At 46.6% G+C, this 226,216-nt stretch overlaps 6 protein-coding genes and 1 long non-coding RNA gene across 21 annotated transcripts; 5 read left to right on the forward strand and 2 right to left on the reverse strand.

Moving 5' to 3' along the window:
- The first annotated feature begins 6,762 nt into the window (after window positions 1-6,762).
- Window positions 6,763-47,464, forward strand: CNTFR (ciliary neurotrophic factor receptor). Of its 9 annotated transcripts, none has more exons than XM_053570213.1 (10): window positions 7,353-7,539; window positions 16,062-16,178; window positions 28,693-28,777; window positions 33,247-33,480; window positions 40,579-40,696; window positions 40,870-41,036; window positions 42,113-42,276; window positions 45,996-46,176; window positions 46,568-46,736; window positions 46,827-47,464. In XM_053570213.1, coding segments are annotated over exons 3-10 (1,119 nt in total). In that variant the 5' UTR covers window positions 7,353-7,539; window positions 16,062-16,178; the 3' UTR covers window positions 46,828-47,464. The 9 variants fall into 9 exon arrangements, with proteins under 9 accessions (XP_053426156.1, XP_053426180.1, XP_053426188.1 ...); XM_053570191.1 differs by lacking the exon at window positions 46,827-47,464 and adding an exon at window positions 28,377-28,466 and having other exon boundaries at window positions 46,568-46,740; XM_053570181.1 differs by lacking the exons at window positions 7,353-7,539; window positions 46,827-47,464 and adding an exon at window positions 6,763-6,859 and having other exon boundaries at window positions 46,568-46,740.
- Window positions 47,465-67,353: 19,889 nt separating this feature from the next.
- On the forward strand, window positions 67,354-69,443 carry ENHO (energy homeostasis associated). Its single transcript, XM_053570370.1, has 2 exons — window positions 67,354-67,676; window positions 68,637-69,443. Exon 2 carries the CDS (start codon window positions 68,798-68,800, stop codon window positions 69,026-69,028), a length of 231 nt encoding a protein of 76 aa, XP_053426345.1. The 5' UTR covers window positions 67,354-67,676; window positions 68,637-68,797; the 3' UTR covers window positions 69,029-69,443.
- Window positions 69,444-69,515: 72 nt separating this feature from the next.
- On the reverse strand, window positions 69,516-135,543 carry DNAI1 (dynein axonemal intermediate chain 1). The gene is made up of 20 exons (XM_053570260.1): window positions 135,296-135,543; window positions 109,058-109,090; window positions 107,085-107,183; window positions 106,840-106,920; window positions 101,661-101,787; window positions 101,261-101,376; window positions 100,903-101,019; window positions 99,830-99,889; window positions 98,462-98,596; window positions 94,352-94,436; window positions 90,837-90,954; window positions 90,532-90,575; window positions 83,231-83,478; window positions 77,616-77,705; window positions 77,396-77,483; window positions 76,638-76,717; window positions 75,284-75,432; window positions 75,066-75,165; window positions 72,704-72,889; window positions 69,516-69,825 (listed from the first exon to the last, which is right to left on the reverse strand). The coding sequence occupies exons 1-20, from the start codon at window positions 135,320-135,322 to the stop codon at window positions 69,727-69,729; spliced, it is 2,082 nt and encodes a 693-aa protein (XP_053426235.1). The 5' UTR covers window positions 135,323-135,543; the 3' UTR covers window positions 69,516-69,726.
- Window positions 135,544-135,760: 217 nt separating this feature from the next.
- On the forward strand, window positions 135,761-192,597 carry FAM219A (family with sequence similarity 219 member A). 6 transcript variants are annotated; one of them, XM_053570286.1, is made up of 6 exons: window positions 135,761-136,139; window positions 184,507-184,606; window positions 187,754-187,856; window positions 188,068-188,148; window positions 188,874-188,928; window positions 189,476-192,597. In XM_053570286.1, exons 1-6 carry the CDS (start codon window positions 136,080-136,082, stop codon window positions 189,632-189,634), a joined length of 558 nt encoding a protein of 185 aa, XP_053426261.1. In that variant the 5' UTR covers window positions 135,761-136,079; the 3' UTR covers window positions 189,635-192,597. The 6 variants fall into 6 exon arrangements, with proteins under 6 accessions (XP_053426261.1, XP_053426271.1, XP_053426290.1 ...); XM_053570296.1 differs by having other exon boundaries at window positions 189,479-192,597; XM_053570315.1 differs by having other exon boundaries at window positions 184,507-184,555.
- LOC128570844 (uncharacterized) lies at window positions 155,550-211,830 on the reverse strand. The gene is made up of 3 exons (XR_008375646.1): window positions 211,708-211,830; window positions 161,438-161,695; window positions 155,550-156,410 (listed from the first exon to the last, which is right to left on the reverse strand). It is a non-coding gene; the product is annotated as an uncharacterized LOC128570844 (long non-coding RNA).
- Window positions 193,134-214,059, forward strand: C2H9orf24 (chromosome 2 C9orf24 homolog). Its single transcript, XM_053570276.1, has 7 exons — window positions 193,134-193,268; window positions 207,335-207,479; window positions 210,056-210,162; window positions 211,392-211,467; window positions 211,675-211,909; window positions 213,031-213,117; window positions 213,882-214,059. Exons 1-7 carry the CDS (start codon window positions 193,134-193,136, stop codon window positions 213,985-213,987), a joined length of 891 nt encoding a protein of 296 aa, XP_053426251.1. The 3' UTR covers window positions 213,988-214,059.
- Window positions 214,060-215,254: 1,195 nt separating this feature from the next.
- MYORG (myogenesis regulating glycosidase (putative)) lies at window positions 215,255-222,458 on the forward strand. 2 transcript variants are annotated; one of them, XM_053570246.1, is made up of 2 exons: window positions 215,255-215,661; window positions 218,405-222,458. In XM_053570246.1, the coding sequence occupies exon 2, from the start codon at window positions 218,736-218,738 to the stop codon at window positions 220,884-220,886; it is 2,151 nt and encodes a 716-aa protein (XP_053426221.1). In that variant the 5' UTR covers window positions 215,255-215,661; window positions 218,405-218,735; the 3' UTR covers window positions 220,887-222,458. The 2 variants fall into 2 exon arrangements, with proteins under 2 accessions (XP_053426221.1, XP_053426211.1); XM_053570236.1 differs by having other exon boundaries at window positions 218,663-222,458.
- Window positions 222,459-226,216: the final 3,758 nt, after the last annotated feature.

Consider the following 226,216-nt stretch of genomic DNA (forward strand, 5'->3'; position numbering starts at 1 on the left):
GTCCCTTCGCCCTTCTCCCCCCTGCCCACATTTCTGGATCCTCTGCTCCCTCTCTCCCTACCTGCTTCTTTTCCCAAACTTAGCCCAGACCCCAGGATCACCCAGGATGAGGGTCCTTGGGACAGAAGACACAGGATTAAGTGTCCAGGGAGGCTGTTCTTTGTATATAAGGTAAAATCAGGATCCTTCCAAGGGTCATGGGAGCAGATGGAGGAGATGAATCTGAATGCCCTTCTCTTCCCTCAAGGCCCCATTTTCTTTTTCCAGCCCATGGCCTTGCCCCAGGTCAGGCTGGAAGTCTCCTGTGGGTCACTGTAAGTATCTCTTCTCTGTCTGCCCCACCTCCAGCCTCAGCTATCCTTACCATCATCCACCCAGCAGCCTTGATGATCTTGCTAAAACAAGATAACTCAAATGTGGTTATATTCCCCAGTTAGTTTATGCTTTTCCAGGCCTCCATGGCCTTGGCACTAAAGGCATTTCAGGATGTGGTCTCTAAGCCACTCTGGCTGCCTCAGCCTGCCTTCCAGGTCTCTGCTTAATCCCTCCTGGTTACTAAACCCTTTTCCATTTCAAGACTGCAACCTATCCATCTAGGCTCCCTGCCCTGTGCCCCAGAGCTTGAGTTTACTTCTCCTAGGTCAAGGTTGTCCTACTTCCTTGCTTGCACCATTCATTCATTCAACGTTTATTTAAGTCTATTTAAAATGTTAGGAGCCCTTGTTCTAAGCCAGACCCATCTCTAGGTGCTTGAAGATGGAGACCCCAGGGTTGCCCTCATGAAGCTCACAGGTACCGCACAGCTAGATAATTAAACACCACACAAAACTACTATAGCGAAAAAGAGCATAGCACTATGAGAGAGGACAAAGGGACTTAGTCTATGCCTTAGGTGACATTTAGGCTGCTCCTCTTGCCTGAAGGGGCTGGGGAATCAGACATGGCAGTTTTGCATAGACAAACTATATACTTATCTATTTTGTTTGGTATCTATCTTCCCTAATTAGAATGTGAGCCCCATGAAGGCAGGGTATTTTTAAACTTTTTGAGGCAAAAAGTAAATACTGAAGGGCACAATTTTGACACATGTACAGTTGGTCCTCTGAATCTTCAGGTTCTGTATCTTAAAGCTCAACTACCACATTTGGGGGGGGACAATAAAAAATAGCAATACAACAATAAAAATAATACAAATAAAAAATTATGGTATAATGATTTGCATAGCATTTACATTGTATTACATATCCAGAGATGATTTAAAGATTTAAGGTATATAGGGAGATGTGCATAGGTTACACGCAAATATTATGCTTTTTTGGAGACAGAGTCTCACTCAGTCATCCTGGGGTTGAGTGCCATGACGTCATAGCTCACAGCAACCTCAAAGTCTTGGAACTCTTGGGCTCAAGTGATCCTCTTGCTTCAGCCTCCCATGTAGCTGGGACTACAGGCACCCACCACAATGCCTGGATCTTTTTTTTTTTTTTTTCGGAGATGCAGGGAGGTGGGGGGTCCTCGCTCTTGCTCAGGCTGATCTCAAACTCCTGAGCTCAAGTAATCCACCTGTCTTGGCCTCCTGGAGTGCTGGGACTACAGGTGTGAGCCACCGCTCCTGGCTATGCTATTTTATGCAAGAGGCTTGAGCATCCTCAGATTTTGGTATCCAAGGGGGGGTCCTCCGTGGGTCCCAAGGAATGACCATATATTTACTGTGCTCCCCCAAAGTAACTACAATTCTGATTTCTATCACCACAAATTAGTTTTGTCTGTTCTTAAGCTTTATGTAAATGCAATCATTCACTATGTACTATTTTGTGTCTGTCCTCCCCCTTTGCTCAACATTTTGTCTGTGAGATTTATCCATGTTGTTTTGTGTAGCTGTAGTTAGTTCTTTTTCATCGCTGCACTTACATCACAATCTGTTTATCTATTTGGGCTGTTTCCAGTTTGATACTATTACGAATAAAGCCGCTATGAGCATTCTTGGTGAGCATATTTTGTCATTGCTTTTGTGTATACATCTAGGAATGGAATAGCTGGGTCATGTGATATATGTGTATTCAGCTTAGTAGACCCTCCAGTGTTCCAAAAGGGTTGTACCAACTTATACATGCGCCAGTAGCTCATTGAGTACTACTGCATTGAGTTGCTCTATATCCTTGAAAGGGCAGGGATTTTTATCTGGCTCACTGCTATACTTAGAGATCAGTGCCTAGCATATAGTAGGTGCTCAAAATATATTAATTGACTGACTTATGAATCAGGGTGCCATCAGCATTCTTGAGATCCTGCTCTGGACCTGCTCTAACTTGCTATGTGACTTTGGGCAACTGACTCCCCTTCTCTGAACTGTTTCCCTGTCCATAGTATAAAGGGTCCATCAGTAGGGTCTTTGACTTCCAGAGCCAGCTCGGAACTCTGAAAACTGGACACCTGTTCATTTACTCCAATTGTATTGATTAAGGATGGCACCGAATTACTAAGTGCCAGGATGGTGAGGGTGTAATTTGTGACATGCCACTGACAACCTCTTTCCGGTCAGCCAGGACCAGGGGTCACTGCCCATGTTGTCCCCAGCTCATCCTCCTGGAGCCCGCTCCTCCTCCTTCTGTCCAGCCCTGACCCTGGGGAGAGGGGGTCTGGACTGAAACTGTGGATGGAAAATATGATTAATAATCAAAAAAACATCCAGAGGAAGAGACCAGGAAAACAACTTGAGGAAGGCTCCTCGCCCAGGGGAGGGGGGCCATGTCCTGGGCCTCAGGACAGCTCCGGCTGCCCTCCCGCCGCCCTTTCTGGGAAACTGCCACAGGAGTGGGTAATTTTAGCCAAAAGTGAAAAAAAAAAAAAAAGCCACTGTAATTAGTTATAAAAAAAAAGATGCCCCCCAAATGCAAATTATGCTTCCCCTGGAGGCTTCTCCCTACTCTGTACTCCCCTTCTAGTGGTCCCCCTGCTTGGTTAGGCTGGGGGATGGGGATGCCCTGGAGACACTGGGCTGGGGGCAGAGGAGGAATTTCAACATGAAATGTTTTGTTCATTAAAAAAGAACATAGGGGGAAATTCCCTTTCTGCTCAGCCCTGGGAAGCCCAAGCGGACACTCAAAAGCTGTTGTGAAAAATCAAATCTAGGCTGCAGAACAGGCTGCAGGTTGTTATATTAGAGGAGGGATATGAAAAATGTTCTCTCCTCTCAGCCCCCTGACTTTCAGGGGTTTCCTGAGCCTTAATCCTTCCTTCTATCAGAGATTTTCATTCCCAATTACTCAGGTTGCTCTCAAACTTTCTTCTTAGCAAAACAGGAGGAACTGGGATTAAACTGAAATGAGAACTTCCAAAGCAGGAGGAAGAAGGGCTATCAAACAGAGGGAGGGAGGCCTTGAATCTGAATAATTTAGAATTCTGATAGCATATGTTGGAATTAGTAGGCAGCAAATCTGAGGGGTACCTGGAACGGTAATGAAAGATCTCCCCCTCCCACCCCCCGCATCAGAGTGGATTTAAAGGCACTGGTAAGTAGGGAAGAGATGATAGCTCCAGGAATTGGAGGCAATTCCCGATTGAATACTTAGGTTACCCCATTATATCTTCAGCTCTCCCCCATTTCTTCTCTACATTTGGGGAATCTTTGCCTTTTTCTGGTGCCAGAGGTTACAGAAGGAAGCGTCGGGGCATACATAGGCAGAAGTCCAGATGATAAGCTTCCAGGGAGTCCACAGAATAGGGTTGTTGTGAGTGGGCCCCAGGTGCTGTCCCAGGATGGTGCTGGGAGCTGTCTCACATAGGAGGGTGAGTTGTCCCTAGGGGACTGGGCCGGACCCTGAGTAGGGGGGCTTTGGGCCCTCCCCTCCCTGGCTGGGCCCGGGGCTGTGTCGGATCGGGTTTCTCGGCGCCTGGAGCCTCCGCGAGGCCGAGCTGTTCCCGGGCCCCAGCCAAGCCGCCCCGGGCGCTGGCACTGTGTGAGGAAGCAGGAGGGGTGAGGGGAGGCGGGGCTGTGAGGGCGTTTACGTAACTGCCTCCTGGAGCCCGCCCCGACCCGCCAAATCCCAGTGTGATTGAGAGCGTGTGTGACTGAGTGTGCCTGTGTGACACTCAGTGTGACTGAGTACATGTGAGTGTGTGTGACTGTGTCTATTTGGGGGTATGGTGTGTACGTGTGATTTGGTGACTCAGTCCCACCCTTTTTGGACCTCTGGTTCCTAGTCCAAGCAGAGGCCCCTGACCCCCAGTGTGCCATAGTGAGGTTGAATATTCATGTTTTATTCCTTGAGACCCCCCCGTATGTGACTTTATGTGATCATGTGTTTGGCACTGGTTAAACAGAAAGCCTGTGCGGGAGAGTGTAACTTTGAGGAGCCAGGTGTGTGAACCATGGAGGAACTTTTTGACGGTACAGCAGGTTAGATACCCAGAACCATTTCCTAAAGAGCATTGCAAAGGGTGGGTAGACCATAGGCGGTGGGGAGGAAGTTTTCCTAACTTGGGGACATGTCAGCAGAGATGGAAAAGGGTCCTTGCTACTCAAAGTCTTGGAATGACACAAATGATTCCTGGGGGTAGGGGCTGAGGATGAGAGGTGGTCCAAGTTTAAGGTCACCTACCAGGGTGGAGGGTGGAGCAGAAGTCCTGGCCATAGAGCCCCTTTTCATGATAAGTATAAAACTCCAAGAACTCAAAGTCAGGGAGAACTTCCCCCTATATCCTAAAGCGTCTCAGGGTTACCATGTCGGGAATCCCCATCTCTTGGCAGAGCACAAGAGCTCCAGCCTGGTGTTGCTACTTCCAGCCAGTACCTGTGACAGAGGCAGATGGTGAGGATGCGGGAGCCAGTGAACAGCTGAAGTAGGGTTGGGGAGAGGGAGTCAGTGAAGTGGAGTTTGGCTTACGGATAAAATGCTCTGTGACAAGAAGGAGGCTGGTGCAGGGCTGAAGAGGCTGATGATGGGGGCGCCTAATAAAGCTAGAGAGGAGACAGACAGGGCCAGTTCCTTCAGGGCTTTGAAACCTGGCCTAAGAAGACAAGCTTTGTCCCAAGGCGGTGTGGAGACACGGGAGAGTTCAACGGAAGCTTATGAAGCTCAGAGGCCAGTGTACAGACAGGGCGTTGAAGCCGGCAGGAACGGAAACCCACGGGTAGTCAGTTGCCCCAGCGCCAGTGGGAGGAAAATCGACCCTGCGCCGGGCGGCTGAGGTACGCAGGGGGTCAGCACCGGGGTTGTTGAGTAGGTTGCGGAGGCCTCAGGGCACAGTGGGAGCCGCAGGCTAAGGCGGAACGCAGGTCCCATACTGCCCGCCAGGTGTCGCTTTGGCCTCGGGGAAGGGCTCAAGGCAGCTGGGTTCCGCACCGGGAGGAGCGGTTGACAGACGCCCGGACAGAGTCCGACGTGCGCCTCGCTCTTTCCCTCATCCTCCGACACACCGACGTGTCCAATTCCCTGACCCCTGAGGTCCAGTGCAGAAGCGGTCCCCGCACCCATGGACTGCGGCACTGCTTACCGCAGCCTCCGCGCCCCCGGGAGAAGAGGGGACGTCGGCCGGCCGGGGCGGAATTCTCGACTGCTTTCAATCCGGCAGAAAGAGGGCATCCGGAGGTCAAGTCAGTTCACCAATGACCTGCCAATCTTGACATCCATTCGCCTGTCCTCAGCGGGGTGTGAGCTCAAGCCCGTCAGCCCCTCGAGGAGACTGGCAGCCCCTTGAGTACTGAGCCTCGCCCAGGCCTAGCTTCGGAGAAGGGAGAGAGCAATTCCTGTCCCCCCACAGATCCGTCGCACCGCCTCTTTCCTTTCCGGCATCCACTATCTAATCCCTGTCCGCGACCCGGGGACCTGAAAGCTATGGGGGCCGGAGAGACCAGGTGTGGGTGCAGCTACTTCGTTGTGCGTCCTTAAGCCGAGCTTCATTCAGCTCTCGCTGACCCTTGTCAGTTATCCGGGGAGGGTTGGGTGGGAGATTCTGCCGCCAAGGAAGTGAAAGTGAAAAGCTCCGGCTGTGGCCAGAAGGCTTCTCCTCTGCAATGGGAATCCCTGAGGCATTTGTTGGGAAAGGGCCCGGGTACTCTAGGCAGCCTACTAAAGATGTGAGGAGACAGAGGGTATGTCCCTCCCCAGTCCTTGCCCTCAGTCCTAGAGCAGTTCCCTGGAGGGGCAGGGCCCAAGGATTATGGGTTAAAGGTCACATGAAAAATTCAAGGAGTGGAGATGGGGTGGACTTCTTGGTCTCCACCTCTGGCGTTCCCTCTCCATTGCGCTCTCGCCTGGCCTTATAAATTGGTCAGGTTGTCTAACCTTAATCTCCCACGTTGCCAGACCGGAGGCCCAGGGGCGAGTGAAGTGAGCACGCCGGCCTCTCAGAGGCCTAGGCTGCGCAAGGCAGGCTGAAGGGGTCAATCTCCAGCGCCAAGCTCGCAGAGGGGTATACCCGGCGCTTTCGAACTGCCGGCGCCGGCACTGAGGGTGCACCCTCCCTACCCCTGCATCCCAGTGGAGATTTCCGCTCGGGCTGTATGTTCTTGGGGGCTTGAGGAAGGCGAGGGTGGTGGTGATGGTGTCACCAGGGACATGCTTCCTGGGTCTTGGAAGTATAAATTCCCCCCAGCCCCTGCGCGAGGGGTTTTTCTGTATGTAACTGGGAGGGCAATAGGAATAGGAGAGGTGGAGCTGGCTGGCTTCTTCTGCCCAAAGTGGGGGTTGGGGGACTCTGGCTCGTGTTCCTCTAACGGCGATGCCGGAGGGAGGACCCTGAGAGTTGGCTCAGGGTGTGCCAGGGTGTCGGTGTGAGGCAGTCCGGGCCTGAACGTGCGGAGTGTGCGCAGGAGAGACCAAGACTGAGTGAGAGTGTGAATGAGCGATCCCAAGGGGTAGGTGCGCGCCCAGCCGCCCTAGGGGAGCGGGCGGAGTGGGTATGGGTGTGTGTGCGCCCGCGCTTGTAAGACTTGCGGTCAGGGTTGCGCGTGAAATACCGGGGCCACAGCCGTCTGGAGGGCACGCCTGAAAAAGGACGAACATGAGGGGGCCACGCGTGCCAGTGCGAGCTTGTGCGCCAGCGGGGGAGGGGGGCGCGTGCCAGCGCCTGGCGAATAGGAATGGGGGCTCACAGGCCTGCACCGGGCAAGCGTGCCCCCGCGAGTGGGCCGCGCGTGCCAAGCGCGTGAGCGTGCCAAGGCGGGGGCGCGCGGGGGCCGTGGCGGGGAGGGGTCGTGGCGCGCGGCCGCGGAGGCGCGGGGAGACAAGGCGAGAGGGGGAGGGGAGCGAGGGCGCGCGCGGCCGAGCGGGCGCCCGCGGTCACATGGGCGAGGGAAGGAGGGAGGGAGCGCGCGAGGGAGGGAGGAGGATGGGGGGGTTAAAGCCGCCGAGCGCCGAGGAGCCGGTGCAGAGCGGGCGGCGGCGGCAGCAGCAGCGGAGGCGGCGGCTCCAGCCGGCGCGGCGAGGGGCTTGGCGGTGGGAACCCGCAGCGGTGTTAGTTCGGCGCTCTCAGCCTAGGTCCCTGCCAGGGGCGGTCGAAGGGCGCGGCTCGAAGTCCGGGTGGCCCGAGGGCGCGGTGAGTATCCCGCGCCCGACCGCGCGCGGCCGGACCCTCAGACCCTCGGGCGGACAGACGGAGCTGCGGCCCCCGTTCGCGCGGGAAGAGTGAGGGGACATGCGTGGGCCCAAGGCCTGGTGGGGGACAGGAAAGTTCCTGAGAAACTTTGCCTGCAAACTCGGGGGTAGGAGTGCAGGAGAAGCGGCCCCCCACGTCCGGGCGTTTCGGGGGTTGGGCGTGGTGACGATGGTGGGGTTGGGCAGGCTACTGGAGGGAGGTTCTACATAGTGTCCCTGTTCTCCCTACCTCTCAGCTGCACTCGCGGGGGTCTGGGAAAAATTCCAGGGGTGCGGGGTGGGGAGTCGCAGTGCCCCCCCCCCACGCACCCAAAGGTGGCTCCTTTCTCTGGCGGAAATGTGGACTTTAGAGCGCCCGGGGTGTGAACGGACAGTTGTGCGTCTGCCAGTGCATGTATCCATGTGAATCCATCTGTGTGTCTGTCTACGTGAGCCTGTCTGTGGTTTTCTCTTGAGTCCGCCTGGATATATCTCCATGTAGGGGGTCTGTTTCAGTGTGTCTCTTTATAAGTCCTCCTGGTTTGTGTGAGTTCGCCCACGGTGTATCCCCAAGTGTCTTTTTGTGAGTCTGCCGGTGCGAGCCGGCCTGAGTGTCTCTGTGTTGGTCAGAGTAGTGTGTCTCCTCGTGCGTGGGGGCTGGGCCGTGGGGAGGTCATCAGACGGACAGTTCTCGCTTCTCTTCTCTCCCGAACCTCTCTCCCCCAGCATCCAGCTCTCTCTTGCTTGCTGGCTCCTTTGGTCCCCTCCCCCCATCAGAAGCTTTAGTCGGGCAGGACTATTTCACGCCTAGTTGAAAATTCAGGATTTTCTTTTTCTTTCGTCTAGTCTCTTTCTTTGAGAAATGTCTGTGTGTGTCTGTGTAGCTGGGAGCTTGTCTGCATGCCACTGTAGGAGTGTGTCTATAACACTAGTTGTTTTTTCTGAAGTACTTGGTATATTCGTGCCTGTCATTGGGCTGTAAGCAGTGAGGTGGTGGGAGTCTGAAATACTGGGCGTGTTTGTGCATCTGTAGTTGCTGTATGTCCAGGGGGCCTGAAACACCAGGTATATTTTGATGTGTTTAACTCTTAGTGTGATGTGCTATTCATGTGTGGGAATGGGCTTGAACAGTTAGAATTCAGTGGTTCTCAACCTGTGGGTCGCGACCCACAGGACCGGTATTAAGGGTGGTGGCATTAGGAAGGTTGAGAACCACTGAGTTAGATGTTCTTAGGAGTATAGGGCTAGCTAGGACTTTACTGCTGGAGAGGCCTTGTGTCTCAACCTATGGCCCCCTGTCTCCTCTGTCTCAACCCACACAAATCCTCTCAGCTGATTTCTGGGGCTCCTGGTCAAGACTGGTGAGATGGAGCTACGGTTCATAGTCTGTCAGGGCTGATACTCCAACTGAGATGCTGAGCCTTTATACGAAGACTAGGAGTTTAAATTTCACACTCAAGACTTCCTGAGGCTCTGGAATGCATGCTGAGATTCACACTTGAAAGTTAAACTCATTCTAGGGTCTTAGTTGATACTCATATGGGCTCACACTCAGAATTACACTAGGGCAATGAGACTTACACTCAGATTCACACTTACATTCTGGGGCTCATATCCAAATACATACTTCATTCCTGGGTTTACACTCAAACACACTGGAACTCTGTACTCATGCTTGGACTCACGTTGGAACTATAGGCTTATACTCAGGTTCACATTTCTGTCCTCTAGTTCATACATTTACACTGAGACCTAAAACTCATCCTCAGAATCTCACTGGGGCTCTAGGGCTCTCACTCAGACTCACACCAAGATTCTGGAGACTACTTAGATTCATACTTATGGGGACTCAGAGTCATGCTAAGACTAGGGGCTCTCATGCAGACTCATGGGGAGCCTAGGGCTCACTTAGATTCATACTCAGACCTTTAGGTTCATACTTAGATTCATGTGGGGACTCTTGGGGTCATACTTACATGGGTAACCTAGGGCTCACGCTTAGATTCATACCAGGATCTTATTGACTTGCTCAGACTCACACGAGATTCTGTGACTCATACTAAAACTCTAGTAATCACTCAAGATTCTTGCTTCCATCCTGAGATCACTTAGAGACCCAGCGTTCAGACTCAGATTTACACTATCATCCTGATGTTCATACTCACTTGGAGCTCTCCTTTGGACTTAAAAAGGGACCCCAGTACTCACACTCATCTGTAGGAGTCACCTTCACTCATACTCAGAATGCCTATAAGACCAGGGGCTCACACTTAGACTTGGCACTAGAACTCTAATGGTTACACTGACTTGTATGAGAATCCTAGGACTCAATTAGATTCACACTTCAGTCCCAGAGCTCACATTCATATTCATAGGGCTTACAGTCAGACTCAACCTGGGAAGTGGGTTCATGCTCAAATCTATACTTCCATCTTAGAGTTCACACTGACATTAGATCCAGAAACCTACATTAAATTCACCCTTCCATCATGGAGCTCACATTCAAACCCATGTGAGCCTTGTGTTATTAACAGTCCCGGTGGAATTTAGGACTCAAATATGCCTGTGCTGTCCTTCAGTTTGTGGTATTGAGGCAGTTGAGGTAAGGAACAGATTGCTACAAGACCTGTATTTTTTAAAGTGGAGAGGGCAGAGGGTACATATTTGGTCATGTTTCTCACTTGGACTGTGGGCTGATGGAGGGCGCAGTGGGAAACACTGACCCAGGCAGCTCTCTCTGCCTTTCCTTCCATAAGACTAGGCTTCCAGCAGGAAGGTCTGAATGGCTTGATGGTACAGAGGTGTCATGAACCCTTAGAATCCTCCATGTGTCATGTACATGCACATTCCCTCTTAAATAGTTTTAGACACCCTTCTGTGACAGAGAAGGCCATGTGTGAGGAAATAAGACTCCATGTCCTCCCAAGACCTCTTCCCCCACTCATCCCAATCTCCTTAGGATAGGAGGAGTGTGGAGACTAACCTGCTGTAAAAATCTTCTGGCTCTCATTTCTGTTCCAGGATGTCGAATCTGTGATTCTGAGAGTAGGTAGCCTCTATTCTGTGGTTGACAGTGTAGCTAGAGGAGAAGACTATAGCCCACCCTCTCTTTTCCCCTTTCCTCTGGCTGGAGACGGGTAAGAGGCCATGTTATGCTGTATTTCACAACGCCTCCTGGAATGCCATTTGCACCCTGATCTTGGCTGAAGGGTCCTCATTCCTGCAGGAGAATACCCAGGGTTTCCCTCTCTACTCTCCAGAAGCACAGTAGCCCTGGGGGTCCTCGGTTACAGCCAGCCCTGGAACTCTACCTGCCCTAGAGATACTACCCTGGACTTTATATGCCTTTCTGCATTGGAGACCACTGGGGCTGCCTGAGGTACACTGTCCTTTTGCTCCCCGTCTCTTATGGGCGCCCATGGGAGCCCACACAGGGACATAGCCCTGCAGTCTCCACCCCCAGGCTGAAATGGCTGGATTGTAACTATTCCCTGTCTCTGAAGGGGACACATGCTCTCCAGTCCCCCTGTGGGGATGGGGGGCTTAGAGGCAAGGCGCCCTGCTCTCTGCACCCCCATGGCGAGTTGAAGTGTAAATGAATAGGAAACATATGGAGTGGATTTTCTTTGAAATGCAGATGGGTTGGGGGGAACCATGTGTGCCTGGTTTGGGGGGTCCTGGAGAGCAAGGAGGCTGAGAAGAGAGAGCTGACCCCCTCCTCCAGACCCACTGTGGGGCAAGTTTAGCAGGAGACCTCAGCTGTGTAAACTCCTGTGGCCCTGGGTGACCATACCCACAAGGGCTCCCAGCTTCCTGGGAGGAGAGGCTGGGGAGGCCAGTGGTCCCTGGGGGCAGAGAGAACTGAGGTCATCGCCCCCCCCTTTACCTCTGCAGAGGGTAAAGATAGCCCTCAAAGCACAGAGCTGTGCTGGGTTTGGGGTCACCAGCACTAGGAGCTCTGGGGGCCAAAGGGTGGAAGGAGGAGCTCAAGCAGATGTGGGGGAAGAGCTAGATCCTGCTGCTGTGGGCATCCAGCTCCCAGAAGCGGGGCTAAAGCTCAGAGAAGGGACTGAAGTCAGACTATGGTAGTGTCTTGTGCTTAGTGGAAGGGTCCCATCTGGGTTTAGGAATGGACTGAAGCGTCCTCAGTCCTGCAGGGAGACAGATTTCTCCAGACCCTATCATACCTCTTATACTTTCCCCACACTACACTTAGCAAAGTTGCATACTAGTTGCCTATGTGCCCATATGCCTGTGGGACCCAGGAATTGGGTCTGCCTTGCTCACCACTGTAGCCCTTCTGCCTCAGTACAGACCTGGTACACAGTAGGAGGACAGTATTGAGTGAGCACTACATCCTTTTCTCCCTCATCAGACTGGGTATTCCTTGTATGCAGAAGCACATCTTTGGCTCCCCACACAGTGCCTAGCAAGGGTATAGGTGCACAATAAACGTTGAGGGAAGAATTGTTGGGTGGACAAAACATTGAGAGGGGACCCTCTGATGTTTGTGGCTTGAGATCCAACAGTCACTGTTGTATTCTTCTTGTCTGGCTCAAAGGAACCCTGAGTGATTTTCAGGCTAGAGTACAGGAAGGACTTTCCTTCACTCAGGGAAGTTCAGAGGATAGATTCTTTCTTCCTTTGGAAAGGTCTGGACGAGGGGCAGGGCAATAACCCTGATTCTGTAGCAGGGGCAAGGGTTACTCTGTCCTCTCCTTTTCCCCCATGTGGTTGTGAGTGTGCCCCAAAGTCTGAGTTTCTTGGACTCTAGCCACAGGAGTGGACCCCATCTCTGAGCCTCCAAGCCTGAGCTCTGAGGCTGTGTAGCTAATGCAGCCACCACAGACTCTCTGTATTGGTTATTAACATCTGAGAACACAGGATTCAGATCCTAAAAATACTCTGTCCAGCGAGAGCCCAGGAGTTGTCTGCGTGGTCTGGTGTCAGATAGAGATGGAGACACAGGAAAGACATATCTTTACCCAGTGCCAGGAAAGACTGGGAGAGTGTATGGGTGTGGGGAAACTGAGGCAGCATACATAGGAGATGCACAGAAGTCAAAACCTTTATTTCATATGGAGCAAAGATTTATAAAATTACTGGTGTCTATTAGTCAAATTATGGCAACATTTAGGGTAATCTATTATCCTACACTGCAGATAATTTCTTTCTTAGAGAGTCTGGAGATAGATCTGATATTACCCATAAAAATCAAGGAGTCAGGGGGCGGCGCCTGTGGCTCAATGGGTAGGGCGCTGGCCCCATATACCGAGGGTAGCAGTTTCAAACCCAGCTCCAGCCAAACTGCAAACAAAAAATAGCCAGGCGTTGTGGCGGGCGCCTGTAGTCCCAGCTACTCAGGAGGCTGAGGCAAGAGAATCGCCTAAGCCAAAGAGCTGGAGGTTGCTGTGAGCTGTGATTTCACAGCACTCTACTATGGGCGATAAAGTGAGCTGTCTCTAAAAAAAAAAAAAAAAAAAAAATCAAGGAGTCAGTAGGAACCATTTCAAGTCCAGCTTCAGGATATTCCAAAATAGGAGTGTGGCAAACAATACAAAAATCTTCCCCAAGTATCTTTTTCTAAGCCACTGACCCCATCCCTACCTCCTGAGAACCCTTCTTTGCAGCTAGAATCCCAATGAGGTTCTTCAGACTCCCTTTTATAGCCCTCTACCTTGCTTCTAACTCCCAGCCCTTTGTGTAGCCACTCTCCCTGGGAGAAGGGAGCTGCGTGGTGGTCCCAAAAAGGCAAGAAGAGCCCAGAGTCAGAGGGCAGATGCCGTGTGACCTTGGCCCATGAGCTGACCTTTCTGGGCTCCTCCGTGAAATCGCGAGATGGGGGGGCTGAGCCCTGGCCCAAGCCTGGAGAAAAGGCGGTTTTGGAACTGATCCAGGCCCCTGACGTCAATGACTCTCCAAATAATGGAATCAATATTGGGGGGGGGGGGCAAGCGTGAACCAGGCCCCAGCGATGAGAAACAGATCAGCACAAACCCACAGCTGATTCTGATAGAGCTGCCTTGGAGAACTCGGGTGGGAGGCCTGGAAGGAGGTGGACCTAGATGGGGGGTGCTCAGGAATGGGGAGGTGGAGCCACCAAGTGTCCAAAGTGTGAGGGTACACAAGTGGGCAGAGACACCGGCTGCTTGGGGCTGGAATGATGGGGTGAGGGTTTCTGTCCTGGTCTTTTCCTCCTTTGAGCCTATGGGAATCCAAGGTAGATGAAGGGTGGATGGAGACTTCTTTCAGACAGTGAGTGATAAACAGTGGGGAAGGGGAGCTCATCTCCCTGCCTTCTAGAAGTAGGCCCCTAAGCTGTATTAGGGCTCACAGGTGAGACCTAAGTGATATGATCTTTTGGGCATTAATGTTAATCCAAGATAGAGAGATGGGAGTCTGGCCTCCTCCATCAGCGCCAGTTCCCTCAGCCTCTTAGCAGGTGAGGATGGAGGGGGCCATGGGGTCCATGGAGGGCTTGCCTGGCAGCAGCTGACAAAAAACAGGAAGAAGGACTGTGGGACCGGCTGTAATTATGGGGCATTTATTATTAATCAGATGAAATTGCTAGAAGCAGCTGGTGTAATGTGCGTAGCAATACAGATTGCATGCTTCCCCCCAACACGCACACACGTACACATGCCACACGTAGCCTGAGCCTTGCTTGCTTTGACAATTTTTTTCTCATAAAGGTTGGTTGGATCTGTGAGTGTTTCTGTGTCTGAGCATATTGGAGTATATCTGCATGCATTTTATCATGTCAGCGTGTACCCTCCTCTACCTCTATTGTCTCCTTTTCTGACTATCTCTGTCATTGTTTGGCCTGATGTGTATCTGTCTTCCTCTTTATCTCCCTCTCTTTGGGCCTAAGTCTTGGTAAGTCTGTATCTGTCACCATCAGTCAACCTGTCTCTAATACATTGTTTCGGGGTTTTGGGCATTCTCTCCCTGATTGTTGATGTCTCTAGACAGGATTGGATGGTAAGGAGTCCTTTTCTCGTGGTATGTGTTTAAGCACCTAATCACACCTTTGGTAGATACATCTGGAACCTGTGTTTTTTAGAGCAGAGGTGGGGGAAGCAGTTGGACCCTGAGGATTCCCTGGGGTTTGTAGAAGGGGAGAGGTCTGTTGAGTGGCTGGAGTCCATAGAAGCAACATCAGCTCCCTTACCACCTACCAGTTGTGTGAATTTGGACAAGCTGCTTTTGCTGTCTGAGCCTCAGTTTACTCATCTGTAAAATGGAAACAGGATTACCACTGTATTGTTTTCTTAATTTTTATTTATTTATTTTGAAACAGAGTCTCACTTTGTCACCCCCGGTAGAGTGCTGTGGCATCATAGGTCACAGCAACCTCCGACTCTTGGGCTCTCCCAAGTAGCTGGGACTACAGGCACCTGCCACAACCTCCGGCTATTTTTAGAGATGGGGTCTCGCTCTAGTTCAGGCTGGTCTTGAACTAGTGAGCTCAAGCAAGCACCTGCCTTGGCATTCCTGAGTGCTGGGATTACAGGTGTGAGCCACTGAGCCAAGCCTAACTGAAGGTTATTTTGGTGATTCAGTACACAAATGTAAGTTTAAGTACTTATCACAATGTGTAGCTAATCAAGTACTAGCTGCTATTATTATTATTATTTGGAAAGGCATTGTGCAGGTGGGACTTTGGAGCTAGATGTGAACTCAAATCTAGGCTCTGGAACTGTGTGGTCTTGGGCAAGACATTCTTGACTCTGTTTCCTTAGCTGTCAGATGGGAAAAATGACAGACCCTACTTCATGGAGAAGTTATGAGAATTAAATGAGATAATATATATAAAGTTCCAGGGCGGTGCCTGTGGCTCACTGGATAGGGTGCTGGCTGCCTATACCGAGGGTGGCAGGTTCAAACCCAGCTCCAGCCAAACTGCAACAAAAAATAGCTGGGCGTTCTGGCGGGTACCTGTAGTCCCAGTTACTTGAGAAGCTGGAGCAAGAGAATTGCCTAAGCCCAGGAGTTGGAGGTTTCTGTGAGCTGTGATGCCACGGCACTCTACCAAGGGCGATAAATTGAGACTCTGTCTCAAAAAAAAAAAAATAAATAAAGTTCCACTGATAAGGAAGATGTTATGATATTGGGTGTTTATGCCATGTCTGTGACTTGTGACTGTGAATTTGTGTGTGAGGTTGTATGTGATATGGAGATGCCTGTGTCTGTGAACTGGTTGTGTGAGAATTCTGGATTGTCTGTGAGTGTGTATCTGTGTGTAAATTATTAAGTCACTGTCTTCTGGCCTTCCTTTGCCCCTGTGGTTCAGAACCTAAAGCAAGCAAGGGGCACTGGAAGAAATCTGTACTACTCCCAACTTTTCTTCTTCCAGACATTTATCTGCTGCTTGCCTCAGTCTCCCCTTCTCACAGTGGGATTGTGAGTATAGAATGAGCTCTGAATTAGACTAAGGCCTGTGGTTCCTCTATGATCTCTTATTTATATCCTTTGCCTTTCTAGAATCCAACCTTGTCACATCATCTCATCCCCTTGGTTTTGGAAGTCCTAGGAAGAGTTTGGTTTGGAGGAGGAGGAGAAGGACATTGATGTGTTTGGTGTACAGCCAGTAGTGAAGAGGTAGGTTCTGAGGGCCCAGGTGGGGCAGGTCTAGCTCAGGGCATCTAGCAGGTGCAGTGGGGCTGTAGATCTGAGGGAATGAGTGAATCAGGACCTGAAATCCTTTCTTCCTCCTGAGGTTTTGGATTCAGATGGGCTGGTCTTTTATGTCCCCATTATAGGTCCAGGGAAGGGAAGAGACTAATCTAGGGTCATATAGTCAGGGGGAAAACCAGGTCAGGAAACCGGATTCTACCCTCAGGGGGCTGAATCTCAGATATCTTTCTACTTCAGTATCCTCAGTTTTCCTCTCTGCCTTGATTGGGGTAATAGCTAGGCTTGCAGGAGATGGGATAGGAGGTCAGAAAGTACAGAATCTTCTGGGGCCAGCTGTGGGGCCTGACTCTCTCTGCCTCTCATTCAGGCAAGGCCAGGCCCCTGGATTGGCAGCCCGGGGGTGGGGGCATCCAAGGATTGAGGCATTGGAGCGGAACGGAAAGGCCTATTGTCCAAAACCCGCCAGAGGCCCACAAAGGCTGGCCAAGCTTTTCATCTCAGCTCTCAAACAGACTGGCCATTTTCCTGGCTTGGGGAGGGGGCACTAACACTTCAGAACTAGGACTGGGGTGTTGTTGATGGTGAAGTAAGGTACCCCAGGCTGACACATAAAAGGAGTTTAAGATGAAGCTGGGGCTCAGGATAGATGGAAGGGAGGCCTAAGATGGCCATAGAGAGTTAAGCTTTTCACCTCACTGTTCCCAGAGGAATCAAGAACATGTGGGTAGGTATCTTATCAAAGTTCAGAGTAGGATGAGGCTGGGAAGTGGATTTACAGAATGATAGGTAATATTTATGGGGGCATACTGGGAAAGATCTAATAGCTTATTGGGAAAGTGGGCTACTGAGCTTTGAGGCATATAATCCTCTCCCCCAAATTGGGAACATCTTGAGGACAGGACCTGGAGAGGAGAGGGATACTGATCTTGGGAAAGAACAGGCTTTCTGCAGCAGGAGGGACTGAGGCCAGATAGCAGGAAGGACTTCCTGCCAGTGAACAGTAGCTCAGATGCCCTGACCCTATTCCTGGCGATCTCAGAGGATCACTGAGAGCAGGGGAGCTGGAGAACACCCCAGGGGCTTAGGCTGAGGCAGCTTCTATGGGGGCCAAGGAGGAGGCTGGGAAGGGAGGAGTTGGCAGTTCCGTCCACCTTCCCCCAACAGCACCTCAGCACCACTTCAAAAACAGCTTTTTAATTTAACAAAGTGGATGAAAAACTGTTTTTGGAAATAAAAGGTATCTGCTGTCTCCTAGGCTAGCACTCTGCCCATTGCAGAGAACCTGTCTCTGGTGTTTTCCCCAGTGCTGGTGGCTCCTTTCCTCTCCATCTCTGTTTGTTTCTGCTCTTGTCCCCCCAGCTTCCCTTTGGCCTCTCATCACCCTCTCTCTCTCCATCTTGGCCTCTGAGGGAGTCTCACCCTCAGTGATGTCTCTGTATTTCATTCTGTCTCTCCTCTCCGGGTCTCTCTCTTCCGAGGCCCATCTCTCTCTCCTGATTGTCTCTGTCTCCTAGCCTGTCTCAATCTCTGTCTCCCTCCACCCCCCTCCTTCTCCCCCAACCCCAGCTCTAAATGGGTCTATTTAAAACGCTCAACGCTGCCAAGTCAGAAAAGCGTCTCCTGATAAAGCACATTAGGCGGAGGGAGGGAGGAGAAGGGAGGGGGGAACGGCGGGCGGATGGATTGATCCAAGCCCGTAACCCCATTAATCAGGCAGCGTAGATCCCCCTCCCTCCCCCAGCTTCAGCCCCTTCTGAGCTAAAAGCCCCTTAAATATTTATCCCCCCTCTCCCATGGGGCTAAGGGAGGGGTGTGTGGCCCTTGGTGTGAGCATCCCCAGCTGCCTTGTGCCCCTACCCTGTGAGCTTGTGCACGTGTGCAGTGCTCATATGTACATGCACGGGTATACGTACCTGACAAGCCCTGAGGGCCCAGCTGTTAACTTGCCCCTCACCCTCAGGGCAGCCTGGTCTCTTGTGCAGTCTCTGGGGACTCTAGGAGTTTGGCTATGTTCTTGTCCTCCTGAAAGGGGGTGGGAGGTGGAATGCAGGATGGGGAGAGCCTAGGGGGTCAGTTGGAGTCCACATCTCCTCCAAACACAGAAATTAATTAGAGAACTGGGTGGCATTGCAGTATCATTCCCAGAGGGCAGGACTATGAACCTGAGGTTCAATTTCCAGATTCTTCCAAATTCACGTTACAGGAAATAACTTGGAGAATAACGTCAGGAGTGGGGGGCGCCTTGCTCCTAAAGTGTATAAAGGTAACTTGGAAGGCTGGCTGAAGTTCTCCCTTTATCACCTCAGAAGGCAGGAATATGATCTGGATGTGGGTTGGGGGCCGCCATACCCTAACAATGTGGGAGGATGACCTGGGCTTTGGTGGGGGGTATCCCCATCATTTCCAGAGAGTGGGAAGGTGGCCCAGAGCTGGGACTGGGTCCCACATCTCACTGCTTGCTGATACCCCCAAGCAGCAGGGGTCAGCCATGAGACGGGCATTGGTCCACCCAAGTTGGCCTGCGGCAACTTCGCCTTGGGCGGGAGGGATGGGAGGCCCCGGCTGCCCCTGAATGTGAGGAGGGGCCCGACCCAGATCCCAGAGGGTCCCCTCTCCCTCCCTTCCCCCAGCATCAAGTGCCACATCTCCTCCTGACTCAGACAATTAGATTCAAAGGATGACCTCACTGCATGCCGTCCCTCACTCGCTCCCTCCGCTAGCTCGCTTGCTCGTTCGCTCGCTGCGCGCTCCTTCCTCCCCTCCTCCCGGCGCTCGGCTCGCTGCGTCGCTCGCTCGCGGCTGGGCCCGCGTCGCTCACAGCCCTGCCCTTCGCCCGCCCGCGGGGACTGTGGGGGGGGGAGGGCGTGGGCGCTGCTCCTGCCTCCCGGGGTAGCGCCGACGGCCGGGGCTCCAGCCCTGAGCCCCGGGAACCAATGCTTGCTGGCGACCGGGCGGACCCACGGAGCGCCAGAGGCACCGACGGGGCGCCTGCCTGGGGACCCAGGTCAGTGGCTGCAGGGCTGAAGGACTTGTCACCCCTGCTGCCTCCGAGACGCCCCCACCCGCGCCCGCCAGCCCGCCTCGGCGCTTCCCGCTCCTTTCTCGGCCCCCGCCCCCCACGGCTGCTCGGCGCGCTCCCCCTGCCAAGCTGTCTCTCTTCTCTTCTCTTCTCTTTCTCTCTCTCCAGCCCCCCTGCCTCTGCAGCCGGTGGGAGGGACTGGGACTTCCTGAGGTCCCAGGGATGGGGCCGGGGCCCATTGGCTGCAATCGGACCAGGCCTCTGAGAGGGGAGGGGGCTCTGGCTGTGTCCATCAACCTGGGGGAGGGGTCCATCGCCTGGGTGGGAGGAGGCTACAGAGAGAGGGGCCCAGGGTGTGGGGGTGACATCTAGACAGAGGAGATGACATGCTCCTGATATCTTTCTTTTCTCACATCCTGTGGGCCTCTTGCCTGGTTTCATTTGATCCCCAAAGCCTCACTTCGTTTGTCCACACCTCTTAGCTAACTTTAGTCCCCACTACCTGGTTTCATTTGGCCCCTACAGCCTACCTTGTTTTGGGTCTTATCACCTGGTTTCCTTACATCTTGCTGCCTGGGTTCTTTTGTCTTCACTGCCTACTTTCCATAAGCCCCTGTCACCTGGCTTTATGCAGTGGTCCCTGCCTGGTTTCCTTAGGTCCTGCTGCTTGGTGATGCCATATCAGTATCCTTTAGGATAGGGGGATCAGAGCCCCAACTACATCTGAGGTAGCAAGAATGTTGACAGCACTGCCCATCGTTCTTGGGTTGGGGCCTAGCCAACACAGCCTGGATTCCATCCTGCCTGGACAGCGACTTTAGCAACTCAGCTTCTGCTCCTGTGATGAAGGGCTGGGCTGCAGGGTCTAAGGACACTTTAGGACTCTTCTCCTCAGTGGTTAGTTAGGGGACTCTGACTGCTGCCCTTCTGCTGCAGGGGATCTAGCTTCTCTGTAAGGCAGGGGGGTTGCAAGGCTGAGGTCAATGTCCCATCTCCTTGCTGTCCTGCCCCTTCCTCAGCTAGGCCTGACATCTGGGTGCCCTGTAGACAGTTATGGGCATGGAGAGGTTTTGAAGAGGCCTAAGATCACATAGCAAATAGGCTAGAATGAGAGCTGCTACTTATCTTCATCCTGGAGAAAAGGGGATTCATAGGGGAGGCAGGGCCTGGGGAGTTGCTGGGGTCTTTTAGCTCATGCTGCTACCAGTGCCACCATATCTCTCACCTAGGAGCTTTCTCACCCCTCCTATCTTGTATAGATCTCCCCAGTGTGGTGGCTCATACCTGAATTCCTAGCACTCCAGGAGGCTGAGGCAGGTTCTGGCTCTTTCAGAAGACCATCTTCAGTTTTTTTGTCACAAAACTGGTGGATCCCTTGAGTTCGAAAGTTTGAGACCAGCCTGAGCAAGAGTGAGACGCTGCTCTACTAAAAATAGAAAAACTAGCCAGGCATTGTGGTAGGCATCTGTAGTCCCATCTACTTGGGAGGTTGAGGCAAGGAGGATTGCTTGAGCCCAGAAATCTCAGATTGCTGTGAGCTAGGTTGACACCATAGCACTCACCCCAGGTGTCAGAGTAAGACTATCTCAGAAAAAAAAAAAAAGTAGAGTTAGGGGAAGAAGCTGTCTTGTCTATTTTCTCACTTTTTTTTTTCTTTTTTTTTGAGACAGAGCCTCACTTTATTGCCCTTGGTAGAGTGTTGTGGCATCATAGCTCATAGCAACCTCAGACTCTTGGGCTCAAGCGATTCTCTTGCCTCAGTCTCCCGAGTAGCTAGGACTACAGGCGCCCTCCACAATGCCCTCCTATTACAGTTTTAGAGATGGGGGTCTTGGATTTGCTCAGGCTGGTCTTGAACCTATGAGCTCAGGCAGTCCATCTGCCTCAGCTGCCCAGAGTGTTAGTATTACAGGCATGAGCCATCGCACCCCCAGGCTGTTTTCTCACTTTTTATGGACAAAGTTCCTCCTTTCCTTTTCCTTCTTGCCTTCTGCAACCCTGGGCTTTATCTCTCCCGTTAAGTACAGCTAGGCAGTCTGAGGTCCCAGCATGGTGTGACTGTCTAAATGTATATCTGGGTATCTACCATTGCTGCGTGTGGGGTGTGAGAGGCTGAGGGTGACTGGGGGCTCTCTGACTTTCTGGAGGTGTACGATGGTGTCTGTGTGGAAGGCTGGGTGTTCTGAGTGCGTGATGATATCCATATGTGAGACCTTGTCTGTGTGAGGGAGTCTGTGTGTGTATGTGTGTGACTGTAACTACAGTGTGTATGTGCACATACACCAGCATGCACAAGTTTGTGGCAGCGGTTGTCCATGTGGGAGGCTGTGATGTGTGGCCATGATGGTAGACCCTGAATGCCAGTGTCTGCAAGAGGCTGCCTGGGTATGTCTGTAAAGCTCCGGAGGCTGTGTGTATGAGGAGGTGGGGGGTTGTGGGAGCTCTGCTTGGTGGTAATAAGAGTTCAAGTATGTGCTACATCTTGGGGTGAAGTGAGCTTTGGGTCTTGTGTGACCCAAGTGGCTGGTGTGTGCGTGAGCATGTGTGCGCTCATATTCATGCCTGTGTTTACCCATCAGGAACAGATTGCTTGGGCTTCCCACTGTGAACAGGGGAGGAGGGGGGAGGAAGGATGATTTGCTCTTGCCCAGCAGACCAGAAGGTTCCTCAGAAGTAGCATGCACAGTGTGCATGCATGTGAAGAGGGCACAGAGAATAGAACACACGACAGTTGAAGCTTCTGTCCCCCCCCGCCCCCCAACTCTGGCTCTGTCAGAAACACCATCTTCATTTTTTTTGTCACAAGCCAGTGTTTCACATGAATTGCTGCCACCCTTGTGGGTGTGTATGTGTACAATCTTGCATCATGGGCCTCTGTGTGTGTATTTAAGGATGTGTCTGCAACCAAGTAGTGGTGGGGCCCTGTGGAGTGTGGTAGGAGATGTTGAAGCAAACAGGTCTTTGTTCCGGCCCTTCAAGTCTGGAAAACCATTCTGTCCATCCTTCTGTCTCCATGGATGCCCTTCCAGCCTCCTTCCTGCTCCCAAGGAGGTCTTTCAGCCTCCTTCCTACCCTCCTCTTCTGCTGTGGGCATTCCCTACCTTACCCCCAAACTAAGGGAAGTCTCCTTCAGCCCTACTGCCTTGCCCATCCCCCACTTTTCATGGAGTTCTTCCAGCTGTCTAACCTGCTGCTAGAGCATTCCATCTCTCCAAGAGAAGCAGAACCCCACTCCCCATAGACTTAACCTGACTTAACCTGGTCCTTTCCAGGGTGGAGTGGTCCTCCTGATTCTTCTGGAAGCCAGGAGAGACTAGACTGGTCTTGGGTATTGGGCACTTATGCTTCAGGTTCTGTGAAGCTGTCCAGAGCTCATGTGTTCAAAGAGAGTATATGAATTTATCTTCCCCTTCCTGCTCCCTATTAGGAGACAGGGGAATGGACCAGATGATTTTTGAGGGCAAAAGCTCAGTCCTTCCACATCTGGAGGGCTGCTTAAGCACAGGCTTGCATGCGTGTGTATATATAAGCCTATGCACAGGTTACCAGATAGCATGCAGGGCCCTGAGTGGAGCTTCACATGTGGGCACAGCCTGGTGGGACAGATTCCTATCTCTCCAGGACATCTCCCCAGCTGCCTAGCCAGGCCCATCATGAGAAGGCCGCAGACTCCCCTGACAATACTCCTGCACAGACGTGCAGCAGGGCATGCACATACTGATCTCAGGGTCCCCACGGTGCAAGAGGCTGGGAGCGGGGGGGTTTGAGCACTCAAAAGTCTAGGCCACTGCCAAAATCCATTGGAATCTTGTCCCCCCCCAGGCCCCTATCTCCGGCTGTGGAGATCACAACAGCAGGTGCGGATACCCACCCCCCCAACTCACTCAATCAGGCCACCTCCTTTTCTACAACCTCAGCCAATGGCTAGAGGTGGGGGTCTGCTCCCCCCGGCTCCCTCCTGCTCCCCTCCTGTTGGTGCTGAACTTATCCTGTCCCCTCTTGTGGAGGAGGAGGTGGGGGCCTATGCATAGGTGGGGTCCTTTCCCCTGAGCACAAAGGCTTGTCCCTAGATCAGGTGGGAATGTGGTAGCCCAAAAAGAGACAAGTCTTGAATCCTGAGCCCAGGCACAGCTTCTAGATCCTATGCCACTTTGGGTGGGGGTACTGAGAGCTTAGAGGAGAGGCAGGTCTGAATTCCAAGAGGAGGGAAAATAGAAAGAACCAGAGATGAGAGATTCAGAGAAACATACCATAGGGGCAGGAGCCTGCCTGCCCATGGCCAGCAGGCCCCAGCTCAGGAGCTGGCCCCTGACCTGGGCCCGCCCCCTCCCTGGTGGGGGGCTTGCTGGGCCAGCTGCCAGGGGCCAGGCCTCCCTCCTCAGCCTGGTCTCCCCAGCCCCCATCCTCTGGACTGCTCGGGCCTCTGCCCCCGCCCCCACCGCCCACGCTGTCCAAGCTGCCTAGGTCTGGTGGGATCTGGGGGCCGCTGGGCCTCAGCCCCTCCTCCTCCTTCTGGAGCTTCCCGCCTGCCCTGTCTCTCCCAGGCTCCCCCTCTGCCGGTGCTGTTCTTCCCTGCCCACCATGTCCTTACCCTGTCCCTGCTCTGTCTCGTTTTCTTTCCCATCTTCAAGTATATGTGTCTCTCTTCCTTGCTTCAACCTAATTCCTCTGCAGGTCTGAGGCTTCTAGAGTTCCCCAGGCATTTGAATCAGTTAGTCCATACTGTGTCCTCTGTTCTTGACCTCATTTCTGGAGATGGACCCTCTAGGGCTTCTGTGGGGAGAGGTGAAAGAGGTGTGGCTCCAGGACAAAGGTGCCTTTCCCCCTCACACTGTGGGATTCAGGGGTTGTGGGGATTAGTGGGGTAGGCAAGTAGAAGCTGTGGGGAGTCACCTTCACCCTGCACTGGACCAGATGCCTTCCATCAGATGAATGTTCCTGACCCCACCTAATCCCTGAAAATGGGGAGAGGGGAGTTCAGCCAGTGATCTGCTTTGGATCTCAGTTCCTACCTTGGAGATGGAATGGTAACCTTGTTTTCAGGACACTTGCTTTCAGGCCTCCCTGCCTATTCATTGTCCAAACCAGACTAAGCCTACCTGGCCTTTAGCATACCCACGCCAACCCACACTTTGAAGTTCAGAACACACCATTGCAGATCAGCAGAAATACACAATTATATCTGAGACTCAGTCAGTGGTGCTAACCCTCCCATCCACCACCACCTGACTGGCAGGGATTCCCTGGGTTGGTATAGATAGGGGTTTTCTAAAACTTATATCTCCCTCTCCCAGCTTTTTCTCTCAGCTGGGCAGGGAGTGAGGGTTCAGGCACGGGGCAACTATGATAACTGGGGCTAGCAAGAGGGTTCTTGGATCCTGGAGCCAAAGCCAGACTTCAAAACTGGGTAAGCGAGGTTCCTGACCTGAAGCTTGTTACATTGTCAGTGTTACTGAGGGTGACTGTCAGCCTCCAAGGGTGCCAGTATTACTGTGGTCAAGTATTGTCCTGTGTGACTGTTACTGAGACTGTCTACATCCCTGTGTCACTGTGTTGATGTCACCATCATTGTTCCTTTGTGTGACAGTATCATTGCGTCTTTGATTCTGAGGTTACTGTCACTGTCACTGGGTCAGTGTCAACAGGTGTCATTGCCCTGTTTGTTGGTATCACTGTATGTGACTGTCACTCACAACATTATTGTCATTGTGGTAATGTCAACATCCCTATGTGTTGTTGTCAACAGTGCAACTATGTCATTTTCACTGGGTATTGTTATCAGTGTACAGTGGTGTCTTTATGTCACAGTGGGACAGTGGCACTAAGTTGGGGCCTCAGAATTTGACTCTTAATGTGTAGTGTGTGTGTGTGTATGTGTAACCATGACACTAGGATACTAAAAAAACTGCTGGGACCCTTCTGCTGACAGGGGTTCAGGGGATGCTGGGTGCTGGGCTCTAGTCTTGCTAATGAGGAACCCTTTGTTCCTTACTCATGCTGAGGCTGACCTCTTCCAGAGGCCTTCAGGGAGCATGTGCCAGTGTGGACCTCCATAGAGACCCTGCCAGGGTCTCTGTTATTCTCTCTGGATTTTTCTTTCAGATCTATCCCAGAACCATAGGGTGTGGACTTGGAAAATTCCTGGGAAATATACTCTTTGCCCTGGGATGGGTGGCCTGGGGTGAGCCAGGGCAGGGTAGAGGTGTGGCATGGATGCCTCTGGCCTCAGCCTCCCCATCTGGGGAGTGGGCCCAGCTGGGATTCTGAGGAAAGGGGGAAGTGAAACTGGCTTGGGTTTTTTTGGATCTGTAGGGGCAGGGGCAGTCGCAATGATGGGGTTTTAGTCCACCCTTATTCCCTGAGGACTAGGCCCCTAGATCCCAGTGAGAATCCCCCAGCCTGAGGAACACCCTGCTCCTGGCTCAGATGGCACACCACCATCCCATCCTCCTTCATGCTAGAGGAGCTGGTTGGCTCCTAGCACAGACATCCATAGAGACCTTGCCAGGGTCTCTGTTGTTCTCTTTGGATCTGCCTCTCCCTCTGCTCTGCCCACCTCCCCTGTGCCCCATCTTTCTCCCTGCATCTCTTCTGTTTCTTCCTATCTCCATCTCTCCTTGTTCATCTGGGTGTTCACTCAGGGCTTTTCCTCTCTCCCTCTCTCTTGTTTCCCCTCCCTGGGTCTGTTCCTCTTCTGGGTACCCCCAACCCTGTAGCATCTGTTTTGGTACCCCACCCCCACTCTCTGCAGCACTCTCAGCAGTGCCCGTCTCTCGTGGCTGCAGCCCCGTTGGCCCAGGGCCCGGCCCTTACAGTAACTCATCGGGCTGATGGAGGCGACTTTGATGAAGAAGCCATCCCTCCCCCTGTGGGGGCCTGAGTCTGTGTATGTGTATGTGTGTGCGCCCATGCCTGCGTGTATGCATGCACATGTGCATGTGTGTGCCTCCCCATACATGCCTATGTGTGTGTGGGCTTGTGCTTGTGTGGACTAGGAAGGAGCTGAGGGCAGAGGCCACCCGTTCCTCTTCTTTCTTGGATGCTCCCATCCTGCGTCAGCAACCTCATTCCACTCTGCTTGCTCCTTGCCTGCCATACCTGGTTCCTGTTCCCATGTGGTGGGAACAGGACCTGGCACTGAGGTGGAGGATCTTCCTGGCTGTGAGGAGAAAGGCATGGGCAGATGGCAGAGACAGTGGGGGAGGGACTGAGGGCCACTGGCAAGGGCCGAGTTGGGGAACCAGGTAGGCCTCCAGGCTATCTCTCTTTCTCCTCCACAGCTCTGAATTCAGACAGTTCTAGGTTCATTTCCTGACTCCACTACTTGCTGGCTGTGTGACTTTGGCCATTGTCTTAACCTCAAAGACCTGAGGAGTAGCTCAGAATGGGGCAGTGGCTTTGGGTCAGATGGAACCAGTAGCTAAGGTCCCGGGAGTCACTGATGTGGGAAGGGTAGCCACATGGGACATAGAGAGATTACCTATGCTAGGGAGGGACATTAAAAGTAGCCATGGCTGGGAGAAAAAGCAAGTTCAGACAAGGGGACTTTCCTGGGGAGGGTAAAGTGTAGCAAGGGTCAAGCAGGACCCCCTCCTGTAAAGGAGCCCCAGGAAGTCCCTCCAACGGCTGCAGGCTGATACAACCACTTGTGTCGCTTCCTCTGTGGCTAGGACGGCCCTGCCTGTAGCAGTGTCTCGGCACATTCTCTGGGTGTCTCTGGCAGTATATCTAACGGTGTCTCTGGCTGTGTCTCTGGCAATGTTTTCAGTGGTGTGGACACTTCCTGACTGAGCATCTGGCTATAGCTCTGGCTCTTTTCTCTAGCTGTTTTGCTGGGTGTATGCCTGTTTGTGTCTATCAGTTTCTCTGGTATTTCTCTGCTTGTGTGTCAGACAGTTTCTCTGGCACCGTTTCTGACAGTGTCTGTAGCTCTCTGGTATGGCGCTGATAGGTTCTCTGCCTGTGCTTCTCACTTTTCCTTCAGCAGTATTTCTCCTTGGGTCTGGCTAAGTCTTTTATAGTGTTTCTGGTGAGGCTTTGATTGTGTTAGTTGTTCTCTGACCATTTCTCTGGCTGATTATCTGATTAAACCTACATATTTCTCTGGCTTTGTCTGGTGGTCCCTCTAACAGACTCTAGTCTGTCTCCCACTATGTGTGGAGAAACCTGTTAGGTTACTTTGGGTGGTGTCTCTGGCCAGTGTCTGCGGTGTGGCTGTCTGGATCTCTGACAGTAGCCTTGGTTGAGTGTCAGCAGTGTCCCTGTGTCTTCTGTGTGTTTGATAGTCCCTCTCCTTGTTTAGACTGAGGGGTTTTTTGTCACACTTGGGGCCTGGTCTGCAGGAAACTAAGGTAGAGGCGGGAGCTGTTAGACCCAGCCCAGAAGCAGAACACGAGGTGGTGGTGGGGCCCTGTATCCACCTTGGCTGCTGGGGGCATATCCGGAGCATACTTTGTGTATTCACATGGGTGCATATAAACATTGATGCACATCTGCTGGGCTGGGAGGCCCAGGCTCCTGGGGACACATAGCCAGGTTGGAGATGGACTGGGTCCTTGACAAGAACTGACATATGCAAACTCCTCATTTTTTGTTGGTCATTGGTATATAGTTAAACAAAGCCACATCTGACCTGGGTCATGTGCCACTGCCCTGGTACTCTGCTGCTCTGAGTTTCCCAGAGCCCACTGGCAAGGTTCATAGCAGAGGGGAATAGTGATAAAGGACAGATCTAAAGGGTTCCTGAGCATCCAGGTTTAGGCTCTCTCCCCAGGAATATGGCAAGAGGTCTTCTTGGAGCTGGGGTGGTAGCTCATTACTAGCACTCTGGGAGACTGAGGCAGGTGGATTGCTTGAGTTCAAGACCAGCCTGAGCAAAAAGCAAGACCCCGTCTCTACTAAAAATAGAAAAACTAAGGCAAGAAGATTCCCTGAGCCCAAGAGTTGGAGGTTGCTGTGAGCTATGACACCACAGTATTTAACCAAGAACAGTTTGAGACTCTGTCTCAAAAAATAATAATATTAATAATAATTTGTAGAGGTACATACCTCTAATTAAGTTAAAACATTACCCTTTCAGTTGGTGATGTTTACAGCTAATTAGCCAACTTCACTAGTAAAGTTTTTTTTTTTTTTTTTTTTAGAAAAATGGCCCTGGCATTACCAATGTTCTATAACTTATCTGCGGTTGACTACATTCTGCAGCCAGCAGTCATATCGAACAACAAACCACTGTAGGTTGCCTTCTACCATCTTAGCAAACCTTTGCCTAGAGATGCCAATAATGTTGCTTTCTATTGCTTAAAAGAGGATCCTGAGCCCCATTAAGAAGGGTATTTAGGGTCAAGGTGCTCTGGCCCTAGGGATGGGATTTCTCAGTCCTGCCTAAGAACAGGGGGCTCCCTGGGATGTTCCTGCCTGGGCTCATGCTGCCCCTCCCCTACCCATTTCTCCCAACAGATGGCTGCTCCTGTCCCGTGGGCCTGCTGTGCTCTGCTTGCTGCTGCTGCTGCAGTTGTCTACGCCCAGAGACATAGTCCACAGGGTGAGTGCTTGGGGGAGCTGCCACTCTCAGAGCTGGACATGAACCTTCTTTGGCCTAGGTGCATAATGACACTGCCCAAGAGTCGCACACTGGCATTGCCACATATGAACACCCAGAGGGACATGTCACGTGACACCGATATGTAGAATAACCCACGATGTCTCATAGGCAGGGTCCTCTACACTTACACATGGTGTTTCTGGCTTGACTACCATACAGGCAGTGAGATAAAAGTTGGATGGGGCAGGCTAGGGCAGGACATGTGTATAGTTTCTGGGTGAAAGGGGATCTTCTTCTAGAGATTTGGGGGGTACAGTTGGAGTCAATGACAGCAGTCAGTGGGCATGACTGCTGGTCACCTTCTATCCTCAGCTTTATCCTAGAGGGAAGATGTGGATGGAGATTGTGGATGAAAAACAAGATGAAGGGATAGGCAAGGTGACAAGTGGGAGAGAGCTGATACACTAAGGTTACTCAGCTGGAATGGCTGGAGGTAGGAGGGATTGCTCAGGGCTGGGCCATGGGCAGCCTCCCTGTCTTCCCTCTACCTATTTTTCCAGTGAAAATCAAGAACTCCACCACACAGAGGACAGGAAACTGTACCCCTGCTGGCCTCTTAACTTGACCACTAGTCCCTCTACTGGCCATAATAGTATAAGGTCTGAACTCAAAACCTGCCTCAGAGGGCAGCACCTGTGGCTCAGTGGGTAGGCGCTGGCCCCATATACCAAGGGTGGCAGGTTCGAACCCGGCTGCGGCCAAACTGCAACAAAAAAATAGCCGGGCGTTGTGGCAGGGACCTGTAGTCCCAGCTACTCAGGAGGCTGAGGCAAGAGAATTACCTAAACCTAGGAGTTGGAGGTTGCTGTGAGTTGTGACAACACAGCATTCTACCAAGGGTGATAAAGTGAGACTCTGTCTCTATTGAAAAAAAAAAAAAAAAACCTGCCTCAGATGAGGCTCCCTAAGCTCCCCACTTGGATGGGTCCTGCCCCCTCCCACCTCTGCCAGATTAGGGAGAGGCAGAAAGGGTGGGGCAGTTCCAAGGACCAGGCATGAAGTAGGCCCCGATGGCTGAGTTCTGCCACCCTCAAGGCTATGAGTTTAAGGAGGGTGGTGGATCAAGGCTTCTGTTGCCTCTTTATCAGACCAGCACTGGGATCCAGAGAGAGCCTGGCCTGCAGCATGGCTGCCAAGTGGACCTGCCTAGGGCCTACAAGTGGACTCTACCATTTTGTACAAAGCTTTACCTTGTGTGACCAAGGCTAAGGGCCTGAGCGTAAGGCTGCATCTCTGAGAGTATATGAGATTGTTTTTATGTGGGTGAAAGCATGTCCTTGTTAGGATGCATTTTTCTGTGTGCTTTATCCGCTGACAGGGTGAGTGCTTGGGGGACCTTCCTGCTGACCCTCTCTCAGAGCTGGACATGAATCTTCTTTGGCATAGCTGCATACTGACACTGCCCAAGAGTCGCACACTGGCATTGCTACATATGAACACCCAGAGGGACATATCATGTGACTCTGATATGTAGAGTAACCCATGATGTCTCATAGGCAGGATCCTCTACAGTTACACACTGATGGTGTTTCTGGCTTGACTACCATACAGGCAGTGGGATGAGAGTTGGGTAGGGCTATGCCTCATGTGTGACATTGTCTATATGTGACTGCCCTTTGTGGGGTTTATCCTTGTGTTTGAGGTTGTACTCCTGTGTAATAATACCTTTCTGTTTCTCTTTGTGAGTTTATGTCCCTGTTAAACAAACTCTGTCTGTGTGAGACTATGTCCCCATATGTAACTATGCTCCTGGGTGGTGGTGCCCTTCTTGTGCATGCCTGTGGTATCATAGCAGGTGTTAACATTCCTGAAGTGAGATAGTGTCCCTGTGTGACTGTGAACCCATGTGTGACTATGACCTTGTAGACAACTATCCTGTGTATCCTCCTTTTTTGTGGGTGACTGTCTTGGTTCCTGTGTGTATGGCAATGTTGCTTAGGATGCTCAGCGGGACTGTTTCTGGCATGTGATCCCCAAATGAGCCTGTGTATGCAGGTGTGAGGGAGTCTTCAGCTCTGTCCCTCTTGTTCTCTGTGTCCATGACCTCATCCTGTCTCTGTCTCTCATCCTGGCTTCTAACAACCTTTTCACAGCTGATTCCTTTGGAGCATTTGTCACCGCGTCAGAGCCAAGAACCCCATCCTCCCCCTGCTGCTTGATTTAATTTCTGAAATGGACAGCACATCAGTAGGGGCACCCACAGGGTGAGAGGAGAGCTGTCCAGAGACAAAGGATTAAATCATTGCCATCTTTGGAGCTGTTGCATGGCTGTGTGTATTGGTATTGTTGTGTTACTGTAGCAGTTGTGACACTCGGTGCTTGTCATGCCATTTTGCCCCCTCCACCTCTTCATTATGGCCTGTAGTTGTCTTCTGTCATTGTGTTGTCATTTTTTTGTTCCTGCCCTGCCCTTCCGTCTTTGATTTGTCAATTGTTGTCAAGTTGTATTTCCATTTTTTTGTGTGTGAAGCAGACAAGGTGTGGTGGGGAAGTGTTACCTCATTGTAATTGTATTTGTTGTGTTGTTGGGTCACTGTGTCCTCATCTTGAGACTTTCCCTGCTCCCCAGTATTAAAGGGCCATGCTGGGTCCATGTTAGTACTGAGCTGCTTTTGGTCAGTATTGATGTGTTGCCGCTGAGACCACGATGGCCACACCCCCTCCCCAACGGTCAGTTTTCAGCCTCCTTCTCAGGCAGCTGGATGCAAAGTTTCTACTGGGGGGGTGCAGAGAGAGGGGCTTGGCATGTTTCCTGGAAGCTCCAGGTTTTTGGAAGGAAGGCTGGAGGGGGGCTCAGAGTCTGGAGCTGGTGGTTGGGGAGGGGGGCTCAATGACTTGAGTCTTGGACACTGGGCCTCTGGTCAGGGGGAGGCCCCCATTCAGTCTCTGGTCCAGCCTCACAGCTGTGGCCTCCAAGGCCCCCAGCCACCGCCCTTCCGCCCGTTCATCCTCTATTTGGCTGGTCCCAAGCCCCACAGACAAGTGGTCAGGACTGGCTGGGTTTCCTGCTTCCTTCTCCTGACAGGGACAGAGAGGCTCAGAGAGGGGCAGGACAGAGAAAGGGAGCAAGGGAGAAAGAGCAAGACACAGAGACACAGAGGGACCCTGGCACTGGGAGGGAGGATGACAGGGGCAGCAGACTAGGACAGATGTTCCAGCACAGAGAAAAGCAGTACTGGGGAGGGGACTGCATGGACAGGGGGAAATCTGGTGGTCCCAAGGAGGATCCCTTCTTCCCCTGCAGTCCTGGTGGTGTTAACAAGTCTAATTAAGAGGCCACTGGCCCAACTTAATTGGCTCGTTAACAGGAATTGCTTCTGAAAATCCCCCAACTCAGCGGGGTTGCTCTCTGGAAGGAAGATGTAAGCGAGTGTTAACAAGGATCCCATAGCCCCCCAACTGCTCCCCCTCCCCTTCCCTTCATCCCTCCCACCCTCATTCCACAGATCTGGCCAGGTCCAGGGAAGTAGGATGAGAGGGGGTGTCCTGGGAGTCCCATCTCCCTGCCTCTGTGTGCCTGCTTCTTTGCTGCTGTCTGCAGATCTGCCTCTTCAACCTTCTCTGTCCCACTCACCTCCCCACCTTGCATTGCCTCCCAACAGGTGCTCTCTTCTCCCCTTCCATCTCCAGTCTCTTGGGCTCAGTCCATCATGCCTGGGTTGCTGAGGCCAGGGCTGCTGGGTTTGCTTTTGGCTCTGACAGGTCCCTCATGGGGGCAAGAGAGGAATGGTCAGAGTGCTCACTCAGTCCCAACAGCACTGCCCTCCCCTCTGCCTCCACAAGCTAGCACTAAGCAGCTCCTGCCTCACAAAGTTGACAGCTGTCAGGGGTTCCCTAGGGTTCATTCCTGTCCATTCTCTCTTCCTCTGCTGTTGCCCAAGCCTGGATTGCTGGAAGTGGGGTGGGTAATGGGGTTTGGGCAGTATCAGGGAGAGGGAGAGAGGTGGGGGAGAGAAATAGATAGGGAGAGATAGAGAAAGGAGTGGGCCTTCAGAGCTGCTTTGCCTGGATAATGGATGGCAGCACCTGGGGCCAGGCCTATTGGTGGCAAGAGGTTAGGGTCATGGGGGTCAGGAAAATGTTTGAAGTAACCCAGGGACTGGAGGTGAATTGGGTTTTCATTGAGAACTGACCCCTCCTAGCACTATACAAACTCTGTGTCTCACACACACAGCCCCATACGTGTACATGCATACAAATTTGGAGACACATCCCTGCACACTTGCACAGCCACAGAGGAGTTTTGAACATGCTTCATCGCCTTACAGCATTCACACAGCCAGACTTGGAACTTCTCACCATCACCCCTGCATCTTCACAGGCATCTTCATCTGTTCATATTCACCTGGGAGTGCTGGGCAGGGCTGTGACCTGTAACTTTTGCCCTGTGCCCTCCCTATCCCCTACAGAGGCACCCCATGTGCAGTATGAGCGTCTGGGCTCAGATGTGACACTGCCATGTGGGACAGCAAACTGGGATGCAGCCGTGACATGGCGTGTAAATGGGACAGACTTGGCCCCTGACCTGATCAATGGCTCTCAGCTTGTGCTCCGGGGCCTGGAACTGGGCCACAGTGGCCTCTATGCCTGCTTCCACCGTGACTCCTGGCACCTTCGCCACCAAGTCCTGCTACATGTGGGCTGTAAGTATTGCTCTGACCCCTTGTCTGATCTCCTCCCTTTCTCGAGGCCCAGACCCCTAGCCTAGGTCAAGTCCCTTTCCTGTTAGAGGGCCGGGAGAGGGACAGGCTGCAGCCTGATCCTTGCCCTCTGATTCTGTCCTGGCCTGCTCTTCTGACCTCCTTGCTCAGGCTCACCCTCTGAATCCAGAGGCCTGGACATTTTGCCCAGGCATATCTGGTGGAGATCTTTGAGATCTGAAATCCTGTCCTAAATGACAAAATGGGCGGAGGAGAACTGGCAAGGCAGGTCCCTCTGGGGTCTGAGTGGAAGGGGACCCTAAAGTCACAGTTCTGAGCTATAGTGACCTCACTATAGCTCTCCCAGTGGCTAGCCAGAGAGCCTTAGGGAGGGAAATGGGATGTGTGGTTGTACAAATGCAGGCATGGGCACTCTGGGAGACCCCAAGGAAGGAGGGAGGCTTTCTGGAGCAGGGAGCACATGGAGACATTGAGGATTTGGAAGATACATTGAAACATCATTTCTGGCAGAGACCTGAGTGTGACCATAGGCCTCAGAAGGGCATGAAAAGGCCATTTGGGCTTGTATAAATGGGGTAGGGGGAGTGAGGGAGGGAACAGGGGCAGATCATGATCCTGGAAGCTGGGGAGTAAAACAGCTTGGGTCATATTCTTAAAAGATCACTGTCATTGCACTAAAGAGAGGCAGGTAGGGTGGGCAAAGCCAGGGTGGGAAGGGGGCTATTATGGGCATGGAGTTGGGGAAGTTGAGGGGGATGGTTGGACTTCCAGGAATTGGTGATCAGAGGTGGGAAGACCAGGAGGGTAGAGAGTGGGAGGAGTCAAGACACCTGGAGTTATTGATCCCTGCAACAGGGTGAAAGGAAGGACAGCGTGTTCTGTTTGAATAGTATCTTAATTTGGGTTTCCCTAGAATTAGGTCCCAAAATGAGAATTCATAAGTAAGTAGTTTATTTAGCAGGTGACAAAAACACAGTAAGGGACCCGAAAGGGGCACAGAAAAAGGAAGTTAAGTTAGCCAATAAAGAGTGAGTTATCCAGTTATTACCCCTTGGTGACTGGAGTCACCACGGAGGAAACTCTAGGTGCAGATGCAGAATGTGTACCTCACCTGCAGGATGAGGGAGCTGGGAGGTATATACAATAATTCCTGCCTATCATTGGTTGAGGGATTCTCTTAGGATTGAGGGTGGTACTTTAATTCCCCATCACTTTTGGCCTGATGCTGCCCAGCAGGCAAAACAGGCCTTGGTGGTCAAAGAAAGCTCTTAGCAAATAACTGCAGATGTTGACAGTGAGAAGTTGTATGGGCAAAGGATTTGTGGCTACCTGGACATCTGCTGCAGACATGTTGGGTTTGGATCCTTGGGGGACAACCAGGAGTTGATGGCTGGTAGCCAGTGGATCTGAGGAAGTTGGTGGGGATGGAGTATGTGTGTGTACAGCATTAAGGCCATGGTTGGAGGGTGGGGTGAGATCGCCAGGAAGGGATTGTGGAGTGAGGAAAGAAGTGAGCCCTGGACCAAACACAGTGGCTCACACCTGTAACCCTAGTACTCTAGGAGCCCGAGGCAGTTGGATTCCTTGAGCTTAGGAATTCAAGACCAGTCTGAGCAAGAGTGAGACTGAGACCTCGTCTCTAAAAAAAATTAGCAAGGCCTTGTTGTGGGTGCCTGTAGTCCCAGCTACTTGGGAGGCTGAGGCAAGAGAATTCTTGAGCCCAAGAGTTTGAGGTTGCTGTGAGCTATAATGCCATGGCACTCTACCAAGGGCAACATAGTGAGACTCTGTCTCAAAAAAAAAAAAAAAAAAAAAAAAATTGAGCCCTGAAGACCATCATTGTGAAAGGGATTGATGGAGAGAAATGAGCCACAAAAAAGAGATAAGAAGAAGCCAGCAGGAAGATAGAGGGAAAACAGGTGAGTGTAATTTGGAAAAGGAATTTGAAGTCAGAATGATGACATCATCAGTATTGCTGAGGGACAGGTGGGCAGACATGTGGATCTCAGCTAGAGGCATCCACCATTAGAATGAATACTCTGAACATAATTCAGTTTCTTTTCTCTGGAGCCAGAGAGTCAAGCTTTTTTGGCCTAATTCCATTTGGGTGTGATGCACCCTACTGCTCAGAGATTGTTTCTTTACTACCTGGAAACTACCTAGGAGATGCTTAAGGGATCTGGAAGCAGGCCCTTGCCTCATTGTTAGGAGACTGGTATGGACAACCATGTGAGAATGTGTTTCTCTGGGTCCTCCACAAAAATACTGACCCACAAGTGGGACTGAAAGAGGTAAGAAAATACTTTTGGTGGGAAAAGCCTTTTTTTTTTTTTAAAGGTGTTTAAACTAGAGAGATGGAATTTAAAGCCAAAAATTTCATTAATAATTACAAAGTGGAGTAACCCCTTTTGGCCAGCTTGAGAAATGCAGGACCAGCCTAACTAAATTCTCCCAGCCCGCTATGGGGTGCATCAGAAGTAGAGCCTAGTCCCAGGACCTTACATAGGGGAAAAGGCCACTTACTGAGTGCCATGAAAGAAGAATGAGCTCAACTTGGCACCCACACTCCTGTCTTTTCAGTTTGGATCCCAAAAGTACTCAGGATGGATAAGGCTGGCAGTGATTTGCCTTGGTGACCCTGGGCCCCCATTCCTGACAACTTGATCTTTGAGAGATCGTTGGAGAGGAATTGGGTCTTTTTGTTTTTCTTGAGACAGAGTCTTACTTTGTTGCCCTTGGTAGAGTGTCGTGGCATCATAGCTCACAGCAACCTCAAACTCTTGGGCTTAAGTGATCCTCTTGCCTCAGCCTCCTGAGTAGCTGGGACTACAGGTACCCACCACAACACCCAGCCAGTTTTTAGAGATGGGGTCTCAGTCTTGCTTAGGCTGGTCTGGAACTCCTGAGCTCAGGTAATCTACCCACCTTGGCCTCCCATATTGCTAGGATTACAGGCATGAGCCACTGCACCCGGCTGAGAATTGGGTCTTGAAGTAATGTCCATAGTTCATACCCATAGGACATACCCACAGCTGCCCTGATGTGACCAGACCCGAACCTTTTATATATAGTGCTCCCTACTCCCCAGCCCTGCCTGTTAGAGGAGGGCTGCCTGTGAATCAGCTATAGCACTAGTAACAGGTACTTATCTCCCACTGCCTTATTTCCTTCTAAAGACCTGGTTAGAGGAACAGGGGATATTAATCATGATCCTCTCTGTCACTTTATATTAGTAGCAAGAGACTGGGTTTGGTGACACCCAATACCAAATTATCCTTCTTGCCAGCTGTCAAGAGAAAAGGACAGAGTAACCCTTGATTTATGGGTCAGCCAAGCCAAAAATTATTTAATATTTATCTTAAACATGTGCGATTTTCATGTCTTTATTTCCAAGGGAACCTTATCATAACAATATTCTGCTAGAAGTCTCCTTAACGGCCTGATCCCTCAACTGCTTTCTCCTGATCCACCTTCCTGCTCTCAGGTGAATGCTGACAAACAGAGCTTTAAGGACTCTACTACCTGGGATGGTGAAAGGACTGCCCCCACATTAGGCAGCAGGATCACGGTGTTCCTTTCAGTTCATCCTTTTGTTTATAAGACACTGTTGATTCAGTATCATTCTGATTTTAAGGTAAAACAAGCCAGAGATTAAAATATCTTTAAATGGACAGTTCCTTGTCTGATTTTTTAAATTTTTTTGATTGGTCAGGACAGAAACTCTGAGCCTCCTGGCTCAGCACTACTTTTCTCTCGGCACTTTTTGGCTAAGAAGGAAGGAGTAGAGAGAGTGCTATGGTCAAAGAAGTCTGGGGAGAAATCAAGAGTGGGAGGTAGGAGGGGCATTTGGGAGTCCCGCAGTTGTGGCACTTCAAGGGGGTGCCACAAGATAAGATGGAGCCAGGCCACAGGCCTTGAATGCCAGGCAGGAGGAGGCCTGTGGGTGAAGTGTGAGCCGGGCTGGAGCAAAAGGGTCACCCCGCCCTGATCTGGTCTGGCCCAGGGTGTGGGCAGCCTGCCCCTCCTTCTCTCTGGGCCGGCGGGCAGGCCTCGTGCGTGCCGGGGGCTGCAGCCCAGGCGGGCTGGCGAGATGAGAGGAAAAACATGCGGTTTGGTGGGCTGGACATGGAAAAACAAGCCAATTAGGAAGAAAACAAACAAACCCTGGGCCAGCGGGGGCACATGCACGCATGCACACACACACACTGCCCCGTGTGGGATCCAGGGACATCCTGCCACAGGCTGACATAGTCACTTGAGTGTCTCAGGAGCCCCTACAAGGGGCAACTCAATGTCTGAGCATCTTGGAGCATGCCTGCATGCCCAGAGCCTGATATTGTCATACATGTGCCTGGGAGCTTTTGCTCACATGCTTCTTTTAACATGCTCTTACACGGTGTTTGTTTCAAAGGTATGAACAAGCTGGGAATTTGGGGCACCTTCCCACCCCCGCAGTTTGAAAATACATTCAGGTGTAGGCTCCATCACATACACAGTGTCTCATATATGAAGTCAGGTGGTAACTGTGTTCAGACATAATGTCACATTTATGCACACTCTCCCAGAGTATCTCGGCTACACAGCCTCACACACAGAGACAATCTCGAAATTGAACAACTTTGCTCTGAGTCACACATGAACAATCATCATCTAGTCCCACAGCTTCCAATCATATAGTTACACAACTGCCCAGAGTCCCACAGTTGCACACACAAAGCCTCTCAGAGTTACACACACAGCCTCACAGTTTCTTTAAAATAGCTTTTCCCCCAACTCACAACATACAACAGACATCCTGATCCCACACTGTCCCACAATCTGACAGCACCCCCACCTCCGCCCACCCAGCCCCTCAGCTGGGCTCCAGCTGCAGCAAGTCACTCCTTTTCTTCCTTTCCTTTGTTTTTCTTTCCTCCTTTTCCCTCTGAGAAACATGGTCCCTGTCAGGAAACCCAAGCTCTTTCCTGCTCAGGGCTCAGGGCCAGGCAGGAGTAGCCAGATGACAGACAAAGCCCCCATCCAGCCCCCCAGCCTCACCCCTCAACCCCACCCCCATGACCTGCCCAGTCAGAGAGAAGAACTGGTTTGAAGGGCTAGTCAGAGGTAGGGAACAGTCAGGGAAATGGAGCAGCCTGGTCAGTGTGGAGGCTGGCCCGGGGAAGGGGCCTGGAAGTCTAGTGCCATGGCCTGTTCTGCCCTCCAAAGAGTCCTAGGCAGCAGGGAGCTGACTCTGCAGACTTCAGTTCCCCCCCACACACACACCCTCACCCTGCCCAGTGCCCTTCTCCTTTGAAGCTGGGGGTAAGGGAGGGTGGTGGCGGGGGGGGGGGTGGAGGCTTCTCGGCCGACCTCAGAATGTCCTTTTCTCCTGGGGCAGCTGCCAAGTCTGGCCTCGCCAACAGGCCCCCAGAAGGCACTTCCTGTATCCTTGGCCACCCCCCACCCCACCCCCATGCAGAGCTTTACAGCCATGGGCAGATAGGGAAGGGACACTAAAGGCACACAGGACGAACATAAGACAGGCACAAGATGGGCATGAGGCCAGGAAGACTTCTCAGGGGAGGCAGGCAGCAGAGGGAGAAATGCAGTTTGCTTCTGTGGGATCTCAGCTAGGCTCTGGCTCCCTCCTGCCTCCTGGGGAGTGGAGCGTCACGGAATTGCCCACTCCACCTGTTACACTGAAGCTTTCCTAATGTCTTTCTGCCCCCTTTCCTCTTCTCTAAAGCCATATCTGGGTCCTGGACCTTCTGCCACAAGCCCCTCCACAGCATCACACATACTGGACACACTAGACATGGACATGCAATCACACAGAGTCACTCACAATCACGTGTACACTGTGGATGGAAGCCCACGGTTTCCCATGTGTCACCATGGCCACTCTACAAGCATAGACACACATTCCACTGTCCCTGGCTTATTGGGCTGCCCCCCTCCCATTTCCTGTCCACCTGTCAGGCAGGGGGCGGGGGCTGGGGGAGGCACAGGAGGGAGGTGTCAGTGTCCCTGGAGCCATAGTCGGACATTCCTTGCCTGGGTCAGATCACAGAAGCTGCCTCCTTCCAGGAACCTGAGCCGCCTGTCCTCACGCCTTACCCAATGCTTGAGGGTGGAACAGCTGGGCTAAGTGCTCACGGCAGCAAAAAGAGTGCGGTTAGACAGCAGAAAGGACTTCCCAAGTGTGCGTGTGTAGTCGCATGTGTAATCCCATCCTGGGGTTTAGTCCCATCTCTTCCTTGCTGTGTGACCCTAGGCCCTATCATCCTCTGGGCCTTTCTACTTCAGGGTACAGGCAGCTGCTGACCTTGTAAAGGACATCTTACAGGGTCTGTGATGGAGAAGCTCCGGGTGGGGCTGGAATGAGGTCCGCACGAAGGGAACAGTAGCTTCCTTTCAACAGGCACTGTGCACATGCACACACATAATCATAGGTAGACATGCACTCTGAGAGTCACAGATTCACACATCCACATAGATGCTCCTACATGTCACTGGTCACTTTTTCATGTTGCATGCTTGTAACATATAAGCAAAGAACTACACACATAGACACACATGAACAGTGCCCAGTGCTGTTGTTCCTAAGTAGCCACCAGGCCTGTCCTTGTGTTTCCCAGTCTCTACTGAGGGGAACCTCCCTTTTCCAAGAACTGCACCCTGATCACCCCAGCAACCGGAGGACCCATTCAGGACTCCCCTTGGTCTCTATTGCACAGTCTTCCTCTGGGAGTGGACACAGTGTGGCAGGTGGTGTCGGGCTGGGGCCGATTCTACCAGACATCACCTCCATCCTGTGATTGATGAGCTGAGGCCCACAGCCCTTGCTCCCCACAGTCCCTGCCTCCATTGAGCAGGTTGGGGGGGCTGCTACTCTGCACAGCCCTTGTTTTTCTTTAATTAAACATCTGGCTCTCTGTGGCCTGGGAAGCCTCAGACCCTCGCTGACAGCCCCCCCCCCACCTTTGGCATCAATGATAGGCTGAGGGGGGAGATCAGGGGCTCTGGGCCCACCTGTCCCCATGCTAGTGCAGGGGACTAGAGGCTTCCAGAATGCTCTGACCATGACATCCTCACCCCTAGTGCCGCCGCGGGAGCCTGTGCTCAGCTGCCGCTCCAACACTTACCCCAAGGGCTTCTACTGCAGCTGGCATCTGCCCACCCCCACCTACATTCCCAACACCTTCAATGTGACCGTGCTGTGAGTAGTTGCGCCTGTGACCCGGTTTCAGTTTTGACCTTTGACCTCTCCCCATCCCTTCACCATGCCTTCAGTCTAGACCCCAGACCAACCTTGGGTTTCACCTTCCCCCAACCTCTGCCTCATCTGACCCTTCATGTTTGTAATGGTACCTGGGCCTCACCCCTCTCTAGGCACGGCTCCAAAATAATGGTCTGTGAGAAGGACCCAGCCCTCAAGAACCGCTGCCACATCCGCTACATGCACCTGTTCTCCACCATCAAGTACAAGGTCTCCATAAGTGTCAGCAATGCCCTGGGCCACAATGCCACAGCTATCACCTTTGACGAGTTCACCATTGGTGCGTGTGTTGGTTTGGAGGAGGTACCTGCTGCATGCTCCAGTAGGAGTATGTACAAGGATGTGTGCCAGAGGTGTACACGAACATTGGTGGGGATGTTCAAATGCATGTACTTGTATACATGGTACAAACATGCCTGTGCATAGGTATATGTGCTATGTATATACATGTGCACATATATGCATGACATACACAAGCCTATGAACATGTAAGTGAATGTCCTTTACCTGCAGGGCTAAAAGACCTCTCCAGCACCTCTTCCCATTGTCTCTCTGGCTCCCAGAGCATGCAGCAGGGGGAAGGGGGGACAGGCTGGGCCAGACCCTTGTGCAGCTGCAGCCTCCATCTCCCCCCAAACGCTAATGGCTTCCTTACGTCCTGTGATGAATGAGGTGTCAGAACAAGAGACAGGACTGGGACAGATACCGCCCTTCCCGGCCCCCATCCCAGCCAGACCCTCTGCCTGCCCCTGCCCTGCTCCAGGCAGGCTTTGTCTGTTACTACCCCAGCCCATCTAGACCCCTCTGCCTGCCCCTGTCATCCTCCCAACACTGCATGGCTGGATCCCCAGCCAGACTATTTCTACATGAGCTGGGCTCTTCAATTCTCCCATCAGATCCCTCACTTACCTCCAAGCCAGATCTGCAACACCTGTGGCTCTCTTTTCACTTTGACTCACATCTTAGTTTGGAACTGGAAAAGTTAAGGTGAAAAACCAGCCTTGGGGGAGCATGTGATGCTGGAGCAGGAGAGGGTAATCCAGGTGCTGATGAGAGTGACAGTTGTAAGCCTAATCACATGGGGTTAGTTACTGGGATGTTGGTCAGGATGATGAAATGAAATATGGGATATTGATATCAAGAGCTGATAACAGAGACAGTAATAGTAGTCTTTGATGATGATAGTGATATCAGAGGTGGCAGAGATGGCCATTTATGGTGGTTGCCAAAATTGACAACAGAGAAGAGGATGGTGACCGTGATGATGACAATGGTTGGCATTATGAGAAGGTCAAGATGGTGGCTGGGATTGTTCACAGAGATTAGTGCAGTAATAAAGCTGTGTCTCCTAAACAGTGAAGCCTGATCCTCCAGAAAATGTGGTAGCCCGGCCAGTGCCCAGCAATCCTCGCCGGCTGGAGGTGACATGGCAGACCCCCTCGACCTGGCCTGACCCTGAGTCCTTCCCTCTCAAGTTCTTTCTGCGCTACCGACCTCTCATCCTGGACCAGTGGCAGCATGTGAGTGCCCCACCCCATTCTGTCAAGATCCTGGGTGCTTGAGTCAGGACCACGTGGCACGAGAAGCATTCATATCCCAGGTGGAAGCAGCTCCAGGGTGAGACCTGACAGCAGTCAGAGAAGCTTTCCAGGGGGAGAAGGGACAAGGTGGGCCTAGGAGAATGAATGGAGCTGAGGGAGGTATCCTTAGGTAGTGGGAACACATCTGCCTGTGGTTCCCCAGAGTAGTGGAGAGAACTGTTGGAAGAGATGTGGTGGGGTAGGCAGTGTTCCCTTTCCTTACCCCTGGCTTTCAGCCCTAACCAGGCATCTCCCTCTTTATACTCTAGCCCAGGCTTTGGGCTTGTGCTAAATTCAGTGGGCAGGAAAGTCCCTGTCCTCAAGGATTCACAGATGGGCTCAAGGGGATCAAACTTGGCCCAGGGTATGAATTTAGGCCATGACTATTATCAGGGCTCTAAAGTCAGACCTAGCTTAGGGGTCAGCTTAAGGTTATGGGTCAGAAGTTGGCCTGGGCTCGGAATGAAGCAGTGAAGGGTCACTATGGGGTCAGGCTGTGGTCTAGATGTTGATCAAACTATGAGAGAGAGCTCTGGGGAGCAGCCAATGGTTTGGGGCAGACTTGGGGTTCTCTCATGTTGATAGCCCTGGGCCCATAGCATTTTGGGCACTCTGTGATCCATAAAGTTTGTGGTCTAGGTCTAGGGCTGGGAGGGTACTTCGTGGGGCAACATAGGCTGGCTCCCCAGGGTCAACCTGTGCTCCCACAGCATCCACAGGCTCCACCTCCATCTGTTATGTCCTCCTCCCATCTGGCCTTTAAAGTGCGTAATTTGATTCCTGGGTGCCTATCCAGGTTGTGGGTCTGGCCCCCACAAAGGCTGCTCACACGCTCACATGTTCCCTGACAAGAGTCCGGAGTCCCTCCCGCCTGGCCAGCTGCCTGCGCCTAATGCATTGCTAATAACCAGGGTCTAGTTTCACAAGCCCCCCTCCCCCGCTAACGAGCTACAGGCAGCAGCCCTGCGCATCGCGGCGCACACGCCTTGCAGTGGACCTGGCACATTGCCCACCACACACACGGGACCATGCACACACACACGTGGCTCCCAGCAGGAACCATGCTCCATGTATGTGTGTGACTAACATGCTAAGACACGTACTGGCATGCACCATGGGCAGAACTGACCCCCACACTAACATGGGCAGAGCAAAGGGTGCAGGCTCTGTGACAAAAACTTGCGTGGCCTGTGGCACATTCTAGCCCTGTTCCATGTCTCGTTGTCTCTGGGGTTACCTAGATTTACAGCTCTTTTCAACTTTAGTTTTGTTCTGAACAGAATCTACTCTCCTCCATCCTTGATCTGGGCAGGTGTATGACTAGGTGCGGATGTAGAGGGGAGAGCACAGAAGAACATCACTTGGATTTTCAGGAGGAAAATACAAATCAGGAATTGCGAAAGAACGGGTACCAGGAAGTCTGTCAGGGCCATCTGAGCACAGACAAAGGGGAAGCAAGTACCCATGCTGGGTCCCTTGCAGCCCCTGCTCTGGCCCTAACTCAGCAGGGAGGCTTGGAGAGTTGTCTCACATCTGCTGCAGTAGACTGCGTGGAGGGCTTCCAGGCAGGCAAGGTGGATGTCAGCAAGTAGAGAGTTCCTGCCAATTGAGGAGCTCTTCTCTTAAGGAAGGAATTTAAGGGATTGGTGATAGTCTAGCAAGAAGTGTACAGGCCTAGGAGATTTGGCTACGACGGAACATTGAGCTCCGGGGCCACATTCCTAGAGGCTTGGTGCTCACCCTGAACCCACCAATGAGGTATGGAATGGAGAATCCTTGAAGGAGGGAGAAGGAACTGATGGAGCTAGGGAGCTACTCAGCCAGAGGTGATATTTGCAGAACAGAAGAGGACTGGGAGGCCAGAGGTGGAATTGGGACCCCAGCTTCAGGAGAGGGGGGTCTGGAGCCCACAGATATTTCAGTGCTGGGGATAGGATTTACTAGCTCGGGGTCTGGCCCCAAAATGTCTCTCACTGTGGTGACCTTTACCATCACCTCTCACATCAGGGCCATAGACTCAGCAGGAATTAGGGGAAGCTTCCTACTGTGCTCAAACCCACTGCATACATACAAATACACACACACACACAAGCATGTGTACGTGCCCATATACTTGCAACCTGCCAGGTCAAGTAGCCCAAATCCCAGTTTTCTTGGGGGAAGATTAGAACAGGGACCAAAAAAGCCCTGAAGCCAGACATGGCCCAGAGCGGCCCCTTCCTCCGCCCTTGCCGGCTGCCCCTGTTTATGAGGCGGCTTAATGAGGCAGCGGGTGCCGCTGAGATGAACCAGAGCCCAGCCTGGGCCTGGGAGGGGCGCCGGACAGGCAAGCTGGCCTAAAGGGTGGGGGAGACCAGCAGGGTGGGGCCAGCAGGGTGGGGGTGGGATGGGGGTGGAGGCAGTGAAGCCTCCAGGAGGAAATGGAGCAGCTGTCCTGCTCCTGCCACCCTAGGGGCTGTCCTCTACCCTTTTCTGCCTCAGGCAGGCCAATACCCACACTAAGGCTTTCCAGCTGGGCTGCAGGGTGCACTAAGCATCTGGGAACCCAGGCTCTGAGCTGGAACCCATGATAATGATAGTGCTGGCTGAAATGTTTGGTGCTTTCCACATGCCTTAGTTCTCATTATAACCCTAAGAGATAGATACTATTGTTAACACTATTTTATAGAGGAGAATGTCAAGGCACATGTAAGTTAAGTAAATTTGTCACCTATCTAGTAAGAGATGGAGCAGCCAGACTTTTAACTCAGGCAGCCTAGCTCTCTAAACTGCTTGTTTTTTTGTTTGGTTTTTGTTTCTGTTTTTTTAGAGATAGGGTCTCACTTTGTTGCCTGGGCATGAGGGCAGTATCACAATCATAGCTCACTGCCACATCAAACTCTTGGGCTCAGGTGACTCTCCTGCCTCAATTTCCCAGGTAGCTGGGACTGTGAAAGTACACCACCATGTCCCGCTAATTTTTCTGTTAAATATTTTTTATAGAGGACAGCGCAGGTGGCTCAAGGAGTAGGGCGCCGGTCCCATATGCTGGAGGTGACGGGTTCAAACCCAGCCCCGGCCAAAAACCACAAAAAAAAAAAAAAGAAAAAAAAATATTTTTTATAGAGATGGGGGGTCTCACTATGTTTCCTAGGTTGGTCTTGAACTCCTAACCTCAAGGAATCTTCTCACCTCTGCCTCTCACGGTGCTAGCATTACAGATGTGAGTCACCATACCTAGTCTCTAAACTGCTTCTTGATGGGAGGTGAGGGCACCATATCTCCATTCACTCTCACCCCATTACTCTCATCACTTCCAGACTGGGACTGAGGTTAAGACTCAGTCAGGTTTGGGCTTGTGAGAAAGTTGGGACAACAGTAGAGTCGTAGACACTAAGCACAGTCATCCTTCTTCTCCCCTGGGGGTGTTTCTAGCCTCCTTAAGGATTTCATTACTCTCTTTCAGAGCTGACTGCCTTCCCTTGAGGTCTCCTCCCTATGATGTCTTCTCATAGGAATATTCTCAATGTCCTCTCTCCCCTTAAGGGAGGTCCTCACTTCCTCCAAGGATGTGTTCATTCTCCATTCCTCAGAGGTGTTCTCACTTCCTCTGGGGGGTGCCTCACTCTCCTGACTCCCAGGGTATCCTTAACCCCCTCCATCCCATGGTCTGGCTGCAGGTAGAGCTGTCAGATGGCACAGCACACACCATCACAGATGCCTACGCTGGGAAGGAGTACATCATCCAGGTAGCAGCCAAGGACAATGAGATTGGGACGTGGAGCGACTGGAGTGTGGCTGCCCATGCCACACCCTGGACCGAGGAACCACGACACCTCACCACGGAGGCCCAGGCTGCGGGTGAGCCCACCCTCTGCCCCTGCATCCTTTGCTCTCAGTTGGCCTGCACTCTTGCCTGGCTCTACCTTGCTTCCTCCAACTCCTTTCAAGACTGGAGTCTCTGCTCTCAGGTTTCCACAGTCTCTGTGGCTATCACACTTCCAACTCTGGCTATTCCTGGTCCTTGCTATCTAGATATCCTTGGCAGGGGTCATTAGGTGGAAGGTCATCTGTGAGCCTTGGGAACTGCCTGATGGGGGAAGCAGAGCATGTTTGAGAGAGGAGATAGGGGCCATCCAATGGCCCTCAGTACAGTCTGACATAGGAAGCAGGAGCCATGTGCCTTATGAATGTCCAGATCTTGGTGGGACCCCAGCCCTGGCCCTGCCTGAGTTTCTTCCATGTTCCCCAGAGACCACGACCAGCACCACCAGCTCACTGGCACCCCCGCCCACCACGAAGATCTGTGACCCTGGGGAGCTGGGCAGCGGTGGAGGACCGACAGCAGCCTTCTTGATCAGTGTCCCTGTCACTTTGGCCCTAGCTGCCGCTGCCACCACTGCCAGCAGTCTCCTGATCTGGTAGGCCAAGTGAGGCTGGGTAGCAGAGGGGAGTCTGAGGGGACCCCTACTCTAGCCTCACCTCTCACAGGCCCCTGCCTGTCTCCCCAGAGCCCAGAATCCCATGAGGACACACCAGAGCACCTGCAGAGGAGCAGGAGGCCGGAGCTGAGCCTGCAGACCCCGGTTTCTATTTTGCACACGGGCAGGAGGACCTTTTGCATTCTCTTCAGACACAATTTATAGAAACCCCGGCAGGCCCGGGCCTGCTGTCCCTATTTCTGCCACACCAAGCCGGCCCTCTTTCTTCCTTCAGGGAAGGAGGACCTTGCAGCTGACCCACCCACCAAAGACCCCCCTCACTTTGCCCCCTTGGGCTGGACCCTCCAACGCCAGCGACTCCCAGGAGCCCTTGGGGGACTTGAGGGGAGCCTCTCACATTCAGTTTCTCCTCCTGTCCCAGCCTCCTGTCTGTCCCAGGGTCTCTGTTGCCACCATCAGATTATAAGCTCCTGATGCTGGGGGGGCCCAGCCATCCCCCTCCCCCCAGCGCTCACACTTTTCAGTCCCTCCACTTCTGCCCCTGTTTTGTATGGCCCTCCCCTGACCCTGCTCCTATGCCACAGTATTTAATGCCCTGTCAGTCCCTTCTAGTCTGACTCAATGGTAACTTGCTGTATTTGAATTTTTTATAGATGTATATACAGGGTCGGGGTGGGGGGTTCTCATTAAATGTCACCATTTCATGAGTCCTTGGAACAGACCACTTTGGGAAGATACTCTCTTCCAAGAAGTCCTCCCTTTCCAGGCCTCGTGGAGCAAAGAAATTATGGTTGGAGAAGATGGGAGAGACAGTTTGGCTTTCATGCAGATACATCTGACAATAATATTTTCTACTTCTTGGGGAATGGGGCTTCCTGGAGCATAGGGCTGTGGCCAGGGGCAAAGTTGTAGGAAATGAGAGGTTCCAGTGGAGTCTGGTCCCACACAGGGGCATCTAGTAAGTCCTGGAGGCTGCTGAAGTCCTAGCCAGGGCAGAGGCCTTTCAAGGGTCATCTCTGGAGGTGCCTTCCATGAGTGCCCAGGCCTGAACTAGAAGAGGGTGAGGAGGCCAGGCTTTATCCTTGGGGTGTATGTGTGTGTGTGATTCTCCACCATATAGGACACACAGTCCAGGGATGCTAGAAGGTTAGGCCTAGGGTTCAGCCAGGCCACAAAGTCTCAAAGCACAAAATATCCTAGGCCTGGGCCCAGTAGGGAGGCTGCCTGCAGGAGGTTGTTTGAAGTATGACTGGAGGTGGGATCTGTGTTTCAGGACTAGAATTAAAGAGTACCAAGTTTACCCTCAAGGTTAGGTTACAACCAGGACTCATTGTGGAGTTGGAGAGGAGTGGGCTTTGGTTTTATAGGGTGGCCAGTCTTTGGTCACCTGCCCATGCTCTTACAGTCCCCAAAATTGGGGATCCTGTGTCCCTATGATTTCTTAAAGGAGAGGCCCCCTGGCTGCCCCAGCTTGCTCAGGTCTAGCCCCTGTTATAGAAGCCACCTCACTGAGGCACCTTATCTGAGAATGCCTGGGGACAAATAGGCAGACCTTCTGACCTGGGGATGAAAGGGAAGGTCAGAGCCCCAATTCAGGGAGCTCTGGGTGCCTGGAGCAAGAAGAGGGGTGGAGTCAAAGCTATGTACACAGTGACCCCTGCACAGATGTGTCCAGCCTAATACACATACATTCCCCTTAGCAGGTACTAGGCACCACACCTCCACTGATCCACCCATCCCGATATTATCTCACACATACTCTCAATTCAGACCCTCCTGAAACCAGGCCCAGGGAATGAACAGCCCTCACTGGTCTCACCAGGCCTGCCTGGGATTGTGCCCTGGGAGGGGAGACTCACAGAACCTTAAGCACTGATGGGTCAGAGCTGGACAAGACACAGACCCTGCACTGGGCCTTCATAAGGGGCTCCAGAATGAAAGTGGCTGGCTCTACTTCAGGGCAAAGGAGAGAGGAGTGTTCCGGGTGGGAGACATTTGGAAAGCAGAGGCCAGGTATCAAGGTGGGTGGTCCCAGCTATGGGAGCATTTGGCTCTTCATTCACAGAATGAGGCTCCCAGGATGGACATCCTGAAGAGGGAGTTGTGGACTGCTCTGAACCCCCAGTTCTGTTTGGTCCCTGTCAGGTACAGCTCAGGCCTGAACCTACATGCCAGGTCCAGCAGGGGAGGAAAGAGCAGGGGGTTACTAACTCTCTTGCCAAGCACATTGTATTTCTAGGATGCATCAGAATCTCTACCATTCTCCATCCTTGTGGTGGATAGCCTGAAGTGAGGGGATCTCTGGTCTGTGCTGCCTTCCTGCTGTGAGAGCCCTGGTCAGCCCTGACCCACCCACCGCCCACCCAAGGCTTGGGCATCAGCAATCTGGCCTCCATTAGCAACATGGGAAAGCAATTATGTGAGGCCTGGGGAAGAGGGGGCAGAAGGAGGGGAGGGGGCCTGCTGGAGTCTCAGAGGCTGATGGAGAAGATGACTAGGGCATCCACCTCCCTGCCCTCAACCCCAGCAGAGATCCAGCCCTGTCCCAAGCCCAGGTGGCTGAAGGAGCAGTGTCATTATCTCTGATGGGACTGGGCCTGGAGATGGTTATCTCTCCTTGTGGTCCTGGCGCTTCGACCTCTCAGAGGCTGCTCACTTTGCAGGGTTATGGCTGCTGTCTGCTTCTGCCTCTGTCAAGTACTGTCACTTCACATCCATTTTCCAGGGTGGTTCTGGGGAGCCAGGGCTAAGTATAGACATCATTTCTTGGAGCTAAAGCAGAACCTGGAGAATTAAAACACTACTAGGGGCAGGGGGAGGCTTGGATCCCGGACCTTAGGTGCACAGCGGCTGGTTCTCCAGTCCACTGATTCTCTTTGCCCCCTACAGTGTACTTGCAACAGGGACCTCCCTCTGTGTCCTGGCTTATCAGTCCCTGACCACTTGATCTGTCCTCCCAGTGTAGCTCTGCCCCATTTACAACTCTAAACTGTCTCTGCTTTCCCCCTCCACCCCTCTCTTCTTGCTGAACCCATTCCCATTTCTATATTTATCTCTTTCCGTCCCATTCCTATCTCTGAATATGCCTTTGACCTGGTTCCTATCTTTGTACTTCTTCCTGTAGGTCTCTGTCCCATCTGTGTCTTGCTATATGGCTCCATGTTTTGTCTCTTCCCCTCTTTTTCCCTCTTTGTCTCTATCTCTTTCTCCATTTCCATCCTTTCTTTGCATTTCTGTTCCTCTTCCTAATCTCTGTCAATCTTTCCTTTTCTGCCTTTCTCCCTTTCTTTGTCTCCATGTGTCTCTGTCCCCATCTCTGTGTCTGTATCTCTGTTCTTTCTGTATCTCTGTCTGTGCATCTATCTTCATCCCCACCCCTCTGTCGTATTTCCGGGTGTATATCTCCAACCCTATCTCCATCTCTGTCCTTGTCCTTCTTCCTGACTCTATTAGTCCTTCTCTTTCTTTGCCTCCCTCTGGGTTCCTGCCCCAGTCTAGACCCTTAGCCTGTGGCTCCTGCTCCTCTCAAGTCTGAGCCAGGGGCTGTCCTGGCTTCTGCTGCCCCCTCTCGGCCACCTGGCTGCCCTTCATTCCTGCTCCTAGGCTGGCAGATATCAGCACATAAATAAATCCCACGACTGGTCTGCGTTCTCATACTAGGCAGGGATCCCTCCTGGGCAACCTCCAGCCCTAAGAACTTCCTAGAGCGTGTGAGCTCACAATCTGTGTAGGCTGAAACTCTGAGAAAGTTATTCTCCACGAGGACAGAACAGAATGCTTGGCTCCAAATCCCAGGTCTGTATCCTGCACCTGTGTGTCTTTATGCCCTGAGGCCCATGTGTCCTCTATGCTCACAGCCCAGAGCCACTGGACCCTCAGGAGGCAGCACCTATCTGAGATGCAGACTAAAGTCCTGGAGGTAGGAAGCAGGGGGTTAAAATCCTCTCCCATCCTTTCTTTTTCTCAGAAGAGGAGGAGAGGAAGGAGGTCTAGGAGGGTAGTCAGTCTGAGGGAGCCAGTCTGAAGAGGGGCCCTTGCCAGACAGCATCACTCTGATGGGGAAGCCTGAGGAGCAGCTGGTCTGGGATATGTTTCTAAAGAGATTTTATTTGAAAAGGCCAGCCTGAGGGAGTAGGCAGAGGTAGTGTTGAAGGGGCCTGGTCTGATGAGTCCACTCTCAGAAGAGACTGATCTGAATGCATACAGGTCTGAAGAATAGAATCACCAAGTAGTTCTAGTTTCCTGGGACTTGTAATATCATAAATTTTAGGAAACCTCTCAGTCCTAGGCAAAGTGGGACAGTTGGTCACCCTATTTGAGAAGGCTTTGCCTGAAAGCACCAGTCTGAGTGGGGAGGGGAAGGTTATATGAAGGGCCCTGGTCTGCCAGGTTCAGTTTAAGGGAAGAGGCTGTTCTAGGGCAGAAGCTTCTTTGGGCAGGGACCAGGCCAAGGAGATGAGTCCTTCCAGGACAGTGGCTTGGGGAATAGCCACCAGGGGGCAGGACAGATTCTCAGGAGATTCAAAGGCAACAGGTCCAGAGAGGAAGTCAGATAGTATGTAAAGTATGCCCAGAACGGCACATGTCTCTATGCCAGCATCACATGCAAGTGGTAGTGATGATGTGTAACTGTGCAACATGTTTTTGTGTGTCTAGGTAACCAAGGGCACATCTATGGTATGTTCACATATGGCTTGTGATGGACAGAGTGCCTGGTGTGGCGTGGCTGAGGGAAGACAGCAGAAACACCTTGGGGTTCACCAGAACAGAGAGCCAATGGGAGTGGAGCAGTCAGAGAAGGTTCCCTGAGAAGGGCTGAGGATGGGGAGGAGAGATAAGGAACCAAGCTTCCCTACTTGTATGTGCTCCTGCCCACTTTAGCATGCCCTAGAGTTCCAGACACACAGCTAAGAGCTTTAGTCATATACAAAGGCAGCCCCATGCCAGCCTCCACTCCTAGGCCCTGCCTTCCCCCTCTCTAGTTTCTCTCCTGCTACTTCATCTGGCACTCCTCCAAGTGGATTCCTCTCTGTATAAAATCTGTATATAATCATTTTATACTTTTCTACTTCTATGCTTCGGTTCATGCTGTGTTTCTTCCCAGATGCCCTCCCCTGAAGCATCTGAGGTCCTCCTGATGCTGCCTTCATGAAATGCTCCCTGCTCATTCCCTCTCTGCCATGGACTGAAAACCCACTATGTGCTGAGGCCTAGTTCTATAGGCCCTTGTCTCACCCCAGGAACGTGAAAGTGCTGGGGGCTGAGGAGAGGGATAAAGACAGGCAAGGGTCAGGCTCTCTGAGTTAAGATGACAAAGTGAGGCTGTCACAGAATCATCCCGCCCCACCCCACTGCACGCCCCACTGATAAAATGAATAAAAATCTCAAGTCCAACCAAACCAAAAAATCCTTTCTATAAACCTTGAAATGTGGCACCACCCATAGCTCAGTGGGTAGGGTGCCAGCCCCATATACTGAGGCTGGCGGGTTCAAATTCAGCCTGGGCCAGCTAAAACAACAATGACAACTGCAACAAAAAAAATAGCCGGGCATTGTGACAGGAGCCTGTAGCCCCAACTACTTGGGAGGCCGAGGCAAGAGAATCACTTAAGCCTAAGAGTTTGAGGTTGCTGTGAGCTGTGACGTTACAGCATTCTACTGAGGGCGACATAGTGAGACTCTGTCTCGAAACAAAACAAAACAAAACCCTTGAAATGTGATAGCCAAAGGAAGTAATAAAAGATTCTGGTGCAATGAGTGAATGGCATGTCTCCTAAAAGTAGCACTGAGTAAAGGTGAGCCAATAAAACAGCTAGAATTCTCACTAGCATCCTGTAATCAAGAGAAGTGAACTGTTGAGTAGGCAGGCATAGGAAAAGTCTGGGGAAAACCTTTGTAAGCAGAAGCCCCTATATTCTTCCATGAGGCTTCAGTAGAAGCAAGAACTGCCATGGCTTGGCATCTTACAGGGTATGGGACCAAGGTTGTGGGGAGAAGCCAAAGCCTAAAGGAACCAGGTGGAACAAAATGTCTTAACAGCATCTCAGAAAAGGGTCAGCACTCAGGCCCCACCAATCTTAGCAGGCAGCCCCAGCCAAACCACCAGGTCATAGAAATGGGAGTGGGTGGGTTTGAAAGCTACAGACAGCCTTCAGACCATATCTTCCAGGGAAAATAAACTGGCCCAGATAAGATGGAAGGAGCTCAAGGACCTACACCCCAGAGCCATAGCAGTTATGAGTAAGAGGAAAGGAAATGGCGTAGCCTTTAGGCACACAGACCACAGCCAAAACATGGGCAGGAAGAAGAGAAATGGGAAGAAAAGATGTAACAAAGGTGGGAGAGAAGGAAGGGAGCAAGAAAGAATGCCAAAAAATAGATGAAGGACCAAATCTAGAAGAAAACACAACCAAAGGCATAAAAGCAGATTCCTGGCAAATTCTTCCCATTATAGAGAAGGCCTTATGAATAGTATGAAATCAATGGGAACAAATAATTCAAAGGCAAGATGGTAAAACAACACAATAAGATGAAAAGGAGTTTAGAAACCAAAGTAAAATAATAGGGGATGAAAATAATATCATTAAAGACATAAAAATAAACTAGAAAGAACAAAACACAGAATAGATATGACTAAAAATCAAAGTGGTATTGTGTAGGAAAGACATGCAATATTGAGAGTAAATGTGTTGGGAAGAAGAGATGATAATAGAAAGGACAAAGGCAAGGTACCATAAACATAGTAGAGGTTCTAAAATAGAACACAGAAAGATATTAAAGTATGAAATGTAGAAAATATTATGCTGGCTCGGTGCCCATAGCTCAGTGGTTAGGGCGCTGGCCACATACATGGGAGCTGGTGGGTTCGAATCCAGCCTGGGCCTGCTAAACAACGACAATGACAAAAAGTATATATATATATAGATATATATATATCTCCTAAAATCAAAGAACTGAATATCCAGATTGAAAAGGCACACCACATAACAGAAAAATTGACACAGAATAATTGGCATTAAGACACATTGATTTAGTTACCAAACTCTGAGGATAAAATGAGAATAAAGTACCTAGGCAGAAAAATAAGTCATTTTTGAGGGGGGAAGTTCGACCTGATCTCAGACTTCTCCAAGGTAACATTTGACAAAGATAATGAAGCAAAATTTACAAAGTTCTCAGAGTAAAAAATGTGTCACCCCAAACCATAACCAATAGAGTGGTTGATCTCACTCATGAATTTGGGGAAGAGAGAACACATAAATCTTTCTAGAAAAATCTACTCAATAACAAATCCAGTCAGCCAAAATCAGGAGCTGAGAAAAGGGGATTCATGATAAGAGAACTGGTGGTGACATTACTTCCATTAGGTTAAGATTCAACCGTGGGAATTTTGGTTGCAGAACAGAATGCAAATACAGTTGACCCTTGAACAACATGGGTTGAACTGCACGGGTCCACTTAAGCATGGATTTCTTTCACTAAAAGTCAACCAATTGTGCCTGCCTCTCCTGCCTCCTCTTCCACATCTGCCACCCCGACACAGCGAGACCAACCCCTCTCTTCCTTCTCAGCCTACTCAACGTGAAGATGAGAATGAAGACCTTTGTGATGATCCCCTTCCACTTAATGAATACTAAATGTACTTTCTCTTCCTTATGATTTTCTTAATTTTTTTCCCCTCTAGCTTACTTTATCACAAGAATACAGCACATAATACATACAACGTACAAAATACATGTATGTGTTAATCAATGGTTTATGTTATTGATAAGGCTTCTACTCAACAGTAAGCTATTGGTAGTTAAATTTGGAGGGAGTCAAAAGTTATATATTAGGCCAGGCACGGTGGCTCATGCCTGTAATCCTAGAACTATGGGAGGCCGAGGCAGATGGATTGCCTGAGCTCACAGATTCAGAGACTAAAACAGATTCATCTCTAAAAACAGCTGGGAATGTGGCAGGCACGTGTAGTCTCAGCTACTTGGGAGGCTGAGGCAAGAGAATGGCTTAAGCCTAAGAGTTTGAGGTTGCTGTGAGCTGTGACGCAACCGCACTCTATGGAGGGTGACAAAGTGAGAATCTGTCTCAAAAAAAAAGAAGTTATATATGGATTTTCAACCACACAAGGGATCAATAACCCTAACTCCCATGTTGCTCAAGGGTCAATTATATAATAAATCCCAATAAAGCAAAAACAACATTGGGAACATAATCTGGAGCAGAGAGAAGGGATGGATAGGAGGGTAGAAGTTATTAATCACATTTTCTTTCATAGTTCATAGTCAATTAATATAACATAAAACTGAAAATAATGGTACATATCCTACTCCAATCTCTTTTTCTAAACTTGAGAGAGGTCTTTTAGGAATGACTATTTTTTGAGGTGAAGAAATATTTAACTGAAGTTCAGCTATTGCTTCATTTTTCACTTCAGTTTCTTTTTCCTCCATTAAATTCAAGTAAAAGTACATTTTCTATTTTTGGTTTAAAAAGTAGCTTCTTTAGTATGTCCCATTAGGACTATAAGAAGAGCCTCATTCTTGTTTTTTTAATTTTTTATTTTTTTTAGAGACAGAGTCTCACTTTATTGCCTTCAGTAGAGTTCAGTGGCATCACAGCTCACAGCAACCTCCAGCTCCTGGGCTTAGGCAATTCTCTTGCCTCAGGCTCCCGAGTAGCTGGGACTACAGGCACTCGCCACAATGCTAGACTATTTTTTGTTGCAGTTTGGCCAGGGCCGGTTTGAACCCACCTCCCTTGGTATATGGGGCCGGCACCCTACCCATTGAGCACAGGCACCAGCCCATTTCCATTCTTATTTTTTCTACCTGTCTGGCTCTCTATACCCCTCTCTCTTTCAATGCTTCTTTCTTTCTTTCTTTTTTTTTTTTTTTTTGAGACAGAGTCTCAAGCCCTGGGTAGAGTGCTGTGGTATCACAGCTCACAGCAACCTCAAACTCTTGGGCTTAAGCAAATCTCTTGCCTCAGCCTCCCAAGTAGCTGGGGCTATAGGCGCCCGCCACAATGCCAGGCTACTTTTTGGTTGTAGTTATCATTGTTATTTGGCAGGCCAGGGCTGGATTTGAACCTGCCAGCTGTATGTGGCTGTCACTCTAGCTGCTGAACTACAGGCACCACAATGCTTCTTTCTTTATATAGGTTATATGCCTATCAAATATACTACTGATGATTTCTGGATGGTGAGATTTTGATGCTTTGTTGCATTTTTCTTTGTATTCTTTGTCTAATTTTAAAATTCTTTGTTTATTATTTATCTATCTATGTCTAAGACAAATCACTTAACCTCTATGAGACTTAGACCCTGGGGATAACAAAACTTACATCAGAGGGCATTTTGAAAATTGTGAGATAATATGCCACCTCCTTTGTAGGCTGAATAATGGTCCCCAATATGTGTATGTCCACATCTTAATTCCCAGAATCTGTGAATTTTATCTTACATAGCAAAAGAGACTTTGCAGATGTAGTTAACAATCCTGAGATGGGAAGATTATTCTGGATTATCAAGAGGACCAGGTGATCACAAGGGTTCGGCTAGGAACGAGGAAGATAAGAGGAGTCAGTCAGAGAAGGCGATAGGAGGATGGAAGCAGAGACCGTGTGATCCACTTTGAGGGTGGATCCATCCTCAAAGCTAAAGAATGCAGGCAGCCAGAAAAGCTGAAAAGGAAAGGAAATAGATTCTCCTCTCAGAGCCTATAGAAGGAACCAGAATTGCCAACACCTTGACTTTGCCCAATAAAACTGATTTCAGATCTCTGATCTTCAGACTATAAGAAAATAAATCTGTGTTGTTTGAAGTCTCTATGTTTATGGCAATTTGTTACAGAAGCAACAGGAAGCTAGTATTTACACCTTCTTTTGCGTTGTTTCCTTGGTCCTAGCTGACCTCCCCATCCATGTCTTTCATCCTACTTATCCAATGCTTGACTCATATTTCCTTGACATGTCCTACCTTCCACTGCTGCTTAAAGATGGGACGTACATGCCCCATTGTAGCACTTGCCACTCTGTGTTATGGCTGCTCATGGACAGGTCTCTCTCCCTCACAGGCTGTACATATGTGAGGTCAGGGCTGAGGCCCAGCAGAGGACTCAGTTCAATAACAGTTAAATGAATAGATGAATAAATGAGGGCTAGGGGGGTAGCTGGTACCTTACAAATAAACATTACCCTCTTTCTTAGGTGTCTCCTTCTACCTGGCTTTTTCTTCTACCTGCCTGTCCTCCACATGCACACATTCTTCCAATCCCAGAAAACTGCTCTATGTCTATCTCTGACTTCTTTCTTCATTGGTCCCCCCAACATATTTGCTGACACCTGTTGTGTGACTCTACAGGTGGGTGTACCTTTGCACATATGCATGTCTTATGGAAGAAGAACTTCTGTGAACCTGTCTATGCAGGTTTTCCTGGATATGTAATACATGTATGTCTCTAAGTGGATGTGTGTTTTTATGTGCATGCATGTGTAGGTAGGCTTGTTGTCCATACATGTATCTTTGCTTGTACGTACATGGGTCTCTGCTTTATGGATTGTATGTAAAGGTCAGACAATTAAGTTCATGAACTCGTCCTAGAAAAAGTGCTACATACCTCATTGCCGAATATCACTATAGTCACCTTTAAAGTACTCCCCTTCGGGAACTAGGCACCAATGTCAGCACCTAGTTCACCCTTCGAAGCAATTTTGGAACTCGTTCTCTAGAATGGCCATCAGAACTGTCATCCTACAAGGCCTGACAATTAAGTTAGCGAACTCGTCCTAGAAAAGGAGCTTTGACTGTAGTGACATTCAGCAATGAGGTCTGTAGCACTTTTTCTAGGATGAATTTGTGAACTTAATTGTGACTTCGTATATGTTTGTCAGTGTGTATCTGCACATGCTGGGAAGGATACCCTTTGATTTTTGCCTTTAAGATGTTTGACTGCTTGAGGTAGGAGTCGATGTGCCAGGATAACCTACTGAGATGTTTACTGAGGTTTGTTCAAGTCACAGTCTTCCCTTTCCTGTTTCATGAAGAAGGTTGGGTCTGTTTTCTTTTTGTCTTTTGTAAGGAGGACCTTAGGCTCAATACTGAAGTCAACCAATGACATTTTCCTGACTCTGGCCTTATGGAAGCCTGAACTTCTTAAGAGGGGATTATAGTTAAATGAGAGAAGGCAAAGCAATCTAGAGAGTCCCTGCCCAAGGATTGAGCCTGTGTTTGCGTGGGCAGAACACCAACAAATGCTCCCTAATGATGTCTCAGAAGTGGGGGCAAGATGGGTTTAGGAAGGGATGATCCTGGACATTGAGATCCCAATGTGGGGCATCTTAGCAGAGGCCATGGGGATCACAGCGTAAAATACCCAGACCCTCCAGACAGTTGGGGAGGGTGTGGTGAGGCAAGGGCCAATAATGACCTCCCTGCAGGTCCAGGGGCTGGAACCTGGGAGATGAGCTGTATTTAGTTTAGTTTTGTTTTATCATTTTGACCCTTAAAAAAAAAAAATCTTGCTCTATCATTCAGATTAGTTGCCCAGGTTAGAGTGCAGTGATATCATCATAGCTCACTATAACCTCGAACTCCTGGACTCAAGCCATCTTCCTGCCTCAGCCTCCAGAGAAGCTGGGACTATAGGCAGCTGCCACAACACCTGGCCAATTTTTCTATTTTTAGTAAAGACAATGTCTCTCTCTCAAATTCTTGGCCTCAAGAGATTCTCTCACCTTGGCCTCTCAGAGTGTAGGATTACAGGTGTGAGCTACCGTGCCCAGCCCATTTTAATCATTTTTAAGCGTACAGTTTCTGTAGCAGTAAGTACATTCACACTATTGCACAACCATATACTTAGTTTTTATGAAATAGGAAAACATTACTAATTTTGCACACCTGAGCATACCCACTACTGGGCTCAGTGTCACTGGAAAAATGCACGTGGGGAAATGGGGGAAGTGGGACTATGGAGGGGCTGAGAACACCTCCTTCCTCTAGGGAAAAGGACAGAAGGAAGGGTAGGAAAGAAAGCTAGGAACAGTGTAAACAGTTCTGTGGTCAATAGTGGGCTGCATGGGAGTTGGGGCTGCACAGGAGATGGGTCCAGGAGTCTGGGTTTTGAAAGCCAGGGTGAAGTTTAGCAGTTTTGCTGAGAATCAGGGCAGACCTGGTCAACTTTGTGTTTTGGGAAGACTATTCTGGGGGCTGTACAGAGGAGGATAAGGAGGCAGAAGAGTATGAAACCCATATAGTTGAGAGCACGAGCAGGCCTGAGAAAAGTACTTTGAATGAATGATGTAGAAGAGAACCTGGGAGTAGGTTCTTACTATATCCAGGCAGGAGAAGGACTAGGGCCAGGGCAGCAGGACTGCACTTCTTGGAGTGCAGTCACCATGTCTTGACGAGAGGAGGGACGGGAAAGGGAAGAGTCTTGTACAACTACTCCTGGCTGGGAGATAGTAGGACTGTTTATTGAAATAGCACAGGAGGAGGATAGGCTTTGGCTTTGTCACCCAGGCTACAGTGCAGTAGCATCATGATAGGTCATTATAACCTCAAACTCCTGGGCTCAAGTGATCCTGCTGCCTCAACCTCTTGAGTAGCTGGAACAACAGATGTATGCCACCACCCCCAGGTAATTTTTCAATTTTTGTAGAGATGGAGGGGTCTTGCTCTTGCTCAGGCTGGTCTGAAACTCCCGAACTCAAGAGATCCTCCTGCCTCAGCCTCCCAGACTGCTAGGATTACAGGCATGAGCTACTGCATCTGGCTGATAAATTCAGATGTAGACAACTCAAAAGGGAAGCCCTTGAAGAGGGCTTGGTAGCAGGCTTGGTAGAGGCCTTGGAAGAGGGCTTCTAGTCAGCAGTTAAGAGAATGACTGTGGAGTCAGACAAACCTGGGCTCCTATTGACCTTGGGATTAATCTCTTTAATGTTCAGTTTCCTTAAGTGAAAAATAGGAAAACAGTACCTACCTCATAGGGTTTTTATTTAAGGACTTAATGAGATAATATATATAAAGAAACTGGCGCGGTGCCTGTCATGTTATAAACACTCCATAAATCTCAGTCCTTATAACAAGAGCAGCAGCCACAGTGACACCAACAAATACCAGTCTGGGACTTGGAGTGAGGTCTGGGTTAACATTAAAGTGTTGTTAGCACAAAAATGAGCGCTGAAGCCACAGAGAACTCACTTGAGATGAGAGGAGAAGAGAGTGGAGACAGCCAGCACAGCTCACCAAAGAGGCTGAGTGGCCAGAGGGGTGAGGGAGGCAACCCACTGGAGTTGAGGGCAGTGCAGCAAATTTGGGTTCTAATCGGGACTCTCTCACTAGTGCTATGGGGCCTTAGAAAAACCCCTTGACTGCCTTGAGCCTTGGTCTAATCTATTTCATGGATCTGCTTTGCATCCCAATGAGCATTATCTATAATGAATATAAAACCCTAAAATGGTCTAACTGCGCAATAACTTAAGAGTTGTTGCAGGTGGAGGAATAAATGTTCCCAGCCAGAGTGGCTTCATGGAAGACAAGGGAAGATAAAGTTTCAAAAAAGGATCAACAGCCTCAATGCTGCCAAGTAGTCAACAAAAATAATGACTAAAAAGTGTTCATTAGATGTGACAAGGAGATAAAAGTGACCTTGGTGAGCCAGCTTCAGGAATGGTGAGAGCAGAAGGTGGGGGCAGTGGTTGAGGAGCGATGGGATATGGGGAGGTAGAGGTGAGATAAAAGGTGACAGCTTGGCAGGGTTGATGAGGAGCAGGTGGGTGAGGGACAGCAATAACCATGGTTTTGAGATGGGGAAGTCAGAACACATGGCAAACTTGCTTGTCCCTGAATGTAGCTGCTGTGTGCCCACCCTGCTCCCACTGCCGAGGACCAGCTCTAGCCTTGGGAACCTTTGTTCTCCGAATAAGGCCCTTCTATCTGGGCACAATCCCAGGCCCCTCAGTGCTCCCTGGGTCCTGGGACACCCAATGTTGAGGCCAGCAGCTCCTCTCTCTGTCCTACTTTCCAGTGTGGCCTGGAAAAAGTCGAAATGGTTCACACCTTGGGCCAGTGGTTAGCTTCTGACCCTGTCCCTGCTTGCCTGGATCTGCATAGCCTTGGGGAGAAGGGCAATAAAAAAAAAAATCTATCAGCGGTGCCTGTGGCTCAAAGGAGTAGGACGCCAGCCCCATATACCGGAGGTGGCGGGTTTAAACCCAGCCCAGGCCAAAAACTGCAAAAAAAAGAAAGAAAAAAAAAATCTATCAATTATATCCTTTTTCCTGATTCCTTCCCACCAGTATTTAAATATGTCTGTGTAAGAAACATGTAAGAATTTTTTTTAATTAATAACCTTCCTCTTGGCTCAATGCCCATACCCAGTGGTTAGGGCACGGGCCACATACACTGAGGCTGGCGGGTTTCAACCTAGCCTGGGCCTGCTAAACAACAATGACAACTGCAACAAAAAAATAGCCAGACATTGTGGCGGGTGCCTGTAGTCCCAGCTACTTGGGAACCTGAGGCAAGAGAATTGCTTAAGCCCAAGAGTTTGAGGTTGCTGTGAGCTATGATGCTACAGCACTCTACCAAGGGTAACATAGTAAGACTGTCTCAAAAAAAAAAAAAAAAAAACCTTCCTCTAATGCCGTATCTTTCTATATCTATTCTTCTTCCTCCTAATTTTTCAAGAGCCATTTTTCTTGAAATAATCATCTATATCATATCTACTTCTTACTCTTTTCTTTTCTTGTTTTTTTTTTTTGAGACAGAGTCTCACTATGTCACCCTGGATAAAGTGCTGTGTCATCACAGCTCACGGCAACCTCCAACTCTTGGGCTTAAGCAATTTTCTTGTCTCAGTCTCCCAAGTAGCTGGACTACAGGCACCTGCCACAACACCCAGCTATTCTTTGTTGCAGTTGTCATTGTTGTTTTAGCTGGCCCGCGCCAGATTCGAACCTGCCAACCTTGGTGTATGTGGCTGGGGCTGTAACCACTGTCCTACAGGCACTGAGCCCCTACTTCTTACTCTTAAAACCATTTCCTATTACCCACTGGGACTACTTCTTGTCAAGATAATCAACAACCTCCTTGTTCTTAATCCCAGGGATCCCTTTTCTATAAACCACTGGGCCTGTTTTTGACATTTTAGATCACTGATTGACCACTCCCTCCTTAAACCTCTGTCCTTTCTTGGCTTCCCTAAAATATGTATAGTTCCTCCTAGTTTTCCTTCTATCTCTCTGATAGATCTTTCCTTCTCTTCTTCACAAATTTACCCTTTTTCTTGCATCCATAAAAGTTAGCATGATGACCTCCTTTATGTTTTGTCTGGATGGTATCCCTTTCTTTTGGGAATTGCCTTTCACTATAAACCACCATCTTATGACCACCAAACAGATCACTGGCGCAGGGAATAGCATCTGACCAAAGCCAGGCTGATGACAGCAAGTCCCTAGGAATTATGGAACTGGAACTGGGAAGGATAAGTCACAACTGGAACTGAAGAGGAATTAACATCTTTTTGGGCACCTGGATTGTAAGCTATAAAGTTTGAGAATTGTCAGGAGCTGGGTTCATTATTGGACCCAATAATCCATCATATGGACTGGAAAAGCATTGGGTCAATGAAATGTCAGCAAAAGCCAGCAAACTCTGACAGCTCATGAAAAGAAGGTAGCATCATCATAAGATGGTGGAGCCTCCAACAGTCTGGATCCACAGTGAGCAGGACTTGCCCACCCCAAACCCCATCACCCATGCTGGAACTACGGCATGAGCAAGAAATACATCTTTGGGCGGCGCCTGTGGCTCAAGGAGTAGGGCGCCAGTCCCATATGCCGGAGGTGGTGGGTTCAAACCCAGCCCCAGCCAAAAACCACAAACAAACAAACAAAAAAAAGAAAGAAATCTTTGTTGTTTGAAGCCATTAGGACTTAGGGGTTGGCCAGGCACAGTGGCTCATGCCTGTAATCCTAGCACTATGGGAGACCGAGGTGGGTGGATAGTTTGACCTCACAAGTTCGAGGTCAGCTTGAGTAAAAGCGGGACCCCATCTCCACTAAAAATAGAAAAAAAAAAAAAAACTGAGGCAAGAGTATCTCTTGACCCCAAGAGGTTGCTGTGAGGTATGATGCCATGGCACTCTACCCAGGGCAACAGCTTGAGACTCTATCTCAAAAAAAAAAAAAAAAAAAAAGACTTGGAGGTTGTTTTTAGCTACTCTTTTACCTAGCTAATCCTGTTTGATACAAGTAAGAAGCAGGTTGGACATAGGGCTTCAATTTCTGCTGTTGCTGGTAGTAACACACAAGTGTCCAGTTTGGGGGAATGGTAGTAGCAACAGGAGTGGTTTCCCAGTGGTTGCAATATTGAGTTCCTACCGCAGAAGGGCAATAGAGTTTATGAAATTGGCAAATTGAACTCTTGGTACTTAGTATTCAGAGTGGGAATGGCTATGGTTTCCCCATCAGGGTGTGTGGTATGGTCTGGATGTTATTTCCAGAAGCTTAGCCTCAAGTATATTTCCCCAGCCCTCCTAAGAATTCTGAGCTAAATAATCTCTTTTAACAAATCCTTTTTCTGCTTTAACTATTCAGAGTGTATTCTATTATTTGTGAGAAAGAACCCTGACTGATAAAATTACTGTATTTAATAATCTCAGATTCTATCAATTACAAGAGGAAGTTATTTTATGAATTACTAAGAAAAAAGAGGCTAAAAACTCTTACATGCTATTAATTGTAAAGCATTCGAATTTCATAGTTGTTTAAACTGGAAAAAACACACCTTAGAATCAATGAAATATGTTATTAGCAAATAGAATTCCCCCAAATGAATTTGACAGGCAGCTGATTATGGTTTTAAAAGAATTGCATCATCTGTGGGGAAAATAAGCCCTACATCCAATCCTTATAATTGCAAAGATCTGTGATTGCTCAATCCCAGGATAATCCCTAAGACACCATCAGAAAGCACAGTGCTAATTGGATAGCGCCTCCCAGAGAAATCCTCCACAATGGCCCTCTCAGAACACTGGATAAGGGGTCATAGTCTTGTGGGCAAAACCTAAGGTAGCCAGATTGGCTGACCAAGAAACTCCATAGCCAAAAAAGTGAGTCAACAAAAAACAATACCATTGAGTGGCGCCTATGGCTCAAGGAGTAGAGTGCTGGCCCCATATGCTGGAGGTGGCAGGTTCAAACCCAGCCCTGGCCAAAAACTGCAAAAAAAAAAGATACCATGAGATTGTCTCGTCTCATTATTTTCATTATTATTCATGGCAAAGAAAAAAAACAACCTCAGTAGATGATGCTCTGGCAGTACATTGTTTCCTTTTTATTCCATTTTATTTTCTATTTCTCCCATCTCTGCATATTGGGACTTTTTGTGGGAGAAGTGGTTGAAAGGTAGTTCAAAGGCAGTTAAAAGGTTGTGGAATTATTAGAAACCACATTTACACCTCATAGAGACCTAGCTAGAGCATGAAAGGACATTACCCAGAGAATCTATATTTGAAGAACAGTGGTCCTATGACATACCCTCCAGAAGCAGTAGCTGGATGTGTCACTAAGTTACTCTCCACTAGAGAGGAGGTGAATTTATTGGCATATGTATAGTGAGATGGATGGATTATGTAGGTGAGGGTATTTCTGGAATCATATATATAGGAAATGATGCATATGAGTTGGGCAAACACAGGGTGGACTGTAGTGAACACCTGCCATTTTGTGTATTCATGATTCTTCTTCTCCTAGAACCACCACTTTCACCTCCCCACTGCCTACAGGGCTATCTCATAGGCCATGTTAATCAATTTGATCCTCTTTCTTTGACCACCACTGACTGGTCCAAAAGTAAGCATCTAAGTTGAACCAGAGTATTTCCTGAGGAATTTGCAAACTGCAACCAAAAAAAAAAAAAAAAAGGAAGCCAATCAATCTCTCTTTTGATGACAAGACAGTAAGATTTTAAACTTTGGAGTTGTTTGAAGTCATATTTTTACTATGTGGACCAAGAGTGCATTGAAAGTCAGTTTGGGGGTGGAGGTGACAGGGGACTGGACTAGGAGACAAGCAGAAAGTAACAGAGACAGGGATGCAGAAAGAATCCTGATGGCTTTTGATCTCTTAGTTTCAGTTCCAGAGGTATCTATCCCTGTCTTTAGATATCAATATTTGATTATAAACGTATCTTTTTGCTTAAACTAGTTCTTACTCTTTCTGGGTGAGTTCATCCACTTAGCTGGTTTAGCTACCACTTTTATGCTGATAACTCACAAAATGTTGTCCTTAACCTGGACCTTTCTCTTGAACCTCATACCTGTTTATCCAACTGCCTCTTGGACATCTCCACTTGGGTGTCCTACTGATACCTCAAATTCAACATATCAAAAGCTAAACTCATCATGCCCCCTACCACAGGCCCATGCTGAAACACGCTCCTGCTCATGCGCTATCTCAGTGAATGGCACAACTAACCTGAGTTATCCCCACCTTTTCCTTCCCATTTACCTCCCTATCCTCTAGGTCTCTAAGCCAACTGTAGCTCCCAAGTATCCTTCAAAGCTCTCCTGTTCTCTCCACTCCTATTCTTGTCCATCATTTCAGTCCTGTATCATTACTCTTGTCTTCACTTTCAAATGCCTTCAATCCCCCCTTCCACCTAATAGCCAAAATTATCCTTCTAATTTCTGGCTATGGTCACATTACTCTTCTGTTCAAAATTCTCCAGTGGCTCCCTACTGTTTTCAGGATAAAATCTGAACTCCTGCAGCTGGGTCACAAAATTCACTCACATTGCACTCAAATGTGGAATGATATAAACCTCTTCTGTTTCCTATAACTGGTCTGATCTTTCTCACAATGCTTTCACCCTGCTGGGTAACGGGATGGGGAAGAACTAAAATTAATCCACTCTGGTAAACTCCATAGGATCCAATAATTTATTTTAGACAGTCTCTAAGTAATTCAGTAGCTTTGGATGACTCAGTCTCTCAGATTATTTTATCCTTCCCTTTCTTCCTTTCAAGATAGCATCTACATTTATAGGGGTCTTAAGTGAATTTCATGGCATTGGAGGAAGGGGGCCCTTGGTCACAAGGTCCTCGGGGTGTGTTAGTTGGCATTTGTTGAGATGTGGTTGGATTGGTATAAATGAATTAGTGAATAACAACCCTGAGAAATAGCTATTACTATAACCATTGTACAGATGAGGAAGCTAAGGCTAAGACAGGTTAAATAACTTGCCTGAGGTCACAAAGTGAGTAAATGGCAGAACCAGGAATCAACACCACCCTGATTCCAATAGGCACTTGGCTACATGAGTCTAGAACTTTTGAGAGAAGATTTGGGAGCATGAAGAATCTTCACCATAAAGCTTCAGCAATGTGACTACTCCTGGAGAATACGTAGAGTGGAATGAGAAGGCGGCCCAGATCATAATATGTAAGAATCACAGGTCAGGCACAGTGGCTCACGCCTGTAATTGTAGCACTTTGGGAGCCTGAGGCAGGAGGATTGCTTGAAGCCAAGAGTTCGAGTCCAGCCTGAGCCAGAGTGAAACCCTGTCTCTACAAAAAATAGAAAAATTAGCTGGGCATGGTGGCATGTGCTTGTAGTTTTAGCTACTCAGGAGGCTGAGGCAGGAGGATCACTTGAGCCCAGGAGCTCGGGGTTGCAGAGAACTATGTTGAGGCCACTGCACTCCAGCTTGAGCCACATAGTGAGAAACTGTCTCAAAAACAAGAACCACTGGCATGTGAGGGGGTGAAGGTTGGGGAGAGAGGAAGTCTTATCTGACTGCTCCTGTTTAAGCTATCTTCCTCTTAGGAAAGCTAGAATGGGGAGAATCCGGACTTCCAACATGCCTGGACCTATCCCAACCAGAGCTGAACCATCCATTGGGCTCCCCCAACAGCACAGCAAAGCACAAGCCTGCGACCAACACTCGGCGGGAACATAGTAAATGTGTCCAAGAACTTGTGTTGTCAGAGATTTTCACACCTCTTAGGGCCAGGAAATGTGGGGCCAACTACAAACCCTCTATGGTGGGGATACACAATCCATATGCCAGTGGGAATGAGACGTGCGGGACTGTAGGGAGCTTCCTAGATGAGGAGGTTCAGTCTTTGGCAAGGTATGGGCCTTCCTCCGGACAGCAGGGACAGAGAACGCTTCCGCATACAAAGGGCTGGTCTCCTTAGATATGGGAATGCAGAGGCCTTGACCCTTCTCAGATATTGGGTGTGCGGCCCTTCCAGGTGTGGAATGTGCAAAATATTCTGCAGGAGGATGGGCCTCGCCCCCACCCAATCCCCTCAACCGGGAAAGACCAAGGGACAGCTGCCCTTTCAGCTCCCCTCCTGCCCCGCGCCTCCTACATAAGGGGTGGACCGACAGTCCCCACCCCAGCTCACGACCAATGGCGCGGGAAACTGGAGCGGCCAGCCAATAGAATAGCTGCAATAGCAAGGGGATGGCTCCGCCTCAGGAGGCCCCAGGCAGCCAGCCTCCCAGGAGGCGGGGCTCTTAGCTGTTTTGCTGCCTGCCGAGCCCAGCCGAACGCAGCCGAGCCCAGCCGAACGTAGCCGAGCCCAGCCGAACTCTGCGCAGCTCCCGCCGCCGCCGCCGCCCGAGCGCCGCCGAGCCACCGAGCTAGCGGCCGCGGCCGCGGAGGAGGTGCCGCCCCAGGGGGAGGAGGTGCCCGCTCGCCGCGGACCGCCCGCGGCAGAGGCCGCCCCGGTCGCGCCGCGGCGGGAGCGGCCGGCGGAGGCTGCGCGGCCGAGGGGGAGGGCCGGGGGAGTGGACGTCGCCTCTGCCGGTCTCCCGCCGCCCCCCGTCCGCAGGCTTCCGAACCTCAGTCGGCGCTAAGCATCCCGCTGCCTCGGACCCTCCTGCGGGCGCGCACCAGGCTCACCTCAGGTAAGAAGGGGGCCTCCCTCCACGGGTTCGGGGACCGAGAACTGCAGATCCAGACACACACAACCAGGAAAAAAGAGAGAAACACACAAAGACACACAAGGGACGCACAGAACCACCGAGTCAGACCCCACGGAGAACGGGAGAGAGACACGTCCACGGGGAGAGGGACACACAGCCTGTAAGAGAGAGACACACAGAGAGACTGATACCGAGGTACACAAAGAGACAGACTGGGAGAGAAATGAGACATACCGGAGTCACACTTAGACAGTCCGAGATGGGGACACAACAGAGAGGCATATATAAAGACAGCTGCACAGACACAAGCGTAGAGGTGGCTATGCAGAGGCATAATAGGCACACATCCAGCAAGAGAACAGAGAGAAGAGTAAGACAGACAGACACACAGATGCACCTGACCCAGGGAGACAGTCCCACAGGGAGGCACCCCTAGGTACACAGCCTTGGAGACACAGAACCCACACATGCCTGCCAGGGCCTCCACAAAGTTCCCTCTGTGTGAGCTGGCACCTCTGGAGGTCTCCTGGGTAGGCTGGCTAGAGTCCTGAGAGAGAAGGGGCACCCAGGTCACACCAAGCTGGTCACAATCCCCATCCTCCTGGGCCTCAGGCTACCTCAGTCCCACCTCCAACAGGGTTTTTGAGCCTGGGAAGCGTGGTGGGCAGGACCAGGCCGTGCCCACTGGTTCTGAGGAGAATGAGATGAAGGCTGCTTACTCTGGCCTCCCCACTCTGGCTACACCCCTCATTCAGGTGCCCAAAGTTAGGCCTGAGGATGGGGTCTTGGCTCTGTGGGGTATTTGAGTCTGTGGGATTCAAGGTCCTCTGCCAGGGAGACCACATGTGGGCGACGGGAGCTCTGTTCCCACCTCCTCTCCTCCTAGGCCTCACCCACCCCTCCCTCCTCACCACTGTCTCCTTCGCTCTGTACCCCTTGCAGGCTCAGGACTGCAGGTAGACATCGCCACTGCCCAGGAATCATTGAACGTGCAGAAAGGACAGCCTCTTTGGAAGGCCGGCCTTACTGGAGTCCCACCTCGGCATGGGCCTTGCCATTGAGGCAGCTCCGCTGTCTGTGCTGGTCTGAGGGTGCTGCCCGTCATGGGGGCAGCCATCTCCCAGGGGGCCCTCATTGCCATCGTCTGCAACGGCCTCGTAGGCTTCTTGCTGCTGCTGCTCTGGGTCATTCTCTGCTGGGCCTGCCACTCTCGCTCTGCTGACATCGACTCTCTCTCCGAATCCAGTCCCAACTCCAGCCCGGGCCCCTGTCCTGAGAAGGCACCACCACCCCAGAAGCCTAGCCATGAAGGCAGCTATTTGCTGCAGCCCTGAAGGCCCCTGGCCTAGGCTGGAGCCTGGGACTTAAGTCCACCACACCCAGAGCCTGGGATCAGGATTCCAGAGTTCAGCCAGCCTGGGATCCAGAACTTGGAGTCCAGCCTACTTTGAGTTGGATCCAGCAGCCCATAATCTAGCCAGCCTGGCACCAGGAAGGGCTCATTGGCCCTAGGGAGACGGTCCTGGGGTAGGAGTTCATGAGTTGGTGCTAGGGCCAGGGCCATCTGGACTCTGCTCCATCCCAAGGGCCAAGGGGTGGGTCTACCCTTTCCCTAGGCTGAGCACCTCTAGGCCCTGTAGGTTGGGGAAGCAAACTGGAACCCATGGCAATAATGGGAGGGTGTCTAGGCTGGGCCCCTCCCCTGGTCCTCCCACTGTTTGCTGGATAATAAAAGGAAGTATGGCTCTACTCTGAGATTCTCTCCTCTTCCTGGGGCCCTGCGGCAGCAAAATTAAAGGTGTGAGGTGGTCTTCCAGATGTAGGTTTATTTGTACAAAGAAGGGGTAATGGTGGTTGAGGGCCAAATCTTATGGTAAGGTACTGGGACCTTAAGGAGCAGAATAAGAAGGGCAAATGCTGGGACCTAATCCAGGAGGCGTGACATTCCAGGAGCTAAGTTTGGGCTAAGTAACCAGGGTCAGGCACTAAAAGTACTGGTTCAAGAAATGGGATGGGGACTGAGGCCAAGCTCTCAGGTCTTGGTTTTCACTTCTCTCACCAGATTCAGCAGTTTGTCCAATTTTGCGATCTCCACAGCTGGACCCTTCTGCACTTCCTGCCCTTTCTTTTCCTGGGAAGAGGGAAAGTATATGTGGGGGAAGAATGGTGAAGGATGGGCCACATCTCTCTGGGCTGAGCACCACCTGCTCTGTCCATTCTGTCCCACCCTGTTCCCTGCCTTCCCCCACCCCAAACATGATCCAACTCAGGCTAGGTGACACAGGGGCCCAGCTGAGGGCCTGTACAAAGGCATCCAATTCTGGCTCAGAACTAAAGATAGAGGTAGGATCTTGAGGCTGGAAGGAATGGGAGAAGGTATCCATCCCCTGACCCTCAGAGGAACTAGCCTTTCAGGCCAGGGGGATCTGTAGCTCTGAGAGTGGGAGTGTGAGGAGGCCTAACTGTTGGGAACACCCTTGTCACAGGTCTCTGGCTGAGTCCTATCAAGACTGAACTAACAGGTGTGTGGGAAGGGAAAGGGGTGTAGACAAAGCCACAGGTGCTCTCTCCTAGTACTCTGACCTAATGTCTTCAGGCTAGATTGGGAGTGGGGCGCCATTTGGGGCCAGGCCTGCTGTGTCAGAGGGGATATCCCATGTGACTCTGGATGTCATTGGTTGGTACTGTCCCTCAGAAGAGCAGATCCTGAGTTTATGACCCTTCTGTCCACCTGCAAAGCACTCTTAGTTGGGCCGCAAGAAAAAGGGAATTGAGACATAGGGTTTGTAGGTCCATAGGCCCCAAGAACTTGGCAGACCGGCACCACTCCTATTCTCCCTGCTGTCCAGTGAAGTGTGGGCTATGCTGGGCAGCTGCCATTTCCTGCCAGCTCTCTGTTCCTGGGCCCCCACCCTCTCAGGCACCTGTGCCTGCTGCTCACTGGCATCTGCCCCAGCCTGAGTCTGGCCTGGGTTGTAAGTTGCAGGGAGAGTGCAGGACCAGTAGGCCCTTTCCTAGTTCTATCACAGCTGCTGACACCATCCAGAGCTCAGATTTCCCCCCTACTGTAACCCCTGCACCTGCTACCAAATCTGTCTCCATCCTCTTGCAGCCCAGTGCCATTTCACAGCTCAACTCTACACTCTTGAGGTAGAAGATAAAGAGCTCTTTTTCTCTCTCTTCTCACTCTCCCTCTTGAATTAAGCTTGGGTTCTCTTCTTGGCCTTAGCTCATAGGGGATATGGCTTTGGTTCCAGCTCTGTCATTAACTCCCTATATGACTTTGGGCAAGTCTCTTGCCTTTCCTAGCTTTTTTTCCTTCTTTATAGTAGTTAGCCTTTGACAAGTTAGGCTCTGACACCAATCATGGGAAGCTCCTAGGCAAAGAAGCCCAGGTTCTGTGTGTAAGTCCTTTTAGGAAAGGTAGGGAGTCTGCAGCCTACAGAGGAAAGGCAGTATGGATGCTCAGATTTTCTTTTGCATGAATAGCTTGGCCACAGTTAGGGTCAGGCAGCAATTTCACAGGAACTTCTAATCCACTCAAGTACCAGGCCCCAGCTGTGCGCTGCTCAGGTCCTAAGTGTTACAGGCACCCATGTCTTTAGGTCCTTAGTGATACAGGTCCCCAGATACACAAAGCCCAGCTCTCCCAGAGCTCTTCCCGGGGCTCTGACCTTTGCCGTGGGAAGAATCGAGATGAGAAGATCCTTGCCTCCCTGGATCAGAGTGGGTAGGGCAAGCTCCCATCCGTATCTCCCACCCTCATAGTGTCATGGTTGTACCATCATCCCTCCTAGAGGGTTCCAGCTCTGCCAGCTTAATCCTGTGTCTCTCTCCTTGTTAAATTAAGAACAGATTTTATCTGTTCAACAAATTGTGCTGCCTCCTTTCCCCTCCTGGAGACCAACTAGCTCCTCTCAGCAAGAGATTCAGACCACACCCAATCCCCCCTCCCCCACCCCCAAGCCCACCACAACCTCTGGGCCACAGCTGCAGGCGCTTAGCAGCCTTCAGAGTATTTATAGCCAAGTCCACCCCCTCCCCCAGCTGGCTACAATTATAGGCCTGGTCAAACTCCCAGCCCTTGCCTCCCTAGGTGGAGAATAGATCAAGACCCACCAGAGGGATGGTGCAGTGGTAGAGGCATGGTAGGAAGAAGTCAGTAGTTGAAAGAGATAGGTCCCTACCCTTGCCTCAAACTGCAGTAAATGTCTCAAACTGCAACCAGGAGATATGATCATTGGGGCAAGTTGGCCCAGCCTTGACAGAAAGCAAAGAGCCATTTCCACTCTTAGCACACAAATGGGCAGGACTGCATCCTGGGTTCTTGGGCTCTGTATTCTTCAGCCCAAGAACCCAGAATTCTTAAGTCTGAATCTGGACTCAGGTCTAGACTTTGAGGTCATGACTCTCGGCTCCATGGCCTATACGTGGGGCCCTTTGGCTCTGGGCAGGGTCTTCTGATCATCAGAGACCCAAGAAGCAGTAACCAGAGTTCAGAAGGAGGACTGCAGAGCTGCTGACCTACTTACCCTCCTCACAGGCCACTTCCTCCCTGCTCACTTCCTTCCTCCCTGGGTGGGCCTATAGCTCCCAGCTCAGGGACCACTGGAGCTGAATCTCTGTGTAAGCCCAACCAATGAAGCAGTGACTAAGCCCCAGTGACAGGCTAACTTGCCTGGGTGACCTGTCACACCCACAGCATCCTCCACTCCAAATAAGCCAATGATGGCCTTACATGTGCTTCTCCCGACTTCAGACTCACCTGCTCACTGGCTATGTCCACCTGGGGCCCCCATAGATAATTCAGATGCAGCATGCCAAACTGCTTTTTGAGGATACAAACCTGCTCCTCCTCCTGTGCTCCTTATTTGGGCAATGACACCACATTTACTGTGGATTTCCCAAGCTAGAAACCTGGGGTTACCCCTGGCTCCTCCCCTTTCTCTCATCCCCACCTTCCTGGAGACTGTATCTCTCACAGCAGCCCAAACTCCCAAAGCACATACCTTTGGCATCTTGCGTAAGTTGGGTGAGAGTTTGAGGCAGGTGACATGCCCACGGTCATCACCCACAATGATGATGGGGTGGATGGGGTTGAACTGCACATGGGTGATCTTGTTCTTCTTTTTGGCCACCACAGGCTGATTGCAGATGGCCTCATACTTGTTGACAGCTAAGTCAAACACATGGGCCTATGGAGAGGTTGGTGTCAGCACACTTGGGGTAATGATGCCTTGTTCCCTACTTCAGAGGAACCAGCCCCTGGCCTTTCTGGGGAAACACTGCAGAAGGCTAATGGCTAGTACACTAGAGCTGGAGGCAGCAGGAGAGGAAATTTTGTGTCTGTTTATGTTTTTCCTGCAATTGAGGGAGTGAGAATACAAAAGTTTTGGAGAAATTTTCAGTCTATGCAGAGTAAACAATAATAGCAGCTACCATTTATTGAGCACTTACATGTACTAGATACTGGGCAAGCATGTCACATGGCTGCACTCATGATCTAATTGTGCTTTTCACAATCACTGTATAAAATGGTTCTGTTATTATCCTCATTTTATAATTGAGGAGTTAGAGGCTCTTACCAGCTAACTTGCTAGTAAGTAGTAGAGCCAGGGTTTACACCAGTTAATACACACGAAGTGCTTAGACAGTGCTTGACACAGTGCTCAATAAAAGTTAAATGTTATCTTTACCACACCCGAAGTCCAAACCACTACCAACTCTTGCTTGGACAACTGTGCAGCCTTCTAACTGACCTCTCTGCTTCCACTCTTGCCCTTCTACAATTTGTCCTCTATGCAGCAAACAGATTTACCTTTAAAAAATTAAAAACCCTCCCATAGTCTCTCTGGCACTGTAAATAAAATCCAGGTTCTTCACCCTAGCCCACTCCCACACTCCCATCTTGTGCCCTCTTCCCTTGCCTACTCCACTGCACCCATACTTGCCTCTCTGTTCCTTAAACTCCCGAGTTTGTTTCCACCTCAGGGCATTTGTACCCGCTGTTCCCTCTGTGGACTACTCCCTTGCCCTGCCCCCATCTCTACATTGCTGCCTCCTTCTTGCCATTAGGCTCTTATCAAAGAAAGCTTTCCTGACCACTCTAAGAGACCACTCAGTACTTTTCTTTTCTCTCTCTTTAACATAACAGCTTTATTGAGATATCATTCACATACTATAAAATTCACTCATTTAAAGTATACAATTCTTGGTTTTAGTCTATTAACAGTTACGCAACCATCACCACACCCTTTTAGAACATTTTAATGACCCTAGGCCACACAAATCTACTCTCTGTCTTTATAATTTGTCTATTTTGGACATATATAAATGAAATCATGCAATGCATAGTCTTTTGTGACTGGCTTCTTACAGTAAGCATGTTTTCAAGGTTAATCTGTATGGTAACAGGAATAAGTACTTCATTCCTTGTCATTGCTGACTAGTAATCATCTTGGATATATTGCATTTTGTTTATTCATTCATCAGTTGATGGAAATCAGGTTGTTTTCAATCTTTGGCTATTATGAATAATGTTTCCACTTCATAGGGATGGCTATTATAAATAATACTGCTATAAACATTTATGCTCAACACATCATACTCTTTTAATTCTTGCTGAGCACTTAACACAGAGAATTTTGTTGTTGCTTTTTGTCTCTTTCCCTTGACTAGAATGTAAGCTCCCTGAGAGCAGGTATCTGAATCTCCAGGGTCTAGCCTAGAGCTGGGTACCATAGTTGTCCCTTAGTAAACATCTGTTCAGTATACAGATGGCTGATCTTAGAGTGATGCCTTTATCACTACATTCTTTCCTTGAGGAAGCAGGTGCTTCTTAGTTTATAACAAAGTTCATAAGGAATCTGGGTTTGCATCTAAGAATATTTTCACACAATGTTTGTTTCTGAGCTCTCATCAATTCTCAATGTTGAATAGACCCTTCCTATCTCACCCTACTAAAGCCTCTTCTCAGAATCAATGCACACTTCCAGGGATGGAGACCTCACTACCTTATAGACATTATTTCAGTCACAGCTCAGCTCTAGTTCATAGATAGAGCTGGCCTCTGCCACCTCCTGCTCCCTCCCAATAGAGCAAAGAAGATAATTGCTCTATGGCCTCTCATTTCCCCAGAGTGCTTTCTTCTCCAAGATGAACAGCCCTATTTCCATTTTGAGGTGTCATGAGATGAATGATTCCTCTTTTGGCTGGACCCTGAGTGGCCTGGTCATTGAGAATATACAATCCTTATGTTCTACCTTCCCCTATCTGACCTGGGCAGGGGGTGGGCTCCCCAAGAAGAAGACCCTGAGATACTTCACCTAATGTCCAGTAGGGGCCCAGTGAGCTCAGGAAGGGGGCACTCACCTTCCCATCTGTGGTAACTGCTGCAAATACCGTAGAAGAGTATGGTGCCCAGGCCACATCACCCACAGCTGAGTTCAGGTCATAGATGAACATGGGGGTCCTGCAGTAATGGAGGGGTGGAAAGCCCATGACACAGAGAGCTCACAGTGCCAGAGCCCAGGGTAGGACCCAGGGCAAGGCAGGGCAGGGCAGGGCAGGGCCAGGGGCAGGCCCCTCACTTGATGGTATGGTCCCAGATCTTCACCGTCCAGTCAGAGCTGCAGGACATGAAGACCTTGGTGTGGTATGGGTTCCAGGACACAGCATCCACTGCCATGTTGTGGGCATCATATGTGTCGAGGAATTGGCTGGAATAGGATTTAGAGCACTGGGGTGGGGTAGGGGTAGAGAGATGGATCAGGGTCAGGAACGAGAGAAAGGACAGCAGCCACCACTCCTCTGGGGCCTGGAGGATCAGAACCTGAGACTCTGCTTCTGTCTGTACCCCATGTCACTGTCACAGCTGAGCTGAGGCAAGCTGATGCCTGTTCTTCCCATCCTCAACACATCTAGAGAGAATGGAAGGGCTTGAGGGGCTGAGGGTTCAGTATGTGCAAGGTGGCCTTTCAGGAGGCTATAGTCTGCCAATTGGCCTGATACCAGAGCATTCCAGGCCAGGAAGAAAAGGCCTTCTCTCCCTAAGACAGGGCAGAGAAGGTCTTAGGCCCAGGCTGAAGGTGACCTGGCCAACTCTCCTGTTCAGAGCCTGTGGACAGGCAGAGCCCTGGATCTACATGCAGCCCAGACATCACCCTTGCAACAGTGGTAATAATCCAACCTTGTGCAGGAAAGAGCAGGTGCAGAACCAGGAGTAGACTCACCAGATTTCCCATTCAGTTTCTGACCCTGATCAACATGCAATATCTTTCTCTCTCTAGGAGACTGTGTGACTAGTCTCTCCTCCCCAGCCTCTCTAGGGCTGCCAATGGGAGGGGAGTAGAGGGGGTGGGGGATCTCTTTTGCATTCAGACCAGCTCTGGCTGGGCCTCAGGGGCTCCTGAGAGGCTGCCTGTAATTAACATTCTGAGTCTCAGAGCCTAAGAAAAGCTTGCAGCAAAGCTATTTCTGGATGGATGGAAGTTCAGAGGATGTTCACCTACTAACATCGAGACCTTACAAAACTGGCCACAAGGTTCCATCCTGCCAGCTGGGATGCACTGGGATCCAGAGATAAATATGGCCTTCAAAGCTCCTTTCGAGTTCAAATCTCCCCTAGGAAGTTTTCCCAGAATGTTCCAAATCCCTCAACCCCCACTCCCACCTCTATCTCCACTTCCAGGAAGGGAGGGAGGGACCAGAGGAAAAAATGCTAGGCTGGACCAAAGTCACCTTCTAGATTCTCCATCCCCTTTCCTGTTTCCTGCCACCCAATTGGGTCAAGAAGCATATTCTCTTTCTTCAAGAGGCTTTCCAGAACTGACGAACACTAAGATGTATTGGAATAGGATCCACGGAGACTTCTAAGCTCCTTAGGTGCTCAGGTCTAAATGGCTCTCTAAAGAACCTGACACAGGGGCAGCCTGTGTGCCTCACCTTGTAGATTTTTCCCTCCTCTGTGCCCACTAGGAACAGGTAGTCGATCTCTTTGTGGAAGTCAAAGGCGGTGCCACAGCCTTGGGAGAAGAGGGAGCCGCCTTAGCCCAGTTCTCAGAGGGAGGCTGCCAGCACCTCCCCTATTCAGCAGTGGGAATGTGCTCTGCAGGCACTCTCAGAGCAGGACTTAGCGCAGGACAGATGGAACCTGGGCCCCTGTAAGGGCTGGGACTGGGCCAGACAAACAAAAACCAGCCCTCTGGCCTGTTTGTCCCAGGCAGTTAGGACTCTGCAAACAGCCAGGGGTTCCACAGACAGGAATGGGGGCCTGGGTAAACAAGGCAGGGATCGAGTTAAACAGGGTCAGTGTCAGGGTCAGGGTAAACAGGGACAGGGTCGGTCTGCAAACAGGGACATGGTCTGTGCAAACAGGGATATAGTCTGCATAAACAGGGTAGAAATTGAGTAAACAGGGACAGGATCTGGGTAAACAGGGCCTGATCTACATAAACAAGAATGGATCTGCATAAACAAGAACAGGGTCTGCAAACAGGGATGGGACTTCTGTAAACAGGAAAGGTCTGCAAAAAGCCAAGTGCTCAGCAGACAGGGCCAGTCTTTCCCGTTCCCTCCTGCCTGGGCTCTGGCACAAGTGGGAGAAGTGGGGTGCTCAGTGAGGGGAAGGACCACCTTCATGGACTCTCACTGGGTTTGAATGACCTGGCTAGGTCTGGAGGTGAGTGGGCTGGAGCTCCTACCCACAGTGTGTAGCTGCAACCCCTCAGAAACTTCCGTGGTGCTGCCTTCCACCTTCAGCTTGATGACATCTGTGTGAACCAGCTCACTCTGTAGCCACAGAAAGATGTTGGGGAAGAAAACATGAGTTGAGCTATATCAGCAGGGTTTGGGGGTGCCCTCTGTCATGTAACTCCCCCCTCCCCAATCACCCCTGTGTGACCCTCTCTGGGAAATAAGCACCTTCACAAGCGTCCAAGACACAATCCTGCCATCAGATGACACAGAGAAGAAGTTAAGGTTTTGGTCCATGTCATCCTTCTGCCACTTGACCTGAAACATTCCATTCTGTGAGCACTGGGGTCCTGCTGGGGTGTTGAGTTAGGGCTATGAGCTGAGCAGAGCTCCCCTAAGCACCTGTCTGAGGCTCATCAGTGAGTCCTGAGAGCCCATTTCCCAGAATCCCATGATTGGTCCTCCCTCCTTCTCTCTGTCCATCTCTATCTTTCTCACTCCTCTCTCCTTGATCTTCCTGGGTCAATAGTGCCAGTCAGGACATTGCCCTAATGTATTGCCCTAATATACTGGCTTGGCAGCAGAGATAACTAGTCCCTTCCTGAATTGAGTTCTAGGAACCTCACTGTGGAAAAAGGTGGTCACTCTGGGTTCCTCTTCCTCACATAAACATGGCTTGGAAAGGATAGGGCCCACCAACCAGTTTCCTCATTTAGAAAACAAGAGTCATAATTCTTAGCTTTATATCGAGAAATAAATGAGACAACATATGGGAAGCCCTTAGGTCTGAACATTGTACATATTAAGTGTTCAATAAACGTTAGCTAATGTCTTCATACCATTGTCCTAGCAATCTGGGTGCCAAGGTGCTTCAGGGACCTTTTTTCTGCTTGCCTGGGATGGGGCTGGAGAGGCACAGGCCTCTCTCCCCTGTCCTCTTCCTAGCTTGGCCTTTCTCTAGGAAGTGTCTCCTTGGTTCCCACCTTCACTTCTCCACTAGCTCCCACTCTCAGAATCTTGCTCCCTAATCCCAGCTTTGAGCTGCATTTCTCCATCTGCAAATCAGGGATAATTATCCTGTCCCACCCATCTTCTCAGGGCTGGAAGCAAACATATGGGAAAGTGTTTTGGAGACAGAGCTGTTGTCTTATGAAGATGACACGCTTGAGACTCAAGTTTCTGTTGCCAGATGTGGAGGCCTGGCCAACCCATGTTCCAAAGAGCTGGGGTGGGGCTGGGTGCCCAAAGCTTTCCATCCTCCAGCTCCCTCCAGACTGCTCATGCTGGGACCACTGTCAGGTCCCCTCCTCCTGTCACAAGCAGAGGCTTAGTGAGGGAGGCTAAGAACCTAAAGCCTCTTGCCTGTAATCATGGCTGTCAACATGGCTGTTGGGGGTGGGGCTCAGGGTGGGGGCAAAGGGTTTCCTCTCCTCTTCCACCCCTCAGGCCTGGCAAATCAGAGTTCCAAGAGAATCAGCTGAGTCCTGCCTGGGCCTGTCTAGGCAGCTGGATCTTTTATAATTTCACTGGGTGGCTGAGAACACTCCAAAGCCTGCAAGGCAAAAGTCAGAGCCAGCCCTAATATTGAGACCACTTCCCCTTCTGTATAAAGGTGGTCCCTTTAAAGCAAGGAGGGGACAGGGGGTGTCAAAGGCCAGGCTGTAAGAGGCGCTAGGGAGCAACAAAGGGAAGTGTTTAATGAGCAGATGCCAGCACGCATGGAAATTGTATTTCACACCCCACTTAACAGCTGGATGCCCAATGGGGAGTGGTGTGTGTGTATTTGTAAGTGACTGTGTAAGTGTGCTCCTGGGGTAGAGGTTGGGAGGGTAGGAGTAAAGGTGAAGGGAGGGCGGCAAGTGGGGTTAAGAGAATGAATGAATGTCAAGGAACCAGGTAGTAGAGAGGAGATAGAACCTGCTTAACTGATTCCTTCTCTTCTGCCTTACTGGATCAGGGCTTGCCCCCAGTCTCTGCTTATACATCCTTCCTGCTCCCTTCCTCAGAATTGCACAAATACACATGTGTGCACTCACACACCACAGAATGATGCTGGTTGAAGCTTTGCAGTAGAGCCTCAACAGGGCTAGACTACCCAGGCAGGCTCCCCAGGGAATTAGCCTGTGCGGTGGGACAGAAGCCCAGTCTTCTCAGAACAGACAGTTCTTTCCCTGGTTCCAAAATCTTCCGTGGCTCCCCACTGCCAACAGAACAAGCTCCTTCTGCCTCAATCTGGTATTTGAGATCTAAAACAACCTTTCTGGTCTCCTGCAAATACCTCTGACACAGCTCCTTTTAGAAAGGCCTATTAGATTCTGATGTCTCTGACATCTTATTCACCAGCCTGGCTCTACTTCAAGCTCTAGGCTCACACAGCCAACTGTCTGGAGGGCACCTCCCTCTGAGCGTCCCTTGGGCTTCTTGTATTCACTTCTGGCCAAACCCGTCTCTCTTCTGCCGTTTCTCACTTCTGTGGATGCCCTACTGTGTATTCCAAACCCAGGCAGCATGGATTATTCCCTTTCTCCATATCCAATCAATTGTTTTACCTTCTATTGATTTGACCATCCTTCTAGCTCTTAACCCCATCTGCTCTTTTCTGTCTCCACTTCCCCAGCCTAACTCAAGCTTCAAAACTGCTCCTGATGCAGGCAGAAAATTGCTGACTTCCAAAACACAAATGTGACCATGTTCTCCCTCTGCCCAAAACCCTTTGATGGTTGGGTAGTGATTTTCAAATTACATGAATGGGCTAATAGGGGCTCCCCCTATAACAGGGGGACCTTAACTAAGCAGGACCCTGGTCCTACCAGAGAAGCTCCACTCTCATCTTCTTAATATATTTGGCTTCTGTATTAACACTTCCTTTGAAACCACTGATTTATAATGTCCAAGCTTCCTAACTTCATAAACAAGTGTGCTCATGATCGGGTACCCATCCTTTTCTCAGGCTCTACTCTCCTCCTTGTCTCTTGCATGGTGTACCAAATGATGCTTGATGTCCCATGTCATTGCAGGTGTGACCCCCCCACCCCCCATACCTTTCTTTATATAACTAATACTTTCTCATCCCTCAGTATTCAGCTCAGGTATTGCTTCCTCTAGAAAGACCTGCCTGGCCCTTCTTCCCCTGGTCAATGGGGGTGTCCCTCTGTACATGCACCCCTCCTCTGGTCAGCCTGGGTCAGGCTGTGGTTATCTCCCTACTAGGAACTCCAGAGATCAGGCCTGTAAGTGTCCTCAGCAATCAGAGGAGCAAATGGGGAGGAGTTCTGGAATGGATGAGTGAGTGAGTGAATGAATGAATGAGGAATAAGAGGAAAAGAAGAGAACAGGAAATGAGTGAATGAATCAGACAGGTCCCTCCCAGGTCACAAGCCAGTCTCTGGCCAGGAATCCTGAGTTTTCCATTTTGCAAAAGACAATAGCCCAGTTTTCCTGCCAGGATGGTAGGAAAGCAGAAGGCTACTCCTGTCCAGGTGAGTTCCCATCTTCTTGGGATCTGCCCAGTGAAAATGATAATGTATTTTCTCAATGCCCTATTGAGTCAGAGTAGTGTGGTTGGTCTGCGTCCCTGCCTCTCTCAGCCCAACCAGAGATGCTCCATGCTTGACCCTGAACTATGTGAACTGGGAACTCTAGGCCAGGATGGTGTTTGTTCAGTCTGATCAGGTCTCTTCTCTCCCTGAGCTTACTGAAGGTTATCTTCCCCATGCCTGGAAACCTCCACATCCCTGGAGATAATGAAGAGGAAGGTGGACTTTTTTGGTGGAGAGAACTCCTGAGGCTGCAAACCCTGCTCCCTGTTTTAATGAAGAGAAGCAGAAGGATGAAGGATGCAGCTGAGAGGGCACCATGTCCCTTGTTTCTGGGAAGTCCTTTCTCTGCTCAGTCCTATCTGGGAGTTGAGATTCAGTGCCTGAGGTGTGTGTTCACATGGTTCAGGGCCAGAAGAGGCAGAGTTGGGGAGCATAAGATGGGAAAATAGTCCACGTGCTGCCTAATGAGCCCAGAGACCTTGGGCAACTTGAGGCAGAAATTCATCCTTAGATTCTGTCAGATCTACCCATAAGGGGAGAGTGCACAGCCTCAGAAAGATGGGGACCTTGAGAAAGGGCCTGCGAAATCAGAGCTAAGAGACCTAAGAGTGAAACTGAAATCTATTCCCAGTGGAATAAGATGGGAGACACAGAGTCAGGGTGAAATCTAGCCCCAATATCCAGTGATGGTTGGTCCCAGACTGGTTTTGGGCTTCTAGAGAGGCCTCACCCATCACTCAAGACCTGTGTGAAGAAGAGAGGGTGCTACAGAGAGGCTCAAGAACAGACCTCACCTACCAGGCCTGTAGCCCCACTGAGAGGGTAGACAACAGTGACAACCATCCCTGTTCAGGAGTTTCCCCAGTTTCACCCAGACAGCAGAGGAGAGAGTCCCTGTGGGTAGTTGAGGAAGCCTGTAGACATGAATCTGGAGTCTTTAACATACATTTGGCCCTTGAACAACACTGGTTTAAATTGAGCAGGTCCATTTATATACAGATTTTCTTCCACCTCTGCCATCCGTAAACCAGCAAGACCAATCCCTCCTCTCCCTGTTCTTCCTCAGCCTGCTCAACATGAAGACAAGGGTAAAGACCTTTATGATGATTTACTTCCACTTAATGAACAGTAAATATATCTTCTCCTCCTTATGATTTTCTTTCTTTCTTTCTTTCTTTTTTTAAACCACTTTCTTTTTTTTATTTTTTTATTTTTTTGTAGAGACAGAGTCTCACTTTATGGCCCTCGGTAGAGTGCCGTGGCCTCACACAGCTCACAGCAACCTCCAACTCCTGGGCTTAAGCAATTCTCTTGCCTCAGCCTCCCGAGTAGCTGCGACTACAGGCGCCCGCCACAACGCCCGGCTAGTTTTTGGTTGCAGTTTGGCCGGGGCCGGGTTTGAACCCACCACCCTCGGTACATGGGGCCGGAGCCCCACCGACTGAGCCATAGGTGCCGCCCTCTTTCTTTCTCTCTCTCTCTCTTTCTTTCTCTCTCTCTCTCCCTCTTTCTTTCTTTCTTTCTTTCTTTCTTTTTAGGGTAACAGATATTTTATTTAGGAAGAACAAAGAGACAGTTTAGAGCACTTCCAAAGAGAGTTGGAAGTGGGTCCCTCTCAGGAAGGCGATAAGCTGAGAGACATGGAGACACAAAGGTCTGCAGCAGTATAAATATTCTCTGTTTGAAATTGGTTGCAAGTCTTTCATTGGCTTCTCTGCACCTCCAGGCTGTATTGCTCTTTTCTATTGGTCATTGGCCTTCCAATTTTCTTAATAACATTTTCTTTTCTCTAGCTTACTATAATAGATACAACATACAAACTATTGGCTATTAATGTTGTGAGCAACGCTTCTGGTCAATAGCAGTCTATTAGTAGTTAAGGTTTGGAGGGAGTCAAAGTTACACACAGATTTTCAACAGCACGGGGCATCAGCATTCCTAATACCATGCTGTTTAAAGGTCAACTTTATTCAGCTGAAGCCTGTCAGGCCTAGAGGCTTCCAGCTAAGGCCTCTGAGTTACTGATCACCATACCTAAGAAATCCCTGGCAGACAGACAGGGCCTTCCTGATGGGAGCTCTGGGGTAGCAGATCCTAGCTCTTACTGGACACACTCTTACCTCTTGATTTCTACCTTCTGCTCTTCTCTGCCTCTTCTTGCACCCATCTTCATAGCCTCTAAGCTGGTACCAGTCATATCCATATCCTTGCCTGTGGCCCCAGGCCCTGCATTCTCTTCCCAGTGGCTCTCAGGCCCGTATCTCACTCCCATCCCCACTTTACCCATCCTGGTTCAAGGCTGACCTGCCATACAGGGTCTGTGTGCTTGCCAGACTTGGCTGTGCTGCGGAAGGCGGGCTGAGACTGAGGCTTCTTGAGGTTGTAAATGGCCACATTGCCGTCGTAGTGGCCCACTACCACCAGGTAGGGGTGGTCCACATGAATGTCGAGACACATGATGCCGCTGTCACTGCTGAAGATGTATTCCGGGAAGCTGGGGTTCTTCATGCTGTAGAGCAGCAGCATGCCCCGGCTCTGCTTCATGAAGTCATCTACCCAGGGAAGATGGGTGGCTGCAGTTGGTGAATATAACTACCCTGCTAGGGGGAACCCCTAGGCCCTACCCCACCAGAAGGGCAAACCCTGCCCTGCTGTGCCTGTCAAAGTGTGCAGGATTCCTCTCTGGGCTTCATCTTCTCAGGCTGAGAAATAGAATTATGAGACTTGGCTTGTCCCTTCTCAGAGTTCATAGAAGAATACAACAACCAGTAAAGGGGACCAAGATTATTTTTATTCTACCCAAGGTACAGGAAAGAGGGACACAGGCTCAAAGAGTTGCTAAGTGAAGAATGTGTGGGGTCGGGAAGGAGCAGTACTATTGGAGGGGGTTCAGATGCCCAGCCCAGGGGCAGGCTGCTGTTCTGTAGATGCTTGGATAATGCCTACATGTCTTCCCCCCAGCCAAGGAGGAGTTAAGCTTAAACAAACATGGAATTGTCCATAATAAGTCCCAAACTAGCCATCTATGAGCATCTCCTCATACCCTCTGGCTCCACAGTCCCAATTGCAGCCTGAGCCCTAGCTCTAGGCATCTCCCCAAAGCCAGAACTCCTAGGGCAGCCAGTTAGGCTGCAGTAGGCCCACTGAGCCTGGGCACAGCTTTTGGTGCACAACAATGGACCCTTTGCAAAGGTCCTCCTCTCTACCTGTGCTATGTCAAAGGAGCCCCTCCTACTCTTTCATATTCTGCACGCTTGGCACCCATCCTGATATGCGGCCACTGAACAGTCCCAGCCTTCAAGCCCAGCAATCCTGCCACTAGCCCAGTCCTCCCAGCTTCTTCCCAAGGTCAAAGGAGCCAGACTTGGGGAGGTGGAAGGCTACTGCCCTATGCTAAGGCAGCATTTGATCAACATGAGGGTCCTCCCCTCCCTCCCTGCTCCGAGGTTACCTTCTTGGTTCCTGGCACTGGCAGGGCCTGAGAGGACTACCTCTTAACAAAGTGGCTAGTCCTGAAATGTGAACCCAACTTGACTAGCTTTTCTGGGTTATTTTCTCTTATTTCTAAAGCTATCTCTTACTTGAGAGAGTAAGTGACTGGGCTAAGCTCAGGGACAATCTGGGTCCAGCCCCTGGGCTCAAGGGATGAGCTCATCTACCACCAGACCCTAGGTACTCCCTCCCTAGGCACTCTACAAACACCAATCTGTTTTCTGACTGGTAATGAGGAGCTGCCAGGAGCCAGACTAGCTTTAGAAGGGTACAGCTGGAGCTATGGCAAATAGTATTCTATGGGGAAGCCCACCTCCTCTGTGGGGCCTAATCCTTGCCAGCTCTGACACTCAGGAACTCCTTTCCTGATCACTTGCAAGGGAGGCCACACATGCAAGGAGGGGGCTGCCTCTGGGGTAAAGGTGCCAGGGTCCAGCCTGAGCCAAGAGGAGGGGATGCAGTGGTTCAGGAAGGAAAATGTGTTTGCTCTGGGAAAAGTGATCCTCCCAGCCAAACAGGAGGGTTCTGGATTCTCTGGGCCAAAGTTGGTTGACCCTGTGCCTGGCTCCATTTCAAAGCCAGTAGGGACCTGGCCTTGATGTGGGTGAGGAAAAGCTGGAAGTAACTCACTCTGTGGGGTTTCAGTGTGACCCTGAGGGCTGACTTTCCAAAGGAGAGATCTGCAGATGTCTGAGGGAAGTGTCCTCCTTTCCACCTAGATCATGAAGGGTTTGACCTGGACAGTGTGAAAGTTACTTTAGCTCTTTTTGTTCATCCAGCAAATCCTGCACATCTGATCTGGCCCTCACCCTGGGCTGGCTCCTGCAGGGCCAGAGACACTACCTGAGACATGGGCTTTCCTTTAGCAGCCCCTAGTCTAATGAGCAAGCCAGACCTTACAGGTGAATGAGTAATCAACGTGCTAACTGCCAGGCCAGAGGTGAGCCACTGATGCTCTTGATTCCAATCTATCCTTGGCTGCCAACCAAGACTGACAAAGAGTGAATAGGTGAGCAGGCAAGTGAGTGGGTGAATAAAACAGTGAATGAATGAATGCTTGGGTGACTAATGCTCACGCCAAGGACTCTGGTGCTCTCCTTATTGCACCAAGTGGCAAAGGTGGGCATGATCCTCACATTTGCTCTTACTGTGACCCAGGATTTGGCCTTGGAAAGACAGCAGTGTGATTCACTTTCTCTAGACCAGCAGTTCTCAACCTCTGGGTCGTGACCCACAGGAACTGTATTAAAGGGTCATGGCATTAGGAAGGTTGAGAGCCACTGCTCTAGACAAACTCCAATAAGTCCCTACCCCTACATGTGTGCACAGAGTATTCATGACCAGTGATACCAGGAAGGGAGACTAGGAAACCCGCAGACCAAAGCTCTAATTGCCCTCAGATGACTCTACCAGCACCCTGGCAGAACAGTGCCCAATGAGGAACATAGCTTGAACTGGCAACCATCAGTGGGAACCTCAGCCCCACAACTCTAACCCTGCCAGCAGGTAACAGCTCTGGATCATGGCGGGGCCACTTTGGAGTATTCCACTGTCAGAAGAACCCTGGGCTTCTGCTCAGGATTCAGGGAAAGTGAGGTAGGCAGAGAGCATGTTGGGGAATCAGGCTAACACCAGGTCAGTGGTCAAGAAGAAGTAGATGCCAAGCTGCAGAGATAAGGATCCCAGCTAGCCTCTGACGGCAGGCTTCCTCTTTTACTGTGGTGTCTTGAATGAATGAGTCCAGCCCAGGACTGGCTCCAAGGCAGCAGCTGGTTAATGACTCCCTAATTAAGTCATGCAAGAGGCACTTGAAGGGGGCATTGGTAGGCAGAATAATGCCCCACCACCACCATCCCCGACAAAGACATCCACATTCTAATCCTCAGAACTATAAATATGTCATTTTGCCTGGCAAAAGGGACTTTAAGGATGTGATTAAGTTAAAAACTTTGAGATGAGGAGATTATCCTAGATTATCTGGGTGGACTCAATATAATCACAAGAGTCTTATAAGGGAAAGAGAGAAGCAGGAGAGTAGAGGAGGAGATGTGACCACAGAAGCAGATGTCAGACTGATGTGGTTGCTTGCTGGAAGAGGGCCCCAAGCTGTGGAATGTGTGCTGCCTCTAGAAGCTGGAAAAGCCAAGGAAATAAACGCTCCCCTAGAGCCTCCAGAAGGAACCCAGGCCTGCAGACACCTGACTTCGGCTGGGTGAAACCTGACCTCCACAACTGTAAGAATAAACGTGTGTTGTTTTAAGCTATTATGTTTGTGGCAATTTGTTACAGCAACAACAGGAAACTAATATACTAGGTATTTAAGGAAAGTTGACTCAAACTCCACTTTAAGGAATCAGAGAGAGTTCCATCGATGGCACTTTTTTCTGGGATGGCTTGCAAGCAGCCCCTCTAGAATCCAGAGGGCCAGATGCAATGATACTCAGCTCTTCTGATTACAATAATGAAACCCTCCCTCAGTTTCCCACATCCCAGCCTTGCCACCTTGGATTCCAGGAACAGAAATGTCCCTTGTGTTATGATTTTCACAGTTTCCAAAGGCAGGGGACCAGCCCAAGGTTACCCCCCAAAATATCAGTTGCTAGAGGGTTCCAAGCCTCAAGCATGGACCAGAGGCCATGGTGCCAAGCTGGGCTCAACTTTCCAGGCAGCTGAGATTTCCCAGGCACTCTCATTTGATTAGAAGTCATATTTAAACAGTGTGAAAATAAGAGCAAGGCCTTGGAGACAGAATACATCAGGCGGGACATTTAATTTGATTTAGGGAAAATGAGACAAACATTTGAGAACCTAAATAACTAACCAGTAATTAAACTAACAACAGGAATGCCCTTGCACTACAACCCAGCAAGCACAGTGGCCTTTATGGACTGTATTTACAAAGAGACCTGACAACATAATTAGTCCTGTAAATTTTATGCAGCCTGCAGCTAAGGAGTGATGGATTTTGTATGTGGAAGATGAACGGGGAGAAATGAGGTGGATGAATTTCCATTTTCAGTAAATGAAATTAACACTGCTTAATTAGTGAAGCTGACAAATAAATGATCAGGAAAGATTTAAATCCCTACAAGTGTATCTCTGGCCTGGGCAGGCTGAGGGACGAGCCAGGATGTAGTGGGACAGAGTGGAAATGGGTTTAGCACTGGGCCTTAGGGCCTGATGTTGGCCCCTTTTGAGGGTGCTGTTGCTAGAGGGAAGCTGGGCTGAGGGACAGATGTCTCCCCTGCCCTTCCAATATGTGGCTCACTGTGAAGCTTCCTGCCTCATCGCCTGTGTGATAGCCTCAGAACCACACAGAACATTCAGAATCTGTTCCACCAATCTTGCCTGGCAGACCATGAGGCGCCCCCACTTCCTTGCCATGAACTGGCTAATGGGCTAGAAAAAAACCCCTTAGCCCAACAGGCTGACATGATTGTATCCCAGCAGTCCCAAGGCTAACTCTTCCTGAACTAGCTACCATTGCCCTCCAACCCTCCTCCACCTGCTTTCACCTGCTGCCAGCGCTTTCTCCACTCTTCTGGGGACATGGAACCTCGCTCTGGTCTCTGCTTACTCTCTGCCCTTTGAGGATGCTGACATCCCCACCACTAGTACCCAGCAGCCACAGAGGGGGCATGTGGGAATGCTTCTGTTGCAGGCAATTACCTAGACTTCCTCTTTCTCATCTGCTTGCTCCTGGCCTGGCTCTAACAAGTTTTATCTGTCCCCAGAATGGAGGACTGGCTACAGTCCTTCCTAGGATATATACCTACCTCTGCCAAAGTTTTATTTGGGTAGATTAAAGAATAAATACCTGGGAATTCCAGGCTAAAGGAGGTTTATGAGGTCTGGACTGAGCTCATCAGGGTCAAACTCAACAAAAAACCCAAATTCTTATTCCAGTGTTTATCCACATGAGGCAAAATCTGATTATGGGAGATCTCTATCTGGGAGCTTCCAAAGACAGTGTGATAGATGTTGGTAAGATTAGCTGCTTCTCACAATGGCCCCAGCCGGCAAATAGGGTGCCTGCCTGCCTCAGCTGTGCCTTCTTTCTTCCATAGAGGCACCTGGGCGCTAAAGAGCATGAGACTCTTAGAAGTGACCTCAGAAGTGGGTGTGGGGGCCTTTCTGAGTCCCAGCCCAGACTGCCTCTTCTCTGGTCTCAGCAGGTGGTTCTGAGATATCTGGAGAATAGATGCTTATCTGAAAGCCAACAATTCTCAAGCCAGTGACAACAGCAGCAAATACCTCTGTGGGTGCCACTGATTCTTGCTTCGTAAGAGAGATTCCCTTCTGTCTACCCCATTTTCTCTGCTCAGGTCCCTTGAGGGTGCTGCAGGAAAGCTAGGGGAAAGAATGACAGACAACTCAGCAACAACCGTCCTTTATATGTAGGTGGTTCCCACAGCGTGCAGGGCACAGTTACTTCTCTTCTCTCAAGTGTGCCTCTTAACAGCCCTGGGATGGAAGCCTGGCAGGTTGCCAGGCTCTCCATATCACCAATGAGGTAACCAAGGCTCAAAGAGGCTTCTGGCCCCAGGTACATCACTTGGGAGTGACCTGAAGGAGGAGGTCTGTATTGACCATGGGCAGCAGTCATGCATGGGCGTGTCACTAAAAGAACCAACAAAGAACATAGAGACCCTTCTTGGGTAAGTGACTGCCCAGGGGAGGTTACTGGGCTTGTCATATCTGTGAGAGGTAAGTCACTCTTCTGTATAGCTCTTGACTAAGGCTGCCCCAGCCCTCTGTATAACCCCAACCAGCTGGCCTTGCTTCTGACCTTGCGTGGGAGGAGGGTGGGCTAAAACTGAAGTTTCTCCTCCTACCTCCTGGGGAGTCCCCCAGACCCCCACCTCAGTTCTGGGCAGAGAGCCTGGGCTGACAGCAGACTCACAGGGGGTCCACACCCACTCCTTAGGGGACCTTCCCAATCCCCAGGCCCTGTTCCAGGCCCAGTAGCTGCAGCACAGGGGGAAGAATGTGCTAGCTCCCTGCCAGAGGGGGAGGGTGCTTCCCATTTGGCAGCAGCCCACCTTCAGGAGTGGGGACACAATGCAGGCATTTAGGGCATCCTCAAAGGCAGCGCAGACCACAAGACTGGGAGCAGCGCCAAGGTCTCCTCCCTGAGAGGAATGACAAACACCAACTCCTCCTCGCTCTCCCCTTCCCTACCCTTGGTCAAAGAATGGGCGGCCAGGAGGTCTGAGGGGCAGAGACCAGGAGCTTGTATGCCTGCCAGCCAGCAGCAGCTTGGAGAATGGAAAGGTTTTTCTGTTTGTAGAAGCTGATCCTCGCAGCCAGAGAACAAGCTGTTAGCATGGGGAGCTGCAAGTATTACGAAGTGTAGGGCCCTCTCCCGTCAGGAAGGGGGAACTTCCAGGCCAGCACAGTGGTAGGGGCTTCAGCTGGAACCAAGTAACATGAAGGGAAAGAAAACTGTCCAGACACAGTTACCTCCCTGCTGCAGGTGTGTAACTGACAGGGGCAGGGACACTCTGGACAGTAGTGGTCTCCCAAGGCTCAGGGGCCAAGGGATGAACTTCAAGCACTTGCTTCCCCCTCCACTGCAACTGATCAGGAAGGCCTGATGAGGGCAAGGGGGCCTCTATCCCTGCTCCACAGCTGTGGTGATGAGATCCAGCTATCTCTCCTTGGGAAGCCTGCACCAGTCTTCCTAACCACTTTCCCAGTCTCCAGTCTTATGCCTACAATTCCACCCTGTAGTAGTCATGTCCCTGTCCTTGAATTCTTTCAATGGTTTCCCCTCAGGAGAAGGTCCAAGTTTTCTTGGAATGGCTTATAAATTCCCTTGATGGCTGACCCTGGCCCCTTTGACAGCTTCATTTCCTGTCATATCTCTCATGCCTCCAGACCTTTGCATATGCGGCTCCCTCTGCCAGAAGTGTTCTCCCCTCCTTCACCAGAATAACTCCTTCAAGGCTCTGATGGCATATTCAGCCTAATCATTTACCCAGAACTAATCACTGGTGACTATGTTCTAGTCATCTTTTCATCCCTCACACCTGGCAAAGAGCTCTGCACAGAGCAGGTACTTAGTATTTCCTGTTTGCACAAGCCAATGAATGAATAGCCAGATCACTTACAGGAGCCGTGTCCCACTGCAAAAAGATCCCTGTACTTTGGATTCCTGTAAAAGAAACATGAACCTATTGGCACTGGAAATGAATATGGTGCTCCAACAGACAGGGCACTGGTACCTAACTGCACTGCAGATATCTACTTTCCAGTGTAGACATTCACCAACTCGGAGATCTCAGATGATCTTGTAATCTTATAACAATCCTATTTTTCTCATACTGCCACATACCACACTCAAGGTTGTTAAATGCTACTCTGGGCTTGGCTTGTGGTGGGGGCGCTCAGGGTCTTCTGTAATACCTATACTCACCAGCAGAGGGCGGTGACCGCGAGGCGCTTGGCTTTGTCATTTTGGAATTTCCAGAGCGGCAACAGGGTACCCTCCTGGTCCCGGTATTCGTCAGCAGCATCCTCATAGTACTTAAAATCTTAAACACACACAGGCAAAGTCAGCTGTGGGACTGCCACTTTAAGGCAAACCCAGGTCTACCACTTATTGTCTGTATCCCCATGGGCAAAACAGTGAACCTTTGTGTTTTAGAGTGGGAATATTAACAGTATCTCTCTCAGATGACTGCTGTGAGGATATAGTATTTGAGATAATAGATGCAAAGAACTTACATACTCTGGCACATAGTAAGCTCTATGTGTTAGCTTGTTACTGTCATTGTTATTATTGTAGGAGGTAAATTACAATAAAGCAGCCATGTCCACATGGATAAAATCCAAGGTTTGCAGCCCCTGTCCCCAAGAGTTTCCCTTGAACTTCAGACAGCTAAGATGAGAGCAAATTTCAATGTTCAGCTACCAAGGATTGATTAACAGTTCTATCCATTCTGCCTCTTAAATCCCTAAAATGCAGCCCCTCTTCATATTCACTGCCACGTCTCATTATAATGAAGCTGAGGGATCCCCCTGAACTCAACTTCATCTGCTGCCCTCAAAACTCTCTCTGCCTCCAATTTTCTCTAAGGAAATGTTTCTTAAGTAGAAACATCATCCTTCTACTTGCCTAAACAAGAAACCTGGATAAATTCTTGAATGATCTCTTTCCATCATTTCTCATATTTTCCTACTGATTATCTTTTTAAACATTTTATTTCTCCCCAATCCCATAGCCACTGCCCAGATTCAGGCTCCAATATCCATCACCTGGATTATTACAACATCCTTCCCACCTACCTCCAGTAACTCTTCCTCCAGACCATGTTCCACAGAGCTACCAGAGTGAACAAACAGATCACCTCACCACACCACTCTCCCCACCCCAAGTAAAACCTCCTCAGTGGCTTTCCTTTCTTGGGGCTCCCTCGTCAAACCAAGCTTCCTGGCTATTACTTTCATATCATTTCTAGCTAGCTGTCCACATACTGTCTACATCAAATAGTGCCAATGTGTCACATTATCTCATGTTTCTTTGTTTTTCTTTTCTACATGCTTTTTCCATGTCTAAAATGTCCTTCTCTTCCTGGCAAACTCCTACTCCCTCCAGATCCAGATCAAACTTCTCCTTCTCTGTAAGGCTTTCACTTCCTTTTCAGCAAAGTCAGTTTCTTTGCCTCTCCTCTCCTCTGCTGAAACATCTGCCATACTTTTGCCTCTCTTTATTCTTATGCCTGCCTTCCTCACCAGACAGCTCTTGGGGAGCAGGAAGCATTCACCACTGTGTCCCCAGAGCCTAGCACAGGGCCAGCCACAAAGCAGGCACCCAACAACTGTTTATAGAATAAAATAAAGTAGATCAGCAGAAGTGACATGGTTCTCAGTATTTTTTTCCAATGAAGGGTGAACATTCAGAAAATGAATCATCTTGTTCCACACAGCCAACGACATTGCCAGGCATTGCCCCAGCCTCTCCCCAATACCCCACATTTTGAGGTTATGGGACTACACTCACACCTCAAAAATTTCTCATAACAAAAAAGATTCAGAGATTATGAGCCTTGATCACATCCGATATTACCCAGATTTGGTTATCTTTGAAAATACCTCATTTCAGAGTAGAGATTAATTAGCAACACTTCTCTATTTTCATTTCTTCATGATTACACTTTCCCAAAGTGAGAACATATGCAATTAAAAAAATCGAAGTTCAATGAATTTTTATGTGATTATGTTCTTATAAATGAAAGTGGTTCACCAAGACCAATTTCTCCATGGATATTAATCAGATTTGCAGCCCTTTGGTGGGCCACTTGCAGAGGCTGGTTTTCAGGAAGCCAAGCTGTGTAAGTGACAAATTCATTCACAGCTGCTGTGTACTTTGACAGCTTTGAAAAGCACTCAAGGTCGTTTTCCAGCCTGAATGATAACGAGGGGGCTTGTTTAGACTGCTGCTTTTGGCAGCCTTGGTTTCTATGTCCCATGGGTGAGCAATGAGCATCAAGTCACCAAGAAGAGCTCTAGGCTGTCAGTAAAGGAGACCAGCCAGCAGCAAGAAGCTGCCAACTCTGGGGAGGCAGCTGCTCCAAATAAATGCACAACCTCTTAGGGAAATACAAGCCACTTGGGAATGTGCTGTTCATGCCATGGGAAGGATTCCGTTTCCCTGACGCTGTCAAAGACACCACAATTTCCCAGGCCCCCTGGATCTAAGCATTTCTGAATCAATCTCTTTCTTTACCCCATTACTAATTAATCACCAGGATAGATCTATTGAGGGTGTTTATTTGAAATGTCCCTTCCAGTTCTGTGGCTTTGTAGCCTAGTGGTGAAGTGCTAGGCTATCAATTCAAGGGACCTGTGTTCGAGTTCTGATTCTACCACTCAAACCTCACACAAGCTGTGATTTTGAACAAGTGGTATCATCCCTGCCTGAGTGTCTCATCTTTAAACTGGAGATAATAAAGAATGGTATGTGCCTTCCAGTATGGTTTTCAGGAAAAAATAAAATAATACATGTAAATTACATAGCACAATACCTGGCACACAGGCCATTCCAGTAAATGTTGGTGCTTATTTTTCACTGTTATAACTCTTCCTTTTTCTCCCTATGACACAGGCTGGGTCAGGTGTGGCAAGGCCCAACTCACCCCACACTTGAACCTCAGCTTAGTTTCCCGGTGTGATATTCGAGGCCCTTCAAAAACTGGCTCCAACCACCTCTCCAGCCTGAAATCTCATCACTTTCCCACAAAGCTATTGTTTGGGTCAATGAGCCTACTGCCCCTATCACAAGAGTCCATTCCTATTCCTTTTTACCACAAAGTTACTGTTCTAGCCATCTCCTGCCCCAAATGTCCTCCCTCACCTATCCTTCCTCTCAAACTCTGCTTATCCCTTGGCATCTAGCTCAGTCACTGAACCCTTTCTTAACAGCTCCCACTTGTCCCTCATGTTTCTTCCTCCCTACTTACAGATCCCCAGAGCAGTTTCTGTCTATCCCATACATTCAAGCATTTATAGCCTTCCCAAGCTGGGCTGGGTAAGAGGACAGAACACAGAATAAGGAAGCTTACGCCCTAGATTTGGGTTCTCTTGCCATTCACTAGCCAGGTGGCCTTGGCCTTATCTTCCTCACATATAAAGTAGGTGTAATTATCTCTGCTCTAACTGCCTCCTGGGATTGATGGGAAGATGACAGTAGATCACTAAAGTGCGGGTGTTTTTTGCTACACAGCGGTCAGATCTTATCACTATACCTACTGTTTTTTATGCCATTGCTCATGGTTGATCTGTGAAGTCTTGTCTCCCTAGTGACATCCAGAGAAAGAGGGATTATGTTTTCTCCCCTACAACTATAGGGTGAGACACTCAAATACCAACCTTTTATGAGGGATTTTTAATGCAGGCAATAATAGTGGTTTCTAGCTCTTCAAAACTTACCTTGAGCAATGTCATCATATGTATTTTGGTTGACCATCCGTTCTACTATTTTAGCAGCTTGAGACACTTTGGTGATGTCATCGCTCTATGGGAATAAAGAAGCATGGGCCCTCATAAGCCAGCTCCTGGTAAGGACATACGCCCTGAGCCACAGCCCAGACTTGTAATTGGTTCAGCAATGCCTGTCTAACACTGCCCATCCCAGACAGCTCTGCAAAGGTATCTCTGCCTCCCTCAAGGCCTAGCTCACCCCACTATCAGCTTCCAGGAACTTCTGCCTTGCAAGTGGCACGAGGGGTCTGAGCTGATATACCTGGCCCCTGGATAGAGCCTGCTTCATGCTCTTTCATTCTGAGGTTGTTTTAGAGCATAAGACAGGGCATTAAAGAGAGCCCAGGAAGTGTATTGGAGGGAAGAACAGAGAAGGGCAGGTAGGAGGCTTCTTTGGTGGGAACAGAGAGGTTTTGTCAGTTCAGGAAAGGACCCAGTCTCCCATTAAATGCCTCAGAGATCTCCTGGTCCAACCCTTTACCTAGTCAAAGGTTGAGGAGACACAGAGGCCCAAAAAGGGTGGAGACATCCTTTCACACATGAAATATGAAGTATAATTGAAACTCCTAATCCCAGGGCCCTTCCCACTTCCCAGAGCAAAGAGAAAGCAAGAAGTTTTACATCGGGAAAAAAATGACTCAAAAAAATGAAAAAGATTATCATTATGTGAAATCCCATAAAGCCACAAGGTGAATCACCTGGCATATTAACACGAGAACAAAGAGTTTGGGGCTGATGAGAAAGGCCCAAAGTGTTTAGGACAGGTGGCAGGAGTGAACCAGTTGAGTAGGCAGCCTTCCAGAGAGGGTCACAGGGCAGTCTCATGTTTCCCAAAATGAGATTTCCTAGGAGCAACAATGTCAGGCAGTGGTTAAGAGGATGTGTTCTAAGGCCACACAAACCTGTATTCCTACACCCACCCACCTATTAGGAGCCAGATGGAAAACTCGGGAAAGTTACTTAACATCTCTGGTCTCAGAGTCCTTATAATAAAGTGGGGGCAGATGATGGCATCTGCATCATAAGGTTATTGGGAAGACTAAATGTGGCTTGGCGTCTGTAGCACTGTGGTTACAGCACCACATACACTGAAGTTGGATGGTTCAAACCTGGCCCAGGCCAGCTAACCAACAATGACAACTGCAACAAAAAATAGCTGGGCCTTGTGGTGGTCACCTGTAGTCCCAGCTACTTGGGAGGCTGAGGCAAGAGAATCACTTGAGTCCAAGAGTTTGATGTTGCTGTGAGCTGTGATGCCACAGCACTCTACTAAAAGTGACATAGTGAGACTCTATCTTAAAAAGAAAAAAAAAAACGACTAAATGCAACAATATACATTATTATTTAACCCAGTTCCTGATCAGAATAGTGTGAGAAAAACATGCAGACTAGTGCAATGGAGCCCTACTGGGAAACTGCCCTTTGAGGGCCTTTTGCCACATCCCAAACTCACTCCAAGTTTATCTCAGAAAACTGACCAAGGAGCACATTCATCAGAGTCTTACAGTCACAGTCCTAAGTGCTCATCTTGTTCCCAGCTAATCCTTTTATTCTCTGACCCAAAGCAGGAATCCTCTCCCCTCAGCAGCAACCTGTCAAGCTTGACACTCCCCAGATCAGGTGGCATTTTCTGTGATCAGATAGCCAATTAGCTGAAACCTGCTTCCTGGGTCTTCTATGATCCTAACTATCCTCTGGCCATAAGGAATTGTGCACCTGGTAATAGCTTCTCTGATGTAGGAGGACAGTGCCTCATTCCGCCAAGTCAGCCCTTCCTCTATCAGTCATGGCATGGCATATTAATAACAAAAATAGCCACCACTTATTGATCAGTAGCATGTAAGTACTATGTCAGAGGCCATACATCCATTGTCTTGGATTGTCACAACAGTCTTGCAAAGCAGGTAGGATGTCTTTACAGATGAGGAAACTGAGACTTTGGGAAAAAAACAGCTAATAAGTGGCAAAGCCAGAAAATAAACCAAGGTCTGTGGACTCCAGGGCCCATGCTATGAGCCCCATGCAGATAGCCAGTCCCTTCCCCAGATGATCACCCTTCTCTGGGACCTGGGAGACTCATGTCTCTGAATGTGCTTCCAGGAGAGTGTAGTAGGTTATTACCTCCCTGGTCTGGGATGCTATGCTACTTAGGCAGCCAGATCTCTTCATTGGTTCTAATTGAACTGTGACCTCTAAGCCCTTTCCTCCATTCCTACCTAATTGTTCAAATCAGACAAGCTTACATTCATTTATGTGCATTCAAATCATTAATGAAACAGAAACTTGAGATCTGCCACTGGAGACCTTCCTACAAAGTATTGTGAAGTTATTTTTTCTTCCCTCCCACATACTTGAGTTTCATACCAACCTAATCCGACTCAGGTCTTTGAGGAAGAAATTTCATTCTACTCAAGCATGGGGCCCAGGAAAATATTAAGGCAACTTACATTCCCACTCTCTTACACAGACAGCCTTGCCTGGTTCTGTCCAGAGTGGCTTCTTGGTCCAGAGGGCTGGAATCTACCTGTATCATAGCCTTCCATGATAGCCAAATTGAAAGAGCCCAGTGTAAATAGATGGAAGTGGTCCCTCTTCCTTGAGGATATTAGACGCCAGCTCTGGCAGGGATTAGATACCAGGTCAGATTCTAGTCTCAGCACAGGGAATTTTCTGAGTCGTGGTGTAGTTGGGTTTCTGCAACCATGGATCCCAGCATAGAGCTCAGAGCCAAACCCCTGACCCAGGCCAGTAGCCACTCTGAAGCCTTTGACCTCTAGAGAGTGATGCAGAGGCAGCCAAGGGCCTACATAGGGCAATGCTCAAGGCAGGGGCTCCATCTTTCAACTCACAGGTCCAGTACCCAGCATGGCCATGATCACTGGGTACCTGGTTAATGATTGAATACAACTGAATTGGGATTCTTATTAAGCCAAGTCACAGAGGCTAAATGTGACATTGTCCCTCAGATGTGACATTATCGTGGTATCAGAACAGAGAACCAAGTGGAAGTGGGTATACCTCAGACAAAGGAAGTAGAATTTCCTTTAACTGGTCCAGCTGTTATTCTGGAGTGGAGCAGAACCACCTTCCTGAGAGCAGCCCAAGGAGCTCTCCTAGGTGCTGAAACCAGCCCCCAGATTGCTGTGGACTTAGTCCTTCCCACCCCAGTGCAGATCAAGCCTATTCTAATCCACACTGGGACTCTGGCTCCCAATCCAGATTTCTCTCTGTTAAAGGGACAAGTGTCCCTTCAGCATCTTCTGTGCTGACCTTCCTGCACTGACCCCCTACAGTTACACCCCCCTGACTCCCATGATGATTCCCAAACGCATGCTGATCACACCCACAGTGAGCTCCCAACCATGACTTTTATAAGGACTCCTACATGGCTCCTCATGGTAAATCCAGCCCTGGGTGGCCACATCTGTTCGCCTGGCACAGATGTGTACCTATGACAATCTCTGATTTGGCTCCTGGCCCTGAAGACTCACTTAAGTATAGAGCACAAGTAAATGCAAAGACTAGAAGTTAAGAAGCATCTCACCTTCCCAAATCCCATGAACCCTTGCCCAGGGAAATGATGCCTTCTCACATCCACCCCTACCCTACACAGACTCCTCAGACATTCTAGGATGCATATAGTGTTTTCGATAAGGGTCACATCTTCTGTTGCTCCTAGCTCCTAGTCTCAAAACACCACTAGACTCCAGATCCATATAAAATTGAGGGTATGGGGGCAGCGCCTGTGGCTCAAAGGAGTAGGGCACTGGCCCCATAAGCCGGAGGTGGCCGGTTCAAACCCAGCCCCAGCCAAAAACTTCAAAAAAAAAAAAAAAAAAGAAAGAAAAGAAAAGAATAAAAAGATGAAGAACTTAAAAAAAAAATGGGGGATATGTATGGAATGCTACAGACATGTAGCTCTCCTCACATCTTCCCTCAATATTAGCCCCTGATTTAAGTATCCGTGGAACCCTCCCAGATAGCCATGCTTCTGGCCACCCAAAGACCAAACCCCCAGTCAGACATTCTGTGATAGAGCTGTGGGGACCATGAGCAAACCTGGGACTCCATAGATGTCAGCTTCCTCATAGCCATCTTCCCTGTTTTTTTAGCTACTGGCGTCTTTGTCTTCTCCTTCTCTTTGGTCTTTTCCTGCTTCTCAAGTTCCTCTACATAGGCATCATAAATCTCCCACTAGGAAAGGGGAGATGAGAGAGATCATTGTGAGGTGTAGTCTTCACCCAGAAAGCTCCTATTTGGCCTTCAGGGCTTACAGAGTTGATCACGTTAACAGCTGTCACAAGTACCCTCTACTTGGTTCATTGTAATTATGCATTCAATGTCTGTCTTCTCTGCTTACTATCAGTCCTGGAACAAGAACAAGAGTTCTCAGGATACCTCTGGGTTGGGCTTATCCATCCTGAAGCCCAGAGGCTGGGTCTCCAGCTGGAAATCAACATTATTTTACTCTGCAATACCCACCAGGCAGAACAAACAAACAAACATCAGGCTAGCTCGGTTTTTCTTGGTGACTTATAAGACTCTGAATTAGGAAATTAAAAAAAATGTATCCCCCCACCACCCTGAGTTAGCATAAACATAGTGGCTCAGGCTGGCTGTCTACAGTACTGACCACACCTCAGCATTAAAGGGAAATAAGCAAAAGGTAAAGGAACCCCAATCTGACAGCAAGAGAAGCTCAAAGATAGTAGCAGACCTGGGGCTGGGCAAATGCCCCAGATCATACTGTGTGCTCCCCAGACCTGGGCAGTCACTGCCATCTGGAGGCCAGATAGCACACCTTACATTTAATAATTCACCAATGCATTGATACTCTACGCTGCAAAGTACTTCAGTGTTTGTTATCTCATTCAGAGCCCTCCAACAATTCTATGAGGCAGCTTGTCATCCTCTCTTGACAGAGAAAGAAACTGAGGCATTATAGTGACATGGTTTTCCCAGATTTGGTGCCTAAGCTCAGGTCTCCTGGTACCATATCCTGCCCCAAACAGAATAGCCATCCAGAACTTAAGGGAGAAGGAGAAGAGACACTGCAGGCTGCTAGGAGGGCAAGGTCAGAGTGCTAACACTTCAGAGTCAGCCACAAGGCACCAGAAAGTCTATGGGAACAAAGGTTCTCCCTGGTCCTAAAAGAAGTTCCAGAAGCCATCTCCGTTTCTAGTTAGGATGGCCTTGCCCAGGCTGGCCCACACACGGCTCATTAGATTGGGACCTACAGTCTCAAGTGCATCACCTGGATGGTCAGGAAAATGAGCAGGGAGGTGGATGGATAAGGAGGGCAGACTACCAAAGGAGTTCTTGACCAGGTCAGTCTCCTTTGCTGCTGAATGTAAAAAGGATGCATGGTGGTGGTGGTGGTGGTGGTGGGATTGGTGGTGACAGGTTGCAGGCTGGGTCAGGTCTTACCTGATTGGCTGTGGCTGAAAAGTTTGTTCTGGGAGGAGGCTCCATCTGGCATTCCCGGTCCTAGAGAACAATAATAGGAAACCCCCAGAAAGCTCTCAACTCCTTCTCACTTAACCTAACAGTACATCCTTAGAAAAAGCATTTTGTTTGGAGCTGAGGAAGGGGTGGGACACCGAACTGGAAAAGTAAAGAGGGGCCTGCGAAAAAGACCAAATGAAGCATTCAAAGCCCACATTTTATCCATTTTGGTTAAAATGGAAGAAGCCTAAGCCAGAAAACAGGGGCAGTGAAGGCTGACTGCCAGTCTTAACCAAGATAAATTGCAAGCAAAGGATGGACAGATATGTAGGAAGCCAGAGCAGGGCACAGAGGTCAGCCTCTGGCAGGTCATCAGGTTAATGTCCATCACCCTGAGAAGACATCTACCTAATACTGAGGTCTCCAGCTCCAGCAGGGGAACACAGCCCTTCCCCATTGCTTACCACCCAAATCTCCAAATGTCAGTAGAGGGACCACAGAGGGTGATGAGGCATGGTCAGAAACTCACCCCATAAACCTCAGCCTCCATCCACAGATTCATTTCTGTAGAATACTGCCTTTATGTGTATGAGTCTCTCACCTGAGACCCTGAGCCTGGTTCTTGGGATCCTCCACACTTACAAGTCAGGGAATCTTTCTGGCTTTTCCCAGCTGGTATACCACAGAGTCATCAACTTCAGCCAACTGGTTCCTAGATGTCCACTACCCCAGCACCCTGCAGCATCCTCTCTCCTCTCAGATGCTGATTTCTACCCCATTTACAAACTCCAGCTTGAGTTTAAGTCTCTTAGTGGAGTGTTTGGAGGGCACTAGCCTCTTTGTTACTCCCTCTGAACTCCTGCCAGGATGCGTTACAGGGACCTGAACACATGTTCTCAGCTCTCCTTGGAGAGATAAATTGTGACATTTGCCCTGCCACCCCTGCCACCCCTGCCACGCTGAGGGCTTCTGGGGATGGAGTCAGACTTTCTTTCTCCCTGCCATGCATAGTGTAGGGCTACAAAGCAAAGGGGCTAGGATGGGTGCTGCTTTACCCGGAGACGGTTGTTGAGGGTCTGCGAGGCCCTCTCACTGAAGTTGAACTTGTTAGTGAGCTTTCGCTCCTTGGGCTGCATAGGCTCCATCAATTCTTCAGTCACTTTTTCAGGTGTCTGGAAACAAAGACACAGAGGACCAGGACTTAGCTATGAGGAAGTGGTGGAGAATTGGAGCAGGACAGGAGACCATGGGATAGGATAGGGGTGGGAGAGAGTGATGCTGCCAGATGTGGTAGCACCTGCAGCATCTAACTTTTCACTTTCAGCCTCCTTCCTTGCATCATAAGTCACCCCTGAAGCCCCAATCAGAGCCTAAGCTGGAAGAGGAGGAATGGAGAGCAATATTATACCATACCCCAGCTGCAGTCTCATCTACTTGACTTCCAGCTTCAGCTTCTAATTCCTTGGGCTCTTCATCTTCTTCAAGATTTTCTGTTTCTGAAATCACCACCTTGGCAGAATCCTGAGAACCTTGGGAGGATATTGCTAATAAGCTCAAAGTCTAGGTCTGATTCCCCAGTCCCTGGCAGGAAGGGCCTTCTTGGTTTCTTCCTTTCAGACCCTGGCTTGCCCTGGGATTGTCTTCAGCCTGTTTGTCATGGGTTAGCTCCCAGATCTATTCTGGACAGACAGCTATCTATGATCCTTATGTCAGTAGAGACTCTACTTTTGGCTTAGAGGGTCTACTCCTTAAAGTGACCAGACAAAGGGGACCAGGCCCAAGGCTGCAGCCTCAGGCTGGCCCAGAGTCCTACCTGCCGCTAACTCATCACGATAATGCTGTCGCCGTCCTTCATCTGAGTCTTTGGGGATCAGGTTCCCGACTTGGGTGAAGTGAACTGCCAGTTGGTCCACAAAGCCAATAAGCTTGTATGTGCCTTCCTAAGAAGAGAGGACCCCAGATGAGTCAGGCCAGGGGTCCCCAACATGGCTGGAGTCAGAATGTAGTCTGCCTTCATTCTCTAAGGTAAAAGACAGTCCACCTCTGTTAAAGGAACTACAACTCACCAAAACTTCAGTTAACCTGAAGTTTTCACTGTGTTTTAGTTTAAAGAAAAGGTGGCAAAGGAAATCAATTTTTTTAAGTTCTCATCAAAGATTTATTTTAAAATACCTTGCCCTTCCTACCTCAAGCAACTCCAGATTTACCTATCCCCATGCCAAGGGATCCCAGTTCACTTGCCACAACACAGACCTAGGTAGGTCACATAATTCATCAGACACACATGCCATGGCCCTCTCTTCACTGAACATAGCAGAGCCTAGGGATGGGTAGATTCTCACAGACAATCCCAATTGCCCCTGTTCCATGCAAGAGGACCACAGAGATCCAGAAAATGTTTGAGTTTGGCACTTGTCAAGATCACACAAAGTGACTGCGTGGGACTATGCTTAAAACTCAGCTAACTTAACTTTGTTCACTCATTCTGCAACCTTGAATTCCTGGGATCAAGAAATCCTCCCACCTTAGCCTCCTGAATTGCTAAGATTACAGGTGTGCACCACCATACCTGGCTAATTTTTAAATTTTTTTTTAGAGAAGAGGTCTCACTATATTGTCCAAACTGATCTCAAACTCCTGGCCTCAAGCAATCCTCCCTCCTTGGTCTCCCTAAGTGCTGGGATTGCAGGCATGAGCCACTGTGCCTGCCCAGTCTGGTTCTTCTAGACTCCCTCCTCACTAATCAGCATTCTAGCAACCACTAAAATTGACTTTGAGATCACAGAAGTATCTTTCTTCTCCTTCTTCTCTTTCTCTTTCTTTTTTTTTTTTTTTCCAGACAGGGTCTTCCTCTGTTGCCCAGGCTAGAGTACAGTAGCACAATTATAGCTCGTTGAAATCTTGAACTCCTGGAGTAAAGCCATCCTCCTACCTTAGCCCCCTAAGTAGCTAGGACTACCAGCATTTACAGCTGACTTTTAAATTTTTTTTTTTTTTTTTTTTTTTGTAGAGATGTTGTCCAAATGTTTGCTATGTTGTCCAGGCTAGTCTCGAACTCTGGGCCTCAAGCGATCCTCCCACTCGGGCCTCCCAAAGTACTGAGATTACTGGTGTATGCCACTGCAGCAGGCCCCTTCTTTCTTTTAAAACCATTCTGGAAAACCCTTTTCAAGTCATATAGAAAATAATTATATTTATATGTCACACTGGGGTACTCACAGCAGAAGAAACCTACCCATGGGCACTAGCTGCACCACACCTACCTGCTCCTGGAAAGCTGGAAGGATCACCATCACACAAGTTGGGAAGCTCTGCCTTAAAAAGTCGCCTCAAAGCCCTTCCTCTCCCATTAACTCAGATGGATAGGAGATGGAACAGTGCAACGGTTAAAAGGATGACCTCTGGAGGTGTTGTGGCAGGTGTCTGTAGTCCTAGCTACTCAGGAGGCTGAGGCAAGAGGATCACCTGAGCCCAAGAGATTGCGATTGTTGTGAGCTATGATGAAGCCACAGCACTCCAGGGCAATAGAGTGAGACTCTGCCTCAAAAAAAAAAAAAAAAAAAAGGAAAATAATAAAAACAATCTATTATTAATAACATAATGTTTGACACATAATAAGTGCTCAATATTAATGATCAATAAGAATAGCCACTATTATGTTGATAAAAATTCCTGTGGGAATAAATTACCCATATAGTTGTCATTTGAGATTCCACCTCCATCCTGTTCCAGGAGTTGACTAGGACCTTCCTTTTCACTTTAGAAATGGAATTCCACTTCATTGCTTCTGTGAAAGGAGGGGAGGCATCCCTAAACCAGAACCATCTGCCTCCCCACTCTAGTGCATCAAGAGAAAGTAGCAGCTTTGGAGACCTAAAGCTCTTGGACTTCTCCAGACTAACAATATAGAGATCAGCTCTGCTGGAGGATGCCAAGGCAGGACTGGGAAGTTGATGGAAGGCTGAATAAGGTGAACATTCCTGGGAGCCTAAGGATTCCCCGCTGGTAGTTGCCTCAAAGGAGGGGCAAGTAGAGTGCATAGAGACCCACAAATCAGAAGCAATCCTCTCCTATAGCATGCATCCCAGGGCTGACACTCTGAGTCCTAAAGAGACCCTCTTTTCACCTGTCAGGACAGGAGCCCGTAGAGTACACCATCCTCCAGCATAACATCAGGAAGTGTAAGATAGCTTCCCTCTGACCTTTAGGGGCTGCCTAAGGATAGCCATTAGAAAAATTCATGAGCAGCACCTTTCAAGAAACATATCTGGATTTGTTTCAGTATCTTTTTGTGGAGGTCTTGACTATACATTCTTAAATAAGATGCAGTGTGCTCAAGAAATTATTTGCCATGTGCAATAACTCGGGCTTGTAATCCTAACACTCTGAGAGGCTGATGCAGGTAGATTGCTTCAACTCAGGAGTTTAAGACCAGCCTAAGTAAGAGTGAAAACCCCATCTCTAAAAAGATAGCTGAGCACTGTGGTGGGTGCCTGTAGACCCAGGTTCTTGGGAGGCTGAGTGAAGAGGATCTCTTGAGCCCAGGAGAATGAAGTTGCTGTGAGCTATGATTCCATTGCACTCTAGTCTGGGGCAGCAGAGTGAAATTTTGTCTCAATAAAAAAAAAGGGAACCCCAAAATTTTCACAAAACCTTGTACACAAATTGTCATAGCAGCATTATTCCTAACAGTCAAAAAGCAGAAACAGCCGGGCATGGTGGCTCACGCTGATAATCCCAACACTTGGGAGGCTGAGGTGGGTGGATTGCCTGAGCTCACAGGTTCCAGACCATCCTGAGCCAGAGCGAGACTTCATCTCTAAAAATAGCTGGGCGTTGGGTGAGCACCTGTAGTCCCAGCTACTTGGGAGACTGAGGCAAGAGAATCACATAAGCCCAGGAGTTTGAGGTTGCTGTTAGCTATGACACCATGGTACTCTATCAAAGGTGACAAAGTGAGACTCTGTCTCAAAAAAAAAAAAAGAAAGCAGAAACAATCTAAGTGGCCATCAACTGATAAATAGATAAGTAAAATATGGTATATTCATACAATGGAACATTAATTTTTTGTCAATAAAAACAAATGAAGTACCGACACATGCTATAATATAGATAGATTGAAAATATTATGCTAAAAGGCCATGTATTGTATTCTTCCATGTACATGAAATGTCCAGGCAGGATGCAGTGGCTTATGCCTATAATCCTAGCACTCTGGGAGGCCAAGGCATGAGGTGGCTTGAGGTCAGGAGTTTGAGACCAGCCTGAGCAAGAGCGAGAGCCCTTCTCTACAAAAATAGAAAAATTAGCCAGGTATTGTGGTGGCATATACCCGTAGTCCCAGCTACTCAGAAGGCTGAGGTAGGCAGATTGCTTGAGCATAGGAGTTTGAGGCTGCAGTGAGTATGGGATGATGCAACTGCACTCTAGTTAGGGCAACAGAGTGAGACTCTGTCTCAAAAAGAAAAAAAGAAAAATGTCTAGGAATAGAAGACTGAGCAAAGAAGTAAAATATTTCTTTTGGAGAAAATGAGAAATGTTCTAAAATTGATTGTAGAGATAGATGTACCATCTTCAAATATACTAAAAGCCATCAAGTTGTACACTGTAAATGACTTAATTGTACGGTTTGTAAATTATCTCAATAAAACTGTTGGAAGAAAAAACAAAGAAAGAAACTATTATCTCCAGCGAAGGGAATAGAGGAGAAAGGCAGGTTCAATTTTCATTATATTTTCATTTTTTTAATCTTTTGAAATTTGTATCATGGGTTTCTATTATACATTCAAAATGTTATATATTTTTTAATTTTTTAAAGAAGCAGTGCAACATTGCTTTGGAATAAAATTAACTCAACTCTTGATTTGAATCTTGGCTGTGTGACTTCTGCAATTTGTTTTATCAAATGTAACCTCAGTTTTCAGAAAATGAAAATAATTGTTCCTATGGGAAAGAAATGTGAGGATTATATGAGATATTCTGTGTAAAAGACTGAATATAGGACCTGTCACTGTGCACAACAAGCATGAAACAAATGAGTCTCAAAACAATGAAATAAAAACATGTGGCATTTCCATTTGAGCTCAAAATGTACTCAGAAATTCTCTTCAGTCAGTCCATACCCACCTGAATAGACCTTGCTATGGTTGAAAATAGTGTTGTCCCCCACAAAGACATGCCACATATGTGTCTGAGAACTCACCCACCCTACGTGTACTAAGGTAAGGTTCTTGAGGGGTCTCCTGTCTGCTTGGCTGTGATGTCAAGAGATGCTGAGACTGTAGCTGGCGTGGGGCTTCCTCCCAGATAGGAATGTTGGGGAGAAAGGCCAGCTCTTTCTTGTCCATAGGGGAATTTTGTACTCCCCCCAAATGTCTGGCTGGAGGAAAATCCAGCTTCTGAAGACCTAATAGCTTAGGTTAGTGAAAAACGTGTTATACACATTGGAAAAGTATTTTTCTAACCAGATGATTCATTTCAAGAGTTGTTTTTTTTTTTAATTGAGACAGAGTCTCACTTTATTGCCCTCAGTAGAGTGCTGTGGCATCACAGCTCACAGCAACCTCAAACTCTTGGGCTCAAGCAATTCTCTTGCCTCAACCTCCCTAGTAGCTGGGACCACAGGTGCCCACCACAATGCCCAACTATTTTTTGTTTTGTTTTAGCAGGCCCAGGCTGGGTTCAAACCCACCAGCTCTGGTGCACGTGGCCGGCGCCCTAACCACTGAGCATAGGCACCCTCCATTTCAAGATTCTTGGAAATAGTGGCTCTGCAGGGCACTTAAGATATTGCAGTTGGTAAGACTACAGAGAGATACACAAATATCAAAAATCTCCGAAAAATTCCATGTAAAATCTCAGGATTTCAGCCAAGGACCTCAGTTTAAAAGTGATCTTCTCTAGCATAGCTGAGAGGCATTTGCAATGTAGTAAGTCATTACCATTCCAGAGAGATACATATAAAGGCCCCTGCCCAGGAGGGTATGACTTACTTTGAAGCTGTACCTGACAATGTTCTGGGGTGCATGTGGGTTGTTGGCTGTCAGTATCCGGGTGAACTCCTCCTTTAACTCCTAAGGGAAAGAAACACCAAGAGGGTTATACATGTAGGCCCCCTACGATCCCTTAGGCTTAGGGGGAGAAGCCAGGCTCTGTGCAGGCTCATGATCCATATGGAAGAAAACATCTCTGAAGCTAGAGAGGTAGAAGGAGCAAGGATAGGAGGCTACTCACTCACCGCATCAGTCAATTCCAGCTGGTCAGGGGGTCTAACTGTGGCTTTGGACTGAATCCAGTCTTCTGTCCCTTCTCCTACTTCAGTCCCTGAATCTTCTTCCTAGACAAAAAGCTCCCATGAGAGTCAGGAATACCTGATCTACTCGGAAGAGCAATCAAGGCTTCAGGAAGCCCCTTCATTCACAAACCCTCCCAGAAGCCAAACTCTGTCCCTTATCCATAGCATCCAAAATGTACAACACCTACTCATGGAAAAGTCTAAAGGAACTATGCAGGACAGAGATCCCCGCCTGAATGGTCACGACCACCTACACCCTGGACGTCAGGGCTTAGCTAAAATATTGTGGTGGCCTCTTGCCTCCAGTGGTAGAACCAGAAAAACTGGCTCCTCCTTACTGCCTTCCCAGAAGCTACTGTTCAGGACCAAACTGACAAAGGCAGGACTTAATGCAAACTGGCTTAGACATCAAGAAAGGATGCCATGCTATTCCTTCAACTCTAATCTGTATTTTACCTTCCCATCTGCCACCTTAAAGTGAGTCTTAAGGCAATATTTTCTGTACTTAGTTACTTTATTTTTTTCTTTATTAAATCATAACTCTGTACATTAATGCATTTATGGGGTACAACGTGCTGATTTGATCTACAATGTGGAATGCTCACATCTAACTGTTAATATAACCATTTCTTCACTTACTTATTTGTTGTGGTAAGATTTATACCTAGTTACTTTAAACCTCACCTTCTTTCATTAGGTCGTTGGAGCAAAAAAAAAAAAAAATTAAGGGCTAGAAGTTTTACCTTTCCTTGGTAAACAATTAAACACCTTGCCAAAATGGCTCATGACATAATTTTTAAAGTGCTACTCTCACTAAAAAGCAAAGATATGCAAAGTAAAATAGCGTGAGTTTTTGTTATAAAATTGGCAAACTATAATTGCCAAACTATAAACCAACCAAAGTAACATCCAGTATTGGTGACATTGTGGGAAAATGGGCACCCCCAAATTAACACAACTTAGGTGAAAGATTCAAATTTGAAAATTTGAAAATGGATTAATAACTGTTTATATTCTGACTCAAATTTTTATGTGTAAGAATTTATAATAAGGAATAATCAATGTCATGCCTAAAGATTTATGTGTACAGATATTCATTAAAAGATTGATCATAATAGTGAAAAAGAAAACACCTAAATGTCCAACAGAGGGACATGGTTGAACAAATTATGGCATGGCCTTAAAGAACATAGAGTAAAATATTATGCAGAAATTTTGTGTATAATAAGCAATGAAAAACATTCTAAATATCTTATGTGAAAAAAATAGTATAAAATATCTTATACAGTGGGTGTATAAGAGCCTGTGGCTCAGTGAGTAGGGCATCGGCCCCATATACCAAGGGTGGTGGGTTCAAACCTGGCCCCGGCCAAAATGCAACCAAAAAATAGCCAGGCATTGTGGCGGGCGCCTGTAGTCCCAGCTACTCAGGAGGCAGAGGCAAGAGAATCGCCTAAGCCCAAGAGCTGGAGTTTGCTGTGAGCTGAGACACCACGGAACTCTACCAAGGGTGACAAAGTGAGACTCTGTCTCTAAAAAAATAATAAATTAATAAATAAAATAAATAAATATGGGGCAGTGCCTGTGGCTCAAAGTAGTAGGGCACCGGCCCCATATCCCAGAGGTGGCGAGTTCAAACCCAGCCCCAGCTAAAAACTGCAAAAAAAAAAAAAAAAAAATTAACGAAAACCAATAAAAGATACAAAAAATAAATATGGATAGCTTTTATATATGCATACAAATATCTAGGAGGATATAACATCACATATTAACTAAGGTTATTCTAAGATGGATGGTTTAAGGGTGATTATCTAACATTCTTTTCATTCATTTGAATTTTCTAAAAATATGTAGACAATATTTTCAACAGAAAAAGTTGCTTCTTGCTGAGAGACTATGGTGGTCTCAATACTTACTCTCTTCTTGGTTCCTCTGCCCACACTGATGCTCTGAATGAAGAACAGAAACAGAAAGTGAGTCATAAGCAAACTGACATGGAAATATCATAAATGGTTACATGGAGGCTTCCACACTGGAACCTCACAGACAAAGAACATTGAGCTTTCCCAAGTCTCAGAGATAGTCTCCATGGCTTTCTAAATGGTAACATGTTCTTCTTAGTCCAGCCAAAGTGATCCTCTATCTAAGGCAGCCAAGTTTCAGCATCAATGGAACTGACTCATTGTCAGAGCAACCAAGTAACACTGGGAATATCTTATTTGCAACTACTCCAACAAATATTTTTAAAGCTTATTCTATGTGCTCAGCCCTGCTCTAGGCAATAAGGGGATTTCAAAGGCAAATTATATTCATAAACACTTGTTTGGAATAAATATTTTACACTTTTTATGACCAGGTGCTTTTATTTGCTCTGTACATGTATTTCTAGCATCTAGAACAATGCTCAGAAGATAGTAAGTATTCAAAAATACTGAATACATGAATGAATGCCATCAAACCCTGGGAAAAGTCTTCATGACCCGGGCAAGTGTCATTCCTCCCCAGACATCAGTTTCTCATCAGTAAGATGCATAGGAGTGGATGTGATGACCTTCTAGTTCTAACATGCTTAAATTTTACGTTCCTAACTGCAGCATCCTCAATTCAATTTGATAAACATTCTATTTATGTGTCAGGCACTAATTTAAGCAGTGGGTCCAAGACAAAGAAAGATGAGGTCCCTATCCCAGTTTGCTCAGGGCCTATGGAAGACAGATGAGTGTGCTCAGTGCTCATTTCTCACTCACTCAGTATATGTTCCTGTGAAAGCCAGCAATAGAGATATGTGTGCTCAGGTTATGATAGAAGTGCACAGGGTACCTACTCAGTCTGGGTTGCACAGAAAAGGCTTCCAGAAATGGTCTTTCTTAACTGGGTATCAAAGGACAGCATGCATTGTCTAAGTAGATAAAATATTTTTTCAGAAGGAGAAACCAAAAAGCAAGAGAATAACAATGACAGAGACAGAAAACTGTTCCTGCTAAACAAACAAACAAGAATCCCACCTACACAGAAGAAATAGGTGTTTCAGATGATCAAGCTCACAGGGTTGGAGACCTGAGGAAGGGGCTCTTGGAAGAAGTAACCTTGAGCACTGAAGGAGGGGTCAAGGCAGCAGAGGAGCCAAAGGGCACACACTGGTAGCAGCAAGGCACATTAGAAAGAGGCCTCTGCTTGCAGCTCTGTCACTGCCCACCTGTTTGCTTTCAGGGACATCTCTGACCCTAGGTTTCCCAGGTACAAAGTGAAGGAGTTAAACTAGATGGGCTCTTACATGGTAGGGTCTTTGGGAGGTAACTGGAGGGAGGAAAGGAGGAAAGGGGAAGAGAAAGACATGTCTTAGCTTGAGCAGAGATTGTTGCTGGTGGAGCTGGATTCAGATTTCTGCCAGGTTTCCAAGGTTTCTGGTGACAGGAACCCTTCTTCCAGACTAAGCCACATGAGCCAGAAAGCCACTTTCCTTTGAAGAGCCTCTGGTCCCTAGGTAACATATGGAAGCGTCACAATGTGCAACAACTTTCCAGCCCACAACAGAGCACTGGAGGGCCAATCCCAACCCAAACCACCAGCCTTAAATAGAAAACGAGATCCAGTTACCACTGCCCCCTGTAAATATGTCTGTAAAACATTTATCTGGCAATAAAATAACTGACAAGGCAATTTGAGTGTAATTGTTTTTGGCAGTTGGAAATATTTCAATTAACACACTATAAAAGCCACACTATAATAAATGCAAAACAGGCCAATGAAATCAGCTACAGTCCTAACTTCCCAACCATGGCAAAGGAGATTGAATGTCAGGCTGCCACTCTGGGTCCTTGGTCTTCCAGAAGAGGAAGCCTGAGAAAGACAAGCCTGAATTCCTAAAAGGCTTTTGATGGTTCCTCCCATAAAACGTCAAACCACGGAAGAAGAAAGCCCAAACTCCCTCCTCTGGCCCTCAGAATTCTGTCACCTGGCCCCAAGTCTTGGTACCAGCCTCCTCTCCTGGCCCTCATGGGCTAGGAGTTTGGAGTGCCGTCCTATAAGCCTGGCCTGTGGTTTCCCACCTCTCTACCTCTGCTGTTATTATTCCTCTTGCCAGGACGGTCATCTTCCCCTTTCCCCTCACTGCTCCCATTATCTCTGCCAAATAAACCCAACTGACCTCTGCTAGTCCTTTATCTAACTCATCCTGACATGTTACCACCTTTCCCCTACCTCCCTCTACTCTTCCTTCCCTCACTTTGAGCAAGGCTAACCACCACCTTTCACCACCACAACAAGTACTGGCTGTTGTGAAATGAAGGATCAAATGTATCTTCAACTAGACAGTTTTCTCTGGGTTTGTCCTACAGAAGGGGGAAATATCATGAAAAAAACATAACACAGCAGTACACTTGGAAGGCAATGTGACGATTCCAACAAGGGAGACCAATCATCTTATGCTATTCACAAAAGAAGGTCCTTTTCTCTTAGATAAGTCATTCTATTTGCCTGAGGGAGGATGTCTATGAAGGAGTGTGCCAGGAAGAGGAAAATCACCCAATCCACCATGGCAGACAACTATGGTGATCAATAGGACAACAGATGTCCCAGTCTGAACTCCTTCACAGTAGAGGATTCTTCTATTCTCATTGTTACAGATTTCAGTGTGAACACCATAAAGTCAGGAACTGTGTCTTCTTAATCTTTGAATGACTAGCACAGAGCCTAGCACTTGGATGGAGTTCACCTCTCCTTATAAATGTCATCAGTAATGACTCAGCTGCTTAATTATCACTTCTCAGTTCTCTTACAAGATCTGATGTTCCTGAGGATTCCCTCCCTCCCTCTTGAAACTTCTCTTCCTTCCTTTCCATGTCACCAATCACTCCAATGGCTCTTTCTCAATATCTTGATTCCTCCAGAGCTATATGCTATATGCCTGATGCTCTCATCTTCTTGTCCTACACACTCCCTTTGTGTGCTCTTTCCCCATCTCATATCTTCATCTTCCACCTATGAAAAGCTCAAACCAGGGCGGTGCCTGTGGCTCAGTCGGTAAGGCGCCGGCCCCACATACCAAGGGTGGCGGGTTCAAACCCAGCCCCGGCCAAACTGCAACCAAAAAATAGCCGGGCGTTGTGGCGGGTGCCTGTAGTCCCAGCTACTCGGGAGACTGAGGCAAGAGAATCGCTTAAGCCCAGGAGTTGGAGGTTGCTGTGAGCTGTGTGAGGCCACGGCACTCTACCGAGGGCCATAAAGTGAGACTCTGTCTCTACAAAAAAAAAAAAAAGAAAGAAAAGCTCAAACCAGCTCGGTGCCTGTGGCTCAAGCAGCTAAGGCGCCAGCCACATACACCCTAGCTGGCGGGTTCAAATCCAGCCCAGGCCTGCCAAACAACAATGACGGCTGAAACCAAAAAATAGCCGGACGTTGTGGTGGGCGCCTGTAGTCCCAGGCTACTTGGGAGGCTGAGGCAGGAGAATCGCTTGAGCCCAGGAGTTGGAGGTTGCTGTGAGCTATAATGCCACCGCACTCTACCCAGGGCAACAGCTTGAGGCTCTGTCTCAAAAAAAAAAGAAAGAAAGAAAAGCTCAAACCTATTTCTGCAATTTAGACTTCCCAGTATCTCATGTCCAAATTGATGACAGAGTATTCAAACTCACCATCCTTTTTTTAAAAAAAAAAAAAAAACAAGGTAGCATATGAAGTTGCAAAAGTTCACTACCCTAAAAACTGACCTCTGCCTAAAAAACCCAACTGACCTCTGCTAGTCCTTTATCTAACTCATCCTGACATGTTACCACCATGTTACCATTATGTTTTTTTTGCATCCCAAATTGTCACTTCCTCCACTATTCCCTCAAGTGCACCAGCCTCCACTTAGCCACCCAGGTTGGAAACTGGAACTATTAAAGATGTTTGCCTTTAGCACTCTGGGAGGAGGAAGTGGGAGGATCACTTGAGCTAGGAGTTCAAAAACAGCCTGAGCAAGAGCAAGATCCCCATCTCTACTAAAAATAGAAAAATTAGATGGGCACTGTGTTGGGCACCTGTAGTCCCAGCTGAAGCAGGAAGACTGCTTAAACCCAGAAGTATGGGGTTGCTGCAAGCTAGCCTGATGCCAAGACACTCTAGCCTAGGGCAATAAAGTGAGATTCTGCCTCAAAAAAAAAAAAAAAAGATGCCAGCCTTTCTCATTAGCATTATATTTCAAAGTCTAATAGTTCTATTTCTTTAATATCTTTCATAACTATCTTCTCCATTTATAACTCCCTTTGATTCAAGCCGTTACGATCTTTTGCCTAATTACATATGATCTCCCTGACTCCAGTCTTTCTCCACCTGATAATTACATAATTATCATCATTTTCAGAAGTTAAGCATTTATTCTGGGCCAGTTATTTACTAAGTGATGTATGTACATTATCTCATTTAATCTTCACAACAATCTTACGGGGTAAAAGCTAACATTATTCCTACTTTACAGATGAGGAAATTGAGGCATAGAGAGATGAAGCAACTGACCCAAAGTTGACTAGAATTTGAACCCAAGATCTTAATCAATATCTATAAATTATCTTCTCAAAACATAAATCTGATCATGTCACTCTCCTGTTTTAAAGTCTCCAAGAGCTTCCCAGCCCAAGCTCCCAACATGGTATCCACCTCATTTTATACTCTTTCCCTGTCATATCTCCACTCAGATACAGTTCTCCCTAAGCTTATGAAGGAAAGAGCCATGTACGGGGGGAGACTGAGCCTGTGTGCCTGGTTGTCAGATATGCTCCCTGAGCCTTGGGCAGGCGCCAGCGGCTAACCTAGAAGAGGCTGCCCACATAAAATGTTTCCTCTTTTTCTCAATGTTCACAGGATTTCTTTCCCAAACTATTTGACTTTATTGCTCTATGCCAAGCATCTTGCTCCCTTACCTCAATACTGCCAACCATGATGTCTGGGTGTAATTAACACTCTTCTGTCAGGGCAGCCTCTGCATGGGTCCCGCTACCCCATCAAAATGCTGCCTCTCTGGGCCTCTAACTTGCCTTGTTCTTCTAACATAGTTATGGATCATCTTCTTGGCTCAGCACACTTTTGGATGATCTTTAGGTTAACATGCCTCCTAGCTTGGCCCAGCCCTCAGTGCAATTCCACTCAATCTGTCCTAGAACACTTGAGAAAGCCAAGGGACAGAGAATAGGTCCCGAAGAAGTCCAAAAAGCTGTAGAGAGAGGCTGAGAGAGAACAAGATAGCTGACAAGAGACATTCTCATGTACAACAGTGGCATACTAAGAGCAATGTTGGAAGTCTATTAGTCTGGCATAATCTGCAGACAGGATAGGGGAGGGAGAGAACAGGCAAAGTCCAGTTGATCATCATCACCATCTTGGCTGCAACCTAGTGAGTACTAACTAATACCCAAACATCCTGCTAGGCATTGTATAGACATTATACCTAGTCCTCACAGCCTCCTGGCAATGAAGGTAAAACTGTTTCCATTTTATTTATTTTTTGAGACAGAGTCTCACTATGTTGCCCTCGGTAGAGTGCCATGGTATCACAGCTCACAGCAACCTCAAACTCTTGGGCTTAAGTGGTTCTCTCTCTCTCTCTCTTTTTTTTATTAAATCATAGCTGTGTACATTAATGCAATTATGGGGTACAATGTGCTGGTTTTATATACAATTTGAAATACTTTCATCAAACTGGTTAACATAGCCTTTACCTCGTTTTCTTAGTCATTGTGTTAAGACATTTATATTCTACACTTAGTAGATTTAATATATACCCTTATAAAATGCACTATAGGTGTGGTCCCGCCAATTACCCTCCCTCCACCCATACTCCCCCCTTCACTCCCCTCCTCTTTCCCCTTCATCTTGGGCTGTAGTTGGGTTATAGCTTTCATATGGAAGTGTGGATGTTTATAAATTGGTTTCATATTAGGGCTGAGTACATTGGATACTTTTTCTTCCATTCTTTTTTTTTTTTTTTTTTTGTAGAGACAGAGTTTCACTTTATGGCCCTTGGTAGAGTGCCATGGCATCATACAGCTCACAGCAACCTCTAACTCCTGGGCTTAAGCAATTCTCTTGCCTCAGCCTCCCGAGTAGCTGGGACTATAGGTGCCTGCCACAATGCCTGGCTATTTTTTTTTTGGTTGCAGTTCAGCCGGGGCCAAGTTTGAACCCGCCACCCTCGGTATATGGGGCCAGCACCTTACCGACTGAGCCACAGGTGCCGCCCTTTTCTTCCATTCTTGAGATACTTTACTAAGAAGAATATGTTCAAGCTCCATGTATGTAAACATAAAAGGAGTAAAGTCTCCATCTTTTTTTAAGGCTGCATAATATTCCATGGTGTACATACACCACAATTTATTAATCCATTTGTGGGTTGATGGGCACTTGGGCTTCTTCCACGACTTTGCAATTATGAATTAGGCTGCAATAAACATTCTGTTGCAAATATCTTTGTTATAAAGTGATTTTTGGTCTTCTGGATATATACCTAGTAGAAGAATTGCAGGATCGAATGGCAGGTCTATTTTTAGATCCCTAAGTGATCTCCAAACTTCTTTACAAAAGGAATATATTAGTTTGCATTCCCATCAGCAGCACAGAAGTGTTCCCTTTTCTCCACATCCATGCCGACATCTATGGTTATGGGATTTTGTGATGTGGGCTAATCTTACTGGAATTAGATGATATCTCAAAGTGGTTTTGATTTGCATTTCTCTGATGATTAAGGATGATGAGCATTTTTTCATGTGTCTGTAGGCCATGCACCTGTCTTCTTTGGCCTAAGTGGTTCTCTCGCCTCAGCTTCCCAAGTAGCTGGGACTACAGAGGCCCGCCATAAGGCCCAGCTATTTTCTTGTTGCAGTTGTCATTGTTGTTTAGCTGGCCTGGGCTGGGTGCAAACCCGCCAGCCTCAGTCCATGTGCCTGGTGCTGTAACCACCGAGCCAAAGGTTGCGATTTTAAAGACAAGGACACTAAGAATGGTTCAAGTCAAATGATGTGGTCAATGGAAGGATACATTGAAATACAAAATTCTGATCAACGTAACACATGATTATTATTACCACCCGCTTTTAGATCTGTTTTGGTTCACGGCCCACTGAACAATGTAAGTAATCTATTTGTCCCTGAGCATAGGGGTTAACCCCGCTTTCAGGTGTTAAATAAGGAGATAAAAAAATTCTTTAAGCTGTTTCCTATTATAGTGATATCATATTTGAAAAATGAGTATGTGATCAGATGAAGCCATGGACCTCAAGTTTGAGCTTTGAAGTCAACTATACTTGGGTTTGAGTCTTCACTTTGCTACCTGCTAGTTTTATGAACCTCAGCAAGTTAATTATCTCCTATGAATCTCAGTATCCTTGTCTTTAAAATGGGCTTCATAATGACACCCTATCAGATAATCATAGGCTTGTTATGAAAATTAAGTGAGTCAACACACGTAAAGTGCATAAAGTGGAGCCTAATAAATGATGGCTGACAGGATTACATTCCCATTTAAAGACCCAGCTCTGCCCTCAGCCATAAAGGATCAATATGGCCCTTTGCCTATGAGGAAGCGTCTACCCTAGGAATGACTAGAGTTGTGAGCAGCTTACATCTCCACCCAAGAGTCCAATGCTAAAATATGATTGTTCCTGGGAAGAGGGGCTCTTCGGAGGGTACAAACTCACAGACACTGCATCTTCCTTCCTGGGGCCCAAGAGACTGCTTACCATTTCAGTTGTCTTGATCCTTATTTTAAAGCTCACTAACAGGTTTCCATTATTAAATTGAAACTAAATACCTCACCAGCTTGCAGTTTCCGTTTCTAAAAGGGTAAAATCCCTTGGTCCCAAAGGATAGCAATTCACTAACAAATCTTCCTCCAGTTACACTGAATTTCAAATCCCCGAGCCTAGTGCAGTGTCTAAAACACACAGAAGGCACTCAATAAGTGTTTGTAGTAAAAAGAGATATCAACAATTTGAAACAGTGGCATGTAGGGCAACAGGTACTGTCATATATTGTTGTGGGAGTGGCAATTGATGCAAATTTTTGTAGGATAATTTGGCGATATTTACTGAAATTTAAAATATGCCCCTCAACATAGCAACTCCACTCTTTTGAATTTTTTCTACAGAAATATACTTGCATAAGATGTATGTACAAAACTGCTTGCTGCAGCATTACTTGTAATATTTTTAAAGTAGAAAACCCACAAATATTCATCAATAGGAGCCTCATTAAATAAGTCAAATCATATAAAATGAATTATTTTAGCAATTCTGGTGACTGTAGTAGATAACAATATATTGTATTCCTAAAAATTGCGGAGAGTAGAGGAGGCGGAGCAAGATGGCAGCCGAGTAACAGCTTCCTTGCATCTGGGCACCTTGAGTCTGGGGAGATAGGACTCCAGGAATCTCTGGCTGGTGGGATCTGCCTATCATCACCTCTGTGAGGATACAGGGAGTCAGCGACAGACTTCTGGACCCCAAGAGGAGGACTAAAACAGTGGAAAAACGGCAAGTGGTCGCATGTGTTCAATCCGTCTAAACCCGCCCGCAACTGTAAGTTCAGTAGCAGCGAGACTGCAAACCAGAAAGGCCTTACCTGTGAACTGTTTTGGTGTCTTTGGACTTGGCACTCAGTTGAACTGCCTTGGGGAGAGCCTGAGTGGGAATGCAGAGAGCTTTGGCCGTTGTCTAGGGCCCCAGTTTGAGCCGCTGAGCCAGACAGAGCTAATAGTGTTTGGCTGTGGGTCACAGGGAGCCATTGTGAGCAATCTGCCCCGGCAAGCTCCGCCCTCAGGGTCGCAGAGCTAGAATCAGGTGGGAGCTGGTAACCCAGCGACCAAGTAGCCTAAGGGTGGGGTCTGAGCTGCTTTGCAGCCCTAACCCTCAGGGGCAGAGTGAGACCGGTTTTGGCACACTGGGTAAGTGGATAGCCACTTCAGCAGTGATTCCAGTGACAAGCACTTTCCTGGGAAAGCTTCTGCTCAGCAAGTTTACAAGTTCAAAGTGCCTTTTAAGTGGGCTGAAGAGAGATTTAGGATGTCTACCTGCTGGTGTTTGAGAAATCAGCAGCCTCCAGTCGTATCAGAACTGTGATTAACATCTCATACCCCAGAAGACCACGTGTTGCCCAGACAATATTCAATAACATATACATACTGCTTTGTTTTTGGTTGTGTTTCTTTCTTTTTTTTTTTTTTTTGGTTTGGTTGTTTATTTTTGTTTATTTTGATGTTGTTGATGTTGTTTTGTTTTTTAATTTCAACCTTTTCCATACAGATCCTTTTTCGTTCTCAATTTTTCTAGTTTAATTATAATTTCCCATTGCTGCCTTTTTCAATAACTAGAACTTCATTTTTGCTAGTGTTTCTACTGCTATTATTTGGTTTTTCACCCAATTTTATCCCGTAAAGTTTTCTGTTTGCTTGTTTTGGTTTGATTTATAGCATTTTTGTCTTTCCTCTCTACTTGGTGGAGGTGGGGTACTGTGTCTGATCAGTTTAGCAAAGAGCTGCTGACCTCAAGGGAACCACACAACTGGGCACCCCCAGAAGGTGGGTTTTTTTTAAGGTTGTGTCAAAGTACCCTACTGTACACCTATATTGCTCTGTCTCCCTCTTTCTGTGCCTCTCTTCTTTTTGTCAATATTCCTTTTACCCACCCCCTCTCCTTTCTCTATTTTTCTTTTTTTCTTTCTTATCACTCGGTCCTCCTTTCTTTCATCCCTTTTTTGCTCTTCATCCTTCTCACCCTTCTGGTCCTGTAACCCTTAGTCCACAGGCACAAGAACTTAAAGAGCAAGAGGAAGTGAAAGGAAAATTAGGGTAAGGAAACAGATAAAAGAAATCACTCATGAGGAAGAATCAGCAGAAAACTCCAGGCAACATGAAGAACCAGTCCAGAACAACCCTGCCAAGGGACCATGAGGTAGCTACTGCAGAGGATTCCACCTATACAGAAATGTTAGGAATGACAGAAAGGGAATTTAGAATACACATGTTGAAAACAATGAAAGAAATGATGGAAACAATGAAGGAAACTGCTAATAAAGTGGAAAATAACCAAAAGGAAATTCAAAAACAGAATCAAATCAGAGATGAATGATATGAAGAATATAAAAAGGATATAGCAGAGCTGAAGGAAATGAAACAGTCAATCAGGGGAACTTAAAGATGCAATGGAAAGTATCAGCAACAGGTTAGACCATGCAGAAGAAAGAATTTCAGAGGTAGAAGACAAAGTTTTTGAGATAACTCAGATAGTAAAAGAGGCAGAAAAGAAGAGAGAGAAAGCAGAACATTCACTGTCAGAATTATGGGACATTATGAAGCGTTCCAACATACGAGTTATAGGAATTCCAGAAGGGGAAGAAAAATGCCCCAGAGGAATGGAAGCCATACTAGAGAATATTATAAAAGAAAATTTCCCAAATATCACCAAAGATTCTGACACACTGCTTTCAGAGGGATATTGGACCCCAGGTCGCCTCAACTCTAACCGAGCTTCTCCAAGACACATTGTGATGAACCTGTCCAAAGTCAAGACAAAAGAAAAGATTCTGCAAGCTGCCAGGAGTAAGCGCCAGTTGACCTACAGGGGCAAATCCATCAGAGTGACCGCAGACTTCTCTAATGAAACTTTCCAAGCAAGAAGACAATGGTCATCTACCTTTAATCTACTTAAACAGAACAATTTCCAGCCCAGAATTCTATACCCTGCTAAGCTAAGCTTAAAAATTGACAGAGAAATCAAATCATTTACGGATATACAAACATTGAGGAAATTTGCCACAATAAGACCAGCTCTACAGGAAATACTTCAACCTGTTCTGCACACTGACCACCACAATGGATCAGCAGCAAAGTAAGACTCAGAAATCAAAGGACAGAACCTAACCTCCACACTGATGCAAAAGATAAAACTAAGCAATGGACTCTCACAAAATAAGACGAATAGAATACTACCACACTTATCAATTATCTCAATAAATGTTAATGGCTTGAATTCCCCACTGAAGAGACATAGATTGGCTGACTGGATTAAAAAACACAAGCCATCCATTTGCTGTCTGCAAGAAACACACCTGGCTTCAAAAGACAAATTAAAGCTCCGAGTCAAGGGTTGGAAGACAATTTTTCAGGCAAATGGAATTCAGAAGAAAAGAGGAGTTGCAATCTTATTTTCAGATACATGTGGAATTAAAGCAACTAAAGTCAAAAAAGATAAAGATGGTCACTTTATATTGGTCAAGGGAAAAATACAACAAGAAGACATTTCAATTCTAAATATTTATGCACCCAATTTAAATGCTCCCAGATTCTTGAAACAGACCTTACTCAGTCTGAGCAATATGATATCTGATAATACCATCATAACAGGGGACTTTAACACTCCTCTTACAGAGCTGGACAGATCCTCTAAACAGAAATTAAACAAGGATATAAGAGATTTAAATGAGACCCTAGAACAACTGTGCTTGATAGACACATATAGAACACTCCACCCCAAAGATAAAGAATATACATTCTTCTCATCACCCCATGGAACATTCTCCAAAATTGATCATATCCTGGGACACAAAACAAATATCAGCAGAATCAAAAGAATTGAAATTTTACCTTGTATCTTCTCAGACCATAAGGCACTAAAGGTGGAACTCAACTCTAACAAAAATGCTCAACCCCACCCAAAGGCATGGAAATTAAACAATCTTCTGTTGAATAACAGATGGGTGCAGGAAGAAATCAAACAGGAAATCATTAACTTCCTTGAGCATAACAACAATGAAGACACAAGCTACCAAAACCTGTGGGATACTGCAAAAGCAGTTTTGAGAGGAAAATTCATCACTTTAGATGCCTACACTTGAAAAACAGAAAGAGAGCGCATCAACAATCTTACAAGCCATCTTATGGAATTGGAAAAAGAAGAACAATCTAAACCTAAACTCAGTAGAAGAAAAGAAATATCCAAAATCAAATCAGAGATCAATAAAATTGAAAACAAAAGAATCATTCAGAAAATTAATGAAACAAGAAGTTGGTTTTTTGAAAAAATAAATAAAATAGATAAACCATTGGCCAGACTAACGAGGAATAGAAAAGTAAAATCTCTAGTAACCTCAATCAGAAATGATAAAGGGGAAATAACAACTGATCCCACAGAGATACAAGCGATCATCTCTGAATACTACCAGAAACTCTATGCCCAGAAATTTGACAATGTGAAGGAAATGGATAAATATTTGGAATCACGCCCTCTCCCTAGACTCAGCCAGGAAGAAATAGAGCTCCTGAACAGACCAATTTCAAGCACTGAGATCAAAGAAACAATAAAAAAATCTTCCAACCAAAAAATGCCCTGGTCCAGATGGCTTCACTCCAGAATTCTATCAAACCTTCAAGGAAGAGCTTATTCCTGTACTGCAGAAATTATTCCAAAAAATTGAGGAAGAAGGAATCTTCCCCAACACATTCTATGAAGCAAACATCAACCTGATACCAAAACCAGGAAAAGACCCAAACAAAAAGGAGAATTTCAGACCAATCTCACTCATGAATATAGATGCAAAAATTCTCAACAAAATCCTAGCCAAAAGATTACAGTTTATCATCAAAAAAGTCATTCATCATGATCAAGTAGGCTTCATCCCAGGGATGCAAGGCTGGTTTAACATACGCAAGTCCATAAACGTTATCCACCATATTAACAGAGGCAAAAATAAAGATCACATGATCCTCTCAATAGATGCAGAAAAAGCATTTGATAAAATCCAGCATCCTTCTCTAATTAGAACACTGAAGAGTATAGGCATAGGTGGCACATTTCTAAAACTGATTGAAGCTATCTATGACAAACCCACAGCCAATATTTTACTGAATGGATAAAACTCAAAGCTTTTCCTCTTAGAACTGGAACCAGACAAGGTTGTCTTCTGTCACCTTTACTATTCAACATAGTGCTGGAAGTTCTAGCCAATACCATTAGGCAAGACAAGGAAATAAAGGGAATCCAAATGGGAGCAGAGGAGGTCAAACTCTCCCTCTTTGCTGACGACATGATCTTATACTTAGAGAATCCCAAAGACTCAATCACAAGACTCCTAGAAGTCATCAAAAAATACAGTAATGTTTCAGGATATAAAATCAATGTCCACAAGTCAGTAGCCTTTGTATACACCAATAACAGTCAAGATGAGAAGCTAATTAAGGACACAACTCTCTTCACCATAGTTTCAAAAAAAAAATGAAATACCTAGGAATATACCTAACGAAGGAGGTGAAGGACCTCTATAAAGAAAACTATGAAATCCTCAGAAAGGAAATAGCAGAGGATATTAACAAATGGAAGAACATACCATGCTCATGGATGGGAAGAATCAACATTGTTAAAATGTCTATACTTCCCAAAGCAATCTACCTATTCAATGCCATTCCTATCAAAATACCAACATCATACTTTCAAGATTTGGAAAATCTTTTTGCGTTTTGTATGGAACCAGAAAAAAACCCGTATAGCTAAGGCAGTTCTTAGTAATAAAAATAAAGCTGGGGGCATCAGCATACCACATTTTAGTCTGTACTACAAAGCCATAGTGGTCAAGACAGCATGGTACTGGCACAAAAACAGAGACATAGACACTTGGAATCGAATTGAAAACCAAGAAATGAAACTAACATCTTACAACCACCTAATCTTTGATAAACCAAACAAGAACATACCTTGGGGGAAAGACTCCCTATTCAATAAATGGTGTTGGGAGAACTGGATGTCTACATGTAAAAGACTGAAACTGGACCCACACCTTTCCCCACTCACAAAAATTGATTCAAGATGGATAAAGGACTTAAATTTAAGGCATGAAACAATAAAAATCCTCCAAGAAAGCATAGGAAAAACACTGGAAGATATTGGCCTGGGGAAAGACTTCATGAAGAAGACTGCCATGGCAATTGCAACAACAAAAAAAATAAACAAATGGGACTTCATTAAACTGAAAAGCTTCTGTACAGCTAAGGAGACAATAACCAAAGCAAAGAGACAACCTACACAATGGGAAAGGATATTTGCATATTTTCAATCAGACAAAAGCTTGATAACAAGGATCTATAGAGAACTCAAATTAATCCACATGAAAAAAGCCAACAATCCCATATATCAATGGACAAGAGACATGAATAGAACTTTCTCTAAAGATGACAGATGAATGGCTAACAAACACATGAAAAAATGTTCATCATCTCTATATATTAGAGAAATGCAAATCAAAACAACCCTGAGATATCATCTAACCCCAGTGAGAATGGCCCACATCACAAAATCTCAAAACTGCAGATGCTGGCGTGGATGTGGAGAGAAGGGAACACTTTTACACTGCTGGTGGGACTGCAAACTAGTACAACCTTTCTGGAAGGAAGTATGGAGAAACCTCAAAGCACTCAAGCTAGACCTCCCATTTGATCCTGCAATCCCATTACTGGGCATCTACCCAGAAGGAAAAAAATCCTTTTATCATAAGAATACTTGTACTAGACTGTTTATTGCAGCTCAATTTACAATCGCCAAAATGTGTAAACAGCCTAAATGCCCACCAACCCAGGAATGGATTAACAAGCTGTGGTATATGTATACCATGGAATACTATTCAGCCATTAAAAAAAATGGAGACTTTACTTCCTTCGTATTAACCTGGATGGAAGTGGAAGACATTATTCTTAGTAAAGCATCACAAGAATGGAGAAGCATGAATCCTATGTACTCAATTTTGATATGAGGACAATTAATGACAATTAAGGTTATGGGGGGGAAGCAGAAAGAGGGATGGAGGGAGGGGAGTGGGGCCTTGGTGTGTGTCACACTTTATGGGGGCAAGACATGATTGCAAGAGGGACTTTACCTAACAACTGCAATCAGTGTAACCTGGCTTATTGTACCCTCAATGAATCCCCAACAATAAAAAAAAAAAAAAATTGCGGAAAGTAGGGCCAGGCATGGTGGCTCATGCCTGTAATCCTAGTACCTTGGGAGGGTGAGGAGGGAAGATTGCTTGAGCTCAGGAGTTCAAGACCAGCCTGAGCAAGAGCAAGACCCTGTCTCTAAAAATAGAAAAAAACTAGCTGGGCATTGTGACAGGTACCTGCAGTCTCAGCTACTCTGGAGACTGAGGTGAAAGGGTTCTTTTGAGGACAAAAGTTTGAGGTTTCTGTGAGCTAGGCTGATGCCACAGCACTCTACCCAGGACGATAGAGTGAAACTCCGTCTCAAAAAAAAAAAATTCTGAAAGTAGATCATAAGTGTTCTCACCACAAAAAGTTATAAATATATGAGGTAATGCATATATTAAATAGCTCAATTTTTGGCTTGGCACCTGTAGCTGAGCTGGCGGGTTTGCATCCAGCCCAGGCCTGCCAAGCAGCAATGACAACTACAACCAAAAATTAGCAAGGCATTGTGGCGGGCACCTGTAGTCCCAGCTACTTGGGAGGTGAGGCAACAGAATCACTTGAGCCAAGGAGTTGGAAGTTGCTTTGAGCTGTGATGCCACAGCACTCTACCCAGGGAGACAGCTTGAGGCTCTGTCTCAAAAAAAAAAAAAAAATTAGCTCAATTTTGCAATTTCACAATGTATACATATTTCAAAATATGTACAACATGATAAATATATACAATTTTTGTTAATTAAAGTAGTATATTATTTTTAAATAAATTAAATTAAAAGAATAAAGTAAACCATTATGTATTGTTAGGGAGAGCTCGCCAATGTATACTGTGAAATAAAAAAGCTAGTTACAGGAATAGATGCCCATCTGTTTAAGAATATGTTTGTGTGTGTATTTGAATATACATACAAAATTTCCAGAAGATTATACAGAATCTATTGACAGTGGTTTGTCCAGGCAGTGCGACTGGAGAAATATGGGGAAGGGGACTAATATTGTTTGCCTTATACTCACTGCCATGGTTTTAAAATTTTTAATATGGATGTGTACTACTTTTATAATGTGATATACTAATAAAAAGATCAACAAAGTACAGTTAAATGAAGTTTCTCTTTTCTATTAATGCAGTGCTAGCACAGTGCTCAGGAAGCAGGAAAAGAGGACAGAAGATCTGCTGCATGCCTCCCTGGAAACCTAGTAGGGCAGAAACCAACTTTATAGGATTCTTCCCAGACAAAAGTTTCAGGAGGCACAACATGTGGAGTTTAAAAGCTGGAGCTCTAAAGTAAGGCTTGGCTGGGTTCCTGGCTCTACTATATGCTATATGTAAGACCTTTAGCAAGATATTTAGTCTCTAATCTTCATTCTCTTATCTATAAGGTGAAGAAAAATATTAGTGCCCTCCTCCTAGAATTGCTGTGGGGATAAAATAAAATAATGTACAAAGAACACTAAGTCAGAGCCCAGCACACAGTAAGCCCTCAAATATCAGTAGCAGTGTAGACTTTGTGTTTGTTGTTATTTTTATTATTACATCATAATCTGAGGCAATTGAGTCCCATTCTGAGGGCATATAATGAATAATTGTAAAGTGTGTTGTTTAGGTCCCAAGAAGTCCTGCCACAAATGAGCCCCAAAATCTCAGAAAGTCATAGCAGAGGATGACAAAAAAAATAATAACTTTCAATTATATAGCATATTTCAGTCTACTAAACATTTTTTAGTACATCATCTCATTTGACCTCAAAACAATCTTGTGGGGATGGATTTTGTTAAAACTTGTTAATTTCTTTTCTGAATCTATTGAAATGTCATCATTATATGATTTTTCTTCTTTACTCTGTTAATATGAAGAAATGCTATTATTTTTTTAATGTTGAGCTAACTTTGAAGTTTTTGAATAAGCCTCATTTTGTCTTATACATTATTCTTTCTATATATTATGGGAACAAATTTGTTTTTTTTTTTTTTTTGTTTGTTTGTTTGTTTGTTTGAGATAAGAGTCTCACTCTGTCACTCAAGCTAGAATGCCATGGCCTAACTCACAACTACCTCAAATGCCTGGGCTCCAGCAATCCTCCTGCCTCAGCTTCCTGAGTAGCTGGGACTACAGGCACGCACTACAACATCCAGCTAATTTTTCTATTTTTAGTAGAGATGGGGCCTCACTTTGTTCAGGCCATTATTATCCTTTTTAATGTCTGTAGGATCTGTAGTGATATCTCATTTTTCCTTCATATGGCTATTGTGCTTTCTTTTTATCTTGATAAATATTGCTGTTTTATCAATTTTATTAGCTTTTTCAAAGAATCAAGTTCTGGCATTGTTAATTTTCTCTGTTGTTTTTCTTTTTGTTTCTCTGAAAAAATAAAATAAATGAATGAATCAATAAAATAAATCTTGCTTTTACTACTTTGAATTTACTCTTTTTCTATACTCTTAAATTGTAAACTTGAAACATTGATCTTAAACCTTTCTTCTTTTCTAATACAACATTTAAAGCTGGTATATTTCCATTAAGCAAAATTCTAGCAGGACCCTACAATTTTTGATACACTACATTTTCATTACCATTCAATTAAAACATTTTCTAACTTCTCTTGTGATTTTTTTCTTTTGATCTGTGGTATGGTTTACTTAGAAGTCTTCTTTAATTTCTAAATATTTGGAAATTTAGCCAGGCATGGTGACTCATGCCTATAAGCCTACTGCTTTAGGAGGCTGAGGTGGGAGGATCACTTGAGACAAGGAGTTCAAAACCAGCCTAGGCTGTCTTGAGCGAATTTTAACAAATTTAAAAATAGCCAGGTGTGAATGTGGTGTTATATGCCTGTAGTCCTACCTAGTCAGGAAGCTGAAACAGAAGGATTGTAGGAGTTTGAGGCTGTTCGGGAGCTATGATCATATCACGATACTCCAGCTTAGGCAAAAGAGTGAGTCTCTGTCTTTAAAAAAATAAATATTTGGAGGCTTTTAAAAAGATACTCTTTACTTCTATATTGTTCAAACTATTCCTGGTATGTCAAGATTTTTTTTTTTTTTTTTGGCATGGTGTTGAATTAAAACCTGCAGGATTTTGATCTTTTGAAGTGTACTGAGACTTATTTTACATACCAGTTTGTGGTTGATCTACACATTATTGGGTATAAATTTCATCCTGCAGTTCTTCAGCATAGTGTTCTATAAATGTTAATTAGGTTAAATTGGTTAACAACATTATTCAGATCTTCTATATCTCTCAGTTACCAAGAGAGGAATGTTAAAATTTCTATCACTGTGGATGTTTCTATTTTCCCTTTTAGTTCTGTCAGTTTTTGATTCACATATATCTATATATACTTCTTTTTTTTTGAGATAGAGTCTCACTTTGTCACCCTTGGTAGAGTGCCATGGCATCATAGCTCACAGCAACTTTTAAAATCACTTTTGGGCTCAAGTGATTCTCTTCCCTCAGCCTCCCAAGTAGCTGGGACTACAGGCATCCATCTCAACACCTGGCTATTTTTAGAGACGAGGTCTTACTCTTGCTCAAACTGGTCTCAAATCAGTGAGCTCAGGCAATCAACCCTCCTCAGCCAATGTTATTCCATTGTCTTCTGGCTTCCACTGTTTATGATGAGAAGTCAACCATAATTCACATCATCATTCCTCTATATGCAATGTGTCGTTTTTCTCTGGCTATTTCCAAGATTTCATTTTTATCTTTGATGTTCAGTAGTTTGACCATGAGAGAACTACATGTGGTTTATTTGTATTTATCCTGCTTGGGCACTCGTTGACATTTTGATAGTCCTATATTTTTTCCAAGTCTGGGGAAGTTTTGATAAGTTCCACTGAGTTGCAATAAGTTCTACCCAGGGAGACAGCTTGAGGCTCTGTCTCAAAAAAAAAAAAGTATATATAGATGAATCCACAGAAATTATCCAATCTGAAGAACAGAGAGAAACAAGATTTATAAAAAAACAGAACCTTAGTGACCTGTGGAAATATATATCTATTTGGACCATGTATGTAGCTGGAATACCAGATGGAAAAATAAAGGAGGAGGAAAAAATATTTGAAGAAATAATATTATCCTTGAATGAAGGCATTGGACCGGAAGAAATCTGAGGCCCCTTCCTGTACAATTCATGAGAAAGAGATTTACCAGAAACAATGTAGAAGTTACTTTAGAGTAAAATAGGTTATATCCTGCACTCAAGCAGCTGAGGATAAAGAACACCTCTTCTTAAGGGAAACTGCCTTGCTCATAGCTTTGGCTTCTTAGAGACTCACAGGATCTTGTCCCTCAGTGACAATGCCCAGCGTGAACAGATGAGCTAGCCATCAGATTCCCTCTCTAAAAGTCTGAACTAAGACTACAGAGACAACCAGTAGTTGGATGCAGATATTGATGAAAATGTTTGTGAGGTAGGGAGAAACTAGAGCAGCCACAATGAGCTGGAAGCACACTAAAGTTACAAAGGATTTGAGACTATGGAAAATCTGACTGGTTGAAAAATGAGATAGGTAGCTTTCCAATTCCTCATCCTAGGTGGTCAGAAAGAGTAGAAAAGACTTGGGCATACCATGCAGAGGAACAAAATCATTAACAAAGACACAGAGGCATGGAACTAGGTGTCTATCCAAGGATCAACAGATTATTTTATCCATTTATACTCCAATTTGTCCCTAGACAAAGTTTGAGGCTAAATAAATGACTCATTGATAAAACAAGTTGAGAGAAAATAGATGTGAGGTAAGAATAAAAGTAGGAAAATAAACATAACACTAGAACTAGAGTGAGTAGCAAAATCAGGCTACTTTGACTAGGATGAAGGAGGCAAGAATTGCTTCTTCTACAGGCGAAGAACGAAAAATTAGTGTTCAGAGTATTTTAGTACATACCTTTCCATCATTCACTTATTCACTCATCAACCAACTCATTCAATCATTATCCATTCACCTAGTAGTTATTAAGCATCCACTGTATGCCAGGTTCTAATATGACAGCTAAAGAAGAACCACGGTTCAATTGGTTCTCACTCCCAAAGGTCTCTGTATAGGACATGAGATAAATAAAGACATAAATTCACCAAACAAACCAGAATCTAGTGACTCTATGAGTAGGACAAAGTGTTGTCAGACTCAAAGCAGTGAAACTGAAGTTTGATCAATAGCTATGTCCTTTGGTTGCTTCTTCCACACAACTCTGTTGGAGCTCAGTGACTGTGAAAACTGAGCACTCCATATAAATTCCTAACTGGCAGAAAACAATTTCATGTGGCTTGCTCACAGCTGGAGCCAGAGAATCAACATTACTCCTCAGTATCAGCTTGCAGACTGCAAAGCCTAGTGATAAGCACAAGAGCCCTTGCCATTATTATTCAAGTACCTGGCATGTACCAAGTACTAACAATGTAGTAGACTCCACAGTACACAGGGGAGAAGACTAAGTTCTGGCCTCAAATGCTCACAGCTGGCTTGTAATCTGATAATTGTGCATGACAAACCTCAGACCATAACTCTGAAAATAGCATGACTATAATCATAACAAAATGGAACAGCCATTGGCAAAATTTGTTTTCTAGTTATCACTTCCAGAGGGAATTCCATAACACCACTACACGAAGGGAGAAAAAAATTCTTTCAACTCTCTGCTGCTAAACCTCAAAATTATCATCATCTGCATCCATCCTTTCTCCTCTCCTGTTACAAAGAGTTCCTCCTCCTGTCCACAACTGATCCATTTCCATCTCCTCAGAGACTAGCTCTAGTCATTATTTAATCTTTCTTCTTTCTTTCTTTCTTTATTTATTTTTGGAGATAGAATCTCACTATGTCGCCCTGGATAGAGTGCCGTGGTGCCACAGTTCATAGCAACCTCAAACTCTTGGACTTAAGCGATTCTCTTACCTCAGCCTCCCAAGTAGCTGGGACTACAGATGCCCACCACAACACCTGGCTATTTTGTTGTTGTTATAGTTGTCATTGCTGTTTTAGCTGACCCAGGCTGGTTTCAAACCATTGTGCTACAGGCGCCAAGACATTAATCTTTCTTCTTAATCATCAACTTCTTTCTCTATCTGGGGCCCTTCCCTGTAGCACTTAGTATATTCAATTTTTATTTTCAGCTTTAAAAAAAAAATCCTAGTCTATATGATCTTTACTGCCTTCTTAGCTCAATTCAGTCTAGCTTTTACCTCTGAAATTGTTTTTTCCAAGGTCTCTAATAATTTTCTAGTTATTAAATCTAATGGCTATGTCTGGGTGCTTATCTTCACTGACACCTTAGCAGCATAACACATCACACAGCTAACCACACTAGAAACACAGTCTTCCTTTAGCTTCTGGGACATTATTTTTCCTTGTCTTATTTTTCTGGTTACTCTTCCTTATTCTCTATTTTTTACTTCTTCTGTACAAATCCTAAATGCTGGTATTCCTCCCAGAAGTCTTTCCTGATTGCCCCAGAATCAGTGTCAGAATCCCCTCTCACATGTTTCCATAGCATCCAAGGCTAGCTCCCTCACCACATTTCATTATTCACTCAGTATCATTCATTGAGAGCTTTTGGCATGATGGCCACTGTGTTAGGAGCTGAGAATATAGATTTAAGCAGAGACATTCACAGGCCTTGCTCTTGAGGAGCTCACAGTCTAATGGGAGAGACATACAATAATCACATAATTACACAAGTAAGTGAATAATTACAAACTGTGATGCCTGCTATGGAAAAAAGGAACATAGAACAATAAGTCTGTATAATAGAAGACACTTAACCCTATCTTCAATAAAAAGGTAGGGAGCATTGGAGTGGGTTGTGGGGGTTGACTTTTGGGCTAAAATCTTAGGAGTAAGTATGTGGGAAGGAGGGCGTGAAGAGTGTTCCAGAAAGAGAGGATAGCAAATAAAACTGAAATATAGAAATACTGGGGGAAGAGTAGTACAAGTTAAAGTTTAGAGATCCAGATGGGTCTCAGCTCATATGGGCCCCTGAAGGGTTATCTAAAAATCTGGTTCCTATCCTAACAGCAATGGGTGATCACTGAAGTGTTGTCAGTGGGAGATGGCATAATCAGATTGGCAGTTTGAAAAGATCACTCTTGATGCAGTACAGAGAATGGATTGGAAAGGGTATGAGAGGTTGAGGTCGTTACCAGGCTATTACAACATTCTGCATGAGAGATGATTGTAGATTCAGGTATGGAGGTAGAAGTAAATATGAAAAAAGTGGTTTGAGTTGCGAGATATTTAGTAGGTAAAGGGGTAAAAGAGCATATCTAGGGCTTGAGGACGACAGGAGAAGGGTCACAAGACTGAGGATATCTTATTTTGGACATCTAGAAACACAACTTCCCCATGGATTCTGCTCACCTCCTGTCCTTTCTTCCATGGATTCCAGACCTCATCATCTGGAATCCATCCAGACTCAAAATCTCTGAATCACCCAAGATTCTTTTCTGACCTTGTGCCCAATCCTGATCACTTCCCCCTAGTCACCTTTCATCTAGATCAATATTTCTGAAAGTATTGCTTCAAAGGGGCCTGGTGAGAGACTATAAAATAGTCCAAAACACAAGCCTTTTCTTTGGCTTTTACAGATGAATGATGTAGAATTCCAGACTTTGATTTTTTTTTTTTATGGTAACCAACTGAGTTATAAAGAGGTACTAAAATTTGTTAGTCATAAACTAAAATTAGCTTTTAACTGGAGTTGACAGAAGACTCTAATTCGGTTTTCTACTAAGAAGTCTGGCTGCCAGGCAATGTTTGGCAATGCTGCAAAGCTCCTCCTGCACATGCAATCAGTGGCATTCTCATAATTTTCAGGAAGGACACTTTGTTATTGGGGCATTACCAGTGATGTTTTGAGCTAGTCATGGTTTATGGTCCCTGAAATTCACGCATTTTAATTATAAATTATGAGTTATAGAGTTCCATCATTACTCATTTTACTAGTCCATGGGTTATTTGATTAATTCTAAGGGGTAGAGGAATTTACCTCTCTGACCTTATCTCCTGCCTCTTTCTCCACCCTTCCTTGCTAATCCAGAACGTGTGTAGTAGACTCCCATCTCAGAGACTTTATACTTGCTATGCCATCTGTCTAGTATGCTTCCGCCACATACACAGATATTGCATAGCCAGCTCTTTCATTTCCTTTGGGTTCTTGTTCAAATGTCCCCTTTGTGAGGCCCTCCCTGACCACCTGGTTGCCTGAACTTCTTAGTCTACTTCCCTGATTTATTTTTCTTCTTGTCACTATTACTATCTGATATACTATATGTTTTACTTATTTGTTTATTCAAAATTTACCTCCAACTAAAAGATAAGCTCCATGAGAACAGGGACTTTTTTCTTTTTTTTTTGAGATAGTCTCACTATGTTGCCCTCAGTAGAGTGTGGTGTCACAACTCACAGCAACCTCAAACTCTTGGGCTTAAGCAATTCTCTTGCCTCCGCCTCCCAAGTAACTGGGACTACAGGCACCCGCCACAACGCCCGGCTATTTTTTGTTGCAGTTTGGTGGCACTCCCCACCAATCTCCCCATTCAGGTATATTTCACCTTCCTATCTTTCAAACACACTCAGATGAAAATTTCCAAAGAATATCTCAGGCAATCAGGATTCATATTCAATTCATTTTCCCAGAACTTAATATACTACACGTATTGTGGTAGGTATAGGGGAATCAACAACGAACAAGTCAGACATGATCCTTGCCATAACAGAGTTATAGTCTAGTAGAGATACCAACCTATATCACCCTATTCTGCCACCACAAAAGGGACTTAATCATTGTAGGAGAATAAGAAGGTCAAGCTGAGACTTTAAGTATGGCTAGGAGATGGAAGGGATTTGTGGCAGGGGAAAGTAGAAGAGATGGCAGCAGACAGAAAAGATCGTACCAGGCAGACAGAAGAAACAGGCAGTTTCAAAAGCCTAGAGGAGAAAGAGAGTGTGTATATCACTTCTAGGAAGTGATGGAAGTTCAGTTTGCTGGGAATGCAGAATTTTCACAGAGCAATAGGGAGAACTAAATAAGGATGAATAGCAAAGGCTAGACCATGCAGGGCCTTGCAGGCCATACCTAGCAAATTGGACATTTGGGACTTTATCCTGAGAGTAGCAGGAAGCCACTAAAAAGTCTGATCAGTGCAGTGATAGAGTTTAAACTTTTATTCTATTTACATGAATATATTTTAAACTCTTCCCTATTCCCTAACAAACTCATCCATAACCTTCCCTTAACTCGGCAGACATCCAAGTCCTTCTTGCCTCCTCCCTAAAGCCTTACTGTTACTTCATGCCATCTTCCCTTACCTTTATTTACCTGTGTCCTGTCTCCCTCATTGAACTGAGCTCCCAGAGGAGAGGGACAACTTCTCAAATACCTCTAGGTTATCTCATACCCAATTAGCACTGACCCAAACTGGGCTTCACTGAGACAAGAGAATGATGAAGTACACAACCCAGTCTTTTTTCTCAGACCCACAGATGCCAGTAGTTAGGCTGTACTACCCTTCCCTCCAGGGGGCAGTGCTGAAGTGTTCAGAAACAGTTAACGCAGGCTTCTCTGCTTAACTCTCTGCTGTCACCTCTCTGTTCTCAGTGTAACTAGTCTCCAGTATTTCTCTTAATGGGCTGGAAAAACTCATCCTCAAGCTTGTTCAAGCTTCAAGTTACTAGAAAAGACAAATCTAATCTATAATGACAGAAGGCAGACCAATGGCATGGCAGGGCTGAGCCAATAGGGAGAACTGACCTGGATGAAGAACAGGGAACTTCTTGGGATAAAGTACCCTGCATCTTGATTGTGGTGGTGGCTCACAAGTATATATATTTGTCAAAACTTGTCAACATGTACAACTAGAATGTTCCATTTTATTGTAATAAACCAGACTTAAATACTGTTGCTTTAAAAACAAACTGCCTGTAAATAAAGGGTCAGTAGGCCCCAGTACAGCACATGAACTTTGAAACACATCTCAACCCCAACTAAGGCATGACCATATGGGAATAGTAGTTTCCCCATGGCTGCAGAAATCCAAGAAAGATAGGTCCATCTGCTATAGAAGACCAGGTAAAAGAAGCAGAGTCCCAAAGGCTAATATGGAGGAGTACAGACCAAAACAAAGTAAAGTCACAAAAAGCATACACGCAGAAATTTGTTCTTGAAGCTTCAATACACCTAGGCTTGACTGAGGTAAATTTAGACTAAATCAATAGAAGTCCTGCTTTACAGAGCTAGAAACTTCACATTAGCCACAGAGTGATACTTTATTAAGGGTTTGGAAAAAGTGATTCCTGAGGGATTAAGTGGCTTCACCACTGAGAGCTCCTGGAGAAGCTGGGTCTACCTTACCCTACATGGTGATACTGAGGAGGAAATCAGAACTCTGGGTTCCATGGGTTAAGGGAGGGGACTTTTGGGCTTTTTTTGTGAGAAAAGATGACATCTGGCTAGGTGGCAACAAGAACATTATGTTCACAATTTGAACACAATGTTCACATTGACTCACCCAGCAATGTCACAGGAGTGGGCCAGGGGCTCACAGGGGAGAGAGAAATTTAAGGTTCTAGAAATAGTTAGAAGCCAGTGTTTATATCGTCCAGTGTGTGAGTGTGTGGAGGGAGAGGCGGGGACGGGGATAGAAAAAGAACCTCTCTCTTCTTCCTCTTTGCTGACCCCTCTCTCTTCACAAGTCTTCCAGCACAGAAACTCTAAACCAGATTCCTACATATAATCTGTCCTGTGTCTCCTGTACAGTTTTCTTGCACCCCATCTGTGGGATCTCAAAAGGCAAGGCCTATGTCCCCTACTTTGTCCGGCTTTGAGCACACAGCAAAAGATTGGACAAATAGCTCCTTAAGGACAAGAATGTGAAGACAATGAGGAATGGAACTGGTAGGAGTGGGCCTGGGGGGCATTAAAGAGGATGGACTCGTCAGGATGAGTATGTGGAGCAAGTGGAATGAGGGGATGGGAGCGGTGAGGTTAGAAGAGTAGGAAAGAGTTTAGAAACAGTGGGTTAAAAGTAATGTGGGAGATGGAGCCAGGATCAGTGAGGGAGAGCAGTTCAGAGTCACAAGTCAGTGGGCATGGAGGCCAGAGGTCACAAGAGAGAGAGGTTGGGGTTCAATAAAGAAAACATCAAAGATCAGAAGACGTATTATCAATGGTGATGATAATGGCGGCGGAGGTCAGAGGTCAGCAGGAGAGGGCAGGTGGGGCAGTGCGTTACCTGCCTACGAGTCTGTTTAGGGGGCATCTTCGCAGAAGCAGAAATCTCAACCCCTGGAGAGCCTGCAAAACGCTCCCTTGCCTGAGGACAAGAAATGTGTCCGTCAGCTCGACCACGCACAGGAAAACTGAACTCTCTTCCACTTCAATTCCCAGTCGCAGGGGTTCTTTGGGGACAGCAGTCGCGGTGGGTCCGGGTGCCCTTGCAGTATAGAGTCAACTCCTCCCTGACGCGGTTACCCAGCAACCGATGGGCTGCCCAGGCGCAGGCGCCTCTAGCGGTCCTGGCGAGGAGGCGGGGCTGGGCGCGCGGCAAGCTTCAGTCTACACTAAGCCCCGCCCTTCAGGATAACACCACCCACTGCCGCCCTCATTCGGGTCTCCGGCTTGTGGGAAGGGCTGGGGCACCCAGGCACCGCCTCCTCATGTATAATGCAGGATCCGGGCGGTGTCCCGGACCCGGAAGTGGAGTTGCCGAGTCACCGCAGTGGCTGAGCTGCTGACAGGAGGCGGCGGCGGAGTAGGAGGCGAGGCGAGACCGGCGGCTCTGCTCCGCCATAGCCGCGGTAGCGCCAAGGCAGCCCACAGAGCCACGCCGGCCTCAGCCACTCTGCGAACCTCTCGCCCCCCGCCCACCCGTCTAACCGCCCGGCCGCCTGCCCGGCCGCCTGGTCTGTGGCGGCCTAGTCTGCACCACCCTCAGGGCTCCTGGGGCCGCCGCCCCGCGCGGTCCCATTGGCGTCCCCGGCCGCGCCCGGCCCCTGGCCCGCTCGCCTGCCGGCACCATGATGGAGGAGATCGACCGGTTCCAGGTGCCCACCGCGCACTCGGAGATGCAGCCGCTGGTGAGGGGGCGGGCGGCGGGCAGGCCAGGGCCTGGAGGAGGCGCCGCTTGAGGGGGAGGGAGGGAATCTGGCCGTGGGGATTGTGCCGAGGGGGCGCCATCGAATGGGGTAAAGAGAGCTCTGAAAATGCATTGGCAGGTGAGGAGGACTTGTAGGACAAGAAAGCCGTGGGAAAATACACCGGGTGAGAGCAAAGGAACCTTTAAGGGCTGAGGGCGCTGTCGGCTGAGGCAGAGAGCCGTCCAGTGGAAAGGGGGGGCACAATGGTGCACACCGCTAGCGGAGGCCCATACCGGGAGATGGCAAGAGAGCTGTTATAGGGCACCTCAGGCCGTACGCCCAGGGGGCTGATAGGGGACAAGGACGCATTTAGCCATAGAGGCCTGTGATGCTTAGGGCGGGGAGCAGTCAAGCTATGAGAGATTGGAAATAGGATTTTAGAAAAGGAGGGGCCTGCTCGCCTGTCCGCTGGGTATGGATAGGAACACTGGGCCAGATCCAGGCACTCGTCTGGAGGGCACGGGGTCTGTGTAGGACCTGGGAATTCTGTTCTTTTCTGGAGGGAGCGCAGGCGTTCCAGGCTGTGGGTATCTGTACCCAGAAGGAACAGTGCGCGGCAGCGAGACAGAGAAATGGGTGCAGATGCAAGCGCTAGAGAACAGACGGGAGAGGAGGTGGGGCCGCTCTGGAGCCTCCTGTGTCCACCAGTTCGGAAAAGCCCCCATCATCCTAGGCTTACGTGCTTAGAGTCCTTTGCTGGGCGCGGATCCTGCCGCCTGTCAACGGTCCCAGAGTCAGGGAAAAATGATGTCATCCCTGCCGGCAAGGAGGGGAGGGCGACGTTGTGCACCAAGGCTAGGCCTAAGGGAGAATATGCCCGCTGGCCACCTCCTCTGGGGGCTACCTAACTCGCTTGTCTGCCTGGCGACAGGATGAGAGGCGCGGAGGCCTACTCAGCTGATAGAGAGAGAGAGAGAGAGAGAGAGAGAGAGAGAGAGAGAGAGAGAAGGGAGCACTCAGGTTCTGTTCGCATTTTTCCTTTGGAGTCGGAGAGCAGAATTGGAAGGAGGCAGAGTGGATTAGGAACCTGAAAGTGTGGATGCTTTCTTCTCCAAGCTCTACTGGAGCTGAACTCTCCAAGTTCTGAAGCTTTGGAGTTCCCTAAGTCTCCTCCGTGTTAGGGAGGTAGCCAGAAACAGGCTCTACCCTTGACCCCACAACTCCTGTCTGAGAGGTGCATTATGACTTCTGTGCAAGTAGTCTGCTCATTACAGCAGCCACCATGGGCCTTGGCAAGGACCCACCATGGCCTCTATCCCACACCTTTTGGAATATGATAGAGAATCATTAGTAACCACCCAGTAGGAAATAAGTGACTTTCCCCCTTTTGTGACTAGAAACCAAAAACAAAGAAGCTTTATAGAAGTGCACAATGTTAAACTGGAGAGAGAGATGCTCTAAGGCTTTTTCTTAGCCTGATGTCATCATTGGGTTATCTGGGAACCAGAAAATCCTAGAGAGAAATCCATTCCATGAACTTAAAGAAGGACTTTGGGATAGTTAAAGAGAACTTTCCTTTCTGGATTCTCTTTCCAGCCAAACTTGCTTGTTACACTAGATTGCCCTAGATTGTTTCCTGTACCAAGCATCTAATCAAGAACCAAAAAGGGTGGTGGATGAAGGAAGAGGAGGAGATTCAAGTGAGTCAGGAGAAGAAAGCAAAGGGTTAGTTTTCATCTCCTTTCTGGGGTTCCTGAGAAGGGAGTCAATAACTATCCAAGAAAAGGAGAATAGGAATAGGGCCACCAGGCTCTCTTAGTTCTCCTTGGTGCCTCTGTTATTGCCTGAAGTTCTGCATAGAGGTTTGGCTGAGTAGAGGATTCCTAAACTCTTTCTGGTCTGTGTGGCCCTGGAGTAGAAATGCTTATGGCAAAGAAGCACTTAGAAGAGCTGTCCTTCAGACTTTTTTTCTCAAGGGCTAAAGTAGCCCTTGTCTGCAGGAGAATACTTTGTGCAGGTTGAATAAGAGTCTTGTGGAAACATCAATATAGTCACCCCCCTTTAGTGGGTAATATACATTGCCCTACTTCTTGACACTGTCCCCGGGTTGTAGTCTAGAGGTACCCTAAAACTCTTTAAATGCCCTGTGTATTGTTGAGACCAGTAGAATCTTGTGTGGTATTTCTCCAGGAATTTTTTACAGGGGGCATAAGGAATCAAGATAGCATACTATAGAGGTAAAAGGCAGAAGAGAGAGCAAAATGGCTCATTGGGGTATTTGGGTAGATAATGAAAACTAAGATCCTAGGCTCAGACTCAACTGTGACCTGTATCATTTTTGCCATTATTTATTGAGACCTCTAGGTTCTCTCTTCTTTCCTAGACTATTTTCTCATTTATGAAGACAAACTATTTAAAGTTTGAACAATAGCTCCCCACACCACCTTCCAAAGACTATAGAGACCTGATACCATTGATTTGGCAGATTGATTCACCAATTAATTATTGAGCATCTGCCCTATCCGAGATACTACAGTAAGTATTAGGGAAACAGTGATTGGTTAAACAGATGTGGTGCTGTCCTCCTATAGCTCATAGTTCATAAAAAGTTTATTTCCTTACTTCTTCAGTGTGAGGCCCCCTGATGGCAGAGCAGGAGCTGCCTCCTCAAGCCCCAAGGTAATAGGGAATGCTGGTATCAGCATAACCCCTTTGTCAACCAAGCAGTATGGATAGAGGCATGTTACATGGACTCCATCATCAAATAACCCTCTCTAGCTCATACTAGTGGAAAGGATCTAGAGGCCATTCCTTACTTAGACAGATAAATTCTGTGGGGGAGCACATATTTTTAAAAAAAATTATTTACTTGAAAGAGAAACTCAAGCTTGGAGAGGAGGCCTGGGGGAGTGGCAGAAGCTGGGAGAGAAGGCACCGCCAGGATATATGGGTGTTTCCAAGGTGCTAATTAAGCATTAGTTCTCAGCTAGTGGGAGGAAGAGATCTCTGCCCTGTTATTGCTGCTGCTGCTGTCACAACTGCATGGAACCGCCTGTCTGGGATGGGAGTTTGCCTAAAGGGAATGGCTTTCCTCCTTTTCTTATCACACCAATTATTTAATTGGCCTGGCTGCATCTCAGCAGCTGAACCAGGCCTGGGCCTATCTCTGAGAGAGTTCCCCAGGGTCTCCTTATGAAAAAAATAAGAGCTGTTAGAGATCTATCCATTGGGTTTCATTCCTGCTGTTGTCTGTCTCCCAGCCAATCCTGAGTGTTTCTGAGCACAGATACTCCCAAAGAAACTGCCAGGGATGGGCACACTAGGTGTGTCAACTCTGTCTGAGCCATACACCTCACTGATCTAGAGACGCTCCCAACAGCTCAAGACTTTCTGTCGAGCAATTGGGTAAAGTTTGGGCTTTTGTTTGAGTAACAGGGATAGGCTCTCCGGCCTTATTGTCTGCTCTTCTGGTTGGTGCAGCTGCACAGTCTGTATCTTCTTTTTGGCAGCAATTGGAGAGGAAGAAATTTGTTGCAAGAAAAACAAATGGAGCTTTTAAGCACTTAATTGTATCAGGCATCACCCTGCCTCCTATACTCTCAGAGGCAAAAGAGACTTAAAGAATGGCATATGGCACCAGACAGATTCTACACACTTGAGAGAAATGCTAGTCTGGCCTCACTAAAACCAGGTTATCTGTTGTTAACTCTTTTTTTTTTTTATTTTTTTTCTTTTTATTAAACCATAGCTGTGTAGTTGTTAACTCTTTAGTTTATGAGCATTAGCTATGTATCTACTCAGTTCCAGGTATTTGAAGGATACAGACACAAGTGAGATCTCTCTTATAGGTGGCCAGGAGAAGGATGGACTCAAATGGCTACATTAGGGTTTGTAGATACATGTCAGAAAAGAGTGAATATCAATGGAGGTGTTCCTGAGAAAGAGTGACACTTCCCTTAAGAGAAGGTGAACAATGTCAAGGTTCTGACCCTTTGATTACATGAGCTTGGAAAGGAATTTCAGACTCTTATTGCCTTCTGGGAGGAGATGGTCAGGACTGGGCATTAATTCAATGGGTGTACCATAGTGGCTGCTGAAGAAGACAGGCCATTATAAAGATAGCAAGTAGCTGCTATAGAAATTGATCTACATGTATGCACCTTGAATTGCCTCCTTGTAGTCAGATGACTTTTCAATTTAAGGGTGGATTCTTACAGTGAGTCCATGTGGCTTGTGACCCAGCAGTATTCCTCAGGCCCCTGAGGAGAGACATACTTCTTCCTTCCTATATTGCAAACTAAGGATCAGATTTCCTTAGGCCTTTAGCCCCTTGCTACTCATCTCTTCATTCAACAAACACTAAGGAAGAACCTACTCTTCACTAGGCATTGTGCAAGGCTCAGTAACAGAATTTTTCAGTCTGGCTCAGATTGAGGCATTATAGGATAGTGAACAATGCAAGAAAAGTAAGAACCAGGCCCAGTAAGACCAAGGGAAAGCAAGAAGGGCTCTTACCAACTGGTCAGGGAGGACATCACCAAGGAGAGACATTGCTGAACTGGCTGTTAGAAGGGTATTAGTGGCTTAGCAAACTAACAAGATGAGGTAAAAGCAAGAATTCCAGGCAAAGACCATGGAAGAAGAAGCAAAAAGGTGTGTTTGGAATGAATGAAGTGTCATAAATAAGGGACTAACATGATCAAATTTGAGTTTAGGTTATCACTTCACTGGTGGGTGAGGTATTGGAGAAGTTGAGATTAGAGGTTGAAAAACTAATACAGAGATGGGTTTAGTAATCCAGCTAAGAGATGATGAAGGCCTGCACTAAAGCAGAGAAAGAGGAGGGGACAGATACACAGATGGTAATGAAGTGAAATAGGCAGGATATGATACCTGTTTGGAGGTGGGATGAAGAGGTAGGGAGTTAAGGGTGACTCCCAGGTTTGTGGCATGGACACCTGCTTGGAGGAAGAGAATGTCATTACTCAGGAAATTCAAGGGCCTGTGTACCTCTTGTCCTCCGCAACTGCTATAATAGATAAAGCTGCTGTTTTCCTTTGCTTTAAGACCTGGAAAACCAAAGGTCAGAGTGACACTGCCCCCACAGCATTAAAAGGGCTGCTGAGAAATGTGTATACCTGCCAATGAATACTTTTCTTCTACAACCCGCTTATAATGAATGCAAGAGAATTAGTGGAACCAAGGAGCCATAGTGGGTTTTTGTTGTTTTTCTCTTTCCAGCAGTACTTTTTGAAAGAAAAATAAAATCATTTATGGTCTGAGTATTTTATGTCGCAGATTCTGGCCTGACCTTTTACCATCATTCTGGCTAAACCTATGGCTTTATTCCTGACTGACTGACTGAGATGGGCCCTTTCACTGATTCCTTCTAGAATGGATCTGTGTGTTACTGCATTACCTGAAGAATGAAAAAGAACATGTGGCTCAGCACCTGTAGCTCAAGTGGCTAAGGTGCTGGCAGGTTTGCATCCAGCCTGGGCCTGCCAAACAACAATGACAACTACAACCAAAAGATAGCCGGGCATTGTGGCGGGTGCCTGTAGTCCCAGCTACTTGGGAGGCTGAGGCAAGAGAATTGCTTAAGCCAGGAGTTGGAGGTTGCTGTGAGCTGTGTGATGCCATGGCACTCTACTGAGGGCAATAAAGTGAGACTCTATCTCTACAAAAAAAAAAAAAGAAAGAAAGAAAAGAAAAGGAAAAGGACATGTACTTCCCTTTTCTGAGCCTTGCCTGAAAAGCTACACTTAGGGTAGAAGCAGCATCCAGGCGACTATCTTCTAGGCAAGGTATGCCAAGGGAGGAGATTTTTGGGGTGAGGTCACTGAGGGTGACTTGGCTTTTCAGAGGTCCCAAGTGTGGCCTCTGCAGGCAGGTGCAGCCATGGTGGCTAGGGTTCAGGCTGATTCATTCCCAACCCCCTGCTGCCTATTGCCCAATGTGAACAGAAATTGAAAACAGTCTTCTTCAGTCAAAATTGATTAGTCTCAGGGACCCTCTCCCCTCCTTGAAAGGGCAGATGGAGCCTTGTGTGTGGAAAGGAATGTGGGGAATTCAGTTTCTTGGGTTTAGTTGCTTTGTGCCTTATATCAGACCTGGGAGAACTGGTAGAGGAAGCCCCAGAGTAGGTGGGAAGAGGAGAATGAGGCTGATACCCAGAGGTGCTGGTTGAAGGAAGCAGGAGGTGTAGCTCAATAGGGTCCCATGTCATTGTTTCATAAGGAGATGCTGGTGAGAATCTGGCTTTCTGGGCAGGAGGAAGGAAGGAAGAAAGGAGGGAAGTGAACCAGTCTGGATCTGGCTCTGCTCTGGAATTCGGAAACTGGCACATGATCCAGGGACCTCACTGGGTGGAACAGCTGAGTGAACTCCTGGACTTCACAGAGGGACTCTGGAGTAGGGAAGTCATTTAGAAAGGAGGCCCAGAGGGTCTGGCCTGGGAGAGGAGGTAGACATGGGCTCATAGGAGTTCCTCACTAGGCTTTAAATTCTCAAGAGCCAGTTCAAGCAAATCTGCACTTAGGTATGTTGTTATTGTTGTTATCAGAGATGTCAAATTGAGGATCAGACAGTTGTGATTATTGACAATCAATTTTAAGTTTCTGTGATGGTGAGGTGAGTGTATGTATAAGTAAGAGGGAACATTGGCTTTGAAGAGTGTTTCCTGAATTGCCGTTCCAGCCCTGAGAAATATAATAAAAGGCCACACTGAGGCAGAAACAAGCCCAGCTATTGTGATTCCTTACCTGGTTTTACCTATTTTGGCTGTTATAAACAGAGTCCACCCTATCTATCTATCTAGAAAAATACCTGAAGGGGAAATTTAACTAAGATTTATTGAACTAACTATATCAAAACTGTGGAGTGAGGACTATATATATGATAGTCACTGTGTAGTTTAAGTCCTGTGTAGTTAACTTAAACATAATTATATATAAGCTATAAATGATTTATAGTTCCCATATTAATTTCCAATTTTATCCTTATAAAGCAACTGTGAAGCCTTCAGCCAACCATGGCTTAGACTAGCATTTCTTATAGTATATTGTTAGGAATATTGATCCTTCGGGATACTTCATGGAGAAAAAGAAGGCTCCATAGATAAATTCCTTTGTGAAACACTACACACTCTACCCACGGTCCTCAAACTTTTTAAACAGGGGGCCAGTTCACTGTCCCTCAGACCGTTGGAGGGCCGGACTATAGTTTAAAAAAAAAAACTATGAACAATTCCTATGTACACTGCACATATCTTATTTTGAAGTAAAAAAACAAAACGGGAACAAATACAATCACACCGCCTCATGTGGCCTGCGGGCTGTAGTTTCAGGACCCCTGCATCCCATCACAGTGTCCACCAAAATTTTAAAAGCTCTGAGAAGTCCTACAGTAAAGGAACCTTTTCATCTTTGTTTAATTCAATGTTTCTCAAGCTTATTTAACTCTAGAACCCTTTTTTCATGTCATATTCATTAACACAAATCAGAACCAATGCATTTCCTGCACTATTCTTTGGAAAATTTTGGTTTAGAAAATTGGTTAGAAATTATTCTCTATTCTGATTCATCCTAGAATTCTATTCTTCCAATTCTTTTGAGCCTTTTGTATGACTCACACTATTTTGCCCTATGTTAGTGTCTAACGGGATATTGCGAATTTGTTTCAGGGTCTGAACTTGTTGCCATCAGTAGATAAGGTCTTAGTGAACTTGGATCAGATATACAAACAAATACTAAGTGCTTCATTTTTCTCATCATATTTATAAAGGGGTTTTACTTCCCTCGTGTCCCTTTACTGAATCTTGATTTGGTGCTTAACTTATTATTCTTGGATGGCTTTATGGAGGTATGATTTATATACCATATACTTTATTCATTAAGTACTTTACATTTAATCCTGGTGTGGATATCCCATCGCTTAATTCTATTTTTCTTTTTTACCTGTAAGCTATGCCGTCCTTTTGTGTTCTATCAAGCAGTAGAGAAGATAAAGACTATAGTCCAAATTTGTCAGGAAGAATCCCATCTCAATTGGGATATAAGATGAAAAACTAATTCCCATATTACGGAATCAATATTTCCTCCACAGTATCAATAAATGTCCCCACTGTTCACAACAGCTCAATAGGCATTCTTACATATCATTTTATACCCTCCTGCTCCATAGGTTACATATAGCTTAGGTGATAAACATGTTTTATCCCATATGCCAATGCCTAGTGATCAGTAGTAGGTGCCTGGAGCATTGAGTTAAGATGGATTCTGAAGCATAGTCTTGGTTCCATGAAAAAAAGTAACATGGTTAACTTTCCATGTCTGTCATGGTCTTCAGCAGGGGGAATAGCCTTTCTAGTGTTCCGCTTGCCATCCTGGAAGCCTTGAATCATCATAGTTATCCTGGACAAAGAACATAGGAAGGGGAAATTCTTGGGGATGTTAGCCAGCTCAGCAATCTGTTTTACTGAGGGGCTGGAGTCTTACAATATGGCTCCTTAAAAATGAAAAGAGAAAACTGATGTTTCCTACCCTGCTCTTCAGCATTGGTTTTTGAAGTATTGAATTAATAGAAAGTTAAGTATCCTTTGGAAATAGATAGGCCAGATGAACGGAAGTAACTTTGACTCTGCTGAGCAGATAAGAAGGGGAAAGAGGCAGATTCAGGAAAGACCTCATGAATATCATATGAGTGGTTGCCCACACTTAAAATGAAATCAGAGGTCATTGACCAAAGGCACAAGAAGTAATAGGCTATGAGAAGAGACCCTTAAGCCAGAAGTTAACTGAAGATGAAAGGCCCCACCACAGGTTACACAGCCTTAGCACTTTTCCCCAGGCTACTAAACAGGCCCTGTTTTTTCCTTCTACTGTTTCCTTAGAGACTGGTTTCAAAATCCCCAGTCATCCTAGCTGTCCCAGTGGAGTTTTTTTTTTTTTAGACAGAGTCTCAAGCTGTCGCCCTCAGTAGAGTGCTGTCACATCACAGCTCACAGCAACTTCAAACTCTTGGGCTTAAGCAATTATCTTGCCTCAGCCTCCCAAGTAGCTGGGACTACAGGTACTTGCAACAACCCCCGGCTATTTTTTGATTGCAGTTGTCATTGTTGTTTAGCAGGCCCGGACTGGGCTCGAACCTGCCAGCCTCGCGGTATGTGGCTGGTGCCCTACTCACCAAGCCCCAGTAGAGTTTCTTACCCTTCACAGTGGACACAGACCTCTGGTGTAATCTGACCAACACAGATTACTGTGGGGCTGCCACTATCTACAGTATTGATATTGTACTTCTATTATTGTCAGATGAGATTTCATTATCATATTTAATAGCAATAACTATTATTATATTAAACTTGGAATATATCTAAAATCTATTTGTCCATAGACAAATTCCTTTGGAAAACACTACATACAAAGGGTGGTAGCCTTTTCATTACCAGTGTAAAATCAAGGCAAGAACCTGGAATCACATCTTGACCTAGGCTGTCTGCTAATACAGGTCAGGATCCACTGGAGCTAGTGAGATTGTCATTTCATGCTTATTAGAATCTTCACCATATGTATATAATAAAACGCTTATTCTCAGAAGCGTAATAAACATGTTTTTAGGTGATAAACATGTTTTATCCCATATGCCAATGCCTAGTGATCAGTAGTAGATGCTTCTACTACTGATGATGAATTCAGCAAAGTACAATTTAAAGAGGAATCTAGGTGAGGCTGTGTGATTGGGTAGGCTAGGATAGACCTACAAAGAGACCTAGTGCTTGACTAGACAGAAAGCTTAATGTAAGTCCACTGTGTAATGTAGCCACCAGAAAAGCTAGTGCTGTTGGACTTCATTAATAGAAATATAGACTTCAGGTCCTAGGAGGTGATAATCTTACTCTGCCATATTCTGCGCTGGTCAGCACTATGTGAAGTCCTACTTTCTATGCTGATACCATCCTTCAAGAGAAAGAGTGAGTAGAATAATGAAAAGAGTCAAAATGTCAAAGCCATCTAATACGAAAACAGTTGGAAGGACTGAGTTGTTCAACTGTAAATAAAACAATCTCAGAGAAAGCATTTTAAGGTTTTCAAATGCCTATTGGGTTAGGAGAGGAAAGGTTAGACTTATCTATATTATCTATAGCTTCATAAGGAGGAACCAGGGCCAGTGGATGGGAGCATGGATATGCTCCTATGTCCCATTTCTAGTGTAGCAGTTTTTAAGCTGGGCTAGAGGCCAGAGCACCTGGAACACACATTGCTCCTTGCAAAATGCTACACTCTTCCCAAAGTAGGAGGTAGAAATTATAGTCTAATAGTAAACCTGGCTCTATTATATGTGGGCAATATAAACATGTCCAAAAAATCCACTGTGGTACTTAGCATGAGCAGTACTTCTAGTTTTCTGTTAATATGTGTTTGCCTGGGGCAAGACATGATTGTAAGAGGGACTTTACCTAACAAATGCAATCAGTGTAAACTGGTTTCTTGTACCCTCAATGAATCCCCAACAATAAAAAAAGAAAAATTTAAAGTGGTTATTTGAGGAAAAAACAATTGATAAATTGGGAAACCCATTGGGGGCAAGTATTTATGGGGTAAATGTGGAAGCAAAACAAATTGATTAGTTGCAGTTAAAAAAAAATATGTTTGCCAACCTTTCCTATATTTCAAGACCTGTCACAAAAATGCTATCTTCTTCATACATCCTTATCTTTCCTTCAGTGAGATGTGAGCTCTCCATTTTACCTGTCTCATGGCCCTAATACATTGTCTCTGTGTAAAATTTATGGGTACAGTTGTCTTTTCCCTATCTTAAGTTCCTTTTAAGGCAGATGAAAAGATATTTCCAAAGTTCCTGAACCACCTTGTGAGGTATATTGGGAAAATCATTTTTGTTCATTTTATAGATACACAAGCAGACTCCCAGAAAGTTAAATGACTTGGCCATTACCTGACTGGAGGTTGGCGTGGCCTTGACTAGGAGCCAAGTGTCCTGACTTCCAGGCCCCACAATATTTCTTTCACAACTTGGGAAATTAAGTTCTTATACATTAAGCTTGAAATTCTCCACTGGCTTTTCAGGAATCTATACTAGCCAGCTTTCTTTCTTGTAGGTTCAGCCTTTCATCTCCTTCCATCTACTGGCACCTCGAGGCTTCCTTGCCTCTTAAGATTCCTCTCTTCTACTGCACTCTTACTCATTCTTTGAGGATCAGTGTAACTCTTCTTCTCCAGGAATCCTGCCCTGACTATTCCAGTGAGCTCTCAACCAATCCCAAAGCCTTTATAACCTCTAGCATGTAACTTTGTATCTACAATATTATGGTTTGGGTGTCCACTTTAATACTCTAAGTCTTGTCACCCCAACTTCCCTTTGATCTCCTTGACAAATAGCTTCTGACCCCAGAACTTACAGTCTGGCTGAAGAAAAGACTTGCTCTCATGAAAAAGAACTACAGAATAATACTGCTGACTCCTTTAATGATGAGTAAGAGTGGGGAGGAGGTTGGAAAGCTATTCTAAGGAAGGGAACAGTAGAGACCCAAAAGTGGGATGAGTAGGTGGGAGTGAGTGGAGTAGAAGATACACATTAAGGAATTATGGGAGATTCAGGGGGATACAGGGATGGGGCATTCATTCATTATTCAAAAAACATCTTTTGAGCACCTTCTATATCCAAGACACTGAACCAGACACAGGGAATAAAATGATGAATAAAGTAAACATATTTCCTGCTTTTATGAGCCAGCAGTCCAGTGGAAGAAAGGATACTAAACAAAGCACACAAACAAAATTACAAACTGTGACAAGTGATAGAAAAGTCAAGAACAAGCTAGCATGAGAGAAAATAATAAATTCTTCTCTCACATTAGAATGGGAATGTCCAGTAAGGCTCCTGTGAAGAAGTGATGTTTGAGTTCAGACTGCAGGATAAGATGGACCTTGACTACTCTGACAAGGAGCAACTCACTTCTTGCTCCCCATCTGAGTTGGTAATCTGAGTCTCTTACAAATTGGCCTTTCTCTATCCTCTCCCTTGGCAGCATTAGTTAAGTGTTCAGAAGTGAGGGACATAAGAGAGCCAGTTCAGCCCCTCTCACATTGGTAACAAAGCTGATAACTGTGCTTCTGGCTTTGTAGTGGGGCTGGAGAAGCTATTAAGAGAGTTGTGATCTTTAATATTTAACAATGAAAAAACTTAGCTCTGCTGATGAAAAGTTCATACCTGAGTCTTCCAACATTGTATGACTTATACACATATCTCTTAAGAGGTGGGGGAAAAAAATGTTTTGTTTTGTTTTTTTGAGACAGTCTCACTATGTTGCCCTCAGTAGAGTGCTGTGGCGTCACAGCTCACAGCAACCTCAAACTCTTGGACTTAAGTGATTCTCTTGCCTCAGCCTCCCAAGTAGCTGGAACTATGGGCACCTGCCACAACGCCCAGCTATATTTTTGTTGCAGTTGTTTAGCTGGCCAGGGCTGAGTTCGAACCTGCCACCCTCGGTGTATGTGGCTGGTGCCATAGCCACTGTGCTATGGGCGCTGAGCCAAGGTGGAAAAATAATTTGGAGATCTTAGAGGAAAGAAAGAGTCCAAATGTCCTGTTCTTGGTTTGTCGGGCAAGGGGTTCTCCTTACTATAAAAACCAAATATGGAAGCCATTCTGTCTGGTGACAGACCTGCCACTGGTGAGAAAGCCAGTAGTCACACTGGTATGCAGACTGCAGCAGCTGGTGAGAGCGCTGTCCTTGGGCCTCCTGGAAATCATAAAGTTGTTCCCTGAGGATTTTATCTTCCAGAATGTCTTCTCTGCTCTCAGCTGGCCTGTTGCTTCTAGCCCGGGCTTAGAGGAGATCAGAGACTCAGTGAAAGGCCAAATGGAGATAAGGATATGGGGAAGTGGTGGTAGCTAATGGTTTGGAGAAAAGGAGGGAGAATTATGTGAAGTCAGAGGGGGAGACCAAGTTGTAAGGTGGTATTAATGTAGCAAACATTGGCACTAACGGGAACCAGTCAGGAATCAGGATTTGACCATCTGTCAGCCTTCCTATCAGCTTCCTGGTAACCTCATGTTTCACATCCTTCATTTGCTAGCAGCTGAGATAATAGCAAAGAGGCACTCTCAGGAACTGAGCAGATGGGAAGATTAGGATGAACTAGTGAGGGGCACAGGCCTCAGGGCAGGAGCTGTGCATAGTGGTGGTAAGGAGTTGACTAGGTACATCCTAGGTACCATATTTGTTATGACTTTTGCCCAGTCTCCTAATCTCTTTTGGGCTATTTATAAAATAAATAAGATCATTTATGTGAAAATGAACTACAAATTACTGTATTATTTCTGTTCTAGGGGTTGTTGATTTCCTTTTTTTGTCAGTGTTTCCCAAGGGAACTTTTATGGGAGGGGGTGAGAAAGTTTATTTTTCTCATCACCAAATGAGAAAGGGTCCTGGGCCTCTTTGACAGGGTTGTGATAAGACCAGGCTGGAGACAGAAGTGCTCTCTGCTCTCACTGATCCCAGAAGGGGATCACATTGAGAAGCCCCGCCCTGCCCCTTCCACTATGGCAAAGTTCCATTAGCAGAATGGAGCCTTCCTGGAGAACCTCACTATTGATGATAGTGGCCGTGTCTTGCTGCTGTTCCAGTTCTCAAAGATCTTTTGGGGCTCAAGAAACATTAAAAGGTCTGCATTGCTCTTACCCTGCCCACATTAATGGGCTAGAGGAAGCAGATCCAGTCTGCTGTTGTCTTCAAATTTTTAAACATTTTGCCGTGGAAATTTTTAAACATACACAAAGTAGAGAAAAAAGTAAAACAGATCTCCTGTCCTCCTCACCCACCTTCAACAATTAACCATCATAAGGCTAATCTTGTTTCACACGGATCCCACCCACTGGGTTATTTTGAATAATTATTTCATCTATAATATTATAGTATGTTTATCTAAAAATGATCATTTTTAACATAAAAATAATGCCATTATCACACCTAAAAATAATAATTCCTTAACATTATAAAAATTCTACTTGGTTTATTTGACTCTGGCTCACATATTACTTTTGGTTGACATGTATTTTTAATCTGTAGTTCCTTCTATCACTTTTTCTTTTCTTGTAATTTATTTGTTTTTTAAAAAAATACAAATGTAGTCCTTTGTTCCCCAAAGTTTCCCACATTATAGATTTTGTTAATTGTATCCCTGTGGTGTTTTTTTTTTTATCCTATTCTGTCTCTTGTACTTCTGCAAATTGGTAGTTAAGTCTCAAGGTTTGATCAGATTCAGATTCAACTCTTTGTGAGGAATACTTCTGAGGTGTGGTGTATACATCCAATCTTATCTTCTGAGGTGTGGTGTGCAGGAGGCACATGACGTATGCTTGTCCTACTTTTTGTGATGTTCAGATTGATTAGTGCAGTTAGCCTGATCTCTCCATTACAAAAGTTCTCCTTCAGCCTTTCACTTAATGCCTTTAGCAGCTCTTGATAGTCATTGCCTCAGTCCATTATTTCTTTCTTTTTCTTTTTTATTGTTTGGGATTCATTGAGGGTACAAAGAATTAGGTTACACCGATTGCGGTTGTTAGGTAAAGTCCCTCTTGTAATTGTGTCCTTCAGTCTATTATTTCATGAAGAATTTCCTTTACATCTGCACAGCAGAGAACCCTTGTTAATTCTTTGCCTTCATACCCCACAGGTATCAGCTGGTTTCTGACCCTCAAGTCTGTATTTTCTACCACTGCCCTTATCCTGCACCATCATTTCCTTTCTTATGGCTCTAGGGTGTCTTTAGACCTCAGATACTCCACTCTGCTCCTCATTTACAGTCTGTTTCACTGAGTCAGCAGCACCTCCCATCATGAAGCTCCTGGCTCTGCTCTCTGTAAATCCTGCTAAAACCATGCTTGATCCATACTAGAGAGTGGAAGCAACTAGTCTTTTCCTCCTCTGAGAAGGAGTTCAGCAGGAGCTAGATTTATTTAACCTTCCCAGGAATTTCTGAGCAGCCTTTTTCTATGCTGAGGAGGGTCTTTCTTACTGGTTTCCTGAACTTCTTGCTCCAGCCTGGGCCCTGGCAGGGACCCAAGCCTGGTTTCCTGTTTAGCTGGGCTTCAGGCTGGGAGAAGTTGGGGGGAGGGATGAGGCAGGCAGTTCTAGCCCCATTAGATCCTGTTCTCTTTCCAGCCAAGTTAAAAAACAAAAACAAAAAACCAATGAGGGAGCCAGATCCAGTGATGCGTGTCTGTAGTCCCAGCTACTTGGGAGGCTGAGGCAGGAGGATTTCTTAGCCCAGCAGTTCAAGTTGTGTGCTCTGTGATCACACCTGTGAATGGCTACTATACTCCAACCTGAGCAATATGGTGAGACATTGTCTCTAAAAAAACTTTTTTTAAAAAATTAGCAGGCTCACAGGCTTAGAGACCCTACCCATATTCCTCCTTATATCTTTTCTGGCAGCGAAAATCCAGTCTCATTCTGTTTTGGGAAGAGACCCCTAGCCCATAAACCTATGAGGGTTGGAACACAGTTACCACCTTCTGGTATTTTGGCATTCCTGTGCCACCCTAGAATCTCTACTCCTAGTTTCTCTCTTCACAAGGGATAGAATGTAGAGTCTGTACCTCTGTGCCCCAGACAAATACAGTGCATGCACCAAGGGCACTGCAAGGCAGCTAACTAGCAATACACAGAAGTTGAGAGTTGGTTCTTGCAGACCTGTACCTTACTACTCAACCAGATTCATTGCCCACTACTCCAGAGGAAGCCAATAGACTGAGGCAGCTGGGGTTACAGCATAGAAAGAGTTTAATATTGCAGGGTGCCAAGTGAGGAGATAGGAGAAACTTCTCAAATCTATCTCCCCAAGCATTTTTGGGCCAGGATTTGTAAAACTATAGTTTGGCAGACAAAGGGCATTGGGCCTGCTGATTGGCTGAGGATGAATTCATAGGTTTGGAAAGCATAAATTGTCTTCTTATACTGAGTCAGTTCCCAGGTAAAGGGTTGCAAGATGGGTTGAATCAGTTCCTTGGTATGGGTCACTAGTCTGGTTGAGTCAGTTGGTCCACCAGAAGTCAGAACTAGACGATATCTCAAAGACAGCTTTAAGTTTCACAATGGTGATGTTACCAATGGGAGCAATGAAGAAAGCTAAGAATCTTTGCAACCATCATGTATGTGACTCCTGAATAATAGGCAATTATAGGAAAGTAAGCTAGGGAAGAATGGCTGGATATATTTATATTTTTATTTTTACAGTGCCTATACCTTTACAGAGTTCAGGACCCTATCACAGTTCCTATCTGGCAGACTTTTATTAATTTTATACAGCCTGCTTTCATATCCACACCCAGTTGTTATCCCTGCCCATGAGAGCCCTGCACCTCTACCACCCAATCTAACAGCTGTTAGTCCCTTGGTCACTATGTCCAATGCAATGGAGCATCTTATGGAGCAGGAAGTTTTTGAAAGGTGAACCAGCTAGGGATGAGCTGTGCAATAGCTAGAAAATATTAGGGCTCTGTAATGACAGCAAATCACCTAGTATGGTATTTCTGATGACAGCCTCACAGGCTTAGAGACCCTACCCGTATTCCTCCTTATGTCTTTTCTGGCAGCGAAAATCCAGTCTCATTCTGTTTTGGAAAGAGACCTGTTGGAGATTACTTCTTTGTTCCCCTCTTTTAGATGTCACAGCAGGGCTTGTGCAAAGCTCTATCCCTTTCACCCACATGAAAGTAGATATCAGGGGATAATGTTGCCAAGTAGCAGGGAAGCCCAGTACAACTGCTTACACTATAACAGCTTCTACTCACTTGAATCAGATTCCTTATGACCTTAACATGTGATCTGGCTCTTGCCATTCTCTCCAGCTCATCTCAAGCCATATTACTCCTTATCACTACATTCACCCTCACTGGCTTTTCCTCCAATTTTCTAATGTCCCAGGATTCCTTCTGCTTTAGGGCCTTTGCCCAAATGTTCTTGCTAACTAGAAAATGCTTTTCCTGCACTTTCTACCTTTTTTCAGTTGACTCCCAGTCATCTTTCAGTTCTTAGCTTAACTGTAGTTTCATCACAGAGGACTCCTTTAATCCCTAGACTTGGTCAGTAGCCTTCGTGTACTTCTCACATTTGTGATTTTACATGTATATAATTATTCTATTAACATGGGTCCTTCTGAAGACTAAGTTTCATGAAGGCAGAGACTGTATCTATTTTTACTTCTTATTATGTCTCCTGTGCCTTTTGGGTGCTTTTCACACAGTAGACATTCACTAGATATCTGTTGAATGAATGAATGACTTGAACTGAATGAATTCAGTCTTCTTTTCTCATTTACTTGGTAACCCTATGTTATATCTGACAAAAATCAATCATAACCCTACAGATGTGCATCCTGCTGTTTGTGAGTACTTAACTACTTGTCTGCCACTGGACACACAGCATTTCATTTAATGCTCTCAACTCTGTAAAGAAGGTATTCCCACAATCTAAACAGAAGGAAAGTGAGACCCAAGGATGTATGAGCTAGTAAATGGCAAAGCTGTTTCAAGCCCAAGTGTGTGGAACCAAAGCCCATACTGTTAACCATGACACTACACTGCCCCCTTTTGGCATTTTGGAGAGTTGTCACTGGGCCCTGGTAAATTTCAACGGTAGATCAGTACTTTTTGGAACATAAAGCCCAAGAAGCCATGATCCTCTTCTTTTGACCCATGTTATAGAAGGACACAGGGAATGAAGTTCAACCTGGACTCCCCCGTGTTCCAGTGTACATGTGTGTCAGTATCTGTCTTCCTAACTTTTTCATGGGCCCTTTGTAGCCTCCAGGTCATAATGTAGAGTCCTGTTTTAAAGAGAAGGGACAGCTGTGAGAGAGCAATACCTCTTGTTGATTAGAAAGCTCAAGTTAGTCATTATTCAAAGTTCCTTTTGGTGGCAGGGAAATTGGGACTGACAAATACTTTAGAGTAGACAGAATCAGAGTAAATGAGGAGAAAACAACATAAAACCAGAAAATACAGCAACCGTTTGTTGTATGTGCTAGGCATTTTACATATGTCATTTTATTTCATGCTAACACAAGCCTTGCAAAGTAGGTAATATCACACCCATGAAAGGAAAGGGGTATTAAGAAAGGTAACCTGCTAAAGGTTATAAAACCAGCTGGCCTTAGAACTAGTACAAATCCTTCTGACTTCAAAATTCAAGTCCCTCCCTCAGAGTAACAGTACACACTGTCAAAGCCTCTCTGGAAAGGCAACTGGCAACATGTCTAAAAACATAATGTGTGCAGGCCCGTTGACCCCCTCAGTAATTCTACTTCTAGGAATTTGTTTTGTTTTGTTTTTATCATTTAAACAGCATTTTTATTGTGATATTTTAATCATTTTTAAGTGTCATTAAGTACATTCACCATGTTGTGTAACTGCCACCATTATTTCCAGAGCTTTTTCATCACTCCAAACAGAAACTCTGTACCTATTAAGTAATCAGCCTTTCCCCTCCTCACCTAGTCCCTGGTAACCTCTGCTCTACTTTCTGTCTCTATGGATTTGCTTATTTAGGTATCTCACCTATGTGGAATCATGCAATATTTGTCCTTTTATGTCTTAAACTGCTGATTTTTAAAAAAAATATGTAGGGTCCAAATAAACACATTTTCTATTACTGATCCTTCAGTTAACATTGTATTCCACATGGGAGTGAATTCCAAGATCTCCGAGCCCCACGGGTGGCCCCTTGTCCAGGTCTGATGGTTGAACTCTACCAAGAAGCTTTAGGTACGGGCGGCGCCTGTGGCTCAGTGAGTAGGGCGCCGGCCCCGTATACCAAGGGTGGCGGGTTCAAACCCAGCCCCAACCAACTGCAACAAAAAAATAGCTGGGCATTGTGGCAGGCGCCTGTAGTTCCAGCTACTTGGGAGGCTGAGGCAAGAGAATGGCCTAAGCCCAGGAGTTGGAAGTTGCTGTGAGCTGTGTGACACCACAGCACTCTACCAAGGGCGACAAAGTGAGACTCTGTCTCTACAAAAAAAAAAAAAAAAAAAAAGGCCGACCATTTTGGGCGGCGCCTGTGGCTCAAAGGAGTAGGGCACTGGGCCCATATGCTGGAGGTGGCGGGTTCAAACCCAGCCCCAGCCAAAAACTGCAAAAAAAAGAAGCTTTAGGTACAGTTTGTGTCTCTAAGCTCCCAACTCAGCTAAGTTGTAGAAACAGAAGGTGAATTGTTTAGTTCTATTTGCAATTAAAATTTAAAACAGTGATGCAGAGACTAAGCTGTGAGGCTGTAATAATTTTATTTGGGAAGTGCACATTTTAGATTATATAGGAAATATTTTACTGAATTTGAACAATATGTCTAAAATGGAAATTTCTTCTTTTTAGGTTGGTAATCTTTTAGTTTTATTTAATTCTAATGTAATGTCATTCATTATGACAAATCAACATGTAAGTATATGCCCCTCCTTTTTTAATTTCAGCATATTACAGGGGTACAAATATTTTGGTTTAGGAATTTGTTAAACTAAAGGAATAGACAAATGTACAAAGACTTTCTTTTATAAGACATTATAATAGTTATAAACATAATTTTATAATATAACATTATAATAGTTATAGTAGCTGTAACATTATAATAGAGACAAAAGCAAACAACCTAAACCTCATTGGGGACTGATTTAATAAATCATGGTACATCCATCCCACAGCATACATATAGGCAGCCTTTGAAAGAAGCATATAAATCTAATATGAATTAATGTGAAAAGATGTTCATGATATATATTTTTTATTGTGGTGAAATGTGCATAACATAAAGTTACCATCATAAAATACATACAGAAGATGAATAATCTAATTCCATCTGTATTTAAATATATATATTACATATTTTAAAAGTCTAGAAGTATAAAATAAATTCGCAGTAGTTCTGAATTACAGGAGAACTTCACGTTCTCTATTTGGCTCTATGTGTTTGAATTTGTTATGACAAACCAATATTACCTTTTTCTTTGACTTTTTTTTTTCATTTGGGGAAACAAATAGTCAAAATCATGCTCTTTTCACTATATCATGCTTATACAGGAGATAGGGCTCATAATTTCTGTTTATTTATTTATTTAGAAACAAAGTCTCTCTCTGTCTCCCAGGCTGGAATGCAGTGGCACGATCATAGCTCACTGTAGCCTCAAACTCTTGGGCTCCAGGGATCCTCTGGCCTCAGCCTCCCAAGTAGCTGGGACTGCAGGTGCACACCATCACACAGGACTAATTAAAAAAGAACATTTTTATAGAATCAAGGTCTTGCTATGTTGCCCAAGCTGGTCTCAAACTCCTGGCCTCAAGTGATCCTCCTGCCTCGCCTTAGTCCCTCAAAGTTCTGGGATTGCAGGCATGAGCCACCATACCCAGCCAATTTCCATATTTTTGAATCAGGTATGCATACTAGCAAGTTGATAAGATGAATTGAATATGGAAATTCTGCCAGGGACCTGTGAGCCACTTATCTGGCCAATCTGGTTCCTGCCGGGAACCCTCAGCTTTCATCTGCCACACTTGACTTATCACTTCTCAGTTGTTTCTCAAGTTCTGCAGAGCCCTGTAGCTTTCAGGAGGCAGGGCATTTCTTTGAAAATAGAAAGCCATCAACATTGAGCAGATACGTTCTCGTCTTTTACTCCCTGTTGAGAAATTTCCTGCAGTTTTACCTTCACCATATAAGAGAAGCAAGAGAACATATTTATTCTCATATTCTCTAAAGTAAACCCATGATCACTAATGTTTGAATGCTATGGGTGGTTCTTTTTTGCTTCTACCCTCCTTCCTACTAGTGTTGCTGCTTGTTGTGTTGTAGTTTTTAGTATAGTCTTTTTATGTGGTAGAGTAGGAAAGGGGTCAGGAAACTTGGGGCTTAGCCCTGGCTAGGGCACTTCAGGGAAGCTGTTCACTTTTGCAGGGTTTCAGATTTAAAATTAGGATAAATGATAGATGTTGTTTCTTTCTCTTAGAATTGTCAAAGATTAAATGAGATAGTAACAAAGAAAAAGCTTTAAAGTATAAGGTGCAATATAAATATTTTTCTAAATTTAGCCTTGTTGGATTATATTATGAATTCTTATGTCAAGAAGCATGTTTCTAAACTTGTTTGCTATGGTGTGGCAATTTAATAGGAAATAGGAGAGATGCTGAAGAATCTGGAAAGACCACGTTATTTTAAAACCAGCCTAAGGAAGGGGGAGGGCAGAGGAGAGTCAGAATCTTATTTAACACTTTATCCATTTCTGTATTATTTTTTCTCCTTTGAATATGCATTACTTTTATAAGTTAGAGAAACCAATACAGATTTTTTTTTAATGGCTTAAAATGATATAGTCAGACTATACAGAGAAATCAGAAGTATTCTATAAAGAAGGCTGACAGTAGGGACAAAGAGAAAAAAGGATTTAGAAACATGAACTATTGGAGAAGCAGCCAGATTAGCAAGTTGGGGTTACATTTTTTTTAAACTATTGGATGTCAGGGTGAGCAGTTAAGTAGTGGGAGCTATCAAAGAGTTTTAACCAAAGGAATACTAGAATCAGAGCAATGTTTAATTCTCAGAAGATCATTTTAAGAGTAAATCTGGGTTACCACTGCAGTGAGCATGGAATAAGTTGAGAAGGATCTGAAATAGGATATTGGCTGAAGAAATGTTAGGAAAAATTTTAAAAAAATAAATATTCAAAACCTATTAGGTTCATGATAGGTTTGCCATGGGGATAAAGGGGAAAGAGGTGGATCAAAATGACCCCACAAGGAGTCAAAAAGAGACAGGAGCCAACTGAAAGATCTCTCAATGGCCAAAGCTGGAGCAATCTGAGCAACAAAATAAATAGTGATAGTATTGGATTATAACCCCTATAATAAAATAAATACCCATTAATCCATACTCATAAATAAATGAATAAACATAATAACAGAGAAGGGACAAGTATTCCTTTCAAAATAATTCTAATTTTGGCGGCGCCTGTGGCTCAGTGAGTAGGGCGCCGGCCCCATATGCCGAGGGTGGCGGGTTCAAACCCAGCCCCGGCCAAACCGCAACAAAAAAATAGCCGGGTTTTGTGGCGGGCGCCTATAGTCCCAGCTGCTTGGGAGGCTGAGGCAAGAGAATCGCGTAAGCCCAAGAGTTAGAGGTTGCTGTGAGCCGTGTGACATCATGGCACTTTACCCGAGGGCGGTACAGTGAGACTCTGTCTCTACAAAAAAAAAAAAATTCTAATTTTTATATATTAAAAATTTGATTTATTAAAATTTCATATCTGTAGAAAGAATGAGGTAAATAAAAAGTTACCATTTGAACATTATAGTAATAATTGCTGTTGGCAAGATCCACTGATTGCTAAAATTAGTAGGTGAAACTTTAAGGAGAAACAAGATATTTGTATAGACTATAAGAATCTCTTCCAAAATATATATTAATTACTGTGATGGTTTTAACATATGTCTACAAATTCTTTGATACTCCTCCCTCTAGGAGATGGAACTTAATTCCTCTCCCCTTGAGTATGGGTTAGATTTAGTGACTTGCTTCTGATGAATAGAATATGGTAAGAGAAAAATACTTTAAAGTAGAGAAACTTGGCAAACACCAACCTAAGTGATTAAGGTTAACATCTCTGGTAATAAGACATGTACACCCTGAAGTGCTGTGATGAGAGGGACACATCACCTCTGTGGTATTCTTCCCAAAACTCTATAACCTCAACCTACTCATGAGAAAACACTAGGCAAATACAAATTGGAAGGACATTCTAAAACATATCTGACCAGTACTCTTCAAAAGTCAAGGTCATAGAAGTCAAGAAAAAGGGCAGTGCCTGTGGCTCAAAGGAGTAGCACTGGCCCCATATGCCAGAAGTGGCGGGTACAAACACAGTTGTGGCCAAAAACTGCAAAAAAAAAAGAAGAAGTCAAGAAACACTGAGAAACAAGAAGACTAAGGAACCAAGTCAATTAAATATAATATAAGGGCCGGGCATGGTAGCTTATGCTTATAATCCTAGCACTCTGGGAGGCCGAGGCAGGTGGATTGCCTGAGCTCATAGGTTCGAGTCCTGCCTGAGCAAGAGCAAGACTCTGTCTCTAAAAAATAGCCGGGCATTGTGGCAGGCCCCTATAGTCCTAGCTACTCAGGAGGCTGAGGTAAGAGAATCAAGGTTGTTGTGAGCTATGATGCCACAGCACTCTACCAAGGGCAAGAAAGTGAGATTCTGTCTCAATAAATAAATAAATAAATAAATGCAGTATAGATCCTGGAACAGAAAAAGGATATTAGTAGAAAAACTGGAGAAATTTGCATAAAGTTTATCCTTTAGTTAATAGTATTAGACCAGGGTTAATTTATTAGATTTAATTAACATACCATGGGTATGTTAGATGCTGAAATTAGGGAAAGCTGGGTGAACATATCCAAGGACTCTCTGGATTGTCTTTGTAACTCTTCTCTAAATATAAAATCATTTCCAAAATAAACTGTTTTTTAAATTACACCCTCCCTCCTCATTTTTGAGTTTATTTAATTGGGAAAGTGGTTTGCTATTTGGATAGTAAAAGGAAAAACTAGACTAAGGGAGTGTGTGACATTATTAGAAGTAGTAGGCAGTTGGAAATGGGGTCTGGAGAAAAAGAGAGAGAGGTCAGAGCTAGAGAGACAAGTTTGGGAGTAAAGCCCAGAGAGCCATTACTTGAAATAATGAGTTTATATGAAATGCCAGGAGAGAACATGTGGAAAGAGAACCATTGGCCATGCTGGGGAAAGCACCTACGTCTAGAGGATAAGAGGAAGATCAGGAGGGAAGGTGTTCAAAACAGATAGTGGTAGAATGTTTCCATAAAAATCCAAGGGAAAATAGAGTTTCTAAAAAGATCTGGTTAGCAATGTCCAGTGATACTGAAAGGTGGTGGAAGATCACTGAGAAGTAGCTGATGGATTTTTAACTAGGAGCCCAGTGCTGACCTCAGAACAGTGTTAGAGCAGGTAAGGACAGACAAGGTAGATATAGGAATCAAATCACCAGGACTCAGAGAGTGAGGAAGCAGGCTGCCCAAGACAGGCAAATGGGCTTGTGTAAGGAGACCCTGGAGGAGAAAGGGACACTCCTGGACAGAGAGGCCAAAAATGTTGGCCATAGCAAGTCAGCCAAGGGCTGTAGCCCAAAGCTCAAGAGGAGGAGAGAACCTTGACCAAAGAGAACTCCCTGCCAAAACTCAGACTGAAAGCTAGAGGCCTTGGGTCAAAGACTGCTTCTTACCCTTCCTAGCTAGGAGACTAGTTTGTTAACTAAGTCCCAGCTTATCCCCACTGTGGACTAAAAGTGCCCAATAGGACATAAAGTAAGCCAAACTTATTCATCCTTTCTTCAGCTTTTATCTAAGATGAAGAATAATCTGTTTTCAAAATAGTTATTAAATAGTATTACAGACTGGTTTCTGTGTATGTGTGCATGTGTGTGTAATAAAACATACACTTACCATGTATATACTTTATTGACTGTTTATCCTGTGTCAGGGATTATGTGCAATTCATTAACCTTATCTCATTTAGCCCTTCAAACAACCCTTTAAGACAGGTATTATTATTTTCCTCATATTAAAGATGAACTGAGACCCAAAGAAGTTAGAAATTGATCAAGATCACACAGATAAGTGAAAGGCAGACAACCAATGGTTTTAAGCACTGCATTGTACTTCCTTTCACCAACACTCACACATTTGTGTGCACATACATACACACAGGGGACCCAGGCTATGTGCTGAGAGGTTAACACTGGGTAGCTCTAATGGTAGGATTAAGGATGATGATTTTTTTCTTCTTTGTGCTTATCTGGACTTTATACAGTGAAGATATATTCTCTTTAATTTAGAAAAAGAAATAATTATTTTATTTAAGTTCTAAGTTTTGGTCTTCTTTGTCAGATTTTTATAATATCTATGATCAAAACAAGCAGATGCATTCTGTTCAAATGCAGACAGAGGAGATTCTACCTTCTCTGTAGCAATGAAGTCTCTGCAGTGACAGGAAGGAGGATCTGGCATGTGTACATGTGCACACATGTGAGTGTGTGTGTGCTCACATGTGTGCAGCGGTCGCTGAAGGAGGCAAGGAGCCGATAAACTGTCTGGAGATGTATCATGTGGAATACTCTCTCTTCTTGCCATGGCCACCTTGTCCCTGAGCCAGGTACATTTTGTCCCGAGCTTCCAGAGGGACTGGGAGATATTTTTTTCACACATACCAAGATACTCAACCTCACCTCTTGCTGAAAATATGGCCAAGGAGCCAGGATGCTGGTATGAAGCCCAGACTGCAGCCTTAGAGAGTGGAGCTACTTCAGGCCATGTGGGCCATGGATGGTATCAGCAATAGGAGGAGATGAGCCAATAGCGTTTAAGGTTGGCATTAACCAGCAGGCAAGGCTCTTGTCCAAGGAGACCTTTCTCCTCCAAGGTCTTCAGGGGAGAAAGTTCAGAACCCTGGATAGCTCCTTAGAAGAGGTTTGTCCCTGCCATATCTGAAAGACATGGAAGCCTGTGTCTTTAAAGTGCTGTGCTTATTTAATTAAAATAAAGAAAAAACTTTTTTAAGAGACAAGGTCTTGCTCTTTTACCTCGGCTAGAGTGCTGTGGTACAATCATACCTCACTGAAGCCCTGAACTGGACTCAAGTGATCCTTCCACCTCAGCTGGGACTACAGCTGCAAGCCACTGTGCCTGGCCTTATCCTTAATTAATTCTGAATAGCCTTCCTGCCCATGTCTCTCTAGCTGTGAGAAGGGCCCAGCCTTTTTTTTTAAGACCAGCCCTATGATTCCAGGGATTCCTCCTTATCCTCTCCAACTCCTGCTCTTCCTCCCCACACACATCTAGCCTGAGTTCTCTATTGAGGTCACTATTACTCTGAAGGTAAAGTAAGCTTGCAAGACAATTATGTCATCTTTCAAGCTGTCCCTGGCCAAGGCCTGACTACCTAATACCACAGGGTAAGTATTTTACCACAGTAAAAGTCCAGTGGAACAAGGGAGGGGAAATACCTCTAATTGTCTCTAATACCCCTGTAGTCTCTTCAGTCTGGAGGGATTAGGGAGGGGAAACTAAGGACAGACACTGAGCAAGTTTCAATACCTGAAGAATGAGCCTCTCAGGAGCCATCACCATACCTTCAGCCTGGCAATGGGAGTACATTTAGTTTCAAGGTGTCTTTTTTTAGGGGGAAGGCATTGACATGAGGTAGGGGTAGTATTGTGTAGCAAATAGAATCAAAAATGAGGGTGGCGCCTGTGGCTCAGTCGGTAAGGTGCCGGCCCCATATACTGAGGGTGGCAGGTCCAAACCCAGCCCCAGCCAAACTGCAACCAAAAAATAGCCGGGCGTTGTGGCGGGCGCCTGTAGTCCCAGCTACTCAGGAGGCTGACGCAAGAGAATCACTTAAGCCCAGGAGTTGGAGGTTGCTGTGAGCTGTGTGAGGCCACGGCACTCTACCAAGGGCCATAAAGTGAGACTCTGTCTCTACAAAAAAAAAAAAAATAGAAACTAGTGAATCTAGAGGCCTACCCCCATCCTAGCTATATGCACATGGGTCCCAAAGCCCACAAACAGAGGAGAATTAAATTAACACTATAGAGAAGTTTCTTCCCAATTCTCCCAAGTCGTACAGAGGGAATTGTACGTGTGAGGTGTCTGAAGGGGCAGAAGAGTTATAGCCATCTACTCTAGGGATTGAATTTGCTGGTTGAAAACTCCTCCTCTACCTCCAGGTCTCTTCCATGGTTAAATGAATCACAGCCAGCAAATGAGGTTATGGTGCTAACACTTTAAGATTCCCTGGGCTAGTGAGTGAGGAAGGAAGGAGTGAATGGAGGCTGAGTGAAGACATTCAGGATCTTGTTCTCCTAACCAATCCTGCTCTGGAACTTGCACACGGCCCACTTCCTTTCAAGACTTTGTTTTCTTCACCTCTCAAAGGCTCCTGGTCCCTATTTGAAGGAACTGTCAAGCCCAAAGCCATGCATTTTACCTCAGAGAAGTTCCTGGTCAAATAATGATGTCAAATAGTGAACCCCCCGGAGAACAGCTGTATCCTAGCACCAACCAGTCATAATGGAAGAAGGAAGAGCAAGGAAAAGAAAAGAATTTTTGGTGCTCTGGCTGGGTACAGTAGCTCAGACCTGTAATCCTAGAATTTAGGGAGGCCAATGAGAGGGGGACACTTGAGGCCAAGAGTTTGAGACCAGCCTGGGCAACATAGTAGGAGCCCATCTCTACAAAAAAAATTTAAAAATTAGCTGTGTGTGGTGGTATGTGCCTGCAGTTCCAGCTACTCAGGAGGCTGAAGTAGGATTGCTTTCAAAAAGAGAGAGAACATTTGGTGTTCACTGAGTCATGAGGAGACCTGGCAGAGTTTGGGCTGCCCCCACCCCAACTGAAGAGATATTGCTAGATAATGATCCTGGAGATGGGGCTATTGACAATGTAGTGCTATAAGTCCCCAAAACTCTCACTCACTAGAGAGAGTGAGAACATTCACTTTCAGAGGATCACATCCAGCCTGGCCCCTCTCTTTCTTTTTTTATTTTTTTGAGACAGAGTCTCACTTGGTCGCCCTCGGTAGAGTGCCGTGGTGTCACAGCTCACAGCAACCTCCAGCTCTTGGGCTTAGGCGATTCTCTTGCCTCAGCCTCCGGAGTAGCTGGGACTACAGGTGCCCACCACAAAGCCCAGCTATTTTTTTGTTGTGGTTTGACCAGGGCCAGGTTCAAACCTGCCAGCCTTGGTATATGGGGCTGGCTCCCTGCTCACTGATCCACAGGCGCCACCTGGCCCCTCTCTTTCTCCTGGAAATAACACATTCTACTTTCCAGGAGAGGCCCTTACTGTAGCTTTAAGCACAGGCTTTTTTCATGCAAAAGGAAGCCTGGCAAGGAAACAAGTAGAGATGAGGACTTTGCCAGGTCCCAAGAGGTTTATTTGCATTGGTTTTTGTTCAGATGGAACAGACCCAACCTCAGCCAGAGCTTGCCCCTCAGTCTGTTCTCAGGGGCAAAGGCACCCCTGTGTTTGCCTTCCTCATAGCGGATGCTCTGTAGTCACTGTTTTATTTAGAAGCTGTGATTATGTGACCACAAACCTTCCTAAATTGAATACAATTCTGAGCATTCAGAAGAACCAGTGCAGGACTCAGGGGAGAGAGCAGCTGGCTAGAAACAAGGGCTCATGAATTCTAATCCCAAGGATGCCATCTGGCATTGACCTGGGACAACTCATTTACTCTCTACCCTGGAGGCTCTTTCTGGTATCTCAGGGCCTGAATAAAAACAGACCCAGGAGCTTAGAGAGTGCCTGCCTAGACTCTCAAAGTCAGTTCCCAGGCAAACTGTAGTTCATAGGCTCTCAACTCCAGCCAGAGTTTACTAATCCAGGAGGTTTCTTGCATTTTTTCTTCACTATCTCCTTCCCCTTATGTCTGAACTCCCAAGAACTCTCCTGCCTTGGGCGAGCTGACTGCCAAGTAAACATGGTTACAAGCCCCAGGTTGTTAGAAAGACATGGGATCAGAGAAGCCCCACTCCTATCTCCTTTCAAAGGGTTTTGTGATGATTTGGATTCCAAACTGGTTGCCCATTCTCCTAAACTTAATAAGAGTTGGGCCTTAATCATTTGATTGTGGAAGTATATATCCGCAAGCAAATATATGAGTCTAACCCTTGAGTCACAAAGAAGACCATGTCTACTCAGCTGGTAGTTGGTTGCTAAGAGAAGTTGACCTAGAGTTAAGTTATTGCTTTATCCCTGGACCTTAAGTGGGATTTTAACTAGGACAAGCCTTCAGGCAAACTAGTGAAGGAGAGTTTTGGGGACACCTACTTTGGCTCTTCTCCAAAATAACTTCTGGAAGATGATCTTCAGCCACTGGCCAGAGGCATACATTGAAGAAGCGGTCTTACAAAGAACACACAATGCTCTGTCTCGGGACATCATTATACAAGGTCCTGGCACAGCCTGGTAGGTCACCAGCCTTTTGTCTCTTCTGTTACAGAAAGATCCTTGCTGTGACTTCAAACCAAATAGAAGGCAATATTTGTCTGTTATTATATTACAGCCTTTCATTTTCTGTGCTAGGCCTTGGGAGGACACAGTGGAGGCAGGTATGGTCCCCACCTTCATGAACATTTATTAAACAAATCAATTATACAAATAACCAGTTAAGTAAAATTTGGTAAGTACATAAAAGAAATGTATGGGGGGAGGGCTGTGAGGATATTAGAGAGGAGTCTAACCTAGAGTGGCAATCATGTGTCAGCTGAAGTCTGAAGGATGATTAAGATTTAACTAGAAGGGAAGCATGAGGTAGGGAGGATTTTGATACCTCATCAGGAACAAAGAAGACCAGTGATGCAAAGTGTAGTAAGCCTGGGAAAGTGGGCACAAGATGAGGTTGGGAGATGGAAGGGAAGGCAAGCAACGGCTCATTTGCCACCATTCTTAGCCTGAAATGAATACTCCTTTCAAAAAAGTGCTGGTTGAGACCCACCCAAACTGCCATGGCATGCCCCCAGGCAGGGTGGTGACTGTCCATCTCCTAGCACAGAGGAGGATTCTTGCAGAAATGCTCAAGGACAGGTGCTTCCAGCTCCACCTTGAGGACCACACAAATAGAATGGCCCTCACCTGGCAGCACAGCTCAGAGGGAGGAGGAGGCAAGAAAGACTTTCTCTATATTTGCTTTCCCTGTAGATCCTCTCTATGTTTTTCCATTGCTTTGAACTGTTTATTAATACATGACAGAAGCTATTTCCCTATTTAGATGGTTCTGCTGGGAATTCTGCAACACCACCACCCCTCCTGAGGTAGATAAAAAAAGTCAGCTTTCAAGATTTTATACTTGGATTTCAGAAACTAAATTACATTACTACATCCTGTGAGACGGCGCCATTGCCTGTTCCTATCTGCACGCTCCAGGCACCAGGAGGCTGATAACATCAGCATGTCGAAGCTCGATCCAGACAATTTGCAGCTGAGTAGAGCTGGGCCAGAGGGTGGGGAGTGGGGGTGTGTGTGCAAAAGTCTCTCAGAAACCAGAGCAGTCCAGGGTCTACTGTAGGTTGGGATCTAGGATTTGAGGGTTCTTTTCTATAGACCATCATTTCTCCTATCTTTCTATCATGGTCCATTTCTATAGACCTTCATATCTCCCAATAAAGAGAGAGCTCATCTTATAACAGTGGAGCTGAAAATTACTCTCCTAAGCATTGGAATAGGATAAATTTGCTGATGATCCAATACTCAGATTTTTATTGGCGTGAAAGACAGAAGGGGATGGGGGGAGTGGAAGTCATAATAGGAAAAATGCAGGCTCCTACTGCCTGTGAAATTAGGCATCCATATGAAAGCCAAAACACTTGTGGAAATGGCTATTCAGTGCTTCCTTGAAACCCAGATGCGAAGGCCCTGTAACCCTCTAAGAACCACACAGTTGTGGAGTAGAAGAGAAAGTATTGCTCTCCAGCCAGGAACAAAGGAACTTTTGGAGTTTTCTCTTAAATTGTAGTAAGATTTTAACTCTACAGAACAAGAATTCCTTACCGAGCAAAAATTTCCAACCTCTTGGGATATTTCAAATCTGTCATATAGCATAAAAACATTCATTCAACTCTGACAGCATTCACAAATCTATTTTTGTAAATAGCCAAACACAGGCTGATCATGCCCCCCAAATGATTTTTTCAAAATGCAGTAGGTCCTCAAGGTCAAAGTTTTGGGAAAGGTCAGTCCAACCTCTTTGAGGTTGCTAGTCCTCTGTCCTTATGCAAGCCTGGATTTCCTATACCTCAGTAACCTGCTCCATCACTCAGAGATTTCAGTGTTTGGATACAGAAAACAAAAGAACAAAGAGCAACGTCTAAGTTTAACTGCACATTTTTCAGTTTCTCTGGGCACAGTGGAAGCATGAAGTTTACTGACTCCATTATATACCTGAAGACAAATTAATAATTAAGTCAAGTGATTCTTTTTTTTTTAATTTCAGATTAATATGGGTATATAAATATTTTGGTTACATTGTTTTCATTTCTAAGGTAAAGTTGAAGTTATAGTTGAGCCCTTCGCCTAGTGGGTGTGCTGTATATCCTCACATTATGCATATTAGGTAAGAACTTACCAAACACCCACCCTCCTCCCCTTAACTCTTTCCCTCCTCCCTTCTCTCCCTCACTTGAATATACTTGTGTTTTTCCTGTGTGTGTGTGTTTGTGTGGTTGTTTGTAAATTGGTTTCATATTAGTATTGAATATGTTGGATAAGGTCAAGTGATTCTTTATTCTATTGATGTTTGTTTGTTATTTTTTACAGAAAAGTATTATTGAAGGTTTTTAAAGTGAGCAATCAGGATCACCAAATAAGAGTATAGGTTCCAAGGTTGAGCCTCCCTCTGGATGTTCATGGTTGGTGGAGCAGGTGTTCCAGAATCTGGAAAAATCTCAATGCAGGCTGCTTCCATCTCTTCCTGGATTCACAGGCCACTCCTCTTAGGTCTGTTCTGGCCCCCTCCTCCAAGGTCTAGAAGTAAAAGATCTTTGCTGCTTTTTGTCATAGCCTGGGGAGGATGCCCAAGATTAAGTCAGAAGACTGATATAGCCAGAACTTGGGGCAACTACCTACTCCACTGTTGGCTGTTACTTCTAGGTTGGCCAGGCCCTGGTCAGCCTCCCTTGCCTTCGCCCCCACCTCTTGTCCACAATTCCTAAGAAATAGCAGACCTGCCATGATCTCTGGACCATGACTGGACCTCTCCACTGGAGGGCTTCTCTCTGTGAGGAATTTCAAGCCACCCAAAGATTGGACCTATAATTGCTGAGAACAAAATAAAGCTTTTGCTAAAATGTCAACCAACCAGAGAAAAACAGTGTGTCTTGAATTCTCTTTCTTCGTGTCTTCAAACATCAGACTTTTCTCTGCTGGCTCTTTCCCCCAGCCTTAATTATCCTCCAGTCTCTCTTGTCATGTACATGTATAACAAGACCCCACCCCCACCCCAGGACTTTGGTTCTAGTTTCTGGCTGTCTTACATTATTTTCTTCAAAACCCTGTTCTTCCCCAGACATCCATGACACCCATCTTTCCTCCATCCCCTGCCCCTCTTAACCATGGCTGTCAGTCTTCCACTCATTCCTTCAATGTTGGTGTTCTTCAGGGTTTTGTTTTTTTTTTTTTTGTCTAGGTCTTCTTATTTGTAGACAGACACACACTCCTACACAAAATAAAATCATTAAAGCTTTTATTTTTGTTTCTCTGTCCTGTTTGTTGTCATCACAATTCACCCAGTCACTTGAGTCAGGAGAAGATCTAGGAGTCATCCTTGCTTAGGTCTTTTTTCTCAGACCCAGATTCAATCAGCCACTAAGCCCTAGCAGTTTGACCTCAGTTCTTCTCCATCCTCTCTTTCCCAACACCACTGATAAACTACCTTTTCAAGCTTTCATCACCTCTTGCAATGACTTGTCTGGTCTCCCTGCCTCCAGTTTAATCATTTCTACCCATTCTTTTGACCTGCTTCCAGGGTGATCTGTCTATATAAATCTAACAATGGGCTGAAAATCCTTCAATGGCACCTCATTATTTCCAGTTAAAGTCCAGCACCCTGAACGTGACTTACAAAACCCTTCATGATTTTTAAGTCTCCTTCATCTTCTAGTCTAACCACCTGCCATTTCACCTCCTAACATTAACATTCTAGCAAAGAATTGGGCCATTTCCTTTGCCCACTGTATCGCTGTGTGTGTCTTCCTCCCCACTCCTTTCTTTTTTTCTTTTTATTCCCCAGTCTTTTCTCCAGCTGGTTCACTTCTACTTCCTACTTCATGCTTCATCCTTCAGCTTTCTTTGGAGAAGTCTTCCTTAATTCCCAGGGTGGAATAGAGGCTTCCTTCTTGTGCTCTTATAATCCTCTATACCAGTGGTTCTCAACCTTCTTAATGCCATGGCTCTTTAATACAGTTCCTGTGGGTCGCAACCCACAGGTTGAGAACCGCTGCTCTTTACAAACCTTTGCCATAGCACTCAGCATATTGTTAAAATCACCAGTTTATACATTTTCCTCACTCACCAGCCTATAAGCAGGGACCACACTATCTTTATATGACCAGCACAGCACCTAAAATATAGGACGAGAACTAAATTTGGTGTACGAGACCCTTCATCTCGTTTTCCTGCACTGCCTTCTGCTTTTTTTTCCTGGGCTCAGCATTCTCAGTTCCCACTGCATTTTCTTTCTTGCTGTTTCCTGCCAGTCTCCCCATCCTGAGTTATTGACTGCTTCAGTGGCTCCAATGTTTCCTTCCTGTGGAGAACTCATTGAGCAGGAGGTTGGTGATTAGAAAGCATCATGCCATTTCCTCAGAGAGGCTTTATTGAGCAGGGGGTGAGTGATCAGCATCCATGCCATTTCCCAAAGAGCTCTAGAGACATGATTGGACTAGCAGCCTTCCAAGTGAGTGCTTTGCAAGGCAACAGTCCCATGCCTGTGTAAGTTCTGATATGTTGTTAATCTTATGACTTTGTCTAATGTCTCTGAGGAGGGGCTGGGGTATGAAAGATGAGCAAATTAGATTCAAATTACCTTCAAGGTGTGACTTTGAACATATTACTTTGCACAAGCTGAATCTTTTAAAATCAGAGTGATATTCACCTTATTGATTTGGGGAAGGATTAAATGAGATAATGCAGATAGAACACCTAGCACTATGGCATTCATATAGCAGGTGTTTATACAATATTAAGTAAGTGATTGATGAATTCCAGAAGAACCATACCTGGGCTACATTGTTCTGAACAAACCCCTGCCTGGGCCCATCCAGAGCTCTTAGTAAAGCTGTCTCCTCAACAGACCTTTGAAAAGTCCCTCTTCCCCTCCTCTCCCAAACAGTTGGCACTAACAATATAAACAGGTTAAGGCTGGGGTAGAGGGCTCTTTGAGGAGCTATATGGGGATGGTGTGGATGTAGAGGGTCTATCCTAGAGCCTTGCTATTCAAAGTGTGGTCCCAGTACTAAGAGCTCTCCTGGGAGCTGGTACAAAATTGCCTATACTCAGGCTCTACTCCTAACCTGCTGAATCCAAATCTGCTTTTAAACAGTATCCCCCCCAGTGATCTGTAAGCATATTACCCATTTAAGAAGCACTGTCCTAGAGGTACATAGATAGGTTCAGCAAGAACAGAGAGATGTAGGCTGTGCCCGTGTGTCAGAGATGTTCAGAGTTGTCTAGAAAAGGTGAAAGTTGTGCTGGAGGTGTGTGACAAGAGGGTATAATCAGAGCAGAGGAGTGTCCTCTGAGACATGGGCCCTAGAGCTGTAGAAGGGCCTCTCTGTTCATTATTGATTTGAGGCCCTTTCCTGTGGATGCCTTGGGCATGAGGCTGTACCCTGGGTTAGTTAGCTAGTCAGCATCATTATCTCAGCTGGGGAATGCTGGATGTGCATGAAATGGCTCTCAGGCTTGTCAGGCCTGCCCTGAGTCTGGCAAGACTCTCCAGTAGGGAACTTAGGACCATCTAGTTTATCCGTTGAACATTGTTTCCCTTGAGAGATGCATAGCAGCAACTGGCTAGCTTCACTGCTAAAAACTTGCCTTGAGGGAAGCACCTATGGTTCAGGGGGTAGGACGCCAGTGCCATATACCAAGGGTGAAGGATTTGAACCTGGTCCAGCCAAACTGCAACAAAAAAATAGCCAGGCATTGTGGTGGGCCTGCAGTCCCAGCTACTCCGGAGGCTGAGGCAAGAGAATCACCTAAGTCCAGGAGTTGGAGGTTGCTGTGAGTTATCATGCCACAGCATTCTACCAAGGGTGATAAAGTGAGACTGTCTCTTAAAAAAAAAAAAAGAAAAACTTGCCCTGAGCTAGTACTAGTCTAGAATATTCTCTCCCCTACTTCTCTACCCATAAATGGCACATGCTTCCCCCCCACCCCCAACCACCACATAGACACACACACACACAACATGTCTTCTCTTGGAAGATTCAGATGGGGTTCATAAGCCTTTTGTGGGATTAAGCCTTCCTTCTTCTTTCTGACCTCCTGCATCCCAGGATGGACCTCAAGCTTCCATGGGACCCTCGGCCTGGACCTCCCTGCTGCACAGAGCAGGCCTGGTAAGAGTGACTGCAGGTCCTAGGCTTGGTTGTTTGTTTCAGCAGAGCCACCATCTCCCTCTCTTAAGAACTCTAAGGAAATGGGCGGCGCCTGTGGCTCAGCGGGTAGAGCGCCGGTCCCACATGCCGGAGGTGGCGGGTTCAAACCCAGCCCTGGCCAAATTAAAAAAAAAAAAAAAAAGAACTCTAAGGAAAGGACTGAGTCTCTGTTTGCCTTTTTAATTAAAAAAAAAAAAAAAACCTTCCAAGCCTCCCCCCCAACCCTCTTGAACCTTCTCTGTGGGAAGGTTGTTTGTAAAAGAAAAGGCTGTGTTGTATCTGAGTCCCCAGAAATGAAGTGGGCCAAGTCCCCTATGGCAGGGTAGGAGCTGCAACAGCAGCAGCAGCAACAGCTAAAGGTCATAAGAATAGACTCCTAGCCCAATAGCTGGGCTTCTGGTTTATCGAGGCTCTTGCCCAGGTCTGCTCGTTCCTCTATGTCAGGGAGGATAATAAACCTCCAGCATTATCACTCTCCCAGCATGCTCCCAGCATCCTTCCTGCACCCCTGCCTCTCCTGTTTCTCTCTCTCTGCCTTAGATAGTCTGATATGTGTGCCTATCATCTCCCCACTTCTAAAATCTTCTTGGCAAGAACCAGAGCTTGATGTTTTTCCCTCTCCTATGTATATTGTGTTCAGTGACTATCAAATTTTTTAACAAGTGGCAAGTTCACCAATGTTTAATTATTGGTATGACAAAAAGGAAAGACTAGGAGAGGGCTCTGGCCAGAGAACTGAGCTTTAGAGTTACAAATTTGTGAACAAAAAGTATTGCCTCCCAGGCATAATGGGGGTTTAGAGAGTTAGGACAGGCTGAAGAGAGAGGGAGAGCAGGGCCAGGAAATGCCATAGAGGGGAGAAGCTTTTATACCAGTCCTCCAAATCCATTGTCCATGGCCAGAGGGAAAGAATCCCATTCAGGGGTATCCAACTTGCAGCCCATGGGCCCCATGGAGATTATTTGAGCCCTATTTTGTTTATCTGTGGTGTTAAAGACAGTGAAAATTACACACACACCTATAATTTGCTCATCAGCTTTTGTTAGTGTTTGTGTTTTCAATGTGTGGCCCAAGACAACTCTTCTTCCAATGTTCAGCAGAAAAAAAAAGTTGGACTTCCTTGCTGGAGTCTGCCAGACTATTACTTTGCCTTCTTGGGAATCAAGGAGCCCCAAAGATTCATGGACCAGTGCAGGCCAGGCTCAGTTCCTTGAATAATTAAAGCTTACCAAAAATTCGTAAGTGGGATTTGGGGCCAAGATCCAGACAAGGATCCACAGGTCAATCTGACCCAGAAAAATGCCAATATGTGTTGGCATTTCTCTTGCTTTAGCTTTCTACCACAAGTAGGGCTCTGAGGGACCAGTCTGAAGGACTCTCCAGTCAAATGCCCTGTACTAGTTCCTCAGCAGTATGTCTCCTCAGTGTCTATGCCTCCTTCCTTATCTTAAGGAACTAGAATCCACATCTGGAAGGAAACCAAAAGATTCTCTAGTCCATGCTCCCTAAAGATCTGTTAGCCTGTTTTCCATCTTCCTATCCTCTGAACCCTGTCTAGTAGAAAGCTTAGAGGCTTAGTGCCCGTAGTACAGTGGTTATGGCGCCAGCCACATACACCGGCAGATTCAAACCTGGCAGGTTCAAACCTGGCCCAGGCCATGTGAACAACAATGACAAATGCAACGAAAAAAATAGCCGGGTATTGTAGTGGGTGCCTATAGTCCCAGCTACTCAGGAGGCTGAGGCAAGAGAATCACTTAAGCCCAAGAGTTTAAGGTTGCTGTGAGCTGTGACACCACTGCACTCTACCAGAGTGACAGCTTGAGACTCTGTCTCAAAACAAATGAAGAAAGAAAGAAATAAAGCTCTTAGAAACCCAACCCCTAAACCCCAGCCCCTCCAGCTCCCTTGATCTTAGAATAATTACCCCTCTCCTATAAAAAGCCTCATCCCTAAAAGTCTGTGTTGGCTGAACCTGATTATAAAAAGTAAAGAAAAGTTTGTCTCTTCTTCACTGCCTACCCTCATACCATCTTCTCCTTCATCTAGGCCCTACTGGTCTATCTCTTTTTAAAAATTTTTATTGTGGTAGAATATACATGACATAAAATTTAGCATTTTAATCATTGTTGATCTATTTTTGAAGAACTTTTCACCTTAACCCCTTTCTCTATTAAATGAGATGGTCTTTCTCTAAACAGGCAGGAGGTGGGGATGATAGGGTGCTCAAAGACCTTGTAGGTCAAAAGAGTGTGTAGGCCAAGACCTATGTCTACAGCTGGTCCAAGGGCAAGGCAGGAGCCCCCTCAGCATCCAGCTCAGAGGATGAAGGATGGGCCCCCTAGAGGAAAGAAGGCTTCTCAAATTCTAACTCTGGCTCCTACCTCCTGGGTCATGAGACTTATTCCCTAGGCTCTAATGCACAGGCTTTTCCCAAGCCGTAACTGGTATAGTAGATATGCCTGAGCTGAGTTATTTGTCAGAAAGGATTAAAAGAAAGGATTCTGAGAACAGGTTTTTCAGGTGAGTGGGAATGGGAGTGAACAGCAGAGCATCAATGTAGGACAAGCACAATCCTAACCATGAAGAAGAAGAGCTGGATTCTAAATCTTTTTTTAAAACTCACTGGCCCCTTGTCTCTCCATTTCAAAAACAAATATAGCTGCTTACTGTCTCACTACTAGCTTCATACTTTTCACCATCCTTTTCTCTCCCTGTTTCTGAGCAGCCATTTCTGAAAACTAAATAAAAGGTAAGGGAGTAGGAGCTGCCACCTTAGCTGGGATAATGCCAGAGCCATTTTGGTTAATTCTCCTACCTCACATCTGAGCGCAAGGGAGACACTGTGAGGTTTGCCTCCTGGCTGTGCAATTACCACTGGTTCCCACAGCTGATGTGCTGATATAGGTGAGGACCAGCTAAAGCCAAGTAGCCAGCCACCAGACAGTACTGGTGCTCCACTTAGAACCCTACCCAAGCTTCAGGGTACAGTCTTCCCTCCTTTTGTTCTTAATCAGTGGCCTCAAGTCAGGAGTATTTTTTGTCTGGCAGGTGATGTCCAGAGGAAATTCTGTTCTATGAAACAAGATTCCCCAGAGAAAAACAGGTAAACGAGGACTGGAGCAGAGCTTACCTGGAAGATGATGGGTAGATGTGATGACCTGAAATTCCCTGGCACACAGTGAAAAAATAAAATATTAAAAACCAGCTATACTCTCAGTCATGACTAGAGGCATTATAAATTAGAACAATCCTTTGGGAAAGCAGTTTGGTGATGTGTATCAAGAATCTTAAAAGCACTCATGCTTTTTGACTTAGTAATTCTACTTTATTTAGGAAATGATCCTAAATGCAAATATGTATGGATTTCAGTGTATTATTATTTATAATAGTCAAAAATTGCAACAAATCTGAATGTCAAAAATAAGTGAATGATTACAATGTTATTGTATATCCTGTCTGTGTGTGTTACACAGCCATTAAACAGATAGTTACAAAAACTGTGTAAGAATATAAAACTGGGCCTGGTGGCATACACATGTACTCACAGCTACCTGAGATGCTGAGGCAGTAGAATCACTTGAGACCAGAAATTCAAGGCTGTAGTGCACTATGGTTACTCCTGTGACTAGCTACTACACTCAGGTCTAGGCAGTATAGCAAGACCCTGTCTCTATTCTTTTAAAAAAAGATAGAAAGCTGATTATGTTTTGATACTAATTCTTTTTAAATACAGAAAATAAGATACAGTGTGTTCTTTAAATGTTGTTTTATGCACATGTTTTAGTTGATGCTCTCTGATTATGGAAACAAAATCCTCCTGAATCTATTTTAAGCTCAGAAGGCAAATGGACTATAAGCATGCTAGAGTTTCCCATCCTGTCTAAGGGCAGCGTGAAGCCAAGCCTTGAAAGGGTAGGGAAGATTCTAGAACCAGAGCCTAAAACCTAGGGAGCACTCTCTCCATCTCTTGTGTTTGCCTCCTTCTGAACATCAGCTTTATTCTTGTCTTCCTCCCCAAAGACTGTGTTTGTTACCATATCCGCAGTTTTGAACTTTAAATCTCCTCTTAGTCCCTTTTCCTAATTCTGGGGGCAGACTGGTTCTGCTGGTTCATATATTCAGAGGGGTAGGATATATCCATCATATATAGGATATATGATGCAGAAGTGTGGAGCATATAAAGACAGAGTGCTTTCCTCCTCTGCTTTCTGCTACCAGACTACAGTCTAGAACTAGAAAGAGAGTGGACACTCAGTGTGTTGAGTTTATTTGAATTGAGTCTCCTATTAGAGAAAAACCTACAAGACTGCAGATATTTAGACTAATAAGAGAGGCCACCCTGAACTATCCAGAATCCTCTTCCCTCTCTCCCAGATTCAGGCTTCACAAACTTTCTCTTTGGCTTTTCTGTTCTTCCCCTATTTGTAAGATCCACCAACACTTGGAGAAATTCTCTTCCCTATATTTCCCTGATTTTTCTCCAAAGAAAAGGGAGTCTGGGGTTCCTTTCTTACCCCCATAAAAAGTTTTTGCCCTTCCCTATAAGTGGTCTACCTATGTCCCAAAAGATCTTAACATGTCCCAAAAGAATAGAAGTCCTAGACAATTTCTTGGCAGTACAGGGAGCTCCCAGAGCCTGGAGGAAGGGAGATGGGGAACAAAAACAGGAGCTCCCCAGTAATAGGACTCAGGAAATGGCCTGTGTGTTGAGGTGTGGCTGCAGGTCATATTGTGGAATAAAAGCTATCATTAGCCACACGGTTTGCATGCTGAAGTATGGAGTCAGGCAAATGAGAAAGCCTCAGGCTGAATAACAGTTATCTACAGGGAAGTAGAGCCATCTAACCAATGCCCAAGTTGCTAGTGAATATTCTTGGACAAGAGGTGAGGGTTTTTCCCAGCTACGGGCACTCAGTTAAGCTGAGTTGTATTTTCTGGATTGTCTTCTAAAATATGATTTCTAATCATGTTTATGTCAATACACTGCCAAAAGATGTTTGGGGGAGTGGCATAGCCCTGAATAAGACCACAGCACCAGCTAGTTTCCAAGCTGACCTCTAGACAAATAGTGACAGGAAACGGAGCTTGTCTTTAGTCCCCTATCTTGCTGTGCCCAATTGTCAGAGGGTGGCCTGAACCCCTGATCTATTCTGATTTCCTGTTACCTTCCTGGCCCTGCTTCCTGCTTTATGCTTTTCCTTCTGTCCTGCTTCTTGTTATCACCCAGGGGAACTAAACAAGGTACAGGTTACCCTATTCCAGAGGTAGCCTTTCAGCATTACCCAACTCAGAACTGCCTCCCCCAAATTCCCTTAAAACTAAAGGAAAATTTATCTGTCTTCTGTGAAAAAAGTTTCAATAATGTTGATACAAGCACTTTGCCTCTTCGTACCTCACTCTAAATCCATCTCAAATTCCATCTTCCTGAGAATTAGTTCTTGGAGGTAAGGATAGAGGTTACCTTTCCCTGTGGGAAAGCTAAAATTTAATCATGTCTCTACCCTGAGTCATCTATGCTTGGTCCACAAGACAAAGGCAAGATTATTCAGCACCACGGAGAGCACCTTTCATCCACGTTCCACGTGACTGGATGACAAGGGTGAGTGAAAGATGAGGATTGTTGCTTGGAGCCCAGCCTGTCTGATCTCATTCCACTCTGGCCAGCCACCAAGTATCCCTCTTTTCCACCACCCCCTTGATGGAAAACCCCCTTCCTTTACCTAACAAAGCCTTTAGGAAGAAACAAATTTCCTTAACTTTCCACCTACTTTCTACCTCCATATTACCTGCATCTGCCACCCATCCTCTCCACCCGTCCATTTCAGTAAGGAGCATCCTTCTCTGGTCCAAGGTTCTGGGTCCATGTGTTCTTGACTCCTCAAAGATCCGTATTCTATCAAAAATCTTTTCTTAGCTTCTTCCCCTGCAGTCTAGGACAGTTTGTCTAGCATTCCCTGGTGCTAAAGAAATCCTTATTCCTTCCTTCCTTCTTATGCCCTCCATTCTCAGTCTAGCTCCTTGAAAGAATAGCCTGGATTCACTGTCTCTACTTCCTCATCTCCAGTTATCTCCTAAATCCGCTGTAATCTGGGCTCTGTTCCTCCCCTTCAACTAAAACTATATTCACTGAGGCTACCTATGATTTCCTTATTTCTAAATTTTGTCTTTGTCTTATGGACTTGTTTGCCTATTTGACACTATTGATCCCTTCCACCTTGAAACTCTACTTGAATGGCTTCAGTTCTATTCCTACCCCTCATCTCTCTGTTTCTACAGTCTCCTTCCACTTAGCCCCTAAGGCTGTGTGTTCCCCAGAGCTTCATCCTTGGTTCTTGCCTTTTCATTCTGCTCATTCTCTCCTCTCTGTAGCTTCCATCACCACCAGCCTACATCTCTTTTCTGAGCTTCCACACCTCAAATCCTACTGACTAGTGCTATCATCTGGGTGTCCAAAAGACCCCTCAAAATTCAACATGTCCCCTAATGAATTTACCTGGTTTTCCCTGGCAATGTTGCTGTGCCTTCTCTTGTATCTTCTGTCTTAGTAATTACTATTTCTTTCCCAGTTACTCTAGACCAGGGGTCCTCAAACTATGGCCTGCGGGCCACATGAGGTGGTGTAATTGTATTTGTTCCCGTTTTGTTTTTTTACTTCAAAATAAGATATGTGCAGTGTGCATAGGAATTTGTTCATAGTTGTTTTTTTTAACTATAGTCTGGCCCTCCAATGGTCTGAGGGACAATGAACTGGCCCCGTATTTAAAAAGTTCGGGGACACCTGCTCTAGATAGTAGAGTAGGAATGTCTAGGCTCGTCATTTTACTTTTTTTTTTTTTTTTTGAGACAGAGTCTCACTCTGTGCCCTGAGTAGAATGCCATGGCATCATCATAGGTCACAGCAACTTCAAACTCCTGGGCTTAAGCAATCCTTTTGCCTCAGCCTCCCAAGTAGCTGGGACTACAGGCACTTGCCACAATACCCAGCTGTTTTTCTATCTTTAGTAGAGATGGGGGTCTCATTCTTGCTCAGGCTGATCTCGAACTCCTGAGCTCAGGCAATCCACCCACCTCAGCCTCCCAGAGTGCTAGGATTACAGGTGTAAGCCACTGCACCTGACCCCTTTTACATTTTATATCTAAAGTCTGCCAGTTCTACCCTCAATGACATCCTCCTTTCTGTCCTTTTATCTTTTGCTTCTGCTTGGTTCAGGTCCCTGCTATCTCTTGCTGGCACTGTTATAGAAGTTTTATAAATTTCTTTACCTCCAGTCTCATTCCCTTCCCACCCACCCTCATGAGAGGGCCCTTCTCCGTCTCAAATTATGTAACTCCCCTGCTTAAGGCTTCATTGCCCCCCCCATAATCTCTTGCATAAAGAATCAAGGTGGCACCTGTAGCTCAGTGGGTAGGGCATACCAATCACATACACTAAGGCTGGCTGGGCTATTTTCTATTTGTCTCTGTGAGACCAGGGCCTATCATTATTTAGTAAGTGAGGGGAGAATTGTCGCATAGCAGAGTAAGGAAAGAAAGGAAACAGGAATGCTTCTGGTAGGGCCCCTCTTTACCTTGTGGAGGGAGTACCTTTGCCACAGATTAACTCTGTATATAAACCAGACCCCTCCCTATATGGTATCAGGGTTGCAGCTGTGGGCTAGTCACTCCTAGGCACACTGTCCATGATTGTGTAGGCCTCACTGATCCTGTGTTAATGACGTTATAACTAATGCAAATATAGTGCTCAGTATATACTATGCTATGCACTAAGTTCTTAACATGTATTATTAACTCACTGTATGTGAAAGAATCTTTAACATAGGTATTATTTAATAGTGTGAGTACAATTTTACAGATGAAGAAACTTAAGCTCAGATCATACAGCTAGTAAAAGGAAGAGCTGGAATTTGATCCTAGACACTCAGGCTACGTGTCTGAGGACGTAAACCATTGTAAACCATTACAATCTTTTAGTCTGTGTAGCAAGGAGCATGGGACTGTCTTCCTTTAGTCACCTTATCACTCAGAGTGAGGTCAGCACACTGAAACAATGTATCTGTTCCCCAGTGAAGAAAGAAGAGTATAATTTGAACCTTGGGGAGGCAATCACATGTTTGCTGAGTTCTTGTGAAAATTAGATGAAGACTTATGTTAAGAACTATAAAACCCTCTACAAGTCTTTTTTTTTTTTTTTTTTTATCACCCAGAGTCCTCCCAGAGCAGCCTGTATAGCTCTGCTAGTCATTTAGAAAAGTAGTCTATTTCTCCAGGTCCTCCATGAGACCAGAGGCATGAGCCTGGAAGGTTCCACTTTCTGATTTTTCCTTTTGTTCCTCTTTGCCCACCCAAATCCCTCTTGTTTATCTGATTTCTTGGATCCCAGCCTACCCTTGTATCTATTGTGCTACCCCCAGCTCCAACAAGTAAGGTCAGTCAGCTAGAGATAATTCGTTAACTAGAACAGCTGTGGGGTAGGAAGACAAGGAAAAAGTTTAATATGCAGACTGATGCTTGGGCCTGCAGGAATAGAGCTGCCTCCCAGAGGACCTGTCTCTAGTTCCTAGCCCTACTCATGCTCTGTTCCCTGTAAGCTTTGAAAAACCATTGACTCCATCACTGATCCTGGATAAGACACTTCTATTTGGGGCCCAGGCTTCTTCATTTTTAAAAAGAATAGGTTGATTAGTTTATATTTGTTGAAGCTAGTAATAGGTATCCATGACCTCACTATAATGCTTTCTCTACTTTCCATAATAATTTCCATAATAAAGCATTTTAAAATACCAGCTTGGGTTGAATCAATATATTTTAACCTTTTTTTCTCAAACAATAGAGACTTTTCTCTAAGCAAAATCTTGCAACAGGCTGATATGTAAATGAAATAAAGGTAGATCTACTCTGGCTGAAGGGAAGCCAGACCCCCTGCCATCCCTCCCCCCATCATGCTCACTCAGGAAAAGTAGTTTAATGAAAATCACTGGACCAAATTAACTCTAAGAATTCTTCTGGCACTTTTGCCTTCCTCTATCTATAGTGGCTTTGCACTGGCCATTAGCCTATATATCCTGTCCCAGAAACAGTGAGGCTGAGCTATTAATCATCTCTACAGTCTTTGGAGAATTTGTTTGAAGGGTTGCAGAACATGTGTTGCTGCTAGAGATGCATGTCAATGTCTGTCTCTGCTGAGTGTTTATTAATAATCTTGTTAATCCCCACACTAGTTCCCGGATCTAGCTAAAGCCTTCTTATGTCCTTTGGGGGCATTTTAAATTCTCCCTGATTTCTTGGAGCCAGTCACTTCCTTCTGCCTGCAGCCCTTTCTGATACTTACAATCATGAATATTTTACATTTAATCTCCCTGATTACATCTCCATGTGATGGTCATGGTACATTGGCTGCATTTCTAAGGGAAGACCTACAGGAAGCGCACAGAAAAGGCTTGCTTTTGCAGTCACACTGGCAGAGATCTTTGTGCTTGCCATTAAGATGGGCTTCTATCATGAACAGTGTCAGGGGAGATGCTGAATGGTGGGCTTTGCACAGGAACTCTCAGCCTGGGACTTTGCACCCTGTCTTATGGCCCAAAGGAGCTGGCATCTCACAGAGAATCAGATGCCACTGGGAACTGCTCAATGGGTCTTGAGGACCATATGTGGGTCCCTATGACCATAATTATTTCCCAGCCCTTACCCCAAGCCCCATCCTTCCTGCAGAATCTACCTCCAATGTCACCATTGACATCTGATACCTCTAGCTGGAGAGAAGAGACTGATGAACTGGTCTGCCATATGGAGTAAAAAGTTAATCCCAAATGCCTGGGGGCTTGTGGTTTTAAAAATCATCCCCAGGGAAAGGACAGCGAAGCCTACCACTGTCATGTAATGGGTGGAATGAAGGTTTAAGGAGAAGAAGCATAATTGAAAGGCCACAGGTTTAGAAGTCACCAGTATAAAAATGTCAATATCTAGGCCAGGCCCAGTGGCTCATCCCTGTTTTTCTAGCACTTCAGGAAGCTGAGACAGGAGGATCATTTATGGCCAGGAGTTTGAGACCAGCTTGAGCAAGAGCGAGACCCCATCTCTACAAAAAATAGAAAAACATAATGATGCGTGCCTGTATCTCAGCTACTCGTGAGGCTAAGGCAGGAAAATCCCATGAGCCCTGGAGTCTGAGATTGCAATGAGCTATGATGATGTCACTGCATTCTAGCCAAGGAGACAGAGAAAGACCCTCTCTCAAAATGAACAAATAAAAGTCAATCTGAACTATAAGAGACATCAAGGTATCCCAAGGAGAGAGAGGAGGGCTGAGGGAAGGACCCTACAGAGATGACTAAGGGCTATGGGAGGACACAGAAATAGCCCTAGAGGTAAGAGATGAGCCAAGGGATCCATGTTCTGAAAGCCATGGATAAATGGATGTGGTATATGGCATGCAACAAATGTTACAGAAAAAATAAAGGAATGTGACTGAAGGACTTAAAAATGTGCCAGTGCTTCCCTGGTAGGGTCCCACTAGCATGCCTATAGGATTTGCCTTTCGAAGAGGCCTCCCTCTGGCTGCTTTGGAGTTAACCCTGTGGCCCATCATGACCAGAGCCCAGCTGTCTGATCTCCATCTCCCCTGCGGGTAGCAGCTGAGAGGCTGTTTGGGGTTTGTTTGTTTGTTTGTTTGTGGTGGGTTTTTTTTTTAGACAAAGTCTCACTTTGTCACTCTCAATAAAGTGCTGTGGCGTCACAAGTCACAGCAACCTCAAACTCTTGGGTTCAAGCAATTCTCTTGCCTCAGTCTCACAAGTAGCTGGGACTACAGGTGCCCACCGCAACGCCTGGCTATTATTAGAGATGGGGTCTTACTCTTGCTCAGGTATGGGGGTCCTCAAACTTTTTAAACAGGGGGCCAGTTCACTGTCCCTCAGACCGTTGGAGGGCCGGACTATAGTTTAAAAATAAACTATGAACAAATTCCTATGCACACGGCACATATCTTATTTTGAAGTAGAAAAGCAAAACGGGAACAAATACAATCACACTGCCTCATGTGGCCCATGGCCCGCAGTTTGAGGACCCCTGGAACCTGTGAGCTCAGGCAATCCACCCCCGCCTTGTCCTTAGGATTGCCTGAGCAATCCTTTAGCAATTGGATTGCTCAGGCAATCCAATCCCGCACAGAGTGCTAGGATTACAGGCATGAGCCACCTCACCCGGCCCTGAGAGGCTGTTTTGGCCATGTAAAGGCATGTAAGCTTCTCTAAGGCTGTGGAGGACAAATGCTGTCTATGAGGAGTCTCCCAGGGCAGTTTCTGAGCCAGGAAGGATAGGAAGGATTGGAAGGTTTGCCGCATGAGAAATTGCCTCAGATGCAGATACAGTGCCTATAGGTGGGTCACTATGGTTCACACCTGTAATCATAGCACTCTGGGAGGCTGAGAAGGGCGAATTGCTTGAGCTCGGGAGTTGGAGACCAGCCTGAGCAAGAGTGAGATCCCATCTCTACTATAAATAGAAAAATTAGTCAGGCATTGTGGTAGACATCTGTAGTCCCAGCTACTCAGGAAACTGAGGCAATTAGGATAATTTGAGCCCAACAATTTGAGGTTGCTGTGAGCTATGATGATGCCATAGCACTCAACTCTAGGGTGACAGAGTGAAACAAACAAAAAAAAGAATGAAGACACTATGGCATCTGACCATGCTGGGCAAAGCCTCCTCCCCAAACCCCCTGAATCGTGGCTAACAGTGAAGGATCAGAGCAGAGGAAGAAGGTCTGGGTTCTGCCCTCAGGAAATAACAAACCACTGTGGCAACACTGCCTATCTAGGGACTTGTACTTTGGATGGCCTGAAGGAACACGGACTAGGCTAGGATTTCCCTTCCAAACATTCTAAGACTTTGCTCTTTGCCTTCGGTAACAAGCATGTGTTTATCCCTGTTGCCTTATTTTAAAGGAAACAGAAGTTAGCATAATGGTTATATATCCTAGCGTCTCTGGGTCAGCAGCCACCTCTTTGGGTCATCAGCTGCCACTCAGATCTCTGGGCCTGACCTTATGATAGCATTCTACCTATCTGTCTGCTCTCTGCATCCTCAGAGGCAGAACAGGCAGCAGCCTTAGAACCCCCCCCCCCTTTAATCTTCATTGGGCTTACCACTCTGCAGACCCTGCTTAAAATACAAAGATGCCTAGGGTGGCAGCACCCATATCAGTGCTTGGTCATCAGTGTCTCAGGGAGAAGGTGGATGACTACTGCCCCTTCCCACTGACTAAAGCAGAGTTGGCCAGGGCCCTTCGATCCTACAGCAGAGGAGCATGTTTTAGAGGGGACAGCAAGGCTAGATAAAGACTCTGGGCAGCACAGGGCCCAGCCAAGTGGAAGGAGGTTATTGAGGAAGGCAGTGAGAGAGACTGAAAAGTTTGCAGATCCTGGGGAATACACAGAAGTCATGCTTTCTATCTTCCTTGTCATCTGTAGTATTAAGTATTTTGTACTTAGGTCAGCAAAGGACTAACTGGCCACCTGCTGATTTGTCATGATTTGTCTTCTCACCTACTATACACAATCAACCTTTCAGGTTCCCCCAGGAGATGCCTCTTAGGAACCAAAGAAGTCCTCATTAGAACTCTTTTCTTATCAAGTGGCTACAGCTTTGAAGTCTAACCTGCTTGGCCATCAATTCTCTGGATCTTGTCCAGCACTAGAAAACAAAAGAAGTTCCGTCTCAGGGAGCACCTACTCTGAACTTAAACCAGATTTAAACTCTCAGGAACTTAGAAAGACCTTGCCAAACAAGTACCAGAAAGGGCCTGAGAAGAGCAACTAGTATGAGAGTTAAGAAATGGAAATCCTATGGGTTTAAGGAAAGAGTGGCAGGTTTTCTGGAGGAGGCTGGATCACAGGACTTTGAAGACAGATACCCAGTTGGGTGTAATTGGGACCAAGATCCTTGGCATTTCTACCCAGCCCAGCATCTTTGCCCCATGATAGATAGGTCTGCCTGTCTCCCTGAATGCCCTGCCCACTGCCAGTGGTGAATGCTCCCAGCAGTCCAGAGGGTAGGTGGGAAGGTAGCTTTGAGTCTGAGAGCAGCCCCCCGAATTATTTTCCTAACAACTCTGTCTCTCTGCTTTCTCCCCACAGGACCCTGCCGCCACCTCCATCTCAGACGGAGACTGTGACGCCCGGGAGGGTGAGTCAGTAGCCATGAATTACAAACCATCCCCGCTCCAAGTGAAGCTGGGTGAGTGTGTCTGGGGGGTAAGGGAGATGTGGGAACCAAACAGGTACTCTGTTCTGGGTCTGCAATGAGGTGCCACAAATAAACCAACTCAACCTAGATGATTCCAAGACGCAAGCCACCAAGTAACTGGCATTATGAGGCACCTTATCTCCTAAGAGGCAAAGAGGGCAGCTACAGTTCTCTGCAGAAGACTCAAACTCCAGGTGTTGCCTCTGAGGCCAAGAAGGTTCAAACTATACCAGGGGATAGCTGCCAGGGGTAAAGGCATAGACCCTGGAGAGAAGACTTGGTAGTCTCATCAAACACTGGATCAAGCTAAGAGAAAGCTGCCTTAGAGGTGGGATGAAGTTGTTACATCTTAGAGATTAGAAAGGAATGAGTGTTCTAAACCCATCCAAGAAGCTGAGTTTCTCCCCTGATTCCAACTTCAGCCCATCCTGAGAACTCAGGGCCTGTTTGGATCCTGTTTGGGAGTGTTTTCCCTTAGTTTCTTAGAAAACTCAAACATCCCGTCCCCCCATTCCAGGTTGCCTTTAATCTCATGTCTAATCCAAAGTCAGCTGTTGTGCAGCCTGCTCTTTGGAAGTCACCTGGCTCCCAAATGATGCCCACTGCTCATATACCTACTATTCTCACTTCACCCTATGCTGAACACTGCCCCCTCTTCTTCAGGAACCAAAGTTTCGCTGATTCAAGGCTGCTGTATTTAACAGACTTTTCTAAAAGACATTAGTTTCATGAAGAGAAATTACAACACAGTTCATACTGGAAAGAGTTTACAATTAAATATAACCCATCACTATCCTTTAATACTCTGCTGCCATCCCTACCACCTTCCTGTCCATCTTTCTCCCAAGGCTCCAGATGCCCATAAAATACTACATCTCTCCTTAGTCCTAAGATCCCTTTCCCATCTATTCTATAAACCTTCGCCCTCTGCAACTGCCATGATGTCTTTCCACAGAGTCCTGCCTTTTTAAAATTTTTTATCTCGCTTCTCTCCTTCCAGAACACATCCAAGGAGCCCCTTAAGCTGTTTTTATAAACAAGAGAGCAGTTCCTTCAGTGGAATTTGTTCATCTTCCTAAGACATAAGAATCAAACTATAGCCAGTTGTATTTGTTTATTATTTTTTAATTTAACAATACAAACATTTTGACAAGTACAATTTCTCTACTCTCCCCCATCATATTCTTCTCCCCAGAGGTAATCATTCTAAGCCTTTTTAGGATTTGTGGTTTTATTTTGTATTTTAACCTAAATAGCATCATATTATACACAGTTTCTGTGCACATCTGTCCCCCTTTCCCTTAATATCTTGGAGCCCCTTCCAATGTCAATATATAGAGAGACTTTATTGTCTTAAATGGTTGCACAGTAGTCTGTAGTTTGTTTGTTTGCTTTTTTTTTCATATTTTATTTCTTTATTGTAAGCAGATTCAGGTCACCTGCTTAGGTAATCTATTGAAAATTTGATAAATTAGTGTCATTAAGTCACAGTTGTAGTCTGTAGTTTTGTTTTTGACAGTTCATTGTTTGCATTTTTTACTATTTCAAACAACTTTAGCATACTTTTAAAATAATATTATTTTTCTCCCCAATTACATTGCCACCAAAGCGCCTCATGAAAATTCACAGCGTTGTTCCATTTGCACTAAGGAAAATTGCCACCACGATCTTTAAGGCAAATTGCACCCCCTAGAGGCGTTTAGTGGTAATAGCAGCCACCGCCTGCTACAAAAAGGACAAAAAGCCGGAGTCAGATGAGCAGTGGCAAAAAAAGAGGGTCAAACAATAGGAGACGAGAGATTTGGAGATCAGGGGGGATTTTAAAGTGAGTCACAGTGGCTGTAAAGGCCTTTCCTATCCTTACTCCCTCGAGTGTGCGGTTATTTTATGAGACTGCTTTCGTCCAGTGTACCTCTGCCCCTAACAGTTCCTTTCCCTAGAGCTAAGCTTTACTTGAGATTCATAGGAAAGGGTAGACGGGCTTCCTCCAGGGCCCAGGCAGCTACTGCTGGTGACAATTGTCACACATCAGACAGAGGGTTATCTAATGGCCAGCCCTATGAACCTGGTAGGCTCTCGAGCATTGGAGAACTCAGAAGCTGGCAGAGGGCTGGGCGCCGTGGCTCACGCCTGTAAGCCCAGCACTCTGGGAGGCTGAGGTGGGTGGATTGCTTAAGCTCACGAGTTCAAGACCAGCCTAAGCAACAGCCAGACTCTGTCTCTAAAAATAGCTGGGCATTGTGGTGAGCACCTGTAGTCCCAGCTACTGGGGAGGCCGAGGCAAGAGGATCGCTTGAGCCCAAGAATTTGAGGTTGCTGTGAGCTATGACACCATGGCACTCTACCGAGGGCAACAAAGTGAGACTCTGTGTCAAAAAAAAAAAAAAGCTGAGTTGGAGCATCACTTAGGCAGAAAAGCCAATGGTCTGCCCCAGCCTCCTGCTTCCTGCCCTTCCAGCCCCATGCTGCTTCTCACACTTCACAACCTTCAGTGGCTCCTTTTTCCTTCTGCATTAATCCCAAACTCCTCTGTCTGGCATTCAAGGCCTTCACACTCTGAGTTTGTAACCAGAGAGAATAGTCAGCCCCTTAGCACAGGACATGATACATGATTGGTGACACAGATACCTGGTAAATAAATAAATGACTGAAAAATGGATCCTACTTTTCTCACCTGATCTCTCTCCCTCTTCACTCCTTCATAACATCCAGAACCACCCTTCTGTTCACTGCTAAATGCAATTCTGTTCATACTATTTTTGTATAATCCTTCCTGGAATACCCTCCTCTCTTCAGCTCATGGTGTCACCTACAGGAAGCCCTCCCTGACTGCTCCATCTTTCTGTAATTATCTCTCTGGCTCCAACCTTTCCCTGGCATCAAGCACACACTAACTGTCCTACATGAGAATTGTAGCTCCTGGAAGCCCGGGGTCAGCCTCCTCCTTTTGCACCCCACTATCTGCCCCAATTTGTATAGGGCAAAGTCTCCACCAAGCAGCAAGGACCTAGAGTTGAAATCCCTGCCTCAGACCCCATAGAAGCAAGTGGTTTCACAATGGAGGCCCAGTCCACCTGGGTGGTAAGTCAGGGTGCCCCTGAGGGCAGGACACAGCTTCCTCCCCATGTTTCCCTGCAGAGAAGCAGCGGGAGCTGGCCCGGAAGGGTTCCCTGAAGAACAGCAGCATGGGTAGCCCTGTCAACCAGCAACCCAAGAAGAACAATGTCATGGCCCGGACGAGGTAGAGGCCCTCTCTAGACCCCTAGACCCTGCCACCCTCCCCTTCTTCCCTCCCTCCTCAGGCCCAGCTCCTTTCTGGGAGAAGAGAGCCTAAGCAGGATCCAAGGGGTAGGGGTGTGGGAGAGGAAGTGGTGGGGTGGGACCTCAGCCCAACCCCCTTCCAAGTTTGTGGGCTCCAGTTGCCACACCAACCCCCAAAATTCTTCCCACAGGCTGGTCGTCCCCAATAAAGGCTACTCCTCGCTTGACCAGAGCCCAGATGAGAAGCCACTGGTAGCCCTTGACACGGACAGGTGTGTACCAGGGTCTGAGGGCGGCTAAGCCATAGGAAGCTGTATGAGCACAAGTGGGCTGCAGAGGCCACAGCTGCTAGGTTGTCAGAGTACAGCCTTCCTCAGCCAGGATTTCTTTAAGGGTGAATCCAGTCAGGGAGATTTGAGTCCAGAAAAAGCAGGGGAGAGACTGAAAAGAGTATCTAGAAGGAGGTTAAGGGCAGTGATTTATTTAGAAGGGTGGGGCTAGGAACCTGTCTTTAAAAACATGTATTTGCTGAGCAAAATTTGTTTTTGTTTTGATACAAGATCTTGGTCTGTCCCAGACTAGAGTGCAGTGGTGTGATTATAATTCACTGCAGCTTCAAACTCCTGGGCTTAAATTATTTTCCTGGTTCAGTTTCCCAAGTAGCTGGGACTACAGGTGTGCACACTACACCTGGCTAATTATTTTTATTTTTTGTAGAGAAGGTGGTCTCACCATGTTGCCCAGGCTGGTCTTGAACTCCTTACCTCAAGCAGTACACCTACCTCAGCCTCCCAAGTGCTGGGGTTATAGGCATGAGCCACGGCACCTGGCCACAGTTTTTATTTAGCTTGCACTCTTTATTTGGAACCATGAGGGAGCATGAGGGAGGGATTGGGTACTGACTGATGAGGAGGTGAGGATGCAGGGAGTTTTGTATTTCATTTTTTCTCTTTAATTTCCCTGAATCACTTCTCTATCCTCTTTCCTTCATGGCCAGCGATGACGACTTTGACATGTCCAGATATTCCTCCTCTGGCTACTCCTCTGCTGAGGTGAGCCCCCACCCCTTGGCACCCTAAACACACCAGAGCAGGATGGCCTCTATCAAGGAGAAGAGGTGCAGCTGACGCCTAAGCATACCCAGAGGAGAGGACTAGACAAGGCTGGGAGGAGTCCCATGTGGGTATGGGCCTGCGATAAGCTGGCGTCTGAAAAAAACGCCCAGGAGCCGAGCAGCGCCTGCGGCTCAAAGAAGTAGGACACCGGCCCCATATGCCGGGGGTGGCAGGTTCAAACCCAGCCCCGACCAGAAAATGCCAAATAAATAAATAAAATAAAAAACGCCCAGGAGCCCAGAGTTAGGAGCGGGGCTTAGGAGTGGCTCTTCCATAGAATGGGCCACGAGCTACAGGCACCGCCATATAGGAGTTAGCCTGAAACACAGGCAAAATCCAGACGGAAATAGGACCAGAGGTGAGACGTTGACTTTAGAATGAGAAAGGGTGTGTGTGGGGGAAAGGACTTCGCGTTGCCTGGAGCCGCGGGTAGTGCCCTCAGCCACACCTAGCCTGACCTCCCCACTCCCCCCTTTGTCTACAGCAGATCAACCAAGATTTGAACATCCAGCTGCTGAAGGACGGCTACCGGTTAGATGAGATCCCCGACGACGAGGACCTAGACCTCATCCCCCCCAAGTCCGTGAACCCCACCTGCATGTGCTGCCAGGCCACGTCCTCCACCGCCTGCCACATTCAGTAGCGGGCGGGGCCTCCGCGGCCGCCCGGGGCGGAACCGACTCGGGCCAGGTTGGACCGGGCAGGGGCAGCCCCTCCCCAGCTCGTCTGCCTGCCCCGGCGCCCCCTACAGCCGACAACCTCGTAAAAGTCATTGCTTCCTCCTATGGTAGGACGTGTACCTCTGTGTGTTCATGTAGCCGGAGAAACCAAAACCGGGTCTCTCTCCACCCCGGGGGACTGAGGAGGGCTAGAGGCTGTTTGTTCAGTTACTTGGGGGACCTCACCCAGCACGCTGCCCCCCTCCCCAAGGTTGCAGTCTGGTGCAGGGGAGAGAGGACTGGATGGAAGGGAGGCCAACGTTAATGAGTGGGGAAAGAGATCGCAAACCCCAGTGAAGCCATGAACCTCCCAGCCACAGCTTAACAAGGAAAGGAGCTGGAGGTTGGGGGGAGAAAGACCCAGGGCAATGGGGGCAGGTCCCAGCACTTCAAAGTTCCCTCCACTAGCCCCCTGATGGCCCATGTACCTATTTGCATTTTTCCTTTCAACTGATGTGAAGCCTGGCAAAGCTATCCAACCAGATAACTGTCCCTCAACCAAGGAATCATGGCCTTCTTACTCCTCTTTGCCCCATTCACCCCCTTCCTTGCTCCCTGGGAGTGGGCTAGGGTAAGGTGGTCTTTAGAGATAGTCCAGAATTTGGAGTAGCATGATCTGCCCTCACTGGCCCCTAACCAATGCATCTCTCTCTCTGCCTCCCCCTCCCCAACCCCACTTCCACCTTTGTTCATTGGTCTCCATCCCAGGCTAGGAGGAGGGAGTACAGCTGGCCTCCAATATCCCATTCCCATCTTACCTCAACCCAAGACCTGGGTGGCTGGTTCCTGGTAAGAATCTTCAAGGAGCAAGCTTTGGAGTATACAGTGGGCTGAGTGGCTGTGTAGACATGGTAGGGAGTGCTTGGCAGAATGTGTGTATGTTTAAGGCTGTCAGGGTGTGTGTGTATGTGTGTCTGTGTTGGACAGACCTGTTGTTCCTGGTGTCTATTCCTGTCATAGATGTGGGCACCTTTGTTGGGGAAGTGACTGTAGTCTTTTTACAGTGTGGGAGGCTGCTCAGCAGTGCAAGGGACTGAGAGCCTTGGGCTAGAAGTCAGAATACTGGGTTCTGGTCCTATCTCTGGCAATCTCCCTGTGATCTTCAATAAGCCGCTGCTTTTTCTCAGCTTCAGTTTCCTCAACTGTGAAATGAACAGCAGCTGAAATTATTTTTAAGGTCCTTTTATACATGAAGGAATTTCTTCATAGGAACTTCTGTGGAGGGGGATAAAGAAATCACTTCTGTGATTTTGTGTACACCCTGGGTGCCTTCTGAGTTGTGTGTGTAGAAAGGGAAAGGGGTAGTTTTTATCAGGACCACATGAGTACATGTGGATATTGGAATACATGTGTCTGTCTGTGAACATGTATGTGTGGGTAGTATCTATTGTGTGTGTGAACATACAGGTGTCTCTGGGCCAGAACATATATATACTGCTGCTCCTGCTACTGTTGCTGGTTTGTGGGCAGGGAGTAGGAAAGCTGAGGATGAAAATCAAGAGGGAGAATCAGTCCTGGTGGCCATCACCTATAGCCAAAGCTTCTCTGGAAGCTAAGGTGGGAGGATCACTTGAGCCCATGAGTTTAAGTGCAGTGATTGTACCTGTGAATAGGCACTGCACTCCAACCTGGGCAACATAGCAAAACCCCATCTCTAAAAAGAAATAGGAAGTCAAGAGGGAGGAGGTTAAAATGGCTTAGTCCTTGCATTAAAAAAAAAAAAAAAAAAAAAAGAGGGTGGAGGTGAACAGCTTTCCCAATTTGAAGCTAGGCAATATAGATCTTCCCCCTTGTGAAGAACAATGAAGTGAAAGCACAGGGTAGTCTAAGAGTGCTCAAGCCTATGCCCCACAAATCTCATATCACAGGGCCAAGGTGTGGCCATTTCTCCATTCCTCCCCCATTCCTCCAGGCTGACACCCCACATGTGTTGGTGTATCCACTCTCATGGATATCACTCACATGCTGTGAGCGTGCGATAGGCAGACCCACAGCCCACTCTGGACACCAGTCCTTGGAGGTGGGAGCTGGAAGGGGGGTGATAAGAACAGGGAGTGAGGCTGCTGTCTTAGGAAAGGTAGCACCTCCCCCTGTACCACACCCAACTGCAAATGGATGCAGCTCTTCACCCGCACCCCCACCACTACTCCTCCAACCCACCCCTCTATCCCCTAGTGCAGGGGTTCTAGTTAGTTGAGAAAATTCCAGAAGGGGGCAAGAAACAAAAAAGTACTTGCGGGGCCCATTTGAGCCCATCTCCCACTCTGGCCAACATCCCCACCCACTGTCATCTAGGCCCCAGAGCCAGGCCTCCCACCACACCACCACCATCACCCTGGACTCCTTGACTCACCCTCCTAGAACATGGGTACCTCCTCTTTTCTGGGCTTATTTAGACTTCTGCCTTTGCCACTGATTTGCTGTGTGACTCTGGCCCATTGTTTAATCTCTGTGGCCTTGAGGAACCAGGGGAAAGCTCCCTCCTTATAGGACACACTAGTTCCCTCGCAGGCAAGGGCTTCTAACTGAAGCAGTGTATGTGTGGCAGAGAGGCAGGAAGCTGGCAGCCAGCAGCTTCTGCGTCTAGGGAGAATGTGTGGTTCCCTCCTTCCCTGTCTGGGAGGCTAAAGGGGAAGAATCAAGGCCTTAGCTTGACCTCCTGCCACTTTCCCCCTTGTAGATACTGCCTTAACACTCCCTCTACCCTCAGCTGTGGCTACCACCCAGCCAGGTTTCTCCGTGCTCACTAATTTATTTCCAGGAAGGTGTGTGGAAGACATGAGCCGTGTATAATATTTTTTTTAACATTTCCATCGCAGTATTGACATCATCCTTGGTTGTGTATCGTGTAACACAAATAATGATATTAAAAGCATTAAACAAGCCAGCCTCAACTCCCTGCCTGGGGTGTGGGCAAGGGGCATGTGGGCTGGGAAGGGGAGAGAACTGATCCTCTGAATGCGCATTACTTGTTACTCTACTTCCACTCATGAGTTCCCAGGGTGCTGCTCATCTATTGCATGACTGAATCACAACCCTCAGAACCTCTGTTTCTCTTCAACAAAATGAGGTATACCCTGGATCTCCAGAGGCCCTCTGAACTCTTTGAAATTGAGCTCTTTTGATAGGCTTAAGCCAGAAAGGACTCAGGAGTAGGGAGGAAATTAGACCTCCCCAGGGATGAGGCTGAGCCAAGTGATATCATAATGGGCAGTGCCCATCCTAGAGGGAGAAGCAGGGTGGGGTTGGAGCAGGAAGCTGTGGGAGAAGGAAGCTGAGGGATCCTCCACAGGAGGGGGTCACAACAGCTAGGGGCACCTTCCAGGCTGGAGGTGTGGGCCATCTAGGGGAAGGGGTAGCCACTGATGTCTAGCAGGAGCCCTTGGTAGGTAGAGTCCACCACGGCATCGCCGAGACCCCACCATGTTCCTCTTCTCCCGGAAGACCAAGACTCCCATCAGTACCTATAGTGACTCCTATAGGGCTCCTACCTCCATCAAGGAAGTCTATAAGGACCCACCTCTGTGGGCCTGGGAGGCCAACAAGTATGTGACACGGGTAAGTGGATGTTGGAAAGGGGCAGGCCGGGGTGTATGGCCATGTGTGTCTGAATGACTGGCAATGTGTGGTTATAATTAGCTTTGTGTATATATGTGTTTTATTCATTTGCCTAGGCATAAAATTTACAATGGTATATAAAATAGCATAAGATCCTGCCTCCATGGAATTACATCAGGTTAGGAGGTAGGGAGAGACAGATAATGAACAGGAATTAAATAAGAGTTTACAAAGTGTCAAAAATTCTGTAAAGGAAATAAAAAGGATAATGGAAATAGAAAGGGAGAACTATGTAGAGAGGTCAAGTAACACTGAATTGAGAGTGGAAAAAAGAGAGAAATTAGCCATGTGAAGAACTGAAGCATAGAAGAGCTGAAAGTTAATGGGTGGGGCCACATCTATGGTGCATCTTAGAATGTGTACAGGCGAAACTTACTAAACGCAGAATACAAATGCCTACATACAGTAAGAAAATGCCATGAAGGCTACGTTGAACAGTTTAATGAGAATATTTCAGATTATATATGAAACCCGCACATTGTACCCCTTGATTGCACTAATGTACACAGCTATGATTTAACAATAAAAATAAATAAATTAAAAAAAAAAAAAAGAAGAGCTGAAAGTTCCAGACAGAGTGATAAGAAAAGTGCAAAGGCCCTGAGGCTGTCCATGGCATAGGCCAAAAAATGTCCCATAGGCATGTCTGTAGCATTTATATCACAATTTCCTTGTGTCTGTGTACTTGTGTAGCTTTCACAAAAGGGAGAGATCTGTGTGAGTCTTTACTCTGCCTAAGAGAATTTATCTGTGAGTACCATCCAACAAAAACTTTTTTCATGTTGTATACCCAGGATTCGAAAGAGAAGGGCTAGACCAGTGTTTTTCAACCTTTTTTATGTCACAGCACACTTGAACCTATAGTTAAACTTTCAAGGCACACTTAAATTATGTTGATCAGAAAAAAGTAAAAAAAAAAAAAAAAAAGAATATACTTACTATGCTTTGAACTTCTTTCAAAAATAGTTTAATTATCTTTAAAATTTTTCGTGTTTGGGCAGTGCCCATGGCTCAGTGGGTAGGGCACCGGCCCCATATACCGAGGGTGGCAGGTTCGAACCAGGCCCCGGCCAAACTGCAACAAAAAATAGCCAGGCGTTGCACTGGGTGCCTGTAGTCCCAGCTACTCGGGAGGCTGAGGCAAGAGAATTGCCTAAGCTGGAGGTTGCTGCAAGCCGTGACACCACAACACTCTACCAAGGGTGATAAAGTGAGACTCTGTCTCTAAAAAAATTTGTGGTACACCAGTTGAAAATCACTGGGCTAGACCCCACCTTTAAGGAGCTCACAGCCAACAAGTGAACAAAGTAGGGACACCCAGTGTGGAACTGGCACCGGCAGAGTCAAGTGCTGATAAGAGAGCCCAAAAGGGGACAGCACTCCCTGTGGGACAGGAAGGGCAGGTCTACTGAGTGATCTAGGAGGCTTCCAGCAGAAGAGACTGGTGAGAAAAGAAAGGCAGCCTGCGCACAGGGACCCACCAGCACCTCCTGCGCACAGGGACCCACCAGCACCTAAAACTGCTAGAACAGAAGGAGGGGTTAGAAAGGAATCTACAAGACCAGGAGTGGTGGCTCATGCCAGCCCTTGGGAGGCCTAGGCAAGTGGATTGCCTGAGCTCACAGGTTCTAGACCAGCCTGAGCCAGAGCGAGACCTGTCTCAAAAAATAGCCGGGCATTGTGGCAGGCACCTGTAATCCCAGCTACTCAAGAGGCTGAGGCAAGAGAATTGCGTGAGCCCAGGAGTTTGAGGTTGCTATGAGCTAGAATGCCACAGCATTCTACCAAGGGTGACCAGGTAAGACTCTGTCTTAAAAAAAAAGAAAAAAAGAAAGAGAAAGAAAGGAAAGGAATCCACAGACCAAGAAGGGCCTCTCAGACTACATCAAGAAGCATTGACTTAAGACCCCAGGTATTTTAACCTGACAGTGCCTTAGTTGAATAGTGAATTAGGCCCATGGTGTCAGGGAATTGAAGACATTGGAGCTGGGGATAGGAAGTCCAGTCAGGGAAGAAAGATGGAGGAAGATGAAGGTGAGATTAGGAGACTGTGACAGCGAAAAAAGGCATTTGTTGACTAAGAATTTTTTAAATACTATATTTTGTCTAACTACACAATAAATACATGCTCAATACAGAAAATAAGGATAATTTAGAAAAGCACAAAGAAAAAAAGTCTATAATCACAATACCCAAATAATCACTATTATGTTATTATATACCCTTATAGGAAGCAAATATTTTTTGTAACAATTACATTACATTATACTAATATTTGAATCTTGCTTTTTTCACATATTTTTACACATAGTCATATATCAGGTATATATTTCTGAGTCCAAAATATTCTACAATATATGCACACCATGGAATACTATGCAGCCATAAAAAATATGGAGACTTCACATCTTTTATGTTTACCTGGATGGAGCTGGAACATATTCTTCTTAGTAAAGTATCTCAAGAATGGGGGGGAAAGTATCCAATGTACTCAATACTACTATGAAATCAATATATAATCACCTACACATTCATATGAATGGCAAAACATAACTATAGTCCAGAAAGTAGAAGGGAAGAGGAGGGGAGATATGGGAGGAGGGAGGGTATTTGGGGGAGACCTCACCTAAGGTGCATGATGCAATGGACATTTCAAATCTATCAAGAAATGAGTATAATTGTGATAGATGTGTTACCTAGTTCACATCTCACATGCTCACACCAATGTAAGCATTTCACATTGTATATCAAAGCAGTATATGAACCCCATAAATGCATCAATGTACAAAGTTATGATTTAATAAAAAAAAATTCTACAATGTAATTTTAATAACTTTACAGTATTCTATTTTTTTTTTTTTTTTTGCAGTTTTTGGCCGGGGCTGGGTTTGAACCCACCACCTCTTGTGTATAGGGCAGGCACCCTACTCCTTTGAGCCACAGGTGCCGCCCTTTATAGTATTCTATTTTATGAATGTATTTAAGGAATCTTATATTATTGGAAATTTAGGTTATTTATAAAATTTTGCTAGTGTATTCATTCTTGTGTACAGGGTGTCCCAAAAGTCACCCATAAAGTTACTATACATAGGGAAAATGGAAAACTATAGCTAAATGTACCTTTATTTACAACATATTCACTACAAAATTTTACAAAGAGGTGGCCAACATGTAGAGAATATTTTGTAAATATTTTATAAAATTTTGTATTTATTATATATATACACATATGTATTCTTTGTCCACCATATATATCTCCAATATTCCCCTAGATTAAATTCCTAGAATGTGACATTATTGAGAAAAGGGATATGCACATTTTTTTTTATTATTTTTTTTTTTTTGTAGAGACAGAGTCTCACTTTATGGCCCTCGGTAGAGTGCCGTGGCCTCACACAGCTCACAGCAACCGCCAACTCCTGGGCCCAGGCGATTCTCCTGCCTCAGCCTCCCAAGTAGCTGGGACTACAGGCGCCTGCCACAACGCCCGGCTATTTTTTGGTTGGAGGGGCCAAAGTTTGAACCTGCCACCCTCGGTATATGGGGCCAGCGCCTTACCGACTGAGCCACAGGCACCGCCCGGATATGCACATTTTTAAAACTTTTAATATACACCTCAAAATGTATATTTCAAAATGCTGTAATAACAGTTGTAATAATTTATATTCCCACAGCTAAATATGAGAGTACCTACCTGCTTTTTCACAGTCAATAGAAGGGAATTTTAAGAAGCAGATTAATAGATTTTGGTCACCATCTGGATTAGGATGACTCCTGGGTTTTTTGTCTCTGGCAACTGGAGGAGTGCTACCAATTGAGATTTTGAGTGGCCTATTAGAGATTTAGAGTTCATTTTAAACAAAAATATGTGAGGAGAAATGCAAGTGAGTAGTTGGATATATTTATCTGAAGCAAAGGAAAGAGGTCTAGGCTATAGACCTGGAGATTTGAAGTCATCATCATATAAGTAATAGCTTAAGTCATAGGAGTGGATGATATTGCCAAAGAAGAGCAAGAAAATGGCCATGGACAGAACTTTGTTGAATAGCAATATTTAGAGGTAGGTAAGAGAAGAAGAGTCATAAAAGGAGACAGAGACTTATGGCTAGAGAGATAGGAAGAAAATCAAAAAAGAAACCAATGAAGGCACCATTATCAGACGAAGGTCAAATTTTGGCAACTTAGAAGGACTCTCTTGCATATAGTAACCCTTGGTAACCTGGCCAGACAGCTTCAATGAAGGAAAAGAAGTGAAAATCAGATGGTAGTGGTATTAAGAATAAAGGAAAGGGCTGGGCAGGGTGACTCACACATGTAATCCTAGCACTATGGGCAGCTGAGGCAGGAGGATCACTTGAGGCCAGGAGTTCATGACCAGTTTGAGTAAGAGCAAGACCCCATCTCTACTAAAAATAGAAAAAATTGGCCAGATGTGACAGCTCATGCTTTTAGTCCCATCCATGTAGCTACTTGGGAAACTGAGGCAGGAGGCTCACTTGAGCACAGGAGTTTGAGGTTTCAGTGAGCTACTATGATACCACTGCACTCTTCTTGGGGTGACAGTGTAAGACTGTCTTGAAGAAGAAGAAGAATGAAGAAAAGACTTCTGCCAATATAGTGGTCTAGAAACTCTGAAGGGTACTCCTGCTTCAAAACAACTTTAAAAAAAATAAGTGAAATCATTAAAATAAGCAAGCAATAAGAGATAATTATTTTTTTAAAGAGATTTTTTTTGTTTTTTTTTTTGTAGAGACAGAGTCTCACTGTACCACCCTCGGGTAGAGTGCCGTGGCGTCACACGGCTCACAGCAACCTCTAACTCTTGGGCTTACGCGATTCTCCTGCCTCGGCCTCCTGAGCAGCTGGGACTACAGGCGCCCACCACAACGCCTGGCTATTTTCTTTGTTGCAGTTTGTCCAGGGCTGAGTTTGAACCCGCCACCCTCAGCATATAGGGCCGGCGCCCTACTCACTGAGCCACAGGTGCCGCCCAAGAGATTATTTTTTTAATGAGCACACAAATGTAAAAAATAACCAAGTAGAATTTTTTTTTCACTCTGTTGCCCTGGGTAGAGTACCATGGCATCATCATAGCTCATAGCAACCTCAAACTCTTGGGCTCAAGGGATCTTCCTGCATTAGCCTTCCAAGTAGCTGGAACTACAGGTGCCCAACACAATACCTGGCTAGTTTTTCTATTTTTAGTAGAGACGGGATCTTACTCTTGTTCAGGCTGGTTTTCAACTCCTGAGCTCAAGCAATCCACCCACCTTGGCCTCCCAATTATGAGCCACCACTCTTGGCTGAGTGTAAATTTTAGAAATGAAAAATATATTTGTTTAAAAAAATGAAAAACAAAAATATATTTGTTAAAACCAAAAATTCTGTGGATGGGCTAAAGACAATATTAGACACAGCTGAAGAGTTCCAATGAAATAAGAAACTAAAAGAAATTTCCCAGAATGCAGCACAGAGAGGCAAAAAGATGAAAAACATAAAAGAAACATTAAACAATATTAAAAACAGAATGAGAAGACCCCACACACACATCCAATCAGAGTCCCAGAAGAAAAGAATGTAAGGAAGAATAGGCATTATCTAAAGAGAAAAAGTTTCAGAATTTTTCAGAACTAACAAAGGAAATGAATCCACAGATAAAGAAAGAATATAAGAAATTCCACAGTTAGGTACCTCAGAGAGAAACTGCAATACACTAGCTTAAGAGATGACCTTAATAGCAGACAGAGAAAAAGTATTTTTGAAGTATCATCCTTTCAAGAACAAAAGAAAGATAAAGACATTTACCTGTAAACAAAAACTAAAATGTTTATTACCATCAGATCTTTATTAAAGGAACTTCTAAAGCAGTGGTTCTCAACCTTCCTAATGCTGCAGCCCTTTAATACAGTTCCTGTGGGTCGCGACCCACAGGTTGAGAACTGCTGTAAAGGATATTTTGGGGAGAGAAGAAAAATGATTATAGAAGGAAAGTCTGAGATGCAAGAAAGAATAGTGAGAAACTAATAAACATGAGGTAAATTTAAGCAAACAGTATCCATAGAAAAATTGTTTTTAATTATAATATTCAAAGAAAGAGATAAAATATTAGAAACAATATCACATAAGTGAGAACGGGACAGATTTGAGGTGTTCCAAGATTCTCATGTTGTTCTAAAGAGGGTATCAGATACTGCAGTTTTGTACTGTCAATCAGCTAGAACCATATTTCCCAAAATTCCTTTCCATAAGTGGTTCCCAATTGGCCGTGAGAGAAATCTGCTGAGACTTGAAAGGCACAAATGAGAGAATAGCCATTTTTACCCTCTGATGGTTAATGTAGGTTACCGGGCACTGTGGTGGCTTGTACACAATGTCTCTGATTTAGTAATTCACTTTATTAGCATAGGGCAGCCCGACTTCAACTCTGCTGGATCTCTTCCTTCAATTTATCTGGGTCCTGGGCCAGGTGTGCAAGCAGCTCTATGGCAAAGGGAACCAGCTTCTCCATAAGGCCATCTATATTACCAGCATTGTAAGCAAGGAGATAGAGATGCAGGTTCTCTTTTGTCCCCTCCATGGGTTCCAATTTGTCCTTGCTCTTCCCTACTTCCTGTCCATCTCTCCTTCCTGTCACTTATTGACTTCAAGCTCAACAATAGATGTAAAGACAATAACCTTGCAGTTTTTAACCACTTCCCACAATTGTGTAAAGTTTCTATAAGGTAAATCACTTATGCATATCACTCATAGTTGTTCTTCTTTGATCCAAGTTTGACTGATACAGATACAATAGCAAAAGCTGAGTAGCCTAATAACAGACGAAAGAGACTTTCAAATTAAATACACACACACACACACTTACTTTTTAGATGGATCACTACATAAATAACAAAAACAATGTGCTTAATTTAGTGAACATAAATAGAACCTTGAACCTAACAACTACAGATATAAGCACACAAGGAACACTATAAAAATTGACCAAATACTAGGTCATAAAACAAAATTTGATGATAGTATCATACAAAACAGCTGTCTCTAAGCTCAATTCAATTAAATTGCAGACCAACAGCAAATGATAAGCAAAATACTTGTAAGTCTTAAAACAAAATAGAACAAAACCACCATTCTGAATAATGGGCTAAATTTAAAAAAATCAAAACAAATGGAAAAATACTCAGAACTGAAAAAACTGCATATCAAAACTTGTGGGGTGCAACAAAATTGTAGAGAAAAGCTAATAGGCCTAAATGCTTGTTTAGGAAAAGAAAAAATGTGAAAAATTAATGAGCCAAGCATCAGACTTAACAGGAGGGAAAAAACAGAATAAATGGGAGAAAAAAATAGAAGAATGGATATAATGAAAATAAGAATAAACATTAAACTAGAAAGCAAAGATTCAACAAGTCAAAACTTGGTTCTTTGATAAGACTCATAAAGTAGACAGAGAGTGAAAAAAAAGACAAGGCAGGCAGCGCCTGTGGCTCAATGAGTAGGGTGCCGGCCCCATATACCAAGGGTGGTGGGATCAAATCTGGCCCCAGCCAAACTGCAACAAAAAATAGCTGGGCGTTGTGGCAGGCGCCTGTGGTCCCAGCTACTCGGGAGGCTGAGCAGTGTATAAAATACAATTCATGGGCGGCACCTGTGGCTCAGTGAGTAGGGCGCCGGCCCCATATACCGAGGGTGGCGGTTTCAAACCTAGCCCCGTCAAACTGCAACAAAAGAATAGCCGGGCGTTATGGTGGGCGCCTGTAGTCACGGCTGCTCGGGAGGCTGAGGCAAGAGAATCGCTTAAGCTCAAGAGCTGGAGGTTGCTGTGAGCCGTGTGACGCCACGGCACTCTACCGACGGCAGTAAAGTGAGACTCTGTCTCTACAGAAAAATAAAATAAAATACAATTCATGATGGTTAAGTTTTATTTATTCCATAAATGTAAAGATGGTTTAACATTAGAAAAAGAAATGTCACACATCACATTTAACAGATTCAAGGAGAAAACCACGAAAGAACATTTTAAAATATGCAGAAATAGGCTTGGCGCCTGTAGCTGAAGTGGCTAAGGCACCAGCCACATACATCTGAGCTGGCAGGTTCGAATCTAGCCCGGGTCTGACAACAATGAACAACTACAACTAAAAAATAGCCAGGCGTTGTGGCAGGTGCCTGCAGTCCCAGCTACTTGGGAGGCGGAGGCAAGAGAATCGCTTAAATCCAGGAGTTAGATGCCACAGCACTCTACCCATGGCGACAGCTTGAGGCTGTCTCAAAAAAAAAAAAAAAATATATATATATATATATATATATATGCAGAAATAAAATGAGCATGAGAGATTTTACTAAAATTTTTTTTTGTTGGCCAGGCATGGTGGCTCATGCCTATAATCCTAGCACTCTGAGAGGCTGAGGCAGGAGGATTGCTTGAGTTTAGGAGCTTGAGACCAGCCTGAGCAAGAGGGAAACCCTGTCTCTACTAAAAATAGAAAACCTTCCCAGCACTTGGGAGGCAGATGGATTGCCTGAGCTCAAGACCAGCCTGAGCAAGAACAAGACCCCATGTCTTAAAAAAAAAAAATAGCCAGGTGTTGTGGAGGGCGCCTGTAGTCCCAGCTACTTGGGAGGCTGAGGCAAGAGAATCGCTTAAGCCCAAGAGTTGGAGATTGCTGTGAGCTGTGACAACACAGCACTCTACCAAGTATGACAAAGTGAGACTCTGGCTCAAATAAAATAAAATAATAAAAATAGAAAACCTAGCCAGGCGTTGTGGCAGGCACCTATAATCCCAGCTACTTGGGAGGCTGAGGCAAGAAAATCATTTGAACCCAAGAGTTTGAGGTTGCTATGATGCCACAGCACTGTCTCAAAAAAAAATTTTTTTTGTTTTGTTTTTCATGACCTTTTGGAATCTGGATTAGTAAAACTCCTTATAAATTATACCTCCTTATAAATTATACCTCCTTATAAATTATACCTTTATTATGGTATAAATTATACCTCAACGAAGCCATTTGAAAAAAGATGCAGAAATAGCCAGTTGCTAAGGCTGGGTGCAGTGGCTCATTCCTGTAATACTAGCACTTTGGGAGGTCTTAGAGGGAGGACTGCTTGAAGCCAGGAGTTTGAGACCAGCCTAAGCAAGAGCAAGACCTCATCTCTACAAAAAATGGAAAAATTAGCTGGTCATGGTGATCCACGCCTGTAGTCCTAGCTACTTGTGAGGCTGAGGCAGGAGGATCCCTTGAGCCCAGGAGTTTGAGATTGCAGTGAGCTATGATGACACCACTGCACTCTAGCCTAGGCAACAAAGTAAGACCCTGTCTCAAAAATTTTTTTAATTTAATTTACTTTTCTTTAATTTAATTTAATTCCATTTAAAAAAGAAATAACACTAAAATTTATCACCTATTAGAGTTTTTTTTTTCTTTTTTTTTTTGTTTGTTTTGGGGTTTTTTGAGACAGAGCATCACTTTGTCACCCTTGGTAGAATGCCATGGCATCATAGATCACAGCAACCTCAAACTCTTGGGCTCAAGTGATTCTCTTACCTCAGCCACCTGAGTAGCTGGGCCTACAGGCTCTGGCCACAAAACCCACCTATTTTTAGAGATGGGCTCTCTTTGTAGCTCAGGCTGGTCTCAAACTCCTAAGGTCAGGCAATCCACCTGCTTCAGGCCTTCCAGTGTATTAGGATTATAAGTGTGAGCCAAGCTCACTTAAAAAGCTAAGCAAGTTTTTCCTTTTAAACAGCCCCACAGTTTAAAAGGAAAAACTTGGCAAATGTAAATAGAAGGAAACTTCCTTAACCTTAAATAAAGAATGTACATAGAACCAATGGCCTACTGTTAAAATCATTTTTTTTTTAATTGGGGTCAAGGCAAGGATGTTCACTGTCACTACTCCTATTCAACATTGTACTGGAGGGCTAGCCAGTACACCAAAAAAAGAAAAAGTAAAAAGATACAAGGTGGTTGGGGCAGTGCCTGTGGCTCAGTAGGTAGGGCACTGACCCCATAGAGGGTGGCAGGTTCGAACCTGGCCCCAGCCAGGTAAAACAGCAATGAGAATTGCAACAAAAAATAGCAGGACGTTGGGGTGGGCTCCTATAGTCCCAGCTACTCAGGAGGCTGAGGAAAGAGAATCACTTAAGCCCAAGAGTTGGAGGTTGCTGTGGGCAACCTCCTTTGTCTATAGAAGGTGACAAAGTGAGACTCTGTCTCATAAAAAAAACAAGGTACAGGTGGTTAAGGGTGGTGGTTCACACCTGTAATCCCAGCACTTTAGAAGGCTGAAGTGGGAAGATTGCTTGAAGCCAGGAGGAGTTCAAGACCAGCCCAAGTAAATAAATATAAGGAAAGGAGAAAACTGTCATTATTTCATTATTTACAGATAATACAATTGTATATACAGAATCTGCACATTACTAGGAAAAGAGAATTTAGAAAGTTGGATGAATAAAAGATTAAATGTTGATCACATTTCTCTATATAGTATAAACAACCAATATTTAGGAAGTATAATATTTAAAATATACATTGTTAATTCTAACAAAAAAATAAATAGAAATGTATGTAAAACTATATGAATAATATAAAACTGTACTGAATAATTTTTAAAAATACTTAAATGTAAATATATAACAAGCTACAGATAGAAAGAATTACTATCATAAAGATTCGATGCGGCTGGACGCAGTGGCTCATGCCTGTAATCCTAGCACTCTGGGAGGCCGAGATGGGAAAATGGCTTTTGCTCAGAAGTTCAAGACCATCCTGAGCAAGAGCAGGGCCCTGTCTCTATGAAAAACAGAAAAATTAGCCAGGCTTTGTAGTCCCAGTTACTCCAGAGGCTGAGGCAGGAGGAATGCTTGAGCCCAGTAGTTTAAGGTTGCTGTGAGCTAAACTGGGACCATGGCACTCTAGCTCAAGTGACACAGCAAGACTCTGTCTCAAAAAAAAAAAAATTTTTTTTCAATGCAATTCTGGCTAAAGTCCCTACAGGATTTCTTGAAGAATTTGACAAGATGTTTCTAAAATTCGTAGTAGAGCAAAGGCCCAAGAAATAGCTAAAACATATCTGAAGAAGAAAAGGACTTGCCCAGACTCCTAACTAACAGATTAAATATGAAAAGTAAAACTGTTAAACTTTTAGAAGAAAATACAGAACATTATGTCCATTATCTGAAAGTATGGATGTATTTCTTAAGCCAAAAAAAGGACTAACCATAAAAGAAGAGATTAATAAATTCAACTATGTTAAAATTAAAAGTTTCTATTCGTCAAAGGACATCATAAAGAAAAGTAAACACAGAGCCACAAACTGAGAAAAGGTATTTACAACACGTAACTGATAAAAGATTAATATATAAAATATCTAAAGAACTATAATTCTCTGCATTAAAATTGAACACATGTGAGTTTTGAATCCCTCCTGAAATTCATCTAAAATTACAGTAAATGAATATTTAAGACATAAACTCAAAAAGATTGTGAGAAAGAAGAGACAATGGCAATAAAATTTTGGAAGCTGGAAAGTATGATAGATGAAACTTAGCAGAGATGAGAAAACTGAATCCAAAGCCAGCAATAGGAAACCCAAGACATATTCAACTTAAAAATGCAGAATTTCCAAAAGGCTCAGGAATGGTAATCCTAGGCTTTTCTGGAACTGAAGATGGAGCAGGTCCAAGACTAAAATAAGGATTATTTGAAAGCTGTTTAAGAAGCAGTTATACCCATTAATCCTCTCTTCTGTTCCATGCCATAGCATGACTTCCCACTTCTGTCTCTGCAAGTCAGAAGGCTAATTATGTTGTTGAGGATTTCAGCGTCAGGGATACCAGTCAAGGGCAGGGTACTACTATATTGAAAACATGTGACCCTCCATATACTGCATGGTAAAACCCTCAGTAGCTCTACTCAGCACTAAGTTCTCAGAACACTGGCAGCTAAGTCATTACCCTCAGGCCAGAGCTTAAATGAATCTTTTCTAAAGAAGCTGATCAGCCCAAGAGGAAAGACCTACAGATACTAACATTAGAGTTGGCAAAAATAGTCCTGCAGTGAGATGCATGGTTGACAAAGCCCACCCACAGTTACATTTGAGGAAATCCTCTAACAAAAAAAAAGAAATTGATGATGTCTATGAGTTCTTCTCAATGTTTGTTCTTGTATTTTGAGTGTTTAGTGTGTACGTGGGTATATCTGAGTGTACATACCTGTAAGTATATCTGTGTATGCATGTGTGAGTATATCCGGGTGCATGGGGGTGGGGGGGTGTCTGTAAAGCTCAGGGAAGTGCTGAAGCATGGACCACTGCAAAACAAAGTCACTTGGGCACAGATGATCCCAGAAGCACCTGAACAAAGGGGTGTTCAGGATGATTGGAGCCATGGGAGCAGCAAGGTATCAGATCAGCCCTAGCCAAGGAAAGCCTCCAATTTTTTTTTTTTTTGAGACAGTTTCACTTTGTCACCCTCAGTAGCGTACGATGGCGTCATAGCTCACAGTAACCTCAAACTCTTGGGCTCAAATGATTTTCTTGCCTCAGCCTCCCCAGTAGCTGGGAATATAGGCACCCACCAGAAAGCCCAGCTATTTTTTTTTTTAGAGACAGGGTGTCGCTCTTGCTCAGGCTGGTCTTGAACTCCTGATCTCAAGCAATCCACCTGCCTCCACCTCCCAGAATTCTAGAATTGGCTGAGCTTTGTGGTGGGCTAATTCTGTGGCAGATGTGAGCCACAACACCAGGCCAAGGGTTTCCTCTCTTAAGGGTTAGTGAAATGCTGAGATGGTGACACTACCACCCTCATGATCTTTATGATCTTAAGAATGGAGGCTTTGGGGCTGGGTGTGGTGGCTCACGCCTGTAATCCTAGCACTCTGAGAGACCAAGCCCGGTGGATTTCTTGAGCTCAGTATTTCGAAACCAGCCTGAGCAAGAGTGAGACCCCCATCTCTACTAAAAATAGAAAAACTAGCCAGACGTGGTGTTGCATACCTGTAGTCTCTGCTACTCAATAGGCTGTGGCAAGAGGATTGCTCATGCCCAGGAGTTTGAGATTGCTGTGACCTATGATGCCATGGTACTCTAGCCTGGGGTATGTGAGACTCTGTACAATAAAATAAAAGGAAAACCTTTCATATGTCTGATTTTGCTGCCTTTTCAGCCAGGCTGCTTGCAGAGACCTGTGGGACTACAACTAACTTGGCAATCTGCCCTTAGTTAAAGACAAGGGGCCCCTAAGGGAGGCTTGATTTGGCCTTTACAGATCTAGCTGAGCAAGGAGAGATGGGTTGAGATTAGGTAACCCCCAAACCAGAACTCCTGTCCTTCCTATAACAGGAAAAAGTTCAAGGTAGGATGAGGAAAAGGCCAAAGTAAGAGTCAGGGTCAAAGGCAACATTGGTGTCAGGGTCAGAACTATAGCAGAATCAGAGTCAGGCTGGAGTTAGGGAATTAAATATTAAAGTAGTTGTTCCTCCAGCCCCATCCATTGACTCCTTCAAGGTGCCAGATTGCCAGAAAGCCTCCCCTATCTAAGAAACCTACATAAGGCAGCCAGTTCCCAGGGCAGCCAGTCTTTCCTGAAGCTCTAGTTTGTGCCACAGGCTTATTGCTCTATTGAAGGAAACCCAGGCCCTGCTCCTAAGAAGCACAAAGTCTATAAGGAAGGGGACAGGAACACATCTCTCTGGCTTTTATGAACTCCCAGTCAGGAAATGACAAATGAGAAAGCCAGAAAACTGCCATGACTGAGGGCAAGAACCTGGCTCCACAGCTAGCCTTGGATAGGAAAAAAAAAAAAAAAGGAGACAAGAGTAATTCAAACTCAAAAAGAGAACTGTTCAGAGGGGCCAAGGCTGACATGGGAATCCCTCTGGCAGTGGGAAGAAGATTGGGAGGCATACCTGGCTGACCTTCTCAAGAGAGGTTGGATCAAGACCCAGGAAGACTCCAGGGCTGTGGTCTCCATGCACCTAGACTCTTCTCTCTCTCTCCTTGCCCAGGGTCTGACTCAGACCATGGAGCGCCACGTGGATCCTGAAGCCTTACAGAAGATGGTCAAATGTGCCACACAGGACTACACCTATAAGGGTTCCATTCCAGGCCACCCCTACTTGCCTGAGAAGTACTGGCTCTCTCAAGAGGAAGGTAGGGCCTCACCCCTCACCAAACCCCCAAATGATCCCAACTGGAACCCAACCTGGATTATGACCTCCATCCTGATTCTATATCATCCTGATTCTATATCAACCCGTGATCTAGACTTCTTCCCTAACCAGCACTACTCTAACCTGATTCCCAACCACCTGACCTGACCCTAACCCTGAAAGAGATGACTTTGGCCCTGCCAACTGGGGTTCCCTGTCTGTGGAAAAAGAACTGGAAGAGCCCTGGGTCTCATCCTTAAAGAGATGGATAGTGAGAAAGAGTATTAACTACCCCCCAAAACAAATCCCTTCCAGATGTATTCCAGATACTATCTTCACCCATCTCCTCAGCCACCATCTTCCATCGGCTCTCTCCATCTCTCCTGCATCTCTCTGCCCCATCACACCTCTTTCCCTCAACTTGGAACTTTTTCTAGTTTCTTCCTGACTAAAAATTCTTTCTTGTTCCTCTCTTGCACAACCAAGACTGTCAGAAACATAGTCTATACTGACTGTCTCTACATCCTCACCCCTTCTTACACCTTTCTCATTTGGTTAGGTATTTATGATCTGTCTCCTCACATATTCCAAAGGAATAGAGAATCTGGTCTTATTCACAGCTGTGTCTTTTCTATCAAGCACAGCACCAGGCTACATAAGTCTTATTGAATGAACTGATAATTCCCAGTTGAAGTTGAAAGTCTGCATCTCCTACACTCAAATGCTCAAATTGCTTTTGTGTGGTTCTAATTACCAAATCCATGAGACTCTTTCATCTTTACCCTATGAGACCTACCCAGGTGCATTTAATTCTTCTGATCACTCTCCACTTCTTGAAATGGCTTCCTTCCTCATCGTCTCTGATGCCTCACTTTCCTGAGTCTCTTGTGTTTTTTTTTTTGTTTGTTTTTTGAGACAGAGTCTCCCTTTCACCCTCAGTCGAGTGCCATGGTGATCATAGCTTATAGCAACCTCAAACTCTTGGGCTCAAGCAATTCTCTTGCTTCAGCCTCCCAAGTAGCTGGGACTACAGGCACCCACCACAATGCCTGGCTATTTTTAGAGATAGGATCTCACTCAAGACCAAGAAAGGTTGGTCTTGAACCTGTGAGCTAAGGCAATCCACCCACCTTGGCCTCCCAGGCATGAGCCACCACTCCTGACTTCCCGAGTCTCTTTTGCACCCACTATGGACACGTGGGGCTACTCGCGAATGCTATCCTGAGCCCTCTTCTCCCTTTGTTCCTCCCCTGATGACATTTTATACAATGCTTGATTTTATTTTATTTCTTTTATGTTTACTATGTAGCTTTTCTTTATTGTTGTTTATTTTTAAAAAATTAAAGCCATTTAAATTATTTATTCTTTATATACAAAAGATTATATATAATGATACACAGTGTTGGGGTCAGGGGTCCTGGTTCCCATAACTGAGTTGACCTAGTTCTATTACTCGGCTGAGCTAGAAAGTTCAACTGAGGCATAACCAATGCCTGATTTTAATTACTGACAGCTTCAAATCATATTTCTAGACTTCTCTCAGAATTCCACTTTCTTTCATCTGATTAAGGTCATCTTTACCTGGATATCCCCAAACACCTCAATCTTAGTATATCCACCAACCTAGAATTCCAAATTCCAATACTGTGTCCCCTCCCCTCACACACCTGCTCTTCCTCTAGGGCCTCTTTCGTACCATCTGTCATGTGTGTTATTTCAGACTGTTGGGAGAGTAGATTGAGGAAGCCTTTGTAGGACAGGCTTAGGTGACTGGTTGGCACTTTGAAAGGTTTTAAGTAGAAAGGTGTCTCAGTCAAATTTTCACTTGTGAAAAAGTACCTCAGCTTCTATATCAATGTTGGATTAAAAGATTTCAAAGAAAAGCACAGAGACCAGTACACTAATCATAATAGCTTTTTATATGTCAGGGATTGTTCTAAAAGTTTTACATATATTAACTCATTTAAACCTCAAAACAATACTGTGAGGTAAATAGTACTATTACCCCCATTCTAAAGTTGGGGAAACTAAGACACAGCAAAATTAATTAACTTGGTCAAGGTTACATACAGCTAATAATTGACAGAATTGAAATAATTGACAGAATTTAAAATTTAAGTCTAACTGCAGAGATAGATATCTATTAACCACAGCATTATATTGTCTCCTGGCTAAGGTACTGCAGAGATAATGGGAGACAGGAAGAAGGGATAGATCCAAGTGATTCTGAGGAGCAAAACAGGCGAACTATGGAGCCTGGGGTGGAAGATGAAAGAGGGAGGAACTGGGAGGAGGCCCATTTCCAGGTTGGCTATTACAAAGGAGGTAGTACCAGGATAAAGAGTGATCAGCATAGTGGATCCAGACCCCACTCAGAAGGTTGCCTTAGGTGGGAAAAGGGCTGTACCTCAGTGCCTAAATCAAGTCTGGAGCCCAGGTGGGCTGGGGGACTGGCCTACAGAAGGTCAGTGAGAGTCAGCTTTATGATGGAGATCAAAGGACAAACCTATAGGGGGTCCCAGATCCTGGGGTAGAACAAGGAGTGATGCTATCTGATGTCTCCACCCCTATGATCAGACAAATGCAGTCCGAACTACCTGGGCAATGACCAGTACACATGGAAGACTGGACCTTACAACACCTGTTTTAACAAGTATACCACCTGCCTTCCCCAGCTGCCTAAGGTATCTATCATGCCCACCTCCCAAACCACACTGACTAAAATATTTCACCATTAGTTCCTCATCCCTTTCCCACCAATAATGTTCCAGGGAATCTTCCCATCTGTGAAACTAGGATATGTATTTCTCAGCTGAAAAGGGAGCCCAGGAGTGGAGCAGTACTGGGCCCCTGGCTTTCAGTCTCTGGGGACTAGGTCTTCTGGGTCCCAATCTCTGTGGGGACATGTCTCGTGTGCAATCCTTGGCATGCTGCCTTTCTGAAGCTTACCAACTGGTCCCCTCCCCATGTGGTCTGGCCCCTATGACACTGGGACCAGCCAAGGAGTCAGTGATAACTTGAGTGCCCCTGATCCACCTTTCCCACCTTTATGATGTGAGTCAGGGTGGGCAGGGGTAGCACAAGGCTACTCAACAGCAGTGCAGATACAGAAGATGCTTCTGAGGAGACAGGCAAGAGCTGCCGACTCCAGGCGAGAGGGAACCTGAAGACCCAAGGCTGGAACAGGGGTTCTTTTTTTTCTTGAGATGGAGTCTCAAGCTGCCACCCTGAGTAGAGTGCTGTGCCATCACAGCTCACAGCAACCTCCAACTCTTGGGCTTAAGCGATTCTCTTGCCTCAGCCTCCCAAGTAGCTGGGACTACAAGCGCTGGCCACAGCGCCCAGCTGTTGTTGTTGTTGCAGTTGCCATTGTTTAGCTGCCCTGGGCCTGGTTCCAACTCGCCAGCCTCAGTGTGTGTGGCCGGCGCCCTACACTGAACTCGGGCGCCGCCCAAGAACAGGGGTTCTTAACTGCAGGCTGATGGCTGACCTGGGTCAGTTTGACCAAACCCTTTTGAATTAGAACTTCCTCAAGAGTTAGAATTTTTCAAAATTTCACAAGTTCTTCACCTGACTCTGATGGGCAAGCAATACTGAAAACTCCCTATTAGAGAGACACCAAGACACAGCTAAATAGAGGCAACTAGACAAAGAGGGGTAAAATCAAAGGCAAACTCTGAAGCAGGCTTGTCAAGGACCCAGGATCCAAGCTCAGTCCAGTACAGCCCTCCCTACCCGACGACCTCCGCTCAGCTCCTTAGGCAGAGTAAATGTTGCCCAGCGACAACCCCAAACATTCAGAGCCCTGCCGAGGGGCGGGGCCTGGAGACAGGTGTGGGTGTTCTGCTAGAACCCCCCAAAGGGAGCATCTCTTCCGGGTCAGAGTTTGAGATCACTTGTGTGCCACTTCTAGGAGGCTGGGATGGAAACAGCAGTACGAGGAATGCCCTTGGAGTGCCCTCCTAAGCCGGAGCGGCTCAATGCTTATGGTAAAGGGCGGTGGGGAGGTGGGGAGGAACCGCCAGAGAAAGGGTAGGGGGAAGCAGCTGGACGGGGACCTGAGGGACAAGGAGGAGACCGAGGGTCCTAGAGAGGATATATCCCTGTCTCTATCGTCTCCGCCTCACCCTGTTACCGTGTCTCTTCCTATCCCTGTGATTCTTTGGGTCTCCTGGGCTCGGGACCCGCTGGCGCAGAGCGTGAGGTAGTGGCGAATATGCTGAACTCACTGTCACGGAACCAGCCGCTGCCGCAGATCACTCCCAGATGCGGGTGCGTGGACCCGCTGCCCGGCCGCCTGCCCTTCCATGGTTACGAAAGCTCCTGCTCCGGCCGCCACTACTGTCTGCGCGGGATGGACTACTGCGTCTCCGGAGCGCCCTGCACCGACCGCCGCCTGCGGCCTTTGTGCCGAGAACAGCCGACTGTAAGGTTCGAAGGGCTCTGCCCGCTTCCGACGGGCTCCGCCCCCAACCAAGCCCCAGCCCCAGAGTCCCTGCCCTACGTGGGTGCGGGCGCTCCAACAGGCCCCACTTCTAATCCAGCTCCGCCAGCCCCTGCCGGGATCTGCAGGCCTAAGGGGCCCCACTGTGTCCCTCCCTCTGGCCCCACGGCCTGAACCAACAACGGATGCGGGAGAACCAACAAGGTTACTCGAAGTTCCTAACCCTATCCCTTCAGAACCGAGCTCAAGGTCATTCTGACCCCCTGTATAAGCTTTAGAGGTCCTGCCGTAAGGTTTTGGAGGTAGAAAGCCCGCATCGGTCGCATCCTTTTCCGCTGACCTTGCCCCCTACCCAGAATCCGCAACTTGACTCTGGAGATGCAAGTTCTATCCTGCGGAGTGTCTTGTGCTCTCAGAAAAATGTCCTCTTTTCTGGGCCCCGGGTCACATTCAGTAGTGGTTGAGGTCATTGCCGGGAAATAAGTGGGCAAGAAAATGGTGACCGCTTTACCAGAACGGTGCTGGCTTGCTTCCTCTGGAGGTAGACACCCTCGCGTGTTACTGCTGAGGAAACTGAGGCTTGAGTGCACAGGTGGCGCTCAGACTGCAGAGCAGCATTCATTCGTCCTGCACCGAGCGCATACCAGGCACAGCGGGCCTGGGAGAACTCGTACGTCTCCGGCAATCTGGAGAGCTGTGCAGGGAGGGTCCGGGATCCTCCGCTCCTCCCCAGGCCAAGAGTCTGATTCATTGTTCAAGACTGAGTCTTATCCCTCGCAAGGACATGGGGGACAGGTAGTGTTTGAGCCTCTACAGAGCTCAAAAATATTGCCTTGTCCATAGTGACGCAGAAAAATGGCGGGCATCCGGGGGCACTAGATCCCCAATGACCAAACGGAGCCCGTTCCTCCCAAGAGTCCATCGTTCTTTCCTGGGCGGTAGAAACGAGACCTTTTGGAGAGGGAGACTTCCAGGGGGGCTTCCCCCAGGGTCTTGAAGGGCAAGGAAGGAGAGAATGTCCAAGCCCCACGCCGCCTGGAGGCTTGGTCTGGATGAGTGATAAGGATCAAAAGGCCCGACCCTTCCTTGTCCTCTCTTCCTCCTCCAGCGGTGTATCGCCCTACGAGCACCGGCCCGGAATACTATGTGCTGTTACAACTCACCCGCCATCATACTACCCATATCCGAACCTTAGGTAAGTCTGGCGCACGTACACTCTCTTGCACAAGCCCCTAGAATGTGTTCCCTTGGCACTGCAGGGCGGGCTGGACGCTGGGCACTAATTGGGGTGAGAACCGTCCGCTACTGTGCACAGACGGGGTGAAGCCACCAGGGGGAGCTAGTGCGATGGGGAGATCAAAACTGGCAAGGAAATGGAGAGAGACCCTAGAAGAGAGCAAGGAAGAGGGTATTGTAGGGTTATAGGTTGGCAATGGATTGAAAGTGGGCTTAGAGACAAGGCCATTAGGTTCAGAGCTTGAAGTACTGGATAAGAAGTCAATGTTAGAGTGCGGGTGTAGGATATTAGAAATTTAACACTAGATCAAATACAGTTGTTCTGGGGCTCTCTCCCCTGGTCCTTTAAGAACCAGTCCTTTACAACATACTTGACCTCTTGCCCTGAGGGGACCTTCCACCTGCTGCCACCTCTCAGAGGGTGGGTGGGGTTGCCAGAAATGTTTGGATCACTAAGCCGACCTGCACTGTTGCGTCAAGTCCTGTCTTTTCTCCCATGCTCCCAAATTCATGCATGAATGTGTGTCCTTTACCCTTTAAAGCTGGTGGAAAATTCAAAAAAAAAAAAGAAATTTAACACTAGAAACTGAGGCCAGGTCAGTGGTGGAGCCCAGGGCCAGTGTCAGTGGCAAAATGTTGGGATAAGGTTAGCATTGCTAATTGGAATCACATGTTCACTTTGATGTATGAGCGTCCAAAGAGCTGACCCATCTCTCCCTGTAGATGGGACACAAGTCACTTCAAGAAGTCCGGAGGTACCCAGAGAAACAACTATGTCATCCATCCTGAGTTTGTTTCTGAGTCCTATCCTGACTACCACTGCTATTAAAGCCTGGGCTGGTAGAGCCCAGGCTTTCTGGGCCAAGGGGGAGGGGCAATAAACAAACTCTTCACCCCCAAAGGCTGCCTCCTGTGTCCTCACTCAGCAAGACCTCAAAGGGGTCAGTCACTTGGGCCTCTGCCAAACCCCTTCAACTGATACGCAGTTTCTCAAAGTCACCCTCCCCATCCTCATCATCTCAGAACTTTCCTGAGTGCCCTCCTGACATATTACAGTAGCTCTATACCAGTTATCTTGATAGTGTTCTCTCCATCTCAGAGCCCAAACTAATGGATCCACCCAGCCATGAAGGGAAGACCTATGTAATTCCCACCCTACAAAGACCCGCCAGCTATCATTTTCCCAATATACCCCCCAAATATATTCCCTCCTACATATCAGAAGACCCAGAATCCCCCCTTCTACAGTCAAAGCCCTGTGTGTACACCCAAACCTCTTGATCTCTGCTCCCAGAAACTCCATCACAGCCCCCGACCCAAAAAGCCTCTTTGTGCTCAGATACCCTTGCTGCCCTTCCCCATCCAAGTCCAATGAGTCCAAAACATAATTTTGGAGGGTCTCCTAAACAAGAAACTACAAATTGCAAAACAAAGTTCTGTTCTTCTGCCCCTCAGGGAGCAAGGGGTGGGTTATTTTAGAATCTCTAGGGTCTTCAGTATTTTTTCCTCTCTCTGTCAAAGAAACGTCGGTATTGCAAACCACCCCTACCCTGGGGGAAAGGGTATGATGGGGCACTCCCACTTTCCAGTAGGCTGGCCATTTCTAAGGCTAGACCCTATAACGTGGGGAGTGGAGGGCATTGTGAAATGCCAAACAGAAACCGGTCTTCTCAACCCCTGACCTCGGCTATTGCTGGTTTGGTCCAGTGGGCTGCTTGGCTGATTGGAAGTACAAGCCCTCTCCGTGAGTCCCTTAATCGGAACCACCCTGTATTGGGCACTGATAGTCTCCTGCAATTCCAGTACCCCTTTTCCATGTGGGAAAACTGACAGATCGTGAGAGCATTATACCAGTACGGTCTCCACCTGCCCAACAATCCCAAACACCAGCTTTGCTCCTTTACGCTGCGGCTTTCGCCCTCTGATACACATCCCAAACCTATCCTGGAGACGCAAGAACCCCAACCTTCAGTAACGGTTTCTTCCTCCAGAACTACATTTCCCAGCAGGCCCGGGGCCGAGCCCCGCCCTCTTGTAAGCTACAGCCTAGCAGAGGCGGGTCCTCAGGCGGAAAGTGGAGCCAGAAGGCACCAGACTGAAGACTAGCCTGAGATGCCAGGGCAGTCGGGGCATAGAGCAGTCAGAGGACAAGGGGCGGAGCCTCAGGTATGCGCGATAATATGGGAGGAGGGGTCGGGCGAGGCCAGAAACAAGACTGGACGGCGGGGGCGTGGCCAACTAGTCTGAGGGCGGGGCCCAGCTAGGCAGCGACCCGCGCGGCGCAGTGTCAGGTCAACTCCGGCTCACGCCGAGGTCTGCCAGAGGCTCCTTTACCCGATTTCTGCCGGGTTGTCACTGCTGTGAGTGAGCCCAGCGAAAGGACGTGAGAGTGGGGCACTGCTGAAGGAGCAAGATTCCTGAACTTCGCTCCCACCGACGAGTGGGTGGAGCGAGTCTGTACACCTGGGCCCTTCCTCGAGCCGCGGTTCCCATCAGGAGACAGGTACTCTGACCTCAGTCTGCCCCTTCGGAATGGACCGTGTAGCTGTAAGGGAGAAGTGCTTGTGGTGGGTGTAGAGTATTCCCAGTTGTGTAGGCATAGTCACTCGATCCCCACAAATTCCGTTGCCAGGCAGGGGAAGGAGATGGGCCGGATCGAGTTACCTTTGACATTTCCATCCCCTGGGAATTTTGTCCGACTAAAGCCTCTGCTTGGAATGGCCTCCCCTCAGTTGAGTGGGCGGGGCGGGGCGGAAAGGGCGCCCTCCCCTTTCCCCCTCAAACCAGACTAGGGGTTAGCAGCCAAGACTGAGGTTGAGTGTCAGTGGAGAAAGGCTCTGCAGAGGCAGAGGCAGAGCCCAAGGAAGCACGCCCCGCAGATCCCACCTGCTAGCATTATCCTGTGGCTGGCCAGATGGCAGAGGCAGATTACAGGGGTCTCTAGCCCCACTGTTATCACTGGAACCACATAGTTCCTCCCCCACAACTCCAGGACCATATGCATTAAAATTACCCCCTTTCTTACTCCCTAAGAGGCCTTCCTGGTCTGCTTAGAGCAAGCAGCAGCAGCCCTCTCAAAGACAGGCCTGGCCACACCTACATCCATCTGATAGAAGCCTCTCCGCCCCACAGCTTCTTTAGAAAGATCCTCTGCTGCATTGAGCCAGCCAGATCAGACCCTTATCTCCCATCTCCCTAAACTTTTGCTGTGGAGGGTTAAGCTAGGATTTTAGAACCAGGCAATCTTGCTCTTGCTGCCTGGCTGACTTAAGGCAAGTCCGTTTTTCTATTGGGCCACTGTTTTCTCACCTGTTAAATGGGCACTGTGTTTGCTGCTCCATATTGTTGTTCAAGTTTCATGCTGTGGTGGCATTTGGGAGACCATAATAGTGCTTGAACAGAATTGGTCGCCAGGCCTGTGGGCCCCTGTCCTTCATCAAAGAACCTCAAAATCCTAGAAAATTAAGATTCTCAGAACCTAAGTGTTGGAAAGGGCTTTTTAATCCACTTTGGTGGTCTCTTCATGCTGCCTATCGTAAGATAGGCTGACATAATGAAAGTTTCAAGGACAAGAGGGTCCTATTGAGAGATGGACCTTATCCCCTTATTCCTTTGGTGCTTAGAATGGGGCCCTGAATGAATGAATATAAATGTACAGCAAGTTTGTTCTGAGCTACCAAAGGTCTTTGGGTTCTGCTCAGCTTGAGGCCATTAGATAAAAGCCACTGCATGCATTTTCCAGATAGTTTTTCTAATTTGTACCTACAGGAAGGCTGCGGAAAGCTAAGAGGAAGAGAATAAGAGGCTGCTGCACAACAGCTGGAACTGACAAGCTTAGGCAGTTGGGGGAGGGAGCTCTGAGAATGAGGCCCAGAGCTAACACCTTAGGGGAGTGACTATGGTTGGGAGTGCTATATATTGACATCTAGGATCAAACTTTATGATTTGATAGTCTGCATGGAGGATGTGGAGAACCTAAGTAGTTCCAGCATCTCCTCGGAAGTCACTGGGGACTTAAAGACAGACACTGGCATCTGGGAGGAGACTAATTACTGTTTGCCAGTCTCCCTCTCTTCTCCCCACCCCACCCCCCAGATGGAGTAGTTAGGCAGCTGGCTGGCTGGCTGGCAGTGTATATGCCTGTGTGTGCACCTGGCTCATGCTATTTCTTTGTTGGACTCTGCCCTGAGAGCTGGGACAGAAAGGGTCAGTGGCCTTGAGCAGCAGATTGGGACACAAATCTTCCCCTGAGCCTATGTTTTCCTGCAGTCATATCTGGATGTTTAGTGTACAGTGTGTGAGAGTTTATGTGTGTAGTGGTGGGTATCTCATCCCTAGAGAGCTGGTGTGGGGGGAGAGGGGTGCTGGCCCAAGTTGGGTAGGTAAAATCTCCTGAAGTAAGTAGCCTGAAGGATTTTGGCTGGGGAAATAATGAGCTTGATAGTCACAGGACAGGCCTGGCTGGAAATAGAATCAGAACGGTAGCTGAGACCACATCATGTTTTGAGCCTCGACTGCAAAGCTTACACTTCTGAATTTCATCATAGGAGTCATGAGCAACTCTTAAAAGTAGGTTTGATAAGTGTTTTAGAAAGATCACTATGGTTGCTGTGAATAGAAGGCATGGGGCAAGAAGGTCTACTGAAGGAAGTGTTGCAATAATACTGAGAGGCCATGACAGTGCCCAAACTAGGGCAAGGGCAGCAGGAAAGTGGGCGAGTACTAAGCGACAGAAGATAGAAGGTAGCTGGCCCAGATGTGGTGCTGGGAACAGAAAAAGAAGGTTAGCTGGACAATGAACTCAGTGATGGATGGCAGAGAGTAGGTTGGCAAGGAAAGGCAGATCTGAGACATGACCAGACCCCATGTTAGGCTCCTAACTCTAGCCCTAAAGTCTGAGCTCAACTTGCCTGAACTCTAGGACAGAGTCTGGTTTTTGGTGTCTTCTTTAATATCCATATTTCATCTGGCTTTGAGATAAAATTCCATATGTGAGCTATTCCCTCTTCCTCTTCCCTCTCTCTCTTTTTAACAGGGAAATTACCCTACTCCCCTTGTTAAAACTCTCAAGGGGCTGGCTGGACCCTCTCTCTGTGCCCATCCATAGCTCTAGGAGACCAGTCCCTCTCTAGATTCCTCCCCTTTTCTTCAGTTTGCACTGCCCCCACTTGTGATCCAGGGAGGCCTGACTTATTCTGTGATCCTGGACAGCTTCCTGACATTCTCTGTGTTTGCTTCTCCTCCAGGAAAAAAAGGATACCACACCATCTCCCATTCACGTGCCACTCTCCATTCATAGTCTTAATTTTGGCAAGCATTGGGGCCCAAGAGGAAGGGTGAATAAGACGCAGACTGTCCTTTTAAGAGTTTCACCTTTCTCTCATGAAGCCCTTAAGTTCCAGTATACACCTTCCCAAAGTATTATACACCTCTCTATCTTGCTGAAGCAAATGGAAATACTATGGATTGAGAAAGCTTAGTTTCATTTCTCTCTCCCTTTTTAGACTTGGGCAGACCGGGCTTAGATGAGATTGGTCAGGTGGGCCCACCACCTTCTCCTTTCTTAGCTGGGGACTAATGTCCCAGAACCCTCAGGAGAAAAGCCAAGCCAACCCCCGCCGCCGCTGCCGCCCTGGTTGGCACGCAGGTCACACAAGCCCCGAGAACATCGCTGTCGCAGCTATGTACACGTTCCTGCCGGATAACTTCTCGCCGGCTAAGCCCAAGCCGTCTAAAGAGTTGAAACCACTGCTGGGCTCCGCGGTGCTGGGGCTGCTGCTGGTGCTGGCAGCAGTCGTGGCCTGGTGCTACTACAGCGCCTCCCTACGCAAGGCGGAACGCCTTCGCGCAGAGTTGCTGGACCTCAACCGCGGCGGCTTCTCCATTCGCAACCAGAAGGGAGAGCAGGTCTTCCGCCTGGCCTTTCGTTCTGGCGCATTGGACCTCGACTCCTGCAGCCGAGATGGCGCCCTGCTTGAATGCTCGCGCACGGCCGACGGGCGCCCGCTGCACTTCTTCATCCAGACTGTGCGGCCCAAGGACACAGTGATGTGCTACCGTGTGCGCTGGGAGGAAGCGGTGCCGGGGCACTCGGTTGAGCATGCCATGTTCCTGGGCGACGCGGCAGCACACTGGTATGGCGGTGCCGAGATGAGGACGCAACACTGGCCCATCCACCTGGATGGCCAGCAGGAGCCACAGCCATTTGTCACCAGTGACATCTACTCCTCCAACGCCTCGTTCGGGGGCATCCTTGAGCGCTACTGGCTGTCTTCTCGTGCAGCTGCCATCAAAGTTAATGACTCAGTGCCCTTCCACCTGGGGTGGAACGGCACTGAGCGTTCGCTGCGGCTGCAGGCGCGCTACCACAACACGCCCTACAAACCGGCTGCTGACTGCACAGACGCACTGGAGCTGAGCTACCGTGTGTGCGTGGGCTCAGATGTCACCTCTATCCACAAGTACATGGTTCGGCGCTACTTCAACAAGCCGTCTAGAGTGCCAGCGCCAGAGGCTTTCCGAGACCCCATTTGGTCCACGTGGGCGCTATATGGGCGCACTGTGGACCAAGACAAGGTGCTACATTTTGCCCAACAGATCCGCCAGCACCGATTCAACAGCAGCCACCTGGAAATCGACGACATGTATACGCCCGCCTATGGCGACTTCGACTTCGATGAGGTCAAGTTCCCCAACGCCAGTGACATGTTCCGCCGCCTGCATGACTCTGGCTTCCGTGTCACACTCTGGGTGCACCCATTCGTCAACTACAACTCGTCACGCTTCGGGGAGGGCGTGGAGCGCGAGCTGTTTGTGCGTGAGCCCACTGGCCGCCTGCCGGCGCTGGTGCGCTGGTGGAACGGCATCGGCGCAGTGCTGGACTTCACGCGACCAGAAGCCCGTGACTGGTTCCAAGGACACTTGCGCCGGCTGCGCTCTCGCTATTCTGTAGCCTCCTTCAAGTTTGATGCAGGTGAGGTTAGCTACCTGCCGCGGGACTTCAGCACCTACAGGCCGCTGCCTGACCCCAGTGTATGGAGCCGGCGCTACACTGAGATGGCGCTGCCCTTCTTCTCACTGGCCGAGGTCCGTGTGGGCTATCAGTCACAGAACATCTCATGCTTCTTCCGCCTGGTGGATCGCGACTCTGTGTGGGGCTACGACCTCGGGCTGCAATCGCTAATCCCTGCAGTGCTCACCGTCAGTATGCTGGGCTACCCGTTCATCCTACCTGATATGGTGGGTGGAAACGCGGTGCCCGAACGCACAGCGGGCGGTAGCGAGGTGCCCGAGCGTGAGCTCTACATTCGCTGGCTGGAGGTGGCCGCCTTCATGCCAGCCATGCAGTTCTCTATCCCGCCCTGGAGATACGACGCAGAAGTGGTAGCCATTGCCCACAAGTTCGCCGCACTGCGGGCCTCGCTTGTAGCGCCGTTATTGCTTGAGCTGGCAGGTGAGGTCACCGACACCGGGGACCCCATTGTGCGCCCCCTTTGGTGGATCGCACCTGGCGACGAGACTGCTCACCGCATCGACTCGCAGTTCCTTATTGGGGACACACTGCTGGTGGCGCCGGTGCTGGAGCCGGGCAAGCAGGAGCGCGACGTCTACCTGCCTGCCGGCAAGTGGCGCAGCTACAAGGGTGAACTTTTTGACAAGACGCCTGTGCTGCTCACCGATTACCCTGTTGACCTGGACGAGGTCGCCTATTTTGTCTGGGCATCCTGACCCTGCCCAGTACCTGGCAACAGCATAGCCCTAACCCCAGCCTTTATGCAGACCTTTAGGACTCCATCATATCTGCACTGTGTACCCCAGGAAGTCTAAGCTTCTGTACCACCCATTTAGTGGGTGCTGACTTAAACGTGCTTAACCCAGCTACTGTGAGGGAGGATTGAGGAGGGAGTACTGGAGCAACCTCCAGCTCCAACACACAATCAATCCTAACTATGCCCTTTTCCCTCCTCACTCACTCTAGTCTGGACACACCTTTTCCCTGGAATGGAGGCCTAAGGAGAGCTCAGAGGGAAAAGGTCAACTCTGTTGTTACACATGATTGGGTTTGTAAAGCACAAAGTGAAACCTCTCCCTCCATCTTGGCCCTTGTGGCCATTTTTGTCCTTCAGAGGTGGGGACTTGATCTCCTTTAAGGTCCCAAAATAGCCCCTACCACACTTAAAAGTATACATACTTAGTGTTGGAAATCAGGCCTTGAGTTTCCAGCACTGGCTTGCACTGTGGCTGATTTGGTCCCCACTGCAGCTAAGGAGAAAGGATAGAGGTGTTTGGCCGACTGATTAGGCCATCAGCCCCTCGGAAGGAACAGGAAGGCATGCAGCACAGAGCCATCATCAGTGTTCCCCTGTTTGTGAAGACTCCTAACATTACACTAACCCATCTGTATACACACGTGGGCTCAGCTCCTGGCTGTTGTGCCTGTTACCAGACTTGGTGCCTTAGCTTAAGAACCCTTTGTGTGTGTGTGTGTGTGTGTCAGAGAGAGAGAGAGACATAGACATATACCATGGGTCCCTGGTCTATAGAATGAACACAGCATCCCTGAGGCAGAAAAACCTGGAGGGAGAGGCCAAGGAGCAAATTTGAGGCTCTGATTGTTGAGCTGGTCTCCTCCTATGTGGTTTCCCTAGGACTCTGCTAAGAAATAAACAGCTCTTTCCAGATTCCTCAATTGCCTTATTCCCTGCACATGTAGCAGGGTGTGGCCTAGAAGGGAGTGATGTTCCTATTCTGGTGGTGTGTGCTTCCAAACACAAGCTACACAACACCTGCCAATACACAGACAGGGTAAAGTCCTTTATCTCAGCCATTTTCACTTTCTAAGAAGAGCAACTTCAGCCAGAGTGACTGACTGAAGTTTCCTGACTTTGTAGTTTAGTCTGGAGAAGAGTGGCTTGTCAGAAGTGGGAGGTGGAAACAAGGTGGGAATCAGCTTCCTTCAACAGCTCTGCCAGCAGAACCAGTTCCCCACCCCCTAGGGAATGCATCCCTTTTCCTACTTCTCTACCCCTTTATTTTCTCAGTGTGGAAAATGCCTGATGAAAACTTTGGAACCCTCACAGATGTGCATCTCAGTGTGCTAGGAGTGCTAATTCTATCACTTGGTCTACCAGTTGTGTGACCTTGAACAAGCTGCTTAGCCTCAATAAGCCTCAGTTTCCTCATATGTAAGATGGTGTTAATAATGCCTACCTCCCAGGCTGTGAGAATTATAAGCACAGGTGTATGTAAAGTGCCTGGCACAAAGTAGGTGCTCAATAAAAGGTAGTTATTATAATATGATTTCTTGTTTTCTGGCTTAAAAACAAGTGTTCTTCCAGACTCCAGTTTCCAGTCCAAATGGCTTCCTCTGAGCCTGCCTGTGACACACCCTCCAACTTCTGCATACAGTAACCAGTTGAGCTCTGATTTTGTGACCCTAAGGACACTATAGTCCTAGAGAAACGCAAAAAGAGAGATACCTGAAGGTGGGATGTCAGGAGCCAGGATTTCTGGGTCTCTGGGAGATGGAGAGTGACTACAGTTAGTTTCTCTACTTTTTGTCAAGAATGTCTACTATCAATTGATCCTCACACATGAGTGTCCCCAGGCTCTTGTACCCAGCTATGTGCTATGGAGTAAGTGCAGAAGGAGAATGCCCAGGCTGGGCCCTGGAAGATTCCTTAAATAGCTAGAAAGTATGACTCCCAATTGAATGGCAGCTTTATATATAACCTGGAATCAGCTTAACCTAAGTTTCTTCTTATTTATTTATTTTGAGATAGGGTCTTGCTCTGTCATCTAGGCTGGAGTGCAGTGGCCTAATCAAATCTCACTATAACCTCAAACTTCTGGGTTCAATCAATTCTCCTGCCTCAGCCTTCAGAGTACCTGAGACTACAGGTGCATACCACTATGCCTGGCTAATTTTCAAATTTTTTGAAAAGATGGGGTTTTGCTCTTGCTCTATCTGGTTTCAAACTCCTGGCCTCAAGCAATCCTCCCACCTCAGTTTCCCAAAGCACTGGGATTATAGGCATGAGCCACCATGCCCAACCTCTTCATCGTTAAAATGGTGGCACATGCCTGTAGTTCCAGCTACTCGGGAGGCTGAAGTGAGAGAATTGCTATGAGCCCAGGAGTTTGAGACCAGCCTGGGCAACATAGCAAGATTCTGTCTCAAACAATTAAAAAAAATGAATTTGGGCTTGGCGCCTGTGGCTCAAGTGGCTAAGCCACCAGCCACATATACCTGAGCTGGTGGGTTCGAATTCAGCCCAGGCCCACCAAACAATTACATGGCTACAAATAAAAAATAGCTGGGCGTTGTGGTGGGCACCTGTAGTCCCAGCTACTTGGGAGGCGGAGGTAGGAGAATCACCTAAGCGCATGAGTTGGAGATTGCTGTGAGCTGTGATGCCACGGCACAGGGTGACAGCTTGAGGCTCTGTCTCAAAAAAAAAAAAAAAAAAAAATTCCTGGGCAGTGCCTGTGGCTCAAAGGAGTAGGGTGCCAGCCCCATATGCCAGAGGTGACGGGTTCAAGCCCGGCCCAGGCCAAACACTGCAAAAAAAAAAAAAAATAGCCAGGCGTTGTGGTGGACACCCATAATCCCAGCTACTCGGGAGGCAAGAGAATCACCTAAGCCCAGGAGTTGGAGGTTGCTGTGAACTGTGACGCCACGGCACTCTACCAAGGGCAACAAAGAAAAAAAAATAAAAATAAAAAAAGTCATTGAGATGTGACTGTAAAGTGCTTACACAAGTGGCTCAAGCGGCTAAGGCACCAGCCATATACACCTGAGCTGGCGGGTTCGAATCCAGCCCGGGCCTGCCAAACAACGACAGCTGCAACCAAAAAATAGCCGGGTGTTGTGGTGGGTGCCTGTAGTCCCAGCTACTTGGGAGGCAGAGGCAGGGACCGAAATGGCTTGGGCTCAGGAGTTGGAGTTTGCTGTGAGCTGTGATGTCACAGCACTCTACCCAGGGCGACAGCTTGAGGCTCTGTCTCAAGAAAAAAAAAAAAAGTGCTTACACAAAAGTTGGCAAAGAATAAGTGCTCAGTGAATGGTAGGTTACTCCTACTAACTCTTATTATAAACAGAAGGAACAAAGGGCAAAAAGCTCTGGCTAGAACTTTTGCTGTCCAATATGGTAGCCACTAGCCACATGTGGCTTCTTAAATTTACTTTTAAAATTAATTAACATTTACCTATAGTCCCAGCTACTCAGGAGGCTGAGGCAGAAGGATTGTTTGAGCCCAGGAATTAGAGACTGGCCTGGAACATAGGGAGACCCTGCTCCATTAAAAAAAGAAAGAAGACTGCCAGGTCAGTGGCTCACGCCTGTAATCCTAGCACTCTGGGAAGCTGAGGCGGTTGGATTGCTTGAGCTCAGGAGTTTGAGACCAGCATGAGGAAGAGCAAGAAGAAGGTATCTCTAAAAACTTGCTAGGCACATTGTGGCGGGTGCCTGTAGTTCCAGCTACTAGGGAGGCTGAGGCAAGAGCATTGCTTGAGACCAAGAGTTTGAGATTGCTGTGAGACATGATGCCATTAACACCCTACATAAGGTGACAAAGTGAGACTCTGACTCCAAAAATAAGGGAGGAAGGGAGAGGAAAGAAATCAAGAGAGAGAGAGACAGAAAGAAAGAAGAAAGAAAAGAGAGAGAGAGAAAGAATTAAAAACTAAAAATTCAGTTCTTTGGGCACACTAGCTGGCCGTATTTCAAATATTCAAAAGCCCTGTGTGACTAGTGGCTAACATATTGAACAGTACAGATTGTAGAACATTTCCATAGTTGCAGAAAGTTCTATTGGGCAGCCCTGGAACAAACAGTGTGTGCTGTCTGAGATGGCATAGGAGGAAGGAAATAATCTGTGAGAGTGCCCTGAAGGAGGACGAAGTATCCCTTTAGAAGGACACTGAAGGCAGGTGGGGATGTCTTACAGCCTGGATGGGGAAGAAACAGTACACATACCCTTTCTGGCCAAATTCCAACAAACTGGCCCTTGGCTTAGGATCTAGTTTCTAGTCTGGCCTCTGCCATTGACATCATCAATCACAAAAGCACAGATAAACCAACTGAAACTCTGAAAGAGGAGGGCCTGAGGTCACACAGAAAATTAGTAACCAAGGCTGGACTAGAAACTTGGTATCCTATTTCCAGAGGCCTAGAATCTTGGCATTCAGCCATCTTTTTTTTAGAGTCTCACTTTGTGCCTTGGGTAGAATGCTGTGGTGCATAGCTCACAGCAATCTCAAACTCTTGGGCTCAAGAGTTCCTCTTGCCTCAGCCTCCCAAGTAGCTCAGTCTACAGGTGCCTGCCACAGTGTCTGGCTAGTTTTTCTATTTTTAGTAGACATAGGGGTCTCACTTTTGCACAGGCTGGTCTCGAACTCCTGAGCTCCAGTGATCCACCTGCCTCAGCTTCCTAGAGTGCTTGGATTACAGGTATGAGCCACCATGCCCAGCCCATCTTTCAGTGGTATGGCCCAGGCCCAGCCTGCATACCTACAAGGATGGGAGCTAGCTGAAATGTGTGTCTCTGAGGCCTTCACCAATGGACCTGATTCTAGGCCAAGAAGTATCTTCCTTTCCTCATTGACACTAAAAAACAAAAATTCAAGAAATTGGAAGAGGGCACTGAAATGTGGGACCCATGAGAAAATGCTGGGTCTTGGAGACAGGAAAGCAAAGACTACCTCTCCTTATTCCCCCAGAGTGCCAGGAACCCTCCTCTTTCCCAACTTTATCTGGTCCCCTATCCCTACTAGCACTTCTTGTGCATTCCAAGTTTATCTCTTTCTCTCTGCACATCTGGTTGGGGGGGGGGTGCTGACCCTCTTCTATGAAGCTTCCAGTAGCTTTGTCATGACCAGAATTCATCATTGTTCTCTTCCTCCTCTTGGGCTGGTAGTATGATATGCAGGAATTGGAAACTAGCTTCTCCAGAGGTAATGAGGAAGGACTGAGTTGCTACTTCAGGAAGCCTAGGGGCCTAGGCTCCCATTCTGTGATGCTGTGTTCCTAATAGTCTGCTTCAGTTTCCCTTCTAAT

This window comes from Nycticebus coucang, chromosome 2, assembly GCF_027406575.1.
Source record: "Nycticebus coucang isolate mNycCou1 chromosome 2, mNycCou1.pri, whole genome shotgun sequence".
NCBI lineage: Eukaryota > Metazoa > Chordata > Mammalia > Primates > Lorisidae > Nycticebus > Nycticebus coucang.

Excerpts from the sequence above, each read along its gene's own strand:
- CNTFR (XM_053570181.1), top strand. The coding sequence starts at position 28,693 with ATGGCTGCTCCTGTCCCGTGGGCCTGCTGTGCTCTGCTTGCTGCTGCT. Across the intron at positions 28,778-33,246 it reads CCAGAGACATAGTCCACAGG|AGGCACCCCATGTGCAGTAT; the intron begins GTGAGTGCTTGG and ends TATCCCCTACAG. Across the intron at positions 33,481-40,578 it reads AGTCCTGCTACATGTGGGCT|TGCCGCCGCGGGAGCCTGTG; the intron begins GTAAGTATTGCT and ends CCTCACCCCTAG.
- ENHO (XM_053570370.1), top strand. The coding sequence starts at position 68,798 with ATGGGGGCAGCCATCTCCCAGGGGGCCCTCATTGCCATCGTCTGCAAC.
- DNAI1 (XM_053570260.1), bottom strand. The coding sequence starts at position 135,322 with ATGCCCCCTAAACAGACTCGTAGGCAG. Across the intron at positions 101,020-101,260 it reads TAGATGAGACTGCAGCTGGG|ACACCTGAAAAAGTGACTGA; the intron begins GTATGGTATAAT and ends CTTTGTTTCCAG. Across the intron at positions 77,706-83,230 it reads ACACAGACCCTGTATGGCAG|GTCAAGTGGCAGAAGGATGA; the intron begins GTCAGCCTTGAA and ends GGAATGTTTCAG.
- FAM219A (XM_053570286.1), top strand. The coding sequence starts at position 136,080 with ATGATGGAGGAGATCGACCGGTTCCAGGTGCCCACCGCGCACTCGGAG. Across the intron at positions 187,857-188,067 it reads AATGTCATGGCCCGGACGAG|GCTGGTCGTCCCCAATAAAG; the intron begins GTAGAGGCCCTC and ends TTCTTCCCACAG. Across the intron at positions 188,929-189,475 it reads CTGGCTACTCCTCTGCTGAG|CAGATCAACCAAGATTTGAA; the intron begins GTGAGCCCCCAC and ends CTTTGTCTACAG.
- C2H9orf24 (XM_053570276.1), top strand. The coding sequence starts at position 193,134 with ATGTTCCTCTTCTCCCGGAAGACCAAGACTCCCATCAGTACCTATAGT. Across the intron at positions 210,163-211,391 it reads GCCTTCCCCAGCTGCCTAAG|GAGGCTGGGATGGAAACAGC; the intron begins GTATCTATCATG and ends TGCCACTTCTAG. Across the intron at positions 211,910-213,030 it reads CGAGAACAGCCGACTGTAAG|CGGTGTATCGCCCTACGAGC; the intron begins GTTCGAAGGGCT and ends TTCCTCCTCCAG.
- MYORG (XM_053570246.1), top strand. The coding sequence starts at position 218,736 with ATGTCCCAGAACCCTCAGGAGAAAAGCCAAGCCAACCCCCGCCGCCGC.